Below are 221,463 nucleotides of genomic sequence, written 5' to 3'. Positions count from 1 at the left end.
CAGCACCTGCGGAGCGGAGGCTGCGGCCTGGGCAGGCCCCGCCATCACCTGCTGCTGGCTGGTGGGGCTGAGCGTGGTGCCGGCTGCCGGGTCATGCAGCTGGGGCTGAGGTGGGCGCTTGCTTGGCTTGGGCTTCAGGGGCCTGGAGCCTGCTGTGGGATGGTTTCACTCTGCACCAAGGTCTTAACAGGTCTGCCTGTCTGCTCCCTCCCCATTGCCAGAATACGGTCAGTGGCTTTGCTCGGTGCCAGCTGCCCGCCTGCCACACTGACAAGCACCACAGGCAATGGACTGGGCCTTGGTGCTTTGTAGTTGGGAACCCTTTCCCCCAGAGAATGTGGCCACTGCCTGCAGTCTCCTTGTGCTCCTACGTCTGGGCAGGGTGACCGCTGTGGTAGCACTGCCCAAGAGCTGGTGCTGTGGGATATGCCAAGTCATCTAAGCACTAAAGATGGCCTTTATGGCACATCCCTGAAGGCCAGGTCCTGCAAGAGGGGATTGCAGGGTGCTGCAGTGGTTGAAATCCCAGATAGATTGTTCCCACTCACAAAGAAGCAGTTTTATTTACAATGTTCCCCAATCTTTGGCCTGTTTCTTCACCTGGAAATAAAAAGGGAGCAGCACTTTGGAAGCAGCTGGCAGCTGTGGCTCTCAAGCTCAATGAGAGATTGGGCCCACACAGGGTTTTTGTACTTGTGATGAAAAATACAAAACTTCATATCTCTTAAGTGCAAATATGTATACCAATTCTCATTAGTGTCTAATTTCAACATCAGACTATGTCTTTTGGTTCCTGGTGTCCTCTAGCCAGCAATTATCTGGCTGCATTGGTACTTTGCATACTGGTAATTCTGTTAAGTGGTGTTCTCCAGACAGTTTGTTGGATCAGAGGACTTCCTGATGCAGGGCAGGGTAACAGGGAAGCGGTCTGGTTACTTGTAACAAGTAATGCTTATGGTTTGGAGGCAAATGTTCGGGCCTTAAAGGCAGGTACCTTTCCATAGGCAACCAAGGAGAAAGCTGGGCTACCTGCAGTGGCGCCAGAACAGGGTTCTAGTCTGTGGCTACTCCCTTTGATAGGTAGGCTAAAAACAAGTAGTGCCCTTTGTTTTAAAAGAGCTGCTAAATAGCTGCTCTGTCAAGAAGCTTGTGGTCTTTCATGGTGTTCAAACACTTCCACATGAACACCTGCAGAGCGTGTGGTGAAACCTGAGCACAACTGTCTGATCTTAGCGCAGTCTTTAGTGTGTTTTTCTTGACTAAGCAGCAGCAGTGATTGATGGCCAGCCAGCCCTTTCCAAACAAATGGGTGGTGTGAGTGCTGTGAGTCACAAAGGAGAAGTTGGTGTGTGTGTGCGCACGCATAATTTCTGGATACAATTTCAGGAGCTGATGTTTTTGGTTTAAGCCTGCCAAAGCCAGCTCTGGCTCCTCAAATCTGTGCTGAGGCTTAAGGTGCACTTTCTAATGCTTTTGGGCTTCATAAGCAGTGTTACACGCAAGTGACTGCTGCCTGGTCCTGCATCTCTGGATGAGTGTAGCTACAAATTTTGTCTACAGTATTTGGGATGGCTTGGATCAGGCGTGTCAAAACACTTGCAGATGCAGCTGTGCATATTTTTTTTTCCTGAATGGGCATCACTATGTGCAATGGGAAAGCAGTTTAGAGACATCAGGCTAGGTCTCATGGCAGAGCAGGCAGGAAATTCCAGCTGTCTATTCTAAGTAGCAAGAGTATGGCAATGTATTGTGTAGGCTGTGGAAAGTTTTAGGTCTTCTGTCAGTACCATGTATAAGCAAAGTCCTAGGAGGTGGAGAAACTGGTGGGTTGTACCACATATGCAGGCATTGGGCCTTTGGCTTGTTCAAGGTCCAGGTAGACCTCATTGTTGAAACACCAAACTCAATGTTCCTGCTATAGCCTTGGACACTGTTCTGGCTAATCAGTTTGCAAATACTGAAACAGCTGATTAAGGAAGGGCTATGTCATTGCCTCACTGTCTTGTTTATCTTTTCTTCTGGTTTCTCAGAGCCATGCCCCTTTCCCACAAACAACTAATCCTTACCTCTCCACATCCTACCCATGAAGTGATGGACACGGCTTATCAGCAGAGTGCATCTGTTTTCTGTCCTTGCTGTGAGTCCCATTTGCCCTTACCGCTGTGGTCCAGAACCATCTAGCAGATGGTGCCCAGCTAATGCCTGCTCTGTTGCTGAGCGCAGGCAACCAGTAGGTCCCGGAGCTAGAAGGGTTTGCTGTTTGCTGCTTCTTGTTCAAGTTGAGCAAAGTCCAGTTTGTCACTGAACTGTTGCCCTGGCAAAGCCCAGGTGTGCTCTGGAAGTCTGCACCGGTCCAGTTCCTTGTTACAGACACCTGCCCATGGATCAACATCGATGCTTCTATCCAGGTCTCGCTAAGATTTGAAAGCCTCAGTCCTCGGTGTTCTGCTCATTGCTGGAGGACAGTTGCTTCCTCTGGACATGTTTACGTGCCTTATGCCACCTCCCTGCGTGCTGCTTCTTGCATTTTCTGCCACTGTAACTGATTTTGCCTCCCTTCTCCTGCAGAAGAGCCCGCAGTAGATGTGTTCACTGCAGCCTGCTTGGTCCATCTGAAACACAGGCAAGGGAGCTCTGTTCGGCAGGTTGGTTCTGAACAGTGCTTGGCCTACCCAGCCTTGTACACCTTTGGGACATGCATGTATGGCCACAGCCTCTCACTTATCAGGAGCATGGCACAGATAGCACAGCATATGTGTACTTGTTTAGCTGGAAAGCAGCTCTGGGAATAGTACTAGTCCATGGAAACGGTGGTCACTCCCATGTCAGTGACAGCTCTGGCAGACTGCTGTAAGCTCTCTGTGACATGCTGCACAAGCTGTGATATACTCCCCAGCCACAATGGCCCCCCCTTCTGAGCTCTGCAGCCCAGTCCCTTTCTCTTTCCCCTGCCTTCAACTGTGCCCCTGCGTTTCCTCCAGGGGACCACCAGGCAGGAGCAGAGCTGACTGGGCATCAGCCCCTCCTGACTGCTGCCTGGCACAGGCAGAGCAGAAGGCTGCTCTCCTAGTGTTCCGCTGAGTAGCAGAAGAGTTGAAACAGTGTCTTTCCCTCCAGAGGAAGGCTGCAGAATTTTGCAGTAGTGCAAAGGCGTGCTGTTGCGGTAAGGATGGGCAGCACCTGGTGCCCTGTCAGCGCCTGAGTGTCCACAGGCCCTGAGCTGAGTCCCTGATGCTGGTGCCCTGCCTGGCTGGCTTGCATCAGACTCCTGGCCAGGCCCTGCTGTGATGTGCCTTCCACAGGACTGGGGATGCTACCAGTTTGAGGAACGCTGGCCAGAGCAGTGGTTCCCAAGAAGTGCAGAAGCCACAAGGGAGAGCCTGGCTTAGTGCTGCGAGGCAGCTGCCTGCAGTGTCCACTGGAGTGGCTGTGCATGGAGCACCCGGGCTGCATCCTGGCCCTTGGCCAACTGAACAGGGGCAGGAGACAGCTTCAGAGGCTGGAACAGTGGACAAACCCCCCTGGGGCTGAGGAGGGAGGGCGGGGGTCCCGGGCAGGTCTGTACCGCTGGCGTGGGTGTCCTCTTGGCAGGGCCACAGATTTTAGCAGCTGTGAGTGAAATTGTGGCATAAGCACAAACACCCAGGCTCGCCTGAACTCAGGTTGGGCTGTAGCTGGCCAGCATTGAGGAGGCTGCTGGTGTGGCAGCAGTATCTGCATGTCCCCTGCCTACAGGATGGACTCACTTAAAGAACAGTTTGAAACAGCTGGAAGTGTTCTTGTTCGCAATTAATGTGGCTTTATTATTAATGTGTTGGGCTCCTCTCTTGACAGTAGTTAGTTACAGTGTTTCACATGGAAATGGGCAAAAGGACAGAGGTCAAGAAACTAAATTCAAATAGAAACATGATGCTGAAGAAAAGAATCAGGGCTCCATTTTTAAAACATTTAGCATAGAAGCTGGGAGCACAAGTTGCCATTTCAATACAGTTGAGACGTTCACTTTTTTAATTATAGGTTTAAAATAGTATTTTGTACCTATTACATACAGGAAGATTACATGTTGTTGCCCACATGCAGAAACAAGCAAAAGCAGAGTTTAACTGTTTCTCTCTATAGTGTTGTATTTATTACCTCTGGCTCTGGATGGGTTCTGCTGGCTCCTGCAGGCTGAGCAGAGTCAGACTCTTTAGAATTTGGCATTTTTACAAGTCCTTCTCCCCCATAGCTTCAGAAGATTTCATGGGAGGGAGAGAGGCTGGAGGCACAACAGACTGCCACAAAAGACTTTAATAAAAATATTGTGGAGTCTTGAGGACAGGGAAATGAACTGGTGTAGGATAGAGCAATCCAAGCAGCATAGCTGCGGAGTACTGGAGCACAGCACATGGAGGGCAGGTGTTTTTGCTGGAACATGTCCCTCCTGCCTGGAGGATGCAGGCACCTTACAAAGCCTCACCATTACTGCTTCTTATTCATAACTGCTTCAAGTTTAAAATTGAGAAACATTCATGTGTAGGTCTGTATAAAGTTAGTGCATTAGCTTTTTATGCCTAGCCACTCTGAGGAATCCAGGGATCCAGTCAATGAAGATGTCACGTTTGTTGCTCTGACTACCTGGCATTGAAAATTTTGCATCCTACACCTGCAGCTGGCTGCCAGCCAGTGCTATTGGCAGGTGAGCCAGGGTCTCCCCAAAGCACTGAAGGCAAAACCCCAGAGCAGTGTCTGGGGAAAACAGGAGCAGGTCTGTTACTGCCTGCAATTGCTTGCTGTACCCGACATTCATAGACACTTGACCCCATTGGGTTACAGAGAATGACATTTATTCTTCTGGCAGACACACTGTGTGATTCCATGGTTAACGTGAATACAGCGCAGGGCAGGGATTTCATAAATCCCTGAGTAAGCTCACATGCTCCTACCAAGGGCTGCATCAAAAGGGCTGGCTGCTCCTCGGGGAGGGGCTGCTGGCCTCAGGCTTTGTCCTGCAGCTGCTGGGTTTTAAACACAGCCTTGCAGGCTGCAAGCAGAGACCCCCCTTTTGCTGCCAGCAAAAACTCTGCCAATTTCTCTGTGGTCTTTTGTTGTTCTTTTTTTTTAAATTGCAGCATCTAAGTATTTGTACTGAGAAACCTCTGAGCTGACACCAAGAGCACGTAGTTAACATGTATAAATTAAAATATTAAATCCAAACAAAATGCAGCTTAAGATCAAAAAATAAATATATAAATTAAATGCAAAATAAACCATTTCCCTAGAAACTCCATTTTAGTCTAGGAGCAGGCTTCTAAGCAGCATTTTCTTTCTATCAGCTGCTAGAAAATGCTAGCATAGAGACTGAAGTGTCCCAGGCAAACACAGCACATAGTCCTGGGATGCTTATTATGGAATCAGATCTTGGCTCAGGGCCAAGCACAGCAGATAGAAATACGCTGAGTTGTATGCCAGGTCTTGCAGTACTGCTTTCCATCTCATGTCTCTTTCACAACCTACCACCACACTTTTTTCACTTACAGAAAGTTTACGTTATCCCTGTAATAAGGCTCTCTTGCAGTGCTCTAGGATGTGGCAAAGGCTCCCTGGTGCTGCAGACACAGACGCCTGAGCACTAGCGTTCCTGGAGCTGCTCTCGCTGCAAGGGCTGGCAGCCCCACAGCAGGAATGGGCTTGAATGCCAAGGAGCCTCTGGGTGACTGTTCAGCAGCAATGATGCACTCATGGCACACAACTACATCTCTGCCAGGCTGGCCATACAGCAAGGACCTAAGTCCACAATAGGTGTGCAAGCAGCGGGCTGCCAGCTGCAACTGCAGGTGTGCACAGCACAGTCTTGCCAGCAGCTATTCTGTGCAGGCAGCAGGCATGTATGCATGTTCCTGCCACAGTTGTGGAGGATCTATGAGCTAACACAATTGCTAAACTACTTCTCCCGAGTGTTTTTGGGAAAGGGGTTCTCTTTCCTCACACCACAGGTTCTATTCCCCACATCCTGGGCACACTTAGGGAGGGCAGCAAAAGCTTGAACACAGCTAAGAAGCTGGACCACTGGCATACCATGTAGCAAGGAAACTGCTGCTGCTTGCAGAACTGGCACACATCAGCTACGCTGGCCAGACAACAGCATCTCAGTACAGCATGCGAGTTCCTCAGCTGCCTCACCACACTCCTCAGGAAAGCCTTTGGTTTACGAGGACAGGGAGGTTTCTCAACTATCATAGGCCAACAGAGGCCAGGTTGTTTCAGCCCTTCTGCTTTAGAGGGGGCTGTAGTTGTGCGTTTGGATACTGAGTGTGACTGTTCAGGCAACAGCCCCTCTGTGCCTCCTCCTGTCGCACTGCTGATGTGCAGGAGTAAGTTACCCACTTAGTGTGCAAAACTCAAGTTAGCAGGTTAGGAATGTGCTCTTTGTAGCCAAGAGCAACAGGCTGAACTCTCCCCTCCCACTGCCACCCCCCCCCCCCCCCCCCCAACACCAACATGTCCTTCAGCCCAGCTCTCCTTGAGCATAGTGAGCAGGTGTTGCAGGCATCTGTAACCAAATATTTGGGACAGAAGTCTGCAGACGTGGCAAATGGTGGCCCTGCCCTGTTGGAGTACAGGCCCCCCCCCTCCCAGAACACCACCTGTATGCTCAGGATAGAAGATGGAAGAATGCCCTTCACTGTCATGTTACAGTTGGAGGGTTTGGCCTTCCCTCATCATGTAGGTTTGCTTTGCAAATTAGTTTTTTCTCTGTCTCCCTGCCCCCAAATGCTGTCAACATGCAGCAGCAGCACTTTAGCCCTCACCAGAAAGATGAGGCTCATGGTGCTACAAGTTAAATGGCAAGGCAGCCAGGAAGAGAGTAGAACAAGCTCTCACAGCAGCAAGGCAGCCAAGATAGTCTACAGAAACTGTACAGGCAGCAGAATAAAGCAGGGAAAATGGAAGTGCCCCTGGCCTGCAACTGCTCTTGCACAAACTCTTAGCTCAGTCCAGAATATTACAGAGCCCTGCACTTCTTTTTCATGGCATCCAGTGCTGAGCTAGATGGGTACCCGATTGCCTGACAAATGGGAACCATGTAGCGGACTAAACCAGAGAACTGGACTGTGATTAGATGGTGTCTCTGATGTTGCATCGGTGATTGGAGAGTCAATGGATGAACGCAAAGTGTGGCTGGGAGATTTAGAATTCGATCTTACAGGCTGGGAAAGATTCATCCTGCATTACAACAGTGCTGCTGCTTGCCAGTACCATGATGTTTAGCTCCTGCTGTTTCTCGTGGGTCTGTTGGTACCATTCTCTTGTCACCTCAGTATCATGTGTTGGGATCAATGTCACCTGGGGAAAGAAAGCAGAAGGCATGATTGTTTGAGAACAACTGCACTGGTAAACAATGCCTGTAGGAGCTGAGGCTAAAATTTCCCATTAATTTTGGAACACTGTCCCCTTGGTACTGCTTGTTCCACTTAATGCCTTTCAGATGTCGCATTCTCTAAGGCAGAGCTGGTGCTTTATTTTATGCAGTACCAGCACAATGGGGCTCTGAGCTGGCTGTACACTAGCAGTACTACCACAATAATGGTGAAAATGGCTGCAGTGGAGGGGAGAGCCTCTCTTTATGGTGCGCCAGAAACAGCCTTAGAAAGATCCTTCAGTGTGAAAAGGGGCAATGCTGAGAGTATTACTGTTACTAATTTTATAGACTTGATCTGCCTACTGACCCAATGTGCAGCTCAGGGACTTTGAAATTGGAGGGTGCATCATCTGAAAGAGCATACACTCTTCCTGTACCTGTCATCAGAAACAGCGTCTACCCAAAATCTCCTGCAAACCTGACTACACAAGAAATATAAGTAAGAATGCTCCATTTGTTTTTTAATCTCTAATAAAAGTTAGTATTTATTACCAGTATAATAGAAAGAAAAATCTTAAGCAAGCAAGGCTAGTAACACATGCCACAGGGCATGGGACACAGATGAATATTCAGCCTGTGGCAGTGCTTGTTTTTGCTTGCAGATAGGCTCATCCTGCAGCAGGTGAGGAGGAATGTATAATCTCTAAGTGCTTCCTCCTCTCAGAAGGATGTGGAATGGAGGACACATCTGACACTACTCACATCATTCTGAGAGTGTCCCCCTTCTCAAGAGTACAGATAGTTACTCCTCTGAGATTGCAGAGTAATACATGCCCAGTACCACTCGTATTCTCTTAATGTACTTTGTGACGCACCTTCCCCCAGGTGCTTGTGACATAAGGAGAAACATACATTCCCAGGCACTTCCGTGACATACCTGCAGATTCTCCCCCCACTGAGACTTCCCTTCCAGGAGCGCATCCAACACTGCACGGCTTGGTTCTCCATTGGCTGCATCATTCCCACTCACAACATAATATGATGCTCGAACTCGCTTGAAGAACTCCGGATCTGTGTTCTTTCCGCTGCAGTGGTTGGGGATGTACGCCAAGTCCACATAGACAGGTGGACCCATGGGCACAGCCAAACTGCTTTTAGGACTATTGGAAGCTTTGGAAAAAAGAAAGCAGAGACTATCAAAGCCCTTCTGGAATGCACAAGCACTCAAATTAGCACTGAAGAAACTGGATTCCAGAAAGGTTTTTCCCTTCAGCAAACAAGTTAACATTTATCCAGGCTCAGAGGAGATCTGGGTGGAATTTTGAGCCAGCACTGAAAGGAAGGGAAAAGGAGTTCTGCTGTTCTTGGGTGAGAGTGAAGGGGGGGCTGGAAGGCTTAAGAGTCGCAAGTCTTTCCTGAAGAAGGGACTCAAAAGTTCCATTATTAGCTTTCTCAGAGTTGTCATCCCAATCAATACTTTGTCCTACCTTTTTTGTGTGTGTTAATAATCTATTTTTGCTAAAAAAAACCTGTTCTGTGACCTCTGTATCCGTTTATATCCTAGAGTATTGCAGTGATCTTTTTGGAAACTCCACCCTGGCTTTCTGCCATCCCTGAGTATCACTGCTATTCTGTGGACTATTGCTCTTTCCTAGCAACACGGCTGTAACTTTTGTACATCTTTTCATCATTTATTGCTCTTTATATTTATGAGATGAGAGATAGTCAAAGGAGTTGTTATACTCAGCAGTAAATAGGCATATATAGACAAAACCCATGGAAGAACTGTCCCTTCTCTCCCTTCTGCTCTCTGTGGAGTCACAGACGCCTCTGTCTTCTGCTTCCTATTCTGGGTACTCTCTTCTGTGAGCGCAAAGCCACTAACTACTAGCATGGACAACTAATTGTGCTGGCTAGCTGTGGCACAAACAAAAAAATCCTTTCTTGTTGCAGCCATTCTTACTGGTGTCTATTCCTCATCCCCAGTGTGATTTGGGCAACCCACAGCACCAAACTGCTCCAAACACAGAAATCATGCATCTTTGTCTCAACCTTCCCTTCAGGCTTATATGTCCAGACACTCCATCTTGACAGCTCTTTCTGTGCACTGCCTTCAGGACCTGACCGCACTGTACAGACACGCTACTAATACCCTCATGCAGGCTTTCTCTTGACTGTACCATACTTCTCTGTCAGCTACTCATGAGTCAGCTGGCTCAGGACCTTTTCAGGCCACATTCCCTTGCAGACTCCTCTTGGCTGGCACTGTGACCACTTCACTACTCCGTCCACTACTTTCCTCTCACTCCCCACTACACTGAGCAGACCCTTCATCAACCACTCAGCCTGAACATCCCTCTTGCTGTCAGTGACACCATCAGTGTGTCATCCGACAACAGTCTCCTCACCTGAGTTGTATTTGCAGCAGGCACACATATAGGCTCTTTTCAGGCCTTTCTCTTCAGCTGTTCTCACTCAAGAAGAGCCTCTTGTAAAGCCTCTGCAAACCTTCCTCCACTTCTCCCACTACACCCTCTCTTTGCCACAGTGTCTTCAGTGGCCATCTGCTGAGACCATAGCCCATGAGCACTGTTTTGATTTTCTTCATTCTCCCTGACACTACCTACCTGCTGGCTCTTGTCTTACGCTCAGTATTGATGTGGAACAGAAGATTGCAAATCGGTCTGTGTTTTGCACAGAGCCTGGCACTGCGGCTTCTCAGCACAGACATGGGGATAATGCAGCTACACTGTATCACCTAAGACTGGTGTCATCTGGTAGCATACTAGTAGAGCACTGGTCTCTGTGTGAACACTTAGCAAGAGGCCATGGGCTGTACAGACACTTGCAGCAAAGTACCCTTTTCACGTCTTCATTCAGTGCCCTGCAGTGTGGTACTCAGACATGAGGGCTGCTCCCATCCCATCTCTACTTAATATTTCAGAGGAAAGAAAATATCTGACCATGGTGGTTCCTGTTATTCTACATGAGAGCTTAATCTCTGTCCTGTGCAATACACTTACCCTACTTAGAGGCCAAAAGGTTACCACCACTTCTTAAACACACATGTATTTTGTCCTTCAGTTGCTGGCATTTCTTTGACAGCACCCAACTCTATATACCTACTGCCCCTCCACAGCTGTAGCCCCCAGGTGGAACTGAATCTTAGTCTATTGAGTTCTGAATTAGGTCTCACAGGACTCTCTGCAGACGTGGTTGGATTCAGCTCTACAGAGATTCAGAGTTTTCCTCAAGGCTTTGATCTTTTTATGTGACTTGCATGACAACCTCTCTACTTTCTCACTGGTTATGCCTGACTGGGAAACTCTGTTCTGCTACATTTAACTTAGTGCTTTTTCTTTTTATTGAACCTGAAGAGAAAAATGCATGTTTAATGAAGACTTTCTTACCAGGGTTTGTTCTGATGCCATTAACAAGGTTCTTGCCAGGGTTGCTGTGACTACTCCGGGCCAATTCATCCTCTGTGTGAGGCGGCTGCACAAGCACACTACGTGGTTTGGGCTTCTCTCCTCCATCTTTTTCTTTTTTGGCAGTGGCAGATTTTGGAGATTTGTCCGATGGCTGTTTCACAGGTGTGGGTGATCGTTTCCCTTTCACTTCTAATTTCCGGGCAGGAGAGGAAGATTTGGGTTTACTCAAAGGCTTCTTCACACTTTTGCTCTTTTCTTTCAAGTCCTTCTTGGAAATTTTATCAGTTCTGCTCATGCCTTGCTCATTTACCAACATATCAGGGTCTACCATGCAGACATCAGGGTGAGGAGGATGAGGGTGGGGATCTACCATTGGAACAGGCTGAGGATCATGGCTGGACCTAGAACTGGCATGATGAGCATTTCCAACAGCTTTATCTACTGGGAGGAAATCAGCATCTTCATCTGAGTCCATGTTTGCATCTGCTGTGATGGATGGACATTCTTCTGTCTCAGGTGGAACATCTGAGTCTGACTGGGAGGTTCCAGAATCACTCACTGATGTTGGAGGCGTTTCCTCCACTGTGGCACTTTGCACAGGGCTACTACTCATGTGGGGTGGTCTTCCTTGCACTGAAGGATGACCCTCCTCCTGTGAGAGGTCACTATCTTCAGAGAGCTCATGAGGGCTTGGGTTAATGAAGGAGGGCGATAGCTCTCCCTTCCTGTGCTTGAATTCGCATGAGGAAAATTTCTGTCTGCAGTCAAAACTGCCTTCTAAATGTGGCTCCGTCTCATGGGAAGCATCTCCATGGTCCTCTGCTCTTCCAGCCCTTTGCACATCTGGGAAAAAGGGCTGGAAACTGTGTTCAGGGGACATCAGAGAGGAAGGACGGCTCTGCCTCTCTGTGTCCTCTTTGCCTGTGCATGGAGAAAAACTGCTGTCAGAATCAGGGCATGTTTTTTCATCTTTTGTCTCTGCTGCATGGTATGTGCTTTGGAAAGCTTGCAGACTGGTGCTCACCTCTGTTGGACCATTGGCTGTGGTTTCATCTTCATGCTGATGATGAGGAAATGATGTCAATACATCAGGGAGAGATGTTAATGTCATCAGCTGTTCTGTAAATGGTGCTTTCTGCTCTGGACTAGTTACACAGGGCTGCTGTTGTTTCTCTGCAGAGAATGGTGTGGGCTGTGAACTCTGACACTCCCTTCTGCACGGCAAAATGCTGTCACTCATGCCGCTACTGAATGCAGAACCACGTTCTTCAGCAAATGCGAAGTCTTTGGTTTCAGCTGTATGGGTTTTCATAGCCTTATCTGGAATCTCTGGAGATGCATCCCAAAGACTCTTGGTACTTGGTTCTGCTCCTGCACTTGTGTATGCAGAAAGCATATGGGAGTAAAAACTTTCTGCTGTAGTCGGTATTACAGGAGTGGTTGCTTCAGATGATGGTTCCTCTGACAGGCTGGAAGAGTCATCCTTCAGTGGCTGTTGGGGCACAGACTCTCTTTCCAGACCTTTGGAGAACAGTTTATCTTCTTCATATGGACTCTCTGGTGAGAATTTAGTTAAAGATGAGTTACGGCAGCTGATCTCAGAAACCTCCAAGTACTCATCTTTCTTCCCCTGGCCTGAGGACAAAGCACAAGAAACCTTTAAAGGAAGAGCGATATCTCCTAAATGGCTTGCTGAGGTTTGTTCATGTCTGAACACACTAGATGTTTCACTCTTTCCTAGCAGGGAGCATTCAAATCCAGAAGAGATATCCATCACTCTGCCTTCTCCTGTTGGCACCTTCTTGTATTCCTCTTTCTGTTTTTCAGAAGCAGATTTCAAGTATATGGCTTGCTCATAGCACTCTGAGACACCCTCTGTACTTGGATAATCTGTTACACAGAAATGTGATTCCTTTGTGGATTTTTCAGCATCCTTTCTCTTTTGCAAAGAGTCTTGGCTTAAATGGCACATTTCTGAAGCCTGCTCATCTCTGCCTATGTCTGGCAAGTCACTGTAACCAGCAACATATGTTCCCACAGTTGTGGCTGATGCAGTTTTCCTAATTCCATATTCCTCTTTCCACAGTGGATCAGAAGGTGAAGAGGCAGTAGAAGGGGGTGAATTGGACTCCTCATGCTTGCCTTGCAGAAGTGGTTCTGTTACATGGAACTGCTCCATTGCTGAGATGTGTGCATAGACTGTGCCTGCAGCTTGGTCAGGGCTATGCAGTTTAGACTCCTTTTCAGATCTCTCCGTAGCACCTTTCTCTAACTCTGAGTCACTCATGCTTTCTTCCCCTTGCCCTGCTTTGTCATAGTATGTATCTTTGAGATTTTGGCTTTCAGATTTCAGGGACAGAGGTATCTGCTCCTGGCCAGACAAAACGATGTTCTCATCTGGACAAGTGGCACCAATATAGGTAGCTGATTTTTCTTGATAAAATATGTCAGTGGGAGAGATAAATGCTGTGCTTGCAGATGATGGATGATGTTCACAGTCCACTTCTTCTGGCAAAGCACAGGACACATTCAGTTCTTCCTGTCCCTCAGATATCTTAGGCTTATCTGTTTCAGACAAGGGCAAGTATCTCTTATGGATGTCTGTATACTCGAAGGCTGCATCTGCTTTATCTTTAGGGGATGCTGGAGATGACAACTCCTTCTCAGCAGAGGTATAAAGGCAGGACTCTTCTTCCTTTGCAGAGACATGAAAACCTTGATCTTTCTGAGAGCTCGGTGCTGTTGTTAGCACCTTGTCCGTGTGACCTGAGATGTCTGCATCCTTGGATGTGAAGGGGGAGAGTCCAACTCCAGACACAATTATCTTCTCATAGATGTCAGCATACTTGAAACTTCTTTCATCAGGATAGGGTGTTGGTTCTCTTTCTTCTTGCTCTTGTCTCATGGAATTGTCATCACCTCTGGTTCTGCAGACCCCTTCCTCATAGGAACAAGGGTCCACAGGGCTCCTGGAGTAGGACTCAGGAAGATATGCCACTCGGCTCACAGAACCCACAGCCTCAGAATGGCCACTGGCAGCACTGCTTTTCTGAGGAGGGACTTCTCCTAGAGGGGAGCGTGCATGCTGCCCTGACCCTGCAGCACTTTCTTCTGGGGATGCTGCTACATATTCAGATTCTGCTGGTCTTGTAGATTGGAACAGAGCAGATGCTGCTGCCACCTGCTCTTTGCCTCCTGTAGAGTCATAATGAGCCTCGGTGGATTTGTAGTCATCCTCTTGCTTTCTATCTGTCTTGTATTTACAGTCCATTTCCTGAGACAAACCACTAACATCTGTTTTCTTTTCTGTGTCCTTCAATGGAATTTCCTCCTGTTGCAGTGCCTTGCACAGATCTATCTTGTAAGACCTCTCTGTTTCTAGCATTGTGCCAGTCTGCTTTTCCAGAGGGCTAGCTGTTACTGGCAGGGGAGATGCTTTCGGTGCTTGGTCTATTGACTTTGCATAGATATCCAGGACAGCTTCCTCCTCCTCATCTAAATAGGAGTAATCTTGTTTGGATGTCAACATCAATTCTTGCCTTTCTTTGTTTCCAGTTAATGGTTTGGCCTGATTTTCCTCACCAGAGACATACTGAGAAGACAAATGAGAACTGTCTGGGAAAGTGACGTCAGCAGGAGCTATGTTAACGATCTTTGTTTCTGCTGTAGTTTTGGCAATCTTCAGTGTCTCTTCTTTGTAATCACGTGATTCCACTTTTAAACATTCTGCTTCTGCTTGCAGTAACACAGGTTTGTCTTTGGCATGACAGAGATCCTCATCCTCCTCACTGGATAACTGCCCTGCTCTTCCAGTGTCTCTTCCTTCCTGAAGACACTCATAAGCAGAGCCCCATGCTTCACTTTCTACTCTTCTCCAGGTATGACTGCCAGGTATTACAGGAGATGGGATCTCCGCTTCTCCCATTTTAGGAGGGGATTTTTCATATTCTGGTACCTCATCCAAGAATGTGCTCTCTCTCTCTTTATCATATATCTGCCGCCTTCCCTGAACAGAAATCTCTTCCACTTCTTCTGGAAACCACACTTTCTTCTCATAACTTAAATCTTTCATGTAAAAGTCGTCCATTTCTGGAGATTTTTCTTCTTTAGCTTCCTTGAACCTGCAAGATTTTACATCTTCAGCAGAAACATGTGATGATGTTTTATCCTCGACTGGGCTAAATTCTGTAAAGTATAAGCCCTTCACATCTGGAGATACTTCCTGAGAGAAGCCTGCAGTTTTTTCCTTAGATGTGGCTTTTTCTGTTACAGAAAATAAACTGCTATCATCGGGAGACATTTCTTCAGTTGAAGTATCTCTGGGTGATGCATCTTTAACCGGGATATTTTCTAGGCAAGAAAAAGATTTTGCCACTTCTTCTGTGAGCACTTTGGTAGAAATGTTTGGTGATTTTTCATATGTATCTGGGCTCTGCTCTGTGAAATCCATAGATCCAACAGCTTCTGATGGGAATTTGTCAGTAAAGTCAGACAGAGTTTTTTCTTTCACAGGTATTTCTTCTGTGAAACTAAGAGATTTGATGTCTTCTGGAGAAATGCCTTTAACAAAAATGTCTGAAGAGATGTCCTTGCTGGGACTCTCAGTGAGAGAAATAGATTTGGTTTCTTCTGGAGAAATGTCTTTAACTGAAACCTGAGAAGATTTTTCTTCTTCTGAGGTGTCTTCTGTGAAATAGAGTAGTTTTCCTTCTTCAGTAGCCATCCCCTTAACAGAAATACCTGGGGATTTTTCTTTAGCAAGATTTTCTTCTGTAAGAGAAAGTGATTTAGTATCATCTGGAGAAAATTGTGAGGTTTTCTCACTTTCAGATTTGCTTTGGTTTGTGAACCATGGAGGAGCCACACTTCCCAGAGATGTTTCTGTGGTAGAGTATGGCTCAAAGGACAAGTGTTTTGAAAATCCCATTAAACTTTCTGCCATGGATTTAGTTTCTAGCTCTTTTTCAGGCTCCAGAAACACATCTGTGCTGGGATGCGGTAGTACAGGAAGCTCCTCCTCCTCCCCTATCACCACTGTGTCCTGCTTGTGGTAGGAGAGCCAGGGCAGCTCTTCCTTCCTCACTGGTGCTTCCTGCACCTCCTCCCCAGGAGATACCTGCACATCACTGCCTGCGTCCAGCTTATGCAGTACAGGTCCAGACACTTCTTTTTCATGTCTATACTTAGATGCAGACACCTCATCATCTCTGAGAGGTTCATGCTTGGTTACCTTTACAACAGAAGTTCGATCTTCCAATTTCTTAGTGGCAGCATCTTCTTCTTTTTCAAATATCTCTGAATCTACTGTTTCTAGCTTTTCCTCCACTGGAGACTGGTGGAAAGGTGTGTGTCCTGCACTAGTGGGACCAGATTGGGTGGGAGATGCCATTTTGACTGTACTATCATCAGGACTCATGCATCGTTCTTCAGCCTCTGCAGAGTCAACCTGGGAAAACGGTGTTTCTTCAGTGGATAAAGGCAAACCGGAAGTATGCGTCACTTCTGTGGGGACACTGATTAACATATTATCAGTGCATTCTTGATGAGCAAAGAGTGGGGCACTGTAATGGCCTCTGAGTTTCTCAGGCATTTCAATATTTGGAGTCCCATCTTCTTCTTCCTCTTCCTCTTCTGCCTCTTCATCAAGATCCTTTTTTTGAGCTTCCAGTTTTCTCTCTCCTTCTGCTAGTGCATGGAAATCTTCAGGAGGCGGAGATTTAAAACATTTGTCTTCCTCCAAGGATGATGTGGGAGAGATTGTGCCAGCAGAAGGAACATAGTCAAGACCTTGGGTTGCTTCAGTCCGAGAGGAAGGCATGCTGTTTACTGTGTCTAGAAGTAAAGAGCTTTTCCCAGTCTCTTCTGTTTGTGGTGCTGTTATAGATGCAACTGACTGATCTTCTGCTACTGAAGTTGCAAAAGACGAAAGCTTATCACATTCTGTAATGGAGGTAGCAGAAGAAATATGTTCTTCCTCGGCTAGCGGAGCTGCCACTATGTTTGTAGGATATGCCAGGATTTCAGACTCCTGGCCAGCATAGCCCTTGGCTGCAAGGTCTGCAGTAGGCATGGCCTGTATTCCGTGTATTGCTTCAAAAGAGCCTGGGTGGTCAGGAACAGAAATGTCATATGCATTGACATCATACTTCAAGTGTGGGATCCTCTCTTCCTGTTCATCATGTATTTCTTCATCAGAAATCGTCTGCTCTGTTTCTGAATATCCTGGGATAGTTTCATCTTGGATATATGAAACATGTTCTGCTGTTGCTCCTGCTGGGACTGGCAGACTGCTCAGATACGACTCTTCCTTTGTTACCTCCTTTCCAAGTAACTTGCTTTTCTCACCCATGTCACTAAATTCTTTTTCATTTTCTTTAACGGTAAATATTTTGTCCTCCCTCTCATCCTGCTTCAGTTCATAGAAATCTTTACTCTTTTCCACCTTCATTTGCTCTGCCTTCATTTGCTGTTCTTCCTTTTCTTCCAGTTCTGCCTTTTCTACCACATCCTCTCTCTTTTCCCTCTCACCCTCCTCCTGTGCCTCTGTCCCCTCAGTATACTTTTCACAGGTCTTTGTTTCTGCTTCCCTCTGTTTTCTGTCCAAAGAGATTTCTTCCTCTTCTTCCTTGTCTTCATCTCTGAATGCTGGTGACCAAACAGCTTTTGCTACAAGGTCACTGTGTATTGGTACCTGTTCTCTGTCTGGCAACAGCTGAACTTCCATGTACTGCTCAGCTTTTCTCTTGCAGTATCTCATCTCAAGATTTTCATCTAATGTTCTTCCTTCATCCTCTATTTTTTCAGCTTGACCTGCTCTTGGTTCTAGATGATGGACTGCTTTTTCCTCTGCTGGGGATTCTTTTTCCAAATCAATAGTAGTTGTTCTCTGATCAGGAATGTTTGTTTTCAAAATCGGATCCACTTCAAGGTGATTCTGAGATGTCACGTCACTGGACTCTTTCATCTCTGTTTCAGGTACTCTCATAACCTTATCACTTACTTCTATATCAGAAATTTCTTGAGCCCCCTGCAAGTCCCCTTTCTCTTCATTCTTCAGCTCCTCAAAGTCCTTTGTAAGATCTTCTGGTGAAGACAGGACTAACCTCTGTTCAGCTATGGAAGTCTCTCCTGGTTCCACCTCTACTGGCATCTTCTCCATTGGTGATGTCCTCAGGTCAGTAGGTACTTCCTTTTCAGGTTTGATTTTGATCTTCTCAGTTTTGATTCTGCCTGGAACTTTTGCCTTGTATAATGTTTTTCTTACCTCTGGAGTAAATGGTTTTAAGTCTGGTTTAGACATTTTTTTGGGCTCTGGCTTGATTTCTTTCTTTTTATCCTCTTTCTTTGAATCTTTTTTTTCCTCTTTCTTTCCATCATCTTTTTTTAAGTCCTTTTTCTCCTTCTTAATCTCTTTCTTTTCTTTGTCTTTCTTCTCCTCCAGTTTGGATACTTTCTCTTTGAGATGCTTTTTGCCTACTTTGTCTTTTGTTAGTTTTCTTTTCTCAGCTTTGAGAACATCACTTGATTCTGTCTTTATCTTTTCATGTTTAACAGGTTTCTCAGGAATCTTCTCAGAGTGTTCTTTAACCTTTTTCTCAGTTTTAGCATCCTTTATGACTTCTGGTTTTACCTCCTTATTCCCCTCCTCAACTGCCTCTTCTTTCTTAGCTTGCTTTGTCACAGATGGCTTGGGAGAAGATTTAAGACTCTCTTTACTGTCAGTTCTTTGTTTAATTTTGGTCTGCTTCAGCACAGGTGGAGGTATTCCAGAAGTGATATCTTTCTGAGTAGCCACTGGGTACCTCAGAAAATCCAGGTGCTTGAGTTTCTCAAGACCTTCCAGTATTTTATTTTGAGGTGCATTTCCAGGAAACAAAACCCTTACAATTTTCTCTGTTGGGCTAGCTGGCAGCCACACCACTAGGGCTGTGATGGATGTGAGATAGGGAACAGAAATTTCACCTTCTTTCCCACTTGCGAGAATTATGCCAGTCTTTGCTTTACTATTACCAGCCCATTTCTGCATTAGAAACTGCATTTCTTTACTGTCCTTGACAGGATTCAGTATATACATGTCCAGCTTACCCACTCCCATTTTGTGGAAAAGCGTGATAGGTTCAATGGTACTGCTCACTACCCTGTATAGAGGCTCTGATTTAATGCCAAGTCTGTTGAGATACTGCAGTGTCAGACAAGCTTCTTCAATGCTCCTCTTTACTTTCATGGATGATTCAGGCATCTTCAGTTTTTCAGGAACATTAAAAAATACCACCCCCAGCTCGGGAGAAATTAGGTTCTTCATCCAGTCACTGTAGTTGGTAGAGCCCTGGGATTGTTCCTCCTCTTGTTCAGCAACTTTCCTCTGCAGCAGCCCATTGATGCCAGGTAGGTTGTCTGCACCAATGTGGGTCAGAAGAATAGAGTCAATCCTATCCAGGTGCCTTACCAGCTTCCAGAAACAAGATTTCCTGTCAGAGCCACCATCTACAAGGATGTTAAACCCATTGACAGCAAAGAGAGCAGAATCACCTCTTCCACCAGGGAATATGTAGCAGCAGGGTTTAGAAAGCTTCAAAAAGCCCCCTGAGGTGGGTGGTTCCAGGAGATCAAATGGAGATGGCACGTCAACTGTTTCAGAGACATATTCTGCAAACTCAGACACCCCATCCATTTCTGGCAAAACTGGATCAGGATTCAGTTTCAGATTAATAATATCCTGAAATCGAGGATGCCCAAGGTTGCTCCAGTCTCCTTCTCCCAAACACGATACAGTAAGGGACGCCTTGATATCTGAATCAGTGTTGCTAAGAATCTGGGTGACCTATTGAGACAGGCACAGACAAATAAAGGTCAAACAGAGCTCTGAGACCAATTCAGCTCTTTAAAAAATAGCCAGTTAATGCAGAAATACTGCAAAGACTCCATGAGCATTTTACTGAGAGGAAATGCTGAGGATAGATGAAATACTCCAAAAGCCCATCACAAATAAATGCATGCAGCCATGCTCTGCTCTCTTTTAAAATTCTTCATGTTGATGGGTTTTTATGTTTCCTGACTGTTTGGGCTGCATGGTGACAATACCTCAGGAAAGAGAACAAAAGCAGCAGCCACCTTGTCCTCTTTCTTTACTTCTTCTTATTCAACCTGGGATATCAGTCTCTGGCTTGGGTTCAAAAACCCAAGCAGTTTCTTTTTGATTTGTGAATTCTAATCCTGAAATACCCTTTTCAATGTTAGGCATCACTGTCAGAACTTATCCTCACTTATTGGCTACTGAACAATCATATGGTACTTTGTGCAGTTTCAGTGCCATGAGACTTTCTCTTCTATTCAGGTTCATTTTCTTTCTTGAAGCCTGTTTTAAAAAGTCAGGACTCCATCTCCGATGGGGCTGGGGACGTGATACATGATTAGTAAGTAGAGCTAAGGTAGATATCACTTTCAAGGCTCCTTAGAGCTGTGCAAAAAATATCCTGAGCAAAGAAGCATTACAACTCCAACTTCCTAAGAATCTGGAATGAGGTTGGAACATTCCTCCTTTGCATTATATTCTCAAACAATCAACCTAAAATAACTGAAGGCATTCAGATTTCCTGATGTAATTACAGCAGCAATGTTACCCATGGTCAAACTAATCAATGAACCATTCCTGCAGCAACTGCACATTCAATCCAGTGGAGGCATTCTAAACGTCTATCACACAATCACCAGTGGAAGCTGGGCTTATCAAAACCTGAAGAAGCCTATATGTGTTTGCAGTGAGCTCCAGTAGTAAGAAAGCTTAAGGCCTCTGAGGAAAGCTACAGTAAAGCTAGCCAAGATAATAAGCAAGAGATCCAAGGTTAAGAGACATCCTATACAGTCTTCAGGACCATACTGGACAAAGTCCTGAGCAATCATGTCTAAATTTATTGCTGAACCCACTTTAAGCAAGAGGTTGGACTACAAACCTCTCAAGTTCCCTTCCAACCTGAATGATTTTGCAATTGTACGATTAAATAACTACATTTGTAGTTACTTATTCATCATTTAGTCATTCCCGTGTCATCTTTATGCAATGAATTCAAGGCTTTCTCTGTCACTTTTTTTCTGTATGTAGTTATACACCCCCCCCAATGAACACACTGAACCTTAAGAACAGCTTATGCTCACTAGACGGATTGTGAAATGAAGAGAAATACCTACATTTACTAGGTTGACAATGACCTCCATTGGACGTTATTTTTAAGTCACCTGCACATATTTTAAAACCTGCATTAAGAAATTTTAAGCGTCTGCCCACTGCAGAGTTGGTCTGGAGGGATGTCTCAAGCTGTGCACTTAAAGGTGGCATCACCCATGCCTTTCGTTTTGGAAAACTTAAGCCAGGGAATTAAAGCAAGATGCCCACGACTACACCATGAGTTATTTACAATGTGCAATTATTTTCCTGGAGTTCATAGAGTCATAGAATGGTTGAGGTGGGAAGGAACCTTAAAGAACATCCAGCCCAACTTCCCTGCCATGGACATGGGACATCACCAGATCAGGTTGCTGAAAGCCCCATTGAACCCAACTTTGAACACTTCCAATGATGGGACATCCACAGATGCTCTGGGCAACCTGTTCCAGTGCTCTGTCATGCACTTTGGGAACAGGAAGAGACATCCTGGCTTACTGCTCATGCTCACCTCTGGGTCTGAAAGTATCTCTGCAAACTTCTGGTAAGTGAAGGTCCCCGTCTGCAGGATCAAGTCTCCTTCCTGGTCTGAGCTCTGACCACAGAAGATCAGTAGTTTGTGGGCTGATGAATCACACAACAGTGAGTGAACCTGTTGCCATGAGACAGTGTTGTCATTAATTTGATTTGCAGTCAAAAAGTTATCTATATTCTTCACCAGTACCCAGAAACACAACCACATGGAGAGTCAAAAACTTCCAGGTGATATTTACTCATTTACAAATAGCCAAAATGTAAGTTTTCTATATACAGGAGAGTAGGTTTCTGAAAAGGGAAGACGATGCAACTGCCTGCCTGACACAGCTCCACATTACATCATAATTCACATTAGGAAAGTAGGCTAGTTTCAAGAGAAAATGTTTGCTAGGAAGCTCTACAAGCTCCTGAGAAATAGTTAATATCAAGCAATAGGCACTAATTCTTCCAGGAAGCAGCTAATTGCCATAGGGCTGGCACACAAGGAACCATACATTCTTGCGTCTTTCTTTGTCTAGCAGTAAATTGTGCCAAATAATACTGGTTATAGCGTATATCTTACTGGCATGACCAGAATGCTTAGTAACCTCACCACACCTTGAAGCAGACCAGCAGCGTGGTCAAGAAGGTGCGAAGTGTGATAATCATGGCTCTCTAAGTCAAGCACAGGCCAGAGATCTGATGTGGAGAAAACACAGTGTCCTTACCTCAGACACGATGCTGTCCACATTGGGATTTACCAGGATCACTGTCTCCAGGGTATCACTCCGGTGATGGAGGGTTCTTTGGCCTGGGGAGAAGCAAGAAAATAAACGAGAAGGGAGAAGTTGGTAAGAAAGGGTCTTGTCTACTAATGTTTTAGCTTCTAAAATTCCAGTTCAGCATGGCTTTGATTGCAAGGCTTCAACTTACGTTCTAGACCCAATTTATTAATTGGGTCTGACAGACCAAAGCAAGCCCTTTCTGGTAACAAGGAAAAAATCCTAGCTCTGGATCAGCACTCTCTGCAACTGAACTCAACATGTTCTGAAGTCCACGGTGCCAGACGTATCAAGATGCCTGCTTGTGCCAGACAGCTGTGCCCCACACAGACTGGCACAGACTGATTATCCCATCCAGACAGAAGTATCTTCCGTCACTGCAGCGACCATGAAGAGGTATATATGGATACTGTCCAAGCCTTAGTCATCACAGGCCTTTGTAAGCCAGTTGGTGCCAAGAAGCTCGGTGCCAAGTCACCCTTCACTATTGTCATGCAGCACCGATACCAAAACTCTTGTCATTCTAAGTGAGCTTTTTTTTCCTTAGTATTTTTTTTTTCTTTAAACCTGCACTCCTAGATGTGAACTGCTGCTATGGGAGCTATCTAGAATGCTTGCTCTTCTGTCTTCCTTCTGTGAGAGTCACAAACAGGCACCCAGATGAGAATCTGCTCTGTATGTAGGCAGAAAGGGAAGAGCCAAAGAGCAAACAAGCGCCTAGTAGTGTAAAACAACACTTTGTGTGCTCAACTTGATGTGGGCATTACATGGAAATTTCACAAAATATTGACATAATGCCTGGGCCCTATTCATTTTTTTTAGAAAGAACGGTAGTAAGCGCCTGCTATCCTGAAATGAAAGGTTAGCGATATCTTTTTGTACCTTTGTCAAACAACTCTGTGAAGTGGGATTATGTAAAGGACCCTCCTTGCAGAATTTCCTGTGACATTGCAGGTGGTATACAGTTTTTTGGATTATGGCCTTTGCAAATACCTCTCTCTGGATATTACATCCACTCTACAAGCCAGACACTTAGAACTTAACTGTTGAAATGTATAATTCATAGGGTTTAGCTTCTCAGATAGTTTTAATCCTTCATCTTCCATACATCTACTGCTCTCTGTCAGTGTTGTTCTTCCCACCCTCTTTAGTCCACAGCTTCCCATCATCTCTTTCTGGGCAGATCGCAATCCTTCTAAAAGAACATGATGAAACTGGTGTTTCAAAGAAAGGTACCAAAAGGACACAAAACGAAAGAATTCAGAGGAAGGCAAATATTTAGCACAGCTTTAACCAAACTCAGTTTACTGGGATGTTTTACTGCCAGCAATTAAGTATAAACCAGCTAGAAATGCCCTGAATGCATCTTTCAGACCAAAATGAGAGAGGCTTTAAGCTCTGAGCGGAATTTTTTATATTCTGCTTCTCTAGCTGCTTTGTGAACTTGTATTTTTTTCAGTTTGTCTGAAATGGTCCCTCCAGACTGAAACAAAACCAATCACTGTGCAACAGAAATGTCTGCACTCAGCTCAGAGGCATTTCTGCCAGACTGGAAAACAAGCCCCTGCACAAAGAAGGGATTCTGCAAGTGAGCCCATGGCGAGTGGTATGGGGGGTGGCAGGTGGAGCATATGAGAAGGGCCCAGGAAGTGTCTGGGGCATGCACTGCAGCCAAAAAAAACACTCATCCACTCATCGTACTCTTATCTTAAAGTAAGAGTAACTGTAAAGGCACTGATGATACTTTGGCATTGCTTAGATCCCATCAGTGAACACAAAGAGTACCTGGTTTCCTCACTGACTGCATTGTGATGTTTTTGCACAGCTCACCCCACACCAGGGCCTCCACTCATGCTGCTCAGTGCAGAAGCAATCTACTCCACTCTGTCCCAGACCTACGGTTGAAAAATGGAAACCTAAACAATCCCATTCCCCAGGCTTCAACTTTTACCACCTTCCTGCTTATAGAGACCTTTTTGGCAGTTGTTATCCACATCACTTGGAGAACACAACTTGGTGTAGAGAACCAAGGCCAGTAGTCTCTTTCTTGTGCTTGTCAGGCCCAGAGAGTAGTCACTGGTGCCAACACGTGGCACCAGGTACCAAGGTGCTGCAGAGGCAATGCCAGCCTAAGGGCTCTGTAATGGACAATGCCAGTCGTAGAGGGAAAGGGGCCCGTCTGCAGGACTAACAGGCATTAAAATACTGCTGCTTTCTGCCATTTCTGTCATTCAAACCCAAGCAGCTGAGCTGTCACTGCTGAGACTGGTAAACAAAGCATGGCTGGTTAGCAGTCTGCTCACATCCTCCCATCCCACAGAGGGGCAGTCCCCTTCATGCTTGAAAGAAATAGAAGAGCTCAAGCTGTGAAGCCAGCAGCTGCTGGCAGATGGATGGTAAGAATGGCGAAGTACTGAGTCTCATGAAGGGCCACGAAGATGATTAAGGGATTGAAATGTTTTTGTATGAGAGGCTGAGAACGATAAGACTGTTTAGGCTGGAAAAGAATAGGGGGGGAGGAAGAGGCAGGATGGGGAACTTATCAATATTTATAAATACCCGATGGTAGGGAATGAAGAAGATGGAGCCAGGCTCCTCTTAGTAGTGCCCAGTGACAGGATAAGAGGCAATGGGCACAAACTGAGACACATGCAACTCCGTCTGAACACAAAAAAAAACACTTTTTTACCATGAGGGTGGTCAGACACTGGAACAGATTGTACAGAGAGGTTTTGGAGTCTCCATCCTTGGAGACACTCAAAACCCAACGGGACACAGTCCTGGGAAACCCACTGTAGCTGACCCTGTTGAGTAGGTAGGATCAGAGTAGGTGATCTCAAGAGGTCCCTTCCAACCTACAATTCTGTGACCTTGTGAAGCAGTGCAGTCCTCCAGAGCTTTGCTCCTGACCCACTCTTGGGTGGATTCCCTTTCTCCAATTGCAGCAACTGGTTCTCAGAAGGATACAGGAGCATAACCATATAGACAAGCCCATTCCAGAAACATTGAATCACTGTACACATGCATGCACACCAAAACCCAACATGGTTCTCCCACTTAATTCAGAGAGAAATCAGACCAGCACACATGCTCTCGGCTGAACCGCGTGCTGTGAGTGGGGTGGCACACGGCCACCCCCCTGGCCTGTCAGCCCCTCGGAGCCAGCGCCCCGGGCCCTGCTTGGCGACAGCAGCACCCCTGCCCAGGATGGAACAAAGGCTGGGCTGTGGCAGCTGCACACGGCTGGCGCTGGACTGCCAGGTACTGTCAGCATGTGTCAGCCTGCAGAAACAAAAGTTTCTTTAAGGGAGAGAAGGGGTGCTTGGCCAGCCCTGCAGCACCACTATTCCTCTGTTGCTGCAGCACCCTTCCTTTGGCCCAACTATGTTTTTTTCTACTGGCAGAACAGTGTCTCACACGAGACATGCTGCTGGGACAGCCAGAAGGGTGATACTTTCTTTGGCTCCCCTGCCATGATGGTTCTGTGCTGACATCAGGTGACTGCCCAAGATACAGCAGGACCCTTTTCAGAGAAGTTTACTGGGAGGAGCAGGGCTCAAGGTCCTACTTCAATCATCAGTGTTGTTTCCCCTTTGTATCTCTGAAAAGACAGATCAGTAATTGCTGCCACTCAGGGACTTGCTGATCTGGCTTGGACTCGACATCCAGAGGAACATTCCTAAGGCAGGAATGCACGCAGCAAACCTGTAAAAATCAATTACTGCAGCTCTTTTTGGAAATGAACTGACCTAGGATTTCACCAGGAACAGGAACCTTGATGCCAAACTGATGAGAGGTTCTCCTACAGCTGGCCAATATGTGAACCAGGAGTTTAGAATTCACTGTCCTACCGATAAAAGAGGGGAAGAAAATAGGAAAGAATACCAACATTCTTTTAAAAGAATAGGAAAAGAAAAACTTTATTTTAGGTAAAATTTTGCTTAACTTGTTTTATAGTAGTTTTCTTAGACACTCAAAACAAATCGGAAAAGGAAACATCAGCTGAAAGCAAGCCTATAACTAGGATGGGCTTCTAGAACAAACGGTATCTCTTGGGTCTGGAAATAATTTTACAAACAGTATCTCACTAGTCAGATGAGAACTCAGCAGGAAGAGGAAACTGTGCCTCGGCTGCTCAGAGACAGCACCACGGTAGAACAAGGCCAGTAAGAGGCAAAAGGAAGAGAACAGGCCAGGAAGACAGCATATTTGTGCTGGGCCACAACACTGGCAGAAAAGTCTGACAAAGCAGACTGTGGAGTATGGCCCACAGGCTTTTTCTCCTGAACTCCTTTCAGACCTACAGCCAAGTGGCTGCAGGCTTTGCAGCTAAGGGAATGCCAGTCATTCCAAAGCCTCTTTGAATCCAAATGCTCATCAGTCTGAGGAGCCTTTTGCTGGCAGCTCCCTCTGTACAGGCCTGCACAAGATTTAAACACATTGACCGGTATCCTTCTTCTTACTAACAAAAATTACTTGCAACAGAAATGAGTAACAGTGTGACTTACATTGCAGGCAGTGATTGAAAGCACACTGTTTGGGTCATAGCCATGGTCCTTACTAGAGCCCTAGCATGGTGAAATGCATGCCTGGAAATCTCACTGCAAATAGGGAAAACCTTTAAATACATTTACAGTATGAGGACTATCCTTCTCAGGCTCATGAAAATTGCTGTCTTCAACTTGCCCGGCACAAACACCTGAGCACAGGTCGAGGACCACAGATCTCCAGGTGCATTCTGAACATGGATCCCCATCCCTGCTCAGCCCTCTCAAACCATGCTCACCTGCTGCATACATTAAACAAAATCTCCTCTCCCCCAGTATTTCTGGGAATAAATTTAATTAACACTGAAATCCCCCTTTCACATGAATCTTCACTTTGTGTGCTACGGCACACTCTAATTACTGCAGTAACCACAATGCCTGTGCACTTCCAGAGAATGTTTCTATCTATTATATCCCCACCAAGGCAGAAATGCCCTAGTCTTTGCTATCTGTTTCTTAAAAGGAGAGTTTCTCTAGAGTTTCTCATCCCACTGTCACTAAATCTTGAAACTCTTCTAGTTCTGCTACGGCCCTTATGATAAGTAAGAGTGCAAGTATCAGAACAAGAAGGAACACAAAAAAATCACAGGGTGGAATTATTGTATTTTCTGTATTATTCCCTATCTTATTTTTTTTATGCATCATAGCGTAACCTGACATTAACTTTGCATCAAATAAAGATTTTCAGTTAGGGGTATACAGTGACATCCAAATTTCATCCTGCCATAATGCAATTAACTGAGCTCTTACAAGGAGTTTGGAAGGTTTAACTTTTCCAGTGTACTTGATCTTGCATTTTTTGACAATAAATTTAATGTCACATCATGATGACTGTACAGTTTAGTTGCATAAGTTCCTCACAGTCATTTCTAGATATAAGTAACTGAATCATCTGTAAATTGATCCACCCCCGTGTTCATTCCAAACCCTTTTCTGGTCATTGCTGTATTGATCAACTTTATATTTAGTAGGAAATCATGAAGCCCTTGCACTTCTTGTTCTTGTACCCCTTCATATTGCACAAACCTGGCCATATATTTGTTTTCTGTCTCTTAACTAGTTTTTGACTCATGGTATTAGTTGCTTTTTACCTGCACAAACTGCTTGCGGTATATGATATGTAAAGATTTTCTATATAAATGCCTCGTTCATGACTTCACTGAAAGTTCAGAGAGGGGTATTCTCCTCCTCTACATAGATCAGAATACTTACTATTGTGCAGAAGCAATGCCACTTTCATCTTGAAGGACCACAGATAGCAAGCATAAAGCTCTTTTTCTATAGGGCAGTCGCCTCCTGAATGGAAGTCAGCAGGAACTGTCCAGGGAAGCATTATACATTAATGTCCCAGAAGTGATGAACAACAGCTTTTCTAGGCAATAGCAGAGGAACTTCTAAAGCTAATACTAAGGAGCATTTCAGAATTTGCAGGCTGCATTTGAGGATCATGACTGATGAGGGAGAAAAGTTTTTTGTTTGTTTTAAGAGTATGTATAGCTTATGTGGCCCATTGGATGTAGACTTTATTTCGTTTTGTTGGAGGAAAGCAAGTGATGAGCAAAGCCATATAGATTTTGGTGTGAATTACCCATCCACAGCTGTCTACGTATGCAAACAGACATACTGTGAGAGAATGAAGGACCTGACACTGTTTTTAGTGATCAGCAGTGAAGCAAAAAGGACTATGCAGGAAGATCAGTCTAGGCTAAAACAAAGGACAGTGCTCTCGGGTCACTATGTGACAAGCAGAATGTCAAATACAGAGATGATCCCAGAAGCAGACAGATGGCCCTGGAGGCAGAAAAGTTGCTCTTGCTGCCAACAGAGATCCTTGTATGTAATGTGCAATGCCACTCTAATTGAAAGCACCTATAAAAAACTGTAGCTGAATAATAATTTCTGGGCTGATCTGAAGGGCTAACAAGTATAGCTGCAAGGGCTGCTGCCTGTCATTTGCTGTAATCTTTCAGAACACCAAATCTCAGAGGTCTTATTATTCTGTTGATGAGAACTGGAGAAACTACAGCTACAACTCACTGGCCTGAAATAAGAGACCAACTGTCAGGCCAGTGTACCCAGGTTCTCATCTTTGTAAAATACAATCACCTAGGCCAGAGCACTACAGAGGCATCTTTCAAGGGAGCCTGTGCTAAAGTTAGCCATGATGTTCTGACTGGTACACCAAACCTTAACAAACAAAATGCACATAAGGACCACAAAAATGATTAAAGGACACAGGCACCTCTCTGATGAGAGAAGGGCTGAGAGAGCTGGGACTGTTTAGCCTGGAAAAGTATCTGATGGGAACATGCAAAGTCTGCACTACAGAGCTAGCAGGACCTCGGCATACAGAGAATGCAGGCTGTTCATCTGACCACATAGAAACCAACTCTCCCCCATCCAGGGAATATTATTTATTCCTCTTTACCTCCCTTGTCTTCCTCACAAACACTCCAACACTGTAATGAGTGCAGCAAGCTACAGCTCCTTGGAAGAGAGACAGATTACTGAGCAGGATCCCGCTTCTTATCCCCTCTGTGCAAAAACATCTTCCTACCTCCTACTGCAATACAGACCCACCATACCAACAAGACCAAGGAAGCCCTGCATTGTTTAGCAGCGAGGGAGAAGAGCGAGTGCACTCTTGTTGGAAGCAATGTCCTAAAACCACCACCTGCAGGGCACGCAGCTGCTGAAGCTGTTTCCTCCAGCATGCAGATTGAGCAGCATACAGCTCGTAGGACCAGCTCTGGCTGGAGGAGATTTTGAAGCTCTGCCAGCTAGTCAGATGGGCTCAGGGATTAAAAAATAAACACAAAGATTGCTTTGGCAGCCAGTACACAAGCCAGCAACTGCAAAATCACAGCTCAGCACCTCCTTACCTACCGACTGGCTGTGCATCTCTGTACCTGGGCGTCCTTGCTGTATTGCAGGAATAACATCCCTGACCTGCTGTAACAGCTGAGGGGGCTATATCAACCCTTGACACATGCTTTGGTGCTTTCATAGTTGTGAGCGGAAGCATGGGCAACCTGTGGGCAACCACAGCACTGGCAGTATGAACTGAAATGTGAGCAGCAATAGGAAAGTTTGCACACACCCATCCTGCTGCCTGTGAGCCCAACACATCCAAGAGGAGCATCCCCAACAAATGTAAAAAGAAATCCCTTTTCAGATGGATTGGCTGAAGAGATTCTGAACAGCATGTGGACATTTGTAGTGGGATCTAGAAAGGAAAGATTTGGGGAAAATTCTATTTTAAAGAAAACTGACAGTTCATTTTTTTGGCAGAGGGAGGCAGCTGCTGTAAGTAGAGCATCTGTGCAACAATGCCTGGCCCTACACAACCAGCAGTAACTGCCACTGCCACAAACGTGGCATGGAGAGCAAATGGCTATATCTCATTTTGGTTTGACCTTTAGAGGACAAACAGGAGCAAAGAAAGTGCTAGCATCAGCCTGGATGAGCAAAATAGTCCGCTTCCACTTCTGGGAACTTAGCCACGTAGGAGGCAGCCACCTTCATGTTTGGAGTTACATCCCACATCCAAACTGAATCACCCAAGCACAAGGAAAGGAGCTTGGCCAGTTCCTCAGATTCTGAAGAGAGAAGATGACCCACAGTCTCAATTAGTTTCCACAGACTGTAAATTAGATTCCAAAGCTGATGTAGTGCTCATATTGGCTACAATATTAAAACAATCATTTTACTAATGAACTGTTCTTAAAAAACTTTTAATTTCAAAGCAAAATATTCAGTTTTTTAGATTGCAACAGAATATATTTGCCAGAATTAAATATCATTTAAAGTCATTGATAAAAGCAGATAAAGATTTTTTTCTTAAACTTGCACTGATTCGTCAGTTATTTTTACTTTTCTTTCTCTCCCTTAAAAGTTTTCAGAAAATTATTTGCAGGATACTCTTACTTATGCACATAAAATCCCAGACTCCCAGTTATTTTTTCAAACAAAAATGGCTGTATTGGGTTCAGCGTATGCTTTGACTGAGAAGATACGATAGGGTCACTAAACTTTGCCAATTTAAACCTCTTTGTTTTTGCTTGCCATGAGACTTTGCTCTTCAGGCTGTCGGAGTTACCTTTTTATTCCTCTTGACTGCTCAAAACACCCTCCAATCCATCATTGTCCATGCCCACAATCAAGGTGTTGCCTACATCCCAATCCTGATTTGCCACAGAGAAGTATTAAGGAATCTGGAAGCACATGGAGCCTTGTATCCAGCAGTACTGTAGAAGGCAAAGAACCCAAATGAAGATGCCACTGGTCTGCTCTTGGCTGACTCCCTCGGGAAATGAATGAACCTCTGTTTGGTTCCATGTCTGCCAGAGACAGACCAGAGCTGCTCTTGGTCCCTCCAGCTGAAGTTAGCCTCTTTTGTATACGTAGTTGAAACACTCGCTAGCACAGAGATGTGAACAGATCATGACACATCTGTGTCCCAAATGCCAGACTGTACAGTGAGTGTCTTTTCTCCCTCACCCAACAGCTCTAAGGAATAATTATTCAATTATGCAAGCCACAGCTATTTCAGCAGGGGACACAAAGCGCACACTGGTACTGGCAGCGCCCTGTGGTTAGGGAGACCTCTTTGCTTTGGTGCAATCCTAAATCTGTGCATTTCTTCCAGCTCAGGAATTCAAGCAGGATCTCTAACATGCCAGTGGACCCACTTGTTTGCGTTTACCAGAACAAGGGGATGTTTCCCACTCTACTGCTCATTTTCCTTAAAAGGTAGTATTGTGTCAGATGACATGAGATTTTCATGCAGTGTAAGTGCAGAAAAACCAGGTGAAGACTAAAGCTGGAGCTTGTTGTAAACTGCTCAGTAAAGACTAGGAGATATTTTTAGTGCTAGGTGGGAGGCTGCAGTGCAAAGCAGTGCCCAATCATTGGATTCAGGTGCCTAAAGAAAGGTAGAGATCCCAGCAGTTCTGGGTATGTCCAACTCTTTGTTTTTTTTCCAGAGATGAGTGGAGCAAAGGGTGCTATCAACTCAATGGGTTGGACCACATCTGAAAGGGGCTGTCCCAGAGTCTTCTCCCCCAGCTTCTATTCACAACATAGAACCATAGAATGGCCTGGGTTGAAAAGGACGTTAAAGATCATCTAGTTTCAACCCCCTTGCTCTGGGCAGGGTTGCCAACCACTAGAGCAGGCTGCCCGGAGTCGCATCAAGCCTGGCCTTGAATGCCTCCAGGATGGGGCATCCACAACCTCCCTGGGCAACCCATTCCAGTGCCTCACCACGCTCTGAGTGAAAAACTTTCCCCTAATTTCCAATCTAAATCTCCCCTGTCTTAGTTTAAAACTATTCCCCCTTGTCCTATCACTATCAGCACATGTAAACAGTGACAGGTACAGTAATTACTTATTATATAAAAATATTATGAGAAAAGTGCTGTAGTTTTAGCTTTCTAGCATGATTCAGCAGCTGAGAATAAGAAGGAATTGGCATCAGACTGCTCTGTGGTCCACCAGCAAGTGGTTTCCCTCTCATATTCTGAAACTTTCTACAATAAAGATTTATTTCACATAACTTCCTATTTTTAGGTCTTCAAACACTCTGCAGAAATAGGTAAATATTTATTTATCAGTGGATTAAATCTAAAGATCTATCTCAGAGATTTTCTCTAGTGATGTTCTCTTAGCTAGAGAAAAATCACTATTAGCAAAGGGAAAATATATTTTTAGCAGGACTATGAAAATCAGTTGATCATCAGGAGACAAGAAGCTGAAGCTCCTCACTGAAGGCTTTCAAGGTGTGATTAGACAGGATGTTGGATAATCTCATCTAGTTTCTCTTTTCCCAAAAAAAGTTGGTCCTGATGATCTTTCCAGGTTCCTTCCAATGTGAGCCGTTCTATGATTTTTAATGTTAGGATACCAAGCCATATAACCAGAATCATGGCACTACTGAACTAGAGTCCTATGAACGTGCAACAGGAGATGCTTCATCTGAAGGAACTGAATAAACAATTACAAAGGACAGGAAAACACAACGCAGCGTGCAGCAAGTGTGAAGATAAGCTGAATATCTTCATGGAGCAAAGCATGCCGTAGGGACTGCAGACCTGAAAGTACACCCACATTGGCTTCAGTCAGTTAGCATGGATAACAGCTGTGGAAGTTTCCTGGTATTGGTTTTAGCTTTGGGTAACATCCCAGCCATGGACTGATGGGAATTTTATGTACATATGGCATATCTACCATTATTACTTATATTCTTGTTAGACTGGAGCTGGGCGGAGGGTAGAAGAGCATCCACTCAGGAATACAACACCACGTGCACTGAAGCCTATTAGAGTTCAAGGGCTTCATGATGCGAGGCGCTGACACAGAGAAGAGGGGGAGGCATTGCACCCCACCCTGAAAGGCCTGAGGTGCCGGAAGGAATGTTCAGGTTTCCTTTTGTGGACCTTGCTAGAGATGTTTAATAACTCACCTTACTGTACTGCTACTACTGCTTGTCAGGAGATTCATTCATGCTTTTAGGATAAGAACAGACTGTGCAGAATGCCTGACAACTTTCTGGGGAAATACGATGAAGGTAAGCCAGCACCTGAACAAGAGGAGGTGATTTTTTTTTATTTTATTTTTATAAGGTATGGGAGGTGCTGGGTACTTGCTACACCCTCCTATCATTTTCCTCTGTATTCCTTATCTTGCCTCTAATATTTTCATGCCATCTACAGCTCCTCTCCCAGACAACTTCTATTTCTACACCATGCCAGCCATAGCAACCATCTCATTGCTTTTCAATTGCACATACTGTCTCACTTTTATACTAAAGAACAATTTGATAACTCAGCCATTTTAGAACCACTAATTGAAGAAACAGATGTTCACTTTAGAAACAGCTGTATCTATTTTCAGAAGTTACTGTTCCTAACAGTTTGTTAAATGTCCCTGAACTGGAAGTTACACCACAGCTGAGCTACGTTAATGGGTAAGATGAGCACTTCTGTATAGTTTGCCAGGTGCAGAATCAGTCAGGAGAGATTTTGTTCCTTTCAGCTGACTCAAACTCCCATTGAGAAACTTCTCTCCTTCTTGGAGTTGTTTGCTGATTGAAGCTCCCCTCATTTCTTTCGCTGTGAAATAGTGTAAGGCATTCCCATGAATCAAGAACACAACTCCGCATTCGGGCATTATCTTCAGCTGTGAGGAGCTGGAGATGTAGCTTCTTAAATGTCTCCAGCTAAATCCACAAAAGGAAACCTAAGAACACCTTAAAACACCCTCTTATCTGTTGTCCTCACTCCACCAACCCTTGACAGACTAATGATGTTCCCTTTGGAAAACAGATCAATTTTTCTTGTTTTCCTTGTCAGTAGAATTTCAGCTGTGATTTGCCACCAGTCCCTGAAAAGAGGCTCCCATAAAACTCTTTGGCATTGAGGCAGATGCATCATTCCAGATACCAGTGCTAAAGACTCCTGTAAGTAGCAGAGCTAGGCAGCTTCCAATTTCTTAATTTTAATAAGAATATGAGTAACAGGCTACATGTTCTTACAAACAGAACATAGCATATCTTCGCTATGTCCTTCTCCTAGTTTTGAAGTATTTGACTGATACTGGTCTGACTTGGAGGTGTAACTCATGATCTGCCCTGTTTCTCCACGATTTTTGTTTATTTTTTGGACAACTGATCAATATGAAATGTTAACTGCTGATCTTGTGTAAGCAAGTTGCCTGAGGCAGGGGGAATTTAGTCGTATCAGGGAGAGGACAACTGTCACAAATAAGGACACAAATCATTCTGAGATTTCCTCTTGTTGGCCCACCCAGATGCCAAGTTTCTAGCAAGTCTTCTCTTTGCCCCTGACTTCTAGCATCTGTTTAGACTCCTCAAACATCCTTCCTATGCCCTAAGGTTAATAGTCGCATTCTAAGTAGCTTTTCTTCTCTCTCACCTGCTTGTTTTGAAGATGACATGCTGAATGTGATCTCTATTCAACACATGTTTATGAAACCAGCTGTGGACTGTGTGTGACAGCAGTGGTAAAGCACAGAAGGGCTGTATTCTGTCAGTGTTTGAGGAAGAAGCAGCTGTCCTCTGCCAACATTTTTCCTTGCTGTATTTTGACTGCGCTCTTGGATCTAGTTGCCACTTCATAAATTCTCTACATGGTCTGCATTCCTGGGATTTGATTTACAGCATGGAGTATGGTGACAATGAAAGAGATACAGGAAGTTATTTAAAGGTGCAGAGCTTCCAGGCCACCTGTGCATTCTGCCAGCAAATAAAAGGCTTGTCTGGTCAACAATGAGAAGAGAAGTATTTAAGAGAAGCCAGGGAGGCTTGTGTAAGAGTAGAGACATCTTCTGTCAATACTGGTGACAGATCAACTCAGCTACTGCTTCTCACCAGTCTGCCTTGCACTGAGTTCACTCAGTGAAGTTGCACTTCATAACCTGAGCCCCTACTTCTTAACACCATGCAGTTAGCCAGGTCTCTCTTAGTTCACAGATCACACAGTGCAATCAGGGACTGAACTTACCAACTTGGGAGAATAAACAGGACTAGAACAGGCTTCTAAGATCATGAATACTTTTGTCTCAGAGCCTCTCACTTGTTTGGCTCCCTCAGTCAGAGCCATGCAGGCACAGACCCCTTCCACAGTCCCATGCATTCCACTTCCTCCGCCTTTGCTTTTGAACATGGACCAGCAGCAGGAAAGAAAACCCCTAACAATAAAAACACTCATGCAAATCTGGCCATCGGGAACTGGGCCAAAACACAAACTGCACTCATATTTACCAGCCTGCAAGCTGGTTCTTCGAAAAGATGCCACGTACTTGTTTGAAGCAATTTACTTCTTATATGACCTGGGCAACGTTCTCTGTTATGTCCAAGTACTGCGGTCCACCCCTTTCACACCATTTAGGCTTTTCAGAACATAAATCTAGCCAACAAGAAGTCACTGGTTTCTTGCCCATTTTACCTCTAAGATAGATATTAGTAACATGAGTGTCTGATGACAGGCCGACACTCCTCAGACAACATTCAAAATGGAGATAAGGGCCTTTTCCTCCCATACTTCTCAGATATTTAAGAATTTGGCAGGGGCACTTAACAGAGGATGGCATGGGTGAGATGGCTATATCCCAGTGAAATCCCTGGCTAGCTACAGGAAGTGGAAAAGCAATTTAGGCAAGGTTTCGTAACAGAATCTCTTAACTTGAAAGTTAGTAGAGGAAAGAGATGATCTAGACTTGCCAGTTATGCTTCCAGGCTTCTTTTTTTTTTTTTAAATCTGTTTCTTCCTATAGCATATTGTGAAAAACAGAACCAAGTTTTTACAGCTTTAATCTTTTCACTGGAAAGAACCAGAAGGACTTTTCTCAAGACTAACAAAATACCTGAAAAACAGAGCTAGAAAATGTCAGCCCACCTAAGCAGTGGTACCGTGCAACTTTTGGACAAGCCTCCTGGTGAGGGTTAAGGCTATAGCTTGTGCTGTTTATGTCCTGCCATCTGGTATTTCTGTTTTCTTACCATGTCCAGTTCCCCTGAGACAGGAATGGACTCTCCTTCCCAAGGTTAAAAGAGCTAAAAGACTTTCAGGTCAGGTACTCTATGAACATATTCAGTAACAACCATTTATTAAACCACTGCTGCCTGAGGCATTTCGCTGAATCCCAGGAGATAAAGGAGAACTGGCTCAGACATCACACAGGAAGGGTCTGGCAGTCTTGCTGTGCCTGAGCTCTGTGATTTGTTTTTACCTTTGCTTCACACTAAAGAAATGGAGGGAAAATGCCCCAGACACTGACCAGTGACTATAGTTCAGTTCTCCTCCTCTTGCACCTTACTCTCCAGGGTCTCAAAAGTCAGTAAAAATTCACAAAAAGATTTCTTGTATTGCAGAATGCCAAAGCCACCAAGAACCTTATATACCTGGTCTACCGAGAACCCAGGACACTGAGGTAGGTCCTAGCAAATTGCAAGAGATTTTGGTGCTTCACAAGAAGGCCCATGAAAGATAATAATACATACAAAGAGACACAAGTTCAGTAGGTCATACTGATAACAGACGTGCATGTTAAAGCCTACCCCATCTGTGACTTACACTCCTCCTTTCATTTGAGATTCTCAAATTTCATCCTCCTAAAGGAACTATCCAAACCTTTACTTTTGAAGCTAAGAAAGGGCTTTCTCGTTTATTTTAAAACATAGATATTTGCATGATGATGTCTTTTGGAACGTAGAAGGGAAACCAAATTGCACTTCCCATAAAAATAGTCCAACTCGGTTATTATTCTATCCATTTGAAAGATTGACTCAGCAAGACTTAGAGGCCTGTCTCAGGAGAACTAAGAACCTGCTGGCCAAGGACACCAATGCTCAAGTTCATCTGTGAATAAAGCCTAGGAAGGCTCCCTGAAGCACCGGATACACAATTAAGCTGTTCCATTAGCCAAGCAATTAATGACTATTTTCATGTGTCCACACTGCACTGTCCCACTGTAATAATCCTCGCTACCCTCCATGTTCCTTGCAATATCCTCAGGTCTTCTTATGAGTCATAACTACCAACTAGTCAAGGGGCAGCACACTCAGAGATAGAAGTGCACTGTCTGACCAGCTGGTGCGTAAGTGCTGACTGCCCAGATGGCCGGCCAAACAGATTATGTACTGTCCCAGTGAAGGCACTAAGTTGGATCACTTTCCTCTACTGCCCCACAGTTTTCATTAAACCTGTAGAAACTTGTTACCTTTAATGCTTTAGCAAAGGGGAAAATGTTTGTTCTAGGCAAAGAAAAACGTGTATTTGTAAGAGGAGTCCAAAGAATTCATCCAAGCTGCTCTAATTCACACAATTCAATCAAGCAGTTCAAAGGGGATGAAAAAAGAACAAACACCAACCAAGTTAGAACTGAAGTAGCTCAATACCTTCTCTAGTCTTTCCTCTCAACAGCAGCAAGACTTGTGTCTGCAGAATGATACGGACCTGTAACTAATTCAGGATTTTTGAGGGGAAAGAAAAACAAATCCTCTTTTTTCACCACAGTAAATCTTCCCCTGAATAATTTCTAAGCTTTCATATACACGTAACTTATTCTCTTCCCTCCCATACACAGAGACTATCCATCAGCCCAGTAACTATACTACCTCCCTTCCTTCCCCTTGCAGCAGTTTTGCTTCACAAACACTTCACAGGCTGGAAGGTACACCCTTCATTTTGAGCTAGTTATTACTGTGAAGTCCTTGTATATTAACCAGTCTTGTCCTCTTTGTCCTCCAGTAGCATTCGATGGCCTGCAGGTCTCTCTCCTTCCCATCCATCGATTACTAACAAAAGCCTGTGATAATGCACATAGCACATTTGGCTGTGCTAGCCCAGAGGACAGCAGTAGCACCCACTGGGATCTCAGACACCTATCACAAAGACATACTGTTGGATCCTTACTTGGTTCTCAGTTTCTTATTCTTTTAAGAGATGCAGCCATCCCAGGAGTTACCTAGGATGGTCTGTGAATGAAGACAGACAGAAGAACGCAAGACCATGTCCCATAGAAGCTCATGCTGTAGTATCCCTCTTCCACCCCTACTCTGGTGCCCAGCCACCCTCCTTTGAATGAGACACGCTGCATTTCTTGTCTACTTACACACGGCTTCCTTACTTTCATCAAGGAGAGCCTGTGCTGGCTATTGCTGACTGTATTCCTCTGCTCAAGTCCATCGTCTGTTTACCTCCATATCTGCTGAGGTCATGACTAAGGTATACTGACAACACAGACGTGGAAGAATGGCAAAGACAACATGAAAGACATTCCTCTCATGGATTATTTTGCCAGGAAAGAAACTACTGCAAATCTACACATCCCTCTGTCCACAAAATGGGAGCAGGGTGGAAGATCTGAGAGCCTGGCCTTGTCAGATCAAGGGAAAGGAGGGGAGAGAAAAAGAGTTTCTGGCCTGTATACAACCACTACTTGCTGGAGGAAGTGTAAGGGCAGACATGCAATCTGGATGCAACCAAGCAGTACAGAGCTGTCAAGGAGACAGGGAGGATACTGACCTTATGCAGTCAAAGGTCCCCTGCCCCATCAGAAGAAAAAGGAATCCCTGTCATTCTGGAAGAGTGCCCAGCCTGCAGGGCTTTTCGCAGTGGAACCAGAGATACTTGGAATAGAAACGCCTCGTCTCTGAGATCAGAGAGTTTAAACTGGAGCTTGTTTTTTCTGCAGTCATAAGCCAGCAGGCACCAGCTGCAGAATTTGCCGCAGTGTGTGTGTGCGCGTTTCTGCGTGTGCGAGTGTGCAGCAGCCACGCTCCTCCCCTCCAAGCCCGCTGTGCGATAAATATGTCCAGCTCCCTCCTTTTTCTCCTTCCTACATCACTGTGAGCCCCAGCCCGATCGCTCACAGCCCCCAGCCACAGTGGCCCCTCTCTTTTCTATTAAAAAAGCTTTTGTTGGCATCAGTACTGACTTTTAATTGCTCCCTCCTCAGTCAAAGAGGTTTGCTTCTCTTTCTTCCTCACAGCCAAAACAGCAGTTTCCGATAGATATTCACAGTCATGTAGCGTGATATGTGCAACATGCTAAACCCTGCTCCAGCTCTGGACACTGTAGATAAAAAGCCCTATTTTGAAATGCTTCAACACATTTTAGCACTAGCATAGATGATTTAACACTTTTAACAAGTTGTTTACTACAGACAATACTAAAGGAGGACAAAGATATCCAAAAAACCAGATCCTTGTGTGTCCATGGACTGCAAAGGTGTCATCATACTGCGCCACCGGTAATGCACCTTCTCCCCTCCTCAAAAAGGGACAAGCTGGCCCCATACACCACTGTGCTACATGGGGAAGCACAGCAGGGTAAGGGATGACAAAGGACTGCTACTAGGAAAAAGAAAGCACTTTGCCATTTTCACTTCTAAAGCACAAAATGCCTCCTTGTAGCCTACTATTACAAAATTCAACTCCAAATCCAGCCACATCTCTTCTCCTCCTCCGCTGCCCTAGAAAAGCTGCATCACTTGCATTTTGCAAGAACCTTCCCTTTTTCCTCCCCCACTAACTGGAAGAGTTGGGATGCTTTTTGGCCTCCTGTAGTGGAAAAATGTAGCGTTGAGCAGCTCAAAGCCATACTTCAGCTACTCCGAGACTACTCGTGCGTGGGCGTGCAGCATTGAAGGAAAGAGAAGTAGCAGGAGGGTCCCTGTACCTCTCTTTCATCTAAGCAGCAGCACGACAGTCCACCTTATCAGCCCTCCCCGCTCCTGCCAGGCGTTAGCCTCATTCCAGCATCAGCACTGAGCTGGACGGTGGTACAGGCATTAACGCTGCCTTTCCCCGAGCCTTGCCAAAAGGGAGCGCCCGCGAGATGCCCTGTGCCGCCGCCTCCCCTCTCCCGAGCGCTCCATCTTCAGGCACGACCACGCCAGGATCGGTCATAACGCTGCGGCGCTGGCTCCGTGAGCTCCTGGCAGGCAGACTGTCTTCTCCACAGTCTCCTCCAGATTCACCGTACATCCTTCTCTGAGCCTGAGCTAATGACACAAGTGCAGTAAACAGCTGAGCAGCTAGGGAATTCAGTCTGTCCCAATACCCAGGACAGGAGCAGCCGAAAGGGGCGAGGTCTTCACAAAGATCATAAAAGATCAGCGCTATCTGCAGCCCCCTCGCCCCCTTGTCGCTACCCCGTCCCCCTCGACCACCGGCCAGTCGCCCCCCCGCTCCAATAAGACTCCAAGGAAGGCCAAACGCGGCCGCTGCAGCCTGCGCCGCAAAGCCCTCAGCCGCTCCCCCGCGAGGGCAGCGCGGACCCGGCCCCTCGGTCCGGCAGAGGACGGCCGGGGAGCCGGGGCCGGGCGCGGTCCGCGGGCTGGGTACCTGCATTTCCAGTACCGCGCCCCTCCTCCCCCCCGGAACCCATCCTCCCCCGACCGACGAGCCTTCTGCACGGCAGCGGACGGCATCAACCCCAGAACAAAGCCGCGCCGCCCGCCTCAGCGCCGCGCCGCCCTGGCCCCGCGAGGGGCTCGCCGTCCCGACGGCGGGTCCTGACGGCGGCCGCCGCCCGGCCCAGGCCTGGGGCTGCCGGGCCGGGCGAGCACCGCGCACGTACCATCGTGTCCCGGGACGCGCGGCCCGCGGAGCGGCGGCCGTGGCGGGGCGCGGGGCGAGCCCGGGATGCGCGGCGCAGGCCCGCGGCGGCAGCTGCTGTGTCAGGGCGAGCCGAGGGCGGAGCCGCCCGGCCCCCGCCGCGCCCGCGGCCCCGCGCGGGGCTGCCTTAACCCCCTGCGCGCTGCCTGCCGCTGCAGCGCCGCCATCGGGGCCGGCCGCGGCGCGGGCCGGGCGCTCGTGGGCACGGGCACTCCGGGTACGTGACAGGGGCCGAGCTCCCGCAAACGACCGGGTTCCCGCGTTGCCAGAACGCTTTTTCCCCCGCGACCTCCAGTCAGGCTACTCCTCAGAGCAGTGCCCCTGAGCAGCGGCACCCCCCACTTCATCTGAGGGGGGCTTTGCACCAGGTTAGCCCTAAACTGAGCAGGAAAGGTCTGGTACAGTATCAGCAGCTCGGCAGTGGTGCCTGGCTAGCGGCAGAATTTGAGTGAGCAACGCCAGCTGGCCAGCAAGGCCAGCAACCTGAGCTCTGGAGATTATTTCCAGCATGGTTTTCAGAAAATGATTTAAGCATTTCACCAAGAACTTTGCAACTCATTTCTTAACCAATATCAGAGTGCCTGATTTGTTAGACTTCCAAGGCAGGGGAAACATGCTTCTAAGCCCAGCAGAGCAGGAACGAGGGCCTACTAGCCCGGTATTTGGAACACTCCATGCATGGCATGTAATTACTCCATAATATGTTAATTGCCAATAGTAACCTTTTATCCATAGCAAGCACTGAAAACCACTACCAGTGTCCTGCTTGCCTTACACAAAGTCCCAGCTTACAGAGTTAACTAGGAAAGCTGAAGACATCCTGCCTGTCCTACAGCAAGTGTCCCTCTCAGTGACCTTCTGAGGGCTGTCAGAGGCAATGGAATGCTCAGGAATAAAAATATCACCAAAGTTCGATGCATTTTAATAATAAGTTACAACCTTACTTTCCCTAGCTTTCAGATGATGCTGATCAGTGGCTAATATCTGTGAACTTCAGGAAACATAACACAGGGGAATCAAACATCTGAGGCTTTTTTTTTTAAATATATATATATATATATGTTTTAAATAGGGACTCAAAGGGACAAACTTCAGCTGTACATTTAAAAAAAAAGTTCCATGCAATGGGAGCTGCTGATTTGCTCTGTTACACCTGCCACATCCCAGTCTGCTACTTGACAGTTCCAACACAGAGACAGTGACACTAGCTACTTGCACATGCCAGTAAGCCTCCTGTGGTGGCTAGGAACGCCCGTGGCAAGCACTAGGAGAGGACACGGCCTTCTAAGTTTTGCTTTCACCTCCAAAGTAAAAGTCACCACAAGGAGCAGTTCTGATCTGTAGCTCTGTGCCCAACTACGCAGTTGACAGTCAAATCGGGCAACTAACAGATGGTGGGGGGCACAATTACTTTCCAGTCACCAGAATCATCAGTACAGCATAACCTCCCAGCTACAGAGAAATACCAACAACTGCAATTAAGTGATTGAAGAAGTTTGCAGATGACACAAAACTGGGAGGAGCAGCCGATACTCCAGGGGGTCGTGCTGCTATCCAGAGGGAACTGGACAGACTGGAGAAAGAGGCTGACAGGATCCTCATGAAGTTCAACAAGAAATGCAACATTCTGCGTCTGGAGAAGAGCAACCCCATGCACCAATACATGCTGGGAACCACCCAGATGGAAAGCAGCTTTGCAGGAAAAGCACCTGGCAGTACTGGTGGACACCCAGCTGAACACAAGCCAGCAATGCTCTTGCCACAAAGAAAGCTAACGTACTGCAAAGGAGTGGCAGCAGGTCAAACGAGGCGATCCTTCCCCTCTGCTCAGCACTGGTGAGCCCACACCTGGAGCTGTGTGTCCATTTCCAGGCTTCCCAGAACAATATAGACAGAGCTAGTGGAAGGAGTTCAGCAAAGGGTCACTGAGATGATTAAGGGAGTGGAGCATCTGTCGCAAGGAAAGGCTGAGAGAGCTGGGACTGTTCAGCCTAGAGATGAGAAAGCTCAGGTAGGATCTCATCAGCATCTGAAGGGAGGGTGCAGAGAGGACAGAGCCCGGCTCCTCTCAGCAATGCCCAGTGCCAGGACAAGAGGCAGTGGGCACAAACTGGAACATAAGAGGTTCCATCTAAACATCAGGAAGCACTTCCTTACTGTGCAGGTGACTGAGTAGTGGTACAGGCTACCCAGAGAGGTTGTGGAGTCTCCTTCCTTGGAGATCTTCAGAAGCCAGCTGGACAGAGTCCTGGGCAACCTGCTCTGGGTGACCCTGTTTAAGCATGGGGGTTGGACCAGATGACTTCCAAAGGTCCCTTCCAAACTCAACAGGTTTGTGCAAGAGCATAAGATACAAGACAGAGTGGTATACTTGCAGGTATACCTCTTAGTTTCTGGAAGACACCAGCTTAGGAGCCCTCGCTCTCCAACAAAGGTTGTTTCCATCTTCATTTAGAAATTTCTCTATTGCGCTCTGAATCTACGTATACTTTTCAACTCTGTGGCAACTGTTTAGCAATGCATCATGTGCAAAAGGTACTTCCTTCTGCGTATTTGATTTGTAACTTCTGGCCAGTGATTTTGTGTCATACTCCCTAATTCAGGAGAGGAAAATAAAAAGAATTATTTCCCATTAACTTTCACTAGTGCATCCATACTCTCACGTCTTTAATGGTGCTTTTCCTCTGCCTTTTCTATAAAGTGAGAAGTCTACAAAGTGAGAAGTGCTAACAGGATCTTCTCTCTTTTGCCTCAATGTATTTGCCTCCATACAAATCATAAAAAAATGGGAGTCTTCCAATTGCTATTGAGAGTTTATATCAGAAATGTTTTGTTAATGTTAAATGAATGAACGGGAGACAGATGCATCTTTTGCCTCTAATTTATCCCGTCACTTTCCAGTTGGTTACATGATCATGCCCTGGCAGGCAGGGATGCGTTTTTGTCTATCACAAGTGTTTTTACAAATAAGAATTACTTATGAGTTAAGGCAGTTTTCACAAAGTACAAATCCATGGCGTGCAATCAGCTCATATATGTGCTGCTTGACTAGCAGAACATTTGTTCAAAGCCGAAGGGATTCTTAAAACAGCTACTGCCTTTACCACAAACCAGTCATTTAACTGGCCTGAAAAACCTTCTGAACAGTTCTTTGAGGCAGCCCTCCTGCCTTTATGTGATCAGATGACAATTGCAGATAGCCTCTTCTTTTCAGCTTCTAAAGAGATCAACAAATTATCATTTAGAAAAAATAAAAGCCAAACCCCTAAGAATAGCTGTCAAAGACAGAAGAAAAGGTGCACTAAGAAAGAAAGCACTTACTGAACTTCTGACTTTCTACTGAAGTCTCTTCCAGTTCCTAAAGGGAAGGCAATTTTCTGGCTTCCAGTTCCTACTTTCTAAAGCCAGAAAGACCTACAGAGCTATGATCAACAACATCATGGTTTCTTCATTCTTTCGGGAAATAAGGACATTTCACTTGTCACTTATAAGACATCACAGACATCAGGACCACAAAACATCGAGGGAAAAAAAATAAAACTAGTGCTCCTGGTATTAAGTAAGGCTTACTGATGTTCCATTCCAAGAACCACTTGAACACTGATATTTAGGGACACTATTCTGTGATGCAAGGACAGATTTATTTTAACAGAATTAGAGAAGGGATGGAGTTTCTACCACTTACACTAACAAAAACTCTCCTTCAATGAGTCAAATAATGACAGCCACCAAGTCACCAGGGTTTGAAACAAAGATCCTTTCTTTATGCTGGGAAACTGTAGTCCCTGTCCACTGGGCTTGGAAAGAGCCTAGAAACTTTCTGGGATATAAGGTGTAGTTCCCCACTGACTAGAGCATGGAATTACATAAGGACTTAAACTGTTACTGACATGAACATTTATTTCATCACTGTGTACCTCAGTCTGTATTGCACTGATAGGATTGTTCTTGATCATAAATACTTAGAAGCCACAAACTGGCTATTTCTCCAGGCCTGCACAAATAACAAAAATGACTTCTTAAGATGTTTTTTGTTATTTTCAAGTTTTAGGGTACAGCCAGGATCGCACCTCCATGCTTTTCTCTGTGATGTAGAAAAGTTTATATAAAGTGAAGGCTGAGTTTCTTGGTGAAATATCAGAACTCCGAGAACCGAAGCTAAAGCATAATACTGAATAGAGCTTACAGTAAATATTCTGACAGTGGCTCAGAATTGCCTGCTATATTCCATAGGCTTCTTTGGCTCAAATGCACCTGATTTTCCTTCATAACCATGCACCAAGTCTTTAATGAGACTAGAGATTCTAATAAACAGCATACAGGCATCTGAATTGGTGGAACAAAGGATTACCATGGATACACCAAGCCCTAGCCATGCTTTTAATTTGAGTTCTGTTTTTATGAGTAAGGTCAGGTATTTCTTAGCACCTCTAAATGAAAAGCACACAGTTTACAGTGCAGAGAATTCTGACTTCTGTTAGTCCACATTCCAACTTCTGATATCTCATTACAGAAGACTGGCCTGGCAAAGTAATTACTAGAGAAGTAGCAGGATACCTCCACAGCATACTGTATGAAGGAGACTGCAATTGTGCAAGGATTTGTTTGCATCCATCCTGTTGGAAGATTATTTTTTGACTACCCAGTTACTAACTTTTCCACAGGCTCTCTGCTTTCAAAGAAAAAAAAAAGAAAGAAAAACTGACTACTTGTTTCAAGCTTTTGGAAAATCACTTCTACAACCCTCTTGGCTATCCTCTTTTCTCTCCAGGTACAAATGATTTTTACTCTTGTTTATGGGCTTTACCAGGATTTTTTAAAATACTTGTTTTTGCTAAATACACCTGAATCTTTCTGTGTAACTATTTTGTGTGTCTTTCCAGCTTTCTTTCTTACTTACAAATAGGAGTACCCTTCCATTCTATATGACTGCTTAAATTCTGACTAAGTATTTATTTCGTGCTCTTGTCGAGTGTCTATATTTTTAAAGTATCTATATCTGAAAAGCAGTCACACCTTGTTAGTTGTCAATGAACATTTGATCCCTTATGTATTTTATTCTTTCAACTGCTTTGCAGGTCCAGTGTTGTTAGGCATTTATGCTCACTTCTTAGAGAGTAATCTTTTCATGTTTCTGATACCTCAGGGCCTAATGAGTGATTACCTGAGCTATTGAGAAATAGTTTCTTTAGACTTTGACTTGCTGTGGTTTTTAACAAGTTTACAGGTGGATAGGCCAAATCATCTGTTACATTTGTCTGTTCATCATTTTCTTCACCAAATAGCATCCTTAATGTAGGTCCAGAGAGACTGTCAGCACCTGTTATCAACCTCTTTTCCAATTCCTACTTTAAACAAATTTGTGAAACCTGAGAGTTCTTTGGCAACACTCTGGTCTCTCTTGTCCCAGAAAATAAGGTTTTAAAAATGGTGATCCTAATTTAACTCAGCAACTCAAAAGCTTTAGGGAAAATAACAGAAGATGACCTGTCTAGAACTCTCGATGGAAAAGATAAAGAGACTTATAAAAATCAAGGCTGCAAAACTGGAGCAAACATGAGCAGTACTAAAACACCAGAAGGAACATAAAGAGGGATTGAAGCAAATACTGGGGCACAGTAGGAACCAGTGTGTAGCCTGCATTAACAAAGGATGACTTCATAGCACCCAAAAGGTGATCCTTCTTCACAGGGTGGTTGGACTACGTGATCTTCAGAGGTACCTTCCAACCTCAGCCATCCTGTGAAAAGGGTGGCTTAATGCAGTAGAGAGGAAGGAGGGACTGGGATATAATCCTAGTGATTTTATAACAAGGAGTTCAAGGAAAGACTGCTCCAAATGTTGCCAATAAGTAGCACTTGTCTACTTGAAGAAAAACTCGTGTCTTCCACACACAGTGTCCATGCTGCCTGTGCATCCTCAGCAGCCTTCATTGGCATTAGTAACAAATTAGCACCCACCAGACTTCTCCAGCCAGAGGCACAGCATGTCTTTCCACGTCTCAGCATATGTTGAGAACAACAGAAGGTATAAGCCAGGTCTAGCACTGAAAAGTAACAAAGAAATACCTAAGGCAGTGTGAGAGAAGCTGCAAGAGCCAAAATACAGTGCAAGATCCTTCCTACTGTAGGGAGCATCTTTTTCTTCCAGATATGTTTAACAGTTTCTTATCTCATTCTTTCCCTGAAAGAGCCACTTATCTCTTGTAATAGGCAACAGCTGCCCTGAGAAGGATGAGATTCCTGGGGACTTGCTGCTTTTTCAACTCTGCCTCCAAGGCTTGAACAGAAACAAAAAGGCTGCTGCTATCTTTAAGGAGAGTATCTATTAGACCAGAGGCACTGATTTACCAGATACTGTTAGTTATCCAGATAACAGATGTCATAGAGGACACCTGTAGGACAGTTCTGAAATTCACAGCGGGATCCTTAGAGGCAAACAGGCAACAAGCAGTGGGGACTGAAGATTACGCAAACTGAAGATGGGAAGCTAAGCCTGGTAGACAAAGCAAAAGAAAGGCTGGGGAGAAGGTAGAACAAGTTTTAAAATTGGCAATGGCGCAGGTAAGATTTCCAGAACAAAATACACATGGGAAAGTTTGCAATATCCCGTCATTTCTGTTATGCAACTCAGTGTAAAAAACTATTGAAGACTCTCTCAAAAAGGCAGTTTTTGTTAACCCATACCTGTCTTCCTTTACCTTTCTACTCAGTGTGATATTTAGAGTTGGAAAACATTGAGATGTAGGCATTTTCTTTAAGAAACATAAAACAGCTGTCATATGCCTGCAAAAATGCAGAACCTGTGACATCAGTTTTCAGATTTAAGTGCCATTGTACGGAAGCTTCTCTCACAATGAATTGCAGTTTGAAGACAAGCAAAAAAAGAAAAAACAGATACAGGATCTAGGTGCTACTACATGCAAAGATACTACAGGAAACAGCCATATACTTTGATTACAGAACAGGAACTGTTCTGTGAGGTGTATTTGAAATTTGAAGAGTAAAAATGTAGTTCCTCCAAACTAGCATTAGTAGACGGCAAGCATGGTAGGGGGCATTATGGTAAACAGCTATTTGCTCCTTGTAAGGCCTACTAGTCCAGAAAGGAAAAGATGTGAAATAAGCATATATTTTTTTTTTTAGATAGCAGAAATCAAATAGGACATCCATTTTAGGCACTGTTCCCTCCTGCTTTTATGCCCTCCTGCAGGATGAGCACTGCAGCATGTGCTTTCTTGCAAAGATGCAGCTCAGATGAAACCCAAGACGAAAAAAGACAAATGGAAGGAAAAATCAATAACCATTTCTGAATTATTCATCTCCATGAAATATGAGTAAAAGTGCAAGTAAGTCTCATCTTTGGAACAGCTGAATTTTCTTTATAGGAGTAAAACTGTCTACTGCAGATTTTCCTGCACAAACATTAATACTCAAAGTTTCAGAAGCAAAGTTGTAGGCTTTGGTAAAATTCACACTATTCACCTACCTAAAGGCAAAGTAACTGAACAGCCATAACCAGTTTCCACGATTGCAAGCGTCAAAGTGTAGCAGACAAAATCTAGAACAGGCTTCAGTTTTATAAACTGTGAGTAGAACTGCTGAACAGAGGTCATTTGAAAGCAAAATATAACTGTGTCCTATTGTTTTGCGACTTTTTCCTGTCTTCATTTTTTATTTTTAACCACAAAAAAAATCTAGTCTCATCCAGCTTGTCTGCCCCAATAAGTTCTACAGATAAAGACCTATACCAGTAGACCTATACCAGTAGGGATAAAAAGACACTGTTTTAGATGTATTTAAAATGCATTCCACCAAACACATTTAAAGAGGACTGAGAAATAAAAATCAGTTATTTACACTACTACCTCAAGGACAGGCTGGCCTGCATTTAATATTTCTTGGCATTCTCATATTTAAAAATAAATCAAGTAAGAAAATACTCGCATCCACCGGGAAAAGTACTAAAGAAAATGAAACAATGACAATATGTTTCTTTCATTCTGTGTCCTGAACAAATAACCAATCTTTTCCCAACAACTTCATTATTAGTTTTCCTTTTCTACCAAATTTAAGTGTTAATCATCCCTCTAGTTCCATTCCAAGTGATCTTGACACCTGGAATCTTTATTTACATATGAAATAAAACAAAACTGATCCAGTGCTATGCTCTACCTTCATTTTCCATGAAGAATTCAAAGAGACTGTTTCATGATGAACCCGCCCATTTACTCTTTACCTCCACATATGCCATATACGCTTCTAGAATTTGAATTCCACAAATTGCCAACACTACTAAACCACGATATTTAGTTCTAGAAGCAAAAATAATAGTTCAGTAGGGCAAGTACTAACTTCAGAAGAGCTACCAGTGAATATTCACGACCTCAGTTATTTCAGCTTTGGGAGCTTTATCTAATAAACTGGCAAAATTGGAAAGTTAGAGGTATGCGTGAAGACAAAGCAGAAAATAGAAAGAACAAAACTGACCAAGCGTTAATTTTTGTCTGTTCTGTATAAAGACTAGTTAAGAGTGCAAAATATAACCATATCAATCTATTTCTCATTAAATAATTCAATCAACACTATTTGATTAATGGAGGTTTATTCTGGAATAAGTATGCCTGCATATGGAATTCACCTACCAGCACTGTACTGACAGTTTTGCTAGTAAGCTTCCCATACATACTAGCCTTAAGTGATAACTAAGGAAAGAATAGGGATGGAGCACAATAGTTACCCATACCTGCCACATTTTTGATCAGAGCTGTTTCTTATTGCTTTTCTGGAGTAAGTGAACACCACAGCACCGCTGGCAGATAGCACTTCCTCTACCATTTCCCCCCCCCTCCAAGAGAACAGGAATCTAATTTTGCTGAACTTTTTCTTTCAATGAACCTGTGTGCCTGCTGTACTCCATTTACTTTAGATAAAGAAGGTCAAAGAATCATACTTGCGTTAAAAAAAAAGTGAGCTTGTGGCAACTATTGGACTATGTAGGAACTCTTACGTTACCATCGTAGCCCAAGAAACCACATATGCATGCATCATTTTCATGCACGCAGCATAATCCTGCTCCCCAAGAAATTTTTATAAGAAGCTGTCCTGCGGTTTTAGGACCTACCCTATCCCTGAACTCAAGTCATTGAGCATCCTGAAGAAAAAAAAAAAAAAAAAAAAAACAGGATCTGGGACTACAACTCATTGCTCTATGGAGAAACCCTTTCAGAAGGCTGGATGGGTCTAATGCATTTGTATGTTACTCTGTTAAAAAGATACATTCCTACATTCTACAAGATCAGTAATTTCTGTCAGAAAGATTAAAGTCAGTTTTAAGCGACAAACAGCTGATGAGCAGAGATTTGTTCAACATATTTCTAGGGGAATCCCATATAACTTGTTATCAAGACTTCAGTTACTTGCAAGGAAATATACTAATAATTAACTGAAACTTGTGATTGGTGCCAAAACCATTGATCTGTCTACTAGAATAGACACATTACAGACAAAAGCAAGGAATTTATCACACTTGTGCAATGTCGGTTACATTTAGAAAACAGCGACTCCGTGGCAGAGAACACGCAAATTCGGTTCATGGTAGAGAGCTAGCTGTGTATATATTGCAGGCTATTAGTTAAGAGCAAGAATGTGATCGATAGTATGGTCAGAGACCACTACAGTTTGTAGTTTTTTGGTTTCCTTTTTGAAAAGCAAATTCTGAGGCTCTTTAAACCGAAGAGATCGTAACACGATTGTTTGATGTATCATAACACAAAGTATTGTCTGAGGTCAACACTCCCCACCCCCCCCAAAATTAGTTTGATTTATACAAAAGAATTCATTTATGAGGGAAGGGGAGAAGGCATCTACAGGTAGTAAGATTTGTTCCAGAAGAGAACTCAGACATAGCAGATAGTCAGAATGAAATATAGTGGCTGCAAGCCACAGTAAACGAATTCAACCTAGATGTGAGGAACAGTTTTAACCGCTGGTAATTATAACCACTGAAAGTAATAACCCATGGTTTATGGTAGACTGCTTGTAACCTGATGCATTCAAATGAAAAGCAATGCCTCACCTTAATATAGTGCACCTCACCTTAATACACAATGCCTCACCTTAATACAATTGTCTGCATACTACAAAAATCACAACACTCTCACCTACCAAACAAAAACAGTTAAAACATTTTTTTTGTTTATAATAAAAAAATGTGAGATTGTCTTCAGGTAGTAAATATCCTTTCCTTGCAGTTCTCTTAGTATTCTAAAGCCTGAATTCAGAAATTGACTAATTTGCTTCATTTTTTGCTTCATACAGGCTAGCAGGATAAGGCAATATATACGAAATCAGATGGAATAGGTGTATGGTGTGGATACCGTGCAGAAGCATTATTGCTCTACCAAGAAATAAGGAAAAGCTGATTATTTTTTGCAGTCTCCCAAAGTTTCCAAATCAAGCAGCAAGACATTCCATTACAAAGAATAAAAGGTGCTACTTCAAAAGAAAGATGCTTCTAGACACACAGTCTTTTACCAATGCCCGTTAAGTGCATTTTAAACTTCATGATTTTCTAGCTCAGAGACGTTTATAATTTTTCAGGATAGAAAGCATGTCATCTCAGATTCCCCATGTACGAAGCAATACCAGTTCAGGAAAGGAAAACAGTGTCTCCAGTCTGCAATTTTAAATTCTTACAGAGAAGAAAAGGAGCATATTCTCTGGCAACAACATGGTTAACAGGGCAAGACAAAATCCTGGAACAGAGCCAAATCAGAGACAGGGACATCTGTCTTCTAAGGAGGTTGGAATTATGGCATTAAAATTACAATAGCACATGACAACAATTAATCTCATGGCAAAATAGGATTAACAGGCTCCTTCAATGCTGGCTTTTTGAGTCCACACCTAGGGGAAAAAATATTTCTTGAAATAGCAGCTAAAATCCTAGAAAAGATCACTTCAGAGGAGTTCTGCTAAGTTCTTTCATCCAAGCTGGATGCAACAGAGTGCCAAAAGCAGTGCTGCCGCTCTGCAGACTGAAGGTTGGACAACAGTTCCGAGCAACACACAAGCACCTTGTGTACCAGTATGGGAAGATGACAACATTGCCCATTTCTCTTACACGTTAATGCCTCCGGTGGAGAAGTGAGATAGGATACATTTGCTGGCTGTAAGTAACGATGCTTTCCACTTTATGAACCTATCCTGGGAAGTTCTGAAAAAACAAGCTTCTCTAGAGGTATTCATGATCTCAGGCAGAGTAACAGTCCAAATGGCTCAGCCCAGCTGCTCATTCCTAGGAGGAAGGCACTGAAACATCTTAAGCCACTTACCTCCAACTGTTTAAGTACACCACCCAGGTAAAGAGGAATTGAGAGCTGCTGGTCAGAGGCTCCCTCCTCAAGCCCATGACAATACTAGGGATTCTTTAAAAGCAAAGGAAGAAATTCATAGCACAGTAGAGTGAAACAGACCAAGAAATCTGTCAGGAAGTTATTTACAGCTGTTGTCACATGTTCAGGATTATTTTCATACTTAATCCTCCTTCCCTTTTGCCTATCTTATGTCTTAGCAAGGTCCAGTTCGCATGGATTGGAAAAGCCTACTCTAAGCCACTGAAGGCAGGGACACTAAAGGAGAAACATACATAGCCACAGTAAGCTAATAATACACTAGCAATACATTAACAAAGCTTTTGTTACCAATCTCCAAGTATGGCTGGGATTCCAGCATCATTTGTACAAAGTCACCCAAAGCTTGTATTAACTTGTAATCGTTATATCTAGCTCCACCATTTCTGCTAAAACAAACATGAAATTCCCCAAGGGGTAGCAGACAAAAAAAGCGCATGTTAGAGCTACTCTTATTTGTGAGGCCACTGTCACTGTAAGTTGCTGTGCTTACAATGCACACAGCCACCAGGAGAACGCTGCCTTTGTCAAGTTAAAGAAGTGTCACTACAGCACTGCAAGAAAAACATGCAAGTCAAAGTTACTGTGTGTAGCCACTGTGAGGGACAACATGAACTAGTTACCAGAGCACTGTTTAAAGAAGCGTCAAGCCCGTCTTTGAGAACAGATAATTAACATAACTGTTCTGCAGCATATAGATCCTTCATAAACAGTTATCCAGTGATTGAAAGCTGCTCATTTTATGAAACGGAGAAAATGGTGTTGACTTTTTATTGCTGTTTTTCCACAGATATTGAGTGCAATCACATGCCCCTTCTTTCTTTTTAACTGGCCATCTCACTCAGAGCTGTTAAACACTTATTTAAATAAGAAACACAGCTCAACAAAAAAGTAGAGATAAGAGAATAAGGCCAGACAGTCAAGAAAAAAAGTGCTATTCTAGGCAAAAAATAGAAAGAATTAAAATAGGTTACACACTAAGAGATAGCAGTTGTCTGATGAGTAAAAAAAAAAAAAAGCCTTATATAAGGTGCTAAAAACAGTGCCTGCAACACTTGAAATGCCTGGGTTGTCAGAACAATAGAACTGGGTGTTCACCAAGGTCATGAAAGACGCTGCTGTCAGTATGCAGATGCTGACTCCTAACCGCCAATTCAGCTTTCCAGCAAGAGGTACCCAGCTCTCAGAACTTGAGCCAGTAGTGCACTGACCTCAGCCAAATTCTATGGAAGCAAGTCAGATTCTAGAGGATGCTGAAGTCTGGAGTGCAGGTAGGTGTTTTTATTTTGCGGAGGTGTCAGTCATGAACAGCAGCTGAAGATAAGAACTGGAAGTCTTAGCTGTATGCTCAAGTACTACAAGAGGTCACATAAGAACCATACCACAAATAGGGTCAGCAATTATAGAGAGGCAGTAACACCAAGGAATCGTTCAAATAGGGAAAGCCAGTATTTTGCTAAATTTCTTATCTGATAGATCTTGTTCAAAGGGGATGATTTTTTCCCCCCGTTCTTTAGGTGTATAGTTTCATGAATCCCTCATTATTAAAAGGGTAAACAATAAATTAAGAAGGCACAGCGTTATCTTCAAAAGCAGCAAAAGCATGCAAAGTGTTGTGCCTATCCATTCAAGTTTAGCTTAGATAAGCAAAATGATTACAGGGCTTGAACAACTGACTTAATCTTAGAAGTCCCAAATCCTTCAATTTAGAGAGGAAGGCCAAGAGCGTGAAATACATTCAAGGCTTACAAAAAAAAAAAAAAAAAAAAACAGTCATAGATCAGGTCATTACTCACCAAATCCTAAAATGCTAGATGATAGGAAACGCTCAGTGAAGCTAAATCAACTTAGAAAACAACTTCTTTTGATAGCAACCAGTACTTTCAGTAACTTGTTATATGGCTGTGAAGGCAGACAGTATTTGTATTCAGAAGGGATTAAACTTTTTTTTTAAACTAAACGGAGTTGCTGTGGACATGCCCTTTAACATCCCAAATCCAAGCATTATGCAGACTGAGGGAGTATGAGGAAAAAAGGACAATCAAAAGCAGCTACGCTCATATGCTCTCCCTGAAATACATCTTTTATTGTTATTTCTTGAGACAGAATATCAGGCTACATAGACCACTGATCTGATTCAGTATGGCATTTCCTTTGACCTTACTCATTTTTAATATGCTGAACAGAATTTTCAGTTCTTACCTTACTATTCAGTAGAGAAGATGAACAGAATCAGAGCATTTCTGAAAATTCATTTCTTTCATAGTAATGATACTTCACATGAGTGAATCCTATATGATTTTACTGAATCCTCAGAAGTTTCAAATGTATAATAAATACATACAGAAGTGTCAGTTGTAAAATGCAGGTTAAACGTTTATATGAGTTCTGGAGCAAGAGAAGCACTATTTACCCCTTCAATCAGTAGCCAGCATTTGGATAGGACAGCATGAAAACAAGAAACCAATGTTCATTTAACCTTTGCTTAGCTCAAATATAGGAATATGTTATCGGAGCTCTGGCCTCTTATTTTCCATCAGTCTGTGAGGGTATCACAGTAAGAACCATAATGCATACTTTATGAACAAAGCAACATTTTAAAATACGCAATGGTAAAACAAAAATTATTCCTCATAACTTCCTAACCTGGCCTAACAAAGAAGGTTCATTATGCGGGCTTCAAACAGGCAAGATGAAGCCCAATATTATTATCAAGGACAATCCTGAAGATGTATAATTTTCCAAAGAAGCTCACTTAGTATTGAAAGAAGTACGTTAAAGACTGTAAAAGCAGTATTTTTGAAATAAAGTCTTATGACTTCATAAGATTTGTACTACCTGTCTCTCATTCTACAGGCTGAATAAAGCTGGAAATAGTCATTAAATTTATTACGTATTTGGAAGAAATCATTTTAGAGAATGAAACAATTTATATTCTAAATGAAAATTTAGAAATAGTGGTAGTGATTTCAGCAGTCAGACAGTCTGTACAAACAGATTACTTCTACATAAGAACTAAGATATTGACTAAGAAGCTCTCAGCTTCCGACCTGAGATCCAGTACTCTGACATTTAAGTCCTAGAAAACTGGACAGCCTATCAGCAGTAAAGATTTACACGGAATACATAATGAGTAACAACTAGCATGGCATTACAGGACCTTACTTGTTAATAAAGCCAAAGAAAGCTTGTCAAGGCCTCAAACATCATATTGATATAATGCACCTTATGAAATATTAATTATACTATTTAAGCCTAGCTTGACTTTCAATTGTGTCATTAGTTGGTTATAACAAGTTTTCTGAAGATTACCACAGAATATAATCTGAGAGGAAAGATTACTGGTATAGCTATTCAACTATCTTAAATCACCAGTCTAGCTGAAAGCAGCTGCTACTATTTCTGAAAACAGTTTTTTTTTTTAATTCCTGCTCTCTACAGGAATGTAACTATTTTTTCCAAACAAACTCAAACAAGGATCAGAAAGTATGTTTATCTTGTTCTGAGAAGTAATTATTCTGAGCATTTTACATTGTCACATGTCAATTTCTATTGGAAAAGCATAGTCTCTCTGTTTTGCAAAGAACTTTTACCATCCAGACAGTGTACATGATCAAGTACTTACGGCAGCCAATGGCAACTGACAGCAGTACAAAAGTGCACATAGGGGTACCCTCACCATAAGGGCACACAAGTGGACAAAAATCACTTATCTATGTCTGCTGGCTCCTTCAAAGAACTACAAGCAGGACCTCCCTTTGCAGAACCAGTGGGTACTGTTTTCAGATTGACATTAATTCTGTCCTTTATTATAGTTTCTACTGATTTGCCCAATAGAATTAGCAGTTGGTTGACAGGCCTGCAGTTCCCTGGATCCCTCTTGGAACCGTCTTTATAGACTGGCATTGCATTTATCACCCCCTTGCTCTGGAGGAAAGAAAAAGTTTTAGGTGAGAGAATACACACTACTTTTATTAATCCAGACATTTCAACCCTTAGTTAAGAATTCTGCGGTGAACGTTATACTTAGTTACCTTGTTCAAGTCTATTTGTACCATAACCCCTGTAATAGTTTCTTCAAATGCAGACAGATCTTCTGCCATGTCTTGGCTTGTAAGTTTAATAAACAGTATTTTAATACACACACAGAAAAGACCCCAAAACATACATACTGCTTTGCAAGGAGGGAGATTTTCTATCCCCATATTAAGAGAGTCACAAGTAAGTTAAGAGACCTCTCAGTCAGTGAGAGATTTGAGAAGAGTCTAAGTACCTTCTTTCACAGCTATCCGTTAAGAGAACAGTTTTTCCAATGGGAAAATATATTCAAGAAGCTTTGAGAAGAGTGTAAAAGGAACAGTGAGTTATAAGAGAGCCTTATTAAAAAAGGTTTTGCAACAGCATCATTAGTGCTTATTACAGCAACTTTAACATACATTACATAAATTACAAACAGCATAACTAGAATCCAAGCTTTGACTGTTAATGACACTGTCAAAATGCTTTTACTTATTATTCTTCTCAGGAAGAGGAAACAGGCCTCCAAAAAGAGTGATTCAGAAAGCCATTTGATTAGTCTTACACACTCCTTCCAATGCATTTTATATATGTAAAAGTACATTCTAAAACCCCAAAGGAAGAGGTAGATAGTACATAACTCATGTAACACTATATTGTGCCATCTGAATAAGATACAGAAGACAGAAAAATTCTAACTTACTAGGTTAATACACTTTTACACAGCACATTTTTATTCACTCTATTCTCAGTAGTAATTAAGTTAAATTCCTTACATCCAACAGATCCTTAAGACTGTTTTTCCGCTTTAGTGTTTGCAGAATCCTGAGCAAAAAAATTCTCTAAATGAATATGACATTCTAAATCAAAATCAACTTTATTCTGTATTTTTTCAAATCCAGAAAGAAAAAAAAAAATGTAGAAGTTAATGGTGATAAACTAACAACTGACCTTTGACTTCTGAAGAAAACTGAGCCAGGTGCCGGGTTACAAAGAGTCGCAGTTGCTGATTCAGGTCACAGGAGAGAAGGTTAATATTCCAGGAACGAATTCCTGCCCAACAGAAAAAGAACAGTGAATTGTTGTTACATTTACTCCAGAAACAGAAGAGAAGACAGAAATTAACAAGACACATAAGAACCAATGATGGTCTTCCAAACATCCCTACCCATGGCAGGGGTGTTGAAACTAGATCATTAAGGTCCCTTCCAATCCAAGCTATTCTATGATTCTACGTTTAAGACTGAGAAAAAGTCTTCAGAATCAGAGGGACATAAGGTGTTTCCCTTCCATAAAACATCTATCCCTGAAGTATATGCAGTAAGCAACTCTTCATTCAACCTAGGCTCCAAATGAGTGAAACTAATAAAAAAAGTTCAAGGGATAGTAGCTAAATTACTGCCCAAGCAAGGCAATTACACTATGTTAGCTTTACATCTTCTGCATTATCCAGCACTGGTTGCATATAGAGACAGGCTACCGAATGTTTAAATTACTCAACAACTCAGACACACTGGTTTCTACACTCTTACAGCTTGAGCATCCTCCAAGTCACAAGAGCCTCCTCCCCCCAACTCCCTCTGCCTAATCGCTCCTTCAAAGCCCCTGATCCTACTCAAAGACCCTTTGAGTTTGCTCTTTAATCTACATAATCTTTGTAAGCTAATCGCCTTCATATCAGCAGGAAATAGTGTCTGCTCCCACAGCAAGTGGCACCATGCTGTGCTGGGAAGTCACCTTCAGACTTCAGCGTGAGCAGCTATACATTCTAGATGACACCAAACACTACAGATCAGATCTTCTTCACAAGCTAGTAAGGAACAACCTCTCCTGGATGGTGTGACACTACATTGTGGTACCGCGAACAGAAATGGAAAGTCACCATGAATCACTGCTCTGGCCTCTTATGCTCCTGGCTACAGAAGCACAGCTGTTGAAGAACAATACCACAGACTTCTAAGAGTTTATTGAAACAAGGATTTCAGTCCCAGTTTTTTTGGGGGCCTTGCTGACAGTTCTTCCACCATTTTCTGGAAACCTGTCCTCTCTTGTATAAAGAAAATAAAGTTTTATTGTTTGTGCATCCGGTATCTGCTTTCTTTCCAAGTGAAAGATGTTGACTTTACATGGAGATACCGTTCCCAGTTACCGCAGTTCTTGTTCTCCAGCACAGTAACTTGAAGTTACACAAGAGCTGCTGACTACTGGTGGAAAACAGTACCTTCTAGAATACAAGCTCCAGCTTTGTACACATAACCAAGACAGAGTTAGTAATCACTGCATCACAGTTCAGTAGTCTAGAGGCCTGTAAAATCCACAGAAACTCAAGAAAGTTTTGATCTTAATTTCTTTCTGGTGGCAGCTGACAGAGTAATGCAGCTTATCACCTGACAGTCTGCACAGCAGAGCATAAAAAAAGTAAACCCTCTGAACATCAAAAAAGCTTACTGCCACTTTCAGTGTCACAGAACATCTATTCCTTTCTCTTTAGCCATGGGATAGGAAAAAGTAAGAAGTGCAATAAGCGACAAGGAGCAAAAAGGTGAAAACAATATTTTCCTATGAAATACTGTTGGAAAGCATGATGGATTAAACCAATGTCAAATATAAGTGCCTCTTAATGCAGTGCTGATGAGCATTCCGACCCAAACAGGAGCAAGGTGGCACTCTGCAGGGCATATCCTGCTGACTGTAGCTGCTGTGTCAGAGTCCTGGTGTCCTGCTGCAGAGATAGATGACATTTGAGGCTCTGCTACTTCCTCTAAGACACAGAGGGAAGAGATACTCTTTCAGATTAAGGAAAGGGAAAAGTGAAATTCTCATTTCACTCATTATCTTACTTGTCACAATTTATTCAATGTTTTCTTCCCCTCCAGGTAAGGAATCTCACTCCCCTTGCCACAGTTTCAATTTATCCCATGGCACCACGGTCAGAACATTGTCTTTGCTGATTAGCTTCCTGTTTCCAGATACAGGAGTGCAGACTACACCATAACAAGGTTTACAGATGCCCGTGCTCTTTGCATGTACACAGCTTGGGTAAGGTGCCATGGAACTCAGTTTCCCATCTCTATCCTAATGCCCTTCCAAACTTTTTTATTTCTTGCCAACCTAACTGGCTCGTAAGATTTGGCATTTCCTTCTAATATCATAGAATGTCTTTCAGATGTTGTTTTATAACTGGACAAGAGTCACACAGCAACAGAGAAATCAGACCAGTATTTGTTAGACAGCATTTTAGAATAGGTGTTGTTCAAGTTTTCCACAGATACACAATGCCACTGCATAAGAAGCACCAAGTGTGGGAACAAGCAGGTTCCCAGTGTCCTATATTCATTATTCCACTCTCCTGAACCAAGAATAAAATGGAAAGTACACTTTCTGGTTCAGCCAGAGTAAGAGATTTATGCATTTACTCTTCAAGAATCTCTTCCTGGTAGGTTTTTGTGCAGGCAGGGCCCCAGAGCCAACAGAAAGACAAAATATGAACTGTTTTATCCTTAAAAAAAATAGATGTATAATATGTAACATTTTAGACAAGTTTGGCTTACCAACTTTATTTGCTAGTTTTGTTAATTTGATTTTCACTGGATCTATAAGCCCCTTCTTAGGCTTACAAAGTTGCAGAAAAATGCTTTTTTGAAGGGCAGAAGCATTTTGTTATTTATACTGCTTTGTTTCCCGAGGAAATCAAATCCTCTGCTTAGCAGCCTGTTCTACCCTTACACAAGCCTCATGTGAAACCTCTTCAGCAAGCTACCCTTAAGAAATGGGATACATCATTTTTGTACTATTTCCATGCTTCCAGAACTCCCTAACCAAGGGTATAGCTGTCTCCACCTTTATAACGTGCTGTCTGTTGATAGATCTCAAGACACACACACACAGTCATTTTAATGATTCTTGTTATTTATATCCATTTTCAACTTGCAAATCTCAATCTATTTCAAGAAGAGGCCATTCCCTCAATTTCCACAGTGGAGAAAACTCCTCTATGACTTGCTGGAGGTCATGCACCCCATCAATGACAAAGGGAAGCCTGTAATCCAGGTTCCTAGCTCCTTCACCAGTTCACTTTCTACTGAGCAAGGCATTCACTTCTGCTGGTAGAGATGTACCAATACTCCTGCTTAAATAGTTCTTATGCCAAAAGATGGCTGCACTTGACAGCATTTCATTAGGTTTCTGGTCAGACACAATTAACTGTAGAATTTGTATGTGCTATGACACAATCCGTATTGCAAAATTTGCATTTATTTTTTCTGGAATCCCCAGGGTATTGACATATCAATCCATTAGTTTACAGTCCAATCAGCCACTATTTCAAAGATTCATTCAAAAATGGGATAGAGATGCAAGTTGGCACACCATTTCAGTGAAGTCCCAAGCAAATAAAACCATCCTGATGTGCAGAGAGTGAGAGCAGCCCTTCAAAGTCTCTCAGAGGCTAAGTGGTCAAAATCCAATCTATCCCTGCTGAACAGAGTCATCCCTTGGAAAATGGAACGAAACACTATCAGTAGTTGGTAAGTGGCCTGCCAAAGATGCTGAAGTGGCAAAACTGGGCAAGGCATGACGTTTTTATACCCCCTTCTTAAATCACACCGTCTATCTGTTCCTTAGTACTGTTGATGGTCAAAAGGCACACACCCACTGAAGTATCTCCCAATAGCACAGTTTGGCCAATATTTACAGCAGTTACCACTGGCATTTTTAAGACAATGCACCCTGGAAATGAGGGGAGCACATACAAACTTCCAAGCCTATGAGGTAACCCTCATTTCTCAATGATGTACTAAACCGCATACTGAAACAGGACCCCGCCCCCCCCCCCCCCCCCCCCCCCCCCGCAAGGTCCTCATGTAGCTGAGGATCCAGCCTCTCTTTTTCTTCGGAACGATCAGAAGCTGCCGCAAAGCAAGAACCACCGCCCCACCCCACTGCCTGGCCCCCGTCCCTTGAAACAGTTCCACAGCCAATTACACAGAGAACGACCCTTTGCCAAGGGCGCCGGGCACCACCGCAGCACGGACAGGTAACGGAGCAGCCAGACGTCACGGCACCGCGCCATGCCGGGGCGGTTATCCGCCGGGCTGTGCCCACCCGCAGCCCCTCCGGCCCTCAGGCTTCCGTCGGCAGCGGTCCCCTCGCACTGCAGAAGTCACTCGGGCAAGACAAAGCCTCCGGCAGGCGGAGCTTCGGGTGAGAGGGAAGCAAGACCTGGTCTACTGATCCTCTGCTGAGGTGGAAATTCGGGGACAGCAGAACCACGGAACGCCTTCAAACTTTGGGCGTTTACGAACAGCGCTAAATGCATTTCGCTAGCGCAAGTAGAGGAATTCGAAGAGGGGAAAAAAAAGGGCAAAGAAACACCCCAGCTGTTCACGGCCCGAACGCCTGAGGCACGCCAGCCTGCACGAGCAGAGCCCCGGCCGCCTCCCGCCCGCAGATGACGCCCGGCCCCGCCGCCGAGGCCCCCCCGGCCGCCCCCGGCCCGCTCCGTGCCCCCGGGCGGCCCCCGCCCCCTTCAGCGCCGCCTCGGCCGACACCTGCCCCCCCCCCCGCCGCCGCCCAGCACCGCCGGGCCGGGGCCGCCGTCCCCCCGGGCCGAGGACGAAGCTCTGCGGCTCGGCGGCGACGCCGCACGGCGGGGCCGACAGCGCCGGCTCCGCCTGGGGCCGGGCGTCCGCCTCCCGGCGGCGCGGCGGCAGGGCCGGCACCCCGCGCGGCCCCTCAGGCGGCGGCGCCCGGCCGGCCCCGCTCCTCACCGCGCTCCAGGGCGCCGCGCAGCGCCCCGCGCTCCGGCTCCGTCCCGACCTCGCCGATCACCACCAGCAGCGCGTGCCTCCGCGCCTCCCGGCAGCGCGGCCCGCCCGGCGGCCAGGGCGCTGCCGTCTCCATGGCGACCGGCCCGGCCGTCGTCTCCATGGCAACCCGGCGGCCGCTGCTGCAGCGCGCCGTGACTGGCGCACGGCTCTTAAAGCGCCCCGAGCTCCTCCCCGATTGGCCCAGCCGGCACGCGCTGCTGCGCTACTGCGGCGAACGCGGGCGCGGCCCCCGGGGGCGCGGCCTCTGAGGCCGCAGCCGGGCCCGGAGGCGCCGCGCTCCCCCGCGGGCAGGGGCCACGCGCCTCGTCCCGGGGCCCGCTCGGGGCCTGCTGCAGGTGCCTTGCCGGCTCGGGGGGCTCCTGCCGGCCTGCCCGAACCCGCGCTGCCCGCAGGCGCGAAGCGCGGCGCCGTCGCTACCTGGCCAGCGGCTGCCGTGAGCTGTCCCGGGCCGGAGGGCGGCGGGGCTCCCGGTCCCCGGCCAGGCGCAGCAGCGCGCCGTCGTGCAGCTGCCGAGCTCAGGAGTCGAACCGTGAGCCGAACTCACGCTCTTTACAAGAATAATCCTTGTTGATCTGACGGGAGAGAGTTGCTTAAATACAGAAATCCGCAGAGGTTTTTAAATGCCCTATATTGGGTTATTGCAATATCCACAATGAAATCATGGAAGCCAGCAATGCTAAAAGATGCCCAGGCTTGCCATCATTTACTTTTCCTTCTTCTCTGTCCCTTGGTAGTAAACAGAACAGTGAGATCTTCGTCATCTCCTGGTGATTCTTTTCCCTATTCAACTGCAGACAAGTGTACTGATCTCCAGTGGTACATGATGAGCTTTCCTAGATTCCAGAAACGTGGTATACAAGAAAAATCTCTCTGAACTTTACCCTCAGGTGTAAAACAGCAGTAGTGAGCAGTCACCTGCTGTGTAGACAGGACTTCTTAACATGCAGAGTGACCAGAGAGGGCCTTAGTTCAGGACACAGGTCCACAACTCTAGCAATCTGTTCTAGCTAGCCACATCTTCAAAGCACTTCAGTGCAGTATCTGGAACAACCAAGCAAACACAGAGTATGAGGCTTCGGTGTGCCAAACAAGGGAGAAGCACCGGAAAGTAGTAAATTCCATGTCTTTTCTGACAAAGGAATGGAGAGACATCTTGTGCTGATGCAGCTGAGTCAAAAAGCATCCCAGCTACTTTAAAACAAGATTGAAGTCAGAAATAATCTGCAGTGTTTCCTAAAGCAGCGTCAGGTTCTGCCCCCTGCAGTCTGCAAGATTTCCACAGAGATGAGCTACAGTTTAAGAGGCTTGTTGATAAACCGGTGTCTTGTCCTGCTTTGTTCCCTTGTGACTTGCCAAGCATGCCGAGGGGACACAGCTGAAACCTCAGAAGGTTCAGACAGATGGCATTTTGGCAAGCATATATGAATCTGAAAATCCGTACTGTCATAAGCCTCTGTGAGAAGCTAATTGGGAAAACAGCCAACCACAGAAAAGGGGAAAAATCCAGAATAGTTATTTCTGCAGACTACTGGAGATGTTACTAGCTTACACAGTTTCTCAGTTTGAGATCTTTACTCAAAAGGAGATCTTCACTCTCAACAGCTGAATTAGGGGATGCTGCAATAGGTTGTTTTTGCACTACATTGTGGCAACGTGGCTGGCTATGATATTTAATAAATAAATCTCACAAACAGAGAATTAGTGCATCAGAACAGTTTAACTTACTTTTGTGTGTTGGACCTGGCATAACAGCATTAATTTAATTTGCCTCAAGGGATTGCATGGAAGCAGGTAAATACGTGAGTAAAGAGAGAAACCTGCAAATAAACATCAGCGTACAATAAATTCTATCTTGAAAGTAGGACTGTAGATCACGGAGGGCAAATATGAAGATGCAAGATTTTCAGAGATTTTTACACCAGCTGGTAGATATGCCTTCTGTTTTCAGGTGATTCAGTCTTAACATTTGCTGCTTATTTTTGACATGGTAGCTTTGCAGAGCTGCAGCTTTCCACTGCAGTGCAGAGAGACTCGTCCAGCTGGCTTTCTGCCAAGGGAGAAAGAAACAGGAGACATGCAAACTGTAGTGAAAGCTTAAAAAGAATGTCCAAGCATGGTCCTGTACCATAGTGACTAGAACCTCTTGGGAGGACAGTTTACAGTTAAGAGAGGTGTTTTCATAGCGTGATCAATTTGTGTTCTTTAGCAAATGATAGAATCATGTCATTTCTGTTGTTTTCTGATGTGAATCAGATCTCTCTGTGGTCACAACAGAAATGGAGTAGCTGTGCAGCTGTACTGGTGTTACATTTCATCAGCCCTAGTGTGTGTGCACTGCATCAGGTAGTGAAAGGAGGGATTTCTAGCCTAAGAGTTCCCTCCTTTTCCCTGTAAATCCACATTTTAGATGCATCCAATAGATCTTTAGAGCAATTAATGTGCAAATTTCTGCTTTCAAGCACCACGGCAGTAATAGGCACCCCTGTGAAGCATCACAAGCTGACTGGGGCTGAGTGCAGATGTCACAGGTCCTGACAAGCATCAGGTGCTGACAGAATGAGAGGTGGCAAAAGCAGACAGAAGGAGTATCTCTGAACAGAAGGAGCTGACGAATCACAGGTAAATGACCATTATAAAAATGGATTTAAAAAACAAGCTCAAAAGAGCATAAATAGGATCTTCATAATATCAAAGGAAGAACAATCTACTTAATTTCATTATCTTAGTCTTTTAGCCTGGAATGATGACTTTCTCTATTCCCTAGCTAAAAATGACCATATGAATAAAATTACTTCTGGGAGTCAGAGATCTATGGCAGTATCTGAATAAGGCTACTGCCTTTAACCAAGGTAAAATATAATATAAGTTTGGCTGTGACCTTTCTGAGTAGCAGAGAACAATAGGTGACTTCCTAAAGGGACTTTGCTCTTTGTAAAGGCCCTGATCTCACCTGCAGGAACCACAACTGTCCTTGGAGCAGAAGAGCCCGGCACTCATAATGCTTCCTTGTAGAGACGGAACTGTTTTGCCATTTATACTGACACTTCCAGGGTGTATTGTAAGATACAGAAAGAAAAACAGACAGCTAAGCCCTTCAGTTTGACCAAACCATTTCTTAAAATTATTTATTTATTTATTTATCTTGCTTCTCTTCAGCCCTGTGGATGATTTACTGGAGCAGTCCTGCTTTTCTTCCAACTTCTGTTGTATAGAAGGCTTTGCAAGATATTGAATGTCTCCTGCGAAATTTGGAATGACTGCAGCTCTGATCAAGACAGGGATCTACCTACCTATAAAATTATCACTGTGTATTCATTGTGTCATTTTGGATGATGCAGAGCTTTTGAATTAAAGTAGATGTTTATCAGACCAAGGAAGGTACTAATTTGCACTGATGCAGCAATTCCTCCTTGAAGCCAAGGTGATTTTTAATGCATTAAATATAAAATATGAAGTGGCCAGAATTCTTACCTCTTTGTTTAATCATTCCTCATAATTAAAAACAATTAAAATAATGTACTTGAAACAGTCAGGCAAAGCACAAGCATAAAAAATGTGCAGAAATGGAGTATTACTAAGATTTTTGAAGACTCTGTGGTACATGTTGCCAGCAACCTCACTGAACAGTGCAAAGAAACTATGATACTACGCTTTCCACCATATCTGTGCATATGTCTTTCACAATTTCCCTTGCTTGGTAAAGCCAGGTTGTGATACTAAAATTTCTCCAGAAGAAGGAGCAGTGAAACTATGTGATCCTGGCTTGTAGGTAAACAGTTAAACTTCAGTATTACATGGTGCATTTTATGTTACTGAACGTTAGGCATATTTAAGCCTAACGTAAGTGATATGTAAGCCAGTAAGTAACACACATGCCCAAGAAGGAAGCTTATTGGCTGTGGTATTGCTAGCTATGTATGGCATACATGATTAAGTACCCACCCTTTTTGTTTGTTTGTTCGTTCTTTGGTTACATTCACATGATGAGCACATCTTCGGGGTCAGTCTTTTCACAACTTAAGAATATACATATATTGGATTAACGCTGAGACCCTTTGCCTGAAGGTCATAGTAAAGCAAGAAACTGCATTGTTGAATACCAATGCTTGATACTTGTCCCATTGTGTATCTTTCAGTGCTCTACCACTTCTAGAGTACACAGCCTCTGAACAGTGGTGAAGTGATCAAATCTTCTGTTTGCATTGAAATTCAATATTAATGAAAGACGAAATAAGCCAACTTTAAATAAAGAAATATCTGACTAAAATTAAGTTTGACAAAGAAGCGCAATAAGAAATAAGGTTTAAGAACACAGTAACTACAAAAAATGCTGTTTCATTTACCCTCTGGAACTGATTTAGAGATTGTCCTGCAAAGTGGGTATTGCTGTGACATAAGGAGCGGTCCTCAGGCGTGCTGCCTAAGGAGTTTGTGATACCACAAGTACATCAAGGGAAGCAGAGTCCTCCACTTTCATGTCTCAGAAGGTAACACAAGAAAAGTAATTGTTTACATGTATTTATCTTACAGCACAAGTCAGAGTAATGTGTCTAAGTCTTGCAGTCATGTATCTGTCTGTACACAATTGTTTAAAATTATCTTAGTTTTACTTTAAAGTTTGATAGAAACATAGTGTCACTTGGCCATATATTACTCTTGAGTCGGGCCAGTGGAGGTTTAGGAAGCGTTTTCTCAGGATCGAGAATTTATCTTTCTCAACAAAAAAGCACATCAATGTCAGCAGGGCACCCTCTAGGGGCCATCGTGTAATTTTTGTATGCTGTTCTGAAAATGATTTAATGTTAAAAAACAAATGCCAAGTTAATCATTCTTAATTATTAATTAAGCTTTGGCATGGTCCTGGAGGAGGTGACAAGGACAGTGCAGCAGGGAGCTGGTATGAGGCTAAAGGTGAGACAGTTGAGAGGGGATTGTCACTCCTGGCTGCCACCACAAGCAACTCCCTTTGGGTACTGGGATGACTGGGTTTAATGAAAGCATGGGGCTGGGATGAGTATGGATTGTGTCCACTGTCCATGGCTGGATGGCGTGTGGCTTTCTGGGATGACAGCGGCCAAAATGGTGTATGCATTTATCTCTTTCCTTCTCCCACATTCCCGTGTAAATTTATCAGAAAACCCATGACCTTGTTTTCAGCTATGGCCTCCTAGAATGACTAAGGTATTTTAGCTCAGGAAATAAACAGTAGAGTTCCAGGCTCTGGTAGGGATAAAATGTGCAATGTGTGATGTCATACACCGTTTTCTGATTCTATGTTCTGAAGAGGGACTCCGCATCTAAAATTCCATCAACTCTCCAAAAACTCCTCTCCCACACCCATACCTAAATGCCTCCATTTTTCTTTGTCAGTTTGTGCCACTTTGTCAGCACTACGGCGCTGGTGAGATGCCAGTACAGGCCAAGACTGTAAAAGCTCACTGAATCTCCACACTGTGGAGATGGCATCACGGCCTTTGGTCACAGGCCAGGGCAATGACCAAGGATGCTGCTGTGCCTCAGCATGTCCTCCAGAGCCCTGGAGGAAAGCACCAAGTTTCTGGCTCTGTCACCTCAGTAAGTCATGAAATATGCGGTCTGGCTCTTCTTTCGCCATCTGGCAGATAATAAAGATACAGAGCAGAGTGCTGTGCTGGGGGTTGCCAGCCCTGGGGTCACAGCGCTGATGAGGGAAGGTGGACACAGTCTGTTTTGTGTCTGTAGCGCTTTGGAGGTCTTGTGCTGGGTGACAAGCCTCCCCTCCCGCTCCAGTGGCCTGTGTTTGCGGTAGAGGTGGCAGGGATGCCGGCCTGCGGCAGGACCCACACGCTACAAGCTGCCCGGACCGCGCCAGCTCCTGCCAACCCAGGCCTGGCGTTTGGCCCTAGCCTCCGGGTACGTCCCCCGGCTCCCTGCTGCCCGCCGCGGCTCGGGCTGCGGCCAGGCCGCTCGGAGGCGTTGGGCTGGGCCCCGCTTCCCCCGGCCTCGGGGCCGGCCCGCCGGGCCCCGCCGCCCGCCTGAGCGCTCCGGCCGCCCCAGGCTCTAGCCCCAAAGCCTCGGAGCGGACGGCGGGCGGGGCCCGGCCACTCACCGCCCGCTTGATGTCAGCGGGGCGGGTCCAGCCGGCGGCGGGGATGTGGCTTGAGCTCCTCAGCCCCAGACCGAAGCGCCGACGGCGGCCCCGCTCGCGGGCTCCCGGCTGCGACCAGGTAAAGGCGGCCGGGGCTGGGGCGGCGCCGCGGCCTCCCCCTTCCGTCGTCCCCTTTCGCTCGCGGCCGCTTTGTCCTTTGTGCTCCGGCCGGGGCAGCTCCGTCCCTGCGGGCGTGAGAAGCGCGCGGAAGTCGCGGGGCAGCCGCGCGGCGGCGCTTTCGGGGCGCCGCTGGGCCCGGCCCCCCCCCGGCCGGCCTCGCCGCTGCGGCTCGGGGCGCTGCGCAGGTCTCGTCCGGGGAGCTCCGACGGCGGGTCGGGGGGCGCGCTGGGGCCTGGCCGGTGGGGCGGCGCGGGGCGGGGACGGGGCCGGGTCGCGGCGTGGGCGCGATGCGCTCTGCTCGGGGGCGGGTCCGGGGCGGCTGCCCGGCTGCGGAGGTGCGGAGATCCGTCTTCTGGCCGGGAGGAGGGCTTTCGCGCTCGTTGCAAGCAGCGAAGTTTGGGACGTGCAAGTGGAGATGGCAGTGACTGCTCTGCCTCTGCACTTGCCCCAGGTCAGCTGTAAGCGCAAGTGAGAACGAGTGCTTCCAGTTAGCTCCAGGCATCTTCCATGTTAAACAGCGCGTCAGCCCTTAGTGACCTCTGGGTCTGTAGCATACCAGGCGTTCTTAGTTGCCACTGGACTCACAGGCCCTGAGTATGCTGTATACTATGCAGTGTTTACTCCCAGGTTAGTAGAGCAAAGGATAATTTGTACAGAAATCGGCCAGGTAGGTTTTTTTTGATGTTTTTCCCTTGTGAACAATAACAACTGTGATAATACAGTACGAAACTTAAACTTAGATTTTCAAAGGCAGGTAACACCCTTAGTCCTTTAGTAAGCCTAGGTATCTTATTAGGCGCCTTAGTTTATGTATCTAACTCTCACTTGAAATCAGGATCTGGTATTCCGTGTTCTCCATCTGAATACTATCCTCATCTGAGGATAGGACCTGAGGCTGCTCTGAGACACAGAGAAATAGATTCAAAGTGAAAGAAATTATGAGTACTAGGAGACCTGGTTCTCATTTGTTCATCCCAATTAGTAGACTACGTTAGAAAGGAATGCTCAGAATAAAATAAACTATAGCTTCAACTGTCCATTGCAAATTCTCTAAGATACAAGAAATTCAGAGAAAATACTCCGAGTATGAAAAATCAGCCTTCGTAACTTCATTCATCAAAAGCCTTGTGTTGGATGTGCTTTGTTTGAAGGGAAAATAAGCAAAGATTAATCTTACTCTTTTATCTTCTTTCTCAGGTGAAGGTGGACACACCCTCTTCATAATTTATGATAAGACTCAGAAAAAAAGGCAGTCTGCAAACTGAGGGGGGAATATTTAGATCAAAGGTATGTACATTGTAAAGAAAGCAGGTTGCTTTTCTTCAGAGCTTAAAAAAAGATGGAAAAAAGATTACAGATTTAATGCAAAATATGTGCAGTCAACTTTAAAATTCATACTCACATTTGGCATTTACTAATTTGACTACCAGGACTGAGCTCTCACATGTATTCCACCCTGTTTTATGCAAATGGTTAGAACTGCAGAAAAATGAGGCTGAAAGGGAATCCCGGAGATGAGCGAGTCCAACTTCCTGTTTTAGACCAAGATCAACTATACCTGTTTGTTACTACGTTTAAAAAAAGTCTTAAATGTTAGAGACTGCATAATCTTCACAGTGTCATTAGCCTTTTTAAACATTTTTACTTCTTTCTCTTTCAAATTTTGTTTAATTTAAACCTACTTGCAGTTGTTGTAAACCTGTTTGCAGTTCTCCTCTAAACCGTGAATATGAAAAATAAATTATTTGCAATCAACTTTTTTATGTTTGAAGACTGTTAGGAAAACCTATTCATCTGCAATCTTCACGCTAGACGTAATGCTTAGCTTAGACCTTACCAGTGCAGAGAACAAGAATTATTTCACACATCTAACATATGCATACTATATAGAAGTATGATGCATGACGTTTGCACCTTTTTCTTTAGCAGCAGCTTGCCACTGACTCATTAGTTTGTCAAGCGCTACCATCCCCTATGACCTTACTGTCGATTCTTTCCTTTTGTTGACTGCTGTTCTTATCTGCATCATACTTTGTCCATTTTCTGGACCATTATTTAGTTTTTCTTCTACTTCTCAGAGTCCCTCTCAGTTCCACATTGCTTGTGAATTTAATAAGTGTAGTTGCTATTTTATAACCAAGTTAAATAAAGAAAACATTGAACAGAATAGAATCATAGCACAGCTTGGGTTGGAAGGGACCATGAAGATCAAACAGTTCCAACCCCCCTGCCATGGGCAGGGATGCCACCCGTCTAGATCAGGTTGTCCAGGGCCTCATCCAACCTGGTCTTGAACACCTCCAGATATGGGGCATCCGCAGCTTCTCTGGGCAACCTGTAAAGTTCTGCCAATATAAGCAGCATTGTGTTAGACCCCAGCTGTGTTTCTAACTGTCTTGTATCTTGTGTTCCATCTGCAACTCCATCAGGCTATGCTTATACCATCCTTATACACAAGACCATACTGTGTTTAATAGATATAAATAGATATATCCTTATGACACGCTTTAACAAGACTGCATATCTTGAGCACTCTTTTGACACTGTTAGCGCTGTTAAGCAGTCAGTTCGGCTATCAGCCATACCATCCATAATGCCCAAGTCAGTCACTGCTTTAGCAAAGCCTTTATGTGAGCAAGGTATGTACAGATCAGTGCCTATCTCGGTCTACTTGTGATGTAGCACTGCGGGGAAGGAATTCGCAAGTAGCCTGACGCTGTTTGACACGTCCCTGAACTAGAGATAATGAGGAAGTAAGCGGTAGAAACAAAAACTTGAGCAAGGTCGAGATAAATAACTTGGCTGCAGTGTTAAAGATGAGCTTTGCGCAGTGGCCAATTGCTGGCTGGCTTGAGGCGTGTGCCTGAGGGTCTCTGACCAATTCTATGACAGATTCGGGTGCATGAACAGCATCTGGGGCTACGGGGAAACTATATGTAGTGGAGGAAAATTGCAATAAACGCCTCCTGTTCAAGAGCCATTGGGAGTCTGTGTCTTTCATCCCTTCAGACGGTAACCCCGATGTGATCGGGAAGAGAGCAACGCTGAGAGAAGCATCCGGAGGGACCCCAGCCAAACGACTCAAACTGACGGCGGGACTGTGGCTTTAGTCCCGGGACATCACCTCGAAAAGCAGGTGAGCAGCTGGGGCATTAACTATGGGAGCTAATCTATCGGCCGAGGAGGAGAGGATAGTTAAGTTATTGACTCAACTCCTGGTAAAAAGAGGAGTGAAATATGACCCGTATAAAATGAAACTATCGCTAAAGTTCCTACAAAGGATGGGGCCCCGGCAACAGCTTCAGCGGCGTTTGATGTAAAAACTTGGGAAAACGTGGGAACAACTAACTATATGGGACGCTGCCTCGCGGGGAGATACAACAGCTGCTGAATGACGGCCTGGCGCTTAGTAACTGAGACGTTGAGATCATGGTAAGCGGAAAAAAGGGTACAGACAGCGGCTGCTCAGGCTACGCAGGCGGGTAAAATAAAAACCGGTGACTGCGTACCACCAGAGAAAGTAAACCTGACAGACTTGGGAACAGAGGCGGAGACGATATCTCCGTGGCCGTCAGCACCACCAGTGCCGCTGCCCACAAAGCCAGTGGTGCCACCTGCAGGGGGTCCCTTTGACCCCCGAGATCGTTGGAAGCAACTTCAGAGAGAAGCAATAAAGGACGGGGGGGGCACAGGGCTCAATTTTCCAGTCCAAGGTCGGGATCATGGGCAAAATGACTGGAACCCCTTTCAGTGGGACCTTATTAAAGAACTGTGTAAGACGGTGACCACTTACGGGTTATCGGCCTTGTATACGCAGTCCCTGCTGGAGAATGTCATGACAGGACAGCTTTTAACCCCCTTTGACATATGACAAATGGTGGCGATGATATTAACTCCGACAGAAAAATTATTATGGGAACAGAAATGGAGAGATTTGTGTGAACATGCAGCGCTCCAAAATTTAGAAAGGCAGCCGGGGGATCCGCTTTTCGGAGCCAGTATACCTCAACTGATGGGTACAGACCCGATGGCGGATCCATGCCTTCAGGCATGTCTAGATCCAGACATCCTCCGGCTGACTGTGACCCTAGCCCTCCAGGCAACGTTAAGAATTCCAGAGACTGGGAAGCCCACGCTGTCCTTTACAAAGGTCCAGCAAGGGGTGTCTGAACCATACATGCAGTGTATTGATCGGCTTCACGATGCATTAGATAAGGAGATTGACAATCGGGAAGCAAAAGACGCCTTGCTACAAAAGCTAGCGGTGGAAAACACAAATACCGACTGTAAAAAGGTGCTACAGCCTCTGCCCATGAATACAACACTAGTTCAGATGACAGAGGTGTGTAACCAAGTGGGTTCTATCGACCATCATACCGAATCGCTGGCATCCGCTTTTGCAGCAGCACTAACCATCAGTCAGGACCCCAAGGGTCAGAAAAAATGCTGTCGGTGTGGGGACCCGGGCCACCTAGTCTTCGCATGCCCTGGGCGTGGGCAAGGGGGCAACTCGCCGGCAGTTCCGCCCGCTCTGTGTCCCAGATGTGGGACAGGACGCCACGGGGCGAGCCAATGCCGCTCTCAGTGCAACGCGGACGGGCAGCCCCTGCCGCCGCGGCGGGGAAACGGGCGGAGGAGCGCGGGGCGGGGCCGCGCGGCGGCACCAGCACCCCCGGCCCCCGGTCAAAGGAGGAACCTCCCATGAGGGAGGGCTCCAAAAGCGATGCTAACGCAGGGTCCTGCGCCACCTGCAGCCCCGCTGCCACGGTTACCGCCGTGGACGCCCCCTCAGCCAGAACCAGAGGGAGTGCCGGAGTGGATGTCTGCACAGTAACGGACACCACCGTGCGGGGTGCTCACGTTCATAAAATTCCACTGAACGGCAGAGGACCAATTGGGAATGGCTGTAGTGCATTGCTGCTAGGACGATCAAGTATAACTTTGACCGGATTGTTTGTTTTGCCGGGGATAATTGATGCCGATTATAATGGACAAATCCAAGCTACGGCTTGGACACTGTCTCCACCATTGTCAATACCAAAGGGAAGTAGAATTGCTCGATTGATTTTTTTCCGAGCAGTAGTACCAAAGGCTGTGGACGCTATCAGGGGAGCAGCAGGATTCGGGTCAACAGGATTCCCCAAGGCGTTTTGGGCCACCAACATAGCCCAGCATCGGCCAATGCTTACTGTTACGTTGGCATAACTCTGAGCACCCACGCTCCTGTCAATGCAAGATGCTGGTGGACACTGGAGTGGACATTACCGTCATTGCTATTAAAGACTGGCCCTCTGCTTGGCCCATGACAACTCCCACAGGCAGATTGGTTAGAGTGGGAGGAATGTCAAGCACCTTTCAGAGTGCCACGATGCTTACTATAAAAACCCAGGAAGGTACTACGTGCACAGTATGCCCTTACATTACTAATATCCCCATCAGCCTGATGGGGCAAGATGTGATGGGACAATATAAGTTCACCATCTCCTCCCCTGAAAATTTTCAGTAGCGGCCATTGATGAGCGACTGACGCTCCATCTCGCATAGAAAAGGGAATCACCGGTATGGGTGGATCAATGGCCGCTCACAAGAGATAAGGTCACGGCGCTGCAGGAGTTGGTTCAAGAACAACTCCAACAAGGACATATTGTCCGTGTCTTTCATCCCTTCATAGCACATCTATGTTTGGACCCTCATTCTAACTTACTTACATTTTGACGTGGAATCAATGTCAAAGTGTAAGTTTTATATTTATGTTACTGAAATTTCATCACAGGTATGCATCCCTTTTTTGCTTATGATCACCCCATACAGATATTGCTAAAAGTCTTACTATAGTCAAGTTGCTGTTCTTCCACTTTTCTTCTGTCTGTAAGGCCTGTTGTTCTGACATGAAAATAAATCAGGTATTATATGCTTTGTCTTTACAGATCTATGTTGGTTGCTAACTCATCTCCTTGTTACCTTCTAGGTACAAACAGGTAATTTGTTTGATATGTTATCAAAGTTTTCAGAGATCTTAAAGGAATTTTGAGAGACTGGTACATTTGACACGTATAGTCTTCAGATACCCCATTATCCTCCAGGAGTTGCAAAAGGTAACTGCTAAGACAACATGTTTTAGAATGAAAACTCAACAGATTTTAAAGTATCTGGCTTAGATAAGCACTCTTTAATAAGTTTCATCCTGGCTTCAGGGGTGAAGTCTTGGCCATTGTGATTGTTTTTTAACTGAGCTAGCTCCTGTTCTCTGATAATCATTTTAGAGAAGAGCAGTACATGCTTCAGCCTTCATGACGTTGATCACCCAGCAGCATCCCCTCAGAAAATGGCAGACGAACGGTTCTTTTGGTTGTTGTTTTCCTGCTAATATGCCCATAAAATAATTTTCTTCTTGCTCTTGGACTGTTTCTATCTTTGGGCCTTTGCTTTTTTAATTCTTGTCCCTATATGCTTCTGTCATTCTTGTACACTGATCTTTAACGAAAGCCAGAATGATTTCCTCCATGTTTTCATGTCATACCTGAGTCAAATCAGTTTCCCATGGCGTGCAGGGTTATCCTTTCTTTGTATTAAGATAGTTTGCACTTGTGCCTTTAGTAAAGACTCTCTTTGTAACTTCTTTTGTGGCATAAGATCTTACCTCCTGCCAGTTACCGTTTTATTGATGTCTGTTTCACAAGATCCATTCTTTGTTTTTCTGCCCTTTTTTTCTTTCCAGAGATAAATTCTGTCCACTCACATGTACTTCTGTTGTTACAACACAATTCCTTTAACTTTCCCTCCCTGTTAGTGTTAACTGTATCTACTGTAAAAGCACCTTCAGATGAAGGTCTGGATTTTGAAGAAGGACTCGGCTTAGGTAGACATTTCAAATGCTCTAATGAAGAACACGTATTCTCTAGGAAAAGCTAATAAAAAAAGAGCTGCTGGCATGATAGAACTGGAAAAGATGATGTGAGGAAAGATACAGTTGTATAATATTCTGTCTATAAGAAAAGGAGCTTATTCATATACACTGAAGTGGAACACAGCAGCAAGCTTAGAAACATTAGTAAGTCCAGCTGGGATCAGTAGTGGAATACCACAAACTTTCCTCAAAGATGAGGGCTCATGCTAAATACCTATTCTTTAGAAGGCAGCTTGACTTTCTACTTCACCAAAACATTGTGGAATTTTACGATTTTAATTTTGAGAGTAAGCACAAAGGAAGACCATCTGAAATGCTTTCAGTCTGATGGAGGCAGAATTCTGCATGAAAGAAATCGAACAGACTGCAAGAGCCCATTCTAAAATTTCTGAGCCACTTAGGGATCGTAGACTGCTAACTGTCCTTTGAGGAACCTGGTATCCTTTTTGGGTCCGTGGGATAAAGCATTTTGTGAAGATGAACTCTGGCTTCTCCAGATGGGTAGCAAAAGCCTATCAACAACTTCAGCTTTCAAAAGGATTTAGTAGTCAGAGGCCTCATGGTGTGCTTCAGCATCAGGGCAAACTTCACGCTATCCAAAGTAGTACATATTTTGGAAGCTAGTGTATCAGAAAAAGCTTTATTAACACAATTTAATGTGTGCTAAAGGAGCATCTTCTGGGAGGTGAACACCCAGCCACTAAAGCATCCTTCCTCTGTGAGAACTGTAAATATTTATAGCTCGTTTAACATTCTTAACGTGAGTGTCCAAACTCGGATCTCACATTACATGTAAAAGTTGTTAACATGAACTCTTTATTTTCAGGGTTTTATCATGTGCAACTTCACGTCTGTAATTCTGAATACTAAGAGTTTTTTCCAGGCCAGGTATTATTTTTCAGTCATCTTTGTTCTTGGTTCTACAAAAGATTTTTAAATATATAGAATTCTCATCTATAAAATATGGAGAGATGCAGGAGTGAAAAAGAAGAGTTGCAAAAGAGGATTTGAATTAGTCTGCTCGAACTAATTTTTAGCAAAAAGTTTAGATCTAATGCTGAAAGACAACCACGTGGTCTTAATTTGTGCCCAAGCTTCTCCAGTAACTGCCACCTCTTGCTATTAATGCAGGAAAATGAATCATATTTCACTTTCCTACGGTGCCTAAAATTTTACATAGAAAATCATGGTTGTCTGGGATGCGCGGTGTTCCCGTCTGCGCCAGAACCGGAGGAGCTCCGGGCTTTCACGTGCCAGTAACGACAAAGGGTGCTCGGCGGGGGGGCTCCGGCGGGCCTGCTCTCCCGCCTTCGCCCTTTCCCTCTCCCCGGTTCTCACGGAGAGGCCGCGTGCGCGGCTCCTCTCGCTGAAGGGAGCGGGGGCCGGGGCACCTCCACATACGCTGCCGCTGCCGCTCCCGCCCGCGGCGGGGTCCCTGCGCGGCGCGGCCCCGCCCACTCCGCGGCGCCTGAGCCGCCGTCTCCCCGGTAACGGCGCCTCCCTCGGAACGGCGGCGCGGGGCGGGCCGGGCCGGTCGCGCGCCGCCAATCCGCGCGCTACAAGATGGCGGCTGCGGGAAGCGTGGCGCGCGGCGGTGGGCGGGCGCCGTAGGGCCGCGGCGGCTGGGCTCCGCCGCGCGCTGCAGCTCCCACGACGACCCGCATGGATCCCGGCGGCAGCCAGCCGGACTCCGGCCTCTCGCAGCAAGGCACGCCCTGCCTGATCGTGGCGGACTCGCAGCCCGAGAGCGTGGGCCCGGAGGAGGACGCGGAGCAGGCCTGCCTCGGCGTGCTCGCCCGCCGGCTGCCGGTCCGAAGGAGCCCGAGCCCCGTGCTGGTGAGCGCCCGGCGCGGCCCGGCCCGGCCCGGCCCGGCTCGGCTCGTCCCATCCCGTCGCGACCCGGCCCTGACGCGACGCGTGCCCCTGTCTTGCAGGAGATCGTCTGCGGCCCTGCCGGCAGCCGGGCACCCGCGGGCGGCGGGGCGGACAGGGAGCGACCCGCAGGTGAGAGCGGGGCGCGGGGCCGCGCTGGCGGCGCCGTGCTTGCGGAGCCGATGGAGAGCCCTGCCCGCCCGGACGCTGCCGGCCCGCGCAGCCGCGTCGCTGAGGAGGTGCCGTCGCCCGGCGGGGAGAGCAGGTGGGCGCCGGGCCGGGCCGGGCGAGGCGAGGCGCGGCGCGCCGGCTGCCGGCCGCCCCCTCGTGGGGCTCTCGCCCGATGAAATGGCGGCCGCGCGCCGTGAGCGGCCTGCGGCACGGGCGGCGGCAGCGGGGTCCGCGGGGGCTCCGGCGCTGCAGCCGCGCGGGGCCTGGCCCCGTGCCAGGCTGCGCGTCTCGGCGGGCTTGGGAGCAGCCGGGCTCGTTGCCACCGTGAAGCAGCTCCTTGGGGCACCAGCGGGCTGTCAGAAGGCAGCCCGCAGGAACCCCCGAAGTGAGCGAGTCTTTCTGTTGCAGTGCCCTTGTAAAGACTGGAGAAAGAGCTGGAAGCGATGTTGAGGACTGTCCTACCTCGCCATGCGTAGAAGGTAACTTCTCTGTTTCAGGTCTCTGGGTGGTGAATCTGATCAGTCTTCTGTGTAGCATTCAGTTCTGTTTCCTCACTTGTCCCACTGGGGTAGTCATGCCTGCAATTGGTCAGAATCTGGCATCTTTTTCCAGAAGCTGGTCTGTATGCTTCGGAGCTTGAAAATCTGTGAGGACTTAATATCATTGTTACCAAGGGTCTTGGAGACAAGGGGTGGCTTAGAATATGCATGGTGACCACTAGGAGATGGAGCCTTTTTATGTCAGAGGAAATAACTGGCATAATGGTTGTCATCACAGGACTTTCAGGGACAGAATCTGTATTATCAGGATTGTTTTCTGGTATCCAAATATACAGTAGTACACAATGGCATTATATAAGACCTTGCTAGTTAACACTGGTTTTGGATGTAATGGTCGCTGTCCCTGTACTATTACTATAGTTTTAATTGGTACAGCTGAATTGAGAGTCTGTTAGTTTATTTGGGGCTTTGGCAATATCTTAGCATATCTTTTGCCATGGCAAAGATGGCTTTTTTTTTTTTCTTTTGTACATATACTACTTATGGATGTTTGATGTTAGATACAGGCATGTCACAGCTGCATTTTGGAGCCCTAGAGCTCTCACAGAGCCAGGACTTTGAGAGTGACTTTGTGCCCAATGAAGAAGATGCTAGGCATCAGTTTCACTCTGGAGCTGCTATCCCATCTTCTTCCAGACCTGCAAAGAGTGATTCTAAAGATGGTATGTGAAAATGATCTTAGATGTCTTTTTGTTGCTCTGTTGTTTCTTTCTTTTTTCTTTTTAAACTAGTAGATGTTACGTTTCTCTGAATACCATATTGGTAGTGTGCAACGATGAGTTCACAGTTCATAGTTGAATAGAATTTTGTCTTGTCTTTACTTTGGGCTAGTTTATTTGTTTTCTTGTTGCTTCACAAATGTTGTCATTGATTCTGGAACCTATCTTTCCAAATTTATTTCTAGAACATTCAGACAATCTCATACTGACTTCCATGCCTGGCAGAAACCTCATTCCATCCTTTTCTTTGTTCTATTGATAGTTCAATACTAAAGCTTTTTCATATAAAATTTGTCTTTATATATACATGCATAACTTACAGAGCTACACATGCTTCTCTCTTTGTATTAATCCAGTTGAACTCTGAGTGACAAATGTTCATTCGTTGTTTTCTTTACGTTGCTAGAACTGAATGTGCATAACAGGGAAATTGTCTCCAGCATAGAAACGCATGCTGCTTTGGAGAGCCAGCCAGAGGAGTTTGAAAGGTAAAACAGTCCCTGTTCTTTGTATTTCTCTTGCTGAAATTCTAGAAGTTGGTTTGTGTGTGTTTTTTGACTTCTGAATTTTTTCACATTTTCTGACTGTGGTATATAGAAGTGCATAGCTTTCGTCTATTCCAGTAAATTTACTTTACAGTTTTGCAGTTGATAAGTTGAGTTTCTCGGGTCAGTGACTGTGTCTTGCTTTCCCAGAACTCTGCAGGAAGCAGAAGAGGATACCACGAAAAAAATGCCTGTCTCTGATCCACTTAATACTGAGAAATCCGTTGGTATTTGTCATGAGGAGTTGGATATCTTGTCAACTCAGGAAGAGATGTTTCCTGAGAATAATGTAACAGGTAACAATAGACAAATAGAGCAAGAATGTCCATCCCAGAGGTCATCATAATAATTCCTGCTTGATATTTTTAGTTGTTTAGTGTTTAGGGTATGGAGTGCTGTGAGTACTTTTCACATAATTTCAAATAAAATTGCGAGCACTTTGGAAATGAAAGGCCACAACTTCTTTCACTGGACTATGGAGCAGTGTCTAAATGTCACTTCTTGATAGAACAGTGACAGTTGGTTGTTAAATATGTTTCCTTTCGTTTCTTGTCTCCCTTGAAGAACAAAAGTAATAATAATAAAAAGATCTTCTGAAACTGGTAATAATGATGCTCATGCCTTGTAGTGGCACACAATCTAAAGTGTGGATAAATACTGTAGGCAAATTTTGTAGGCTTTCTTGTGTTGGGTAACTTGGGCAAAACATAGAAAAGACCTTCAGGGTCATCAAGTCCGATCATCAACCTGACCTGTTGAGTCCCATCACTAGACCATGTCCCTTAGTGTCATGTCCACATGTCTCTTAAGTACCTCCAGGGACGGGAACTCCACCGCTTCCCTGGGCAGCCCATTCCAAAGCTTGACCGCTCTTTATGAAGAAATTCTTCCTAATACCCAATCTAAACCTCCCCGGTGCGACCTGAGGCCATTTCCTCATGTCTGATCACTTGTTCCCTGATAGAAGAGACTGACGCACACTTCACTACAGTCCCCTTTCAGTTAGTTGTAGAGGGTGATGTGGTCTCTGCTCAGCCTCCTTTTCTCCAGACTAAACAACACTAGTTCCTTCAGTTGCTCCTCATAAGCATTGTTTTCTCTAGTCCCTTCACCAGCTTTGTTGCTGTTCCCTGCACATGCTCTAGCAACTCAATATCCTTCTTGTAGTTTCCACCTTACTCCTGAGCATCATTGAGCATCATTGGTGTTCCTGTTTGGGATAGGACAGCACCCTGCAACCAAAATGTTACCGTGATTTCAGTCAATCTTACTTGCCACCTAGGTTAGTGTTCCTTTCCTGAAAGAGAAGAGATTATGAAATAGCATCATGAGAGAGGTCATCACTGTATGTCATGGTAGGAGGATGTCTAGGTCTGGTTTTGGGATCCATAATTAAAAGGTTAGTGAAGAAGCAGTAGGGTTCTTAACAATCCTGATTGTTATAGGTCTAGAAAATAGTTTTGACAGGGAAGTTTGTCACAGCCTACAAAGCACGTGCTAAATTAAGTCTCACTTAATGGTTTTTGTTTAGCTTTAATTTGCGTACAACTGTGATTATACTAGTGTGTTTTCGTGTGTGAGCTCCCTGTACCCAGAAGGTTCAGTAACTGCTTACTGAAATTGAATCTGTGGTCAGTGTGATGTCTTTGAAGCAGTGGGGGTAATTTTGGAGCCATTGGGGATTTTTCTTTTATAATTACCAAGTAATAAGATATGTATATTCTGGTCTGAAAAAAGTCTATTCTGTAGTTATAAACTACCTTTATCATCTGAACTGTATGGTGTTCACATTTCACATGCTGAACTTCCGCATGCTGTCCTCCACCTTTGTGTGAAAAAGGTAGACAAGGATAGGCTGTGACTTTACAGTAAGGTGTACATCATTCCTCAAAATTTTCTGATCAACTTGTTTAATGGCCAGATTTCTAATCTTACTTCCTTTTGTTCAAAATTGCTGCAGGGAATGGCTGTCCCGTAACCAGGGTGGAAGAGGGAAGTTCTCTGGCATGCACCCCTGCCCGCAGTCTGCACCTCCTGCAGCTCTCTGGACAGGGATCTCTTGTACAGCAGAGTCATTCCACGTAAGCAAAAAAAGCCCCCCAAAAAAACCAAAACTATGTTGCAATAGCTTCTGTACCATTTCCACCATTCTTTCTTTTATTCAAAGACTGCTGATGCTGTTTACCTTAATTTGTACAACAAAAGCAAGTTAAGTTAGTTTGGGCTCCATGTCACCTGTTTGTACCTTGCAATTTGGAGCTGGCACATAGTTAGAGTTCTCAAGTTTCCGTTCGCCTGATTTGAACAGGTATTACAGATTATAATGTGTAGTTTTATAGTTAAAAATTATAGTGTCAGTTATAGTATAGAAAATTTTATTGTTAATAAGCAGATCTTACAGAGAAGATGAATTTGAGAGGGCATTATGTGCAAAAGGAATGAGCTCTGTGTTATTTAAAGGTCACCGTAGTTCTGGTCTAGTGAATGATAGTGCATTTTTGTTGTTAGAACTCGGAGATCTTTTCTTTCGATTTTGAATGTGTGTGTGGCATAAGGAAATTGTGTGGAAGTACTTAGGAGAGTGTGTAGTCTAGGAGAGAGTTCACATCTTGCTACTGGGGTGTCCTTGATCATGTTCACTGAATAAAGGGATATGTACAGCTGAATAGGGAATGAAGTTGCGGCTTCTAGCTTGAAAAGAAGCTCTAACGCTTGAAAAGAGCTCTTTGCTTAACTGTTTCGCCTCAACAAGATTCTTACTGGGGTTATCAACTCTATTCCAGCACCAGCTATCTGTTGGTAATTCTTTCTTTGACTTACCCTGTTGCGATGACTTTTCTTTTTTCTTTTTCTAATGATACTGGATATTACGTACTTTCTCCTGCCTATGACTTTTTGCCCTGCTCTGCTGTCTCACAGTTGGTGCTGGCTCTTTCTCTGTTGTCTACTTCCTCTTCTTGCATGTGCATGGTCTTAGGTGGAAGTTGTCAAAGCAGAAAGCAGTTCAGCTTGTGTTCTGGCAAGGTCTCTTTGACCTTTGAACCTAAATTGCTGACTCTTCTTCTGAGGACACTGGCCAGAATTCTCTGCTTCATGTTGAGTGTGGCGTTCCCACACTTCCCCCCCCCCCCCCCCCCCCAGCCCACCAACAATGAAGCCTGAAGATTCTTCCTTTCTCTCTACTCCCCCCGCCCCCCCGGTGGATCCTCACTTTCCAATTTCCCTGTCACAAACATTATCAGTGTGTGTTTGTCTTTCCTATCTTAAAACCATGCCCTTGACACTTGTACTTTCTCAGCTACTGCACTATTGATCTCTAAGTTGACTGAATACACTGTAGCAATTATCTGTAATTATCTCTTTCATACTGTACAATGTGGAGAGCAAGGAGGTGCTCTCAAAATAAACGTGTTAGATGACCAGGCCATGGCTGATACGTTAGCTAATGCTGTTGCAGGCAGTGACAGAGTCTAGTCTCCTCAATTTCCCATTAAGTGTGTGTTGTTAGGTGACTTTCTAATCATCATTTCCTAGCCAGAGCTCAAATAAATGCTTTGTCTTCCTCAATTATAGCATAGAATCATAGAATATCCTGAGTTGAAAGGGACCCACAAAGATCATTGAGTCCAACTTCTGGTTCCACTTGGGGTTTGATTTTTGGATGGTCCTATGTCTGAGATTGTTGTCCAAATGCCTCTTGAACTCTGGCAGGCTCGGTGCTGTGACCACCTCCCTGTGGAGCCTGTTCCAGTGCCTGACCAACCTCTTAGTGGTGAGGTTCCTCTCTTTCTAAGTAGCCTTTTCCTGATATCCAACCTGAACCTCTCCTGGTGCAGCTTCAGAGAACAGACTAGCACCTGCCTGCCCTTCTGTATCCCTTTGTGAGGAAGTTGTAGGCTGCAATGAGGTTGCCCCTCAGTATCTTCTTCTCTAAGCTGAGCAAACCAAGTGATCTCAGCTGCTCCTCATGTCTTCCCCTCAAGACCCACCACCATTTTTGTTGCCCTCCTTTGGGCACTGTCTAATAGTTTTATGACCTCCTTATGTTGTGGCACCCAACCTTGCACACAGTACTTGAGGCTGCACCAGAGCAGAGCGAGACAGTCAGTTCCCTCGACCAGCTAGCAATGCTGGGCTTGTTGGCCTTTTTGGCTGCCAGGACACGCCATTGACTCATACTCAACTTACCATCAACCAAAACCCCCAGATCTCTTTCCCTGAGGCTGCTCTCCAGCCTCTTGTCTTCCAGTCAGTATGTATATACAGGGTTGGCCCGTCCCAGGTGCAGAATCCAGCACTTGCTCTTGTTGAACTTCATGTGGTTAGTGATTGTCTAGGCCTCTAATTTGTCAAGATCTCTGCAAGGCCTCTCTGCCCTCAAGGGAGTCAATAGCTCCTCCCAATTTAATATCATCTGCAAATGTACTTAGTATACCTTTGAGTCTTGCATCCAGATCATTTATAAAAATATTAAAGAAAACTGGCCCCAAAATAAAGCCCTGGAGAATCCCACTAGTGACTGGCTACCAGCCTGATTTAACTCCATTTACTATAACCATTTGAACTTGACCAGTCAGCCGATTTTTTCACCCATCGTATTATGCATTTATCTAGCTGTGTGCTTGACTTTTTTGTCCAGAAGGATACTGTGAGAAACAATATCGTAAGCTTTGCTGAAATCCAAAAGGATTACATCAAGTGCCTTCCCTTGGCCAATGAGGTGGGTAATGTTGTCATAAAAGGAAATTAAATTAATTAAGCAGGACTTTGCCCTTGTGAATCCATGTTGGCTGTGACCAGTAGCTGCATTGTCCTTCGTGTTGTTTTTCAATAACTCCCAGAATATTTTTTCCATATGTTTACCAGGCCCTGAAGTGAGACTAACAGACCTGTGATTACCAGGGTCTTCTTTCTTGCCCTTCTTAAATGGACCACCCTTCTTAAAACTGGGACAGGATTTGCCAGCTTCCAGTCAACAGGGATATCAACTAACGATGCTTGTGTGGTCAACGACCATTTCTCAGGTCTTTATATATTTACATATATAAAGCACCTATCACCATATTGATAAACACTCTTTGGATCCACTCTGATGGCAAGGGTAAGGACAGGAGTTGGCCTGTTAATACCTCAGCACTTCTGTTTTCAAACAATTAAAAAAAAAAAAAAGGCACAAGACTTTGCTAGAGAACACCTGACACGCTCTTGTGAGAAGACTCCTAATGTGACAAGCCGGATCTACAATTGAGGAGAAGTTAATCAATTTTCTAGTGATATATGTTCTTTTTCCATGTTACCTTTTATTTTTCTGCAGTGGCTCTTCAGGCCTAGTTGTTCCATCTCCTGTTGCCTTTGGATCCAATGCTCTCGTCCCTAGCAGTCCTACTGAACAGGAGCAAGCAAAAGGTAAAGTCTTCCGCATACTCACCTGTGGTTGTTTCTGTACTCTGTGGTTTAGTCTGAGCCTTTAGCCTTTTCAAAACTTGTTTAAATTACACTTAAAGTGTAAAGTGGGATTGAGAATGCTGAAAGAGGTACATGCAGGGAGATCTGTATTTGTGATTCAGATTCCAATATGCTGTCGGTATTTTCTGCATAGCTATCATGATAAAATTTCCTTCACGTGAAAGGTGAGGAAAACTTCATATGGAAAAGAGTGCTTCTTGCCATTGTCCTCCTTTCTTAGGGGCAAGCCATTCTTTTGCTACAGGTAGGTATGTCTTAAATATATGCTGTTAGGGCAGTAGGAAAGAGAACTGGATCATAAAAGTCACCTTACCTTAAATGAAATGGCTAATACAATATTTTAAAAAGCTTTTATGTGTTACATGTGTGTATTCTGGAAGGTCATACCAAAAGACAGCTTGTTCTGTATGATACCTTGGTTCTTGCACATCTTATCTAAGTACCCCTTCGCTGTCAGGGTTAACATATCCATAGACTTCTAGTATAAATCACCATTCCTTTCTGCGAGATTGCCATCTCATTCGCTGCACAAAATCTGAAGTACCTTTAGAGTAGATGTTTAGTTAGTGGGGTATGAATTTGGTTGCATTGTAATAGAAATAGCAAAAGAAAAAAACAAAAACCTGTCCTCAGAGAATAATTTGTATAAATTTTAGATACCTTTTTCTAATTGTAGAAATTCTAGACCTTTGGTAGCAAAATAGTTACATGAACTCTCCCCAACCCTTCACCCTGTTCATTTAAAGATACAGATAATTTTGTTATTTTTACTTATTTATTATTTTTAACCGCCCCACTCCCCCCCCCCCCCCCCCCCCCCCCCCCGAGATTTCAGGTTCACCTGTTAAAGTACGATAGAGTTGCATAAACCACTGCAGATAAAAGTCTCTTATGGAATGTTGGAAAGTAGGTACAACATAGGGATCTGCTAGTAATTTATTTTCTGCTCTTTCAATCCAGATGAACAGATGGATATCTCTATCCCATCACAAGCAAGAGAGCTGATACAGGAGGAGCAGAGGGGAGAGGCGCTGATGCAGGAGCAGCAGAGGGAAGAGGCGCTAGTGGAGATAGCTATCCCATGTATCCCACCAGGACCTTCTGTCCTTCCACAGGCTTCAACTCCAGTGTCCCAGAGTGCCCCAGCCTTCTTTCCTGGATCTTTACCTATACCATCACAACCAGAGTTCTCTCATGTGAGGGTTCATGTAAATATCTTTTCTGACTTTTCCGTGGGGGTATTGCAGAAAATGCATTTTTGAGCCAACCTCTGTGATTCTGTGTGGGCCTTCCCTACTAAACTGATTGTCATGAGCTTCTCTGTTCCTACCAGTCACAGTTATATGTTGATGATATTTCTCTATATGTGTGGCAGTTTATCCTGCAGAGAAAATACAAAACAGCTTAAGAGGGCATAGTGAGTTACTGAATGTAGATTTGTTGTCTTCTATTTTACACTAAAAACTTTCCTTGTGCTTTTTTTCTTTCTTCTTCTTTCTCATGCTGAACCAGACATTCTGCATCTCAAACTGTGTCAGAAACTAGACTTCTACAAAGATAGACTTATCGTTATTTGTCATGGAGAAGGCTTGAACAAGGCTTGAACTCGCGTAGTGCAAATTTCTTTTAAGTTGCTTATTTTTACCATCTGTTGTTTGCTTTTTGATTCTGGAAGTTAATATTGTTCAAAGGGATTTAACAGACACTTGGTGGCTTTATAGCTCAATATAGCAAATTTAATTAAATTAAGGCAGAAAATACAGGTTGAACTAGAGACTTCAGTAGTTGAGGCAGAGTTTTTCCTTACTGAAAGTGGTCTTCATGCTAATATAAGTATTATAGAGAATCTTTCCAGAACCCTTGTTTGTTTGAGAATAGCTACTGATTTGCCATACTTGCCCTGTACTTCATGATTTGGTAGTAGGAAAGGTGAGCCAAGGATCATGTCTGACTGGCAGAGGTACTGAAAAGTAATGAATGATGATAATTTCTTGTAGCAAGTGTGGCAGTTAGCACTCATTTAAATGGATAAAAAAAAAAAAACAACAAAACTTTGTTTTAATCCATAGGTTTGTGCTGAGCTTGCTCTGCTCTGTAATCTAGCATCATCTTCTAGAAATAATAAACAGCCCAATTTGGGATAACCTGATGTTCAGTATGCCACTTTTTTTATTTTAGGATATTTTTGTTCCAACTCAGAGCCCAGAGAAGAGACATGAAGGAGAAGAAAAAACTGCTGCTTTAACCTGTTCGTGCTTACCAGGAGACCTCTCTGGAACCACAGATGTTTTGTCAAAGGTGCCTACAGGGGACTCTGTGCCACAGGCTTCTGAGTCCTGTAATCTGATCCTTTCTGTAAGTGAATGTAGCCAGTCTACAAAAGCGGAAGTCAGTTCAGGCTCTCTGAAAACTAGCCAAGATAGTGAAACCTCACAGGTACAGAAGGTTCCTGAATGCAAGGCCTCAGACTTGAGCCTTTGTTCTGTGGAGAATGACAACACAAAACTGAGACTGGATGCAGGCCATCAAGCCCTCTCTGAGAACTGTGAAAAAGCAAAAAAAGAGGGTATAAAGACTGCAGGAAAGCCTGTAATGCAGTTAGTTAGTGCAGGTGAAGCAGGAAATGAGTCATTAGCCCCCACAGCTCATCAGGATCATGGGTGTATTTCTGGAAGTCAAGCTGCTGAAGATCAGTCTGGTCAGCCTGAGATTTTGTCCTGTACTCAGGGCAGAGAAGCACAGTCTGAGGGTTATCCATTGGAAGAGACTTCTGAACCTGAGGCAGTTCCTGAGACTCAATGTGAAGAACAAGAAGAGCTGCAAGTAGAAGAGAAGCAAATAAACGAAGATGAGTCTCTTGTTAACATAACCCTTTCTCAGAGGTTTATTCTTGAAAGGGAAGTACAGAGTCATGAAGACATGGAAGTGGATTTTGCTGGTGGCTCTTGTAAAAATAGCAAAAAATTGTCTGATCAGACTGAAGAATTAGGAAAGGTTGGACCAGAATGCTGTGTAAAAGAAACTTTACAAAGTTGTACTTTTGGCATTGGAGAGGCAAAGAACATGGATAAACTGTCCTCTAAAGCTGCTTCAGAAAACATGCCAAAGCTCAGTAAAGTTTTATCTAAGCCTTCTGTAGGGGAGTTAATGGAACAGCACAACAATTTGTTCCCTAAATTAAAGACTGACGTTTCATCAGAAGTGGCATTGTGTGTGAAAAGCCACCCAGATGGTTCAGAATTAGACCAGGCAATGAAAATGGAGAATCAAACACCACTGCAGGAGAAAGGGGTTGACATGCTTGTGGCTCAGCAGGAGAATTGTATACCGAAGAGTACAGAGGATACTGCTATGACAAGGAATCTGGAGCAAGACGAGAAGATGCAGCCACAGGAGAGGGTAGCTGCTAAGTCTCCCAGTCCTTCCAATGGTAAGTGAATTTAGGTTAGTAGTTCGTAGGTGTGTATACTTTGAATAATGTCAAGGAGGCTGTGTACAGTCCTCAGTGTTCTCAGGAAGCGCTGATTCTGAATGGATGTTGAACAGCCTATCTTCAGAGCAGCAGTGCAAGTTATTGTCACGTGTGTAAGGTACCATTTCCTTTTTCACGGTTGCAGCACTGCTGCAGGCAAAAGGAATAAAAAGTAATTCATGCTCCTAACACCCACTTGCTGTTTTATGGTAGAAACTCTGAGCAACATTGAAAACTTGGAGCGTTCTGACCTTGGCAATGCTTATGGATTTCTGTAACACCTTTTTTTTTTTTTCTCTGAAGCAACAATAGTAGTGTCCTTGAAAGGAAACGGGTCTGTGGTAGTCTATACTTCCCTTTTAGGTGTCCTTACTGTTTTGTTTGTTTGTTTATTTGTTTATTTTCTCCTTTCATTCTCAGAGGAGGATTTTCTTTGTGGAGGTGTACAGAGCAGCTTTAAGCTAGACATTAATATAGCAAATTTATCTTGAGTAATTTTAAGTTGAATGCTTTTTATTTTCACATAAGGTGCTCTTCAGTGGGCATTGTCATGAAGCAAAGTCAAAATTGAGAGAAGTCTAACGTATTTTTCATGTATCCTTTTGTATCCCCCTCTCCCCCCCCTTCCCCTTTCTTTTTAATCTGGGACAAGATTTTTTGAAGTGAGCTAGAATAAGGAATGGTTCTGTCTGAAGCTTAACCAACGACAGATTGAAAAGTGTTTTGTTTTGGTTTTTTTTTAACCTTTAAATTGTTTTGCCATGCAGCTATGCATAACTGCTGGTCAAGGATGGGAAATAAGTGTCTGGAAACAATGAAAGGGAGCAACCCCAACAATGCTGCCTTAAAGTGTTTGTCTGAATAGAGACATGAACTCTTTATAATGTTACTGTGGTTTCATTTCAGTGTTGAAACCACTTTAACTTGCTGTTGTGTAGTTAAGGAATCTGGAACGCTGTACCTGAGTTTTGTGGAGATTTTGCCTCTTAGTTGGCTCTGTTTTAAAATAGTTCTGTACTCCTCAAATGAGAAAATAATAGAAGACAGTGTTTTATTTGGTATTAAATCATACGCGTTTTTGTGATGTAACTTTTCATTATAAACTGCAGGATCAGAGAAGAAGGAGAGAGAGTTTTCCCCATCTTGTGATGGCAGTAGGTAACTTCCTGTCTCCTGAAGTTGGTGACTGTGAAAGCTGAGTGTCTGGAAACATTAGTTCTCAATAGGCGATTGTTGTCTTTACATCTGAGCAGACCAGTATGTTAGTTTATGTTTACTTAAGTCTTTACACTGATTTAGGTAGTTTATGCTCTGAATTATCTAAGTCATTCGATTATAGTACAGTAGATTAATATAATTGCGGAGTGCTGTTTAAATTAAATGAGATGTTCAGCAGGGAAGATATTTATGAACCACCTGGTAGATTCAGATTGACCAGTCTGTGATCTTGTTTTATGGAACCTAAACAGCTGTGGACTAGATTTGAATCGCTCCTAGCGCTTGAAGGTTGTGGTATTGTAGTATAGTCCTATAGTCTGTTCTTCAGAGCTTTGTTCAATGTTTTCTTGTTTTTATTTTGAGAAATTAGTGTAAGATATACTGCTCAAACATATTTCCTAATGTTCAGTCTTACTTTTCCCTTTAGGGACTCAGAGTTGATAACTGGTCTGAGCAATTTTCTATTCTTTGTCACTGAGAGATCTGTGCTTTGTCAGTGAGGGATATCTCACGTCCTCTGCCAACTTACGGTTTGTTTGTTTGTTTGTTTTTTATCAAGACCCGTATATTTCTTCAAAACTTCTGATCAGTCTCACTAGTCCAATATTTTTTGCTATTTTCTGAACTACTTGTTTACTTTTTCTACTTACGAACTGATCCTGCCATTTATGACAGCTTTGGCTGTTTCTTCCTGATAGCTTTTTGAGTGCATTCTTATATGCTTCCCTCCCCTTTTCTTCAGTTCTTGTGACCTTGAACCGTGCTGACTTCTGGAACATGTGATCCTGTTTGGAAAGGTCAAAATGGCAGATTTCAGAAAGGAACAAGATGAAGAGCTTTCTTCTTTATGTCTGAGCAGACGTAGGTGAGATGACTTTGAAGTGCTAGATGGAGATTTGGATGAAAAGGGTTTGAGTGTAATACTTGTGTGTTTTTAATACCAATTTTTCTGACAAGTTTAGGAAATACCCCCCCAAAAACTGTTTAATAGTATGGAACTATCTGACAACAAAAACTTGAGATACTCACAAATAGGATGAAGGTATCTTGCGTTGTAAGTTACAAATGACAGGTAAATATTCGTATCTGTAAAAGTTAGATTACAGTGGGGTAGAGAAGAGAGATTTGAATGCTTATGTATGTCACCGGTTTTGGAGAGATTTCCAGCAAAGGATTGCATTTTTCAAGCTGGACTTTACTATTAATATCTGTTGACCTATTTTAAAGCAAAATGAAGCTCAAATTACTTTCAAGCAGCATGGAGCCTTGTGGCCATAGCTTTTTAATATCACTGACATGTGAGAAACACTTCTACAGTGATTGCTTTATTATGAGCTAAGTATATGTTTAGTCATATAAAAATTCCCTTGCTTTAGGGGTTCTGATCTCTTTGCTTAGATTTAAGAACTCCACTTTCTCAATAATGAACTCATATGAGTCAGTCCGTATTTTTGAGCACTGTTTAATATACCGGCTATCATACCAATTTAATTGATGTAACTTTTGCACCCATTCTTGTGAATGCGGTTTCACCAATGAAACATTTGAGTGTTTTTTGGTTTTGCTTTCTTTAACATCCCAGAACTAGCGACAAACAGTTTCTTTCAGAATGTTATAACAAAATTCTGGTTGTTGCTGAGCAAGAAAGAAGAGTGTTTCAGTTGACCAGAAATGCAATGATTTCATGCATTTTCTGACTTAAGGTCTTTGTTTGCGTGGGGAACCAAGCGCTAAGCAAATGGCATGCTGGAGGCAATTTGGTGTAGTGTTTGTTTTGTCAACTGAGACAGTAGTGTCATCAGTTTCAGACTTAGGGTATGTTGCTGGGATACATCTGAATTCCACAAATTCTTGTACAAAGTTTGGGGGCTGTCACTTCAATGAGATTTAGGGAAAGCTTTCACTATTGTTTAAAAGTGGTCTGATTGAATCATGATTCATTTTTCAAATTAGGGGAAAAAAATTCAGTATCAGACTTTAGAGGCTGTGCACAAAATCTGCATTGCCGGGGTTTTAGATACTCTGTGGACCAATAATACCAGCCTCTTTGTTAGATTATTTTGTTGCTATTTAATGGTATGGATGTTCTATTGTTTTTTTTTGTTTGTTTGTTTTTCCCCTTCTTTGGTCCTTCCCATTCAGGGGCTTGCAGTAGGGTCATTGTGCCCATGTAATAGCACTAAACTGAAGACTGAAAATCATGTTCTCTGTGAATCGAGATATTAAACAGTCAGAATAGAATCGGTCTATTTTGGTATACAATTTCCCCCTGTATTTTCCCTGTTATTGAATGTCGGATGCATATGGATGAATATAAGGGCAAAAATGTAGTGGGGAGATACTTCTGGAGAAGTCTCTGTTTCATCATCCAAAAATGTATGATTTAGGAACTTTTTTTTTTCTTGAATGGGTGTGTTCTTCTTTCCCTCCATGAAAATTCTCACTGTGTTTTCAACCTCTGTAAAGTTCTAGGCATCAAAGGTTCTTGCAGTAGGAAGATTGACAGCTTAAATTATATTCTGAGTTTTAAAAAAATAATACCACAACTGTCTTTGTTTCACCAGGTATTAGTTTCATTTGATGACCCCTAATTCTGAAATTTTAAAAATCTGATAACTTCAATTTGTGTGGAATCCTGTAAATGGCAAGAATGAAGGTACTTGATATCAGTGTTGTAAAATCTATTTCCTTTCTATTAAGCCATTTTAGATATTAGGGAAGTGTAAAGATACAGAGGACCTCAAATATTATTTCACATGAAGGTGAGTGATGATGTTTTAGATACTGTGTTCTTAATTTCCTCTAACTAAAAGAAGAAAAATAACTTTTTGTGTAGAAAATAGTACTTTTTTTAAAATAGAATTTAAAAATAAATAAAATTGACTTTTCTGTTAACAAGTGTGGGGCATTTGGTATGCTGGGACTGGATGTCTGAAAACAATGTGGCATGCTCAAGAGAACAGTATAGGTCTTTGAATTTGACAAGAGTATTGGTTCTATTAAATAACCTGTTTGGCAGGACACTGCTGAACTGATGATAAAGATGAGTAGCTATTATATAATGAAGCTGAACTTATGTTCCACTTCCGTATGGCGTTTCATTGAGTTCGCAATCCCCTGCTTCTTTTTCAAGAGAGCATGAATAAAACTTCTTTTAGCTTGAGGTAATATTTCTCTTGTATATCATACTTAAAACATTTTTTCTTAGATAAATCTAAATACAACTTAAAGACATCACACTTAGCTTGATTTACATTCCAAAGAGAGCTGTAAAATGTGCCATGTTTGGAGAAAATGAACTTGAAAATTAATGCTTGTGGTTGTATTTTGCGTATTTATTTTACACTAAATAATAATCATAGAATATTAGAACGGCTTGGGTTGGAAGGAACATTAAAGATCATCTAGTTTCAACCTCCCTGCCATAGGCAAGGATGCCACCCACTAGATCGGGTTGGCCAAGGCCTCATCCTGCCTGGCCTTGAACACTTTCAGGGATGGGGCATCCACAACCTCTCTGGGCAACTTGTTCCAGTGCCCTCACTACCTTTACAGCGAAGAATTTCCTCCTAATGTCTAATCTAAATCTATCCTCTTTTAGTTTAAGACCATTCCCCCTTATCCTATTGTTAGGTACTTGAGTAAAGAGTCCTCCTCTATCTTTTTTGTAAGACCCCTTTAAGCACTGAAAGGCCACAGGGAAGTCTCGCCTGAGCCTTCTCTTCTGCAGGCTGAACAGCCCCAGCTCTCTCAGCCCTTCTTCATAGGAGAGGTGCTCCAGCTCTCTGATCATCTTTGTGGCCCTCCTCTGGACTCGCTCTAACAGGTCCCCATCTTTCTTGTGCTGGGGTCCCCAAACCTGGGTGCAGTATTCCAGGTGGGGCCTCACGAGGGCAGAGCAGAGGACAGCCACCTCCCTCGACCTGCTGGTCACACCTTTCTTGATGCAGCCCAGGACACAGTTGGCCTTCTGGGCTGCAAGCACACGCTGCTGGCTCATGTCAAGCCTTCCGTCCTCCAGAACCCCCAAGTCAACCCCTCAGAGCTGCTCTCAATGAGTTCTCCGAGTTTCTCCGAGTCTCTCTCGGGGATTGCCCCGACCTAGGTGCAGCACCTTGCGCTTGACTTGTTGAACCTCACCCGGTTCACGTGGTGGGCCCACTTCTCCAGCCTGTCCAGATCCCTTTGGATGGCATCTCTTCTTTCTGTCGTACCAACTGCACCACTCAGCTTGGTGTCACCTGCAAACTTGTTGAGGGTGCGCTTGATCCCATCGTCATGTCCTTGATGAAGACCTTGAAAAGCACCGGTCCCAAGACAGACCCCTGAGGGGTACTGCTCATCACCAGCCTCCACCTGGCCGTAGAACCATTGACCACTACTCCCTGGGTATGACCATCAAGCCAATTCCTTATCCGCCGGATGGTCCACCCTTCAAAACCATATCTTTCCAATTTACAGATTAGGATGTCACGTGGGACTGTGTCAAAAGCCTTACAGAAGTCCAGGTAGATGACATTGGTCGGTCTTCCCTTGTCAACTGATGCAGTCACTCCATCGTAGAGGGCCACCAGATTGGTCAGGCATGATTTGCCCTTGGTGACACTGTGCTGGCTGTCTCAGATCACCTCCTTGTCTTGCATGCGCCTTAACGCTGCCTCCAGGAAGATCCGTTCCGTGATCTTGGCTTGCAGCAGTTAATTACATATGATTACTTGATATCTGACACACACTGTTTACTATTTGCCCTGACAATACAAGACTTGTACTATCCATGATATCAGCTCCAGTACAGAATCGCAGATTATTTGGGATTGGAAGGGGCCTTGAAAGTTCCTCCTTCTCTTGCATGTGCCTTAACATTGCCTCCAGGAGGCAATGTTCCATGATCTTGTCAGGCACAGAGGTGAGGCTCAGTGGTTTGTAGTTCCCTGGGTCTTTCTTTTTACCCTTTTTAAAAATGGGGGTGATGTTTCCCTTTTTCCTGACTACCATGATTTTTCAAATATGATGGAGAGTGACTAGGTGACTCCATCAGCCAGTTCCCTCAGGACCCTGCTATCCATGTTATCAGGCCCAATAGACTTGCAGTTAAGTTGCATCAGGAGGTCCCAAATTTGCTCTTTACTTACAGTTGGAGCGACTCTGCTCCCTCAACCCCCATGTAGAGGTTCGGAGACGCAAGAGACGTGGGAAGCTTGACCACTAGTGAAGACCGAGGCAAAGAAGTTGTTCAATACCTCAGCATTCTCCACGTCTGTTGTTACCGGTTTGCTATCTTCATTTGTCAGAGGCAACACTCTTTCCTTAGTCTTTTTTTTTTTTTTTTTTGCTCCAATGTAGCTGTAGAACCCCTTTTTGCTATTCTTTGCATCCCTCGCCAAGTTTACTTCTGTCAGTGCATTGGCTTTCCTGATCCCATCCCTGCACATCCAGACAGCATTTCTGTACTCTTCCCAGGACACATGGCCCTGTTTCCACCCTCTCTGCATTTCCTTCTTTTGCCTAGGTTTGGCCAGAAGGTCCTTGTTCAACCATGCTGGTTTCCTACCTTCCACGCTTGATTTATTGTGTATGGGAATAGAGAGCTCTTGCACCCTACGGAAAATATCCTTAAAGAGTTGCCAGCTCTGATCAGATCCTCCGTCCCTAAGGGCCGTCCGTGTCCCATGGGATCTCATCTACTAATTCTTTGAAAAGGTGGAAGTTCGCTCTTCTAAAGTTCAGGGTCCTGACTTCGCTCTTAGCCAGGTCCATGTCCCTTGAGATCACATAGGATTGCTCTATGTTAGGAGAGAGTTCAGGCTTTTGAGATGTTCTGCCTGCTGCCTTCAGACTCCTGAAGTACAATGGAAAAGTATGCATCGTAATATTTTTTTCTTGCCATCACTCAGGGACTAAGGTATGAAGAGCTTTAAAGCATCATCCGACTTCTCTTAAAGCAGGTTTGTTCTCACAACAGTTATTTCCAACAGGAGGCTAATCAGCAGATAATGAAGCATACATCAGTATGCACAAACTTTGGGTGAGGACTAGAAGGATCTTGAAGAGTCCAAGAAGCAGGACTAGAAACCAATGGTGAGGTGGGTAGGGGCACGTCCTCCTGTTTATGAAGTTGCCTTGAATGAGCTTAAGTGAACTGTTCAGTTATTCTACAAAAAAAAAAACACTTATAGGATGGAATATGATAGAGTACAGGGAGAAAAGGGATGACCTGGAAGGCCTCTAGAAGTACATACACTTCTTTCTTATTTGCTAATGGAGTCCTTTTTGATGTATCACAGGTAGGTATAAAATACCAACAGAGAACACTGTTGTCAAGTTTTTGTCCTGTCTAGCAGCACTAGTGAGTTAAGAGCAGAGGTAAGAGATGGCTTTTTGAAAGAGAAAGCTGAAGTTCTTAAATGTAAGTCATGGTTTCTGTTGGTTGTGGGTTTCTTTTGGCCCTGCCTCCCCCACACTATACCAGTTTGAATGTAATTCATTGCTCTAGTTTTAGTAGCTGCTTAGATAGTAAAATGTTCCTAGGTCTTCCACATAGTGGTCTTTCCTCTCTGCTTTCTTCTTTTGAAAATATCCTATAGCATGATCTGCAAGAGCCCTTGGGGAGATGTGTGCACAGAAGACAAAATGGCCATCCACTGATAGTGTTATGTGTAAATCTTCATGTGGCTGCGAGCCATGGTATGCACCACATCCCTTGTAGAAGTGATGGGTAGGGAGAAGAAGTAGAGTAAAGGGGGCTGTGCACGTGCTGCTGGAGAGCTTCAGGCTGGCTATCTATGCAGTAGTAGTGTGCAAGAAGCATCAGCGTATGTAGAAAAGGGAGCGAGACTTACATTTTCATCTACAAGAGAAGAAGATAAATCTGCTTCGCGTAGCTTGATGCACAGTTGGAAGAATCGATTGTCTCCTTCTAAGGGTGTAGTTTTGTGCTATGCTGGTAGTTGCTATTTGCACTGTGCTGTAAAACATCCAACTCTCCCTGTGAAAGTTATCTAAGAAATTTTTTATACCTTAGCATTAGCAAACTTGAGAGAAGCAAAGTGAGCCAAAGAAAGACCAGATCTTTTGATGTTGAAAGATAAAAGCAAATGTTATAGGATGATGGTCTTAAGGATATAGGAGAAGATTTTAGAGAAATGTAACCTTTCATTGTTTGAATGGTTGGTACAGTTAGGTGAAAGTAATCAAGCTTTCAGGCATATTACGCATTTTTTTCGGTCAGGCATTCATAAGCTATTTGAGAGGAATGGTAACTGGCCTTTTGATATGCAGTGTACCACAAAGTATGAGTATCATTGTGCTGCGAAATACCTGCCCACTGCAAAAACATGCTGGAGTCCCTAGGATGATCTTAAGGATATTGCAGTTGCTGAACCATATCGTCAAAACCTGTGACGGTATAGCAGCTGATGGTGAAGATGAGTTTCCAAAAAGACAGTAAATAACTTTTTACTGGCTTTTTTCCTTTTTTTTTCTCTCTCCCCTGTGAGTGGATTATGTCTTCGTCATGTATTTATGGCATCATTTCCCCCAAAGTGGTTGTGTATATTATATGTTAGCATCTTGTGTAACTGCAGAATGATGCACTACGTCTGGCTATAACTAAAAGTTGTGTGTGAGTATCTGGTGCTAGCTCTTGAAACCTTTACTAGAAAATTTCCAATACTGTTTAGTTTTGTTATTTTTTAATACATGCCTATTAAAATTAGAAGTTACAATGTGACTTGCATTGTTTGAGCAATGTTTTGGGAAAACGAAGGTTAGGAATAAAGATGATGAAAACCAATTATCACCATAATGTGGGGGGGAAATTGTTATTCTTTTAATCTTATTTAAAAATTCCATGTAATTTGTAAAGACTGATGCTTGCGTATTAACGTCCTTCTGGTGGCAGCTGTCAGCTGGTTATAAAACTGCAATCTCTGTTATTTCCCTTAAAAGTTTACTCTGGCAAGTTTCCGATGTTATGGTCTAACTGTTCATTGACTGCTGCTATATATTCAAGCTCATAGGTAGATATCTGACTCACAGAACGGCTGTGGTTGACTTCTGCAGGTCTTCTGGTCCAACCCACTGCTCAAGTGAGATCACCTTGAGCAGGTTCCACAGGACTATGTCCAAGTGGGGTATATCTGCTGACCGTTTACCCAAGGCTAATCATATGGTGGTTTGGGTTGGAAAGGACGTTAAAGCTCATGTAATTCTAAACCCCTGCCATGGGCAGGGACACCTTCCAGTAGATCAGGTTGCTCAGAACCTCATCCAACGTGGCCTTCAGCACTTTCAGGGATGGGGTATCCACAGCGTCTCTGGGCAATCTATTCCAGTGCCTCACCACACTCATAGTGAAGAATTTCTTCCTGATGTCTAATCTAAATCTACGTTCTCTTAGTTTAAAACTGTCGTCTAATCTAAATCTACGTTCTCTTAGTTTAAAACTGTCGTCCCTTGTCCTATCGCTACACGCCCTGATAAAAAGTCCCTCCCCATCTTTCCTGCAGGCCGCCTTTAAGTACTGGAAGGCTGGTATAAGGTCTCCCTGGAGCTTTCTCTTCTGTAGACTAAACAACCCCAACTCTCTCAGCTGTCTTCACAGGGGAGGTGTTCCAGCCCCTCTGATCATCCTCGTGGCCCTCCTCTGGACCTATTCTAAAAGGTCTATGTCTTCCTTAGGCTGGGGACCCCATAGCTAAACACGAGGTCTCGCAAGAGCAGAGCAGAGGGTGAAAATCACTTTCCTCAACCTGCTAGCTACACTTCTTTTGATGCAGCCCAGGATACAGTTGGCTTTCTGGGCTGCAAGTGCGCACTGCCAGCTTGTGTTTAGTCTCTCATCAACCAATGCCCCAAGTCCTTCTCCTCAGGGCTGCTCTCAATCTGTTTTCCACCCAGCCTATATTTGTGCTTGGGATTGCCCCGACTCAGGTGTAGGACCTTGCACTTGGCCTTGTTGAATTGCATCAGCTTCACATGAGCCCACTTCTCCAGCCTGTCCAGGCCCCTCTGGAAGGCATCCCTTCCCTCCAGTGTGTCGACTGCACCACTCAGCTTGGTGTCATCTGCAAACTTGCTGAGGGTGCACTTGATCTCACTGTCCATGTTGCTGACAAAGATGTTAAACAGCACCTGTCCCGGTACCGACCCCTGAGGAACACTGCTCATCACTGGTCTCCGCTTGGACATCAAGTCATTGAATGCAATTATTTGAGTGCAACCACCCAGCCAATTTCTTACCCACCAAGTGGTCCATCCATCACATCAACGTCTTTCCAATTTAGAGACAAGAACGTCATGCAGGACGGTATCAAATGCTTTGCACAAGTCCAGGTAGATGACATCAGTTGCTCTTCCGTTACCCATGATGATAATACACCGTTCTGTGCAAGGTTAGGTTATTAATTCAGGCAACCCATAGCTCTGCCAGTACAGTTGTGTCCTGACTTTCATTTTTGTTTCTGGCCTTGTTTCTGTTCTCTGTGCAAAATCCTGAGCACTTCTCAAGAAAACCTGCATTCTGCAGAAGTCCTTTTCACATGAGGATGTTTAGTCTCACTTTCATCTAGCTTCTGGAGACAATTGTGTCAAAGTAGACCACAGTCCAGACTTTGACCGAGAGAGACTTTCCACATGAAAAGTGAGGAAGATCAGTTAGAGCAGCAGTCCTGAGTCCACTAACTGTTCAGGAAGTTTTTGTACAGGATAGCACCAGGGTTATGCTTTTCCTCGTTTCCACACCACAGTGATCTTTTGCTTTTTGTACTTGGACTGGAGTACGCTCCTGAAATTACTAATCCTGGCTCTCCCTGTCTTTTAGGAACTCCGTTTCATTTTACTTTGCCAAAGGAGGGTGATATCATTCAGCCCTTGACCAGCATAACACCACCTCTTACTGGCCAGCTTAAAATGGGACCTAGAAGACACAGCACACCAATTGGTGAGTTTGACCTGAATGGTTCTCTTCAGTTTGGAACTTTTTATTCTAGATGCAGGGTCATAGGATAACTCAAACCTGTCTTGGCAAAAAACATTGCTGCTGTATGAGGAGGGCTCATCCCTCGTTGTTCTTTCCTTGGTCTCTAATGAAGATGTTTGCTACCTGAGTATGGGGTTGTACGGAACACATCTTCCTTCATTGTATTCCCATATATAACTCCATTAAAGAATGCAAAAGACCCCTTTGAGTAGTGAAAGCACTTAAACTAAAAGAAGGTTGTTCCCAATATTCATCTTTTTGCAAGACTTTCTCTGCTGGGTTCACAAAGTAACAGCTTGGATGTGTTGGAGAAAAGGAAGCGTATATTTCTGGTAAATAGTAAATCATTCTGCTCTCATCGTAAGCTACGGATGATGCTTGTGCTAAAAAACTTTGATGCTTTCAGAACTCCAGGATGACCAGATAGGAATTTCCACTACTGCACTATCACTAATAATGCATGCAGTGACGCGTTTTCAAAACCAAACCAGGCCCTGAACCACAGCAGTGGGAACCACAATGGCTACTTCCATTTTTACTTCTTTGTTTTCTTATTTTCAGTGGCTGATAGTTGTCCAGACAGCACTATAGCAACTAGTGATGTTACAGCTGAGGGTACAATGGGTACCAACAATGTCACCATGGAAAGTGCAGTGGTATCAGCAGATGTGTCAGAAGTGTGTGAGAAAGGTGATTCTCGTGTAGTTCCTGAAGCTGATGCAAAACTCTCTCTGCAAATGAACCTTGTTACCCCTGTGAATGATGGGAGTGAGGAATCCCTGCGGTTCTGCTTGGAAAGTAAGAGACTGAAACCTCGGAATGTACAGGTTGTACTAGACCTCAGCCCTGACTTAGAACCTCTCCGTGGCATTCCCTGAGACGGTCTCTGAAATCTCGTAGTTTTTCTTCTTGGGCAGTGAGAAGAGAGGCCTCTGTTGTAGGGGAAAGATACTTCCAGCAGACTGAAAATTGTGATGTACATTTGCAATGTCCCTGGACAGAAAAAGAGTTTCCTTATGTTAAGGAAGGAAAAGATACTGAAAGTATGATCTGAATGAGCAAGTTTGATAGCATTTTAATCAGAACAGTGACGTTCAGTCTAATAGCCTAAAACTTGCATATGTATACAGGCTCAGGCCTGTGGTGATAAGTTGGGTGGGGAGGCCTGGGGACCCTTTGTCTGACATTACTCAACCTCTCAGCTCGCTGGGTGTGGGGTGCTAGGAAGGATAGGAGAGACTGTGACACTGAAATCGTCCTTCCCTCCCCTCTTGTTTCAGAGCCTACAGCCAGTGACAGGAAAAATGGATCTTCTGCTGCTGCCAGGTAACTGGGCTTGTTGCTGTGCAGAGTCAACACAGAGGTCTGGTTGGATCCTTTTTCTGCTCATTACCAGTGGAAGGGGGAATAAAAGTTAAAATGAGACATAGAAGCAGGGAACTCTTTTAAAGGCAGCAACAACATTAACTCTTTAGTTCTTGCATCAGGTTTTAAGTGAGTAGACATGGGTGCAAGGTGGGTCCAAAACAGCAGGTTTCCCACCTGCTGTTCTGCTGTAGGCTTTGTGCTTTCCTACTAACATCAGCGTTTTACCTCTTCCTGATTATAGTCAGAGCAGAAATTCATGTCTTGTGCAGTCCAGAATGCAGGTCTGCCCTATCAACCTCTGAAATTTCAAATGTGGTTTTCTTTGTTATTGTGCAATTTTCTGCAAATAATCTCAGCTCTGAGGAGTTCTGAAAGAAAATTCTGTTTGATATGAGGCTGATAGAAACATAACAAAGTTGCTGTTGGATTGAGATCACAGTTTAATGCGTTGACCAAAATGCAAGTTACTTCCTTGATCTTTTCATCTGTATGTACCTATCTTATCACATATGTAAGAAAAAAAAGTTTTGGAAACAGGCTTGTTATCATGTACTGTATTTCCACAGCGCCTAGTGTTGCTTGATTGTATCTTTTAGACTGTACGATTTGTAAGTACTAATAAGAATCTGAGTCAGAAGACACTATCTATAGTGGTCTGAGTGAAGTATAATGGTTTGAAGCAGTGAGAAAACTTCGAAATAAACTCAGTACCTCTTGTCGCAGAATTAGATGCTGGATGGTAAATATGCCTCAGTGCTGAGGATGAATGGCAGTCAGTCCTCACTGACTGAGGTTGGGTTGCCTTTGTAGGTGCAGATTGAACTTGATCTCTCAGAGTCTGCTTTACAAGTCTTTCCCAATAATTTTGCTCTGTCATGAAGATTTTAAATAAGCCATAAATGATCTAATGGTGTTCCCCAGTGGCTGCAAGAAGTAGCGATGGTGAAACTCCTGATGGTGCTGCAGTTTTTTACCCTAAGTTTTCTGGAATTGCTAAATTGCTCTTGGCTGTGAGAGCGTCTGCAGAAATAATAGAAGTGCTTATATAATTGCAGGTCGTTTTTTGATCTTCGAGTGTCTGACCATCTCACTCGTTCTCTGGTTGCATAGGTCAGCAAACTCGATTTTAATGCCAGTAGTTGTTTTCCCAGGGGGGTAGAAAACTCTCTCATTATGCTGTATTTTCGCAATCCCTAATGCTTTTTTTTTTTTAAATCTGCATTGCTAGCTCCCAGAAAGCATCATCTGTGTTCAGTCGTGTCTGTGAAGTTCGGCGAGAGGATGAGGCCAGAGGCCATGACCTTTCAGCTTCTCCATTTAGGTAACTACTTACAGTCTTTGAGTGCCAGTCCTGGTTAGATTTTGGATTTACACACGTGTGCATTTTTAACATTAAGAATTAAAGAAACTACACTGAGTCATTGTCTTTGGGTGACTTAAAAGGTTGGACACAATGAAATTAATATATTAAGTACTGTATGTCTGTATCTCACATGGTAATCACAGAATGGTTGAGGTTGGAAGGGAACCCTGGAGAGTACAAGGTGTCCAACCCCATACCAAGCAGGGACACCTAGAGCACGTTGCACAGGATGACATCCAGGCGGGTTTTGAAATTCTGTCTTTTGATGGGGGCAGTGAAGTTTTGACCTATGAAGAAAAAGTAATTTATATTGCAAGAGTATTGAATGGTTATACTATAGACTGTGATGACCAGGAGCTTCCAGTGCTGAGCAGTATACAGACAGAATGGAAGACAGTGACTCCTCAAAGTCTCTCAGGTATGAGGGAGGATAAATGTGTACTTCTAGTAAGATTCAGTATACAGTCCCATATAATACCTGATAAGGTTATTGACAGGGAAGAGAAATCTTAGTGAAAGTGTTAGACAGCATTTGTGTTTACGCTCCTGCCTCTTCTTGCTAGGTGTGATTACCTCTTTCAGGTCAATGGAGTGCTGAAGCAGACTGTAGGAACTTCAAGACGGCATGACTTTGAGAAGCATTTTGCATAGGTGGTGCTTGTTGTTTGGAGCATACATTGCTTTATTAGTGTTTGCAAAAGCTCCTAGTTTTCTATAGGTGTCAGCAATTCTTCCTGCCACCACATGGATCACTTGAGAGATGTTGAGAAATGTTTTACAATTTGAAAACACACCGAGTTCTTTGCAACCTTAAGAAGCAATTGAATAACTGCATTGCTATTTTTTGAATAGTGCTTTCACCTGAGTAGCAGAATATTGGCCTTCCTGCTTTTTTAATCAATAATTTTGACCTATATATAACTGGTTTGCAGGGGGAATCTATTCAGTTTTCCTGGCACAGAAGAAGATGATGAATTATGTAAAAATCCCAGTGGTCAGCAGTGCCGGCAACACAGAGCAGATGACAGTGGTAGACAGCTCCTGATTCCTCAGAGGATGCAGCAGGGCTGCCATCAACAACCTTCTTGTGCAGAGGAGAGGGAGTCTGTGGAGAATGGTACTGTAAGCACTCAGATGGAACAAGGGACAAGAATACAGAAGAAACCAAGTAAAGCTGTTGCAATTAATGAAAGCCAAGAGAAGCAGGCAAATACTAATAATAAAGGGATTCAAACTACATCAGACTGTCATTTTACCCCAACAACTGCTACAGTAGCAACACAAACAGCAGAAGCAATCTGTAGGCGAGTGGATGTGGGAACCAGTATGTCTGGGCAAAGACCTGGTCGACAAGATGCAAACATCCAAACTGAGGAGAGTGGGGAAAAGCTTGTGAATGCATCTGGAGAAGACACAGACTCTCTGCACAGTCAGGTGGGATGAAGGCTGCGTGTATTTAATTTTACTGCTTTAGAACAGTGAAGTATCCCTTCAGCCAATAAATTCACTAACAGTAATTTCTCTGTCAAAAAAAGCCAAGAGACCTCTTCAAAATGTAAATGTCATAAGCTTTCCTTTATCAACTGTAGACAGCTGCTAAGGTACTGCAGTACTCAGTGGACAGAGTAAGTTTGGGAAGTAAATGTCCTGATATTTTCTGAGAAAATATGGCAAGTGATTTTGTGTCTGTCTGTGTGTGTCCAGACGTAGTTAATGCTATTAAAAAAAAAAAAAATTTTTTTGGATGGAGGAGGAAGTTGTATGAAATCTGGAAAGAATGCTTTGATGCCTCCTATTTGCACCAGTGAACTGGCAGCTTATTCTGCTGCTCCATCCAGTGACAATGGATAAACGCATCAGGGGAGAGCTCCTCTAGTTAAACATTCTAACAAGATGAATTAACTTTGAACTAGTATTTCAGAAAGTTTGCTGCAGACTCAAGAAAAATCACTGCTTTGAAGTTACAGCTTGCATATTTCTTCTGAATATAAAGACTAGAATAATGATCTTTTGTAGACTTGAAATAAGAACTGTGCATCCTCTGGGAAATAGGTTAGAGGGCCATAAATCCACTGTGTGATAGTTATGTGATCTGAGAGCCCACTGAATGAATATCAGAAGCTATACTAAGCCAGTTTGGTGTTTCCTCCTTGGACTGCTGTGATTTCCCTTCCTCTGCCCCTCAACAAGTGAGCAAAATGTGTTCAATTTTCCCTTGTTCAGGGTCTTTCATGTTGTTGCATCTAATTTGCAGCAAGATACTGAAAGGTTCCCTACCGCAGTACTCAAATGTGATTAGAAAAAACTGTACTGCAGAGATGACTGTACACAGAAATTATTTGCTTCTGGTTGTGGTTTGTTTTCATTTTACTTTGTCTTGTTTATACAGGGAGAGGAGGAATTTAACCTTCTTCACCCACCCAGAGGCCAGGTTCAGCGTCGCCACATGCGAACTGTTCGAGAGGTGCGCACTGTTGTTACCCGTGTTATCACAGATGTTTACTACATAAATGGCGCAGAGGTGGAACGAAAGGTAGTTGAGGTAAGTTCCTGTTTTCAGGGCTAAATATACTAATATGTTGGCTGAAAAAATAAATTGTGTTGTGGCTGCAGAAAACGAGTTGAGTGAGCAAACCAGTGTGCTGTGATGACAAGTTTTTTTTTCAATGAGTGAACATGTAGACCATTTAGTGCACATTGAAAGCTGTGTGTTTGTTGCTGGTGTATTTCATTCCTGTTACTGCCTTCTGAAGACACACTTCTTTGCGAAACAAAAATGGACAAAAGACTTTATAATATGCTTCTCACTATTGTAAAATTATTGGGGTTTTGACAAAGCAGAGATTTCAGAATGGGCAGAAATTCTATTAGTCAGCAAAAATCATTTCTACCTGTAAAATTGAACTGTGTAAGACTGTTCAGCCTGTCTTGCAGTTCAGCGTTATCTTTCACCTGTGGTCCACGGGGTTTTGAGTCATGTCGACCAGATTCTGTAAGAGATCTCCAAAAAGCATCTTGAAATAAAAAAAATAAGCCTATTTTTACTATGCTTGTATTGCTGTACAATCCATTCCTTTATTGGAAAATCTTTAGGGAAACTCAAAGGGTAGTCAACAAATGCTGATACGATATATACGGTAAACATATCAGCCTGCTAGCAGTAACACATTACTGCTATTCTGCTATGCAGGTAAATAACATAAGTGTCTTGTGCTAACTGTGTTGTTACAATGAGTAATGGCACAAAGGGATAAATTAGTTCGGTTACTTATGCTCTCACGCTTGACACTACACACAAAATTGCTTATTGTAATATTAAAATAGAGAATTAGATTTTCTTAAATGTGTTTTCATAGGCTATGTAATCGTAATCATATAACCATTTCCAATTTATCTACCAGCATTTGATACCAGTATTGTGTTCACAAACGGTTATATATCCATAAAACTTGAATTGCTCCAAATGACCAGCCATCTGATTTTGATCTTGTATTATTAGTAACCAAAGGCTGATAGTGTCTCATGTAGTTGTTGCACTCTTACACTCTAAAAGGGTGGAAATCATTCAAAGCCAGGCTGATTTCTGGCTTTGAAATCAAAGCCATCCAAGCTCTGTCTTGGTGACTGATTTCTTAATGTGACTTCTTCGTATGGAGCACAGGTACAGGCCTATAGGGAGAGAGCTGCTGTCTACCATTGGTTAGTCCAGACTCAATCTGCATAGCTGTCTTCAATTTCATGAATGTGTTCTCAACTTGTTTGTGTCTGGTGTTTCTACAATGTAGCTTCCATCTAGTAAGTTCATCACCTTTGAAGTGGCCTCTTTTTTCTTCTAAGGAAACTGAGGAGCCTGTAGTGGAGTGCCAGGAGTGTGAGACTGACACATCCTCCTCTAGAACAGCAGTGGGCTCATCACTGACCTCAGGGGACCTTGGCGATGTCAGCTCCTTCTCATCTAAAGCCTCAAGCCTCCACCGCACATCCAGTGGAGCAAGCAGTGGTCACTCTGCAACACACAGCAGCAGCTCAGCACGAGGAACTGGAGCTGTCAAAGGGAAAATGTGTGGTGCAGAAACTGGAGAGTTTGTTTTACCCCTTGGCCGAGGCATCTTAGGAAAACTAAGGTACGTGCAGAGCCTCGAGAATGGAAGAGAAGGTATTTTGCAGAAGTCAACAGCTGGCTTGGGTGAAATGTGAAGCAAGGTAGACCCCAAACCAAGAAATTTCAGGGAAGGATCTGTCTTGATGAACAGAAATAAGGAACAGTCTTTGCTTTCCCATCTTTTCTTCCTGAAGGAGTAATGGTTGTTTCCTTGTGATGCATAACTTTGCTTTAGGTCTTAGCAGTTTAGGAAGGATGAGGCAAAGTTCTTGTCCAGTTGTCAGATCACAGGGAAAATGGAGTGATATAGTGAGGTGATAACTCTTTTCAGAATGGTTAACTGAACTCATGAATTCTCTAGTCCTAGGAAAGGATCTGGTCAGCCAGCATCTCCTCTCAGAGTTAGCCAGACAGGAGCACTTCTGTGTGAGGAAGAGGAGGACTCTGTGCTTGGTACTCGTCAGGGTGGCAGAGCACCTGTTACACCTCGTGGGCGAGGAAGAAGAGGCCGCCCACCATCTCGAACAACTGCAACAAGGTACCCTGGAAAAAGCCGTCTGTAATTTTAATATTGTCAAGGAAGAGAAGGGGGGCCTGCTGTATTAGTGTGACAGAGAACACGGAGAGTTAAGTATTTCAGGAGCTAGTTTTTGGTGATAGCATGTAGCAGCAGCAAGAATCTGTCTTAAGTATTCTTTGTTTAGTAACTGTTTTTACTGATCCTTCTGGGTCTGCTTTTGTCTTTCCTACAGAGATTTAGCTGGAATTCCAGGTGTAGAGGATCTCTCAACTACAGCATCACCTGAGGAGAAATCATTTGTTCGTGCAGTTCGCCAGCCAGACGGAGGGGAGAAATCTGACACTTCTGGCTTCTGTGCCTTACGTCGAAGTGACTCTCCAGAAATCCCATTGCAAGTGGTGACTGGTCCTTCAGACTGTGCAGACTCATCCTCTGGGAGCAGCTTTGTGGGCCTCAGGGTTGTAGCAAAGTGGTCTTCAAATGGGTACTTCTATTCTGGAATGATAACCCAAGATGTTGGCGCAGGGAAGTACAAGCTGCTTTTTGATGATGGGTATGAATGTGATGTGCTAGGAAAAGATATTTTACTGTGTGACCCTATCCCACTGGAAACTGAGGTGACTGCACTCTCAGAGGATGAGTACTTCAGTGCAGGTAAGAGCAGTGCTTGAGGTCAGTTCTTGGGTTCTCTTGAGTTGCTGAATCCAATGGAAGATGGGTGTTTGTTCAGGAGGATGGGAAGCCTAGGTGCAGTTAACAGGTGTCATTTGCTGTCTTATCAGGCGTAGTGAAAGGACACCGGAAAGAGTCTGGAGAGCTATATTATTGCATTGAAAAGGAAGGCCAGAGGAAGTGGTACAAACGAATGGCTGTTATCCTGTCTTTGGAACAAGGAAATAAGCTCCGGGAGCAGTTTGGGCTAGGCCCTTACGAACCTGTCACCCCCCTGACGAAGGCAGCTGACATCAGTCTCGGTAAGGGGAGGTGCTGTTGAGCTGCTGACTCTATGTAGTTTGAAGTGCTCCTGTTTTTCTTCTGGAGCTATGCTGTTACACATCTTGTGCCTTTGAGATGTTTCTGCTTCCTGATCCCAATTACCTATGTTTTAGATCTTTCCGGATATTCAAAAATGTTTTCAGAGTTCATAGAATATCCCAAGTTGGAAGGGACCCACAAGGATCATCGAGTCCAACTCCTGGGTCCCCAAAGGACCATGCAGAAAATCAAACCGTGTGCCTGAGAGCGTTGTCCAAACGCTTGTTGAACGCCAGTAGGCTCAGTGCTGTGACCACTTCCCTGGGGAGCCTGTTCCACTGCTAGACCACCCTCTCAGTGAAGAACCTTTTTGTGATAACCAGCCTGAACTGCCCGTTGCAGCTTCAAGCCGTTTCCTCGGGTCGTTTTGCTGGTCACCAGAGAGAAATCAGTGCCTTCCCCTCTGTTCCTCCTCGTGAGGAAGCTGTAAACCATGATGAGGTCTCCCCTCAGTATTGTTTTCTTCATGCTGAGCAAACCAAGTAACTTCAGCCGCTCCTCACATGTTCGTGGAGTTCATTGACAACTACCTACAAATTGCGCTGAGCCAGATCAAGATCCATCTAACCCTGTAACCCTGTGTACAGCCTCAAACAGCAGCTTTTTTATGTATCTTAGGGGAGATCACGCAGGGAAAACAAGTTTGGATTTGATCTTTGGTCTAATACAGCCTTTCAGTAGTCAAGTCTGTTGAATCTTTTGGATCAGAGGCTGCTTCTGGACCATTGTTTTTATCAGTTAGCAGCAGACCTGAATTTTGTCTGACGCATTAAAACAGAGTTGTAGTGGCACAGTCGGTGTGGCTCATTGTAGTCAGTTTTAGTTTGGAAAAGCATTAAGTAATTTTGTATCATCAGTAGACTTTATCTCACAATTCACTCTCCTTTCCAAATATCTTATTAACATGTTGAGCAGTATATGCCCGAACACAAATACTTGAACTGCTATATAAGTAACTTTGTTCCATGTATTCTTGCCCAGTGATCATCCTTTGTGATGACCAGTTATTAATACATGAGAGGACATTGCTCCTGTTTGCTTTAGTAACTTTAAGTTATAGAGAAGCTTTTGGTAAGATCATATATATATATATATATGTACACACACATACATTTTATTTAAAAACAACAACTCCAGTCACTCATGCAGATCAATCATCATCCATATTCTCATTGATTCTTTGAAAGAATGCTAATGTATTCAAGATGATAAATACAAATAAGTTTTTGTTTCCCACCAGCTCACTTCTTCATGAATCTACCAGATCCTTATTATCATTTCAGTGAATTTGCTGGTACAAAAAAAAAAAAAAAAAAAAAAAAAAAAAAAAAACACAAAAAACCAAAAAACACAAAGCTACCATTTTGTAGTTCTCTGGATTATGCTGGAGGTGTTAAGAAAATGTTTCATTAGTACTATAGTGTGTACCTTTTTATGGAGGTGATTTTTAGGCAACAGATTACGTGCAGCTGTTTGTAATTTAGCAATTCCAGACTTGAATTCCTTGCTATGACTTGCTAAGCACTGGATTACCTTATTAATTCATCCTTCTTCCATTATCCCTACGTTCCTCTCTATCACACGTGCAAATAACTTATTAAGCTTTCTGGTGACAGCATGTTTGTTGAATATTATTTCTTGCCATTTTCCTTTTTGATCCCTTCAGTCTCTTAACACCTGTCCTATGGCATGTGGGTGAGCCTATGACTGAGCCTGGCCAAGGTTTTCGAGAGCCTGATGCCCATTACTTCTTTGCAGCTTGCATTTTGTTACGGCAGTACTTAGTTTTACAATTGTAGCCTTTCCTGTTGTGAATCAAGTGTTTGTGATTGTCGATCGTAGTGTTTTGTTGTCTATTGATCTGAAACAGAGCAAGCCCATTCCTCTGGCTATGGCCAGAGGACATATGTCTAATGGACAAAATCTTTAATGTAAAAAAAGGTGTTTTAAAACTGAAGGCAAGTGACCAGGTGGGTACAGATACGAAACTGAGCACAAAACAAAATCTGTCATGTTCCTTTGGTCTATACTCTATAATGAGATCTTTGAGACCCTTTTCCTGTTTTTATCTCTTGCTCAGAAACCTAGTGGTATTGACTGGCTTGTGGAGAGCAACCTGCTTCCAGGGTAGTGGTGTTTACTGTACTCAGTTACGCTTGGTAGGTGAGGTGGCTGCTGTCATATAAACTGTTCAGCTATGCTGGGTGGAAAAGAGACTGGAAGAGTACTGGGCTTGAGAAAAGAGACATGCAAGCGAGAATGGTTTTTTTGTTTGTTTTTGTTTTTTCCTCTCTGCTGTTTTGCTCTGTCTAAGGGTGGTAGTATGTACCTTCTAGATACTGTTGAGTGTAGCCATCTCTGGACAAATAGGTAGGGGTAGGTGACAGCAGGAGTCCAAGAAGCGTTCGGACAATGCTCTCAGATGCATGCTCTGATTTTTTTTTTTTTTAATTAATATTATTTTGGGGTGGTCTTTTGTGGACCCAGGAGTTGGACTCAGTGATCCTTGTGGGTCCCTTCCAACTCGAATATTCTATGAAAATCAGTTGTTAATCTCTGCATACTATATTACAGATAATCTTGTGGAGGGGAAACGGAAGCGACGTAGTAACCTTGGCTCTCCCAGCACTTCCAGCAGTAGCACAACTCCCACTCGTAAAGGGCTGGAGAGTCCACGCATCCCACCAGGTGTGCTGTCTGGTAAGAGGAAGCTTGTTGCTTCTGAAGAAGAGAGATCCCCAGCTAAACGTGGCCGCAAGTCAGCAACAATAAAGCCTGGTGAGAACATTGTTTTCTGTTCTTAAACTTTATCAGCCTTTTTTTTTTTCCCCCTCCTTGATATTTCTGTAATTGGTCTTTCCACTTCACACAAGCATCTTACTTACTTTTTGCTTATTTGCCCTGTAGGATTTGAGATAGATTATCCCTGGATGCATTCAGTAGCCAGAGATATTTTTAGCACAGTCTGAGTATTTATCTGACATGTTTTCAGTTCTGCCTTTTAGAAGTGTTCTTTACAGCATGTTGTTCTGACCTTAATGCCTCTCTTCTTTCTTACCTGTTTAGTCAGTCCTAATATGCCTTCACAGTTAATGCTGTGAAGGGTCCCTTTGTTTCAGGGTATTGACAAACTGTCAAACATTGTTCTATTAGTCACTAGGGTTTTGATTTGAAGATTCTTTGCAGCCATACGGGTAAAAGATGCCAACCTATCCTAGCGTAATCATAACGAAGTCTTGCCTTCCTTTCTTCTCCAGTAAAACAACTGAAATTGAACACATCCCAAATCATTCCACAGGTCTTTGTGTTGAACCTGACTTGTGAGACTCATGGTGCTTCCATCTCCCCACAGGGGCTGTGAGGGCAGGAGAGTTTGTGAGCACCTGTGAAGGTGTAGACACTGTAGATCCCCCAGTTCTGGAGGACCATCATGGACCATTGCCCCACAATAAGACACTCTTTTTGGGTTATGCCTTTCTTCTCACCATGGCAACACCCGGTGACAAATTGGTCAATCGCCAGAAGACATCAGATGGTCCTGCAGGGAGTAGTGAAGAAGAAGAAGGTGAGGCGAACCTTACCCATTACATTTCCAAGTGGAATGCTGTTGCTTTAGGAAAAGGGCTGGATTTTGTCTGATTAGGCATTGATGTGAGTGTTTTTCCCTTTTGCTTGTTAATCCTTTGCAGAAAGGAGCTAACTGTCAGTCTCTTAGAGAATTTACAACCTGAAATGTAGCAAACATCAGTGGTGATTATAAGGCTGTTCAGCAAGTTAAGAAAGGTATGACAGAAAGATAAGCAGACTCTGAATATATCACTAGTGTAATATAAGAAGGAAGGTTTTAAGAAAAGGGATAGTGCTGAGAAATATAGGACTTGAAAGCATGAATGGATTGCTGCAGTTTGCCTTCGCTAAAGTCATGTTTCATGCAGTGAACTGCGGCATGAAGAAAGCCACCAAGTGCTCACTTAGCTAATTAGGCCATCCTTGCGCTTCCTTCCCTGCTGTCCTTTTTTTGGACTCCTCTGAGGATTTTTGTAGATGTACTTGGGAGAAGGGGGAAGGGATCCCTTATTAGAATGGATGAGAGTTGTGAAGACTGAGGAGGGTATGGACACGGACAGGTTATACCCAAAAATTTAACCTTCTATTTCTGTTCTAGAATTTTTAGATATGACTCCATACAACAAACATTATATAGCACAACAGCTGCGAGCAGGAGCTGGCTATATCTTGGAAGACTTTAATGAAACCCAGGTAAGGACTTGTGTATTAGTTTAGGATGATAGTCACAGAATAATTGAGATTGGAAGGAATTTCTATAGATTGTCTAGTCCACTCCCCCTGCTCAAAACAGGATCAACTTGAGTAAGTTGCTCAGGACATTGTCCAGTTGGTTTTTGAGTATCTCTGAAGGTGGAGACTCCACAGCCTGACAGGGCAACTTATTGTAGTGTTTGACCACCCCCAATTAAAGAAAAAAAATCTTGTATTTAGGTTTGTATCTTCTTGTCCTTTTAGTGGATACCACGAAGCATAGTTTGGCTTCATCTTCTGTACACCCTCCTGTCAGTTATTAATATGCTCTGGTAAGACCACCTAAGCCATCTCCTCTTGAGCCAAATGCGCCCAGTTCTCTCAGCCTCTTCTTGTATATCAGATGCTCCAAATCTAGATCATCTTAATGGCTCTTGGCTGGGTCTGCTCGAGGTTGTCCATGTCTTTTCTTGTACTGTGGAACCTAGGACTGAATGCAGTTCTGCAGATGTGGTCTCACCAGTGCTGCATAGAGCAGCAGGATTACCAACCTTGACCTGCTTTAATGTTTTTCCTAACGCAGACAAGGATGCTGGTTGGCTTGCTGCAAAGACACTCTGCTGGCTCATATTCATCTTGTCTTCCACCAGAACCCCAGGTCCTGCTCTGCAAAGCTACTTTTCACTTGATCAGTCCCCAGCACGTACTAATAATGGAGTTACTCCTACCTGGGTGTGGTACTTAACATTTCCCTTTGTCAAATTTAATGAGATTCCTGTCAGGCCATTTTTCCAGCCTGTTGAGTCCCTCCTGAAGAGCAGCACCGTCTACAATGTTTTTCAGTAGAATGATGAAAAACTGAATTCTTTTAGGCAAGATAGATGGTGGGGAAGCTAAGCATCATTTACCCTTTTCCGTGCATACAAGTGTTTCTTCAGTGTCAGTGTTTGGCTTTGTAAAAGTAAGCTGAAGAGATGAACTGGATATACAGGAAGGCTCCTATAGAGCCATCTCCCCTTTTTTCATCTTCCTCTCTTTTGGTACTTCTGATGAATAACAGGTAAATTTACCATCAGTATATTAAGCACAGTTCTCATAGGAAAGAGCAACTTATACTTCCGATGTAATACAGTGCATTGTAATTTAATGGTAATAATTCTAGGGCATTTCCTGGGGGATTTGGGCAACTAGAGACAGTTCAGCATTTTTCAGTGTTGTCTCCGTGAGAAATGTTGCATAGTTTAAATAGGAGTCAAGTAAAATGGGATGTGCAGAATAGCTCCTGTTACAGTACGGTATGGGAGACAGAGCAGTTGAAACTGAAAAGCAACGGATTTACAACTGGTAAACTACTTATATGATGAAAAACAATTTTGTCAGAATCTGACCAGGCCTCAAGAATCAGATGAAAGTATTCCCTCCCATCTGAAGAATGATTAGTTAGTCAACAGCTAGCTTATATATGAGAAGACTTTGGATCTCTAATTTCAAACAGATCTAGGAGTGCACTTTTCTGAGTTGGCAACCTCAGTACTTGTGACAGGAAGTTACTTTCAAGATGCTTTAGGAATTTCCCAGGCTTGCTTGTTGTGGTGGTGTGATATACCCAGTTTATGTCTAGGAAACTGGAGTGTCCCATAAGGATGAGGGCAACTGATCCAGAAATCTCACCAAATTGCCTATAGAGTAGTTCATCTGTGCCATTGTCCTGGGTAGGTGGTCGATAGTAGAAACCCACAATGGCATCCTTGCTATCTGTCTCCTTAATTCTCATTCAGAGGCTCTCTATGGCATCATCCCCAATGGCAATGGCCATATAGTCTCATCTCTCCCTTACATACAGCAGAACACCTCTACCTCGCCTGTCCTGCCTATCCTTCCTGAACTTCTGATAGCCCTCCATCCCAGCACTCCAGCTGTGGGTCTTGTCCTGCCAAATCTCACTAATACCAGATACATCATAGCTCTGGGAAAGGGCAGAAGCTTCCAGCTTGTCTTGTTTGTTCTTCATACTGCTTGCATTGGTATACAAGCATATCAGATGTGCTCTCTGGAGCAGCACAGATGCTCCTGTTAGCCTTGCCGCCATGAGACAGTGCTACACCCACCATCCATTGGCTTAACTTCAGTGCTCCTAATGGTATCCCCCTCCTGCACTGATCCTAGTTCAAAGCCCTCTCAATCAGTCTCACTAGGCTATGGGCCAAGAAACATTTCCCTCAACAAGACAGGTGGGTCCCACCAGGCCCCAGCAAACCTCTATTCTTGAAGACTCTTCCATGATTATAAATCCCAAAATTCTTGCAGAGGCACTAGTCTTGGAGCCAAGCATTGATGACCTGGACTTACCTTTCTTTTCCCGTCTTTCCCTGTTATTACGGGAAGATTGAGGAAAACATGATCTGTGCTCCTGAGTCCTTTAGTTTTCTCCCCAGGACCCTGAAGTCCCTCTTGATAGACCTCAGGCTTCCTGTTGCTGTGTTGTTGGTACCCACTTGAAAAAGGAGAGGGTAATAGTCTGAAGGCTGTATTATGCTCAGACGCTTCCTAGTAGCATCCCTGAAGCCCTGTGGAGGCAGCAAACTTCTTTGTGAAGGAGGGATCTGGTATGCAGATGGATCAGATTAGATAATATGTGAAATACGTAGGCGTGAATAATGTGGGCACACCTGTATCGAAGCTTTGTATGATGTAGTGATGATGAAATTACAAGTAATGATGGCTCCCAGAACAAGTCTTTTCCTGTAGTTTTATGTGGAGAACATAAAATAGCAGGCAAAGCCAGAACAACATTGTGCAGACTTTGAGGAAGATGGTAGGGTTTTTTTTATTATATACATACTTTTTCTCAAGTCAGAAAATAAGGTTCCATTTTTTAATAAAAAAGGTAAACTGTTCTTGGAGCACATTGCCCGAAGACGCAGTCTTCTCTACTGACTTAGAGTAACAATTTAAATGATGAATCTCCTCCTTTATCTGAAGCGGCAGACAGAGTTATACAAAATTTACTAGGTAGTTTTTGCCTGTACTACATAGCTTGGAATAGGTGATTATTATAGGTACTTCTGATCTCAGAATCTGTTTATCTAATTTGCTTTTCTCACAATACAGCTGTGAAAGCAGGGTTTTGATTGTTTTCTTCCTTAGTGTTCAGCAGTAAGATAACTTCAACAGCTCTTTTTTTCCAAGCACTTTGTCTCCAGTTTACATGTCTTTTCTATCTCCCCTGAAGTGTAATGCAGCATATCAGTGTCTTTTAATTGCGGACCAACACTGTCGAACTCGGAAATACTTACTGTGCCTTGCCAGAGGAATCCCTTGTGTGTCTCATATCTGGGTCCATGATAGCTGTCATGCTAACCAGCTTCAAAATTACCGGAATTACCTTTTGCCAGCTGGTTATAGCCTCCAGGAGCAAAAATTGCTAGAATGGTAAGTGCCATAAGTAATAACCACGATCTGAGTGCACAGGCTGAGGATTTAAGTAAGGAGAGAGAAGCGTTATGCTTGGGAGGCTCTCGAATACTGCAGGTTCTGAAGGTGTCCCTAGTACTGCTCCCCACGTTTTCCCTTCCAGATAGAAACAGCATTTCCACCTCTTTCCTTAGATTTACCTCTAATGCCAAGGTGGCTGCCATGTGCACAAAAAAGTCTCCTGGGAAGAAAGATTTCAGTCTCCTCTTAAGGAAGATGGAATCGGGCAAGATTTCCCACGCACTTGGCTGACCTCTCTAATTGCTCAGAAATGGATAAAGGAGAGCTGGCACATTTTGAAGTCAGGTTCTGTATTTTCTGTAGAATTTAATCCAGAAGGTCTGTTCTAAGAGAACAGTTGTCAGGTCAAACTTCTCAGGTAAGGCGAGGAACAGACAAAAGCAGTTTTCAAATCCCTGTAGGCTTTTGGGCAGGAGACTGATGCCATCTTGCTCAGCCCTGTCAAAGTGGAGGTGTTTTGGACATGCACAGGAAAGGTGATTCAGGATCAAGGAGGAAGCTAGCCCAACTCTGAATTTAGGCTGCCGTGGACATTGCCAGTGTGGTCTAGCTCTGGTTTTATTACCTATAAATAGAGAATTGTTCCAGGTGTTTTGGGGTGGTGGTAAGAGGGCAGGTCACTGTATACAAGATATTCAGAAAACTAATATGAAAGCCAGTAAGGTGACAAGGGGAAGTAGATAATGGTCTTCAAATAAAATCTCAGATTATCAGGTATTTGTAGCAATCTGCAATTACCTTTCTTCCACAGGCACCCCCGAGAAAATCCATTTCATAACCTGAAGGTTCTCCTGGTGTCAGACCAGCAGCAGAACTTCCTGGATCTGTGGTCTGAAATCCTTATGACAGGGGGAGCAACATCGGTTAGACAGCATTATTCAAATGCTCACAACAAAGGTACTCAATGGCTTTCTCAGGCCTAGTAGTTGGGAATCCTGTGCCACTGTGGTCTCTAGTATGGTCTTAAAACCTTTAGGATGGCTTGCAAGGATGTCTATAAAAGAAGGCAAAATGCTGACACTAGCTGTCTGCTTGATTGAGATCTACCTTCCAGTGAAAAGATATGCTGCAGCAATTCAGGATACAAACCATCAGCCTCCAGCTTATGTTAAAAGGGGAAACTTAGTCAAGAATTGCTCCTGGGCCTTCCCCAGGCCACTAAAATTGAGTTTCCATGTCCTTCTGAATTCCTGTGTACATACCCAACTGTCTTTTCCTCTCCATATGGGATGTAGGCCTTAGTAAATGCAGCCGCAGGTCAGGACTCATAGTTATCTACTCCTGCCTGTAATCTTGGCTACTAGTTTTCTGTTAATTTCTGTCTGGACTAGAGCAAATGTACCTGCAAGGTCAGATTTGCTATAAAGCATGTCTTCTAACAAAGAGAATTCATGGGCTAGGAATGAGAGAGACTGGGTGGTAGAGAAATCCATAGCAGTGAAACACACTGATCTGCTGCTGAAAGGAAAGATCCTTTTTCTTTTATTTAGCCTGACCGATGCCTCTTTCCTCCTGTGCAGATATTGCTTTGGGTGTTTATGATGTGGTGGTGACTGACTTTTCCTGCCCAGCTGTTGTCTTGAAGTGTGCAGAAGCATTACGTCTGCCTGTTGTCTCGCAGGAGTGGGTGATCCAGAGCCTTATTTCTGGGGAGAGAGTAGGCTACAACAAGCATCCGAAATATAAACATGACTATGTCCCCCACTAAACTAAAACTTTGCCCTGCTGTCCCACTGTTGTGCAGACTTGTTTTAATCAGATTTTAAATGTTTGTGTAATTGGACAGTGTGCATGGATTACTGTATATAGTTTTATCTGCTGAACTTTTATCATAAAATAAATGTTCAATCTCTTGTGGTAGCTACTGGATCTCCTGTTCTATCTGGATTTATGTGCCTTGCTCAGCTGAGGGAAATTCTTAAAATCCATTCCTTCTATCCTCTCAATTTACCTCAAATTGCTATTGCAGTTGTTTCATTTACAGAGAAGTATGTATTTGATTAGCAGACACTGTCTCCTGTAAGTCAGTTTATTGCACAAGTGGAAGTTCTGAAGACAGACAAAACTTCAGTCATAGTTGAAAACAACAGACTACTTCCTCCATATTCCAGCTTGCAAAGGATCATAGCCCAGCTCCAGTTAAGATACTGCAATTCTGACATCGTAATTCTTGTTTTTTCTCCGCTTTCAGAAGAAGCACAGACTGCCTCCCTAGAAGCATTTATGAGTAGATGCAGAGCTGCAGAAAGTATGGTTTTACTAGTTCAGCGTAAAGGAAAAAGCTTTCTGCACTCAATAGGCAATTGTACAGAATTGGCAGGAAGTGCCACTTAAACAGTGGTTCATCAGGCAAGCACCAACTACAAGGAAAAAATTCCAAGAGCACAAGAGGCATCACCGCTTGCCTTGCTGTTGGTCACAGTCTGAAGAAAAGGTCTGGGTGTTCAAACTCCAAAACTGCAAGAGAAGGATACTGTATTAGCTACATTGAAAGGAGCTCCCTCTACCAACTCACATCACCATTTTTCAGCCAACATTAAATAGCAGGTAAAATTCTGCAGGGGAAAAAGCACATGAAAACTGGAAGTCAAATCATTCTGGCTCTCTTACTTTTCTGTCATAGTATTACAAATGCTTTGCTTCTAATAATTATGGCTTAAATGATAAAAATCACTTACGATCATTTAGATCACTTTGTTTCAGGTGTCTCGTAATAATTCTGTGAGCACCCCTGAAGATACTCCTACCTGCCCAAGGTTCCTCCAGCCTGGGTGTAGTATTTGTTATAATCCAAGCGTAGTAGCAGCTGAGCTAGGTCAGAGTTTATCTGGTGGTTTCGAACACTAGAGAGAATCTTGAAGAGCAGTGATGACTGACGACTGAATCCCTACAAATTACAGGAAGTCATTTCAAGGCATGCTGAGGAAAGCTCTTTGTCCTGCCTAAACATTTAACAGCCTGAAGAAGAAAATCACTGCAGAAGAACTGATGCTTGCGGTCCACTATAAGGTAAGTTGTCAGCCACAAGAATTATTAGGTGTTGGGTATCCAAAAGGAGGGGGAAAGGTACAATCTGATGCACACCTCCTTTCTATTCAGTAGAGTGATTTCTGCGTAACTGCCCACATTCTTCCCCTCTGTGCATATGTAGTTTTTCTACCCAGGAGTTATTGATTAATTAAAGTTACTGCACTCATACAGAAAGTCTCATCTCGGCTTAACAGCTGTAGAACCAAAGTAAGTTTAAAGCCAAGATGACTATTTAGCCAGATATTTGCATGGGAGATAAACACGTACATATAAATATAGATTCACCTTCACCAGAATACTGAGTTGTGCAGCTCCCCGCTCATCTAATGGGCCCAGATTCTGACTCACCAGAGAACAAAAACTATGACAAAGATCTAGAATTTCATTTAAGCAGTGGAAAACCTGCATGGGATAAGAAGTACAAGACAGCAGTTAAATGCAGCTCAGCCCCAGAGAACATTTTTATTATCTAAGAAGTTGCAGCATTCATAACTTAAGATGTTACTAATACCGTGTTTTTAAACGATCAGTAAGGAAGATGATAAAGCAGCTGTAGCATTGTAAGGCCTTTTTCCCTAATGAAATAGGACTTGCACAACCTTCTACATCATCTCCCCTCGTCCTCTACCCCCAAAACAACCACATTTTGCAGACATCACTGGGGAAACAGTCGTTGGCATCAGTCTACCAGCCATCAACGTAGGCCCAGAAGTTGATCGTTGGTTATCCTATCCAACCATCAGGCCACCACTGCAGCTTCAAGGTTGAGACTAAGACTAAAGAACAGCAAGAGATGTAGTTCAAGGGCTTAGTTCCACTGCTCGCTAAACTTGGAATGTCTTATACCAATTGGGCAAGGTAATTTGCATTCAAGAATGTTAAGAAAAAGCCTAAATGCCTCACATGCATGACTACTGGAACATTTATAAGTTCCAGACTGGAAAATTTAGTATGTTACCACTTCAAAGACTGAGCAAAATAATGAAAGAGACAAGACCCAGGGTATCACGGAGTCTCATTGGCACCAACCAGCTTTCTAGATGTTTTCTGTAAGGCTACATATTTAATAAAAATAGAAGCAACATTTTAATATACTTTTGACTAGAATAACAATATAAGAACATCCTTGAAGTCTACTGTGGAACATCTGAAGTAGTTTTATCCTCCTAAAGTTTGAGACATGGAATTTTTTTTCCCTAGCTAATGCATTTCTGTATGAGTCCCTCAGGAATACAGCTCCCAGCACTATGCTAATTGGTACCTCTTTGATGAAATTGCCTGTGAGAAAAATACAGCAACATTTTTTGTTTTTCAAGTTAAGGCAAATTGATCACCAGAATAACCTGGATTTAAAAACTGCCAGGAATGTAGCATCCACTCCCACCAACTGTAACTTAAGCGATCTTAATTCACTTATCTTTTCTAGTTTATACCTGCTTTATTCTTAGAACTGCAGTCTATACTCTGCAGGAGATTACCAGTGATCTGTTTTTTGAAGAGATTGTCTGATCTGTTTGCAAAGCTACTTCCTGGGGCAATTGGAGAACTCGTTGAAAAAAAATGAAGAACTACTTACAGGCTTTAGGAGGATGAAAGACTGAGCCAACAGATTACTTAAGAAATGGTCATGAGCCAGTCTAATACTCTCAAAATCTCGTGTGGCATTTATCTGCTGGAGAAGCTGTGAGAACTGAGATTCCAGTACATCCACCTGATGGATATGTAAAAAAAATAAATCTCATTAGTATCCTCCTTTATGAGGAATAAGGAGGACCTCAGACCAGCTAAAAGTTTTAATTCAGAAACTTACTCTCCCTATTGCTACCCTTAGATTAAGAGGCTGAGCATCACCTTCTCTCTGCCCCCTGAATGGAGACTTATATACAACAATAGTAACAATAATATAAGGGGGGAAAAATAGATGCTTAAGTATTACCTAAATAGAAAAGAAATTGGTCGCTTTCTTTAAGATTAACTAGTAAAAAAATGTACAGCTAATGTGTAAACAGGTATTTGTCGTCATTTCTGAATTTTACACTGGGAGATGCTATCCGGAGGCTCAGGGCAAAGGCTGCAGTGCAACAGCTCAGCCAAGTTACTGTAGACTCTAGAAAGTCGAATCCCCTCAGTTCAGCTATTGTTGCTATTGAGTCTCACAAAATTATGCTGCTACTAACTACTGTTTAGATTTGAAACGTCTCTTTTTAACTTCAAAAGGTCAAGAGTACAGCTTCTTTCAATTCTTAGATAAAAATGAACTTAAATTAGAGCTCAGTTAACAGGGCAAGGGAAGAAGACAGGATGGTACCTTAATGATGCAACTTCAGGGATGAGTGGGGCCTCTCACAAATGCTTAGTAGCACTTGAGAGCCATAACATTTGCATTTCTATTAACACTCAAAAACTCTACTGATTCAAACAACCAAAAAACCTATAATTGTAGCACTGAATCTGGAAACTCAGAGATAAGTTTTAGCTTAGGACTTCAGTGCTCCCACCATGAATTTCTGCCAGTTCCTGATTAACTGATACGGGTTTAATATTCTGTATAATCCTGACCTGCAGGTAATACTGAAGATTGTCCACAAGGAAAGCCATGTGGTCCCTCAGACGCCACTTGATGGCATCAGTTCTGTTAGATTTCAGGTGTTTGCGTTGCATCTGGAGAGCCCAGCAGTGTTGTAGCTCAGCCTGGACCCGTCGCACGCTTAGCAGATATTTGAACACAACATTGTACCTACAGTCAAAAAATATGAAGTTGTTGAAGATGGAACTCTTCCTTGGGTACAGGTACTGGAGAAGGTAACAGTGCAAGACTGGAAGAAGAAATGGGATGCGATTGTTTGCCAATAGGGTAGAGCAGGAAATGGCCCATGTCAGAATAACAGGTTTCTACTTGTATTGGTTATTGACCTAAAAAGTACAAAGTAATTTCACCATAAGCAGAGAAAAGCAGTTAAAGTTTGACAGATCTATTTTGTTGACAGATCTGCCAGGATCTTACTGTCACTAGTAACAAGTGTACCTTCAATATGACTAAGTGGAAAGAGTAATTTTAAGTTTCAGGGAGCAAGCTACAGTGTTACAGATCTACCTTTTTCTCAGGAGAAGGGGGAAAAAATGAGTGTCTGAGATCAGGGAACCTACAGACATAGACAAAGACCACACCTAGTACTCACTTCTCCAAAACAGCAGGAGTAAAGAGAATGTGCAGTGGCCACTGAACTTTGTAAGAAAGGCCCAGAGCTGCCCAGCCAGATGCAGGGGCTTCACGTGGAGATAACTCCCGGGTAGGCCCTTCACGAGCTTGAGGAGTATCTGAAAACAAAATATGGTACTGAATTAAGTCTTCTTCTCCATCAAGGCAGCCCACAGAAGGACGAAAAGGGGAGAGAACCGAATGAGAAGAGCAAAAGCAAGCTAGGCCATCATGGAGGGCTGTGAAGGGAACAGATTTAATAATTTTTTTTAAACTCCAAAGAAGGGTAATTAATAGAGTTGAAAACAAGATCGTCATATTTCTTCTTAACTCATTACTAAAAATGCAAGTAGATACCTTTATGCTCCTTTCCATGATACTCAATGGTCAAGTGAAGCAGGGGGAGAAGGTTGTCATCATCTAACAGTACCTTATGAGCAGACTGCTGAAATGCAACATTGACATCTGACAGAGATAGAGAGCACAGTTATCAAATACTCATGATGTTGCAGCTAGTGCTAATTTTGCATTCATTCATTATTTATGCAGGGACATAAAAGACAACAGTGATGCACTATTTCTACTCTTTTCATTTAGTTCCACTCAGAGATATGGAGAGAAACCTGCCATCTGAAAGTTTCTAAAAGATGTTTTTTTTTGCCCTCTCTGTGGGACAATTTAATTCAGAAGTTCTGCTCTTTCAAAGCTAATGAAGACATTTAGAGGATAAGATGGGGAGCTCTTCTGTATTGGACATAGCTAACCATCTGCCTACCATACCATAGAGAGGATAGTTTGTACGTGAATAAGCAGCACTCACCATGTTCAGTTACAGCCGTAGGTGGTGTTTTTAACATGTGCTGTGCAGTGTCAATGAAAGCCTGAAACAGCTCACCTCTTCCCAAAAGATAAAAGTCTTTTATAATCTGTGGAGATAAGTTTTTATATATAAGCATATCAAAAACCTAACAGAAATACTAGGTGTCCTAACTGATAACAATTTTATTATTAGACAACTTCTGCCATTTCAAAACAGCTGGAGAGCTCTGAAAGTCAGCCACTGCCCAAAAGGTTTACAATGCCTTGCTTCAAGATGCAAACCACAAAACCACATAAACATAACCCTCTAACTCTGACCAAGTTCTATCACTGCACTCATTCCTGAGATCTGGAAAATGAAAATAGCTTTACGTAAAAGAAGAAAATGCAAAGCCTAAGACGGTAAAGAATTTACTGGGGGAACAGCCATTAAAAAACAAAAAGAACCCGACACCACTAGTTTTAAGCTGCTTTAGCAAGAACAAGCTAGCAGTGGTATTACCTTCAGTTGTCCAAGTAAATCAGATTCCTCCACCATCAGTTTCCAAAGATGCTAGCGAAGAAACAAACAAGTCAACAAACAAAACACAAGAAACCTCTTCTCAGATTTATCTAAACCCATTAAATAAGATCAGTAGCTGTCTTAAAATACTTTTGATGCATACAAAAAAGCACCCATATAAAATACAAGAGCACACTAAAACTCCTGTGAGGTCAAACCATGCTGCTAATTAGAACACTGCTGATGCATAACAGCAAAAAACATGAAGCCTCATGTCAAAAAATAAGCAAAGTCTTATGAATTCATTCCCATCCTAGTTATATTCTCACTTATCCAGTTTTTGGTATTTTTCCAAATTAAAAAAAAAAAGCACCAATGCAAAGCATTTGTCAAAGTAAAAGGCCAACTGTTACATCAAAAGCATGGTATGAAGTTACAAAGTCTTCACAAGTGAAACAACCATTACATACAAATTCCCTGCTTTTCTCCATGCAAATGACTGGTATTTGTTAGTGTACTTTTATCATTAGAATTTGGAGTAACACAACACTCTGAGCCCCATAGGAACCTGAAAGCTACCTGCAGCCTCCGTGCTCCTGTTTAATCACCGATTGTAAAGTTCTTCCCTTCTTCTGGTCATTCACAAAACTCAAAAGCTCCCCAGCCTGTATAGTTATCCGTCCTAGGATCCTTACCTCAGCAACAGTGCTCCGTATCCAGTCAACCACCGATTCAAAGTCCACCAAACTAAAGAGTGGTTGCTGCTTGAGTCGGTGTAGTTCTGCTGCAAAAGTGTCCTCCTGGTTTTTTAGGATGGAGCCTGTGCAAGAAAAGTGTTTTGGACAATACTAAGGAATACCATTTGGAAAATTGCAGACCCCTTCCAGTACAGTTCAGAAAGCACTCTCTTATGTCTGAGAAGAGGAATGGGAACTTGGGGAGGCCTCAAAGTACAAGGTTAGTACTGCAAGTACCATTACAGTACAGACACTTGATGTGACAGTGCTCTAGTATCAGAGTAGAAAAACAAGATTCAGAGAGCAGAAAAAGAAGGAAAAGATTTTCTACACAAACAAACAGCCCTTTTTCTAGGATTGAGCTGTGTTGTTGAACCCACAACTTTTCTGCCGTGTTAATCAGTTGGTTTGGTTCTCCACATACCCTGTCCCTTTCAATTTTATCCTACTGCTTGGACTTGGGGATTTATTATTATTTTTAAAACCACTCTTCTTCCTACCTCTCTGAACGCAAAAAAACAGTCCGATTCAATTGGTCCTTTGTTCTTTGCAATATCGTTAAAGTCACTTAAGTATTTTTGTACACAGAAGTTAGAGACTCCACATCAGTCCTTCCCACTTAATGTAGTATATTTCCAAAACCATCTTCCAGTGTAAACTTATCAGTCTCTCAAAGAAAATCACTAGCTGCAATTGTCTTTGTTTTGCTGTCTTTGAGGCTCCATCTTGATCATTTTCTTCCCCAGCCACTTCTAGGACCATCTTGTAATGAATCTCTCCTATTCATGGCTGGATTCTAATCATAGAACCACAGAATCATTAAGGTTGGAAAAGACCTCCAAGATCATCTGGTCCAACCATTCCCCTACCACCAATATCACCCACTAAATGAAGTCCCTAAGCATCACTCCAACCTTTCCTTAAATGCCCCCCAGGGACAGTGACTCCACCAACCTCCCTGGGCAACCCATTCCAATGCCTGACCACTCTTTCTGAGAAGAAATTTCTCCTAATTTCAAACCTGAGCCTCCCCTGGCGCAACTTGAGGCCGTTCCCTCTTGTCCTATCGCTAGTTATCTGCGAGAAGAGGCCAACCCCCAGCCCCCAACAGCTTCCTTTCAGGTAGTTGTAGAAAGCAGTAAGGTCTCCCCTGAGCCTCCTCTTCTCCAGACTTTCTCCAGTTCCCTCAGCCACTCCTCATAGGACTTGTGTTCCAGGCCTTTCACCAGCTTTGTAGCTTTGTAGCTGTTCTCTGGACACGCTTCAGGTCCTCAATGCCTTTCTTGTAGTGAGGGGCCCAAAACTGAACACAATACTCAAGGTGCGGCCTCACCAGAGCCGAGGACAGCAGGACAATCGCCTCCCTGGCCCTGCTGACTGCACTATTCCTGATACAAGCCAGCATGCCATTGGCCTTCTTGGCCACCTGGGCACACTGCTGGCTCATGTTCAGGTGAGCGTTGACCAACGTCCCCACATCCTTTTCCTCTGCACAGCTTTCCAGCCACTCTGCCCCAAGCCTGTAGCGCTGTATTGGGTTGTTGTGACCAAAGTGCAGGACCTGGCACTTTGCCGTGTTGAACCTCATTCCATTGGCCTCTGCCCATCGATCCAACCTGTCCAGGTCCCTCTGGAGGGCCTTCCTACCCTCTGGCAGACCATGGAATCATAGAATCTTTTCCAACCCTAATGATTCTATGATTCTTTGACACATCCTGCAACATACATACTCAGAGCCAGATGTGCTCCTGTGCCTGTCAGCACCCTTCAGGGACAGGGATACAAACTGAAAAGGCAACATGACACTTACAATAGCTTTATTTATTCAGAGTAAAACACATGGTGACCTGTTGCTGGAAACTTGGAACCGATGTTTGGAGAGTGTTTTTTATTCATTCTGTTCTTACATCCTTCCCAAGCACTTTGATGCAGAACACTGGGACCACTGCTCTGACCTACATACTTTCTGAAGAATATCAGCTGATCATCAGCAACTGTTAAGGAATTCATTCATACAACATTTTGGAAGATACTCATCAGTCATTCACAGGTGAACAAAGAAAACAAGAAAGAGGTTTCTTACCTTTTCTGGTCAGGTTAACATTTTGATTCTCAAACATCTGTACAGATTCTCCTACAAACAAGATTTTCTCAGCAACCCGCACAGGAATGTATGATGGCAGCATTTCCACTCGCAAAGAAAACTGTTTTAAAGATGGAGCTAACATGTTCTCCTCCTCAATCAAGCGCTGTCAGAGACCCCAGGGAAAAGATAAAGGGCACAAGGAAAAAGAAACAAAAGGTTGAGAAAACCAGGCTTAAAATTTTTGAAAAATAAACAGAGCACATTAAAAGCAACCAGAAAAGTAGCAGATCTGGTCTGCCTAATTTCAATAAGGCTGTAAACTTCTTTCTACTTCTGGCATACTAGCAGATCTCCCTACAGAAGATGTTGTTTTCATCGGAAAGGGGGGTGGTGGGAAAAAATGAAGTGCAGCCTTTGTTGAACAGCAGTAAATTGGCTCTCCCAAAGGATAATGCCACAACAGCAAAAGGAATTATTCTTGTAAGTGCATCACATTAGGTTTTTGCTGCCATAAAAATGTTAATTAGCATTAGCAAAAATAATCCTCCTCTATCCCTATTCCTATGTTTTAGCACAACTCGAACATTTGTGGTACAGATGCACAAACACAAATACCTCCACTAGTGAATAGACAGCTTAAGGATCTGAAGGCTTGTATATATGAATTTTCTCAGTTACTTCCTCCAAAACGTTTTTCAAAGGCACAGTATGTTATTAACTTCCTTCTGAAGGTATAAGTAAATATTAGAACTCCAAGTAGAGATGCTATATTTTCTTTCAGAGAAGCAATTATAGCAATACTGATTATTTCATTTGGTTTTCTTGTTATTGGAGGATTAGGTTGATTAGACCATAATCAAAAAACACTATTTTACCAAATTTTTGAGAACGTTTGTTTTGGGAATGAATTCTTCATTTTAATAGGAGAGTTCAGTATGAGTTTGTATATAGATGTTAACAGCTTGGCAATTCTTAAGATTCTTCTGACACTTTTAGATGAGGAAATACCCAATAATTTTGATTTGGTCTATCCCATCAGCACCAAAGGTTTCTTATTTTACTATGTGACAGCAGAACAGCCAACATCAATAGTCAGTAATACTGAACAAGAGATTTAGTTAGGCTGTCTTGTTATCTTCTTGATGTGCCAACGTTTGCCACCAGGGATCTAGAAGACTTACCAATTTTCACATAGATCATACATCCAATACAGTAAAAGGACTGATTTTCTGTCGTCTTTTGAAGTTTTTCCTTGTTTTTGGCTGCGTATAGTCTTTCCTCAGCAAAGACTGTTTATACAAGGCACTTAATAATTATGCAAGGCAGGTTGTAATGGGGATGAATCTTTTATGCATTCACAGCTGGAGTTACATGCAACAAACTAACATCATTGGTGCCCATTAAATGTTTTCTCACGGTAAACTAGAAAATGTGAATTTACAGAGTGGTTCCTCACTAGCACCTGATGTGAAAAATATTCAGATGCACAAAGCGTGGAAGATCACTCCATTGGGAAAGCTGCTTTGCACAAGAGCAATTTAACGGTATGCCATCTATATGAGGAGTTAACGCATTTCACCAGTATTCTGGCAGGCTGCCCCCTTGCTTAACTTAGCACCCTGGACATGTTCTTAGCAGTCTCTAGACTATTCCTTAGCAACTTTTTCCCCAGTAGTGTCAATGGCATTACCCTGTTAAGTAACATTTGCACTCTGATTTGCACCAATGGCTGTGCAAAATAGGTACCTGAGCTAGCTACCACTAGAAAGGGTGCAAATCAACTCAACACCAAAGCTTCTTATACTCTTTCCCCTGCAGTTGTTCATGCTATCATCTATGTCCAGGTTGAGAAAAGCAAAGAGTTGACTAAGGAATCAGAAAAGAGTCGAGCAGGGTGAGTACCACACTTGAAATTACTTGACACCAGTGTCTACACAGATTCTGTCAATATGGCTTTCTGCCTCAAGATTATCCAGTTATGCCCACCAATGTGTCTCTCTTCTTTATGCCTACCTGCAACCTATGACAATATTCTGTTGATTTGCCATCCTACCAGGTGTGGTGGTTTCACCCTGATGGGCAGCTAAATTCCACCACACCGACTCTCACTCCCCTCCTAATAGGTAGAGGGGGAAAAAAAAATTAAAACAGGCACACAGGTTGAGATAAGGACAATTTAATTAAGGGGAAAAAAAAGGGAAAAAAAAAAAAGAAAGGCTACACTGAAGCAAAGACAGAGAAAACAATTATTTTTAACATCCCATCATCAAGCAATGTTTGGCCATGTCTTGTAAAACAGGGCCTCAATACGCGTCACAGTTTTTCGGGAGGACAGATGTTTTCCTAACAAGACTCCCCCCGCCCCCCTTCTCCTTCCCCTTCCTCAGCTTTTATTGCAAAGCGTGAAGTCATATGGTATGGAATATGCCTTTGGTCAGTTTAGGTCATCTGCCCTGGCAATGTCTCCTCCCCACACCCCTTGCCCACCCCCAGCCTACTGGCTTTGAGGGGGTTGGAGAAAGTGTTGATGCTGTGCCAGCACTGTTTAGCAATTGCCAAAACACTGGTGTAATATCAATGCTGCTTTGTGGACAAAGTGAACTGCATCTATGCCAGACCCAGTACACCAGGTCTCAATAATGACCAGTCCAGCATAGTTTGCACTGAAACAAGATAATACATTTCCTCTTTAGTTACCTAAGGAACAAAGGTGCCAAGCCATGACTTGCAGCCTTACCAAGTCCTGCAGCTCTCGTAGCTGTTTTCCTGTAAGTCCCCCAATTCCTAGGTCATCATCATCATCTTCAGGTTGGCCAGGGACATTTCCAGTAGAGGGGCCCTGTTTGATAAAGAACTCTTCATGTTGGTCTAGTAGCAATCCATGTAGCATCCAGGCAGATAGCTGCTTATACATGACTCCATGACACACAGCCAGAATCCTGAGATCAAGAGAAATAAGACAGTGGGTTTCCGCATGCAGTAATCAAAACCTCAATGTACCTCATTCTGGTAAGTCCAGTTAGTTAAATATCTAACACGGATTTTTTTTTTTAAATCAGAGAAGGATGAACTGATCACTCAAAAAACCAAAGCAGCAAATATATCCTGTGAATATGTGGCTTCTGTAGAGAGAAATACTTGATTGCCATAAGTATAAGGAAGTTTGCAGTGGCTTCCCAGTTTTGCTGTTTCTACTCAATTACTATTTCAGCATGAACACTGAAAAGAATTATCCTTTAAGAGCCAATGGCCTGACTTTCTCACCAAAGACAGAAAAACATAGCAACATCCACCCAGTGAAATGTATCTTCCTGAAGGATGGAAAAAAAGAGTAATAGGTCTGCTACATGGAAAACATTTCATGTAGACTTCAAAAGAAGAAAAAACATAGGATCTGAACTTTCCTCAGCCCTAAGTGATACCTCAGTAAGATACCCAAAAATAGAAAGTATGGAGAAAGCCTTAATTCCTGCTTAATTCCTTAATGAACCTGCTTTAGATAGGTAACGGGGACTGTGACAATTTGCCCTGCATGCTACTATTTCTAGATCATGCAGGCTTGTTTTGAGAAGTATTATCTGCTTTTACAAGAAAGATAACACACTGACACTAACTCCAGTTACTACTTAAGAATTAAATAGTTTTATTGCATCTACGTACTTTTCAAGAGCACTGCGAACAGGAGGCAACCCCCCACAGCTATGTTTGTGGACGGTTTCCAATATCTGACATCCATGAATCTGCAGAAAGAAAAAGCATTTAGACTAGGTCTATTATTTGGATCTGTACTAAACTTTTCAAATGATTAAAACACTACACTTCCAGCTAACAAGAAAAAGTGCACAAATCTGACGGAAAGAGATGAAACACACTCTATACAGTGAAAAAAGAGGTGATGACCTTTGTGAGCCTATGTGAGGCTGCACACCCAAGTTTTTTCTCAAAAGTTTCCCTTAACAAAAACTAAGCGTCTCTGGACACTGAAAACATTAGCCTCCGCCTTTTTTTTTTTTTTTTTTTTTTTTAAACTCAGGTGAGGGTGGGAGAGAAAACAGGCTCAGAAAAGAAGAAAGTCCAATTAGCAGCATCTTGTGTTTTGAAATATGCTGTAATTAGAAAATCTGTCCAAGATCTTACTAGTAATGAAACAGAAAAGAGAGTTAAATCGAGTGTAAATGGATTTGTGAAACGTTCAATACTTAGAGTAGTACTAGGAATGGGGCACCCATTACTGAAACAAATTCTTTCCTAGCATTCAGTTGTGGTGTGAGGTCAGAAGATACTTTATCAGCTAAAGAAGAAACTTGTTAAGAGAGACTGGGTACAATCTTACTGTACCTTCTGAGTCTTGATCTGTTCCACCACGACCATTACAGATGGGAAGAGTAACTGAAACTGCAGAACAAGGAACAAAATGTTGAATTAGTTTGCTATGCAAGAGAGAGAGAAATTATGATTGGGTAAGTGCGGACAGCAGCTGATTACACTAATTTAACCAAGCCATCATCATGCTTTCCCCACAAATTGGAAACCATTCTGTGACCTGAAAATCACTGGAAAGAATACATTCCCTCACCTGGATCAAGATGCACTAAATTACTGTATTCCAGCTGCAGTTCAAACTAAGCACAAGCAGCGAGGAATACGCAAGGGTAAAAGTGAGAAACCTAAGATATGTGTTAAAGTGCAAGTAATCCTCTAAACATGATCAGGGGACTACAAATTTGGAGGCATTAAAGCGAAATGACATGACATGAAAGAATATACTTTGTTTATCCCACCCATGTTCTCATTAGACGTATCACAGAGCAGAAAGAGTAACCGAAGAATACTACGTGTTTATTAATATGACATACCTGGTCCAAGGAATAATTAACGTGTGAGATGGAAAGATGTGGGTCAGCCAAAAACTGTAAGAACAAGGCAATTAATGAAAAATTAAAATAAGTTATGGATAAGTAAAAAAGCAGGTTTGATTATATATTCCGTACCCTTAGTTCTCACAGCTTCCCCCCCCCATCTTTTTGGCGTCATGTCCCATTTAGGCTGTAACTTTTAATGAAACCACTGCACAATGACTGTACACAAGGTGTAACAGCTACAAAGCCACCAAGGATTTAATCAGAACCTTCACAACTGAAAACAGAAGTCACAATAGTCTGAGACAGCAATGGGCTCTGAGGCTGTTGAGGCACTTACTGAACTGTACATAAAGGGGACTGACTACTTATTAGAATGAACAGTCATTTATAATGGCACCTCACAGGAATAATTTGGAAGCCATTCCTAAAGGGGAAAGAAAACTATCTTGTCGCCTCTTTAACTACTACCACATAGCCCATTAATTGCAGAAATGACAAGTTTCCACAATCTGTCAGCAGCAGGACAGCCTCTTGTTCCAACTCTCTCTTCTTTACCTCTTGTTCAAGGTCAAGTAGTGCTTGTCGATATGGCTGCAGTACTGAATCAAGACCTGTGCAGAATGCTCGCAAATAAATCCCATGTAATCCACCCTGGTTTTGCTGAGATACATGATGGTCCTAAAAGCAAACAATAAAATCTACATCAGCTCCACAGTGCAGGTCTAAAGAGTAATGGAATTTCTCTGCAGCGTTACACCAGCATCCAACGATCACAACATCTTGAAATGCACCTTAACCCCCCAGAAAGTGCCCGGAAAAGAAACAGCAGAGTTTCATTTAGCTCTTCTGTGTATGCACGCAAGGGCTGCGAATGGTTATCCACATACGCGTACCCACTGGTAACTCCAGTGCTTATTCGTACACCACAAACCCTGGTGAATCTGCAGTGATCACGAATTACCACATCATGTTTCCCCAGGACTGAGATTTTTACATTCAGTCCACCTTTCAACATTGGTTGTTCCGGACCCTCCTTCACTTTCACCACACGGAGCCTTCTGGAGCCCTGTTCGAGAAAGCCCGTTCGTTGGAACTAGTGCAGAACGGTGCCGCTGCACATCCGTGCCCGGAGCGGTTTGGGCGGACCGGCACCCGCTCAGCTCTGCCCCGCCCCGGGAAAACCGCGGCGAGGCGGCCTCACCTGCTGCTGTACGTGCCCAGTGTACTGCTCCACGAATTCGGCGAAGCGGATGTAGTCGGTGCCGAGACGGCAGAGCCGGTTCAGGACGCTCGTCTCGCTGGGGTGCAAGAAGGGCAGTTCCTGGGACACCTGCGGGGAATGACAGCGATGAGGGCGGGCGGGCGGGCCGCAGGGGGGGGCCGGGCCGGGCCCTGCCGTACCTGCAGGCCGCCGCGCTTGCTCCAGGTGAAGGCCGCCCCCGGGTAGCCGCTCAGCGCCAGCAGCAGCTCGTGGATCATCCTGCCGCGCGCCGCCGCGCAGCCTGCCGGGAGAGGCACAAGGGCTGCCGGGAAGGGTGCGTCTGCGCCGCGGCCTCCGGAGGGCCCGCGGGAGAGGCGGAGGCTGCCGGAGGCTGCCGGAGGCCTTCCGCGGCCCGTTGACAGGGTGCGCTCCGCGGGCGGCTCCCCGCCGGGCACGGGAAATAACGGGAGGATGGGCGAGCGCGCCGGCTTTCCGGAAGAGTCACCGGGAGCAGCTGACGAGGCCGGGCTAGTCCGGTCCCCTCCTCTCCGTTTCTGGGGCGCTTTGCCGTGGCCGCAGGAGGATGGTTGAGTAACTCGGGTGGTTGTGATGGCAAGTGTTGATCCAGAAGGTCCCTTCGAGGACAGCAGCAAGCTCGCAACCTTCTAGGTTGTTTTTGCATCTTTGTTTTTGGCATTTCTTATCAAATTTCTTTATTGTTTTCTTAGGATGCGTGTCATTGTTCTATCCGTGTTAGTTTGACCTTGGTCTCACCTAATATACGTTGGTCTCACCTCGAGTACTGTGTACAGTTGTGGGCATCACAATATAAGAAGGGCATAAAACTATTGGTGTCCACAGGTGGGCAACAGAGATGGCGAAGGGTTTAGAGAGGAAGATGTGTGAGGAGTGGCTGAGGTCACTTGGTTTCCTCAACTTAGAGAAGAAGAAACTTGAGGGGCAACCTCATTGCTTTTCTTTCTGTGCATTTTTACTGGTTATGTGTTCATTCAGGAGAAAGTAGTGTTAAGCATAACGTTTATTATTTGGAACAGATACATAACTTTACTGTCCAAATGTGTTTGCTTTGTGATCAGCTTGTTGTAGTGTGCTCTTTTGTGTAGGAGAAAGTTCTTGTGTTATGTTCCTACAGGGAAGAAAAATGTCCTAGTACATAGCCTCACTTTCTAAATAAAATTTGTCTCTTAATACCCTCTCTGACGTGTATGCATTTATTTTCCTATAGCTATCTTTGCGTGTATATTGGGAGCTCCAACAGTATTGTACTATTGTGTATCAATATAATAAAACTATTCTCTTTATATTGACAAAGCTTCTGTTGTCTGAACAAAGACTGTGGAATTTGGCTAGGCATTTGTTCCTCATTGACATAAATATCACAGTGTGCAGTTGTGCCAGGAAAACTACGTGATACTCCTGCTTTTAAGAAGCCATATTTGAGGTTTAGCGCTGTTAGCTTCAATCTTGCGGTGCTGAAATCAGTCACAGTCCTTCCCGTATTCGTTAGAGGCTTTGGTTCAATCCATGCTTCTGACTCAAAGTTCTGTGCTAACAGGTGGCTTATGACTAATACTAAATTGAATTATGATTGTTAACTGATTGTAAAGCTAATTATGCTATAGTCAGGTTATATAGAGTTAAATACGTAGAGAGTGATGGCTCAATATTTGACCCCAGAATGCTTTACCTGTAAATGCCAAATACGTAGCTTAGTGGTATACTGTATATTGCTAATAACATGATGCTTTTATTTATGTAAATACTTACTAGTTTAATCTGAGAGCTCTTGAATCTAAACATAATAGTCTTCTGAAGCCAGAAATCAAGGTTATAGTAGCATTCCATCACAAAAAGTGAGACTGTCAGGTGTCTTTCTTGAGAACAAGGCAGAAATAAACGATGTAACATTTATTAAAGCAGAGGGAACATTTGTTTATTGCAGTTAGGGGTGGGGGGAAGCTAATTTTTTAGAGTTACTGATTTGTTGGAAGTGAGTCGTGCTAAAGGTAAAACTAGAATTAATTATGAAAGCAATTTAAATGGAGATATGGTAGCTTTTCTGTCATTGGAATTTCTTATTTGATGGTGAGAGTTACGGGTTTGATAGAGAGTATTGGTAAGGTACTGTGGCCAGTTTGCAGAATAGGTCAGACCAGATGTCTCATTGGGTCATTGCTTTACAATCTGTAAATGGGTGGCCCATCCCCACTCATTTGCGTTCAGCTAAATATAGTAGTCTGGTTAGGACTTAAATTACCTTATTGGTTCTCAAAGTGCCTTTGTAGGTAGGCTACATGAGAACAAGTACAGAAAAAACAGCATTAAAAGGAGTTAAAAAAGCAAAAGAGGGGGAGGATATCTGTGCCACAGACAAAATGAATTTTGAATTGCACAGTGTTGTTTTCTTTTCTCCAGGTAGCTGTGGGGCTTCCCTGGACCTTACAGATGCTTCAAGTGAAAGAAATTGTACCTGGTGCTTGGAAACAAGTACACAGTGTTTGCAGTTCAGCAAGTGTTTTTGCCAGCTTGCCCATGTTGCACTGTCACAGGGAAAAGGAGAGGTTTTCATGATGGTTATTCAGTGGAGAGATTGCTCACGTTCCTCCAAAGAGGAAGTGCTCCTCTGCTATTTCATCAGCCTGTGGCTGTGTCTTAGCTGCATGTCATGACTATAGCAGGACTGGGCAGGATTAGGGCTCCTCCTTGTCTGTTGCTTGTTCTTAGGCTTCCCTGAGGAGTCCTGCAGACAGTGTGCATACAGGGCTGTGTGCCAGGCAGCTGCTGGCTGTATACATGCATTTTGTGTGTATATATACACACGTGCACACTAAGTGTGTGTGTGTGTGTATATATATATATATATAACACATATGCATGTGTGTTTAAAACATATACAGGGTCATTTGAGGCAATTCTATCAGATTCATGCAGGGCATTCTGGGCCTGTAGGAACAGAGAATGTAGCTGAACTGGGTAATTGGAGAAGACAACAAAAATGAATGTGGACCTAAACCTTATTTCAGGTATAGAGGATAAGATTTAAACATATCTTGAATGAGTGAGGTCTAAAGGGAAAGGTGACATAAGTCTGTAAACACACGAAGTGCAAAAAATAGTATTAAGAAGAAATGACTAATAAAGATGAGAAGATTCATCAGAATGAAGGCTGCTAAGATGCAGTGTGGCACTAGATCTTATTTTTATTTCAGCAGTCTGGGCCAGTTCTATGTGTGCTACAGAGAGAGTAAGTGATGACTTGGAATTCTTAGTGCTAAATGGAACATAGAGCAGATCCTACTCCGTCTTCTGCCTTTGTTTTGCTAGATATTAGGATACGTCTGAAAAATTCTTCAGTGGAAAACTGTTTGAATAGGCTATTATTTCCCAGTCTTTCTTGGAATGCAAGGCCTTACAATACTTTGGAAAGGCGGGTGGAATAATTGTATATACTATACTGTTTGGAGGAGGACAGAGGAGGTTAGAGATTCCTTCTGTTTCAGTGATAGCCTGTAGCTAGGTTGTCTTGAAGTGACTATAGAATTGCAGCTTCAGAATCTTCAGGTTTTCTAAAAATCTTTTTTTTTTCCAGCACCATTCACAGACATCTATCTTGTAAAGGAAGTGGCAAATAAACACCTTCAAAATAACATGTAATAGTAGTTTAAATAAAGGACTGAAATGACTGAATTTTGGAGCTCTTCATTTCCTCAGGGAAGAACTAATGACTAGGCATTAAGGCCAAGTACTACTTTTTTTTTTAAAAAAAAAAAAAAGAATTTATAGCTGAATTTCGAAACTGGAGAAAGAATAGGTATCTCTGTAATGCTATTTGTAAGGCTATCTGGCTAGTAAATATTCAACAGAAAAAAAAAAAAAAAGACAAGCAACAGGAGAGGCAATAGATCAAACACACAGATACACAAACGCTAACAAACAGCAGTTAATGAAGACAGTAACAAAGACCAGAGATCTTAAATCAGTGGAGCCATTATAAGGAACTGTTGAAATATAACTCTGAAGCAGTTTATTCAGAATCTGCAATTATGTGAAATAATACTGTTTTATCTTTCTTATCAGAATAGGTCTTAGAGAAGAGAGTAAGTGTAAGATTATTTTTTTGAGGAGGGATTGTTGGACTGTAAAAACAATATTACAGGATTTTTAGGGGAATAAAAACAGAACAAAACCAGTTCTGCCCTCCATAGATTTTATATATAAACATTGTTTAAAGTCTATTCTCATAACTGCAAAGCAGTCACATGTACAGTAATGCAATGAAAAAAAATTAGAACTGTAACTGTTTATTATAAACCCTTTGTTTCGATTAGGAGATGATGTGTGTTATAGTCTTCCAAAATTGTTGGCATCATTTATTAATAATAATCTATTGCTTGTGTTCATTTTTGCCTCTTTTAACATGACTTAATAGGAAAATTTGGTTTCCTTTGGGATCGTTACCTGCATTCTTGGTAAAACCAGGTTAACTGAATCAAAGCATAGGCCTCTTTAGCCCAATGCCCTATGTCTGATATTGGTCAGCTGAGAATACTGAAGGATAGGGAACACAAATAAGGCACGCTTGGAAAGGGATCGCTTCTTAATCAGTGACATGATCTTCCTGAGCTTTCATTTAGGTTCACACGTTTAGTTGCCTTTGATCAACATTTGTGAATTTATGTAATTCCTTTTTGAGTCTATTCTTTTGGTCTTCAAAATTACATTTCCTTCTGTTTGGTTTAAAACTGCATTCTTACAGTTAAATTTGTGACTACCTATTCTGTATTTTTTGAGAAAATAAAATTCTCACTTTCTTTCCCCTTTTCTCTCCTTCCAGTTACCTCTTTTCTTAACCATGAAGTCTTAATTTAGTTTGTTTCTCTTCAAATGAAAACCATTCCGTAGTTCTGATAATCACTGTTGCCTTTTTCTGTACCTATTTATGTTCTTTATATTTTTCTTCTTAAAGAAGGAATGCACACAGATTTCTGCATTTGCAGGAATTCTATATCTACGAAGATCTCAGTTTGTAAAGCGGGTCTTTTTAATACTGATGTTATGGTTCCATCTTTCGATCATTTGGTATTGAGACCATGTATTCCTGAAGCCTAATGTACGTATGATTTGCTTTACCCCAACCTTCCTTTTTTTCTGGATAATAAAGAGCTCATAATATTAGGTTCTGTGTTGACTATAGAAATTTGAATATTGTTATGGTTTAGATGCATAGCCAAGGCTGAAAATGGATTGAATGATGGAATTGTTTTCTAGAAACACATTAGGAATAAGCACCACTAAGGGAGAAGAGCCATTTAACTAATGGGGCTATATTAACACAAAACCCAAATTCATATGTGTTGTCTGAATTAATTTAGGTAGGAATTTGGAAGTCTTCTAAATATCCTAACAGAAGGTGTAGAACTGATGCCCATTGGAATACTGGGCTCTGGGAAACAAACTCTAAGATGACTGATGAATTTTGGTGGGTTTATGAGTGTGGCTTATATAAATGTGGTTGACTCTGAAAGCGGGGGAATAGCCCTGAGAGTCTGTTGGTATATGTCAGCCCAGTGCTTCTGGATAGACATGCATGTACAGGCAAACTGTTAGGTGTTATCTCTGCAAGAACACTTAAGCAAAAGAAAACATTCAACTGGATTGAACTTTCCAAACTATTTGTGTAATATAAGTAAAATTTGACTCAAGTCTAAAATAATAATGTTTAAAGATTTTTTTTAGGAGAACCAGTCTCTGAATCGTTATCATCACATAGATGTATAATATAGAAAGTTTGAGAATGTTTAACATCTGTTGAGATTATCACTCTTCTGAAGACAATATGTTCCAGCTAAACACACAAAAATAGCAGAAGATATCCATCCACTTGTGAGGCAAATTGGAAAAGGCTTCAAGAGTCTCTGAATGTAGAATTGTATCACATTTTTTTTTGAAATCGTTATGTATTTCTTTCCACAGAAATTTCTGTGATGATGGAATGCACATCTACAAAATATCTGAATCAGCATTACTATTAGCAGCATCTTACTGTGAAAACATTCTTTTTCTCATTTGTTTTCTTTCTACTTACTAGAGCATTCCATATAAAAACAGGTTGCAGACTGACAAACACTTGTTTCATGTTGTCCTGGTTCCAGTTAGGACAGAGTGAATTTTCCTCCTAGTAGCTGGTAGGGTGCTATGTTTTGGATTAGGATGAGAAGAGTGCTGATAACATGCTGATGTTTTAATTGTTGCAGAGCAGTGCTTACACCAGGCCAAGGACTTTTCGGCTTCTCGCTCTGTCCTGCCAGCGAGCAGGCTGGGGGTGCAGCAGGAGCTGGGAGGGGACAGACCCAGGACAGCTGACCCCAACTGGCCAAAGGGGTATTCCATACCATCTGACGTCATGCTAAACAATATATAGGGGTGGCTGGCCGGGGTGGGGGGCCGGCTGCTCGGGAATAGGCTGGGCATCGGTCAGCGGGTGGTGAGCAATTGCATTGTGCATCACTTGTTTCTTACACATTATTATTATTAATACTATTATCATTATCACTATTATTGTTATTATTATTTTTCTGTCTTAATAAACTGTCTTTATCTCAACTCACCGGCTTCACTTTCCCGTTTCTCTTCCCCATCCCAGAGAAGGAGGGGGGAGGGTGAGCGAACGGCTGTGTGGTGTTTAGCTGCCAGCCGGCTTAAACCACAACACATGTGCTTACATTTTACACGAGCAGTTGAATGTGAATTGTCAGGAGTATGTATACACCTGACACCATGCAGCCTTGAGGTACTACATTTATTCAGTATAGCTGCTAATAAAACTTGTGCAATGTGTGTATATATATAACTGGGAGATCTAGTGAGCATCCTCAGTAGATAAGGTAGTAATTTAAATGTCCATTGGGTAATTGAAAATCTCTGTACGTTGTTACATTTTTACATTTCACACATGATCTTGGCAAAATACACAAGAAAACTAATTACAGGTACTCTTATTACTTCTAAATCTAAATACATGCAATAGTTACTGTGTTTGTATGTGGCTTTCTTAAACCCCTTTTTGATTCTATCATTTAAAACATGCTTTAGAATTTGCTATTTTTTCCCTATATATTTCCTCTTCATCTACTTAACTCATGTCTACAGGAGAAACAAATTTTTTTCAACAGCAGAAGTGCTTCTTTCTTGGAGTAGTCCATAAGCATAATGTCCTAGAAATATAGCACTTACTGATGTAAAAGCATTTATATATAGCTGCTTTGGCAACAGTAGACATGTTCAGTTAAAAAGATGAGCCTGAAAGTTAAAGTCAGACTTATCTAAAATTCCGAGGGCATATCGCTTGCTCCAGTACAATGCCTGATGCTGCTTTTAGAGAAAAGTTGAAAGTTCTGTAAATCTTGTCTGGTATTGACCTGTGTAGTTATTCCTGTAACTGTTAAACTGTGGCATATAACTCTTAATCAACAGAACCAGCTTTTGTTTAGTCTCTCTTTCACAGATTCCTAAATTTACGTAAATAACATTTTTCATGAATTCTTCAATTCGTTGAGGTTGGAGGGGTCCTCCGGAAGTCTCTAGTCCAACCTGAGTTGCTCAGCACAGAGTCAACTAGAGCAAGTTGTCCAGGACTCTGCCTAGTTAGGTTTGGGGTGTCTTCAAGGATTCTGCTACTAGTTCCAGTGTTTGACCACCCTCAGAGTAAAAATGCTTCTTATGTTTAAATGGTCTTTCTTGAATTTCATTGTGCCAGTTGCTTTTTGTCCTCCAAGCCCTGTATCAGTTGCTCAGTGCCCTACTTGTGCTGAGGAAGCAGAAACTGGGCCCAGCACTCCAGATGTGGTTTTACCAGCCCGGAATAAAGGGAAAGGATCCCCTGTTGGTGGTGCTCTTCCTAATAGAGATAAGGATGCTATTGATCGACCTAATTACTTAATTTGTGCTTTGCTAGTAAGCTTATGCCCTGGCAGCAAAATTCATGGGACTAATTGAAATGGACATGTAGTGACATCTTCAGTACTTTGACTCCTGAGTGACAGGAGAGCCTAACACGTAGTGAGGTGAAGGGGACTGTGAGGGTGTGATCACTTTCTGTGGTAGTGCTGCTGAATATTGCCGCTGTTGTATGCTAGGATTTTGGGGCACTTGGCATCAAACTGTGGCTGACATTTCAAGTGAGCTACTGTGGTGAAGCCAGCAGTTAGATTGGTGGTTCAGGGAGAAGGGCACAGCTTTGCCCAGCAGGGCCAAGTTTTCTTAAGGAGGGCTGATGGGGCTGGGACACTGGGTGGGAGAAGAGGTCCTATGTAAGCCTGGCCTGGCAGAGTGTATGTAGGGTGGGGGTGGGGTAACTGTCAAGGCTGATTTTACCTGGCTGCATTGTATCCACTGGGGCTTGCAGGGCAGTGCTGCGTGTGTAAGGGTTGGAAGTTTTGGGCCTGGTGGTTGTGGAGTGCTGGCTGGCTTGACCTAGGCTGCATCCCATGTAACTGGGCTGGCAGGCCAGAGATTAGCTGAATATTACCAGTGGGACTGACAGGAAATCTCAGGGTGCTACAAGTGGGACAAAGTCAGGTCCCCTGTGAGGGGGACCCCGAGGCAGGCAGGGTGGGGCCCGTGGGGACACCGTGCTCTGTGAGTGGTCAGGCCGAAGTTCCAGCAGGGCTGAAGGATATGGGCTGGGCTGAGCCGGTCGCTGAGTCCGGCTGAAACCACAAGGTTGGCAGAAGGGGCAAGCTGGCGGCCGAGTCGGGGCAGGCTCTCACCCCGACCACGGCAGCGGATGAAGCTGGCGGAGGCGGCCGGGGCGGGGAGAGAGGGAGCGAGCGCGGTGCAGCAGCTCCTCCCCCGCCACACCCGGTGCGGCAGGAAGAGGAACAGCCGCGCCCTGCTCCCGGCCGACCCTGGTCCAGCGCAGCGCCATGGCGGCAGAGGAGGTGGACGGGCTGGCCATATCCCGGCCGCATTATGGCTGTGAGTACTGGGGCTCCTGGGCTCGCGTCCGGGAGTCGGCGGGGCCGCCAAGTAACATCCTACCCGGCGACGCCCAGCCCGGCTTGCGCAGCCCGTCCCTTCCCGGGGACCGGTGCTGAGAGCGGAGGCTGCGGCGCCGCAGGCACGGGGAGAGCGTGGGGTCTCGGTTCTGGGGCTGGCCTGCGGGCTCGGCGGGCCCCACCGGCGGGGTGCGAGGGCTCCTGGGCGCGGCCCGCCGTGCCTCCCACGGGGCGGGCGCCGAGGGTCCCGCGAGTTCTCCCGGGGCAGCCGTCTCTTCCCCGGGCGCTAAAGAGCGCTGGGAGAAGGTGCTGGGCGGGCAGCGCAGGGGCGTTCTCCTGCCGTCGCGGTGCAGGGGGTGCCTGCGCCTCCCGCGGGCGAGCTCCGCGCCTCGCCCAAGATGTCCGCCGCGGGGAGGGGAGCACGGCAGGGCGGGGGCGCCTCTGGTGGGACGGGACGGGACGGGGCGCGGCGGCGGCGGTGGTGGAGTCTCGGCAGGGAAGGGGCGCGGCGAGCCGCCGCGGTGGCGGACCCTTCCGTCTCCCTTCCTGTTCGTTTCGGTAAAGGTGCCTGACATACCATCCGAAACGCGCGATCGGAAGCGTTTAGATTGAACGCCTTCACTTCCTAGAAAACACGCTTACTGTGGAGAGGGAGGCTTTAGCTCAAAGGTTCTGAAATGTATGCTTGCTTGTGCAAGCTGTCACGTCAAGAATGAGTAAAGATGAGGAAAAGGCTGTGAGGCGGATGGGAGATGGCGTAAGCGACAGCCGGTCAGACCGCGCGGTGCCTACCGTGCCGCGGCGAGGCCTGGGGTGGGCAGGGAGGGCAGCAGCAGGTAGAGTCCTGCGAAAGGGGCGGTGTGCTCCGCACTCGGTTTATTGTTAAAAGGAAGGATGGAGCTGGGGGAATCGGGGGGAGGGGGAACTTTCCCTTGCTAGTAGATGTTACCCTGTGGCTTGGGACAGCTTTTTATAACTTTGGGAGGGGTTGATGGAAGCAGAAAGATGCTTCTGAGGTACTTCAGACAGGTTTCTGAGAGATGCTTTGCAATTTCAACCAAGGTCTTGCTTGATCCCAAGTGCTATGGTTGATACCACATCAGGTTTTTTTTATTTTTTTTTAATTAAGGTATTTTAGGTGTAAGCTAGTCTTCGATTAATAGAATGGTATGAGACACTTCCTATTTGTCAAGTTGATCTGTAAAACCTAAAAATGTGCTTTTTTTTCTCCTCATGAGAGCATGGACGAGGTACTTAGCTGTAAGAGTGGAAAGGACAAGCTATATCACCAAGGCTTTGAATGTATAGAATCTGAAAGATTTAGGCATATGCCCATAGGTAGGTCCTCAGCTTAATAAAAAGATGATATGCAGGTTGTGGATCTGAAAGATTCCCCTCCAAATGAGGATCATGAGCATTTCCATCTTTTTAGAGATGAAGTATGACAATATAGAAGAGATTATTTGACATGAAAATACGCTGTTAGCCTTCTTAATCTTTGAGTACTAAAACAGAAGATAGGTGGAGACATACGTGGTCACTGACGTGCTTTTGAGAAAGAGGAAGGCAAAGCTAGAAGAAAATAAGAAAATAGAGGACTTTGCTCAGTGGAAGGTGGGGAAAAAGCGGGATCATAATCAAATGGGGAAATCAGACAGAGGGAAGATGTCAAACTTATGTGATGAGGGAGGAAGGGCAAGGAAACAAGATCTCTTCTGTTGCTTGCAAAGATCAGGTGCGTTTGGTCCCTCATTTTTCTGAATCAAAACCTGTGGTGAGTTCCTGGGGGAAGGGTTGGATATGATTTTTTGTGTGCCTGTCTAGCTGCATTCAGTCTTCAACCACCTGGGAATGTGTTTTTGACTTTTTGCAGCTGTCTTGGATAACGAGAGATTAACAGCAGAGGAAATGGATGAAAGACGACGCCAGAATGTAGCCTATGAATACCTTTGTCATCTGGAGGAAGCAAAGAGGTAAGAATAAGGACTGAAATTTCTGGTGATTTAAAAAAAATAATAAATATATATATTTGGTAAGGGGAATAATTTGGCTGCAGCTTACCTCCTGTCTGTGTTTCTGAGTGGCTATATAGATTCAATTAAAAAAAACCACACCACAACACCTACAAAGAAACAAACAAAAAAAAACCTCAGTAACCAAACAAAACACCCAACCCCCCTACCCTAATAAGTGGTCCTCCCGACTGTCTAGTCTGTTTTTCTGCCTGAAGGAGACAAAAAACATCTCTGCCTAGCATGTTCCTTATATGGAACCTTTTCTAACGTATTCTTAAAGATCCTCTTGTGACAGAGACTCCATAGCTCTAGTGCTTCAGTGTTTTTTAGCACTGGAAGGGTTCCCTGTTACGTAACTTGTATGTCTTGCTGTAATATTACCTTTCTACTTGACAATGGATGTGGAGAATGGGTTATTTTCTTCCTCTTAGCTGCAGCACTTTAAACACGTAAAGTTGTCTCCCTTTTGCACTTCTTAGACTGAAAACCCAACTCTTTCATATTTCTCTGTGGGTCCTATTCGATAAGTATGTAGTCCTTTTGCCTGGGTTGTTCTCTCTTCTCTCTGCTCACTCCGTGTCTTTCTGGAAGTGTGGTGCCAAAACAGAAAAATTTCCAACTGGGGCATTGATATGCATGCTTAGCACAAGAATTGTTTTGTGTATCCTGATAGATATGCTAGTATCATGCATTTACAGTATAATATTTTCATAATGGTATCAAATGGTAGTGTTTTGCTGAGTTGCTACCCTTTTACTTGAAGACATGCTGCTGAAGTTGGTTCTCTGTTCTGTGTTTCTGGAATCATTTGTTTTCCTAAGTGTGTTAATTACTACTGAATTTAATTTTTTCTGACCTTTGCTTAATATGTTGAAAAAAATGTTGAACTTATTCCTGGCCTCCAGCACGTATGTAGGTTTTATGTCATCCTCATGTTTAGTAAGCATGAAAGTATGCTGTATTACTTCATACAAAATGAAAGTATGGTCAGAAGATAGTAGATGCTATGTATTTTCTATTAAAGGAAAAAAAAAACCTAATATTAAAAACAAATCTGTGAAGTCTTATTGTTAATATTCTTGAAATCTTTCTTGCAAACGTTCAATCCTATATGCTGTATGTGCAGAATAGGAATGAGACAGACCAGTTTGCCTATTCCTTTCCCTTCCTGACAGATGCCTTTCATGCCTTTGTATAAATTGAATTTTTTTACTTGAAATTTTTAATGACTGTTGAAACTGAGATTGCGACTAAAGACAAGTTTTAAAGAACAAGATTGAAGGAAAAGAGGTGATGTACTGTTTCTGTTAGTGACTCCTACAAGACTTTTGAAAATAATGCTAGTGTTTCAGTTTGCATTTTGTAATTAGTCAAGAAACGAATTGTGAACATAGAGTTTTATTGTTCTCACAAGGACCTAGGCAATCTAGCCAGCATGATACAGAAAGTAACTTCTGTTGCAGCAGAAAAGTAAGGAACGTGTAAAAATGTGTTCTAAATAGAACTTGCTCGATACTTCTGTCTGTCATTTGAAAGATGGTACAGGTTAAGAGCTGGAAAACTTTCTCTTCCTCTGACTGGTGATATATTTTGGAGCATCTATATAAGTCTGCCCCAGCAAGACAGACGTGTTCCACTGCAGCGTTTTATAGAATGGAGTAGTTCAGTTGGAAGAAACCTAGGAAGATCGCCAAGTCCAACTGTCTGACCTCTTCAGGACTAACAAAAAGTTAAAGCGTATTGTTGAGGGCATTGTCTGAATGCCTCTTGAACACTGACGGACATGGAGGGACATCAGTCACCTCTTTAGGGAGCCTGTTCCAGTGTTTGACCACCCTCGTGGTAAAGAAATTTGTTCCTAATGCCCAGTCCGGACCTCCTGTGGCACGACTTTCTGCTGTTCCTACGTGTCCTGTCACGGGTTATCAGGGAGCAGAGACCAGCATCTCCCTCTGCGCTTCCCCTCCTCAGGAAGCTGCAGGGAGCAATGAGGTCCTCTCTTGACCTCCTCTTCTCCAGACCAGATGGCCCAAGCATGCTCAGCCTCTCCTTGTAGGACATGCCTTCCAGCCCTTTTACCAGCCTTCTTGCCCTACTCTGGATGCTTTCAAGGATCTTAACGTCCCTTTTATATTTTGGAGTCCAGAACTGCACACAGTATTCAATGTGAGGCCACACCAGTGCTAAATACAGCAGAAAAGTCATCTCTCTTGACTGGCTGACTATGCTGTTCAATGCACCGCAAAATGTAGTTTGCCCTTTTGGCTGCCAGGGCACACTATGGCTCACGTTTATGGGAAAGGAAACAGATCTTGTACAAGATCAGTGCTGGCAGAGTATAAAGGAGGACTCACTTGCAGAACTTCATTCCAGGATTTTAATAGTTCGTGCTGCTGTAAAATATTTTTGAAGGGGCTAGGAGGGCTCCGTTTATACTGTAGTCTTTCAGATGCTTCATAACAATTGTCACCGCTGCACATTTACAGAGGTTGCTTAGGTACTAGCAGATAATAATTTTTTCTCCATGCAGATTTGGATGAGGTGGAACTAGTGAGAAAGATACAAATATATCTCAAAATCACCCTGTCCCTCTGAATCAAAAATCTTTAGGATCAAATGCTGAGCTACAGGGAGAGGTGAATGCCATTATAAGTCACATGCATGCTTGAATGAGCCCCAGATAAATCACTTGTGGACACTCTTAGACATTGGCTTCAGAGTGGATGCTTTCTGGGATGCTTGTGTTCTATTCAATTCTTTGTCCAGACTTGACGAAAAAGTTAGGCAAAAATGCCTAACACAGCCACAGCTTTAATATTCTCATTAAGCAGTTGCTTATTCCTGGAGACTTACTTAGCCTTTGGATAAATAATCTTTAACTAAAGTTTCTTGGCTGTCTTGCGTCTGCTTCCAACTATTGCCTCGGCATTGACAAGGCTGAGTAGTTAAGCATTTGTTTTTGCTGCACCTTGTCAGAAATTGTTTTTCCTGTTTTGTCCTGGGTACAAGCCTAGTTGTTGACATTATGTTTTTTGAAAAAGGGAGCGACAGATGTCATTCAAAACACAAGTAGTGGTAATACAGTCTCCCACTTTGGCAGTCAGAGCACGCACTTTGCTTAATGGCCTACAGGCTGTCTATACACATGAGAGGGAATTCCTGTCTCATATAGCTGAAGCCATACCACTTTGCATAAGAGTTAAAGATTGCATGACCAGGAGGGAATCAGGAGTCCTTTGTTTAGTGATTAAAATACACAGGTGACAATAGAAAGGCTTGAGTTCATGCTCTATTTCCAAGAATGTTTTTCATTACCGAGCAGTCTTTATAAAATGTCCTTTAAGTTTTTTGTTTTTGTTTTTATGAATTACTGCTAGTATAGCCAAAAAGAGGGCTTTGGGCTGCATTGCTGGAAAAGAGTTTTAACTTAACAAACAAACAAACAAACAAAAAACCAACACCTTGAATTCAAACAGTTTATTATATTTTAAATTGATATAATTGTCCTGAGATCTTCTGTATTGACTTCTTTGCCAGTTGTGTAACTGAGATGTAATGTGTGAATTAGGTACTGCAGCATTTCGCTTGTGCTGCTGATGACAGCGTCTCAGCTTTAGGTATGGATCGGAGAGTTTCTCATCTTTTTTCATAGTGAGAGATTTTCATATGAAGCTATATCTGTGAGGAGAAGAGGAGGACTTAATAGTGGAGCAAGGTATCTAGTGCATATCACGCTCTCGGAAGCAGAAGAGGTGAATTTTCTAATGTCAACGGCTGTTCAGACAGTGGGAGATGATTGAAGAACAAATCTTATTCCCACCCCATCTCCCCATCATATTACAATATAATATCCCATTCAGACCGTGTAGTTTATATTCAGTTTTTCTAGAACATAAAGGCACCTAAAGGGCAACTAAAATGATATGAATATCATGTTGATGGGTTCACGTGGTGGGCCCACTTCTCCAGCCTGTCCAGATCCCTTTGGATGGCATCTCTTCTTTCTGTCGTACCAACTGCACCACTCAGCTTGGTGTCACCTGCAAACTTGTTGAGGGTGCGCTTGATCCCATCGTCATGTCCTTGATGAAGACCTTGAAAAGCACCGGTCCCAAGACAGACCCCTGAGGGGTACTGCTCATCCCTGGCCTCCACCTGGCCGTAGAACCATTGACCACTACTCCCTGGGTATGACCATCAAGCCAATTCCTTATCCGCCGGATGGTCCACCCTTCAAAGCTGTATCTCTCCAGTTTGGAGATCGGGATGTTGTGTGGGACTGCATCCAAGGCCTTGCAGTAGTCCAGGTAGATGACATTGGTCGGTCTTCCCTTGTCATCTGATGCAGTCACTCCATCAGTTCAGTATCAATAGGTAATGCATCTAGAAGTTGGAGTGATTTTTTTCATAAATGTTAAGAGAGGAGCACAAGATGAAAATTTGCTAGCGCCTAATTTCATAAAAGACTGGATTTCTGAACCATCAGCTCTAACAACTTGTGTGCATCAACTTTGAGTATATGTCGTAGTGTTTTTGTAAGGAACATACGTCAGAGATACTAAATGAATGTAAATAGCTTGTACTTTTTTAGTGGTGTTCCAGGCTTTTGTTTCTTTCTTCAGTAGTTGCTATTCTGATATTGTAATTTAGCACTTTGTGCACAGTAGTTGAAGTAAAAATCGTTTGAAACCTGGCGTTATTCTTGCTACTTAGAGAAAGGGAGGCAGAGTGTCTAACTAAGTTGACCAAGATTGCGAAAGAAAAAAATTGAAATGAAAATTGGTGCTAAAATGAAGATTGCGAAGAAAGAATTCTTATACTATGCTTGGAACAGATATCTCTTTCTTGAATGAAAATGACTTTTTCAGTAAGTGTTGTTTCACACTTAGTTTTTCTTTCCAGTTTCCAAATCATAGTAGCTTATTCAGAAAAGCTGTGACAGTGCAGATAAAACTGCGGAAAGTACCCTGTTCTTTTATGATGTGACAGCTTGAGCTCACAGCAGTCTAAGGATATTCTTATCTGGAATAGAAGTAACTGTAGCTTTTTTTCTTTGGTCCTTATCTAGAAGTGAAACTGATACACAGTAATATTCTTCATCTGGACTCTGATAGGAAAAAATAAATAAATTTGTGGATTACTTGTTGGGGTATTACTACTTTCACTGGCTTTTTCAGTGATGTTACAATGTTTTTGCCTTGGACAGTAGAAGTTCTTTTTTTTTTAAGCCATGAATGTTCATAGATAACATTTTATTGCCATCAATTGTAAGTTGAAATAGCTGATGCTTAGCTCTCACCAGTTCATCTGAGGCTTCTTATCACCCCCCTGTTTGGACTGAGAAGACATTTCTCTACAGTTCCTATACTGTTCTGTTGATGACCTCATGTAGTTGGCAGGGAGTGGCTGTCTACACTGGAAGTGCCTTGGAACGTGCATTCATTGCTATGTTTTCTGAGAGAAGGGTGGAGGGAAGTGTGTATGTGGGGGTATTGAACATGCAGTGATTGAGTACCCCCATCTTTTCCTCACTCTGAATGCTTTCTTTAATAATGACTCTTGGATATAGTAATGACAGGCAGTCCAGGAGGAAAGAAACAGCTCTTTGCGTGGAATTGAATTTGGAGACTGGGGCTTGGCTGTTGAGTTAGTGATTTTGAAGGACTATTTTATGTAAGGCAGGAGAGCAGCACCTAACAGCAAGTAGCTGTGATGTAACAGTTATTGACTATTGGATACTGTAGGGTGCTTCTTAAAACCCTTATTTGCAAGAAAGCAACTTAGTTTTGAGATAAAACTTCAGCAATGCTTTAACTTGCAACCATTTAAGTCTATTTAGAAATGGTCAAGGCAATTAGTTTTGACAACAGAATGGCTGAATATGCCTTGGAAAGGATTTTTGCATAGATGATAATTAAGTTCCTCAGGAATGAGAGTGTAGTACTGGTTTGAAGGCTACTCGGCAGTAACTGTTTGGCAAACATTTGGCAAACAAAAAGTGATTCGGTGTAAGAATACAAACGTGGTCTTTGGTTGAGCTGCGGGTTGCCGGGATGGGGTAACATTGGGAGAAATCCGACTGGTATTACTAATCTCTTGCTTTTTAGTATCTCTGAACTGAAGGTGTCTTTGGATAATAAGAATGCTCTGGGACCTTTTAGCTGCGGACAGCACTTGTTTTTTAGCTCCTCATTTGAGAAGATGTCTTTTCCTTCACAACAAAATGCATTTAAATTTTCACGTACTTCTCTAGAAAAGAACACTCCTGATTTTATAAGTTATAAGTTTATTTTACTTTATCTTCTTTCATCTTCTCAGATTACACCTTGGTTTGTCAGAAATTGGTAGAATGAGTTATTCTGAAAGTTTTTGTTCAGGATTTTTGTGTTGCTGTCTAACACCTTTGCTGAATGGGGTAAAGAAGTGAGGTTGTCTGCAAGTTTCTCATCTGAGAAACTTTTCTTCATTCTCTGGGTGAGAATGCCTGCCACATCTGCAATTGTAAACAAACTAAAAATGTTTGTGATACATATGTCCATGAAATGATCTGGAGTGTGTGTGATCCCTTTCCTTTCATTAGAATGAATAGCATGATTTGTCCCCAAAATGCTACACCTATGTTGTTGACAATGCTGGTCAGTTTAAGAGCCTTTCATCCACAGTTTTATAAATTCTTTCAGATGGCTTATGCAGATAAAGGCTGGAAAAAAAAAAAAAAGTCACCTACTTTCTCCAGTGCTGCAATTCTGTTGAGGTTATGCTGTTTTCCTTGGCACACTTGTAGAGAACTCCAATAGAAAGGCTAAGTGGATGTGACTGGAAGTGTCTAGGCATGGAGGAACTGCATGCAACAAAGGAGAGGGACTCTTGGGATGGCCAGTGTGGTGGTGTTAATGCCTGAATTAGCAGTTACTCATCAAGACCCCAGTATGCTTGTGTTCACTTTCACAAGATCATCTCTGGAGGCAGAGCACAGTGAACAAATCCTGATGACTCACGCAGGTGGGAACTTGACAACTGTCATCCCTTGCCCTCCACGTCAGCTCAACAGATCCTGGACCTTCCGATGCTTGTTGTACAGGTGTTGCAGTCCACAGTTGGGTGGACGACATGAATGTACCTTCCTGGTGTCTGACTGCTGGATAGGCTTCTTAGATAATATGCTTTTTGGTGTGAGTATGACACAGAGTAAAACCTATTTAATTTCAGCGTTCAAGCCAAATAAGTGGGGCTTTCTCTCCTGTAAGGTCTGGCATATTTTGCTATGTTGTTGACACAGGGTTATAACAGCATTTCCAACTCATCTGCCAGTTTACTGGTTAAATAAACACTGCGTTTAGATGAAAGTTGAATACAAGAGCTTTGTCTCTTATGAGGCAGGTGACAAAGATTTAAATTCCTGTTTTGACTTGTTAGATTTCTCAGAACTATTAGGGTGGAAAGTGTAATTCAGAATGCTGCTTTTGATTGAGAATTGGAGAAGAGAATTATAAACCGATGGACAGTCAAAATATGCTTTAGGAAGCAGATCTTGCTAAACAATCTCAATAGAAATATTCCAAATTACAGTTCTGATTGTTTTGCGATTAGGGAAAGGGAGACAGTTTTTCTTTCCTGAATTTTTGTTTTGTTCTGAGCAGAATGGTATTTTGAAAGGTGCTGTGTGATGTTAGTTTATGATTTTTGAAGTATGAATTGAATGTCTGGTTAGCTTTGTTTGGCTCATTTTTCATCTTTTGATTGGCATTTAAACTGTTAACACTGAAAATCAGTTTGACAGAGGCTTCTGCTCTTTTCTGGCAGTTTGTCTAGCATCTTCCAGATTCTTACCAAACTTTGTTACAGCAGTTAGATGAATAAGATACCATTGCAATCTGTATTGCTTGAGGAAGATGATATCACTTACTGCATGTTAGAAATCTTTTGAAACTAACTACTCCCCCAAAATACAAGCTCTTTTTAACACAGGGATTGATAGGTTATCTTATAGTTCTTTGCAGTTTAAAATGTAGATCTCCATGAATTGTGAAACTAGTTAAGTAACTGCCAAAAGCTGAAGCATATGAGCATTTGAGTCTTTGATGGTATAGTCTGTTTTTCAGTCTTTTCCCCAATGCTTTTAAAGAAGTAAAACCCGTACATCAGCAATACATGAGACAGCTTTTACAGAGGCAAGTAACTATCAGAGGAGTGATACTTATTTCAACAGTTATGAAGAGAATCTGGATATATGTTTTCCATAGACTTTAAGCCTAGAGGAAACACCACAATGATTGTATCATCGCTTTTCTTTTAGAACCCAGACCAAACAACTTTACTATGTGACATTTGTGTTGGCATTAATACATTTGACAGAGTTAGATAATAAAGGTATCCAGTGTCAATTTTGAGGCTCAATGTAGTGAGGGGTCAGCCAAATGTCTAGATAGCTCATTCCAATGGATTTTTTGTGTGGGGGTTTTCCAGTAAGAATGTTTCCTGCTTCAGTTTATAGTTTTTTTATTATTTTTTTAATTGTCTTTGTCTCGTTAAAACTCCTGCTCTCACAAATAGCGTGTTTATATTGGTGCTAGTTAAGAGTGGTTAAATATTCTCTAACGGCCAGTTTGCTGACCTGGAAAAAATTAAGTGTTCCTGAGATGAAGGGAGGGGTCATATTCTGTCAGGTGACTGGACTGAATCTCTTGATGAAAGACAACGGCCTCCAGAATGCAAGGGAAGCAACTTTCAGATACGTTGGCTGCAGTCAGAGAAATATTTATCCTTTGTAAGCCACTTTTTTCTGTGAAGTGTTAATTTTATCATGTGCCTAGACAGTTACGTCTATTTTTGCTTCCTCTCTGCCTGCTCGCTTATTACTCTTGTGATATGTCTGTCTCTCTTTGCTTTCCTTTTAGTCTCGTTTTTCTAGCTTCTGCCTTTTCTGCTATTTGATGCCTTCTGCAGCAGTGTCTACCATCCTTCACTGGATTGAGAATTCCAAGGTAGGATTTTTTTGCTTTTTGATGTTTGCTTTCTTTGTATAGTGCTCATCTTTGTTTTCTGGTGCATTGCATGTTTTGTGACGTGTTGCAGGCTGTCTGGGGCAAGGGATGACTTGGACAATAATGTGCTTCGGCACGGTGAATGGCCTATACATAACAAGTTTCTGTAAACTACAGTAAATAATAATTTCATTGTCTGGCTGCTCAGGAGGACCACTTCATGCATGGAGCTATTATGTAGACGTTTAATATTACTTTGGCTTTTCTTTCCCTCCCTAAACATACCACTAGGAAGTTAAATCTTGTCGGCGATAAGCTGTCTGTTTCGTACTTTACTGCAGTAAATAGAATAGTGTCTTGGTTTGGAATGTTTTGTTCAGAATTATGTAAATGGTGGAGAGGTTGGGTGGGGGGGAGTTGGGGGAGTGAGCTTATTTTATTTATGTCCAGAAGAAGAATGAGTCTTCATGTCCAAGAAAGCTGACATAAAGCAACAGCTTCAAAGATGCGCAAACAGGTCTTATGCTATTTAAGAGATTGTGTTGGAGTTAACAGCAGATCTTCACTGATTGCTGCAGGAATTGGAAATTGGCGTATGTAAGTACTTCTGATGGTTTTATAAGACAACGGCAGACATTTCTAGTTAGGTGAATACAGTTAAAAGTCTGATTTAGGGTCACTAAAATTGATCTGTTTATTTTAGTTAATTCTACTTTTGTCCAAGTGTTAATGCAAAATGTATTTGGTAAGCCCTATATAGTTTCTGTATGTGACACTCAAATAATTAAAGCAAATCTAAAGCCCATTTTTATGCTTTTTAAATAGGTATGCGACTCACAAATACATTGTGGTAAATTAGGTTAAAAAAAAATGATGTTCATAGACTTCTATAGAGTAAGTTTCATCAATTAAACATATGCTGCATCTAAGAATTCAGGTAAATATGAATAAATAGAGCATATTTAATTGAGAAAGCAATTACTTAGTTTAATAAAAGGCTGTGTTTATTTGCATCTCTTCCTGGCCTTTGTTGGAGACAGGGTGTTGGACTATGTGGGGAGGGAACTTTTGGTCTGAGATTGTGAACAGGCATAGTGGCTGCTGTTGTCGTCTATGTCTTCCTTGATGGTAGATTCCTGGATTTAGTATGGTTGAGGTAGTTGGAAGGTATTGTCAGCAACTGTGCTCACCAGATTTCTGGACTGGATAGTCTTCTGAAAGAGTGGGCAGAGAGAACAGAAGCAAGCATAGAGATTTAAGCCCAAGAGAAACACGGATAATCATCCAGCAATTTGGGAGGTTTGAATTCTTTGATGGTCTTCTTACCTGTTGTTGTCAATCCTTAGCTGACTGAGTGCTGGCCGCACTCGGAGTAGGACCCTCCGTCTGTGAGGTCAACTGGATATCATTTCAACATTGGGATGAGCTGTAAGGCTCTCAACATCTATAATCTATATTTTTTAAGCTTTTTTTTTTTTCAGAATGAAATACTGTTAATACTTTTTCTTGAACTACAGGTATTCAGGTTTTATAAATAAGCTTATAGTCTTGGACACCACGGATGCTTTTTCTTCAGTAGGCTGAAGGATTCCAGTGTGATCTCTCCCTTCTTTGTTTTCATAGCAGAGTGCATGTGTACGGTTTGTGTTGACATACAAGTGTTTGTTGCATTCAGTAATGGATTTCTAAGAACCTTCCACAAGAGTGCCAATATTTATAGTGCTGTGAATACCTTTCGAGAATGCAAATAATTACTTTTATGAAAGACTTTGAAGAGTTGTCAACAGTTTTGCTAAGCACTTTTTGTGGCTTTTGCACAGCTTCTGTGTGGTGGTTGATGGTTGGAGATGTGGGTTAGCACATGAATACTTGTGCTAGTTTAGTCAATCACAGATTTAGGCTTATTTCGCTGATTAAAATATGTTGTTGTAGTGTAGAGACAGCATTACAAAAAGTGGAGGCTAGTATTGTATTCACCTGGAAAGAGAATCAAGATCTTTGCCCTTGTGTTCTATCTTCAGACGTCCTTTAGGAGGAAATTAACCACCCGCAGCCTTCCTGAAGCAGCCAGCGCTCTTCTGAAATATAGGTGGTATGGAACCACTAGAAGCAAACAAGGAGCGCTGTGGTACTAGCATGCTTCAAAAGAGAAAACTCAAAGGATGCTGTCCCATGATAACAATTCTGTGGCCAGTGCTCTCAAATGAGAGGCTCAGAAGTTTGCATGCAGGTTCTGTTTCCTACTAATGAAATTGAGGCATGAAATAAACAGAATAAGATGTGATATTGTGGACAACTGAACATCAGCTAACACTTAGCATTGGTACCAGACTCTGAGTGATGCTGGTTATCCTTCAGCATGATTTGTGAGTGTTACGTACTCTATCTTAGAATTCTTAACAGCTAGAGGTACAGAAATGTTGTCTTTGAGGCCAACGTACTCCAAGTGACTTCCAGGTGGAGACCGAGAGAATGCCACGCAACAATCCTGTCTCAGAGTTGAAAAAAGTCACTTCCTAGTTCTGCGTACAAAAGGAAAGGCCATTGTCTTGAAATTCTAGGTCAGCTAAATGTTAGGAATTGTTATTTCTGGCCTCTGCAGCTCATTAGTTTTACCCTGACATTGCTAGTGGTTAGTGATGACCAGCAGTTGAGCTATCCTCAGCGTGTGGTTGATAAAGATCACTTTTCTTTTTTCAACTGTTAACATCACTTGATTTTTGCCTTTTGTATTTTCTGTGCCATGTTCTGCTTTCTTTTTGTGCTGGAATGTACTGCATGGTAGTCCTGTCATAAAATATGCAGTGTTCCTTGCAGGTTTGATCTGGTCTTACCATCTGTTCTGCTGTTTGTGTGTATTAAATTGGATACTCTTACAGCAGTTTCTGGAGAGATGACTTGATAGTTCTTTCTCAGGCTTATTTATAATAAGTCTGATTATCAGACTTGCTGTTTTCCAAATTTGTTGCACTGTCTAAGGGTTAGCCAGACTTCTGGTATTTTCACAAGTGAAAGAGCAAAATGTCTGCCAATATGATCGTTATTACATTTTTGCCATGTCTAAGCTCCAATTCTGGTTAAAATTGGCCTATGATTCTGTAGAAAAATGGCACCTTAGTATAATGTCACAATCCTTGATAATACTGTGCTGGGGAGAGAATAAGTCAGTAGGTGAGAGACTGATGCAATTTTTTTTTCCAGTCATTGCTAGTGGAACAATGCTTTATTTCAAAATTTGAAGGTAACACTATTTGAGAGACTGGCTGCCTGACAATACCTGTTGTTTAGGTATTTACTGTTGTGCCTTCTCAAGGAATGCCTGGTTCTAAATTGCAGGTAATAGTACTAGCTGCCTGTAGATACTCAAAGATCTCGTCTTGGAGGGGAGTATGCATTTAATACTAGTTATGCTGACTGACTAGAAAGGTGAATTTATTTAATTTGGACAAGCGTCAGTAGATTTGGAAGGCCTACATTACCCGTGCAGTTGTGTGATGAGATTGGAGAGTTAACTCTGGCTTAAAGATGATCATTTCTGTGCTAGGGATATGGAGGAAGCAGAGTGGGAACTCCGTAGACTGTAATGCCTCTGTAGTGTTTTCACCCTGATGGGCAGCACCTCTGTCTCATTGTCCCTCTTCAAAGGAGCAGGGGGAGACTAATATTTAATGCCTATTATTAACAGACTAGAGCAGTGAGAAACTAAAAGCAAATGCAAAACACCTTCCCTTCCCCCCCTATTCTCCCCCCCCCCCCCCCCCCCCCCCCCCCCAAGCAGTGCAGGGGAATTAGGGCTGCGGTCAGTCTCTAACACTTCCTCTGTTGTTCTAGCATGGTCTCCTTCTCATCTCTTTGCTTTAGTGTGGGTTCAGTGTGGGGTCCCTCCCATGGGATGCAGTTATTATTCCCAAACTGATCCTGCATGGGCTTCCCACTTGCTGCAGTTCTTCAGGAAGTGCTCCAATATGGGTCTGTACCATGGGGTCCTTCCTTCAGGAGCAAACTGCTCCAATATGCCCCCCCCCGGATGGCAGCTCCTGCCAGATTGCCTGCTCCTACACCGGCACCTCCGCAGGCTCCAGCGTGGAGATCTGCTCTGCTGTGGTACGCTATGGGCTGCAGGGGAGTTGAGTTAAAGGATGCCTATCAGAGTCCAACGTTTGCCTGGTTCAGAGCCCTGCTAAGAGCTTTCATTGAAACAGCTTCACAAAGTTGAACGTATTTAATAAGGCAACAGATATAACAGATTTGCAATTGCTGTTGATAAATACACTTACTGCTGTAGTGCTAATATATGATAATAGTGCTAGCAAAATGCTATCCCAGGTATTCCTCACCAAAGGGTGGAGGCGCAGAGCTTACCAAGAAGTTGTCCCTGTCTTGGTGGAAGAGAAAGTCACAGCCTCTTCTAGGTTTCCAATTCCTTCCCCTCCTCCCCAGCTTTTCCTTTTTCTTCTCTCTAACTTCATCTTCTCTTTTTTTCTTTCATCTGTTTACACTAACTCCTAACATTCTTTTATATCCTGACCTTATCTGTTCCCTCCCTGCGGTGATGTTTAGCATGATTTGGGTGAAGAGTTGAGTACTGTAGTCATGTATGTTTAGCATAAACTTCTTTAAGCTCATTATCATATTCAGGAGTGTGAACTTTAATATTCATTTTACACGTAATGAATCAAAAGGTTTTACTCGGGTACCAGGGCCCTCAAGATTCTGTTCTGCTGCCAAAACAGAGCTGTCTCACCAATATTAGACTCCTTCCTCAGCAGCCTCTCATATGAAGCTTGCGGACTTCCATCCACAAAGTTTGTATAAGAGAGAATAACTGCTCAATTCCCCTTCACTCAAGGCTGGTGCTTATCTGAACAAGTCTGACTGTTCTCCACAAGGGGGACAGCCTGCTCCATCATGGACCTCTCCGCAGGCTGCAGGGGAACTTTTCTCTTTTCAGTGGTGCCCAACAACAGGACAAGAGGCAACAGGCATAAACTGAAACAGGAAGTTCCAACTGAATGTGAGAAAGCACTTACTTACTGTGAGGGTGACAGAGCACTGGAACAGGTTGCCCAGAGGGGCTGTGCAGTCTCCTTCTCTGGAGATATTAAAAACCCGTCCGGATGTGATCCTGTGCAACGTGCTCTAGGTGATCCTGCTTGGCAGGTGGGTCGAACTGGATGATCTCTAGAGATCCCTTCCAACCTCAACCGTTCTGTGATTCTGCCTTGGTGCCTGGCGCACCTTCTCCCCTCCTTCAGTGTCCTTGGTGTCTGTGGAATTGTTTTTCTCTGCATTTTCTCATGGCAGGCCCCTTTTGGAGCTGACTGGAACTGGCTCTTATCTAACATGGGGCAGCTTCTAGACTCTCCTCACAGGGACCACCCGTGCAGCTCCCCTGCTACCTAAACTTTGCCACATAAGCCTAATATGGCAACTGAATAAATGCTGTTAAACTACAGTCAAACTAGCAAAAAAAAATTCAAGGTTTCTGTGAAAACCTTATTGATGGCATAGTGTTCTAATGTCTAAAGGGAATAAGCATTGCTGCCTATCAACCAAGTTTATTTTTTCAATGAGACTTGAAAAATGCTTGCCTTTCACTTATTTTTGCCTTTTTTAAGGATGATAGGTATTAGTTTTAACATGAGCATACAAGGTTTTAAATATAAACGATTCTGCATAATGCTTTTCAAAAACATTCTGTCCTCAGGTCTAGCATAGGGTTAAACTATCCTGCAAGAAGGGGGAGCATTATTATATGTAAATTGCCCTGGTTTTGTAGTTACATTAACACCCACTTAGGAACTTGTTGAAACAGGTATGAGTACATTGAGACAGTTTATGTTCTCATTATGGGTTATTTGTCTTTATGGAGGTGCTTAAGCAGAACTTGCTGCCTCTGTGTTCTTTAGTAAGGTGTTAAGTTACGTGGTTGTATGCTCCCTCTTTCCTTTTAGGTCTTTCTAGGTTTGAGCAAGGTGAGTGTTCCCCCCTACTCCCGAGGTTATTCAGAAGAGAATTGTGAGCTTTATTATTAGCATTTGGACTCTTCCAGAGTTCAAGTAACTCAGTGTCCTCTCGAGAGTCTTTGGCTCTGATGATCTAAGGTGTTTAAGTGACATTGCAGAATCACAGAATGGCTGAGGTTGGAAGGGACCTCTGAAGATCATGTAGTCCGACGCAGCTGCCGAGCAGGATCACCTAGAGCACATTGTGCAGGATGGCATCCAGGCGGGTTTTGAATATCTCCAGAGAAGGAGACTGCGCTACCTCTCTGGGCAACCTGTTCTAGTGCTGTCACACTCACAGTAAAGAAAACTCTTGTCCCACTCACAAGGAAGGGGAAAGATGGTTGCTTCAGCTGGTTGTAGGGAGGTTGGACTAGATAGTCGCAAGAGAGGACCCTTCCAACTTCAGAGACTCTGAAAGTTGAGTTGCAGTAGCACAGGAAATGCAGCTGTGTGTTGTAGGATAGGGGAAGAGCGTAATTTAAAAGATAGTAATGAGCTTGCTTTACAGTATCTTTCGGATAACAGACCAGAATTTTTAAACTTACGTCATGTCTTTTCTATTACTCATTCAGTCGCTATCCACATTTCCTAGAACTTAAAGTTGAAGGAGAATAAAGTTTCTGAGAAGAAAGCAGCAAAAAGCAGGAATTTAGTAGTTGCAAAAGAATGAGTTTCCTTTTTTAGCTCATGTACGGAAGCTGGCCAGGTATTCCCAGAAACCTTTTCTTCCTTGTAATACTACTCCTTGATGCTTTTTCCAGGCTTCATATACTGGTTGTGGTTGGAAGCCCCACCTTTTCTCAGACTCAGACTGCCCTCCACAGTGTAATAGTGTCTCATTTGGGATTTGAGGTGCTCTCTCAGTTTTACTGTTTATGATTCCCAATTCTTGATTTGCAGCAGAAGCAGCCTTGAGAACATTCTGTTCAAGAAGATGCGGCGACTAGTATGCTTTTAATCTTTTTGGTAGTGTTTGAATTCCTATTTATAAAAATTACTTGAGGAAATACAACAGTCTAAGTCTCAAAGTACTGCATTTATTTCACGTCAGAAAGGAAAGTATGGTCTTTCACTATCGGAGCCTGTTCGGAAGCTTACAGGAAAGTTGCTGCTTTCCACGCTAAGCTAGACTCAAATTAGCAACTTGCTATATATATACTTTTTCCACTTCAAAATTGTTACCATCTAGGTGCACCATACCTGACATGCTAAATAGAAGGTAGTTGAGACTTTGAGATTAATAATTCTGTTAAATTTGGACTAGAGAGACTGAGCATCCTTTGCGTTGTGAAAGTTTCTCTAATACAGGGTGTTTTGGTTTTTGTCTTTTCTCACGTGTAGCCTCTGTCTGTGACTTGTATGTGTCCCGAGTTGGTGCCTTCTGCACTCATATCCCTTTACTACATAAAATTTGTAAGCTGTTCATATTGAATACCGAACCAATGTCAAAACCTGAACTGTTTTTCTTTCTGCAGTTTGTACTTCTGTACTTTTACTCAGTTTCTTACTCCCATAACATGACCTTTGGGTTGTATGTGTTTTCCAGTTAGTCATATAAGTCCTCTGACTTCAAGTAATTTTTTTAGGAAAGCAAGTGAAACTGACAAGAAGTGTAAGAGACTAGAGGCTTGGAAATGCTGTTGGGTTTATGTATCTTTCCAAAAACTTCTACGTGCTTCTCCAGAACATGGAAGGCAACTTCTGTGTTTCTAGAGTATCTACTCTTTTGAAATGGAGGAAAAAGGTGTTTCCCTTTCTGGATGTGGTGTTGCAGTGTCCTGTTTCAAGTAACTTCTAAAGCAGTGCTAGAGTCTAGTCATTTTTGTGTAATTTGTCACAACTACTCCAACCAGCTACTTGTTTCCTGATTGAAAGTTTCTCCATGCAGAGTCTTTATAATCTGAATGTTCAGAGCAAAGACTACAATTGCCATGGTGTACATTTTCTAAAAAGTGTTTTTTTTTTTTTTTAACGGTTTATTAAGAAACTTAAGTTTGGGGACATGAGAAAGACTAGAAGTGGGTGAGGAGGCTGGAGAATGAGAAGCTGGCAGAAGCTGGAAGATTCTGGTGTGTTGTCCATTTCTTGCTGAGAACCACTCCCTTGAACTATTGCTGTTGTGGGAGGGCTGCCAGCAGGAACATAAAACTGTTTTCTTGCTGTTGTTTTGTGAGTGCTAGTTCCTGAGAAATGTGGTTTCCCTTCTCTTCCCCCTCCTTCCAGGCTCTGCTGAAATCGCCGCTTTTGGAGACATCTCATTGCTGTCCTGATTTTATGATCAGTTAGTGCGGCAAGTTAATTGAAAAGCTTCTTGGCTCCTTTTTCTTGCTTGTGTTAGCTTTTCAAAGGTGTCACCTCTGTTGTTTGGAGCTGTAGATGTGTCAAGTGTGAAGAAAAGGCTTTCCTGGGCAAAGAGGAAGAACCTTAAAATTATGTAGTTGTTTTCATTCAGATGGAAGAATCAGTAGAACTAAGATTTGGGGAGTGTAATAGTGGCTTATTCTAGGTACTTAATGATGAGCAGCTGTGAAACGTTCGTAAGTTTCCTTTTGAATTAGCTTTTCACAGCGTGTGCTGTCTAGAGAGAAATGCTGATACTGAAAATAATGTGAATAACCAAAGCAACAACAGTAAAATCAAGCTGTTTATAAAACCTCTATTGAATCCTGAGAATCCTTTCTACAATGAGTCCGTCAGAATAGCTCTCTGCTGAAGAATCCAGAAATTGGAAAAAAACATCTGGGACTAGATCTTGAAGGAAGAAAAAACCCAAACTCAAACAGAAGTGCAAGAGGTGTGAATTAAAAATGTGGGGACTTAATGCTGAATTTACTCTATGGTTATTTTCTAGATACTCTTGGGTGTAGGCAACAGAATTCACAGATGATGTTTACTTATCCTCAGATTTTTTTTTCTATTTGACTTGTACCTTTAATCAAACACAGAATCCGAGCAAAGAACAAAGCACTAGTGTTACGCTTTTTCTTTTAAAGAACAATGGCTTGTTTATCTTAAAAGGCAGATGGCCACTCTATGTACTGACAGACCACATTGTATACTAACATTTCAAGTAGAGGCGGAGAAAGAATAGATTCAGATGTGAGAACTTGACCGGCATTCCTCTTGAGTTTTAGTAGCAAAGATGTACAGTTATCTGAAATTTGTTTTCCCAAATATTCTGTTTATGTTAGCAGACTTAAAAATGGAGGAGTTGTCACAGAAGAACAGGTTGGCTCTGTGGTAGCTTACAAAAGAAGGAAAGCCTTAGGAATAGCTGAAAATAGATGCAGGCAAGACAATTAAGAAGATTACCTAAGGCTCTGTATCTGCACTAGTCAAAGTTATATTTCATTTGATCATTAAAATGTTGCAGCCTGTGAGATTTTTCATTTTCACAAGTACCTACCTGCCGTAGGTAATTAGAAATGCAGTTTACTGCCTCACCTGGCCTTCTCAGGAGAGAATAAAAAAATGCCTGTGGTGAATTTGGAAGCATCTCATCTCCTTAGGCTACTTCTACAGTGTTTTGTAATTGAAATCAAGAGTAAACTGTGCAAAAATATCGCCAAAATTGAAAATAAATGTTTGTTTACTTATTTATTTTAGTTAATCCAAAGAAATCATCATGTATTTTCTTGTTCAAGCTCAAAAGAGATCATTTTTTTCTGTCATGTTTTCAGCTGTTACAGGTTATATAATTCTTAGCTCTTTCTCATGAGCCTTCCTTGAATGCTGGACTGAAAATTGGAGGTTCAGAAGCAGATTTACATAAAATAGAGTAGTTCAGTTGGAAGAGACCTAGGAAGATCGCCAAGTCCAACTGTCTGACCTCTTCAGGACTAACAAAAAGTTAAAGCGTATTGTTGAGGGCATTGTCTGAATGCCTCTTGAACACTGACGGACATGGAGGGACATCAGTCACCTCTTTAGGGAGCCTGTTCCAGTGTTTGACCACCCTCGTGGTAAAGAAATTTGTTCCTAATGCCCAGTCCGGACCTCCTGTGGCACGACTTTCTGCTGTTCCTACGTGTCCTGTCACGGGTTATCAGGGAGCAGAGACCAGCATCTCCCTCTGCGCTTCCCCTCCTCAGGAAGCTGCAGGGAGCAATGAGGTCCTCTCTTGACCTCCTCTTCTCCAGACCAGATGGCCCAAGCATGCTCAGCCTCTCCTTGTAGGACATGCCTTCCAGCCCTTTTACCAGCCTTCTTGCCCTACTCTGGATGCTTTCAAGGATCTTAACGTCCCTTTTATATTTTGGAGTCCAGAACTGCACACAGTATTCAATGTGAGGCCACACCAGTGCTAAATACAGCAGAAAAGTCATCTCTCTTGACTGGCTGACTATGCTGTTCAATGCACCGCAAAATGTAGTTTGCCCTTTTGGCTGCCAGGGCACACTATGGCTCACGTTTATGGGAAAGGAAACAGATCTTGTACAAGATCAGTGCTGGCAGAGTATAAAGGAGGACTCACTTGCAGAACTTCATTCCAGGATTTTAATAGTTCGTGCTGCTGTAAAATATTTTTGAAGGGGCTAGGAGGGCTCCGTTTATACTGTAGTCTTTCAGATGCTTCATAACAATTGTCACCGCTGCACATTTACAGAGGTTGCTTAGGTACTAGCAGATAATAATTTTTTCTCCATGCAGATTTGGATGAGGTGGAACTAGTGAGAAAGATACAAATATATCTCAAAATCACCCTGTCCCTCTGAATCAAAAATCTTTAGGATCAAATGCTGAGCTACAGGGAGAGGTGAATGCCATTATAAGTCACATGCATGCTTGAATGAGCCCCAGATAAATCACTTGTGGACACTCTTAGACATTGGCTTCAGAGTGGATGCTTTCTGGGATGCTTGTGTTCTATTCAATTCTTTGTCCAGACTTGACGAAAAAGTTAGGCAAAAATGCCTAACACAGCCACAGCTCTGCACTTCTGTTTCCCACGACATCGTGCTAGCAAAGCTGAGAAAGCGTGGGATAGGCGAGTGAACAGTAAGATGGGTTGAGAACTGGCTGACTGGCCAAGCTCAGAGGGTGGTGATTGGTAGCGCAGAGTCCGGCTGGAGACCTGTGACTAGCGGTGTTCCCCAGGGGTCAGTGCTGGATCTGATCTTGTTCAACATCTTCATCAGTGACCTTGATGAGGGAATAGTGTCCGCCCTAAGCAAGTACGTCGATGATACAAAGCTGGGAGGAGTGGCCGACATGCCAGAAGGCTGTGCTGCCATTCAGCAAGACCTGGACAGGCTGGAGAGCTGGGCAGGAAGACACCAAATGAGGTTTAACACGACCAAGTGGAGAGTCCTGCACCTGCGAAGGAACAGCCACGTGCATCAGTACAGGCTGGGGGGTGACCTGCTGGAGTGGAGCTCTGCGGAGAAGGACCTGGGGGTCCTGGTGGACGACTGGTTGACCATGAGCCATCAGTGTGCCCTGGTGGCCAAGAAGGCCAGTGGGATCCTGGCGTGCATAAAAAGGAGCGTGGCCAGCAGGTCAAGGGAGGTGATTCTCCCCCTCTACTCTGCCCTGGTGAGGCCTCACTTGGAGTACTGTGTCCAATTCTGGGCTGCCCAGTACAAAAAAGACAGGGATCTCCTGGAAAGAGTCCAGCGGAGGGCCACAAAGATGACACGGGGCCTGGAGCATCTTTCCTATGAGGAAAGACTGAGAGACCTGGGTCTGTTCAGCCTCAAGAAAAGAAGACTGAGAGGGGATCTTATTAATGTTTACAAATATCTTAAGTGTGGGAGACGGAGGGATTTGGCCAACCTCTTTTCAGTGGTTTGTGGGGACAGGACAGGACAAGGGGCAGTGGCCACAAAAGGGATCACAGGTAGTTCTGCACCAACATGCGAAAGAACTTCCTCACAGTAAGGGTGACAGAGCACTGGAACGGGTTGCCCAGGGAGGTTGTGGAGTCGCCTCTGGAGGTATTCAAGGCGCGTCTGGATGCCTGCCTGGGCAACCTGCTGTAGGGAACCTGCTTTGGCAGGAGGGTTGGACCCGATGATCCCTTGAGGTCCCCTCCAACCCCTACAAGTCTGTGATTCTGTGATTCCCCTCCTCAGGAAGCTGCAGGGAGCAAATGAGGTCCCCTCTTGACCTCCTCTTCTCCAGACCAGATGGCCCAAGCATCCTCAGCCTGTCCTTGTAGAATATGTTATTCATTTAATCTAGTATCACTTCCATTCAGTATGGTGTGTTTCTGTTATTTTGCCTGGATTAACGTGGAGCTAAATAGTTTAAAGTTACGTATGCATGTAAAACAGTATTCAGAGAATTAAAATTCTGTTTCTGGAGAAATTTCTCTGGGACCCAATATATCTCAATCTCATTTAAAAGAAAAAAAAATAGAAACATTGGGTCAGCAGGTGTATTGGGTGTGACTGGGATGAAAGTAACTTTTCCTGCAATGGCCAATATAGTGTTGTGCTCTGCACTTGTAGCTAGAACACTATTGCTATCACACCAACATTTTGGCTATTGCTGAGCAGTGCTGGCACAGCATCAAGGTTCTCTCCCCGCCCCCACCCCCCAAGCCAGTAGGCTGGAGGTGGGTAAGTAGGGAAGGGACATCGCTAGCGCATTTGAGCTAAACCGACCAAAGGGGTATTCCATACCATGTAATGTCACACTCAGCAATAAAAGGTGGGAAAGGGGAAGGAGGAGGGGGTGCTCTCATTATTGAAGACATCTGTCTTCCCAAACAACTGCTATGCATACTGAGGCCCTGCTTCCCAGGATGTGGCCAAACATCACTTGTTGATGGGAATTAGAGAACAATTTTTTCTTCTCTCTGCGCTTCCGTGCAGCCTTTGCTTGGTTTTGTTTCCTCTTTCTTTTTCCATTAATTAAATTATCCTTTTCTCAACCAATGAGCTGTCTTTCTTAACATCGTATGTACTCCTCCCCCCTTTCTTTTGAGAAGGGTGAGTGAGAAAGCAGTTGTGGTGGAGTTCAGCTGTTCAGCAGGATAAAACCACCGCAGTAGGATCCTCTGCCTTTCTTTACACTCATTCCCAGTAAAGTGAACTCATCGTTCCTGTGACCCAATTTATTAACCTTTCTTATATTACACTGTCAGATCTGTTTTATAATATTGGTTGTGCTATTCTGGGCCACTGTTGTTTTGAAAGATGCTTTTCTGTGAAATCAATTGATCCAAGGCTGATCTGTCCTTTAGGAGCTTTAGAGTTTGGGTGGAAGTGAGGCATGTTCTAAGGAAAACACTTTAGAAAGGTTCCCTGGCAGTGGAGCTCCCTTCTTCGGAGAACAGAACAGCCAGGGAGCGTGTTGTCTTTGGAAGAAACTGCATAGCTGAGCTTGCGATACACATTCTGTGGTAGCTTTGAAAAGAAAAAATGTCAAGGTGCACCTGTGTCGTGAGCACAGCAACTTTTCAAGTTTTTGCTGTTTTTCTTTTTTCTTTTGTCACGAGGACCTGCAATAGCACCATTAAATTAAATGAGACAGAAGGAAACGAGAGAAAATCAGTTGTTATGAGGAGAGAAAAGTCAAAGTTCTGTTACTGAAAGTCAGACCATAGTAGTGCCTGTTCCCATTTTTTCTGTTTTTGAAATGTATAGGAGAAGTGGAAGAAAATATATATGCCAGGAACGTAGACTTGATGAAAGCATTGTAGGAAATCAACTAGAGAAATAACTAGCAGATATTTTATGAAAGTAGAATAAAAGAGATGCTTGTAAAATGATCCCGTACTCGAGAGGAAGATGTGAGTGAGTTAAAAGGACAGGTCAACTACTATGTAGACCGGCACCAGTTAAATCACAAGCTGAAGAAGGAAGAATATATTGTTGAGATGGTATCTTAATAACTTCTGAACTCTGTAATTCTGCTTAATATTTTGTCTGAAGCATTACTGATTACTGTCTTAATGACACAGATTTTCTGATAGTGCTATACTGACTTTCAGCCTCTGTGCTAAGTAAATATTATGCTGGAGAGTAACATAGCAGTAGCAGCAAGGAACTTACTTAACATAGAGTTGTGTTCACAAATTGGAATTATATTCAAGTGACCCAATTTGTTCTTCTTGCACTTACAGATGGATGGAGGCCTGTCTGAATGAGGAGCTGCCTCCCACAACAGAACTCGAAGAAGGATTGAGAAATGGAGTCTACCTGGCCAAACTTGGAAACTTTTTCTCTCCTAAAGTCGTTTCTGTGAAGAAAATCTATGATAGGGAACAGACTAGATATAAGGTGAGAGCTGCTCTCTGTGGGTATTGGATTAGGTATAGATTTACAATAGGAAAGTGTGCACGTGGCGGTGCAGACTGAATAAGCAGAAAGTTACATTATTTTAGCGTTACCTTGAAAAACTCCTCCTTCACTTTAGAACATTGGGTAAGTGAGGGGAGTGGACTCTTAGCTTTATGTCTGAGCTTGCATTCATGATAGAACTTGCCTTGTTATAAATAAGCAATATAATACATGGAAGACTTCTAACGCCTTTTCCGTAAGAGTACAGTTTTCACCATCTGTCTCGTCAGTTGTGATATTTTGCCTGCCCTCCCTCTTGTTTCTGCCTATTTTTATTTCAGGCAACTGGTCTTCACTTCCGGCACACTGATAATGTAATTCAGTGGCTGAATGCCATGGCTGAGATCGGTCTCCCAAAGGTAATTTCTATGTTGTATGTGTTGATAAGTATATAATCCCAAAAAGGCTTACATTCTGTGGAAACATTTGCTGTTTAACTAAAATCGTCAGACTTCTATATAGTTAGTTCTTCGTTTTCTAGATTTGCATTTCTGTAGAAAGTCTATCCGAAAATATGCTGACATATTTCATTCTGCTGTGAGAGAGAATGATTAGGAGAAAAATAATATGTTCTTCTGTACAGTATTCTTCATATCACAAGTCTGGCATACCGTCTGCATTCTGTTGAGCAGTATTTGAGCTACGGTTAGATTGTGGCAGTTTTTTAGAAACCTACACTGAAAGAAGCAGTGCAACAGAAAACAATAGATTCTCCATTTTTTCAGATTTGCCTATGAAATTTTTAAATGAATTCGAAATATGTTCCTGGTGTGACTTAAATATGAATTATTGGCTATACTAAAGGAATGAATGGCCTGCTATCTCAGAGGAGTTCAATAAGCGCTATTGTGTGAACATATACGGAACTGTGGTAGTTCTGTGCTGATAATCAAGTTGCATACATGCATTCTAAGTATATTTTTTGTTTGTTTTCTGTAAAACATGCTCAGTACCACCAAAGCAAGCGTTGCATAACTTAATCTGCTGTGTTTTATTTGGATACATGCTTGCAAATTGGTTACTTTATATTAGGCAAAGTTTTTCAAATAACTTGTTGAGGTTTACTAGTTGAGCCTTGTTGGGATTTTTGATGATCTTAAAGGAATAAATTTGGGATTAGGATATATCGAAATACCCCTCAGTAAGTTTGCAGATGACACCAAGTTGGGGAGAAGTGTCGATGTGCTGGAGGATAGGAAGGCCCTACGGAGGGACCTGGACAGGTTGGATCGATGGGCAGAGGCCAATGGAATGAGGTTCAACACGGCAAAGTGCCGGGTCCTGCACTTTGGTCACAACAACCCAATGCAGCGCTACAGGCTTGGGGCAGAGTGGCTGGAAAGCTGTGCAGAGGAAAAGGATGTGGGGACGTTGGTCAACGCTCACCTGAATATGAGCCAGCAGTGTGCCCAGGTGGCCAAGAAGGCCAATGGCATGCCGGCTTGTATCAGGAATAGTGCAGTCAGCAGGGCCAGGGAGGCGATTGTCCCGCTGTCCTCGGCTCTGGTGAGGCCGCACCTTGAGTATTGTGTTCAGTTTTGGGCCCCTCACTACAAGAAAGGCATTGAGGACCTGGAGCGTGTCCAGAGAACGGCTACGAAGCTGGTGAAAGGCCTGGAACACAAGTCCTATGAGGAGTGGCTGAGGGAACTGGAGAAAGTCTGGAGAAGAGGAGGCTCAGGGGAGACCTTACTGCTTTCTACAACTACCTGAAAGGAAGCTGTTGGGGGCTGGGGGTTGGCCTCTTCTCGCAGATAACTAGCGATAGGACAAGAGGGAACGGCCTCAAGTTGCGCCAGGGGAGGCTCAGGTTTGAAATTAGGAGAAATTTCTTCTCAGAAAGAGTGGTCAGGCATTGGAATGGGTTGCCCAGGGAGGTTGGTGGAGTCACTGTCCCTGGGGGGCATTTAAGGAAAGGTTGGACGTGATGCTTAGGGACTTCATTTAGTGGGTGATATTGGTGGTAGGGGGATGGTTGGACCAGATGATCTTGGAGGTCTTTTCCAACCTTAATGATTCTATGATACGCTGTGAAGGTCATTAAAATAAACAGGGGGAGAGCTAGACATATAGAAGGTTTAAGTGCCAGGTATAAGCCAAGATTTTCAGATGGAAATGGGGCCTTGGGGAAAACAAACATGTGAGGAGGCATTGAAGAAACTGGGCTAGGGTCTGGTACGTTCGCAAAGTGACATTTGGTGCCTTATTTTCCTATGTAGAAGAGCCAGGGAGCTGATATTGCAGGATGGCAAGGGTACTTCCTTCAGTTGCTCTTGCCTTTACAGAAAAAGTAATGCTACTTTGTGCTTGTTGGCAACGGCAAGAAACCTGTAAATAACTAGAAAATAATGTACTTCCTTCAGCACTTTTATATTAAATTTAGGAGCTTTGCATTTGAGACTGTCTGAAAGTTTTTTCAGTCTAGCTGACTTGTGTGCAGAGTATCTCAGTCTCCTTTTGTCACTGTCTCCTCTATTGCTCTTTGACCCCATTTTGTCCAAACAAAATCCTCGTTCTCTCTTCTGCTGCGCGTATTTTTTCGTCGTCTTAGCTTTCACCAAAGTCCCCGTTAACTTCTTATGGCCCGGTATCTTGGTAGGCACAAAAAGGAAGGATTGTATGGTTTCATGTGTGTAGAACTCGAGCAGGGAGAAGGAAGCCTTGGTTTGGGTGAAAGAAACAAAAGGAAAGATCGACACTTCAAGTAGGAGAGATGTTGAGCTAGGGGCAGAGAAGCTCAAAGAATTTTGTTTGGTGGGCTGCTTCATTAACGTACTGCAGAAGACTTTGGCTTATCACAGTTATGACATTGAGGTATACAGAGTGAGTATTGTTCAGACTAACTTTGTTTTATCTTCAGATATTCTACCCGGAAACTACAGATATCTATGATCGCAAGAACATGCCACGCTGTATCTATTGTATTCACGCACTCAGGTAAGGCGTACTAGTCAGAAGTCTATTTGCTTCTGAAATCTGTCTAGAAAGCTGAAAACTAAGGGGTAGAGAGCTGAGCTGAAGGGTAGATGGGGACAAATTCTCTAGCAGAACTGTTGTACCTGATTGGAGCAAAGATCGACATAGCCCGTATTTTGTCTCAGACAGTGGCCAATTCAGATGCTGAGGAGAAAAATAACCAGTCAAGTATGTTGTGACTACTACCTTCCCAACGCAGTTCTCCCCTCCCTCTCTACTCTCTGAGCCAGAGATCAACAATAAAATAAAAAATAGGGGCATAAAGGAAAGTTTGAAGACCTAAAAGCTGTCTGTGTAAAAGAACATACTGGTTTATTCAGAGATCAGTCAGCACACTGAATAAAAGCTAGTATGATCACAGCTATGTATTGTAGTATGTGTATCTTGATGTGTGTCACAGTAAGTGATCAAGCAGTAACTGTTGCTGAAAGGTTTCTTAAAATTTAAAATCTCACCTAGACAGTGTATGATAATTTAGTCCCTGAGGAAACTGGTGGGGCCCATTTGTTGATACTTCTCAATTTGATGGGATGACACTTTAGGCTTCCTGATTCCACCTCCTCCCCTCCCCCCCCCCCCCCCCCCCCCCCCCAGCACCTGGCAGCCTGGTTTGGATGGCTTTTGGAAGATGTGATTTTTACAGAAGAAGGATTCATTTTGTGGAATATACTGGGCGATTTAATGCTGGATTGCATACATTTGGATCTTCATCTGTTTGCTCAATTTCAGTTCTCCAGAATAGCTTGTTCTGCTGTTTGATCTGTTGCCAATGTTGCCAATCCATACAGATGGCTTGCATTTGTCTGAACGCTATTTGAATAAAGTTTTAGATCAAGTTGTTATTTATAGAAATGATGAACTTGATCCAAGCTTATATCTAAAATGAGTTATCACTGCAGAATAAGTCACTCAAGAGTTTGTGTAGACCTGTGATGGGGTACGCTGCGGCTATCAAGAGCTATGTTCCTTTTTGTGTAAGTTCTGGTAAAGTTTCTCCCTTGCTAGCAGCTGTGTAGCTACTTTATTCCTAGAGTTGGCTGGCACAAGTTCTTGTTACATGTTTCTTGTTAGAGCCTGGCCATTTTCTATTTTTTTCCTCCTGTACAGTAGTCAGAATGGTGGACAATAACCAAGTTTAAATAGAAAATTAGGCTTGCTGCTGAACTCTTTCTAGATCATAATTAGGAAAAGAAAATTAATTCAGGGAGCAAATTGAATAGTATTTAAGTTAAAGCTGAAGAATTTATAATCTTTCATCTAATAATACCGTTTTACTACTTAATTGGAAAAAAAAAACCTCTTTCATCTGAAATGTTCTATAGCTGGTTTCTCTGCAAAGGCAGACTTCTCAGGATTCTGTGATTTTAAATAATTTTACTTACCATCAAAAGAGAAGTAATTATGCCATGTACATGTAAACTTGGAAAAGGATATTTAAAAAAAACTTATTCTTTTTTCAGGCGTAGTGCACCACTATATTCTGGTTAAAAAAGGAAGACCAAGAACACAGTGTTGTTGACATTCCATAAATCATAGGTGTTCCTGCCTAGTGCTTGTGTTTAATAAAAATAATAAAATATTGCCTAGATCTGTAAAGATTGGAGATTTAGATTTTTTATGAGTTGAGGTCATGTGAAAAGGTGAAATTGTCTGTCCTTTCTTTGCCATGCAAGTCAAAACTGAGTTCAACCTGAGGAATGGTTATATGTTTTTTTTAAATAATTTATTTTTAATGTTCCTCTATGATCAGATACTTTACTAGAGGGTACAGTATCATGAAATGTGCTGAGCCAGCCTGACAGGCAAGAAGGATGAACTTGTTTCTTTTTCCCCAGTCCTAGCTATCCTTAGCTGTGTGGATTTATCCCTCCTTTGTAGCAGTTCCATTTCTTGTCAGGCTCTTTGTGAGTTGGATCAATTCACTGAAATTACAGAAAAATGACCGAGTAAATATGTTAATACCATTTTAGTATGTTGGATCAGCTTAGTGAAGTCACGTGCAGGTGAAAAGGGAGGCAGAAGAGAGTCAGCTCTCATTCTCTTGGTGATGTGTTATGCTGGTTTACCTGAATGGTTCCTTAAATCTTTATTTCCTAAAATTGTTAGAACCATGAGGAAAAATTACTAGTTCTGATTGATCATTTTCTTTTGTAGCCTGTACCTGTTCAAACTGGGTCTTGCGCCGCAGATTCAGGATCTATATGGGAAGGTAGACTTCACAGGTAAAAAGAAAAACTGTGCCGATGTTGTGTTGTAGGCATTGTATAGGTCAGTGAAAGGATTGTTACTGTGGGAGTCCTAAATGCAAATTAAAATCAAGATTAATGGCTGTGAGAAGTTCCAGTAGTTAAAGCAAAAGGTTTGTTTTGAGTGCTTCTCAGGCAGGTAGTTAAATAGTCATTAATTCACTTATCATTACTTTCACAAATAACAGTTGCTTAATTTTTCACCGCTGTTGGTGTAGGATGCTTTAAGCTTGCCTTCATCCCCTTGGGAGAAGTTTTAATCTGGAATATGGTAAGCAGTTCTGAGTTCCCTTAAGAGTTTAAAGTAGAGCTGCTTATGTCCCCATGCCTCATCAAGGTTTCAGTTACTTGATTTGTGCAGGAGTGTCAAATTGTGTGTTTTGCATTACCAAAATTACTGCCTGAGGGGACACACTAGATTTAAAAGCTTTATTTTCCTGCAAACCAGTTATTGATTGTACCTATAAAAGGCTAAACTAACAGCACTGTTTTTGAGTTACTTGGTGTTTTGCAATAGCACGTCTCCATATTCTCCGTCCCCTTTTCTCAATGCAGTCTCTCTGCAGGAAAAAGGAATGCTGAAGTATTGTTTGTGCATTTTCCTGACTGATTAGCATGTATATTGATATACATAGCTGTTTCCTAGTGCATTGTAGCCTATATAACACTTTTAATGTACGTTTTAGAGGAAGAAATCAGTAATATGAGGCTTGAACTGGAGAAGTATGGTATTCAGATGCCTGCCTTCAGCAAAATTGGAGGAATTCTGGCAAATGAACTCTCTGTGGATGAAGCAGCATGTGAGTCATCTTATGTGATTATTCGAATCAGCATATTAAATAATAAGTGTCAGTTTTAATGCACCTTGTTTTAAGACAGTACAGGTCTTTTGAAAGAGTGGGAAGAGGGTTTGCATGTGCACTCTTTCTGCTAGAACATACTACTAAGAAGTAAGACACCCTTTTTTGTCAGGAACACAAAAGCATGCTGGTTTTGCTTTCCAGTTAACTTCCAGATAATTCTTTTCTTTTCAGTCAAGTTCTCAATTTTTAGCAGGGCTGTTGTGTTTGTGGCTCTCAGGCTGTGGCTTGTTTTTCAGTACATGCTGCGGTCATTGCCATTAACGAAGCAATCGACCACCAGGTTCCAGCTGACACACTTATGGCAATGAAGAACCCTAATGCCATGCTAATAAATCTTGATGATCAGCTGGAATCCACTTACCAAGACACTCTCTACAGAGCAAAACAAGACAAGATGGAGAATGCTAAAAACAGGGTAAATCAATTATTTTAATTCATCGATTTGTTCGCATTACCATTATATATTGTAGCTTAAACTGTGAGGGAATTCACAGAATGTGTTACAGTGCTGTATATATAGTATTCAGTTATTAGTATTTATTCCTGATGATAGTCTAATATGGCTCCCAGTAACCCATCTTCCTATGGTAGAAGACAGCAGTACTTGCATTACACTGTTCAGCTATCTGAATTACGCATTGTATATGTAGACGCAGCATTCATATCATCCTTTATAAGTTGGGAATGCTATCCATCTATCTTCAAACTATATTAATACGTTTTTATATCAATGAAATGGTGAGCATAACCAATTGACCCTCCCAGTAGGGTTCAAGGTAGTTTATTGCACTATATATCAAATGCCTAGCTGTCTTCTGCTTTCCATGTCCTGGAGCTCTGCTGTGTGTTCATATAGAGTCCATAAATTGAAATAAGGTGTTCCTATGCCATTTGTATCAGAGTGTATGCTTTATATGTATTTACTCTAGGGCTTTTTGCACGCGTAGGTCATGGATAGATGACCCATCTCATAGTTCTATATGAACAGTTGCGCTCACTGACTATTTACATGAAAGGATTATGAAAGATCTCTGAAGACAAAGGAGATCATAGAAACACTGACTAGTTTTTATTTCATCTTCAGATTGCCTCAGAAAATTCAGAGAGAGAGAGAGATGTGTATGAAGAACTTCTGACTCAAGCTGAGATTCAGGGAAACATCAATAAAGTGAACAGTAGGTATCATGCTAAAGTAATAGTCCTGGTTAAAAGAATACTTTAAAATGATACCTGTGCTCCTCCTCCTTGCTTTCTATAACAAGCAGAAAGCTGCTGTAGTGCTAGCAGAAGTGGAAGGCAGCTCCCTTGCTGTTTTTTTTTTTTTGCTTCTTTTATTTTTTTTTAACGTGCTATTGGTACATAGTTGTAAGCTGAATTTATTTTGACTTCTGCTGCCTTTCCTTAAGGGGATGGATTACCTGTGTTGCTTCTGGAGCCTCACATACCACCCTGCCGCCCCACAATTCATCTTGAGTAACTTAAGTGTTATTTCCATCCTTTAGCTCCTTGTTAAAAGTACTGTTTTGCAATTGGTTTGGAAGTCTACCATTCAGATTACATACCTAACTCGCCACACATCAGGTCTAAGAGTATTTCTTTCTGAGCAGTAGTTTATACAACCTATGGGACTTCCTCATTTAATGTTTCTTTCAAAATTGTGCTTTACTGTCACTAGCACATGCAGCCATCTCAAAGATTGGCCTAGCTTTGGAACAAGGAGATGCGTTAGCACTTTATGAAGCTTTGGCAACGCCAGCCCTGGGACTCCGAGGACTGCTACGAGAAAACTGTGACTGGTATTTCAAGCAATTTTTGAGTGATAGACAGCAGAAGCAGGAGGTATGGAAAAGCCTAGATCACTGCTGGTTTTTTACCTTTTTTTTTTTTGACATACCATTGTCCATCGTATACTAATTGATTGCAGCGTACCCGTATTACAGTGTAGTGTTGCTTTGAACAACTTAACACTAATAGGCAAAACCATACAGTAAACATAATTATTGTTTAATTTTAATTCTGCATATGTAAGGCCAGCGTAACACTTACATATATATATATATATATAGGTACATACAATTAAAATGCTTTCACAAAACTTGAAAATACTCACTTGTATGTGTATGCACAGAACTGTGTAATACAGATACATCTTTCCTCTCATTTTACTGTTGTCAGTGCTCACACAGTGTGGATTTTTTTTTATAAATACCTATAAGATAAGCATTATTCTACTTTCACTGTGTAAAATCCTATCCATAACCAAGAATGATACTAGATTTTCACTTAAAGCCAACTCCAGTGGATTTTAGGTGCAGGTTGGCTTATATATGCTGCTTATAAAATTCGCAAAATAGATTTAAAAAAACAGTGTTGTGTCAGTTGTTATTACAGTGTCATGCATGTTAATAGGGGAAAATACGCTGCTATACAGATGGTTATTACTACTGCATTTCTTTAGTGAATTACTTTTGAAAAGCTACAGCCAAGTAGACAAGGTATTGCATGCATTTGGATCCAGGAAAAATGCAGACAAGTCAGTTGAACAGTTACAGCAAACTAGATCTTGGGCACTGTGGTGGATACGTATGTACTTGTATGTCATAAGTAGAAAATGCTATGATGTAACTCAACAGTGGCTGCTGGAAAACACATCAGAGAGAGAGACAGCTTTTGCACCGTAGGGAGTATAGAAAAGTTTCCAAAAGTTCAGACTACATAGATAAAGTAAAAGGCTGGAGAAACGTATTTGTCCATAGGAGCTTTGAACCACAGTTTGAAGTAGAAGTAGTTAGAGAGCTGTTAGAGAGCAATTAGAGATCTGAATCTGTAGTAGGGCCTGGCAGTTTACATTGGGGTCCTGGATAAATGTCAGGTTTGAACAGACGACAAATCAGTTATGTTGAGTTCTAGAGAGTAACTATATATTTTAAGTCCTTTATATTTTACTGGTGATAAATAATCAGGTACTGGAGCTGATATTATTGTTAGTACAAGTCTTATATTGTCAGGGCAAATAGTAAACAGTGTGTGTCAGATATCAAGTAATCATATGTAATTAACTGCTGCAAGCCAAGATCACGGAACGGATCTTCCTGGAGGCAGCGTTAAGGCACATGCAAGACAAGGAGGTGATCTGAGACAGCCAGCACAGTGTCACCAAGGGCAAATCATGCCTGACCAATCTGGTGGCCCTCTACGATGGAGTGACTGCATCAGTTGACAAGGGAAGACCGACCAATGTCATCTACCTGGACTTCTGTAAGGCTTTTGACACAGTCCCACGTGACATCCTAATCTGTAAATTGGAAAGATATGGTTTTGAAGGGTGGACCATCCGGCGGATAAGGAATTGGCTTGATGGTCATACCCAGGGAGTAGTGGTCAATGGTTCTACGGCCAGGTGGAGGCTGGTGATGAGCAGTACCCCTCAGGGGTCTGTCTTGGGACCGGTGCTTTTCAAGGTCTTCATCAAGGACATGACGATGGGATCAAGCGCACCCTCAACAAGTTTGCAGGTGACACCAAGCTGAGTGGTGCAGTTGGTACGACAGAAAGAAGAGATGCCATCCAAAGGGATCTGGACAGGCTGGAGAAGTGGGCCCACCACGTGAACCGGGTGAGGTTCAACAAGTCAAGCGCAAGGTGCTGCACCTAGGTCGGGGCAATCCCAGACAGGAGTATGGACTCGGAGAACTCATTGAGAGCAGCTCTGAGGGGTTGACTTGGGGGTTCTGGAGGACGGAAGGCTTGACATGAGCCAGCAGCGTGTGCTTGCAGCCCAGAAGGCCAACTGTGTCCTGGGCTGCATCAAGAAAGGTGTGACCAGCAGGTCGAGGAGGTGGCTGTCTTCTGCTCTGCCCTCGTGAGGCCCCACCTGGAATACTGCACCCAGGTTTGGGGACCCCAGCACAAGAAAGATGGGGACCTGTTAGAGCGAGTCCAGAGGAGGGCCACAAAGATGATCAGAGAGCTGGAGCACCTCTCCTATGAAGAAGGGCTGAGAGAGCTGGGGCTGTTCAGCCTGCAGAAGAGAAGGCTCAGGGGAGACTTCCCTGTGGCCTTTCAGTGCTTAAAGGGGTCTTACAAAAAAGATAGAGGAGGACTCTTTACTCAAGTACCTAACAATAGGATAAGGGGGAATGGTCTTAAACTAAAAGAGGATAGATTTAGATTAGACATTAGGAGGAAATTCTCCAAATGAGGTCGTGTTTGACAGGGTTGACAAGCAAAGGGTGTAGCGTGATATGGATGTGAGAGACCCTACAGTCAACAAATTGGGGCTGAAGGGGCCTTATCTCTAGTGTAAGAACAGAAGTGCCAGAAGAATAATGCCATCGGGGAATCTCTTACCTTTTTCCTGGGAAGGCATCATGACTGGATGCCTCTCTGAAGTGCCTGTATACCAAAGCATGCAGGATGAGGAACAAAGAGGAGGCATTTTAGGGGTCTGTGCAGTTGCAGAGGAGCTGCAATATTACTGGGGTCACAGGTGTGGTGGGATAGGTACTAGAACTGAAGTGCTGCCACGGATTTGGATACAGGCCTGTTGGGAAGAACCGGTCAGGATGATGATGACCACCGAAGAGCAGATCATGCCTGACAAATGTGGTGGCCTTCTACGGTGGGGTTTACAGCATTGGTGGGTAGGGGAAGAGCAACTAACATCATCTGCCTGGACTTGTGCAAAGCATTTGACACAGTCCCGCATGGCATCCTTATCTCTAAATCGGAAAGACATCGATCTGATGGATGGACCACTTGGTGGGTAAGAAATTGGCTGGGTGGTTGCACTCAAATTGTTGTGGTCAACAGCTCAGTGTCCAAGTGGAGATCAGTGATGAATGGTGTTCCTCAGGGGTCGGTACCAGGACAGGTGCTGTTTAACATTTTTGTCAGCAACATGGACAGTGAGATCAAGTGCACCCTCAGCAAGTTTGCAGATGACACCAAGCTGAGTGCTGTAGTCGATATGACAGAAGGAAAGGATGCCATCCAAAGGGACCTGGACAGGCTGGAGAAGTGGGCTCATGTGAACCTGATGCAATTCAACAAGGCCAAGTGCAAGGTCCTACACCTGAGTCGGGGCAATCCCAAGCACAAATATAGGCTGGGTGGAAAACAGATTGAGAGCAGCCCTGAGGAGAAGGACTTGGGGCATTGGTTGATGAGAGACTAAACACAAGCTGGCAGTGCGCACTTGCAGCCCAGAAAGCCAACCGTATCCTGGGCTGCATCAAAAGAAGTGTAGCTAGCAGGTTGAGGAAAGTGATTTTCACCCTCTGCTCTGCTCTTGCGAGACCCCACCTGTGGCCCTTTCCAACCAAAACCATTCTATGATTCTATGAGGGGGAGTAACACTTTAAGTGAGAGATTGTCTTGAAGTGCAAGGAGCTGTTCCTACGGAGGGATGATGTGCCAGTCAAGAATTTACTTGTCAGGGTAGCAGGCAGACCAACATGTATGACATGGGTGTATGCTGCAGACTGTCTCATGAGGCAGGATTAGGTGAGGCCCTGTACAGACAACTGAAAGATGCCTTGTGTTTGTAGGTCTGAGTCCTCATGGGGGGCTTTAACTGCCCCATATCTGCTGGAAGGCCAACACAGCAGGTAACAAGCCATCCAGGACGTTTCTGGTGCGTGCCAGTGATAACTTCTTGGCATAGGTAACTGAGGAGTTGATGAGGGTGGGGGTGCTTTCCTGGTCCTAATACTTACAAGAAAGAAGCGGTTGGAGGTGAGGTCAGCATCCTCCTTGGATGCAGTGACTATGAGACAGAGAAGACAGAGTTCAGGATCCTGAGAGGACGGAACTAGGTAAAAGGTGGGATCACAGCCCTGGACTTCAGGAGAGCCTGAAGACCTTTCTTGGAACTGCTTGGAAGAAAAGCACGAATATGGTCCTGAAAGAGAGATCTAGGAGAGCTTACTGATTTTTCAAGGCTCATATCCTCCAAACTTGATAATGCCTGTCCTGCTGAGCAGGAAGCTGAGCGAAAGTGACAAGAGGCTCTAGTCTGGATGAACAAGGCACTTTTGAGAAAATTCAAACAAGGAAAAGGAAGCACCCAAGAGGATGAGGATGGAAACATGGTCACGTGACTCAGAAAAAGTACAGAGATGCTGTCTGAGCATGAAGGGGCAGGGTTAAAGGCAAAGCCCAGTGGAGCTGAGTCTGACCAGGAGATGTTGAAGGGCAACAAGAAGTACTTGTACGTTGTAGAAGTACTGTGTATTTATCAACAGCAAAAGGAAGACTAGGAAAAACTTGGGACCCCTGCTGAATGGGGCAGGGGAGCAGCTGACGGGACACAGAGGTTGCAGTAGTGAATGCTTAAACAGCTTGGACAAGTGAGCTGGTGGGCTGCGTTCATGAGTGCTGAGGGGAGCTAACCAGTGTGATTGTGAGGCTAGTCTCAGCAGTCTCTGAAAGTTCATGGAGACTGGGGGTGGTTCCTGAGGAACAGAGAGTGAAAGTCCCTCTTATAATCGAGAAGGGCAAGAAGGAGGATCTAAGGAATTGCAGGTCTTGTCAGCCTCACATCAGTCTCTGGGAAGGCGATGTAGCAAATAAAACGGTTCATCTTTACATGTTGTGATGTTGTTTGTCTTTACATCTTCTCTTCAAATATTTATATGCTCTGATACATCAAATATTTTTATACATTGTTTCATTTTTTATAATACATATAACAGTTATATATTATTTATATTTTTTTTTCAGGAGCAGGACTGAATGCACTTGCAGTGCAAGGTGTATGGGAGCTGATTTATACTCCCACTTTGGATGGGGTCTGCATAGAGCTTATTAGGATGTACTTTTCTGCTAATTTAATGCGTTCCATTCCCTGAACCTCCTCAATGTCAGTCTGTGATCAGTAGATTAGCCTGTGTATGTAATACTTCTCTTCTATAGAATGTTAAAGTTTTTTTTTGTTTGTTTTTTTGGAGAGCAGCTTTTTAGTGTTTAGAAGGATCCCTCAATCTAAAGGGGATACAACAGCAATTCATAGCTACTCTTGAGTTATTTATTTTTATAAATGCCAGTTTTGTTTGGTGAACAGCTAAATGATGTTCCTCAGAATAATTTCTTAAAGTGAATGTCCTGCTTTGGGATGCTCTTTCAAGCAGTTAGTCTACTGCTATGCTTTGCTAGTGTTTCTTATTTGGGATTCTGCACGAAAGATGAAACTGAAGGATGTTATGTGTGTTGCTGTTACACCCTTCTGTGGGTGTAATAGGACTTAGTTCAGCAGCTGCTGCTATTCAGAAGATTTGTCGCTTATCTCTGAAGAAAAAAAGAACTTCGCAAGTGATGTTTATTGGGAGCTACAATTCAGATAGGAAAAAAGTTGGGCTTTTTTGAAGTCCTACCAAGCACTGGTGTGGCAGAAACTCTCCATAGTTTTCCAAACGTATCTCTAGGGATGAAATAGGACCGGGAAGGTTTTTACCAAATGTTTTAGTCATTGCAAAACCAAGATTCAGCTGTTTTCTAAACTTCAAAGTCAGATCGCATGCTCTTCCAGAAAGTAGTTGAAAGCTCTTATTATATAAACGTGGTCTTTGGTGCTTCTGGACAGAAATCTTTACTGTGTGAACTGTAATGAAGGGTTATGGCCTGTATAGGTAGTACCCAAGTTACTCTGTCCATCCTGCTCCACAGTTTCATTTTCTGTTTTTATTCATGTGATACTGTATAGTCCAAGAAGCATCACATATAAGCCAAAAATGGATATTGTCTGGTTTTGACATTCATATAGCTCTTTCACTGTTTGGAGGTAAAATGGAACATGAGTTAACATGTACGTTCGTGGCAAGCTACACAAATACTAACTTGCCTGCAGCACACAGCTCATACAGAAAATCTTTTCCCCGCAAAGTTGTCTCCTTTGTCTTACTTGTTTCAAAATATTTGGAAGTGGGGTCTTGCATTTAATAATTGTTGTTTTCATGGGACTGCACTTCTAAAAGGGATCAGGTTGTACAAATGTACTCTTTCAGCATGGAACTGAGAATCTGTTGAGTGTTTTGTCTCCTGAACGCTTGTGGCAGTCTTTGTACAAGGAAAAGCTGCCTTTTTTTTTTCTTTTTGCAGAGCTTTTTGAAGTGAATGAGCTGACATTGTTTCACTCTCCCAATTTGTTTTTTCTCAGGCTGGCCTTACAGGTCTTCTGCAAAAGGAAGAGTTGCAGTTGGGAGTGGATGCTGCTAACAGGGCAGCACAACAATATCAGCAAAGTAAGGAGCAACAGAAATTACTGCAGCAAAGTAGCTGTGGAATGTCATCAGAGGGATGAGAGCACAATATTTGTGTTTATGTGGAGATACATCAGGTTTCTTTCAGACCATTATGAATGTTCTTTAAGTACTTTAAAAATAATCATGACAACTGTCTCTAGTGCCTATTATCCAGCTATTAAAATACTGCTGGAGAAAACAGCACATTAGTTGAAACACTAAGGAACATGGAACTTTTACATCCACCTTAAAGAACGTCTTTTCCAGGCAGTTAGTATTAATGTTGTTTTATGGATCTATGAAGGAAATCCGGATTACTGCGTGAGGTGTGAAAGCTAGGTTACCTATTGACCGTTGATGTAAGTCTTACTTGGTTTGAGCTACAGAACTTCAGCTGTTTTTGTATGCCTAGTTGTTTCTAAATACCAGGTAGCAAATGAAATACAGATCACAATGGCTGACTGTTTTTTGATCAGTGCTTCTGACATCAGGTAGAGCTCTCTTCTGGGGAAGAACGTTCAGTTTTGGCTGTGCAAGAGCAAATAATTCAATTTGTAATATGTAGAAAGAAGGCTGCTAGAGGCATGGGTACGGAGAGTTTAGATTACAAGGAAATAGTGAATGTCTAATAACTAGGAAGCTACCTTCAAAGTATCTTACTGGTTCAGCATAGAGCTTGGCATTTGCTTATCTACTTGTGCTATTTTAAAGTTAGCCAAAGTGCATCTGCTATCGAGTGCTTGTTACTTCCTTGACCTGTATAGACACAGGAAGGAAAAGTCCTTATTAATCACCCATGCAAAAACTTGGCAATTATGAGGCTTCTTGTCATCAAAAGACTGATTTGGTGAAACAGTCCTCTGAGAATCAGGCAAAAAGGTGGACTGGTTTTAAAAATAAGTCTTGTTTTAAAAATGTGTCTTATTTGAAAGAAGGCATTATGTAGTCTAGTTGTTTGCAATAATGGAAGATTAACTGGGGAAAGGGCGGATCACAAAGCTTCACTCATTTCCTGCCACTAAGGGGTTTACTCTTTTTTGTGAAAGGGATCTGATAATTAAGTAGAATAAAAGCGCTGCCATTACTGGAGACTCACCTGTCTGCTTTCCTCATTCTTTTTGCTATCTCTTGGAATTTCTAGGGCTGGCAGCAGTGGCCAAAATTAATTCTGCAATTCGAATGGGTGATGCTGAGAAGACTGTGGCAGAAATGATGAATCCAGAGGCCCAGTTACCAGAGGTTTATGTATTTGCTGCAGCTCTTTACCAAAGGGAGCTGTCCACCTTGCAGCAACAGAGTCATGAGGTAAGTAACGTTCTCTCTTCTGGAAATTGATATGCATCGCTAGATCTACCTTGTCTGTTTCATTACATGTGCCTGTCTTGAGCATTCATGGAACTGTATTGATACTTTGTCTGTTCTGATATGATGTTTAATCCCTAAATCTTGAGCTATTTAGCACTTCAAGATTCTTCAAGCAATAGTTCGTGAAGAGAAAGTAGAATTAATTTGTCCTCTCTGTATGCAGGGTAACCTCACACATCCAGAATTATCTGTTGCTGTAGAGATGCTGTCTTCTGTGGCCCTGATTAATAGGGCTTTGGATTCAGGGGATGTGAATACTGTGTGGAAACAACTGAGCAGTCCTGTCACGGGGCTCACAAACATTGAGGATGAGAACTCTCAAAGGTGGATATTTCCAAGAATCGTGTCTGTCCTTGATGTTACTTATATTTTGTGATTTTTTTTTTTCTTCTTACACTTTAGACTCTTTCATTACTTACTACAGTATTCATTTCTTCTCTGTTGGCACTTGTATCTTCTCTTCGAAATAATCGTTTCTTACTAGTCGCATTTCTGTGCTCTCTTGAAGCTTTCTCATGATTTCAAGTTAAAGGCACGTTCTGATACTACTGGGTTGTCACTGACTCTAGGCTAGCTCACCCACAGTGTTTTTTTTTGCCCTGGACCCTCATTTAGTGTTTTAGTGCTTTTTTTAATTATTTCACACTTGGGCTGGACATCTTTCACACAGGCTTTCCTCTTTATCTTCTTCCCCCTTTTCATGTTTGCTCCAGTTTCAACCCTTGTGTTCTCTGTCCATTTTGTGTTCAGTTCTGTCATGCTGTCTTGTGTGTTCCCTGGCTAGCTTTTCATAACATAACACTTAACGGTTTTGGTTTTTGTTCTTTGATAGATACATTGATGATTTGATAAAGCTGAAATCTCAAACACGTACAGAGGGAAATGAATTTATCACGTGGAATGATATCCAGTCGTGTGTGGATCGTGTGAATTTAGCTGTGCATGAAGAACATGAACGTAAGTTTTCCTTGATTCATACTAGGCTGATCCTAGATCATAAGGTGTGCCAAAAGTGGGGGCATGCCAACACAGAAAGTTGTTGATTGGCTTATGGTTGAGCAATACATTAGACATCTAGGAAGATATGAGCCAGATTTTGTGGTCTGTGATAAAGGGGTCTTGACAGCAGAACTGTTGATGGAGAGATTGGGCATCCAGGAGCTTTTCTGGTATTGAAAACTGTTGTCTCCAAACACCATGTTAATCTTTCCAATCCAAATTTTTACCCTTTAGTTAGGAAAACATGCGATCTGCCCTCAGTATCTAGGATTAGTCCAGAATCTGTATTCAAATGTTTTGGCTTAAAAAGCCAATTTTGCCATTGAAAGTACCTAAGTTCCAGATGTTGCAACCCAAATCTCAAGTTAGAATTGAAATGGAGTGTGCTGATCTTTTAAGAGCTTAATTGTTTTGTTTACATCTAGTTCTGTAAGGAAATTAGAAGCTTTCATTTTCTGTTTTAAGGCTGTGTATGACCAATAGTTGTTACAGCCAGGGACTGTAAAACCTGAAATGACTGATAAATGACTTTCTGACTTTAAAAAAAAAAAAAAAAAAAAACCTTTCCTGTTAATATGAACTAATTGTACATAATCCATAGAAATTCTAAATATATGTATCAAGAACGAGTACCAGATTTCTTAAATACTCATAAAGTAAATTCCTGTTACAAATTGAGAAATGTAAATGGGTGTTAACCTAACTTGTATTTCTTGTATAACTTCTACTTCCGCATTTTCCTCGTTTCTATTTTTAAATGGTCTTTATGGTAATAAGTGTCTTTTAGCAGTGATGAAAGACTGGGACTGAGTGTAATAAAAATTTCAGGTAAACAGAGAATTGGGGTAATTCTCCTTTCTCCAAGAAAGTATTAGTTGACTTAAAATCTGGAGCAAAGATACTGAAGTTTTTGAAAATAGCACAATTAAGCAGACTTATTCTTAGGTAACTCCTTGTGCGGTTCACTACCAAATAGCTTAATTTTCTATTAATTGCTTTCAGTTTCATTAAGGGACTGTGATTTTTTGGTATGACTAGTACTGAAAACCTTGCAAGTAGTAAAACATTTATGTTCAAGCCATCTTTGTAATATTTAGTTTAAAGCCTTCTTTATGTGTTGAGGGGAGAGGTTTGTCACAAGCATTGAGGTGAAAATTAAGTTCATCAGTGTACACTGAGACAAACAGTTACCCTCTGCCACTGTTTGTTGCGTAGCTGATGAGCTGTCTCACCTCAAAAGACTATAATCTAGAGAGGGTTAAAATTTAATTTCGGAGCTTGCTATCTTGATTAACTTACTTCCTGGATCTCCAAATAGACACTGTGTTTCCTGTTCAGGTCAAACGAGTAATTATGTGGAAACCAAAATAACAGGGACCCACATGAGTGCATGCACACACCAAAATGTTAATTTCACAGTGTCTTAGGTCATGTAGTCCAACACCGTACTTATAACACTCCTATACCCTGTAAAACAACAACAACAACAAAAACAACAAAAAGTGCAAAAAATACAGTAATGAGATAAGATGTTCTCCTGGGGAGTTTCTCAGTTCTTTCATCTGTTTGTGTTTCATACGTGCCCTTATGCAAGGATACTTTTATCTCTTATCTGTGAAGAAGTTAGTCCGAGAAAGTCCTCAAGCCATACGACCTTGTATTTTTCCCTTCTACTATCCTGATAAATGGTTTCAAATTCAAAAATGTTTCATAGTGAGGAGTTAAAACATATTTTTGTTCCATGGAGTAGTCTTGTCATGCCCATATTAGCTAACTAATCGAAGATGATTACTGCTTATCTTCCGTGCCCTTTCCTAGGTCAAAGAGTTACCATATCTGCTTTTCTTCTGTCCTCTTGAGATCAAGTAGTCTCAATATTCTTGGGTGTGTGTGCTGTTTTTAAATAAAGGGTTCCCCCACATCCTTCCAAGCACTTGTAGGGAGAGAATTATCTTTAAAGATGTATATGTACCTAAAGTATATGTACGCGTTGTAGAAGGTCGTAAAAAGTCTGTACTGGTCTGCCTGGGTCAACAAGAAGGATGTCAATTTAAGAACAGAAAGAATCCTAATGGTAGTTTTGTTCCTCTACAAGCTAGAGCTCTGTCAGTAATACAGGAAAAGAAGACTTAGTAAATACTAAGTAGTTCTGTTTGGGGAAAAGCAGATGATAGTCATATTGTGATGATAACAAAGTATCTTTCATTTTGGCATTAACTAAAATGTTTGATAACCTGATCATTATTGCTGGACATCCTAAAAGTAGTAAGTGCAGACAGTTTGTGTTCTGCATTTCTAAAAGATCTCTTCCCCCAACTAAATCTATGCCAGTGTGGAAACTGAAACTAGAAAAGGTAAAGCAAGGAACAAGTCCGAACAGGTCTGATAGATAATTATAATGTAATTATAATAATTTATTAACTGTTTGAGACAGCTTACTGAGAATTCTGCATAATGCAGAATCCATCACAATTTTACTGAAGATTGCAATCAAATTATTCCCTAGATATGTCCAAAGAGACAGCAAATCTGAAAGCTAGTCAGACTAGGCAGACTCTTGGTTTTGACCCTTGAAGGTCTCAGTGGGTATCCAGTAATGCTTTTGACTCCGTATTTATCATCTGTTTTTGTGCCTATTGCCATAGGAACTACATTCTAGGTAAAAAGTCATCTGAAACATGGTTATATCTGATGATAAAGACCACGTATTTTGAAGTTCTGGGATATGTGTCTTTGTGTCATTCTTGAAACGTTTTTGTAAAGTACATCTCTGTGGCTTAAAGGAGATCCAAGTTGAAATGGTGCTTTTTGACAGAAACTATACCATCATTTTAGTGATCCTGGTTCTTGTAGTGTCCTCAGTGTGTATTTTTCCTTAATTTTTGCTCCATCCAAATAGCAGCTCTTATCCTGAAATGGTCTCTTTTTCACATAAGTTTTTGTTTCACGATTCTCTTTCTGCATTGCAGAAGGAAAAGGTTTGATCTTTGGATACATTAACCAAATTTGGAAATCCCCACTCTGAGCTCTTCACTTTCTTCTAAAAGATCTTTGGTCTCCATCAATCATTTTTTGATTGATTTGAATTGACACTTCTTTGAGCAGGGAATTAAATCAGGTGATCTGTAGGTGTCCATTCCAACCTAAGTTATTTTGTGATTTACAGGAGATGGTTGTTGTAGAAATGGCATGTATGATGCAGGCTTTGTTCTCATTTAGCTAACTATAAGATATTTGTGTATGTCTATTTTTATTTAGCTGAACTGTAAACTTTGCTTGAGAGCACCCACATCTCTGATAATACGGCTAATAAATGTTTAATAAAAATGATTTCTAAAATATGAAGTTACTGTATTTTTAAATGGTCTTCCATGCAAATCTTTAGCTTCATGTTAAGATTTCTTTCTAAAGAAGCAAAGTAGTCTTGCTTTCTTTACCAGTAGAAATATCTTCTGTTAAAGATGTTGCGATTCTCAGCTGGTATCTGGTTTAGCACTATAATAGCCCTTTTCTTCTGAAGCACAGCTTATGATTATTGTAAAGAAAAGGATCTTTTTATTTCTCCCCCTACCCCTTTCTCAATAGGGATTTTGGCAATTGGTCTTATCAATGAGGCTCTGGATGAAGGGGACACCAAAAAGACGCTACAAGCCTTACAGATTCCTGCAGCAAAATTGGAAGGTGTAGCCCCAAAGGTAGCTCAGCATTATCAGGACACCCTACTTCGGGCCAAGAGAGAGAAAGCACAGGTAAGTGCAATTAAATACATCTCTCAAAAAAGCTTTTGCATCTACGTAGTGTGCGTATGGTGGGTATTCCTGGTCCTGAAAGCCAGGAAACAAAAATGGAAATGGAGAGCTGGGCACTCTGCATGCTGTCAGCTGATCTTACCCAGTCAGCTTGGATCTTTCTATATTAGAGAAAGAGATATACAGCCATAAGACATGAATTTTCACAACCTACAGAGGTGGGCATAAAGATATTAACTGCTCAGCTAATCCCAGGTCCAGAATGAGATATGTATCTCATTTTTGGAGATACAGTACCTCATCTTTTCCTTTGTTTCGTTTTGCGAGGAGACCACGTTTATTCTAGTAGGTCTGAACTTTTGAATGTAAGTCTCCTGCAAGCTTATATATTTTTAGTATTCCTCGTTAAACGTGCATGTAGGCATACTTACATAAGCCAAAAAGTTTCTGAAAAAAAAAAAAGGTAGGTGATGAATTGGGGACGGGGGGGAAGCAAAATACATGCTACTAGCAAAATGTATTTTGATGCCTGTCATTCACTTGGTGACACTTCAGTTGCTAAGCATCCTCAATGCTAAGGATTTTTTGAGCGCTAGTTTATCTTACTTGTGAAGGACTTCTGCCTACTTGTATGGAGTTGCCACTTTGAGTAACTGACTAATGTCCAAGTAAAAACGGAGAGAGGAAGATTGATCTCATCTTATTAGTTTAGGAAAGAGCATGACACTGTGTGTGCATACATGCTACTGATTTTTGAGTAGTATGGATGGGATCCTGATCCCCCCCCCCCCCCCCATATTTACAAAGAAGTAGCAGACTTGCTTGCTTCCAGTGGCCTGAGAGTGTTTAATTTTTTCTGCTGTGCAGCTCATTGCTCTAATTTCTGTGCAGAATTTAGCACAGTAGGGACTAAGATCATATTGTGGTGAACATGGTGATTTGGGTGTTTAGGTTTTTGGTTTTTTTTGTGACTTAGTGTAAACATACATGATGACAATAGCTGAAAACTACACATTGGTGATGAAAATCATTAGCAGCTTCCTCAAGGGCCCTGAAAGGGTTAATGTTCTTCAGGAACACATTTTGTGCTGAAGCATTTCCTTCTGCTGAGTCAGAATGAAATAACAAACTCTTTTTATTGTGCACTTAAGCTTCTGCCAGGCTGGGCTGGTAACTTCAGTTGGCGTGAAATTACCTTATTTAGGCATATGTTCATTTTAGAGCTCCTCCCAGCAGCATGGCAGTAATTTCAGAAATTGAGATCATACTACAACGTAACATTGTGGGGAGAATTAATCACTATCCTAGGTTAAGTCTTACTAACTGGTGATTTCTGAACCTTGAGGCTGAGAGGGATTATAGCTCACCACGAGACATTCTTCAGTTGCTTGTGTGTTAGGGGCACGTATTATGATGCATATTTATCATGTGATGAGTAGAGAGAGACAGCATCAGTCCTGTATTAAGTTATGCTGTGCATGCCCTCTGAAAGCCTGTGGTAGGAAATGCATAGAAAAGCGCTGGGTGGTTCTGATGGTCTTTGGGTTGATGACTCTGCAAGTAGAGATTACAGTTAAGGAAATTGTTTCTTTGATTGTCCCCCACTCCCTGGGTAGGAATTTCTCTGTTGCTGAGGCTGTCATGGGACTGTCTGAGCTTTCAGATAAAATTAGCCTGAGAAAGAGATGTTAGTCTGTAGAAGGGAGTGTCATTATGTATGTTGGTTTCAAACCACAACGGTGAGGAAAAAATGTGGAGGGTACGTGTAAGGAAATGTTCATTTTCAGTCTGGGCCTAAAACTCTTGAACGCTCTAAGTAGTGGCTCTTTTGTGCAACGTTGATGATTATTCCATATCAGAAGTAAATGTTTGCTGTGTTCCATTTATACATAGTTGTTAGAGTGATAGCAGTTTCTTCTTAAGATTTCTTTCATGACTACCTACATGAAGCACCAGCAGGTGGGGAGAAACTACGCTTGGAAGTTACTGGATCATTGTTCATTATGTATATTTTGGTACTTGGTAGGCACTCGTCTTTTTCTTCTAAAGTTTCTGCATGTAATAGTTGATTGGATTTCTTCAAATCACAGCCAAAATAAAGGATATTGTATGATCAATACTCCATAATGAGCAAGCTGTTAAAACAAAGACTTAAAACATGCTTTTACTACTGTGCGTTCACACCTAGCTGCAATATGTACAATGCTTTTTGGCTTACTCGTGCAGGCGTGCAAACTTTTGTGGACAGGGACAAGAATAGCCTGATGCAGCATTAGTTACCTGAGACTTTTTAGCTACTATGCATGTGTGTGCATTGGCACCTTCATTTTTTTTCCCCTCAAAGAATACTTCGCAGATTTCATCTGTAGAAGGACTAACTTGTGTTAGTCTATGCTGAGGTCCACCCAGCTAGAAGACAGCTTTGCAGAAAAGGACCTAGGAGTCCTGGTGGACATCAAGTTGAACATGAGTCAGCAGTATACCCTTGCTTCTAAGAAGGCTAAGAGTATTCTTGGCTGCGTGAGGCAAAGTATTGCCAGCAGGTCAACAGAGGTGATCCTTCTTCCCTACTCAGCATTGGTGAGGCTGCCCCTGAAGTACTGTTTCCAATTCTGGGCCTCCCAGTACAGGAGAGACATGGACATACCGGAGGGAGAATAACATAAGGCCAACGAGATGCATAAGGGTATCGAGCGCTTCTCAAGAGAGTGCTGGAACTTTGTAGACTAGAGATGAGAAGGCTCAGAGGGGGAATCTCATCAGTGTATATAAATACCCAAAGGGAGATGGAGCCAGGCTCTTTTCACTGGCACCTGTTGCCAGGACAAGAGACAGTGGGCACAAACTAAAGCACAAGAGGTTCCATCTAAACATCAGGAATTACTTCCTTAGTGTGCACAGGTGACTGAGCTTGTGACAGAGGTTGTCCAGAGAGGTGGTAGAACCTTCTTCCGTAAAGATCTTCAGAAGTTGTCTGGACATGGTCCTGGGCAACCTGCTTGAGCATGGGGGCTGGAACAGATGACCTGCAGAAGTTCCTTCCAGTCTAAACCATTCTGTCATTTTTGTGTTCCTTGGAAAGGCACATCCTCTCAGCAAATAAGTCTTTAGGATTAACAAGTACAGATTCCTCTGTCTTGAGTTCCCTTACCTGACCTCTGCTTATCAGAGGTCATTGCCATTGACAAAATTCCAGGGTGCTTCTGTTTCCTGGTAATAGTTTTTGAATGGGAGGAGGTATTGAGTCTGGCAATGCTGTAGTCTAGTTGTCTCTGCTAGTCACAAATGCACATGATGTCTGTGCTAAAATTGGTTAGAAAGATACTGAAGTGCTTCTTATTCCCTATGAGACTGAAAACTACTGTATTGGCTATTGCTCAGTACAGAATATTTCACTTTGCAAAACTAGTGATACTTTTCATGCTGTGAACTCTTTCCTCATCATATTCTCTTCAGGACACTCAGGATGAAACAGCTGTACTTTGGCTAGATGAAATTCAGGATGGGATTCATAGGGCCAACAAGGACACAGAGGAGTCCCAGAGATGTAAGTATTGTGGCAAACACTGCAACTAATCCCATTATCAACCAAATAATGGTCACCTAAGGAAAGGCTGAGAGCTAGAATGTCATGGGAATGTGGCAAAGGAAATTAAAATGCATTTGTGTTCTTCAGGTGTAGTAATTTTTCTTTGAAGAATGTATGTCATGTTCTTTAAATGGTACATTTATTCTGTCTTTTTTGGGGGATATACCACTTCTCTGGTTTTGCATGTGACCATGTTACTTCAATGGGGGAAATACCTATCGAATCTCTATCGCATTATTTGACATTCTCAGCTAATTGTGTTTGTCTGTGGTTGAGTAGTTAGGCGTGAGGATGTTCATGTGCAACGTTTAAATGGTATTTTTCTGGTGCACGTTAGCGTTTGTGTGTTATACTGTTGTCTTGTCTCAGTTCTATGAAGTATCTCTCAACTACCTCGATTTTTTTCCCAAATACAGACAAAAATACACATCGGTGATGTCTGCTTTTTGCTCTTTAGTGCAGCTGGCGGGTGGACTGGTCCACCTATCATTACATCCCACTAGAGACGGTACTAGTCATAGCAAAGGCCCCTTTTGAGTCAGTTAGGCATTGTGATTGAGCTCTGTCAGAGGATGCTGTCTTAACTGAAACTGTTGTCAGGGTAGAGCTCAGTGGAAGGATGGAACACTGTGTTGAAGAGAAATACTGTTGATAAATCAGCACCATACTAGGACTCAGAGTCCAAAAATCCTGGGCTGTCAGGCACCGTACCATGTATATATAGCTGGATACTCCATACTAAAAAGACCTCTATTCTGCAAGTTGTCTTGTAGATTTTTAATCTATAATTTGTATTTATATACATATGTACAGCTGAGTATTTGTGTACACACACGCTAACTGTTTCTGTGTGCGTCTGTTGCCTTGCTCTATTCTGTTGTTTTGTGTTTGCTGTGAGTCACTAAGCCCTTGAATGCCAAGGTAACCTGCTTCCTTGTGTTGTCAAAGTTTCCTTAGGAATTCTGGCCATTAATGAAGCAGTAGACCATGGAGATGTTGGCCATACCCTGAGTGCCTTGCGTTCACCAGATGTTGGGCTATACGGAGTCACTCCAGAATGTGCTGAAACGTACCAGCGAGAGCTGGCAGAAGTAAAGAGAAGAAAAATGGCAACAGGTGAATCACAAATAGCTAACTGTTAGCACAATAAATCCAAAATTATTGCATGCAGAATGGAAACAAGATGGAAAAAAAGCCTGTAGGGAGAAGTCTTGTGTTATGGGTGTCTTGTTGCTGGAGTCTTGTGTTATAGGAAATTGAGTCTACTTCATAAACTAAATTAAAAAAAAAAAAAAAGAGAAAAAGTAAACAGGGAAATATCCTCTACTTGTAGAATGTGTTGTGCTTAGGTAGTTCTTGTATTAGTTCCTTAGGGTCTCAGACATTCCTTCTCTTGCTTGGAGGAAGAAACAACTGTATACGTTTATTTCCTTATTGTAATATTTGTGTATGGGAAAGGTAAGACATGTCTGGTTTTGACACTTACACTAGTTTCTGCTTTTAGGGGGCAATGGCAGTGAATGGGTGAAACTCTGGGTGAGAGGAGGCTATCATTATTATCATAACCTGCGGACCAAAGAGGGAGGATGGGATGAACCAGATGGATTTGTGCAAAATGACACACAACTGTCACGGGAGGAGATACAGGTAGGGTAGAAAACATGCGCTATTTTTCTGAAAAGTTGAAGTTCCCACTGTTCCAGTCCTTAATGCAACTCTTAAGAGGTAGTTTCAATGCAATAGTAATGTTAACGAGCTTTGTAACTCATTTAGTTCACTGTGCATCACCAGCCTTTGCGTGTAAAAACTCCTTGTCCTTTTTCAGAAAATTTGTCCTGTTGGTAAAGGGGTACAGGACTGTGGTGTTGCTGTTTATTGAAAGGCAACTTGGAAGTTTCTCTTGAGCGAAGTACAGAAAGCTACTGTAACATCCTATTTCTTGTATCACCATTCTTTCTTTCTGGCTCTTCCTACCATAACACTAAACCAGAGCACCATATCTGGTGTCACTGCGGCATACAACCGAGAGCAGTTGTGGCTGGCCAACGAGAACCTGATTACAAAACTTCAGGCTTGCTGTCGAGGCTATCTTGTTCGCCAGGAATTCAATTCCAGAATGAATTTTTTGAAGAAACAAGTCCCAGCAATCACTTGTATCCAGGTAATGATTTCCTTTAAATCTGTTTCAAACTAGTACTCATCAGTTGCTCTCTGTACACATGCTTATTGACTGTTTCTGTTCGCTTAAACACTTGCAACTCAAAATTATCTCGACCTCATTTTGCAAATTATCTAAAGGCATTTCCTCCCAAAGAGTCTTCGTATAGTTTACTTTTCTATTTTATATATGAGCAATAAAGTCTCCTCAGGCAGAACTGCAGAGAGAAGAAAAATACTTGAGGAAGCTTTACTTACTGCTTTATTATCTGATTCTGTGTTTTGGGAATAGGACAATATGAAGTATGCCATATGTCTTTGTGTTGATAATACCATGGGATGAGTGATTACTGTGATTCCTAATGAATTCAAGAGAAGCAACATAGCTTTCAGTATGCCTGGGTAGAGTCTCCTCTCATTTATCCAGGGATTTGGAGAATTGAGGGCATTAAAGAGATGGTGTGATTGTTCAGCATGAAGTTGGGCACATTTACAGAACAATGAAAAAAATCTTTCTCCGGAGCTGTAACTGAAATGTGTGCAAATGAAATACATGCTTTGCACCCTATTAACACTTTATTTGAGTTGTGTGTGTGTGTGTTTGTTCCCGCCTAAATAGCGCACACGCTCTTTATAAGTATTTAAATAATAAAATCCAACTCATTAAAATAACACTCTCTCACTTTAAGTGTAGTCAAGTCCCTTGCCTAACATCTGTTCTAAGAATCAGTGGTAATGAGTCCGCTCTAAAGGCTTATAATTTTACATCGCTCTACTTTCTAGCAGCAGCATCTGCCACTTGGCCCTGATGTAGAACAGTTTATGTGAATTTGATTGCATAGTTATATACCAGCTAGTATACTATATACTTCTCTAACTGTGTTTCTGAAGGCCCAGGCTCTTCATAGGGTAAGTCTCTCATGGTTACAGTTGGTGGAATAAATAGATAGCGCTTCACTATATATTTTCTACTGTATCTCTCTCTCGTAAGATAAGCATGTCTCCATTACATTTTACTTAGCCAAAAGGGAAGTTGGAAGCTGAGCAGCAGAAAGAACCTCAGGATTATAATTACTTCTCTTTAATTTGAAAAGTAAAGTAAGCATGTGTTTTTTCTGTATTCAGTCTCAATGGCGTGGCTATAAACAGAGGAAAGCGTATCAAATCCGTTTGGATTACCTCCGAGCACACAAGGACCAAGTAGTGAAGGTAGTGAAGGCTCTCTGCTGATTCACTTACTTATTTAGAAACCTTTTGGGTAGTAATCTCTGTGGAAAAGTCTTTTATCTGACTTATTTTGGTTACTTTTCTATAGATTCAGTCAATGACCAGGATGTATCAAGCCAGAAGGCGTTACAGAGATCGTCTGCAGTATTTCAGAGACCACGTAAGAGGCTGTCCTGTTAAATGAATTCAGTATTTAACGTTTTTACTCTTCCCTGAACAAGTTCAAGTGTTATTTCTTTTTACATCCTAGATAAATGATGTTATAAAAATTCAAGCCTTTATCCGAGCAAACAAAGCACGAGAAGACTACAAAACCCTCAGTAAGTATTGCTAAGAGAATAAAAATAATCATAGCATGGTTTGCAGTGGAAGGGACCTTAAATTCCAATCCTCCTGCCATGGGCAGGGGCACCTCCCACTAGACCAGACTGCTCAAAGCCCCATCCAACCTGGCCTTAAACACTTCCAGGGAAGGGGCGTCCACAACTTCTCCAGGCAACCTGTTCCAGTGCCTCACCGCCCTCTGACTAAAGAACTTCTTCCTTATATCTAATCTAAATCTACTCTCGTAGTTTAAAACCATTAGTCCTTGTCCTATCACTACGCTCCTGGCAAAGAGTCTCTCTCCAGCTTTCTTGTAGGCCCGCTCTAGGTACTGGAAGGCTGGTATAAAGTCTCCCTAGAGCTTTCTCTTCTCCAGGCTGAACAACCCCATTTCCCTCAGCCTGTCTTTGTAGGAGAGGTGTTCCAGCCCTGTTATCAGCCTCATGGCTCTCCTCTGGAGTTGTTCCAATAGGTCCGTGTCCTTGTGATGGGGGCCTCAGAGCTGGACACAGAACTTCAGGTGGGGTCTCATGAGAGCAGAGTAGAGTGTAATGTGCCTCGAATCTCTGTTTGCAAGGGATGTTGCTAGTGTGATGTATAACTTCAAGACAGTTAAGAAGATCAATTGGGATGAAGTTGGTAGGATAGTTCAGAGAGTAGGTAGTTCTTGAGACTGAAGGAAAACTTGATTCCAGATATTGCTTCTGCTGCTGAGAAATGGAACCACAGTTAGTGAGGTAAATTCAGCAATGTGGACTACCGTAGCCTGATAGTTATTTGATTCTTTACTGTTCAATTATGTCATGATTTACTCAAAACAATAAATTACAGATGTTGTCAGAAGGTGACAAGTGGTGTTATTTTTTCCTGGCTTGGTTGCTTCTTGACATGCTATTTAAACATTGATAAGACCTGATGTTTTCTTTTTTTTTTTTTTAGTTAACGCTGAAAACCCACCTATGGCTGTGGTTCGAAAATTTGTCCACTTGCTTGATCAGAGTGACCAAGATTTTCAGGAGGAGCTTGAGCTAATGAAACTGCGTGAAGAAGTTGTAACCTTGATCCGATCCAATCAGCAACTCGAAAATGACCTCAATCTCATGGACATCAAAATTGGGCTGCTAGTGAAAAACAAAATTACACTGCAGGTAGGAAATGTGCTGATGAGAGACCAACTACAGAATGAACTGAGCCCAGCGGCAGTTAGCGTGGAGAGCTCCTGGCCTTGGGTCTCAGTTGCTCTGACCCAGCAGAAAATATTGCCCCAGACTTACAGATTTTACTCCCAGTAAGTTCTTACTCCATTCCACTTACTTAGTATGCATCCCTAGAAGGACATCTGTAGAAGAAGAAACAAGACCTGAAGCATTACAAAAAAAAAAAAAAAAAAAAAAAAAGGCAGAAAAATACACAAAGAAGAGAAAACCCACACCAGACTATATTGACCCAATGAAAGCAACAGATTGTATGTTTGAAGGTTTTGAGAACTGCCTTGTTGCTCATTTTTGGTTAAATCGGTTGCACACAAGCTTACATATTTTAGTTTCTCTTACTTTGGATGCTATAGCAGAGAGGGAGGTGATTTCAGAGGCTGGAAATACGCTCATGCCACTTGGAGCTTTTGATTAAAGGATGTCCCCTCTGTCACTTCGCTGACAATTAATTTAATAATAAAAAAAAAAAGGTCTCCCTGATACAGCAGTGCCTTTTATTCAAGATGAAGTTCCGGTCGGCTTTTCATTTGGTCCTGAATGGCATGACACTAGCCTTGTCCCAGTGTGAAGTCTGAATCATTGTAGTAAAACTCATGTCTGAAGGAGGCTCCAGCTCTTGGGCCAATGCCTGCAGCAAAAAGCGTCATTGCTCTCTGAGTATGTAGACGTAGCTAAATATAAAACAGGATTTTGAGTTAAAAAGAATTTTAAAAAGAAATTTTAATTTCCAATTTTTTTAAAATTCCAATTTAAAAAGAAAGATTTTCTCAGACATTTTTAGGATGCTACCAGCTCTGATAGTAATTGCTGCCAAGGGCGACTAGCCCTTCTATGGTTCTCAACAAATTCAGAAAGTCAGGAACAAAACAGAGAAAGCACTGCTATAACAAATAATGCTCTACTTCAGTAGCCCTTCTCACTGCATTTCCACATACAAGCAAGTGGGCTCTCAGATGCGTTTTTTTTTTTTCCAATATTGCATGCTATTAAATATTTAGAGTGGAATCTGTCCCTGTCTGTTCCTTCCAGGACGTTGTTTCTCATAGCAAAAAGCTTACCAAGAAGAACAAGGAACAGCTCTCTGACATGATGATGCTGAACAAACAAAGGGGAGGTTTGAAAGCTTTGAGCAAAGAGAAGAGAGAAAAGCTGGAAGCCTATCAGCATCTGTTCTACTTACTTCAGGTATGGAGAATCTAGTGCTGGTAGAGCATTCCTCTTGTCATAGAGGCTTACGTGTTTTGGCAGAGTCTTTGCTTATACACTATTGTTTTGAACCATCGTAGTTCTTTATGATACTGGCCTTCGTGGACTCACGCACTAAGCATTTTTTCTTTTTGTTACAGACTAACCCAACCTACTTGGCCAAACTGATTTTCCAGATGCCTCAAAACAAATCCACAAAGTTCATGGATTCTGTCATCTTCACATTGTATAACTACGCATCCAATCAGAGAGAAGAATATCTGTTACTGCGGCTTTTTCAAACAGCATTGCAGGAAGAGATCAAGTATGTGGTAGCATATGGCATGGCCTTGCTGTCGAAACAGTTTTTGCAGCTTCTAGAACTGAGGCAGTTTTCACATGATGTCTCATGCTACTGCGCAGATAATGCTGAGCTATCCCTGCATTCTGCTCTTCCCATTTCACATTAGTCCTTTTTGTAGTCTAGAAAGAAGCTTGTCCATTAGGAATGAAGCCTTTTCACTAAAAGTGAAATCTTTTAGTCAAGATTTCACTGCTCGACGGGCAGCTATTTTTGATCCAATGCAAAATCTTCCTAAAGAATTCAGATTAGAATGAATTTTAATGTCTACTTACAGAAACTCCCAACTGCAAACTCAGGCTTTACAAGCCAGGGACAGAGCTAATGCTAAGCTCTCTGGATTTTCAAAACACCGATGAGAAGGCTGAAAATGAGAAACTTTATTGTTGGCATTTTTATTGACTGTCAGGCTTAGGGACTCTGGCTGCCCTCAGGTATATTTTGGTTGGTCAGTTGAGCCTCAGGAGCTTGGTATTATGTGACTTAAGTTCTTTACGATGCAGAGTTGCACAGCTTGCTGTGAAGAAGAATGCACATGAAGTACTGGAGAAGATTACTTTTAAAGCATTTTAAAATGTTTTTTTTAAATATGAAGATGGTATGTGCCTTGAAACAGTGCAAAAAAACAAAAAAATCTTTTCTATTAGTTAGGTCGTGTTGAGAGTAGTTGTTTAGGGAAACGCAGATGCTCTAATCTCTTTTGCTGTATTTACCGTAGTTATATACTAGGAATGGCTTTTGTTACGTGCTTATTTTTAAATACTGAAAGAAACCTGCAGGTCTTTTTCTTCTGCTTATGTAAAACATCCTGTATTTCCTTTATATTTTTGCATTGTGTTCTCTAGTAGAGCATACAATTGGATTTACAGGAATTGTAATTGACGTGCCTACTGGCAAGTCATGTTGGAATTCGCAGATGGTGGTCATAAGGTTCATCTGTCTTGAGAATTGCTGCAGTATTATTCTTACATAGTGTTGCAGTTTATTGATCTATTGAGATTTTAGTACAGAAACATCATCTGTTTCCTGATGGTGGTGCTAAGAAGCATACCTAAAGCCAGTAGAATTACACATACCTTGTACTTGATATTGATTCTTTCTTCTTCAGATCAAAAGTAGACCAAATACATGAAATTGTGACTGGGAATCCTACTGTTATTAAAATGGTGGTAAGTTTCAACCGTGGTGCCCGTGGTCAGAATGCCCTGAGGCAGATCCTGGCACCAGTTGTGAAGGAAATCATCGATGACAAATCACTCAATATCAAAACTGATCCGGTGGATATTTACAAGTCTTGGGTTAACCAGATGGAATCTCAGACTGGTGAAGCCAGGTATGGGAACTGTTACTACTGTGTTTTTATAAACGTTGTCCAGCTGTTTTGCATTGCTCTGTTAATCATTTCTGTTAATCATCCATGGCTTCACTGTGTGCATCTGTCCAGCTGATGCTGTCTTTTCAATCTCCTCAAGACGGCTTTCTTCTGAAAGTTGTAAAGATCACGTACTGGTGGTGCTGAGAGTATTGGAAGGGAATATCATGAAGATGGAAGGAGAAATTCTCTTTGTTTGCCTGTTTTGAATTGATAATTAGCTATGAGATGCCTTTTAAGCTAGAAGAAGTCATAGGAAGAAAAAGTAATTGAGAATCAGTTCCATGTCAGTCTTTGTTCATTCTTTTTTTTAACGTACTTTAAAGGAAGGGGGGAAAAAAGCACGCGAAGTAAAAGCCAGCGCTCCCAACACAGCACGCTGCATGAATTTTTTATCATCTTAAGGTTGAAATGTGCAGCTTGCTCTTTCACCAATTTATTTGCAACCTGAGATACTACTTTGTCACAGATGGCACTTTTTTTTTTGGTCTAGTGCGCATGTTGGTATGCTGTACAACAAGGTACAGTTTTGAGTTAGCTGGGTCTTTTCTCACAATGGCCATTATAAGGAGAGCAGAGGAAATGAAAACAAGAAATCATTAGCTCTTCCAGTGCCTGGAATGTTAATTGAAGGTAATGCACAGCTCTTGACAGACAGTGAATGTAGGCTCGTTTCTGTGTCAAGTGAGAAATTCTGCCTAGCACTAACAGAAATAGGCTAACCTGAGGAGTACTCACCTTCACGTTTGATTTTTTTCAAATAGCAAACTGCCATATGATGTTACACCTGAACAAGCTCTAAATCATGAAGAGGTAAGGACCCGCCTGGATGCCTCAATCAGAAATATGAGGACGGTGACAGACAAGTTCCTGTCTGCCATTGTTAGTTCAGTCGACAAAATCCCGTAAGTCTGGTGTACCATAGTTTATCCTGTAGAAGTTATTGGTGGTGGCTTCATGCTTCTAGCAGTCTTAATTGCCTTTTCTTTCCTTTGAAGTTATGGAATGCGTTTCATTGCCAAGGTACTGAAAGATTCCCTATATGAGAAGTTTCCTGATGCTGGTGAGGATGAACTTCTGAAGGTGAGGAGCTGAACATTTTGTCAATAATTGTAAGCCAAATTGGCTGTGGTAAATGCATCTTGCTGTTATCCTTTGTTGGGTGTATGTGTGGAGAGGAGCATATGCAAACCTATATACAGGTTATTTGTTATTATGGATATAAAATGTTTTACATTATGTTTCTGATTTTTAGCTTCATGTGTACGTCGTATGAGATGTAATATAGCGTCCGAAGGAGGCATCCCATTGCTTCTGCTTTGCTTTTAGTATCTTGGGCATTGTGTCCTTTAGGTTTCTTGGGGTACTCTTGCTCCTGGAAAATAAATCTTGGTTTTGCTGGTATGATCAGAGCCAGCTGCTCTTTCCTTAAAGAGACAATGTCAAGGTAAAAGGTCTGTATGCAAATCTGTTATTCCTAGTTACCTTATCTAAGATACTCTAGTATATTTTAGCAGCAACATACAGTGTTGTTTTCCGTGATGTCTGGTCAATTTTGCATTTTGCATTTCAGTAGATGTGGAGAACGAAAAGAATTCTAACAGTAGGCACTCCCAGATGAGTATAGCTTTGTGCCTTTCATTGCAATTTCTTTGTTTTTATGGCTTTTTGTAATTTTGAAGGTCTTTATGCCTGTGAATGCTTTGCTTGTTGATAAAACAGTTTGGATCTTAAAATACTTGACAATGTCTCTTTAAGTTTCTCTGCCTCTGCTTCATTACAGAATAATTACCAATCTGAATGCTGTTTTCTTCTCTCTTCTAGTTCTGTGCTTTCCCATTCTGAGGCATCGATTCTTTCTGTGCAGGTGAATTAATTTTTTCCATCTGTAAATTTAGGTGGAAAACTGCGGTTTTCATTAATCTTTGTGGAAACAATGTGATGGTCCACATGAAAGTCAAAACTGCAGCTGTGTGCAATGACTGCTTGTAGATTTGTTAGGACCCAAAGCTAGCTATGTAATACCATTCTTCTCCCCCTGTAAGTTTAAATATTATTAATGTGGTTTCTCTCACAGACATATTTTCTTATGACCAGTAGTAAACAGCTTTGACTGTTGTAATCCTGTGATGTCATCTGGGAGAGTACAGCAGGAGCTTGCATGAAACAGTTGTCAGAAACATGACTCTGAAAGCAGTTAATAATTTCCTGGGCTGCTTAGCAATGGCTAGGCTTTTTCTCTGTTTTCAGCTTTTTCTTCAGTCCTCTGATCTCTACTGTGCATTCAAGTCACATGTCAAGCAGGAGAAGCCAAGATTCTGTGACCTGGCCCTCTACAAATTTCTGTGAACCACCAGAAAATACTAGAGCATGCGGTGTGAGAACTTTTGCTTTACATCAGCATGCTGGACTAATCCCTTTTCATTGCTGGAAGTACTTTAGGCAAAATACCAAATACAGGTTACAAGTATATGTGTGAGAGTATGAATAATGGGACATCTTTATTTTTGGTTCCTTGAAGTTTATTTTTATTGCTGCCCACATTTAATGAGGTAAATTGGATTTTGAAATGTCCAAGGCCACTCATCTTCTATACTTCTGAGTTTCTTACCTCTGCATTAAATGATTACTCAGTTACTCTCAATTTTAAGTGGGAGTCTGTAGCTGAAAATGTTGCTGGCTTATACGAGTTATTCTGAAAGAGAAAAGGAATTTGTAGAAGGGGTGGAAAGTAGCTGCTATTTTCTCAGTTTAACTCCCTGGTTTACAATGCTTCTTCACTATTTTTGATTTGTTGGAGACGGTCAATTCTGCATGCATCTCTAAGAATTAGCTGTTGTTCCTTATGGGACAGCAGTACCAGGTTCCTCTATACTATGGTCGTTCTGCCCTCTGTTAAACTAAATTGTTTAATTCTCATGACAGACGGTCATATGCTCACAAGTAGTAGTTCATTGTAATCTGTAATATTGTCTGTCTATATATGTTTTTATAGGTTAAAATATAAAATCTTTATGCATAGGAACATCTGCAGCTGTATTGTCCTGGAACTAGTAGTGCTCAGCGTTCCCTTTTTGTGTTGACTGTCCTACTGCATCTTTATATATAAATGCTAGAGTCTTTGGGGTAGCATCTGCTTGTATATGGCAGCACAGTAGACCATTTATCTTGGAAGGGACCTACCGCTTACAATAAAATAATTTGCCAAAACTCATTTGGAGAAGTTTCAGTAAAATTCACTGGGGGCCTATACCAATTTCTTGATCTCTTTCTTCTCTGCTCAATTTTTCCTAGATTGTTGGCAACTTACTCTATTATCGCTACATGAATCCAGCCATTGTTGCACCAGATGCGTTTGACATCATTGATCTTTCAGCTGGAGGTCAGCTGACCACGGACCAACGCAGAAACCTTGGTTCAATTGCAAAGATGTTGCAGCATGCTGCATCCAATAAAATGTTCATGGGAGACAATGCACATCTAAGCATCATTAATGAGTACCTATCGCAGTCGTACCAGAAGTTCAGGTAGAAGACTTTAGCCAATTTAAGTTGAGAAGTGTGGTGGGGATAACGTTGCAAATAAAAAGGGATGAAAATAAATATTAAATATGATAAATTCCATCCCTGTCAAATATGCAGTTTGTTGAAAATAAGAGATTACACTTCAGACTTCCATAAGCATCAATGATAATGCCAGGTAAAATGTGTACCTGGAATTTACGAACAATACATAGTATATTAATGAGATTGCTACCTCAGGTGTGTTTTGACTTACAAGTTTCTAGAATAAAGGTTCTTTTCTGTGTGTTTATTGTGACACTATGGCCGCGAGCAACTAGAGCGGACGTGCATTCTTTCCTGTGTGAATCCTGCCTTCCTGTGAAAACTAAACGGTGCTTAGGAATAAAGCAGGCTGGCATTTAGCTGTTTGTGTAGTAAAAGAAGCTTTTCATTCAAGAATTGTCATCTTACACCTTTCATCTTTTGGAAGAAAGAAAACTAGATTGCTGGGAGTCAGGGGTGTAACTGCAGCAAAGACGGGATGTGTGAACAAGGTCACATGAACCATAGACCTGTCCTGCTGATGCTGAAAAAGAGCCAGTGCCCACATGGCCAATAACAATAGTTGAATTTTACTAGGTTACTCTTCATGTAATAAAGTAAAGCCGACCGACCGTAGTATGCTATAATGTACCATAGTTTAAAGAAGAATGACTTGGGCTTATCGGGGGAGTTGATGCTCTTGATAGGTCTGTGACTTGTTCTTCTTTTCTTCTCTTCCTTTTTTTTTTTTTTTTTTAAGACGTTTTTTTCAGGCAGCCTGCGAGGTCCCTGAATTGCAGGATAAATTTAATATTGACGAATATTCTGACTTGGTGACTCTCACTAAACCAGTTATTTATATTTCTATTGGTGAAATCATCAATACACACACTGTAAGTATACAGTAGCTGCAGATGCTCCTTGTAATTAGTCCTCACAAAAAGAAATACTGCTTCTGGTTGAAACTTGAGGTAAACAAATACAAAAACGAAAGCTGTCATTTGATTATAGTGTACAAGAGCTTATAAGTTTAGAGAATTCAGTAATTTGATGGTGATTTTTTAAAAATTATTTCAAAAGTAGGTGAGTATATGATAATGGCACAATTTTGAATGGTGATATTGCAGCTTTGGAGTTTAGCAAAGTAAGATCTTTTTCTAAAATATACCAGTGCAAAGTCACGTAACTTCTGTCTAGAAAAGGTTTTATGAAGAACATAAACGTTTTTTATGTTCATCTAGCTGCTTTTAGACCATCAAGATGCAATTGCTCCTGAGCACAATGATCCAATTCACGAGTTGCTGGATGATCTCGGAGAAGTTCCTACAATTGAGTCCTTAATAGGTGACCTATTTTATTTTACCTAAGAAATGTGTGATATTACCTTGGATGATGTGAAGAAGTGCAGTGTTTTTGTTTTGTTTTGTTTTGTTTTTTTTTTTAAAAAAAAGAGCCACCATTGGTATCATTGGTTATCTGGAAGTATGTGGTCTAAAAAAGAAGCAGAAGGAGCAGCAAATTTGTTCCAGTTTATTCCTATGAGTGCAGAACTTGTGACCCTGAAAAAAAACACCTCACTTCTTTCACTTCTTTCTTTTTGTCCCCACTCCCCTCACCTTGCACCATTCCTGTTTCTAGAAGATGGACAGAAACTTAGAAACGTTTTTTGTTCCCTTACGCTGGAGCCATTTCTTTGTGTGTCCTAGCTTGTTTGCAAAGATTTATCTGTTCTGGAGATCTTTATGTTCCTCCTCAGAGTTGAGTAATAAATATAGTAAACAACATGTGTCCCTATAGCAATCTTTGGCATAACTTTTTTTTCCATCCTGTTGAGTGTTTTCTATACACTGTTGAATGTTTGATAGAGAATTTTGTTGTTTTTTCTCTTTTTTTTGGGCTGGAGGGAAGAAGAAACTAACTTCACTGTTAAAATCTGTGGAAATTTTCTAAAAACACTACCTGAGCCGCACAGTTCAATTCTTCATGGTATAACAAACTGAGAAGTTGCACAAGCCTCTCCTTTCGTGGTTTTTATGTTGCAGCTCTTGGTTTTTATGTTGCAGCTAATGGGAGCGTGAAATCTCCTCTGCTGGGTTTTGGGGATGGATGGACACGGTTTTTCTGAGAGGATTCAAAAGTAGTTAAAAAGTTGCTTGTTACGGAAGGTTGGAACATTCTAAAGGAGTAATTGCTAGCCTGTTTTCTTCTGAGCACTCACAAAACAGAACGTAAGAAGTGTTATCAGAGAGAACCTAAACCTTGAGTTTAACTAGAATTTACCCTCCTTCACCATTTCATTTCTCCTGTGTGTATATGATTGCTGTGGTTAATGTCTCAGTTTAATATTTCTACAGCCCTTTAAAAAGGGGGCATAGGGGGAGCAAAAAAGCATCCTAACAACTGTTCTGATGAAAATTCAGCTACTGTTGGAACAGGTAAAATTCCTTGTGACAGGACAGCTTACTTCTGTTTATTAGGAGAGTACAAGCTTGGTCGCCAACAAAGGTTTTGCTATTCGCTTGGAAAATTCATTCTAGTGAGGACGTGGTCAGAAAGACACATTGATACTTTAATTTATAAAGTATTTTGGCCAGCTGCTCTTCTTGGTAGAGTGACATGCTGAGATACAGTGTATAATACACGTGCATCACCCTTAAGGCATATACACTAGAGATTATGTGGTGCCTTTCCGGTGTGTGTAGTCTCTAAATTCGTGAAGAAAATGTCTGTGATATATTGAAGGTGTTTTCAAATGCTATTATTGCAACATCTTTGACGGTAAAGGAAACAATGTAGTTTTTCTAAGGTCTGTTATGTAGGGGAAAAAATGCAAAGCTGTAGCAGTCATGAACATAGAGAATGATGTAATATATAGAATCCTTTTTCACTTAACAGGGGAAGGATCTGGCAATGTTAATGACCCCAACAGGGAGATGCTAGCAAAGACAGAGGTTTCTCTCACGCTCACCAATAAATTTGATGTTCCTGGTGATGAAAATGCAGAGATGGATGCAAGGACAATTCTGCTGAAGTAAGTGAAGGATAATCTACCCACTATGTTTCTCAAGAGAAGAGGAAGAGTAGAACCTGAATTTTCACAGCTAATCTGCATGTGAAAGTGAGAGAACTGAAGTTTAAATCAAGCAAATGTGGTACTGTTACTCAAAATAAACTGAACTTGTAGCCATGTCCTTTAAATGCTGTGGCTTTTAAACTTGTTCTTGCTAGTCCTTTGTCACTGTAGAATTTGTCGCTCTTTAAAAGTGTATCTTGGATGATTTCAGAGGGGAAAACCTACCAAAACAGAAAATACTCCAGTTGTGAGCAAGTGTGATGGCAGCAGTTGGATTTATTTATTGTAAATAACCCATAGCATCCATCACAATTTACTTTTAACTCCGAGGTCTATTGATGTAAAATTAAGATTGCCTATGTAATGTCCTTTGTGTATGTTTTCAATAGAATACATGTGAATAGAATACATGTGTGAAATACTACGTGTAACTGAATGCTTAGCATATGTGATGCTGTACTGCTGAAATTGCTAGTTCTTACGGAATTTGCTGATTTATATAGCCTTTGAGCAGACTACGTCTTTATCCTGTTAGTGAAGTGGAAGACGGTCATAGTGTCTACGTAGCTGAGCAAACTCATCTAGTGGGTGATGTCCCTGCCTATGACAGGAGGGTTGGAACTAGATGATTTTTAATGTCCCTTTCAACCCGAGCCGTTCTATGATTATGATATGATAAGAGTGATGCCGCTCACCTTTTTTGGTTTATGATGCTCTTTTGTACCCTCTGCATTCTCTGTGCCCCAGACTTGACTCTGATAGAGGAAGACTAATAGCTTTTTGGGAAATAGAGGTGTATGTAGACTGATCAAAGTAGAGCAATGAACAGACAGCGATTTCATTAATGCCAGATTTTTTTATTTTTTTATTTTTAAATTGGGAGGACTTAATATTGACTCTTCACCAGTTTTAAGCAAATCCCTGTTGCTGGGATTTATAGAGCAACTACCTGGCATGCAGTTAGGCATTCACCACCTCTGATGCATTCCTGCTCAGATTCTAGATAGCTTAACTGAGAATTCTTCAGATCAGCTTACACTTGGCCTAGATGGAGCAATGATCTCTCAGAAAAAAATTGTATCTCCAACAAATAACATTAAATTAACTGGGTTTCTTGAAAGATATGTCAGTATTTCCCTATCCACCAGAAGGTGACATTGATTTCAGAAGTAAAGATTTATCACACATACGTGCTTGAAATCATCTAAGATGTGAATGGTAAGGAAGGTGTTGATGCACTTTGCATTATCCCAGAAATAATTCCAGCCTGATTGCAAAGTACTGAAGGCACTATTTGGTACTGTCATCTGCCTCAGGGACAGAATTGCCTCAGACTAGGCATTGGCTGTGATTAAGTCACAGATCTTGATCTTTGATCCTGAGATCAAGGAATGACCCTGTTTGTTGTTAAATTAGAGACGGGTACCCGCTTTGGTTCACTTAACATACATGGAAAAAAAAATGTCACATGGAGTTTTTTTGCTACTTGTTACAAAGCACTGAGGTGCACTTTTGGAATCAGTTTCCAAACTTTTCACTGATAAAACAGTTTCAAAAAAGGTAAATCAATTATCAGAGTTCTGGTCTGGTCTAACTTACATCTGGCTAAGTGCATCCAGTGATGATATGACTTCAATGTAAATAAGTACAACTGTTGTTATTGCAGAGCAATGTTGAAGGTCTTCGGGCTTAAACTTTTAATCTCCTGTTCTCCTCGGTTTCTCTGCAGCACAAAACGTTTAATTGTTGATGTAATCCGCTTCCAGCCAGGGGAGACACTGACTGAAATCTTGGGAACTCCAGCTACATCAGAGCAAGTATGAAGAATTTGTTTCGCCACGTTCGTGTTAGACTGAGAAATTGTTTTTATCTAGATCAATGTGGGTATGCTTGGCAATCTGCATTATGTATTGTCGTGAAGTTGTCTCCGCTGATGTTGGAGCAGCGCGTAACAATAACGAGGAAGGAATATAATGGAAATAAATTATACGTGTCAATCTTAGTCCTCTGAGAGTTGCCAGAAAATAGGTATCTAGAAGACTTTTAAACAGTAGGTAGATTTCTACTGGTTCCTGTACGTGGAATGTGTTCATCAAACATGGATTCATCAGAGTCAGTACCAGAATGACTGAGCAAAATTCTTACCCTGTTATGTCGGAGTTGTCAGATGACCTGATTCTAGTTCTTTGTCACCTTAAAAAATGAATCTGCTAATGAACTTGTAAATTCCTGTTCTTCAAGGAAGCAGAGCATCAAAGAGCTATGCAGAAACGGGCCATTCGTGATGCCAAAACCCCCGATAAGATGAAAAAATCCGTGTCTGTAAGGGAGGATGGCAACTTAAATCTTCAGGGAAAAAAAGAGAAAATCAAGACGGGCCTGAAGAAGCTGACAGAACTGGGGATAGTGAATGCAAAAAATAAATACCAGGAACTAATCAATGACATTGCAAAGGTATGCCAGTTGGTGGTTTCCTAGTCGTAGTTGATTTTTTTCCACAGTTTGCAGTGCTGGGAAACTGGTGTGAGTTTTCAGGAGGCGTAAGTTTTGCAGTAGGTAGACATACAAAGCATACCATTTGCTGCAGTGTTTCCACCTCTTCACATTTCAAAAGTCCTTTATTTTTATGGGAATTTCCTGTTTTCTCAAATGCTTGTGTTACCGGAATCTAAGATACCTTAAGAAAGTGTTACAATGCCTCTACAAACTTTATCATGCATGGAAGTTTTTGCTCATAACTTAAAGAAATCCTAAATATTGTTTTTTGTTTGTTTTGTTTTGTTTTTAGTATATCCATTCAAGAATACCTAAAATGCTAAAGTGGGAAGCTAACAAAACAACTTGTGGAAGAGATATAACGCTGTTGTATGTTGCTATGTTGACAACACATTTCATCATATTATACGTTTGACAAAATATTGTGTAGGAAAGATTATGTATGTAAAGTGAATGAATTGTCACCCGTAGAGATCAGATTAAGTATCAGAAATGAAAACAGAAGTTGACTTGAACATGTGATGTTTTTTATTCAGCTGCTCATGTAACATGCTTAAAAATAACTGACTGACAAAGAAAGATGAGGAAGTCGGTACACTGTTATGGTTATAGTTCTTGCTTTGCAAGGTACCCTTCCTACCCAGTGGAGGCAAAAATTGCTGCCTTCCTTAGATCGCATACTACGACACTGTTGACATACGCTATGACAGCGTTGAAATTTGAGAAAGCAACAAAAGGTTCAAATGAACCGCTGTGTAGAGTTGATTAGTTCAACACGGAGAAGCGATGACACTTAAACTGAGACAAGTGTGTCTGAGGAATCTTACTACAACTTGTAGCCTGAAGGAAGGCTAAATAAGATCAGTGCATCTCAGTATGTCTCAGTGCTCTGGGCTCGAGCAGCCAGAGAGCTTCAATAACCAGTAGGTCTCTACATGTCTTGTTCTATGCTGTAGGATATCCGAAATCAGCGTAGATACCGTCAGAGAAGAAAGGCAGAGTTGGTAAAGCTGCAGCAGACGTACAGTGCCTTGAATTCCAAAGCTACCTTTTATGGGGAACAAGTGGATTATTACAAAAGCTACATTAAAACCTGCTTGGATAACCTGGCCAGCAAGGGCAAGTAAGTATCTCAGAACTATGCTTGTGACCCTAGAAATGCTCCTTACGGAAAGAACATGTAGGTCGTTGCTAAAAAGAATTGTAATGCCATCTGCACAAAGCTCATTGGCTAGGCTCGTTACTGCAAAGGTGGGTTCTAGGGAAGGGTCTCAGCGGTGGTGGGAAAGTACAGGGAGAGTGATGGCGCCCCAAATGGGGTCAAAAAGACACATTTGAAAGAAATTTGTCCCTTTGAGTGAGGGAAGTGTAGAGAGGCCAGAGAGAACGGGGTGGTTTGCCCAGATAATGCATATGCTGCTTAGTCGGTCTGTACTATCGTCCTTTCTTGGAGCAGAGAATGAAAACAGCATAGGTACTTAAAATGACAGCACTGATCATGAATTGTCCTCTTTTTTTCCCAGAGGGAGTGGTGCAAGACAATTTTCCTGAAAAAAAAAGTCTGCCTTCCCAGTTTCTCTCCTCTTTACATTGGCAGGCACAGCATTGTCGTTACTAGGCTAAGAAAAATTTTTAAAATAGCTGGGTTTGTTTGCCCTCTCCCATTTTTCATCTGAACATGCTGCAGAATTAACTTCCTGTTTCGAGGAAACTTCAGATATGGGTTTGGACCGTTGTGGTTTGCTGTTGGAAAGGGTGTGATGCACAGATTTGTGAAAAAGGGAAATATGTTAGCCCTTAAGCCTGAAATTGCTGGCATCAGACACCCTTGTTTAAAATAGAATCTGAAATGAAAGGTAGGCCAGGTCTTTCTGTTTTCTCAGACACACAGAAAATTTTAACTCCAGTGCAGTGACAAAGGACAGGCAGCAGGGTAACGAGTAGTCTGATGGGTGAAGATGGGCAACTGTAATGGCTCGTCCATTGAACATGTGGTCAGTACACTGAGATTGAAGAGGAGGTGAGATGAAAAACATTCTAAATCTATCAGGGCCACAGGTCATGCATAAATATACGTAGCATGTGTAATCTTGGATCCTATCATTAATTGCACTTATTTTTTTTGTTTCTGTGTGTGTCAAAGTAACTCTTAGCGGTCCATTTTCAGAGTACCGGTTAACCATAAGAACATTCTCTTTTGCCTAATGATAAATAATACTGCTTTCTATGAAGTATCGTGTTTTCTGCTCCTGTAATGTAAGTTATTGGTAAATAGTCGGAAGTCAAAGATCTGATCAGAGCTACAAATGCTTTGTAGATAAACTTACTAGTAGGAATACATCATCTATCAGCCACGTTAGTCACAGTTGATCAGCTATACTGGTTTTAGCTACTCACCCAAATCGGATTACATCTTCGCTGTCTGACTTCTCTTTATTTGTTTGACTGAACGTCAATTTTTTTCCAGGGTCTCGAAGAAGCCTCGGGAGATGAAAGGCAAAAATAGTAAAAAGATTTCTCTAAAATATACAGCAGCTCGACTTCATGAGAAGGGAGTGCTTTTAGAGATTGAGGACCTGCAAGTTAACCAGTGAGTGTTGTTTTATGACTCATTAGAGCTAAATAGCTTACCCATGTCCCTCTTTTTCTGGGATCGTTGCATTCTCTTTCTTATAACTTGTCTCGGTGGTCACAGTTGACAAATGGAATTCTTCTTGGGTCTACAGGGAGTCTTTGCATTCTGTTCATCCTGAGATATGTCTGAGTTGGTGACAGGCTGTCCAGTGGTTAGCATTGTTGGCAGACTTAGCTATTAAACGTGAAGACATTGTTTTGACCGTGTAGGCTGGCACAGGGCCAAGAAACCTCATATTGATTGGTCGCTTAGCAGTTCTCTTATTTCTGGTTAAACAGGAGCAGATCGCTGGTAGAGAAGTTTATCAGGGTTTAAAGATGACACCATCTTCCCCCCTGCAGCCCCACACTCCCAGTCATGGAAGGGTACCTCCTTAGGTGAATTGCTACTATGGTTAATAACTCTCACTGCTGAAAAATCAGCTTAATGCTAGCCTGGGTTTGTTCAGATGCATTTAGCTAGCCTTGAGAAAGTGGTCTATTTTTTTTTTTTCGCAGGATATAGAGAAGTGGCCTGTTACTAAATTTTTTTTTGACCCTGAATTGAATGATTTTGTACTCTGCACTAAATGGGGTGTGGATGTGCGTGCGCTGAAGTAGGTTGTGCTTGCACGAAGATGTGATCTCCCAGACATAAAACTGTTAGGCTTCCATTTGTTGTTGTGCTGGGTCTTGTTGGCTTTTATGGCATCATTCCAAATGGAGATAGAGTTAGAAGTTCCGAACAGAATTCTTAAAAAAATTATATTCAGATAATTATGTCATTAGGAACTGCGTGTTCAGTAATGAACTGTGATTTTTAATTTCTCAAATATACAGGTTTAAAAATGTGATATTTGAAATCAGTCCGACGGAAGAAGTAGGAGATTTTGAGGTAAAAGCAAAATTCATGGGGGTACAGATGGAAACCTTTATGTTACATTATCAGGTAAGAACTATCCTGTTTAATAATGACAGTGTCTGGTATGTGAGTTCCATGGGATGTACGTGACCAGCAAATAGCTCTTTTGCTTGCCAGACTCTTTATCAAAATTTTAATGACATACATTCTGCCTGAACGGTGTGAAAAGCTGTCTCAAAAACAGACGATCAAGTGAAAAAGATGCAATGCAAATGGAGAATTCAGACTAATTTGTTTCTTTACTAATGAAAGCTTGATCTCTGTCTGTATTCCTATTTACGCTTATATATGTGCACATACATGTACATGCATGAGCACTTTCAACAACCTCCTGCTGTAGCAGAAAGATCAGGAGCCTGTGTCAGCAGTCAGCTAGGCTTGGGTGTGTTGACATCAGCTACTTGTAACTTACGGGTATTCTTTCTGCCACCTTGCAACTACTGGTTTCTTTAGCTGTAGAGTCCTCAACCTTTCTTTACACCAAGCTACCGAACAGGAATACAGACTGAACTTGTGCTGCGTGGTTCCCATTCTTCTTCCCACACTGGTACTGTTATGTCTGGCATCTCTGTCTACATCTGTGTGTCTGCCAAAACTTGGTCCCCAGGAATCGTTAGGTATGTTGATTATGGATGTCTCAGGGATCTTGAAACAGATTGTGTGTAGGAGCACCCTACACAGTGTAGATAAATCTGTGTCACACTCCCTAATCAGCTGCTGGGAGGGACAGCTGTCTTGCACATCCCATATGTGTGCTCTGAGAACACCTGTAGCTCATTCCAATTCTAATCCATTGAAGCTGGTCACAAACTCTTTTGTTCACGTGGCTACCTGATGTTACTCGGTCCTCAAGTACGTGTTGCTGTACTGATGGGTCTTTGTAGAACTGCTGTTCAGAAACAGCACGTGTTCTGAGAGGGGAGTAATGAGGAAACTGCCATTGCTTTTCCAAATACAGCGTTAGCGATGGCTTCGCTTGCGTTGCCAAGATTTTATAGAAAGTAGCAGCAATAGTTTTCTGATATTTACTCCAGCATCACCCAGGCTACACAGCTGCAGGAGGCAAGTTCATATTTCGCAAAACATGCAACATTACTTTGTAGTAGCGCAACCTGAACACCTTCTCCAGTATGTGGTGTTCAAGAGTGAGAGCTGCTGAAAAATTCATTGCCGAGATGAATCAGTGCAGGTAGTCTTATTGCTTTGTCAGGTGCGTCACAGACAAGAGGAAAGTGCAACTAGAAATACTGCGTAAATAATGGAGAACTGGAATCAGCATTGTGTATTTAGTACTAATGGAGGTGCCGTTTATTTCTCTGACTTCAACTGCTGTTTTAAACCACCTCACTGAGGTCTAAGGCAGATAAGCTTTTTAGAAAGCCATACTGTGGAATGCTTTAATGTTTCATGGGTACGTGATAACATTAGGCATATGGAAGTGGGACCCTTTTTGAAAATTAAACTTAACGGCTGTTATGCGAATGAAAGTCCGATGATGTCCAGACCTGAAATACAGCTTTCTTGGAATTGCTTTCTAATTCTGCCCTTTTGTAATTTTTATTTTCTGTACGCACAGATTAAAGATCTGCAAAGTCTTAGTGCATGCAAAATAGCAAAATATGTTGCTTGATGATTTGGTCTTTAGCTTGCTTGTTTTTCTAGCTTGTGCCATGTGCTTTGTGATAGGTATTCCTCAAAAACTTACTGTTTCACAGGGTCTTGTATAGTCATAAGCTGTCGAGGATTACTCACTCATAAGCGTATTCTCTTTGACAGGATCTTTTGCAGCTGCAGTATGAAGGCGTTGCAGTCATGAAGTTGTTTGACAGAGCAAAAGTAAATGTCAACCTTCTGATCTTTCTTCTGAACAAGAAATTTTATGGGAAGTAACTGACCTCTGCTGGCAAGTCTGTGAAAGGGGAGATAAATAGAAACCTGCATATATGACTTGTAATGACTTAGTTATGCATCAGTATATGCCCATACCTTGCTAAAATATATCAAATGTATTATGACGAAGGACTAAGAACCTCTTGTGAATTGACAGTGCTGACTGAGTCTGTAGGGTATTGCTTCTTGTACCTTTATGACCTTTATGTTCTACTTGGAAGGTCCCCTGAGAATGTATTTTTATATGGCACTGGGGATTAAACTATTAATAGGATAAATTTAGGGCTGCTTTATTTGCCTAATCGTGTTCTTTATAAGTCTTGTATTCTGGTTATGTGTACAAAGAGAAAGATGGCACTATAGAGCAATTGATTTATTGATTTGCCTCATGAAGGAAAAAAAGAGTTGCAGATTGTATTCGGACTCCAGTTACTCTCTAACAGCAATGACTGCAATTAAAAAATGGTCAAAGTCCAGGTAATCCATTTGTTTGTGAACTTGTGGTGGTGATGACAGCAAGCCAATTGCTGAGAACGCATAGGGTCTGGAGAATCATGAAGTGTCATAAATGGTTGCTGAACTATTCACGATTATGTGTTATAGACACACAGAACAGCTTTTGTGTCTTATTTTTCTTCATTTGTTTCTCTTAATGACACTATAATTTACAGATGGCCCATTACATAGAAGGACTGTGGAATTCATTTATTACTGCATAAGGATGAAAAGAAGCCTTTTGGGAGGGGAAACTTTGAAAAATTCTTAAGATGTTAGCTTTTAGTGCTGCTTGCAAAGCATTTAAAATGTATTTTTTTTCCGGTTTAGAACAATGTTCCATATATCTTTATCTGATTCAATAAATGTTAAAGCTCTACCTGCAGACTTGCCAAAAGTTCCCTTGGGGGAAGACAACTATCTTAAATAGGTCAGTCTTTAAAAAGTTAAAATTTTCTAGCTCTGTCGATGTCCCCATTTGTTTTACTATTTAGTGGATTTTTCAGCACAGTGGTGGTGCTGGCTGTTCTGCTAGATTCAATAAGAATACAGAGACTCTTAAATAAATAAATCCAACCCTAAACTAATTGTTTGTTCTGCCCCTTCTTCCACCCCTGTTTTCTTCTTAGTATTTCCATTTTTTTAGAAGGGACATAACTCTTAATTGCAAATTTCAAGTTACTCATGTGTCACTTTCACTGTTCTTTCAGATTACTGAGTTAGGTTGAACTGCCTTATCTCTGATCTACGTAAGCACTAGTTCATTGGCCTAGATCTTTGCTTATAAAAGCCACTCACAATATTTGAAATGGTTACATTCCTGAGGATAACCTTTCTGTAATCCTTTAATAAGCAATTATGTCTTTCAACCTGCTAACATCTAGACTGTATTAAATACCATATTTTAATGTTGGTGCATGTGGGGTCCAACCCAATAACAACAACAAAAAAAATCCTTTTCTTACATACCAAACCGAAGATAGATCTGTACAGTGTAGAGCATCTGAAAGAGGGAGACTTCAGAACTGGATTTCCACTGCTATCGAAAAAAGAGATGTGAAATGGGATAAAGGTCTTGCCTTGGTTTTTAATTTTTTCTTTAGCTGCTTCTGAATTTGCTGTAACATAGAAGGACTTAAAAATTGCATTCCTTTGATCTGGGGATGGTGAGAATAATGGTGGAATATTATTAAATATTACTAAGAAAATGCAGCTGTATTCTGCAAGCTCTTGAATCACAGAGATCGATTCCTCCATTTTTTTTTTCTAAACAGAATACTTTAAATATATTTTTTTAAACTACAGCTGTGGTCAGATCTGGGAACAAGGTAATGAGGTATTAGCAGTTATCTTATCCTAATGAAGGAAAACATCCGTAACAAGTGATTTACAATACTTGCCTCTTGCCTAGAATTGGCAAAAGTTGGAAAAAAAAAAAATGGTTGGTTGAAATTAATCTTAAAAAATGGAAGGAGTCTACTCATTTTAGCTAACAGTATGAAACGAGAGGTTTTCTCTGAAAGGAAAAACTATTAAAAGATCCGGTCTCAGCACTGAGTTACATGTATTTTATAATTTATTGGTGGCTTAGCTTTGCTTACTCCTTTATGCCACTGTATTTATGATGAAAGTAGCTACGCGTACAAGGCATGTCTGTCTTTCTTTGCTAGTAAAATTTGCCTTTGTAACTCACATCTAAGTAAAAATTCATTTGTCCCCATGGCTGTTGTGTGCAATCTTTCCCAGAGGAGGCGGCCCCCCAACACAAGAGCCAGGCCCTGGGAGCAGCGTGGCAGCAGCAGGCAGGCCCTGCTGAGGAGGACAAGCATTGTTGGGTGGCACCACTTGCCCTGCTCACACGTCTGAGCAGTGGTGAGGGAGCTCTCTGTTTGCTTCCATCCTTGTGAAGGGTTGGAGGGAGACCTAAGGGACATCTCTGAGAGGGGTACTGGATGGGGGCACTTCGGAGCTGTGGCACAGGTGTGAGGCAGTGGCAGAGCAGTGCAGGAGGGGCTGGAGTTGCCGTGGACCCGAACAGGGGGACAGTCGTGGCAGAGCTCCAGGCCTGCGTTGGGGAGCCCAGGGCTGTGCTCCTTCCTCACTCTGAGGGTACTCGTTTTCAAGGAATGCTGGTATTTTTTTAGTCTCGGGAGGAGAAGTTGAGGGGGAGGCTGGGTGCCAGGCCAGGCACCAGCAGTGCTATTGGCGACTCCAGGGGTGGCCCCTGTGAGTGAGGGAAGCAGGGCAGGAGGTAATGGGGATGTGGCAGGGAAGCTGAGAGGGGGTCCCACCAGGTTTGACACAGGATTAAATGACAGAGCGCATTGCGTCCTGCAGTCTGTCAGACAGCATACACTTTGGGCTCTGGGCTTCCTCTTGGCCACGGTGGGTTCATTATTATTACCTCCCTTTTTTGTCCTGGTAAAAAAATGTAGTGTTTCAGACTGCCGCCGCTCAGCTTCCCAGCCGCGAGCGGCATGTTGCTCAAGGCAGATATTTCCTCCCTGACGCGGCGTGGGGTGCAAATTTCTGCCGTTTTCGTTTGTGCTTTTTCCGGGAAAACGGCGTGGGAAGCCGTGCCTGCCGTCCTCGGGACGGCACCTGCTGGCAAAAAGTGGGTACTGCAGGCTGAGCGGCTCCGCACATGCGCGGTGGCGCCCGGGCGTCCTCTGCCCCCACCTGCTGGTGGAAGGTGCGTACCGCAGCCTGAGCGGCGCCGCGCATGCGCGTTTTTTTCCTGCGAGTGATTTGTTACATAGAGTTCTTTTTTTTGGCGTGTAATATGTTATGCTCCTAGACTTTTCTTCCTGTGTAAAACAAAGGTTGAGGTAGTTCCAGCTGAAAAAGTTTCAGCTACTTGCTTGGTCATATCGTCCTTTCAATATTCAAAGCTGAAGCAAAAGCATGGGGATTGTTGCTTCTAGAGAAACACCAGTTCTTGTCTGCACTCATCATGCTGTTGAGCTAAGCTAGGAAAAAAAATAAAAATAAAAATAAACAGCTGCTGCTCCTCCTGCTCGCTTTCTACTTTCTTGTGCTTTGCCCCTCCCCTTTCCCAGGAGATTGGGTTTGGGTGCTGGGCGGGGCCAAACGGTATATGAGCTCCAGGCATGCCATCAGAGAGCTCATTCTGTCTGGGCTGCGCTTTGGGGGTAAGTGCTATGTTTTCCCTTTAGTCAGTTGCATGCAGGGTTCTTTAGGTGGGTCAGAGTCTATGGACTGATACGTTTCCAAGTAGAGACCGGTATGTCCTTTTGAGGTAAGGACTAGTAGGATCTGTTAGAGTAAAACAGTCTATATAGTACTAGGTGCATGTATTGCAAGCAGCTCCTCTTCAGGTGAGTAATTGTTATAGCATGTTTACGGATAGGATGGCGATCTTACTTTGTGTGTTCGCTTTGTGGTTGTGGGTCCCTTATGATTTCTGCAGAATTGCAGGGCTTACTTGTGAGTCTTTGCCTGTATGTCAAATATTATTGAAGTTACAGCCTTGGTGGCAAAGTGATGGAGCAGGGTTTAGGAGATAAGTGTCATCGAAGCTCCCTGTGTAAGCATGTATCTGAAAAGAGCAGCAGTAGGCGTGTAAGGGGTAGTCTTTTTCAGGGTTAGGGACAGTTTGTTATAGTTTTGGAGCTTTTGCTTGCGGTTTGGGTGGCTGTAGAGTTTTAGATCTTGCAGCCTTCTAGATTTTAAGCGCTTGGAATTCACGTAATAGAGGCGTGCTTAGGAGGTGTTGCCGGCTAACTCGTTTTTAAGAAATGGTGGGGTATGGTTCCTCGACTGCATGAGCATGGTAGTATTACTAAGAGACTGAGCAAGGTCCCCTTTTTCATCTGTAAAGGGTAAGTCTGGGATTGCTGCCGTCTGGGCACATTTTCGTGCCCATCACTACAGTTATTTTACTACATCAAATAGAGTAAAATTCCAGTTTCTCTTTTGGAGGTGCTCTAGGTGGCTTCAGAGAACGGGTGGAAGCATCTGCCACGTGGGGTAGGTAAGCGGCTGAGGTAAAGGAGGGGATGAGAGTAACTGTCCTGAGGGTGCAGTGGCTTTTATTGCTGTGGTTGATTTCTGTTCTGCTTATCAGGTGCCACAGGCAAGGTGGGCTGTGATAGTCTTTAGAATAGGAGCAAAGCAGGTCACTGGAATGCTGTTTGGTTCCTGAGAAAGGTGTTGCAGAGGAAAAAGGTGGTCTGGCGTGGCAGCTCCTGATGGTGGTCGTCTTCGGTAGGTGCAGAGGTGCCTGAAGCCCCATCCCGTGGAGCCTGAGCACGCCTTGCTGAGGATGAAGCCTGCTTTCCAGCAGTTCCCAAAACTGTGTTGAGGCTGAAATGGTGTGTCTGTGTTTGGGTTGGGGTTGCACCTTGGTGAGTGTAGGGATAGGATTCAAGCTGGTGCAGCAGAGGGCCAGGCTCCGTTGTCCTGTAGTGTGTTTTGACCCATCAGCATAGCCTTTTGGTTTTCAGATAGCCTACTCAAGCACGTGATTTGTCCTGCGAGTGATGTTATTGCATGGAGTTGGTGTTGTTTTTTTTTTTTTTTGGCGTGTGATCTGTTATGCTCCTAGATTTTTCTTTCTTTGTAAAGAAAGGTTTGAGTTAATTCCAGCTGAAAAAAAATCAGTTATTTGCTTGGTCATACTGTCCTTTCAATATTCAAAGCTGCAGCAAAAGCATGGGTATTGTTGCTTCTAGAAACACCCCAGTTCTCTTGTCTGCAGTCTGCATGCTGTTGAGCTAAGCCAGATTTAAAAAAACAAAACAAACAAACAAAAAAACACAGCTGCTGTGCTGCTCCTGCTCTTTCTACTTTCTTGTGCTTTGCCACTCCCCTTTCCCAGGTGATTGGCTTTGGGTGCTGGGCGGGGCCAAATGGTAAATGAGCTCCAGGTATGCCATTAGAGAGTTCATTGTGCCTGGGCTGCTCTTTGGGGTAAGTGCTTTGTTTTTCCTTCAGTCAGTTGCAGGGTTCTTTGGGCAGGTTGGTGTCTATGGATTTCTAGATTTTAAGTGCTTGGAAATCACTTACTAGAGGGATATTTAGCAGAGGTTGCTGGCTCACTTGTTTTTGGGATGGTGGGATCCACTTGTGTTTTTGGGTTATATTTGAATCTCTAGACGTATGAAGCCACTTGTGTAACTCTCCAGAGGACTAAAAAGAGCTTGATTACACACTACAAGAGGCTTGACCACGTAGGCGCAGTATTACCAAGAGACTGAGCAGGGTCGTATCAGAGTTGCCTTTTTCATCTGTAAAGGGTAAGCCTGTGATTGGCCCGGGCACATTTTGGCGCGGCGCCGCCCGGGCACATTTTGGCGCGGCGCCGCCCGGGCACATTTTGGCGCGGCGCCGCCCGGGCACATTTTGGCGCGGCGCCGCCCGGGCACATTTTGGCGCGGCGCCGCCCGGGCACATTTTGGCGCGGCGCCGCCCGGGCACATTTTGGCGCGGCGCCGCCCGGGCACATTTTGGCGCGGCGCCGCCCGGGCACATTTTGGCGCGGCGCCGCCCGGGCACATTTTGGCGCGGCGCCGCCCGGGCACATTTTGGCGCGGCGCCGCCCGGGCACATTTTGGCGCGGCGCCGCCCGGGCACATTTTGGCGCGGCGCCGCCCGGGCACATTTTGGCGCGGCGCCGCCCGGGCACATTTTGGCGCGGCGCCGCCCGGGCACATTTTGGCGCGGCGCCGCCCGGGCACATTTTGGCGCGGCGCCGCCCGGGCACATTTTGGCGCGGCGCCGCCCGGGCACATTTTGGCGCGGCGCCGCCCGGGCACATTTTGGCGCGGCGCCGCCCGGGCACATTTTGGCGCGGCGCCGCCCGGGCACATTTTGGCGCGGCGCCGCCCGGGCACATTTTGGCGCGGCGCCGCCCGGGCACATTTTGGCGCGGCGCCGCCCGGGCACATTTTGGCGCGGCGCCGCCCGGGCACATTTTGGCGCGGCGCCGCCCGGGCACATTTATCTTAGATCGAGCTAACGAGCAGCTGAAGTAAAGCAACTGGGAAGAGAGGTATTGCAGCAGGTACGCTGTGGCTGTGAGGTGCCTCAGGGGGTGCTTTTCTCTCGTCCCTGCAGGTGCTTGGTGCAGTCTTGGACAGGGAAATCCCCGTGTCACGGAGCAGTGAGGGAAGGTGAGCGTGTTGTCAGCCTGGTCGTCCCTTAACCAAAATGAAGGGACGTAGTGGGTTTATGTGGCAAGGTTTTGGTAGCAGGGGGCTCTAGGGGTGGCTTCTGTGCGAAGAATCTAGAAGCTGCCCCATGTTAGGTAATGGCCCCGCTGCTGAGCGGAGCCAATAAGTGATGTTGTTTGCGCGTCTGTGAGAGCATGTTTAAGACAGGAAAAAAGAAAAAAACACAAAGACGCTGTGCCATGCAGCAGGTGGGAGAGCAAGAGGAGTGAGGAACAGCCTTGCAGGCGCCAAGGTCAGTGAAGAAGGAGGGGGAGAGGTACTCCACGTGCCGGAGCAGAAGTCCCCCGCGGCCTGTGGCGAGGACCATGGTGAAGCAGGCTGTCCCCCTGCAGCCCACGGAGTACCACGGTGGAGCAGGGTTCCATGCTGCAGCTGGTGGAGGAGAGCACGGTGGAGCAGGTGGACCTGCACTGATGGAGGCTGCGGCCTGTGGAAGACCCTTGCCGGAGCAGATTCCGGGCCGGACCTGTAGACCGTGGAGAGGAGACCACGCAGGAGCAGGTGAGCTGGCAGGAGCTGCTGCCCGTGGGGGACCCAGGTTGGAGCAGTTTGCTCCTGAGGGATGGACCCCGTGGTATGGACCTACATCTGGAACAGTTCTGGAAGAGCTGCTGCCTGTGGGAAGGCCATGCCAGATCAGTTGACCAAGGACTGCATCCTGTGGGAGGAACCCCACAGCACAGGGGATGAGGGCGTCCGAGGAGGAGTGGCGGCAAAGAAGCGCTATAGACTGACCATAAACACCGATCACCTGCACCGCTGGGGGGGAGTAGGTGGAAGAGGGTGGCTGGGGGGGAAGGTGCTTTTGGTTGCTTTCGTTTGTTTCTCGCTTCTCTACATTGCGTAGTAATAAGCAATAAATCTTTCTGTCTTTCTATGCTGAGTGTGTTTTGCTTATCACGATATTTACTGTGTAATCTCCTCATCCTTATCTCAACCCTTGAGCCCTTTTTCCTTGTATTTTCTCCCTGTCCTTCTTTGAGGAGGGAGAGGGAGAGAGCGGTTTTGGTGGAGCTCGGTCGCCTACCCCTCTAAAACCACCACAGGGGAAGATGTTCAGGTGTTTCCCTCTGAGGGTCTGAGGTGAGGCTGTTTGTCGCTGCAGTTGTCGCTGGCTGGTTGTCGCTGCAGTTTTTTTAACTACATCCAATAGAGTAAAATTCCAGTTTCTCTTTTAGAGGTGCTCTAGGTGGCTTCAGAGAACGGGTGGAAGCATCTGCCACGTGGGGTAGGTAAGCGGCTGAGGTAAAGGAGGGGATGAGAGTAACTGTCCTGAGGGTGCAGTGGCTTTTATTGCTGTGGTTGCTTTCTGTTCTGCTTATCAGGTGCCACAGGCAAGGTGGGCTGTGATAGTCTTTAGAATAGGAGCAAAGCAGGTCACTGGAATGCTGTTTGGTTCCTGAGAAAGGTGTTGCAGAGGAAAAAGGTGGTCTGGCGTGGCAGCTCCTGATGATGGTGGTCGTCTTCAGTAGGTGAAGCGGTGCCTGAAGCCCCATCCCGTGGAGCCTGAGCACGCCTCGCTGAGGATGAAGCCTGCTTTCCAGCAGTTCCCAAAACTGTGTTGAGGCTGAAATGGTGTGTCTGTGTTTGGGTTGGGGTTGCACCTTGGTGAGTGTAGGGATGAGTTTTAAGTTGGTGCAGCAGAGGGCCAGGCTCCGTTGTCCTGTAGTGTGTTTTGACCCATCAGCATAGCCTTTTGGTTTTCAGATAGCCTACTCAAGTACGTGATTTTTCCTGCAAGTGATGTTATTACATGGAATTGATTTTTTTTTGTTGTTTTGGCGTGTGATCTGTTATGCTCCCAGATTTTTCTTTCTTTGTAAAGAAAGGTTTGAGCTAATTCCAGCTGAAAAAAATTCAGTTGCTTGGTCGTATTGTCCTTTCAATATTCAAAGCTGCAGCAAAAGCACGGGTATTGTTGCTTCTAGAATCACCCCAGTTCTCTTGTCTGCAGTCTGCATGCTGTTGAGCTAAACCAGATTTTAAAAAAAAAAAAAAAAACAACACAGTAAACAGAAACAAGAAACAAACCACCACAGCTGTTGCTCCTGCTCTCTTTCTACTTTCTTGTGCTTTGCCCCTCCCCTTTCCCAGGTGATTGGGTTTGGGTGCTGGGCGGGGCCAAATGGTATATGAGCCCCAA

General features: G+C 42.9%; 4 protein-coding genes across 11 annotated transcripts; 2 read left to right on the top strand and 2 right to left on the bottom strand.

Moving 5' to 3' along the window:
- Nucleotides 1–3,774: 3,774 nt before the first annotated feature.
- MAP1A (microtubule associated protein 1A) lies at nucleotides 3,775–62,314 on the bottom strand. Of its 3 annotated transcripts, XM_083850186.1 has the most exons (7): nucleotides 62,119–62,314; nucleotides 57,302–57,403; nucleotides 22,177–22,259; nucleotides 21,444–21,584; nucleotides 10,753–19,594; nucleotides 8,280–8,512; nucleotides 3,775–7,326 (listed from the first exon to the last, which is right to left on the bottom strand). In XM_083850186.1, exons 1-7 carry the CDS (start codon nucleotides 62,276–62,278, stop codon nucleotides 7,171–7,173), a joined length of 9,717 nt encoding a protein of 3,238 aa, XP_083706312.1. In that variant the 5' UTR covers nucleotides 62,279–62,314; the 3' UTR covers nucleotides 3,775–7,170. The 3 variants fall into 3 exon arrangements, with proteins under 3 accessions (XP_083706312.1, XP_083706313.1, XP_083706314.1); XM_083850187.1 differs by lacking the exons at nucleotides 57,302–57,403; nucleotides 62,119–62,314 and adding an exon at nucleotides 40,883–41,026; XM_083850188.1 differs by lacking the exons at nucleotides 57,302–57,403; nucleotides 62,119–62,314 and adding an exon at nucleotides 38,825–40,407.
- Nucleotides 62,315–68,230: 5,916 nt separating this feature from the next.
- TP53BP1 (tumor protein p53 binding protein 1) lies at nucleotides 68,231–117,346 on the top strand. 4 transcript variants are annotated; one of them, XM_083850192.1, is made up of 28 exons: nucleotides 68,231–68,384; nucleotides 69,623–69,712; nucleotides 71,435–71,561; nucleotides 77,267–77,469; nucleotides 77,784–77,854; nucleotides 78,436–78,597; nucleotides 79,061–79,142; nucleotides 79,350–79,495; nucleotides 81,160–81,280; nucleotides 84,514–84,605; nucleotides 85,626–85,861; nucleotides 86,844–88,095; nucleotides 99,176–99,295; nucleotides 99,896–100,132; nucleotides 100,615–100,660; nucleotides 101,931–102,023; nucleotides 102,998–103,499; nucleotides 104,455–104,607; nucleotides 105,903–106,189; nucleotides 106,529–106,705; nucleotides 106,920–107,341; nucleotides 107,470–107,661; nucleotides 110,297–110,500; nucleotides 111,075–111,287; nucleotides 111,888–111,982; nucleotides 115,215–115,414; nucleotides 116,229–116,374; nucleotides 116,998–117,346. In XM_083850192.1, the coding sequence occupies exons 4-28, from the start codon at nucleotides 77,387–77,389 to the stop codon at nucleotides 117,183–117,185; spliced, it is 5,520 nt and encodes a 1,839-aa protein (XP_083706318.1). In that variant the 5' UTR covers nucleotides 68,231–68,384; nucleotides 69,623–69,712; nucleotides 71,435–71,561; nucleotides 77,267–77,386; the 3' UTR covers nucleotides 117,186–117,346. The 4 variants fall into 4 exon arrangements, with proteins under 4 accessions (XP_083706318.1, XP_083706317.1, XP_083706315.1 ...); XM_083850191.1 differs by having other exon boundaries at nucleotides 85,626–85,873; XM_083850189.1 differs by lacking the exons at nucleotides 68,231–68,384; nucleotides 69,623–69,712; nucleotides 71,435–71,561 and adding an exon at nucleotides 76,848–77,168 and having other exon boundaries at nucleotides 85,626–85,873.
- Nucleotides 117,347–117,492: 146 nt separating this feature from the next.
- Nucleotides 117,493–133,205, bottom strand: TUBGCP4 (tubulin gamma complex component 4). 2 transcript variants are annotated; one of them, XM_083850247.1, is made up of 18 exons: nucleotides 132,114–133,203; nucleotides 131,914–132,042; nucleotides 131,268–131,390; nucleotides 130,707–130,760; nucleotides 130,189–130,245; nucleotides 129,511–129,590; nucleotides 128,588–128,789; nucleotides 125,848–126,013; nucleotides 123,723–123,847; nucleotides 123,028–123,078; nucleotides 122,527–122,632; nucleotides 122,064–122,171; nucleotides 121,687–121,825; nucleotides 121,067–121,244; nucleotides 120,084–120,218; nucleotides 118,793–118,909; nucleotides 118,225–118,364; nucleotides 117,493–117,934 (listed from the first exon to the last, which is right to left on the bottom strand). In XM_083850247.1, exons 1-18 carry the CDS (start codon nucleotides 132,189–132,191, stop codon nucleotides 117,922–117,924), a joined length of 2,001 nt encoding a protein of 666 aa, XP_083706373.1. In that variant the 5' UTR covers nucleotides 132,192–133,203; the 3' UTR covers nucleotides 117,493–117,921. The 2 variants fall into 2 exon arrangements, with proteins under 2 accessions (XP_083706373.1, XP_083706374.1); XM_083850248.1 differs by lacking the exons at nucleotides 117,493–117,934; nucleotides 118,225–118,364; nucleotides 118,793–118,909 and adding an exon at nucleotides 118,923–119,283 and having other exon boundaries at nucleotides 132,114–133,205.
- A 7,508-nt stretch (nucleotides 133,206–140,713) lies between these two features.
- Nucleotides 140,714–214,846, top strand: IQGAP1 (IQ motif containing GTPase activating protein 1). 2 transcript variants are annotated; one of them, XM_083850193.1, is made up of 38 exons: nucleotides 140,714–140,910; nucleotides 142,804–142,903; nucleotides 166,009–166,165; nucleotides 166,507–166,584; nucleotides 169,086–169,162; nucleotides 171,356–171,423; nucleotides 172,134–172,247; nucleotides 172,547–172,725; nucleotides 173,395–173,485; nucleotides 173,986–174,149; nucleotides 180,466–180,550; nucleotides 181,692–181,855; nucleotides 182,079–182,239; nucleotides 182,748–182,872; nucleotides 186,500–186,663; nucleotides 190,120–190,210; nucleotides 191,201–191,368; nucleotides 191,757–191,899; nucleotides 192,243–192,413; nucleotides 193,535–193,618; nucleotides 193,725–193,796; nucleotides 193,887–193,956; nucleotides 194,900–195,108; nucleotides 196,204–196,359; nucleotides 196,521–196,684; nucleotides 197,829–198,053; nucleotides 198,857–198,997; nucleotides 199,091–199,175; nucleotides 201,387–201,619; nucleotides 202,398–202,530; nucleotides 202,879–202,981; nucleotides 204,533–204,668; nucleotides 206,440–206,527; nucleotides 206,952–207,164; nucleotides 208,163–208,329; nucleotides 209,674–209,796; nucleotides 210,660–210,768; nucleotides 212,518–214,846. In XM_083850193.1, the coding sequence occupies exons 1-38, from the start codon at nucleotides 140,859–140,861 to the stop codon at nucleotides 212,629–212,631; spliced, it is 4,977 nt and encodes a 1,658-aa protein (XP_083706319.1). In that variant the 5' UTR covers nucleotides 140,714–140,858; the 3' UTR covers nucleotides 212,632–214,846. The 2 variants fall into 2 exon arrangements, with proteins under 2 accessions (XP_083706319.1, XP_083706320.1); XM_083850194.1 differs by lacking the exon at nucleotides 140,714–140,910 and adding an exon at nucleotides 151,843–151,929 and having other exon boundaries at nucleotides 142,826–142,903.
- Nucleotides 214,847–221,463: the final 6,617 nt, after the last annotated feature.

This window comes from Anser anser (assembly GCF_964211835.1).
Source record: "Anser anser genome assembly, chromosome: 10".
NCBI lineage: Eukaryota > Metazoa > Chordata > Aves > Anseriformes > Anatidae > Anser > Anser anser.
Note: the sequence above shows the minus strand (reverse complement) of the source record. Positions and strands in the feature narration are given on the sequence as shown.

Coding starts and splice junctions, on each gene's coding strand:
- MAP1A (XM_083850186.1), bottom strand. CDS start 62,278: ATGGAGACGACGGCCGGGCCGGTCGCCATGGAGACGGCAGCGCCCTGG. Junction 19,595..21,443: donor AGATACTTTCAGACCCAGAG/GTGAGCATGAGC, acceptor CTGTCTCAATAG/GTCACCCAGATTCTTAGCAA. Junction 7,327..8,279: donor AGTGGGGGGAGAATCTGCAG/GTATGTCACGGA, acceptor TTCTTTCCCCAG/GTGACATTGATCCCAACACA.
- TP53BP1 (XM_083850189.1), top strand. CDS start 76,995: ATGGATCCCGGCGGCAGCCAGCCGGACTCCGGCCTCTCGCAGCAAGGC. Junction 107,342..107,469: donor GGATGAGTACTTCAGTGCAG/GTAAGAGCAGTG, acceptor CTGTCTTATCAG/GCGTAGTGAAAGGACACCGG. Junction 115,415..116,228: donor GAGCAAAAATTGCTAGAATG/GTAAGTGCCATA, acceptor TTTCTTCCACAG/GCACCCCCGAGAAAATCCAT.
- TUBGCP4 (XM_083850247.1), bottom strand. CDS start 132,191: ATGATCCACGAGCTGCTGCTGGCGCTGAGCGGCTACCCGGGGGCGGCC. Junction 130,246..130,706: donor TTAATTATTCCTTGGACCAG/GTATGTCATATT, acceptor CTTGTTCTGCAG/TTTCAGTTACTCTTCCCATC. Junction 129,591..130,188: donor AACAGATCAAGACTCAGAAG/GTACAGTAAGAT, acceptor TTCTTTCTGCAG/ATTCATGGATGTCAGATATT.
- IQGAP1 (XM_083850193.1), top strand. CDS start 140,859: ATGGCGGCAGAGGAGGTGGACGGGCTGGCCATATCCCGGCCGCATTAT. Junction 193,619..193,724: donor ACAAGGACCAAGTAGTGAAG/GTAGTGAAGGCT, acceptor ACTTTTCTATAG/ATTCAGTCAATGACCAGGAT. Junction 196,685..197,828: donor GCATTGCAGGAAGAGATCAA/GTATGTGGTAGC, acceptor TTTCTTCTTCAG/ATCAAAAGTAGACCAAATAC.